The sequence below is a fragment of the Maylandia zebra genome, linkage group LG8, assembly GCF_041146795.1.
Source record: "Maylandia zebra isolate NMK-2024a linkage group LG8, Mzebra_GT3a, whole genome shotgun sequence".
NCBI lineage: Eukaryota > Metazoa > Chordata > Actinopteri > Cichliformes > Cichlidae > Maylandia > Maylandia zebra.
This window is the reverse complement of record NC_135174.1, coordinates 19,765,941-20,050,404: the sequence shown is the minus strand read 5'-3', so window position 1 is coordinate 20,050,404 and position 284,464 is coordinate 19,765,941. Positions and strand designations below refer to the sequence as shown.

The following is a 284,464-nucleotide window of genomic DNA, read 5'->3' as shown; positions in this document are numbered from 1 at the left end:
TATTAGGATACATGAAGTGGTTATTGCATCTTATTATGTCTTGTATTTCACTCAAAAAAGTATTTTTAGAGTGATTGCAAAAAGCAGCTTGTTTCTGAATCGAGTTCAATTTATTTCTAGATATATACAAAGCTTACTGAGAAACATCCCTATTACCCACAAGCCCACCTCACCCCCACCGAAAAAAATGAAGAAAAGGAAAGCCCTGAACAGTGAAAATGAAGGTTCAATTCTGCTAGTCACTCCGAATATGGATGTATGTCGCTACAGTTACAGGCAGAAACAAAGCTAATACAATCAAGTTAGAGTCAGAAATAATCCCAGCCTAAATAAAACCATCAAATAAAACCTTGAAAATTAAAATCATCTTGTCCGCAGATAGAGCTCAGTTGACGAAATTCATACATGATCTAAACTTTTGTTCGACGCAGGCCTGGTCAATGTGATTCATGTGTGAGCATATTGTCAAAGAAGAATATTTAGTATTTTTCTTCCTTTTTTTAAGGACTTACTTTTTGATAAACCACAGTAACACTAAGTCATCGAGCAGTCCAGGCCCCCTCTCAACCTTCAACCTGCTGGCTCAAACCTCCCTTTGCCCTCTTCTTATATTTCAAGTCACCTTGATGTACCTGTTTTCTTGTCTGTGGGTGGTCCGGCTGGTACTAAAACAAATTCCCTTCCCCCCACGCTGGCAGATCTCAGCATAGAGTACCTGTTTATCCGATTTCAGGAAACGGCTAAAGCTGCCTGCTTGTTGTGCAGTTTATGTCTCTGGTATGAGAGGCAGGAACGGATCAAGGGTGGGCACATGGGTGGAGGGGATCATTCAGCAAAAAAAGTCCCCTGGCCAGGCCTCTGGACCACCTAACCTGTGGCTTCTATTCCTGACCCTATAATGTGTGTGTGGGAGGGGGGATATTACCGTTTCGCAGACAGTGCTTCCCCATATTCCCTGACCCCACAGAGACATTACAGTGGGCAAATATAAAGCAGGGCTTCATGAAGCCTGAGCTTATCTGGGCTCTAAAAGTATGTGAGACATGCCTGGGAACAAAAGGCCGTCTCTCAGCCTGGGAGCAGGCCAAGGGGATCTCTTTCAGCAGCCACAGATTGCCCTGTGTTTTCTTAATTGACAGACCCAGGCCACATTTGATAGAAATGACATGCAGCTGGCAGGCAGTCCTGGCCGTCCAGGTAGACCACCTTTCAGCAGGAAAATTGTCCTCAATCTACTTCATAAAGATGTTCGATGGAGGTCTCTCAGGCTGCGTCCTAAACATATTGTGCTGTGGTAGGTTCACCTCACTGTGGCTTACACCTGCGTGGGAAAACTTGGTTGCTTCAGAAAGTGGGGTCAAATTCCTGTCTGCATGTACTCCACTAATGGGCTCGGGGGCAAAATATTAAAAAGCATGTAAAAGTCAATTTTTTAATTATAAAGTGACCAACAGTGGCAGCGATTGTCTATTCTTATTCTAAACATCCACATTTTTAAAAATCCTTTTTACTCTATTACATGCATGTTTACTACATAACCAGATTCATTCTGGTATATGTCATGTTATAGCTACTTTTGCCACATAAATTCAAACTGTCTAATCTATACTTTGCTTTGTTTTAGTTTGTATCGTCCCATCCTACTTTAGCATCCCAAGACGTTTTATTCAGCATTATTTGTTTTTGTTATTACTTGCACTTTGTGGATCCTAAACAACATTTTGTTGGACGGTTGTGTAGTAAAGCTACTTCTTACTGCAACTAAATGCTGGATTACAGTGGATGTATGAGAATACTTGAAGCTAAATGTTCCCCTTTTTCCAGTCTAAGGAAAGCATGTCCTCAGCTGGCCAGAAACAGTAGTGCACCCTTTCCCTTTTTTAGACCTGTCAGTCAAGCCTTAAGGATGGAGCTGTTCTTTAGCTTTGTTTTCATATTTAACTTTCAACTTATACTAAAAGGTCAAGCAATTTTTGAGCTATTTTGTTGGGAATTTTGGGGGAGGAAACTTATTATTCTTCAAAATGAACATAAAAAACATCCGGCAAAGACATAAGTCTTGCACTTCTAAATAAATTAATTTCATAGTACGAAAATTGACTTTTAAGGGATGAAACATTCTTCTTAAAAGGTACAGTACTTACTTGATTAACTTAATTATTATTATTACTTAATTATTTACTTGCTTCTTGGTATTATCTTACAGTCTTATTATTTATTACTTGTAAAATATTAGTTGTGTCTCTTTGATTCACTGTTTTTGCCACCTATTTGGTCAGGATCAGTCAAAAAAAATACATTTTTAAATCTCAGTGATGCTTTCCTGGTGAAATATAGGTTATAAAAAAAGATTCATCATTAAACTACAATCTCATAAGTACAGTACATAATACAGTATTTACCTAAACCTAAACAATCCATATTTATGTAGTGAAATATTATGAGATAAAGTCGACACGGGTATCGTCCTTTTAATTGTATAAGGATCCCAGAAGTCTAAACCTAGATTTTTCATCCAGTTGTGGAAGGTTTTCTCCATGAGGTTTCATAGTAATTGGCTGTGTTAATTGCTGGTTGTCGGACTTGGAATTTAATGAGTATGGTTATTTTTTATTGTACACAGGTGAGTGAGTGGTTTCATTTAATGTCTGACTGATGTCTTCCTTTGTTCTCTGGGCTTTCTTGAAAATTAAATTTACCTTAGCAAGACTGGCAGTTTAAAAGTTCAAAACACGCACTGATATTTTTAGTCTGTGTATGCGTATTATACATTCACATCAACAGATGGAGTTAAATAGACCTCAACAGTTCTGAAAACTGCAACCACAGTGATATGCCAGTAATGGCTAAACGACAAACAGAAAATGTCACAATGTCTTTGTCGCCGCACATATTGTCAAAGTCTCCTGTGTACATTTAGAAGCTGGGAACCCCAAACTCCTGTACTCCACTGAGAATAAAACTGAGCCATATGGCCTCCATGTCTCAAGCCCCCATGATCCACCCAGGCTGATTTCCCATCCGGTGTAGAAAAAAGGATTTCAGGGTGCCAAACAGTGTTGGTCCCCCGTGGATATTATTGGGCCATGGAAGATAAGGAACTACCCATCCCAGACAGCCAGTTTCCATCAGCAGATAAGAGCTGAACCTCCACTGATGCACTACAGGCCTGGTGTGCTGTGACTTTAATCTTACAGCATTCATCCAGTATTTTCTTAGCAGCTCATTATGAATATTGTTTGCAAATCAATCTATTAATAGTGCTTATATAAAAAAAATTTCCTATCCTCTTTTACTACTTGAAGCCATATTCTTTCATTTATTAATGACACGCTGTCTTCACTTAAATATTAGACTAGAAAAGTTTAAGTATTTTATGTTCAAATTCAGTTGCTAAAGAGATTTTTACAGCTAAACTTTAATACTTTAAAACTATTAAAATATATATATTGGCATTTATAATCATATCAACTAGATAATTTTGTGTTAAAGTAATTTATTGCCTTGTCCAAGAGTAATTGTTTTCGTCAATCCTAGATGACAACAATATCTCCTCATCTTAAATTTGATACTTTAAGGACAGAGATATGAAAACCTAATCTCCTTTCTAGCATACGTTTCCTTCAGTCCTACTCTTGGATTATTATTATTTTTTTAATCTAAGAGGCCCGACAAAGGGATTTTTTAGGAGAGATGGGTCACAACTTCCCTCCCCTACTCCTACAGATGCTGGTTGGTTAATGAAGTAACAACAAATTGGGCCGCACACTAATTTGGAGTGGCGTTTCTTGGCCCCTCTTGGCCCATAGAGATGTGTTTCATTTTCTTTTATCAGTGATTCAGTCATGTGGATTTACGCATGGACGCCTCTGTCTCCCCTGATCGCTGTGCTAATGGAAACTTCGTTAATGTCATTAATCTACGGGCCGAGGCATGTACTAAACACATATTTTGCTGTTTGTGCTCCATTTATCAAATAATGCTAAGAGCCTCCTTTATAGAGAATGAAGCAAGGCAAGAGAAATGAGACAGAGGATGCAAGCACTGTGAGATGCCATGGTGATATTTTGCTCTCTTTTTTTAAAAAATAGTCCATGTAGCATTAATCTAATTATTCCTTCCAACGTGTTGACAATATCAAGCTACAAATTATCATATTCACTCAATTCTGTACAAATTACACACACGCTGGTGGTCTGCACAATTCAAATCTCTAACCTTTGTGAAGTGTATTTAAGTTACCTTTTTAAAGTCAGATCTTTGTCTCCCTCCACAAGAAAAGATGAGCGAGCCTCCAGCATCTTTCAGCGTCCACTAGGCATAACAAGATGTGACCTGTGATTACGCCAGAATGCTGAACTCTGATCTCTGTTGCCTGAAGGACACAAGTTCAACACAGTTACTTACAATTTAGCAGCTCAGATTAGTCAGAGGGCAAAATGCTCCTGCCAAGATGAATCCTCATCATGCATACTGTATTCTCTATTAGGTAAATCAGTGTGTTTATAGTGCAGCCAAATTGAGCGAAGCTTTAAAAAAAGGCCTCAGTCCAAAGAGAGGGATAGGTGGGATAAATATCACATGTAAAGCCCAAGAAGTGGCTTTCTTATCGGTTAGATTTAGCTGATAGTGTGCAGGAAAGTAGTGAACTTCATATATATAAATAAAGAAGAAGAAGAAGAAAGAACAAACATACTGACAATGTCAGGTTCACTGTTTCTGAGCACATGTGGGCTTTGATGAGTGGTTATAAAGCTGAATTTGAGCTCAGATGGAAGAGTTGCTGGGTTAAGTCAGATGAACTTGACTGGTAGGTTGCACGAATTACCAATCAGAAAGACAAAGCCTGCAACAAAGATCCCTTACAACATTTACAGTATTTAGTTACAGCAGAGGTCACTGATACAACGAATATTTATTCTCATTATCTGTTATATTTAGATTTTATACTCATTTACTATTTATTTACTGTTTCAGTCTTAATAGTAGTTCCCATGTTTGATCAGTTTCTCCAACCACACAACAAAAAATTTTACATTTGCATTGTATGAAGCAAAACAATTTGCACATTTTTTAGCTGGACTATAACAAATATAATTAATCTAGTGCAAAACTGTTGTCCTTAAAATCTAAATCTAAACTATATATAGTTTGCCACAATCCCTCATTTTACAACACAGCACCACAAATGCTGACTGTATAAATCTAATCCCAAACACTAACAGCCCACATTCTCCAGGCAAGTAGTAAATCGCTGTGAGTCACGCTCGCCGGGATGCTCTATTCATTGAAGAAAATGGCAAAAATGTCTTAATGAAGAGATAAACTATGTGAGTTCTAACTAGATGACCATGTGCTTCCTGTCCAGTCTGCAGCAAGGAGTGCAGCAATTAAGCAGATGCTAATGGGTCTGACAGGTCTGAGTCCAAGGAAAGCTTCAAATGTCGCTTCAATTGGATGGTGCACTGAAGACGTCTTGTGTGGCACCGTCATTCACTCCGCTCAAAGGCTGAAAATTCAACAGTGCCTAGCTTGATTCTCCACACTACAGTCTTTTTTTTCCATTAGTCTCACATCCATGCCACACATATGAACTCTGAAGACCTGGTGATTTCATCGGGATGTTTCACAAGTACATCAACACCTTCAAACTCTTCCTAAAATGAGCCGCGCAGATTCTAACATACATGTTTATTCATGCTGAATTTTTAAATCCAACATTATTTCCTGCTTGGTTGATCGACATTTTGATGGCTACGCTCACAAAGGCACTTTAATGTTGTCATTAGTTATGCTTCTCTGGTGGCCAAAAGATGGATCCTTAAGTCCCAGGATCCAATAAGGTTGTATATGAATGGTTGGAGGAGATAAACTACATCAAATAAATGAAAGAAGACGAAGGGAAAAGGCTTGTTAATTAAAAATATGAAAATGAACAAAATCTCTGACACAGTATTGGTCCCATCTGAACAGCTACAGTAATTCTCTCTTCACCTCATATGAACTTCATTTAATTAACAGAGGGCTGAAAAGTATCCTAAACCAATTTCTGATTTCTTGAGCAGGATCTGGTTTTCATTCACGCTGCAGATGAAAATAATATTCTGCATTCAAGTAAATAACTACAAATATTCCTGGATACATTTAAATGAACTTTTATTACTCAGTTGACTGATGCTGTGAGTGGATTTTTTCACTTGTTCTTCCCAATTCATACGTGATTTAGCTTAAGTATTTAACACAATGCTTTGGGGATAGAGCACAAATGGGAAACATTAGTATAATGTCAACAGACGCATGCATAAAAGTACAGTGTAAAACATTGTGAATTCATAGAGTAAATGTCTGTTACAGGCTAATGAGGCTCAAATTGCAATAACAGTGATATTGTTTCTTTTACAAACATTAATTTAAAGAACAATTAATTAAGTAACTCAACTTTTTACAGACATCATCTGTTGTTTTAAAACTTGTTTTACTTTCTAGGATTGCTGATTTGTATACATATTTACTTGTTTTTAATCACTCCTTACAGTGAGCATTTAGAATTTGGGTAATGTTCATGCCACTAGATGTATGTGTAGAAGGATGGATGTGTGTTGCTACAGTAGTGAATTCTTTTTTTTATTTTTTCTGAGTGATACTTCCTTACCAGGAAATCGTTTGCGCCAAGGATATGATTGTCTCCAGATCCTTCAGCAAAAGGAAAACAAAGACTGGATCTTTGTCATTTTAATGTACTGTAAAAACAAGACAATCAATAAAAATTGTATACTGTGGCTAATTTGTCTGTTTGCAGAAGGAAGCAAATAATAAGAATCTGGATTATTGTAAATGAATGGTTCCTGTCATTTCTGTCAGTGTCAGAGAAAACATAAGGATGAAAGTAATTCCTGATTATACTAGTATGAAAGCGGGATTAGTTTGTGTTTCCAGATTTCCCTTACACAGAAAAATCAGAGACAAATATAAGAGAAGATGACAGCTTTAATTGGTCTGTTCCAGTGAAAACATCTTGACATGGCACAGTTGGAACGGCACAGGTGTAAATAATACAATTAATGGTGACTGGATTGCGTTTAGCTGCTTCACTCTCAGGTTAAAGGGATTTTGTATGGCGGCTTCCGACAAAGTCAAGATCAAATAATGGAAACAGAGAAGTCCTGAAAGTGCATTTCAAATATGCAAAAGCAGGTGTGACTTCAAAATTTGGCTTAATTAGTTAGTCCCTGGCAATATTAGAGATCAATTTGAATATTTAGAATCAGATTCAGGGTGAAAAGATTGCAGTGCTCAGTCTGACAGACTCGAATCTATCTCCTGGGCCCAAGATTTTTTTATTATGTGGCTATTAAAACTTTTAATAACTATCTAAACTGGCACTGGCCATCTAGACATGATTTTGTTTTGCAAAACGAAATAAACCATAACTAGAGATTCTGAGAACTGAGCCATCAATAATACCCGTACATCTATGTTTTCTGCAATAGCATTTAATAATGTCTGCTGTGAGGAAGGCCTCTGTTTAATCCTTGTTAGTTAATCAGCTGCCACAGCAAATATAAATGAAACTCAGGTATTCTAGTAACAGGTAAGTTACTATGTCAGCAAGGACTTTAAAAGCAGCCAGAGATTAAAGATGGATTTATTCTTTGTATTAATAAGTACAATATATTAGCCAATGCCAAAGGCTAAAACTGCAGCAGAATGAACCAACTTCACTCCTGTGCCTTGGTATAAAATGATCAGTTGCTATTGATCAATAATTTAGACAAGTGCCAGATTATTGACAGGAAGACAAAATATGTTTGGCTGCCTATGTTTGAAAAATCCCCCCACACACTCAATCATTAGAACTGAAATTGCTCCGCGGTATATGATATCGCAGCAATGTTTCTTTCCCCCCCTGCAGATCAATGCTAATTGAGGTCCTACATGATGAATGTAGTCTGAAATGTTTTTAACCCACTGACTGCTGAGCAGCAACAAACATAAGCAACTGCTGGGCTAAGTTAAGGCTGAAGGTGGGTATTTTGTCCTATTTGCATATATCAGGATACTTCATCTGTTCTGCAGGAGAAGTAGTCTTAACTCAAAATCTTGCTGAAAGAAATTCTCTCTCTGTTTGCCTAAATCTGGATGTTTACACCACCATATGCAACATGAATTGAAATTTCAAGATTTACCTTATAACTAATGACACAGTGAAGCCTCCGCTGAGGGACAGCGATACAATATGATGATCAGCACAGCCAACAGAAGGATGCCGGTCGATCCCTGAAGCCCTTCAAAAGCAACTCTCTTGGTGCAAATTCAGCTTGTGGACAGCACACAGCAGATGGGGTAAACCATGCCATCAAGTGGAAAATAGACCTGTTGTGTTGTCACGGAGACAAGATACAAGATACAACAGTCTGCCAATTGGACCACCAGAGGAAACTGTAAGGGGGATTTTTAACAAGTAGCAGTAGCAACAATATGAAGCCTTTATTCTTAACTTTATATTCACTGAGTCAAAGAGCCTGTTTCGGTTTAAGACAGACTTACCTGTCAAACACAGTTTCTGCTAAATTTGAAAAAGATAGAACTGGTGTTTTTCCTGTACTATTGATGCTGTAGTGGGAAATTTAACACCATGCGCTTTTTCTCTCATTTCATGTTCTGTAGTGTAAAAGTCAAGCAAAGAGGATTAAACTGACAAATATCCTGACTCACTGCTGCCACCTTGTGCCGGTGAAGGGAAGAGGCCAAGCCACTTTGCAGTCATAAAATTTTGTAGCGATGCCATTCACAGTACGGAATAACATATATATGAGCTCATCTACACTGATTTGAAAAAAATACATAAATAAAATGTGGGCCTGGGCATTTTCCCTTTATCTTAAACAAGATATATTTTCGTTATTTTAGCGTCTGATCCCACAAAATGTAATTCAGATAGTTTCAGCTCACTTTATTTAATATAATTATAAATTATTCACATCAGTGGCAGGAAAGCAGCACTTTTTCCCTACATGTAAAGAAGGAAAAAACGAAACTATCCTAGTACTATCCTGATTTCTTTTCTTTTTTCATAAAAAGAAGCACTTGCACCAAACAGGTATTTTCAAATTTATAGGAGGCGGTAAGGGCGTAAACAGACAACTCCATCACAGCAAAGTCAAGTGTCATTTTTGGCAGTATTTCACAATTTAATAGTACTTCCATAATTCATAGGCCAACAACATGTCAACAGGTCATTTTTACAAAAGCCATTTAAGGGATTTAATGGGAAATAGTCATAATAAATTCTTATACTTATTCAAAAGCTATGTATTTATTAATATTATGAATTAAAGGGGAACTTCACCCACATCACAGAAAAAAAAAAAAATTCTACTCATTACACTGTACATGTAACCATGCAATTCATCTCAGCTTTCACTGGGAAATTGTTGACAACAGTGAGATTTTACAGATGATCCTGAGGAGCCAGGATCATTTCTGGAAGACATTAAGTAAGCACCGGAAACAAAACTGCATCCACTTTCCTTGTTTGTTGGTGGCAGCAGAAGACGCAGAAGTGGAGATAATAAAATCGGAATAAACAAAACAAATATTTACACAATTAAGTGGTAAGTGCGAGTATGCTTTTTGTGCGATTTGGTTGAAATGAACCTTTAAGCTGGCACACACATGCAAAATGAGATGTTTAATTGAACTCAAACATTTTTTTTTAATGTTTCCAAATGAAACATAAGGTGACAGGTTGGTAAAAAAAAGAAAAATTCCACTGTACCTTGTTTATACATTATACCCATCACACCAAATGATTAAGTAATAGTGCAGTGGTTTCTTTTGTACACGAGGCAGCAGTTCTTAAAAGTACATGGCTTACTTTACTGATGATATTTTCAAGTCCTTCTTAAACATGTATCATTAATCACATTCCACAAAAGCTTGAGTGCAACACATTCGTGTGTTCTTTAACTTTCTCAGAGCAACACATGCCCATGTGATGCAGATGAAAGTGAGATATGAAGACACCTGTAACACAATAACAGGTTGAAATCAGTCAGTCTTATCTGTTGTTATTATATTTATATAAGTTATATAAAGATGATTGGAAGGTATATATATATATATATATATATATATATATATATAATTGTGTATATAAGGCCGATTGTATCTACCTTCTATCAACTTGTTATATCTGGAGATTGATGAATGGTGCAAATCCTAGCACATCCTGCAGAAGTACAAGTGCCCTCTGTAAGGGCGGCTCAACATCAATCACTACATTGCGCTTCCGTAAAGGATCGAGGCTAGACTCTGTCACATTGTGGCAGTGATTCACCTTCAGCGACTGCAGCTTTGGGCAATACTCTGCAAGAGTCCTGTGAGCACAGCATGCAGAAGATTTTATGGAAGGGTGAACAAGTGAGCTAGTTGATAACAAAGCGTGGGAAGGAACAGCTCAAAGTCAGTTAGACTACTCTTTAAAATAAGATATCGCATACCTGATGGACTGGTTCCTGACCCGCAGGCAACCTGTCAGGTCCAGCTGCTCCAGACCCCTGCAGTTCTTGGCCACCTCCTCCACTGACTCATCAGTGATGTTGGCATTGACTGCCAGCGATAGAGACCTCAAATTTGAACACTTCTTGGCCAGGTAGCAGATGGCATCGTCCTTCAGCTGGCGACAGGCGGTGAGGTCGATCGACTGCAGCCCCCCGCAGTGGTCAGCCAGGCTGCGCAGGGACAGGCTGTCCACCCATTCGCAGTGTGCCAGGCCAAGGTGTTGCAGGTGCATGCAGCTCAAGGACACAGCCACCAGGGAGTGGCGGGTGAGACATGCACACCCGCTCATGTCCACCCTTTGCAGATGTTGGTTCTGGCCAATAACTGGCAGCAGTTCCTTATCGGACACCCAGTCTGAACAATTCTGCAGTGACAAGTTCTGCAGAACTTTATTGTCTTTTAACATGGAGCAAAATGCTTCCCTGGGAATGCATGGTGAGGTCTGTAAATATGACATAAGAAGAAAGAGGGCAGCCTCCTTTATGAGCATGTAATGCAGCTGGAAATCACGTCATTTCTTATCAGCACTTACCGGGGACAGATGAAAGGTCCTGCAGTTGGATAGGTACACCTTAATGAGGTTGTGGAACTGCTTGCTCACCCTCTGGAGGCTGACAAGGTGTTGCAGCGGTAAATAGCACAAAATATGTGGAACAAGTACATCCTCCCAGGGCAAGTCCAAAAGATGGCATCTGCTGAGGAGCAAACCTTGTTACAGATGAACTTTGATACTTCGGCGTGCTGATGCAAAGCAGTTTAACGGAATTATAAACACCGTTACATTTCAGCAAGCGCTTTGACAGGGAGACAGAACAGCAATTAACATTAGCAATAGATAACGATATGGCAGCTTTGTCAAGGAGATGGGTAGTTTATAGAAAGTTAGCAGCAATCAATAAATGGGAGCAGCCATCTACATTTCAGCGACTTGGAAGCTATCGCTGTTAGCCGCGAAGCTAGCATGCCGGGGCCACGAATCCAGACCGTTTTATACGCAAAAGAAATCCCCTCTGAAAAGCACTTACGTTCGCATCTTAGCTTCTTCATCCATTATGAACCCGTTATGTTACAGTACGTTTCCACGAACATATCATTCTTCCCATGGATGACAAAATAAAATAGTTTCCTTTAGCATCTTCTAAAGCAATCAAGGTGTAACCTAAGCCTGATGGTGCATTAACGGACAGTCAGAAGGATATAGATCAAAATAACAAGAGGCTCACCAAGTGTCGCCGAGTGATGTAAATTTACACGTCAAAGAAGGAAGTAGTAACTTACGGGGGAAACATTCAAACTCTTATAGCAACTTAGAGCTATTGCTTTTCTATGAATTTGTATTTGATTTTTAATTCATTCGTTTAATGAATCGAAAGAGACCCAGTTCTGCACGGTTGCGCTGTGTTGTTAACTAAAGTAACAACTAAAACACCATCCTATCAGAGACTGTATTTTTTAAACGTATTTACAGTGTGCTGCACTAGAATGCCCGAGAATTAACATCTTAGCTTTGATATAGTCGTGGCTTTGTGGTTTACAGGGAGAACTTGAACTCAGCAGTTGTAATTTTCCGGGTTGACGTCAATGGTAATATTCAAAACAATTTATAGATTGATTTGCCATAACTGTAATAAATGAAAACTTGTTATTGATTTTTCAAGATCTCTGGATCTTCTTACAATCAAATATTTAGCTCATTTCATGCGCATTTCTTAAAAATATTATATTGATTTTTTCCCCAGTTTAATACAGTACCTCGAAGTAAGTTACAAAGTAACATTTATGAGAGATTATCAACAAAAGAAAAATAATGTACTCACTTCAAACACAAAAGAAATAACTTTCATCTTGTAATTGTACAACTCTATACAAATTTGAATTTGAAACAAATCCATGCACAAAAAACTATATCTAAAACCTGTCCTGGCACAGAATGTAGAACTAGTTGTTGAAAAAGTTGTTGAAAAAGTACAAATAAAAGTAATAGATCAATTCAGCCATGAGAACTTGCGCACCCCTGTTAATTTTAACCCTGTTACCATATCATACAATAATCAAAAATTGTTTTGTTAGCCCACAGGGGCTTACTTTATTAGCTTTGTTGTAGTTTGAAATATCATATGCATACTGTTTTTAAGCAAAGATTTTCAGATAATTACTGCTAAAAGCAAAGATCCATATTTATGTTTAATATGTACTTTCCTGGTTGCAGTTGGCTGCCTATTACTTGTTACAACCACATGTTTGGTATACAAGTGTTGAACAATTAACCATGTTGCCTGCTCACCTCTGGCCAGAAGAACAATGAAGTCAGTCATGCTGAACAATTGCTGACCCATGAGTTGTGTTTCAGTGGATGAGACGAGCCAACAGGCTAGTTGAGTGAATACTCACTCTTGACCGACTGCAGTCACATAGACAAGCTAAAGAACAAGCATGGCAAATAAATCAGTCTATGATTTCTCTTCTGAGACCCTGGATGGACAGCCGGTTCCACTCAGTAGCTACAGAGGTAAAGTGCTTCTCATCGTCAACGTTGCAACATTCTGAGGGTCAACAATAGAGGAGGTAATATTCTGCAAGAGTTGACTGATTACTGTCAGACCACATTAACTCGTTATATTGAAGGCGAATGATTTTATGCCTTGTTCTCCCAGTACCACCGACTGAATGCACTCATGGAAATGTTTGGCCACCTCAATTTCACTGTCTTAGGATTCCCCTGCAACCAGTTTGGTCTCCAATCACCTGGTAAGGTGGATAATAGGGACCTGTATTGTTTTGTTATGGGAGCTTTGCATGCCACACTTCAAAACAAACCAGATTTTTTTTTATCTTTAATTTCTGATTGATTGCCCCTCGCAAACAGAAGGTTTGAACAGCATGAGACTCTGCAGAGCTTGTTCTTGAAATGACCATATTAAGGACATTCCCTGTCTTTCATATGATACAGAGCACACAATAGAATAAAAAAACTTTGTAAAAGTTTTATTTAAAACAACGGCCATATTAACTTGAAGCAATGAGCAACTATACTACTACTATTATCCATCATTGTAACGATATAGAAGTTAAAAGTCTGCTTATAATACATTAATCTATTTGTACTTAAGGAATCTAAAAACTCTTTCCACCATATACAAGCTCTATTAGATGCACTGTGGATACTTTAATTAACAAGTTATTTTAAAGACAAGGTTTTGAATACACACGTGCAAAAAACAGAAGTATTAACTTTTTTTTACGCTTGTCTGTGCAGAGGTGAATCATGAAATGCTCAATATTTTGAAGTATGTCAGACCTGGTGGGGGCTTTGTGCCAAAGTTTCCCGTCTTCAGCAAGGTTGAAGTGAATGGTTTAAACGAAGATCCTCTTTTCACCTTTCTGAAGGTACATTGAGTTTTATTGGAGGCTGGAAGTTATAAGTTCACTGAATGGATTTATTACCCATATAGTTTATTTTTTTCCTATCAGCGCTGCAGGTGCTTAACCCTGAAAAACTCAGATACCATGTCATTCCCTGTTTCACCACAGGAATCTTTGCCATTTGTCAACCCTGTTATTGGAGACATAAAGAAATTCTACTGGTCTCCGATCAAAGTCAATGACATTCGCTGGAATTTTGAGAAGTTTCTCATAACTGCAAATGGCATGCCCTTCAAAAGGTAAAGCCATAGACCATGAGTTAAACCCTTCATGTGATTTCAATTTTACTAAGTTCAGCATTTTCCCTTTGCTACAGGTATGAACTTCACTGTCCCATTGTGCAAGTGGAAAAAGACATAGCAGAACTTCTCTGATGGATTTTTTCAATATGTCGCTGGTGGCAGAGTGACGATCCCCCAGTAAATGCACAAGTGCACCTGAGCTGGATCTGATGGGAAGAGGAACGTGTCTTGGAGCTTCAGTGCATTCACTTTGAGAACAAGTTCCCTTCTGCCACTTAATGCGTTTTCATGTCACTGCCACGTTATTCTTTAATGTGATGGTGTCTGCTATTAAAAAAACAGATGTAAATAAAACACTATATGAAAAATATGCACATGGTTATTGTTACTTTAGTTTGCCAATAGAATTTCAGTATTATTTCTACATTTAACATATATTACATTACTAGACTGTCAATACAGATGAATCACTGTATAGAATTTATTAAAACTGCGATAGATAAGCAACTTGTCCAGGTGGTACCCGCTTTTCACCCTATGACTGCTGGAAAATGGAAATGGATGAATGGATGGAGTTTTGTTCTTTGTTGTTATGACTCCCCCACTTTTTTATTTGATGGAACTTCTAATACTCAAAAACACCGGTTTTGTGAGGTCTAAAAACAAATAGTTTGAATCTAGCTTAGTACGTTTTAAATTGTATTAAATTTTCATATATGTTTTTATGTATAAAACAGTTTTAATCTGGTAATGACCAGAGAAAACAATATTCTTTATCATTGGTGTAGAATAATGAACTAACATAAAATCAAAATACTTAAAACTGTGTATAAATATAATGTTTTAATATATGTGCTGAAGCACTTTGCATCAGTGGTATTAGTGTGTTACTTTTCAAGTGCACTGGGAGTGCACGGTTATTTACCTTTATTTACAAATTGTGAGTACGGAATTTTTCCTTCTGCCGAACCGTACTTGAAATCTTGCGCATGCGCACTTCAGAGTATGTCGAACAGCAGCAGCCAGTAAACATGGCTGGTGTTGGTTTCCGACGGTGGGCCCAGGCTCTGTCTAAGGGAAAGGGGTCTGGTATTTCAGCCCTTTTGTCGGGATGTAGAGCAGGTTAGTTGTGTCTTAGTCTGGTAGTACTGTACAATGAATTTCTCTGGAGGTGTATATCAGGGTTTAACGTTTTTAGCCTCCTATGGACGTAACCTTGACATGCTAAGGTTGGCTTAGGCTAGCTTGGCGGCTGCTCTTCTATGAGGGTGCAGGCAGACAAAATAAAATTCTCATATTTCCTTTTTTGAGCCTGCGAGCTTTGACTGCCGCGATTTCACGTATGCATTTATTGCTCTTTCAGCCTCCGGCTTGTCAAAGGATAGCCTGCCTGGGCCATATCCGAAGACCCCGGAGGAAAGAGCTGCAGCTGCAAAGAAGTACAACATGAGGGTTGAGGACTATGAACCATATCCCGACAATGGAGAGGGGTGAGCTTTAATTTTAACAAGTCTCATGATTGTTGTTGTAACTGCTTTTGCCGGTACTGCTAATGTAGACGGCGAAAATGACTGTCCAGTCCATTCATTCTTATAACATTAAGTCACAAACAAACTGTAAGATTTCAAAGAAAATAATGAGCAATTACTGTGTTTTTGTAGCTTTGGTGATTATCCAAAACTGCCAGAAAGATCTCAGCAAGAGAGAGACCCCTGGTACCAATGGGACCACCCTGACCTGAGGAGAAACTGGGGAGAGCCGGTAAGATACCGACTGACATTAAAAGCTATTGTTGTCCTTTTTCTGAATAAATCATGAGTATAATGATGATGGTTCATACAGCAGTTGATTATTTGAAATGCATTGCAGTAGTAATTATGCAGTTTTACCTGAATAATTGTGTCTAGGTTGTCTGAGTGGAACACAAGTATGTTGCTTTAGGTATTTATGCACCAATAGTGCTTGCATGTGTAGTCAAGCCCCCAAAACACATTTCAAAACAGAAAAAACCCTGTCTTTTATTTATGATGTTGTCATTACTGAATTGTATTGTTTTTAAAATTAAAACTATATATCCATTAAATGTAAGATTTAACAAACTTGTCCATATAGAATATTTCTTTCAGATATTTAGGCTGCAATCACACTAATATTTTCTAGCATGAGTTCAGATTTTTTTTTTTGTTAATACTAACATGAAATATAATTGAGTGAGGTAATAGATGTGGGTGTCTCTCTCATTATGTCTAAAAGTCTTAGTTTATGTCCACCATAGGCCTTATTCCAGGAAGCAGGTTAAACAAACTCTAGTCTAGTCTAGTCTCTGGTGATTAACTCTGAGATTGACAGGTCTGGGTTGTCAGTTCCAGAACAGCTGATCAGACTTAGTTCAGTCAACTAATTCTGAGTTTAGCACGTGTATGAGTAGACAAAGAAAGAAAGACATCATCGGTGTAGCTCTGGGGCCTGTTCTTCGTACCTCGCTAAGTAAGTTAGCTGGATTAGATTGTTGACGATTTCGCGTGATCCTGGATCGTTCGGTTCCCCGAAGCTCATCCGGGACTTGCTGTCATAGCAACAGAGCCGTAAGCGTAAACCTGCTCGGGAGCAGGTTTACTTTATGTAAACAGGATTAGATCGCGGCCACGCAGGTATGTCCGCTTCATTTATACGAAAGCAACAGCGATATTCCACCACTGTTTCACCATAAATAAATATTATCAATGTAACTAAAGATAATGCAGCACCTGATCCTTTTATTGATGTCACACAGATACATACAGGTCATTTCCTAAAAAAGGGAAATGTACTATTAACATTCTATTACATGTATGTGATTATTACAGATGTAATTCATATTTTAGAGTAGTAATAGTAAATTACTTCGTGTAATCAAGATGAGAGACCACGGCTATAAAAGCGAAGGTGGATTTGGGAAGCCTGTCGCAGCCATGTCCTGTCCGTATACGCGACCAACCCATTGCGGAAGGTGCAAGATTGATAAGGAGAGTTTTCAGAATTCAGCGTATATTGCGGGATAGACAGGATCCTTTAGCTCAGCGCGACAGTGTGCTCATTGAGAGATATCGATATTCCCGTGAGGGTATTATTTACTTAACCAACTTGTTGACGAGGGGGTGCAGGACCACCACCTGTCTTTTTTTCCTCTGCCCTTTTCTTGGTTGCTGTTATGAACAAACTAACAGAGTATTACAGGCCAGTATTACCTTGCCAAGAGACGAAAAGCAATCTAAGAGATAAATATTACCATTCTGTAGAATACTCCTGTATTCCACTTTTACTTGTTCCCATGTTCTTGTGGGTCCTGTTGTGGCTCTAATGTGAAAGGGGATATAATATAACATATTATAATATAATATAATGCCATATGATATTGGACAATATAGTGTCATATGATAGATCTACCCTACCGCCTACTGGTGTTGGCCAGAGGGGCCGATGGCGCGATATGGCAGCCTGGCTACAACCGTAGCTGCCTCCACCAGTGTGTGAATGTGGGAGTGAATGAATAGTGGTATCGTACAGCGCTTTGGGTGCCTTGGAAAGCGCTATATAAACCGAATCCATTATTATTATTATTATTATTATTATTAAATTACCTACGAGTTTGATTTGTCAGCAACTTTCTGCCAGCCCTCTCTCCTTGCTTTTGCAGCCTTTGCAGTGTTCTCTTGCGTTTTAATTAAACTCTGAAACTCCTGAAATCCCGCACTCATGAGTTCTTGCTCTGCTGCCGGAAAATACCGTGCACGCCCCTTCGACATTTTCGCCAACCAATCAGCGGGTTGCCGATCAATGTTTCTACTATCGATGCGTAGCCCCTTTTACGACACCCAGTGATCTCACATTACTGCGTCCAGCTGTACTAATCGTCAACAGCAGGTGTGTTCGGGGAACCGGATTAGCGAGCTCACGGTTAGCGCGATGGTTTGGTCTTGGATGTGTCATGTGATCTTGGATGTAGTGAGCGACGTACGAAGAACAGGCCCCAGATATCAGGATTCACCTGGGCAACAAGTAAATAAAGAGCATATCTGCTTTAATGTTCCCCAGTTCCACCATTTATGGTCTAATCTAATAGCAGCCTTCACTGATAAATGATAACTCTCTTATGCCCATAGCAGACATTTACTGATTTATAGTTTATAAGTAATGCTAGCTGTTTTACATTCAACTCAAAATATGGAGGGCAACTTTACGAGTCCATAAAGAATGTTACGTTTTATCAGTAAACGCAAACATTTTATGAGAAATATCTAAGATTTTATAGAGCTATACAGGCCTAGTCCTGTATGGGTGGAATTGTGACATTAAAAAACAATAATTCCTAAAAGAAATTTAATTTGTAGTTCTAAATAAATTCTAAATGCATTTAGGACATTTTTTACTCACTTTATGTCTCGTCCACAATGTTATTTCTCTCTCCACCAACGTAGGTTACAATTACATTAGTATGACCTATTATGCAAATTAGGCAATGATGTCATTTAGTGACTTTTAGGACAGCCAATAGCAATTTTCCTTACTGAGGAGTTGGCAACACTGCGTGTGGCTCCTGACTACGGCAACCGTAATGCTCCGGCAATCCATCAAGCAGTGCGCCTTCATAGCTTACCAAAGTCGTACTAAAACATTTTTTGACAGATTTCTGTGCGCCGTGTACTACATAAAATTGGTTCGAGGTCAGTAAGCACAGCCAGAATTCATACATAAGGCACACTGTTGATTTTTGAGAAAATGAAAGGATTTTAAGTGTGCCTTATAGTGTGTAAAATACGTTATACAGAAGAAAAGAATATATCGCGATATATATCGTTACCGTACATGCTTCAAATTATACCGTGATATGGATTTTAGGCCATATCGCCCAGCCCTACTGTCCAGCCATACAAATGCACTTGGATTCAGAGTCACTTCTACCTGGATAAACCCACTTAGAGTGATTGAGAGGATTTTAAGTAGAAAATGTGTTAAGGTTCAGACTCTGAATTTCAGACAGACATTTAAAAAATATTGTTTGATATCATTTAATAACTGAACCTGTCAACACATTTCACAATGTTCACGGTTGACTGTAGCTCAGGAGGTAGAGCAGGTCATCTACTAATTAGAAGGTGGTTAGATCTCTGGCTGCTCCAGTCTGCTTGCCAGATATCCTTGGGCAAAATACTAACCTAGAAAGCAATTGAGCATAGAAAAAGCTGCTCATGTAAATGGGTGAATGAGGCATGCTGTATAAGCACTTTGAGTGCTCAGCTAAAGAAGAAAAGCACTATATAAGAACCAGTTTGTTTACCATTTAACACAGAATGTCTGAAGCCTGCATTTTAAAAAGTCAGTCAAATGCATGTAGTCTTAAACACATTTCAATGATGAAATGAAACCAAGTGTCATTCAGCTGATTCAGGTACAGCAGGAGGGAATGAGTCAGAGAAGAAAATCTGCGAGTGAGCAGGATAGGTTTAAAGAGTATGTTACCATGGTAATTGAATCAGAGTTTAAGTTAACTCTCTTTCAGGAACAGAAAACCTAGATTTGCACAGATTTCTGTGTTTGTTTTTTGTTTGTTTTTTTAAAAACCCTCTGTTTTAGTGAAACCCGTTTCTTGTGATAGGGCCCAGGCTAAAATGCAACTAAAATGAGGTCAGCACCATTAACAAGGAACTGTGTTCAGTTTAGCCTGGCTGAGACCCAGCTCTCTTTGCAGAATGCAGTTTTCTGAGCTGTCACAAATTGACTAAAATTATAAAATAAGCAATTTAAGATTGCGTTTGAGAGTTAATCTGTGATTGTTCTACCTCTTAGATGCACTGGGATTTTGATATGTACATCAGGAACCGTGTGGATACATCTCCCAGCCCTGTGCCATGGTCCACAATGTGCAAGCAACTGTTTGGTTTCATTGGGTTCATGCTGTTTATGTTTTATGTTGGAGAGAAATTTCCAGCATACCAACCTGTTGTAAGTACACACCTTAATGCAAGAATTCGGTTTTCTTTGTTTTTTTGTTGGTGTTTTTTTTCCCTCACTGTTACAATTTTCAGCAGCTTAAAAATGGCTGGATCATCATTCTTTCAATTTTATAGTTTAGTTTAGTCACTATTACTTACTCTTTATGGTTTCCTTCTTTTTTATTCTTCTTCTTCTTTTTTTAAAAAAAATCTAAATGTCTCTGACATTGACATGGTGTCAGAGCCAGATACAGAGTTAGAAGGATGGACCCCTCTAAACCCCCAGAAAGCTATTTCTGTTCATCTAGACCATAGGTGTCAAACTCTGGCCCGCGGGCCAAATTTGGCCCACAGCCTAATTACATTTGGCCCGCGAAGCCATACCAAATTACTATTAGAGCTGGCCTACTGGTATTATACAGCTAATATATATATTGTTTAGTATTAAGCTTTGCTTGTTCCATATTCAGTTTTTCAGCAAAACGTGTTTGAGCACATAAGAAAAGATTCATTCTTATATCTGGAGGAATAAATATATTTCAAAAAATACTAACGTTAGCCCGCGACTTTGTTCCAGTTTTGAATTGTTGCCCACTGTGTATTTGAGTTTGACACCCCTGATCTAGACGTTCTGTTATCAGTAAGAAAAACATTGCATCACTTATCCAAGCGACTTCTTCAGTTTGATCTCAGTCTTATCTGGATGGTTGAGCATGGATCAAGGCAATACCCCTAAACTAACCCTAGTTAATAAAGATTTCTTATTAACACTAGATTCTTTTGCAGTCTAGTGGCCAATTTGATGATTGTTGATACAGAGGAAGATACTAAACGTGGCAAAACACATGATCTCCATAATTATATTTACTAAATATTTTATTTTCAGTAATTATATAACAGTGTATGTTAAAGTTAAAATCACCTTTTCTGTACAGTAACACTGTTGGTGTACAAGGTTTCATTAAAGTAATTGTCTTTTGTTTTTTTCCAGGCACCGAAGCAATATCCCTTCAATGACCTGTACTTGGAGAAAGGAGGAGATCCTGAAAAACAGCCTGAAGAAGTCAAACATTATGAATTATAATCACTAAAATGTGATTCTACTTGTGTGTATATATATTTCTGTCAAGAATAAAGACTTATGTTCAAAGTTAAAAGTTTGTATTTGCGTGATTTGTTGTTATTTATGTCTGTAAAGAATGTTAACTTGCCTTCTTGCTGTTTTGTTAAATGTTAATTTTCGACTTTTGATAAAACAGAATAATTTTCAAATGAAATGTACTCTTAGTAATGAACATGATCTATAGGTGTAAGTCTATACACGTTCTCTGGTTCAGTATTACTGGGTTAACTTCAGGTTACTGTGAGGAATGTCCTTGTCAGCTACCGTACCGTAGTGACAACACGGCAAAGCACTTTGGTCCGACTCCGGCTGTGGTTGAGCTGGCTAGCTTGGCTGTAAAGTAGCTCTCGAGTTTGTAGTAGATGCGGGCAGTCAAGTTCTGACAAATAAATTGACGTAAGTTTCTCTCAAGGCCATATTTATCTTTTTTGGGCTGAGTTTTAAGGCGCCCAGTGGTCCTTTTTGTTAAAACATGCTAACTGGGGTGGTGGCTGTTGGCTAGCTTGCGTGCAATAAAGATCTGGTCCGTTTGTGCACCGGAATTAAATAGCCCGGCGTTAGCTCGGGATTTAAAAATGAGTAGCAACGTGTATGAGAGGTTAATTTAGCATTAAAACAAATATAATGAGATCATTACCAGTAGAAGAGTCTGCTCTTACAAAGTTATTAACCGACAAAAGCTAACGCTACGGTTTCTGACACATGATTGCTAAATGCTAATAAAAGCTAACTACATGTTATGTTAGCTTGCCTAAAAGGGGGCTTAACGATAGTTTAATTTAGAGGATAACTACATTCATTTCATTGTGATAATTAACATATAACTTTGCACAACCGTATTCGAAAGCTAGATTTATGTATAGACGATTAAGTTACTGCTGTTACAGGTAATAGCCTGAGGTACTCTGGAAAGTAAGAATATTCGAGATATAAATGCGAATTTTGTGTTATTAATAAGCCAACATTATATATTTTAGGGACTGGGATATAATGTAATTGGTTTAGCGGAGTCTGTTCTGCTGTCCAGGATTTGGAATTTGAACACTTGTAGAGGAAGATGAGGCTGAAAGAGATCCAGAGGACTGCCCACCAGGCGTGGAGTCCTGCCGGGCACCATCCTATATACTTGGCCTTGGGAACAGCAGCACAACAGCTTGATGCTTCTTTCAACACCACAGCTGCTATAGAGATATTTGAGATGGATTTTTCTGACCCCTCACTGGACATGCAGCTCAAAGGGTCGTTGGCAACTACAAACAGGTAACGTAAAGAAGAGATAAATGATGACCACACAAGACCACACATTCATGGCAAGAGTATAAGCCACTGATTGTTTCCACACAGCCTATATCAGCAACCATGGAAAAGGTTTACCACGTTATGCCGCTTTGATATGATTATTGGCTCCCTGATTGATTCGGTTAGTTTTATCACAAGCTGCAGACAGTGACTGTCACAGAAGGGACACTTCATGTTGTGACTTGCCCGTAAATTCCTTACACTGATAAAACTGAATGTTTTCAAATGGTTGTATCAACAAGTAAATTCAGGCCTGCCAGTTAATTTGATACCACATAGATAAAACTAGTGCAATCTTAAAATAAACGTTTACTTATTAATAATTAAATTAATGTTGCTCATTTGCTATCTTTTTAATTGTTCTCACATCTTGCTTTAGAATCATTCTTCCATTTTTTTTATTTTTTGAGATATTTAGTGTAGTTATTTGTTCAGAAGACAGCATGTTAAAGAAATAAAGCATATAACCTTTGTAGTATGCAGTCTATGACTGGGTGCTAATAACTTGCTATGTCATTTATAGGTTGCATAGTATAGTGTGGGTAAATTTTGGAAGTGGAGCAGATGGTACTGGAGGAAGGCTGGTTGGTGGTAGTGAAAATGGAACACTGACTGTCTATGATCCAGAGGCAATAATGAACTCCAGTGGGGAGGCTGTAGTGGGACAATCTGACAAACATACAGGACCTGTCCGAGCATTAGATTTCAACCATTTTCAGGTAAATAGAAACCTGCTAGTGATTTCCTTTGTCATTCAAAGACAGTCGGTACAGACGTCCCTCTGTGTTTCAGATTGATGTTTTAATTTATTAATTTTTAGAGTAACCTCCTTGCGTCAGGAGCAAATGATTCAGAGATATACATCTGGGATCTAAACAACTTCAGCAGTCCTATGACTCCAGGAGCAAAGACACAGGTGAGTACATGATGGGATCACGTGGTTTGTCATGGTGTTGAAATCTTATTCTCTTCTAAACCAATGTGTTTATAATGAGTCAAACCACAATTCCCCAGTAAGTAGGTTTTGACTTTTCTTTTTCTTTTTTTTTGCCTTTATAGTTTTAATATCGGTGAGAAACAATGAAATCACAAGAATATTTTATTTGTGGTTGTATAGTTATATAATACTTGCTTGCTAAGGAGTAAATTTAAGCCTTGGTGTCTATACTTCTTACCAACATTTGGGTATAACCTTGTTCTCCTCAGTATCAAGATAGCTGAATAAAACATGTCTGCACAGGCTGTCTATATTTCATGGGAGTCCTTGCTGTTAGAATAAGCCATGGTTACATGATATTTCCATAACAGAAACAAACAGTGTTTGCATGGCATTTGCATTCCTGGGTGTAATGATTGTGAAGTTCTGGCTAATACTGATGTTTTTCACATAGCACTTTTACCACTGGAAGCATTCCAAGTCTATGGCAATCAACATGAATAGTGTCACCCAGTACTTATTTTTTGCTCATATGTCAAACCGTCCCTATATGCATATAATCATGAGGGATCTGTTGTAGTAAGACTCACAGGTAGACTTGTTTTTATTTTAGACTAACAACTTTTGTTTTTTCTTTTCTTTTTCAGCCTGCTGAAGATATCAGTGTAGTCTCATGGAACCGGCAGGTTCAGCACATCCTGGCCTCTGCTAACCCCAGCGGGAAAGCAGTCGTCTGGGACCTGAGAAAGAACGAGCCCATCATCAAGATCAGTGATCATAGCAACAGGGTTGGTGGCTTAAATAAAGTCCAGAGTTCCTTCTGTAAAAGTAATGAAATCATGTGAACAAGTCAAAAAGGCTTATCTATCATTTTAAAGCAACATGTGTTGAGACAAGACTATTTGTAGAATGCAAAATCCCACTTTTATCCTGTTTTGCTCTGGATGCTCAGTAATTTGACTCATTTGTTAATCAAAAATGCAGATTTTAATGTTGCATCCTGTAGAAATGAACTCTCATATTTTTAACTCTTTACTTTTATGTGATTTCAGATGCACTGTTCAGGAATGCTCTGGCACCCTGATGTGGCCACTCAGTTGGTCTTGGCCTCTGAAGATGACCGACTGCCAGTGATCCAGATGTGGGACCTTCGCTTTGCCACATCACCTCTTAAAGTACTGGAGAACCATACAAGGGGAATTTTGTCTATATCCTGGAGCCAGGCTGACTCTGAGCTCCTGCTTAGTAGTGCTAAAGACAATCGGATCCTTTGCTGGAATCCAAACACAGGAGAGGTACACAATCTTAATTACTGCTCATGTATCAGGGATTCTGCAATTGTTTGGCAAGCCTCTAAGCTACTGAGCTATTCCACCTTATTAGGTTAATGTTTCTCTTACAGGTTTTACACATATAAACCAGCTGTTAAAGACTATAGTTTTCAAAGTTAAAAAAAAAAACCCAGGCAAATATTATGACGTAATATCATTTTGCCTTTTAAGCTGTCATCCATCCACTTATGGGATAAACTACACTTGATCCTTAGTTGGTAGGCTAAATGACTGCTGTGTGTGAAAAGGTTAACCTTCATTTCATGCTTTACCCTGATATAGCCTTGAAGCAGGAATGAAGCTAGAGTCTGTCTTTCCTTTCTCACTGACTGCAGAGCTGCAGCAATACAGCACCACTGTTGTATCTGTGACACATAATTAGCTAAGTACCTAATATACAACTCCCCAACCTACCTCACCCTCAAGCTAGTTGGAGCTGCTCTGGTAACTTTGTGGCAAGAATCCTGTGTATTATGAGTGAATAAGCCCTCATTGTTGTTACCTATATTTGTTACTCCAATCATAAAAGCTGTGTCTTCTATTCAGGTAATCTATGAGCTTCCAACAACTAACCAGTGGTGCTTTGATGTGGAGTGGTGCCCCAGGAATCCAGCGCTGCTTTCAACGGCATCATTTGATGGGAGAATCACTGTTTACTCTGTGATGGGAGGGAGCTTGAAGGCTCAGCAGCAGAGCACAGCTGAAAGAGTAATGTTTGCTCTGTCTTTAAAAGATTTTGAATTTAACTGTGTTTGTATTTACGGTTTTATTTGTTTAAACCGTGTCTGACCTCCATTGTTTGTCCACAAGATGGTGCCCATGTAAAGCACTTAATATTGACTTATAAACACGTTGTACATTAAGTCTGAACGATGGCTATATCATAGTTGAAAGCTATCACATGAAGCAGGGTCACAGCTAATTATATTTATTCATTAAAATGGTTGATTGATCATCAGCTGTTAAAAATTGCTACAAATATTAATCAGTTTCACAACAGAAATATTGACATGTTTAAATGTCTTGTTTGTCTGCTTGGTCTATGAACTATTTATCAAAATAGCTGCAGTCAGTTAATTGTTTCAGCATATTTGTTTCAACATTTTTTTATGTTTTATTTAACAGATATCATCCTCATTTGACACAATGGATCCCTTTGGTACGGGGCAGGTGCTGCCTCCTTTGCAAGTTCCTCAGCCTCAAGTGCAGGACACCATAGTTCCTCCTCTCAAGAAGCCACCCAAGTGGGTGCGCAGGCCAGTGGGAGCTTCCTTTGCTGTAAGTGCAGCATTTAATGTTTTTGTAGCAATTTTCTTCCATTAAAAACAACAGAACAATTATCTTTATATATGATCTGTTTTTGTTTCTTAGTTTGGTGGAAAGCTGATCACATTTGAGAATCCCAAGTTGCCTCCAGTCCAGAGCCCCCAACCCGTCCCTAGACAAGTGTTTGTGAGCCAAGTTACCACAGAGACAGAGTTCCTACAGCGCTCTAGGGAGCTGCAGACAGCGCTGCAGTCAGGTTCCTTCAACAGTTACTGCCAGGCTAAGATTCAGAGCTCCAAGTCAGATGCTGAGCAGGACATATGGAAGTTCCTTCTGGTTCGCCATCCAGCTACTAAAACCTAATGTTAAATCTGTCAGTCAGTTTTGGGTGTTATTATCCTGTATGCTGATTCACTCTTTTAATTTACAGGTTAATTTTGAGGATGAAGCCCGTATTAAATTCCTTAAACTTTTGGGGTTTAGCAAGGATGAATTGGAAAGAAAGGTATCATGGCTCTTACTTGACTGTAGCTAGTCACTGATATTTAACATTAACTTTAAAATTTCTGTGAATGCACTGGTTCTCTAAATCATATCACATACTTCCTGTTGTGCTTATTCAGATTTCAAAATGTCTGGGGAAGAATTTCCAACCCAATGGACATGGAGTGGATGCCAAAGATCTGGCAGAAAAGATGCAGCGACTCTCCACTGAGGTCAGCACTTCTGCAAATGTACGGTATCTATTTTCAAGCTGTGTGTCTCCTGTTCCATTTAAAACACTCTTTGTTATTTTCAGAGGTCTGATGAAGCAGCTGAAGCTAGAACTTCAGGTTCTGTGTCACCAGCAGATTTTTTCAGCCAGACCCCAAAGGAAAACTCTAACTTTCAGATCCCAGTGTCATGTGGTAAAATTTCTCCTCTGAAAATCTACTGTTATCTGATATTTACTTGTGATTTTATGATTGCATTGATTATCTCCTTCTGTTTTTAAGACACCGATGGTTTGATAAGTCAGGCGCTGTTGGTTGGTAACTTTGAGGGAGCTGTGGATCTGTGTCTGAATGATGGTCGCTACGCTGAAGCAATCCTGCTTTCTATAAGCGGAGGAGAAGAACTGCTGAAGAAAACTCAACAGAAATACCTAAGCAAACAAAAGAATAGCATCTCAATGGTAAGATTATGATTAATAGTGGTCCAGCTCATACAACCACAATGAAATGAATGTTTTTCCTGAATGTATACCTAACGTGTTTGTTCCAACTGCAGCTTATATCATCAGTGGTGACCCAAAACTGGAAAGACATAGTCCAAAGCTGTGAGCTGGACAACTGGAAGGAAGCTCTCGCTGCTCTCCTGACCTATGCTCACCCTGAAGACTTTGCTCGCCTGTGCGGTTAGTATCCACCTTATTCATACCAAATCTACCTGTGCTCATGGTATCTGTTCTAATTTCAGTCCCTCTATTCAAAAAAATTGTAATTTTCTTTTATTCATCATGGTAGATACACTGGGAAGCCGGTTGGAGTGTGAGGGTACAGAGAAGCGTTGCCTGCAGGCATGTCTGTGTTACATCTGCTCTGGAAACATTGAGAAGCTAGTGGAATGCTGGGCCTTGTATAGAGACTGCTCTTCTCCTCTTGGTCTAGAGGTATAATCTTAATATTTGTTCTAATCTGCCTCTAGCAATGATGAACAAACTCTTCTGCTTATTTGAGCAAAGTTTTAATGAGTCGCTGTGCACTTACTGAGATGATTCGGGGGTGAAAAATAGTTACAGTTACCTGCCAGCGAAGAATCTATTAGTCTAAAGGCATTTATTTGTGTTTCAGGATTTGGTTGAGAAAGTCATGATGCTGCGAAAGTCCATTGAACGTCTCCGTAACTGTGAGGTGGCGGTCCAAAGCCCAGTCCTGGCTGAGAAGCTAACCTGTTATGCTGGCATACTGGCTGCAGAGGGTAGCTTGACCACTGCCCTGAGCTACCTGCCTGAGAACTCAGACCAAGTAAAATAGCTATAAATGATTTAATTATTAATGGCACAATTCATTTTTCTTTGCTTTGTTTGATTTGTAATAACTGCATCTGCATGTTTGTCCAATTTTGTCTTGTCAGGCTGGGATCGTGATGCTAAGAAACAGGCTGTTTCACGCTCAGGGAGAGGCTCCTGTCCAACAGCAACCTCCAAACACCTTCAACAGAGTCAGTGTGTCCACTGCAAAGCCCACTCCTGCTGCTCCAACTCCTGCATCAAAAGCACAGTTTACGGTATCAGTTTGTTAGCAATACAATGAATATTAAATATATTTTCCAAAATGAATTTGTATTTAATTTGTATTCATTTGTATTTTAGAGTCATTACCAGCCCTCTCCTGCTGCTCAGATGACTGCACAACAGCAGCCTCCTTTGCCATCGGTTTTTACCCCTCAAGCTGCTCCAACCAACCCTGGGCCTGGTTGGTTGGAGCCTTCTTCTCATGTACTGCCACCCAGTACAACCCGCCCTGCCCTGAGACCCTCCTACCCCCAACATCCTGCTGTGGCTCCAGGTTTGACCATTTGTAGAATATTTGAATTTATTTGTATTTTTTGCCCTTTTTTGTTTCTTGATATTATGGCAATCATTTGTGGCTTTTCCCAGGTTTCCTTCCTCACCAGCCATTCCAGCCTCAGTCACCGTCCACTGCTGGACCTCCAGCGTTTCCACCTCCAGGTCCTTCTATGCCAGCTGCTACTTTATCAGGGCCTCAACTGCCACCTTCATCGTCAGCTGCTGGAGGCCTACCCCCCATGCCCAGCCCCGGGGTGCCACCAATAAGCTTCATGCCACCTACCTCCTCAGGCTTTGCACCACCTCGCTCCCAGCCTGGAGCCCCGGTTCCAGTGTACCCAGGAAGCCTTCACAACCAGGGTACTGCACCTCCGTCTGTTCCCTATGTTCCTCCTGGATCTGGATATCCACAGGGTGGACCTGGAGCTCCTGCTGCAAAGCCCTTCCCAGCTCCAGTGGTGGCTCCTCCTCCTACTGGTATGAGATCACAGCTACATTGTTTCCTGACACCGTTCCACATTTTTTTAGTCATGAATTTAAAGAAAGAAATTACAGAGGTCAGCAGGAATATATTGCTCGTGGTGATTTACATCTGTTCCGCTGTCACTCCTTTTTGACTTGCAGGATACTTTCCCTGGCTGAATTCCCAGTGTGACAACCAAGGTGACAGGGTTAGGGCTGGATATGGAATAAGGGAGGATCAAACAATCCATTCAAGAACCAGAAAAAAAATATCTGTGCAAAACAATATAGTATCCCTAAATTAACCTCAAAGTTAATATGCGTTGGTTTGCAATCCATGCAGATCTTCTCCATTTGTCTGGTTTCTTGATGATTGTTTGTGTTACCCTATATTGAAGGGAAATGTAAAGACTTACCTGGTGTATTTTTTATATGTGAGCTCTAAATGAATTTTCCAGACTCAGACAAGACTGTAGATGATTCTGTGTCAGGCAATTAAAGATGACGCGCATATATATATACATTGCTATTTGAAATTAAAGCATAAGTAGGACATTTTTAAACACTTGCAGCTGCTACATAATTAACCTGAAATAGACTCAGTATGATATTCATAGAATTTTTCTTTCTGTTTTTTTGCCTTTGAGTGAATAATGCTGCCTGAAAATTTGCTTGTTTGTTTCTGCATAAACTGCCAAATCTGTATGGCTTGACTTGCAGTGTTTTTACCACCTGGGCCCAAAAAGATTGTCTCTTGTAGACAATCCTTGGTTGCTTGAGTGTATCTAAACAACGGATGTTAGTAGTTCCTTAATAATTGTCATTATTCTTCTGATTCAGGATCTCAAGAAGGCTGGAATGACCCACCTACAGTGCGAGGTGGACCCAGGAAGAAGAAGGTAAGCCTGCATTTCTTACTGTCAAAATACTGTTCTGCTGTATGCTTGCAAATGTAGTAAAAGCAGCTATATTGTTGTGCAGCACCACGTTCCTTTGAGGAGAGCATTGTTATTCTCTCGAGAGCTCACTAAACTAAACTAGCAGACTCTCTTAGTTTAGTTCACCCTTATTGAAAACTCAAGCACATTCACATTAAGCACTTCTTCTTTCTTGCAGGCAAGAAAGGCAGATGAATTTATGTTACACCAACAGTTTAGCAAAAATGTAACAAATGTGTCATTTATTGATATACCAAAACTAAACTGCTTGGTTCATTGTTTTTTTCCTCACTCATTATAATATACTTTGTTGTATATTCAGGTTCCTGATAACTATACTCCACCAGCCCCCATCACAGCACCTGTGATGAGATTCCCAGTGGAGGCTGCTCAGCCCCATGACAACACCCAGGTACCCCCTGGAGCCCCTCAAGAGCCCAGCGTACAGGTTGGTGTCAAACGAGGGGGCTGTTTTGTGAATTCTCAACAGTAACACCTTGTCACCTTATGTTTCTGTGCTTGTGTTATTCAGCTCCTCCAGCAGCTGCCATCAGAGAAGGTGCAACAGAAAGAAATCCCTCCTGAGCACATGGTTCTCAAGTCCACCTTTGACAGCCTGGTGCAGCGCTGCCAGCTAGCTGCAGGAGACCCAGTAAGTTCCACAGTCTGTAGCTGCATCTAGGTTTCACAGTTTTTCTGGTGCAAATGTTTTTGTTGATTGAAACAAAATTATTTTGTTATTGGATACAAAGTGACAAGAAGTGTTTCTCTTTCAGCAAACTAAAAGAAAACTTGATGATGCTGCCAAGCGCTTGGGGCACCTGTATGATAAGCTGAGAGAGCAGTCGGTAAGGATCAGAAGTGATCAGATTCAAAAAATTATTTTTAAAAAATTGACAGAAAAACTTGACTTTAAAAAGCTGCTTTTAAATGATACAGTGCAGTTAGAAATGCATTGTGTACTTAAACAGAATCTGAGGTAAAAGTTGATAAATCTCAATATCACTTTGTCTTTCTTGATATTCCCTTTTTGTCTGCTTAAAATTTTGTTGTGAGGGTAAAACCACTGAGTTTCTTCTCACTATGTAGCAATGACTTAAAAAGATCAAATGCTGTTTACATTAACCTGCCAAAACCACAAAAACAAAAAGCAGGTGTGTTTCTATGGGTGACATGTTTGCACCATTTCCGTTTTGACCACCACAAATAAAATTCAGCTGACTCTTGTTGCATTAATAGATATCACACTCTCAACCTCAGAAAAAAGGACATAAAACCTGCATGATGAGCTAAGCCTTGTCAAGGGCCACCACTGTCATAGCAATGCTTTGTTTATAATTCTAAGTCAGTGCTGTACAGTGGAGGTGCACTGCATTACCTGAAATAAAAAAGTGCTTTTGTCAATTTAAGAATAAATGTTTATGGATATATACAATAAAATATTAGGTCTTTAAAAGGTTTGAGTTAAATGAACATGCCACACACTTAAGGTCACCTATTTAAAGACTAAAGAAAATGTTTAAACCATTGTGTACTCACTACACTGACAATATGAAACGTACCTGGATCTGTTTAATCCATCTCAGCAGGTAATTGTGTACGCTAACCTGCCAAGTGCTTAACGTTACCTTGAATTTTTAAAGTACAATTTTTTTTACAAGAGATCTAAAAGCTAGAGTGCATGTCAGACATCGGGATGAAGTTGTAAACCTGATATTTTTACTTGTTATGACTTTAAAAAAAAAGGACCCAGGACATGCTCTACTTGAATCCAATGGCAACTAAGGGCTCAGCCAGTAAAAAAGCATAGTCTTTGTGAAGATAGCTGAGAAAATGATCAGTCTTAGTCCATTATATGTATTTGTAACTAAGCAAGCGTCAATTTGAGTTTACTGATGTAATTGTTGCTATCAGTGGGCACTCGAGATGCTCTAGGTAGAATGCAATACAAAGAAATAAAGTAGTAAAACAAGACAAACTATGCATTTACAGTGTCCAGTAAATGGGGATAAAACCAGAATTAAGTATGCAGTACAAGCTAAACATTTTCCATGAGCACACCAGTAAACAGATTCGGGGGATCTACAGGGATAACTGTTTACAACACAATTGCTATTAATAGTTATTAACATGAAAAAGGATCATAGATGAATGTTAATGTTCCTTCACTTAAATCATATTTATTCAACATCATCGCACTCTGCATTTTTCTTCAGTCATCCACCTGCAGACACCTAATGCTCCCACCAGGGGGGGTCACTTCACAGTTTAAGAACTACTGTGTTGAACTACATGCTGAAGAAGTGGGAGAAAAAAGAAAATATAGAACTTGGGATTTGCCGTTTTTTGTGACTTAAACTGCAACAGTAAATTAGATTTTTCACAATTTTCTCACATAGTACAGTAAAAACTTTAAACATAATATAATTTCCCTACTGCCTCTCAGCTCTCTCACAACATCCTGAGCGGACTCCATGAGATCAGTCGCTGTGTGGCCAGCCAGAACTACCAGCGGGGTTTGGAGGTCCACACTCAGGTGGTCAGCAGCAGCAACTTCAGCGAGATCTCCGCCTTCATGCCGATCCTCAAAGTAGTCATGACTATCGCCAACAAGCTGGGCGTGTAACCTCCAGGTTCACCACCAACCAGACTTCAGTGTTACCATATTGTTGTATATGTATTTATTTCTTTTTGGCCTGATGACTTGCGTCAATAATGAGAATAATGGCTGGTAATATTACAGATCGTGTTCTTCATCACTCCGTACAGTTTCCTTGCCAGAAGACTTGCCTGATTTGGGCAGTGAGGTTGGTTTTTGTAGAGAGTTGTCGATGTTGCTGTGATAATTTTACAAAACAAGAAAGAGGAAAAAAAAGTTGAATGTATTCCAAAATTTGTGATTCTGTGTACATTCAAGAGTTGATGTAATATACGAAGCAAGTGGTGCAAAGTCTGAATTGAGGTAGTTTACAAAGTGGTGCATTTTCATATTCCATATTACACTGCACACCAGTGCATATAGAAGTCCAGTTCAGCATTAGAAACAAACATCTTTGACTAGGAACTCTCATCTCCAAAGGTCAGACTAAAAATCATGAAAATAAACTCTGGGCTGCACTTACTATCCACCCTGTCGGTGTTCTTTGTGTGAGGGAGGAACAGGCTGACACGCTTTACTCGGTGTGTATAATTTTACAACAACAACAACAACAAGCATCAACACGTTTAAACACTGTAACATAGATCTTACTGTTCTCTACACTTGCTGTAATAGATTGTTTCCAGTTCATTGTGCCATGTGTGTTTTTGGGCCAAAGTACTGCAGAAGAATGTCATAGAGTGATTGTAAAGTTTTGCTGTTTTATTTCCTCTTCCACACTTTATTAGCACTGGTACAATATTTCCTGATAGCTTGTGTGAACGACTGAAGTTTTTTTGTTTTGTTTTTTTTCTCAGTCTTGCTTCAGTATGCATGTTAACTACTTCCCCTATTGCTCACGGGGCAGCTTGTAAAACAAAAGTACACAATTTTATGTTAAACTGAACATGAACTCTGTGTTAGCCACTCCTTCTGTTAAAGATACACTATTCCTCTTTATCCAGGCCACATCTTATCCTTTCATAACCTAAAGTTCCCATTTTTAAATCATACAAGTTTTAGATTAGATCATAATAATGATATGACTTAAAGGATTTGACAAAACAAAGATCTTAAGAGTTTTGTAGCTGAACATAAAACTTTATAGTTTGGTGTGTTGTGGCAGCAGAAGGCAGTGAAGTGCCTCAGTGTGCCCATTGTGGTTGCACAGATATTTATACAATCCATCTTGCTTACTTTATTCATTTCGGTATCCTTTTTTCAAATAAAATTTCACTTAAAAGGTTGCACGTTTCTAAACATTATCTGTCTCCTTGTTCATATTCAATACAATTTTTTTGTCCTTTTTCTAGTGATCCCTGTAAGGGAGGTCATTTGCCTGTTGCACCAACCCTCTGCATGACTTCCTTCACTACATCCAAGAACTTGTGTGGTCTTCTTTTTCCCTTATTGTCTGCCAGCTCCCGCTTCAACATCCTTTATCCAGTATATCCACTATCCCTCTTTGCCTCCAAACTCTTAAACCGGAGCTGTCTCTCCTCATCACCCCCAGTGAACATCTTTAACATCTTCAGCTCTGCCTCCTTTCTCCAAACCATTCTCCATAGCTCATCATTCTACTATCTTGTAAAGCTTTCCTTTCACTCTTGCTGCTGTCCTTCTGCTGCAAATTACCTTTAATACTCATCTCCACCCAGTCCACCTTGTCTGCATTCTCTTGCACACACTTCATTGCTTTGGAGGGTTGATGCTAAGTATATAAACCTCTCTTCCATACTGTCACTAGAGATCACAATGTCACTGGTACCTACGTCTAATAAGGCAATGACATTGTGGTTTAGCAAAACAGTTGAACTCTGATCTCTTTAATCGGTGATCTCCTCACTCCATCTATCTTATTCAAAGTATCCACAGTCACAGGCCGGCTGAAACCTATCCCAGCTGTCATTGGACAAAAAGCAGGGTTCACCTCGGACAGGTCACCAATCCATTGCAGGGCTAACACTTACAGGGACAGACAGCTACTCACGCTCACATTCACAACTACAGCCAATTTAAAATCAATTAACCTCACCTCATGAATGTCTTTGCACAATAGTAGGATGCCAGAGTACCCAGACTGAGCGCACAGAGAAAGAGAATATGCAAACCCCACACGGAAACCAGAGACGGGATTCAAACCAAAAGACTTCTTAGTGTGAGGGAGTAGTGCTGCCAATATAGTGTCTGAGTCCTTTACTCGTGCAATAAAAAAAACAATTTTTTTTTTATTAAAAAATAAATAAAAAGGTGCTCCACAGCTTCTTGTATTGCTTCATGTATTAAGTCATGTTGTGTATTGTGTATACATGACTTTTAAAGTTGAAAACTGGTTCTTCCTCTGATGCTCACTGTTAAATTGAAAACAACCATCAAAATGTGTTGTCATACCAACATTTACACAAAAACTAAACAGTTCAAAGTGTTATTCACTATTTCAATATATATTATCCCACTTTGGAAGAGAACAATGAGAGCAAATATTTAAAAGTTTGCTGCTTTTACATCTTAGAAGCAGTTGTTTTCACAGTGTGCTATTGTTATCTTGGTTATCTAAGCAATTTTCACTATGAACAGCAGAGGGCTCTGTGTAGCGTAGTCAAGCTGCTCTACTGAAGGTAAATATGGGTGTTTATCATGGTGCTTCCCGCATCAGTGCCCTCAGGTAAACTATTTTAGATGTTGATCCGTTTTCCTGTTTGCAACAAAGCACGTGAATGCATCAAAGTCTGCACTTAACGATTTGGGGTTTTTTCCCCCTGTTTGTTTGTTATCTGACCCAATTTGCACACTTAGAGGAGCGTTACACAACTCATTAAAATTCACTGCAATCCGCGAGTGTTCAGTGTCAGTAAGTTTGCAAGTTGGCACAGGTGTTTCACCCGCCCTTCCTCTATGGGGCCACAGGGATCAGAAGTCAAGATCACGCCCTCTGATTGGTCGCTCTCAGTCAGATGCTGCGGGACGTGCGTGGTGTGAATGTTTTGGGAATTTGTACTGGAGTAACCTCGGTCATGTCAGGATAGTGTGACAGTAATATCGTGCAATTTAAACCACCCCACATCACACCACAGAAGCGTGCTGAGTCATGACGTGCTGAGCCTTCACTGGTAACTTAGGTTCAGATTTTAGTAGAGCTGCAATGGGCTGACTCGAGTGGATGCAGTCATGCAGGACGATGACATGGATTCATAGTTAATAAAATTATGATGCCTCCAGACGCCACTCAACTGGGATTTCGAAGTTACACTACTTTAGTCCTCTCCCAGTCCCATTTAAAAATATATTCTTTGCATACTGTTAAGAAGAAAAAACACATAATCCCTATCTGCAAACACAAACTAGTTCAAACCCTGTCTACCAACAATTATAATTCTGTCATTGTGCTTTTCAGAGGAAAAATATGCTTTTATTTTACTCTGTTTTTCTTAACTATTGTTATGTTACAGAGACACATTAATAGAAAATATAATCAGACAGTATTAAGTATATGGCACAACAATGTTCAGTATTTCCAGTGTCTGTGACAATGCATTGTCTCTCTTTTTATATGTAAGAGGTGAATGCACTTGCATTTTCATTATATCATCTGAATTAAATAGCTATTTGTTATTTTAAACACACACACACACACATATAAATATATATATATAGTGTTTGTTAGTTTGTCGCTGTGACCATTCTTTTGATTTAGCTTTTAGTTTTTGTTCCTAGTCTGTTAGTTTTCAGTCAGTCCTGTCTAATTCCTTGTGTTTTGTTTTGCTTCCCTTTAGTTTGAAGCTACTGTCTGTATTTGTATTTATTCCTGTCTTATTTTGGTAGTTACTCGTCTCTAGTGACTTGTGTTTAGTTTGGCTTCTACTGCCTCATTTGTCTTCAATTACTATCACCCGCATCCACTTCTGCTAATTACCCTCATGTGTATGAAAATATAAGCGTTGTCTTCCCATCAGTGTTTGCCTTTGTGTCTGCTAACCTCCCTTGTGTGTTTCTGGTTGTGTGCACTTGTGTGTCATTGGATTTCACCACTTTATTTATGAACTTTGCTTTAGACTTTTTGTACAATAGCCAGAATAAACAGATTGCTTTTTATTCACCCAGTCTGCCTCCTGTCTGTCCACGCTGTGATGATAAGAAAAAATTACGGGCAAAATTGGAAATGCAGGTCTTTTACTCGTGTCCCTTTGGCCGGTCCATCTGAGGATCGAAATGAGCAGGGGCTGGTTTGCAATTCATGCTTCTAAATCAGGAATGGAAGATGGTGGAAAAAACAAAATAATCAAATAAAGACTGTAAAACTTCAACATTTTATTAGACTTTTTCCATAATGTCATGTGGCATTAATACACAAACAACATAATGACACTTAAGAGGTTCCAACCCTTCACTTACAGAGCAAATAAAGAACAAAGACAAAAAAAAAATGCATAAAATTGCATGATTAGATTTTGGAATCACTCTTTTGAGACACATACTCCTTAACCTAGTACAGTCTGACATGTTAAACTGGTCTCTTGTGACCGCACTGGTCCTACATTCCTCTCTGGACTGTGGAAATCAGGCAGAGGTTATATTTGACTTGATCACTTATGCCAGCAGCACACTGGATGAGTTCTTTGCCACAGAAGCCCAAAGGCAACCAGGAACATGCCATTCCCCAAACCATTCCAGCTGGCTTCTTCACAGACACTCGCACTTGGTTAGGGTTATGGAGTATGATATCACTGGAGACAATTTAACACTGCGATGTCAAAAACCTTCATTTCGACATATTTTAAACTCAAAATGAAGTTGATGTACAGATGTGGTCAGAAGGGTCAATACACTCATAATGGGCATGAATGTCCTTGTATTTGAGCTTTTAAATGTTTATTTGAACAGTTAATTTTCTAAGGTGTAGTGGTTGTATAGCATATGTCTTTATTGACTTAAAAAACAATAATTGGGTGAACAAGTTTGAATTTCCTTTGGATTTTCTCTAATCCACAGGGTCAAAAGTATACATACACCCCACTAGGATCTGGCTAAATGTCTGCAAACTGCACCGTGACCAGACACTTTTGGTAGCCCTCTACCAGTTTCTTATATAATCCTAGCTGCATATTTGACTAAATGTCTTGGCAGAATTGGTAGTGGTCTTTTAAATTCGTTGGTTTTCTTCAACAGATCTGGCTTTTAAGTGTAGACCACAAGGTCGGAGCTTTGGGAAGGCCATTCCAGAAGATTAAAGTTAGCATGCTTGCCAAAATCAGTTTTGATTTGTGTTTGGTCTCAAGTTTCAACTATCTAGCTGTTAATTTGAGGTGACGTTGATAAATTTTAAGTTAATCCTGCTTGTCATTATTCTCTCCACTTTGTGCGATGTACCTTTATAGCAAAACAGCCCAGAGCGTGATGCTACCACCACCATGCTTGATAGCTGGTACACTGGTCTTAGGTGTGAAAGCCTCACGTTTACTCATCCAAACATATCTCGTCGCTATGGCTAAATAGCTTAATTTTTGTCTTGTCTGACCATAAAACCTTTCTCCATAAGGCATTTTGCTCGTTCATGTGGGCATCTGAAAATTTCAGTTGAGTTTGAACCTCTCAATTTTGAAAGAGAGACTTCCTTTTTGGTCAGCACCCTTGCAGTTCATGGCCATATAAAACTGGCTTTACTGTGGACAGTCGCACTGATGTTAAAGCAGTTTCCATCTCACAGCAGGCTTGAGCCTTGGTGGTTCCTAGATTGTCCCTGAACATCCTACCCAATTTTCTTTCATCTGAGCGCAAGAGTTTAGACCAGGGGTACACTCCAGGCCCTCAAGGCCTGGAGTGTACTGCAGGTTTTAGATCTCACCCTGGGTCAGCACACATGAATCACATGATTAGTTCATTACCAGCCTCTGGAGAACTTCAGGACACATTGAGGAGGTCATTTAAATCAGCTGTGTTGGATCAAGGACACATCTAAAACATGCAGGACACTGACCCTTGAGGCCCCCACCCCTGGTATACACCTTGGCAGTGGTGACACATGTGAATAACTTGTATTTACATATAGTTGTTTGAAGACACCTTTCCAACTTGTGTAAATGTTCAGTTCTATTTCTTAGATCCTGACAGTCTTGGGCTTTCATTGTTCTGATTGTTAGTCGATCCAATGAGTGCTGTCAAACAAATAATTTTTAAGAGAAACTACTAATGAGAAAGCAATAAACCCTGGCCTTGTCAAGTTGAGCAACACTGAAGCACCTTTAGCAGCACTTATTAAGATTTAAATGAGTGTATGTACATATTTGTATGTATATTTTTTAACACTATGTGGATTAAAGAAAATCCAAAATAAATTCAAATTTGTCCACCCAATTCTTAATTTATAAAGTCACTAAAATATATGCTGTACAATAATTCCACCCTGGAAAATGAAATCATTCGAAAGAGATTATTAAAAGCCCCAAATTATAATGACATTCATATCTGTGATCAGTGGATGTAAAACTCTGACCACAACTGTAGACACAGACAAGGCATTTAAATGTGTAATCCTTCATTTCCAAGAGTTAATGGACAGATTTAAGATTTGAACATAAATTATAAGATAGATTTATACATTTGGGGCGTAGCTAATACATTTCCCCCTCTCATAAATCAATTTTATTTTATTGACTATTAAATGAAGATCAGAAAGCCCAGTGGCTTCTGGTAATCTTACAAATCCCAAAATATAAATTTTACCATGACGTGAAAGAGAGGAGATCACCAATTACTCACTTTCGAGGTTAAATCTATATCGCTGAGACTAAATCTCTTCAATGAGTGCTTAAGGTGTTACTTATTATTTCTCTGTTACTTTAGTGAAGGATTTCAAGATAGAAGACAGCAGTAACAACAACGAGAAGCATTTTAACTCCATAAGACGTCCTTATGGAGTTAAAATCTTGAAAACCAATTCAAAATATCCAGGAAATGTTTAGAAATCACAGGCGTATTTAGCTTCGTTCCTGACACCAACTACAAAACCATTCTGAAAGCGAGAACTAAGTATGTGTAAACCAAAATGTCTCATGGAACTACTCTAAATGTTTGGCATGCACAGCGCAAATTTATTTAGAATCATAAAACCCAAAGACACAGAGAGTGAAAACAGAAATAAATGAGCAACAACTGTTAATGGAATTACAAGTGTATTGAAAATATTGTGAATTTATTTCAGATTTTTAATACAGTAGACATTATCAGACTGAAAACAGCTCGACCCCTCTCTCTCCTCATTAGGAAAACGCTGCTTTTGGTGCTCTGGCCAGCCGGCGTTGTTGTAATAGTATATAATGCCATCTGTTTTGGTAAGTGCTCTAATGATGTCCTCACGACAGCACCTTTGTTTTAAGTTTTTATGCCGAGATGCTGTGATGAGTTGAGAGAAGCTGGCACCATCCATCTATCAGGGCCCAAGTTAAAGCTAAAGTGCGAGACCTTTGGATAGTAATTAATTTACATTCACGGAGCTGGGTAAGCCTAATGGATAAATCTGTTTAGTCAAATTAAAGGATTAAATATCAAATATAGCATTAGCTCAGGAAGCCCAAACAAGATGATCCACTGATATACATCTAACTTACAAATACATGGATCTTAAAGCCAGTTTTCAGTTGCCGTCTCTACAACAAGCAACCTACTTCCACCCAGCTCCTTTTTCATACTTTTGCAATTGATGGGTGCTCCATTTTATACTGGGAGTCTTACTGCTGGTCTGCCTGCTTTCGGCTTTCACCACCCATGGCATAGCTACAATGACAAAGCAATGGTGGAAAACCCTATGAAAGCCAATGCGTTCATGGGCAGGATCACAATCTCAAAAAAAGGAAGAAGTGATCAACGGCTAGGGCAACACAGATCGCCACAACTGCTCTCACGGCCATAAAAGGGAAGCAAAAGTTTCGCACTGCAGCTTTAAACCTCACGATGTAACATTCTCGCCAGCTTTTCATTTTGTACCGGACTCTTTTACGCTTAAATCCTATCCTCCGTTTGCATGTACATTTCCTCAGTGTTGCCATGCTACGTTTGCCTAAAATTAAACATGATTTTAGGAGAAAAACAATGTTCCACTCAGTGTAAACACGGAACTCAGAAGTCAAATTTGTTTTGCGGTACTCGAGCATTTTTGACTCAACTGACAGGAAGCGAAGGAATGGATGCAAGTCATAAGGCATTAGGTTGATCCTGACTCTTAAGAACAAATGAACAATTGCTCCAGTTTTCAGATTTTTTTTAAAGATATATTTTTACAAGGCTGTCAGCCAAATATTGGAATGCAGAAATATTTTTATCAGGTTCGAACAATATTTTCTTTTGCTTTTTTTTTTGAAAGTCGATAAGAAAGAAAAAACAATTAAACACATAAATAATCTACGCATTCCACACATCAGAATCAAAGATTAACATGAACACTGATGCACCTAAAATTCTGAAATAACGACCTTTGTAGCACATCAAAGGGAAACCAGACCCTGTTCGGAAATCAACGCGGCGCCAACGGTTCTGATGATCCAAAGCGATGCAGCTCCACAGCACGTTACAAAAATAGACGCAGTTCTGCCTTCACAGTCACCGACACAACACCTCACTACAACACCTACTACAGTATATCGCCATGCATGGGTGACATGTTGTTTTGTAACGCCAGAACTGCCACATGACTGGCTGCTACACCTATCAGGGAGCTCTATGCTGCAGATGTTTAAGGACAAAATAGTCACACAAGTTGGATAAAATCAGTTAAGCAAAAAGCCGCTCATGCCACAATGTTAAAAAAAAACAACTCCAACAATCATGTTATGCAAAGAGGCGACTTAGTGTGCTCTAGTGGACCACAGAGATGGTTGTAAAAATGTTGTCATTTGACACGCTCTTGGCACTAATGATATATTCATCCAGCACCCAAAAACTCAGTGAAATTTTTTATCTTTCTAAGGTAAAGTTACAATTCTCATTAACTGCTTACGCTAAGCGGCAGTTTCATTCTAATGTTAAACAAATTCCCTATATTATCGCGAGAAAACTCCGTCCAATTATCGCACAGCTAATCTTTTTCAAAGTGCTTGAACTTTTCTCAATAGATATCCAGTGTAGATTTCTGCTAAAAGCAACCACAGTGTTGCACCCTGCAGGTTGTGTAAAGCTTTGGCCTACTGGTTGTCAGAATGCTCAGGCTAATAAGAAGGTCTGGGTTCCCTCAGTATTCTCTCATATTTCATTAAAGCAAGCATTTTATTTATTTTTTTTTTTTGCAAAAAGCAAAACAAACATGACCTCTCACCTCTTCATTTCAAATCTAAACTGCTCAGAAATTAAATCTATTTATGAGAACAGTTGAAAACTTGTTGTAAACTACAATAAAGGCAACACTCTTGAAGCAGTAATGTACCTTAACAGTTAAAATGTTACTCCATATTTAAGTGCTCCACTCCTTGTCAGTTTTGAAGAATAATTAATTCATACTTACATAAAAATGATCGGCTACATAACTGATCTTGCATGAAGAATGCACACCAAAAGTGGCAAAACAGCGGAAAATGGAGGTGACTTTTAAAATGCATCTAATTCAAATCTGAAACATCTTTTTTCTTTTCATCTTGAATAATTTGTTTAGTTACAGCTACAAAAACCACAAAAACAAGCAAAAATGTGGTCAAGGCCCTTATAAAGCTGACTTTAATCCTCAGAGAATGAGAAATGTATAGCTGTCAAAGGACTGTGGAATTTCTTCTTATCGGTCGTTTTGCCTTGAAGCTGACCACAGTTTAGCGATCTTAGCCACTGCGGTCTCCGGTGCGCTGTATCCGGGCCAGGACTAGCTCACGGGACACCTTCTTGCAGTCTTTGGCCAGGCCCAAGAAACACATGAAGTCGATGAAACAAGTGGTAAGGTTCAACTTGCAGCCAAACTCGCTGGTTGCATAGTCATATGGGAACGTGTGGTGATAGTTGTGAAATCCCTCACCTGCAAAGCACAGGAAACAGGAATGAACGATTAAAAAAACATGTAAAACTGGATTTCAGTCAAAAGCCGTCTTTGCAACGCGTTCCATGTTTTCAGTTTTCAGTCTTTAAAAGAAAAAGAAGATTCTTCAACTGTTTCACTGCTGGGATCTGTGTTTACAGGTAGCCTGTGGTGTTGTCACAGGTTTTGGGTGGTTCGATACCACTGGCTGTGATGTCATTACTGCTGCTCCCACCTGTCTGCTTTTCCCACCTGTAAAGTCACCTGAGCCGCGCTTCCCTCCTTTCCATTCTCTAATCATTCCCTGCAGTATTTATAATCCCACCTCACCCACTTTTCAGATCGTCTCTGAGCTTTGTCGGTGTTTGCCTGCTTATGAGGTGTACTACAAACCAAAATAAAAGGGAAAAAAAAAGGCTGTCAAACCAGAATTCTAATGTTTATAAGTTCGGTTTCATTCTTCTCCTGATGATATTCCCTAGATGCAAACCTGCTTCAGCCAAACCATGGTAATACCACACAACTAGAGAGTAAAGACGCAGTAGCACATAGGTCCTTTTTTAACTAATACTGCAGCCAGCAATTCTGAGCTTTGAAAACGTATTGATCTATTGAACAACCCGACCAATATATCAACCGCCGATCTATCAGCCAATATTTGCTATTTGGCTGATAAGGAAAAAGAAGGGACAAGGGGAAACACCCTTCAATCATGAGTGGTGATCTTACATAGTTTGTCCACCTGAAACTCAATTTCCCTGTTGGCTACAAACATAACCAGCTGATTAGAGCAGAGCTCAGTGTATAAACAAGAAATTTACAATTACATTTATTTCCGTTGTCATATTATCTTAGTAAATAACTAGACTAGGCCTATACTATACTAAAACTATACCTAAAAGCACATCTTCATCATCATGTTATCTCAAGCTGAAAGTTGGAAAGCTCTCATGTGCTGCTGCCAACGGTACACACTGAGAGACAGCGAAATAAATGTTTCAGCCAGCAGTGCTCTATTTTTATTCCTCCATGACCTTTTTGGCTCGAGTTTAGTAGGTAGTCCTTGATTAGCTAACGTTCCTTTTATAGCTGTATGCACAAAGCCTGATGAAGAAAGACTGGGTTACCCAAAAATGTTGATAACAGCGTTTTTTTATACCCTTTATCTTTATCTTATCCTATTTTAGTGTGTGTCCAGCCAGCTAATGCAACTAAAGCTTGGCCATGTGGACCTTGCCTAAAGGTTGTAGAACGTCTACAACCTTGTGAAACATTTTTCCCCCTGAAGAAAAACTTTTTTTGCAACCACGTAGCTTTGTAGTGATTTTGTGTCTTCCAGGCTTTGACTGTTAGGAGTTTATATGGTTTTATGCACATAAATTCTACATTTAAATTCTGATAAATTCTTTATGAAAAACTGATCAAGAGATTGGCATTGGCCTTGTTCACCAATATAAAATGATAGTCAGTGTCGGACAGCTAACTGCTGCATTAATTCAGTTTTGCACTGACTAATTGTTTGAACCTGGTGTGACGAGCTGACAGCTTTTAAAACTGTTCAGTTATTTAAAGGAAAAGGAATACTACAAAAAAATATTGGAATCGACTAAAATGCTTTAAATGTTAATATCATCCGAGAATTGCACAGCAGTTGCATCCCTAAAATAAACAATTCAGAAGCAACTGCAGGAACAATGACAGACTGTGGTGGTATATTGGTGACATCGTGTGATGTTCCCTAACAAAAGATGACTTTCTTCCCTGCATAATCATTACCAAAGATACAGCTGCTAAATTGTGCCTCTTCTAAAACTAGACTTAACTTGCTATGGGGTGAATAGCTGGGTGCCATCTTAGAATATCCAGCTCTTTTGATATATCTATCGGGTGCTCTTTGTCACTGCACTGCTGACTCCTACTGGTTGAACAAGGTGCATGCATAGTGAGGGGAGGAGGTGGACAAAGTGGTAATCAGGTAAAAATCGTTAATAAAATAGGTTCAAATCAAGTATGTACTTTTTGTTTTTAAACATTTTATCCACCATTTAGCACATCTGGTAAATAAAATGTTTACATGGGCCTGTAAAAGTCGTTCCTTTTGTTTTAGTTCAATTCAGTCCAATTCAAGTTCGTTTATATAGCGCGAAATCACAGCAACAGCCGCCTCACGGCACTTTATACTGCAAGGTAACGACCCTGCAGTATTAAGGAGGCATTCCCAACAATCGGAAGATCCCCTATGAGCAAGCTGTCGGCGACGGTGGGAAGGAAAAACTCGCTTTTAACAGGAAACCTCCAGAAGAACCAGGGAGAAACAGGGAGCCACGTGCCACGACCGTTTGCGAGGTGAGGGGACAGAGAAAAGAAAAAAGAGAAAGCATAGGAAGACAGGGCAAAACAGAAACTATAGGGGAGAGAGATGATAATCACTGGTTAGCAAATTTGTTTAAGCATAATTGGATGATTTGACTTTTACTGCACTGAACGCTTGACGCAACTGTGCAGTCAAATAAAAGCAAAATGAGGGCATGTATCATGTACAATGTAATTACATTTGCTCTGAAGGTGACGCTATACCGAAGTAACAAACTTACATTAAAAATCTGGCTTTTCTTCTTCAATTTTACTTAAAAAATACTTAAAAATATCCCTATACAAGCATTCGCTGTCCTGTGCTGTACATTCTGGTGTGTAATTTCTGCCATGAGCATGTGTTGGGGTGTTGTTCATACCTATAGCACTGAAAGTGACAAACTTGTTCTCTCTGGGGTTGATGTTCTTGTCATAGGGCCTGTTTCCCCACATGTGGGCAGCGCTGTTGACCAGCCAGGTAGCGTTCAGCACCAAGGTGTACCTAAGCAGAGTTGGGACGAAGTAGGCCACCCACAGAGACTCCCCCCACAGGTACCAAGGCACGATTGTTGGGATAATAAAGCACATGACCAGCACGGAGAGCTTGTAATACCTGTTGAGGAGATAGCGAGAGTAGGTATCAGCAAAAAACAAATTATTTAAATACAAAAACTCTGTTTGCCAGATAAGAAAATGCTCACTTTTTTCCCCTTTATTTCCACTTGACCTATTTTCCATTTAGGCCTGCTCTCCGTGAATCTTACGTTAGTAATTGTCATCTTGTTAAACCAGAATGACTAACACAGCTTGCCATTATGAAAACATCTCCACAGCAGTACTCTAACATTTACTTATATTTATAGAAACTGCAACACTACTGTCTTGCTATTTGCACCCATTGCACGTTGTTTTTTTTAGCAACTAGATGCAGTGTGAAGTCTGAACCTTAATCATGCCACTTACTTCCTCTGAAACATGACAACTTTGTCTGTTAGCAGGTCGGTGAGCTCCAGCTTGCGTCCTTTCTCGATCACATCAGGGTGTTTGCGTACCAACAGCCAGCCGATATGAGAAAAGAAAAAGCCACGGACGGCATTGTGAGGGTCGGCGTCTGTTTCCGAGTATTTGTGGTGAACCCTGTGGTCTCGAGCCCATTCAAAGATATCATTCTGTGGTTTGGAATTAAGATCAAGATTATGCACACTGTTGACACAGCACGGTACTTATAGTGAAACAAAAGCTGCTATTATCTTGGCTCCAGGTCATAAGTGTGTGTTTGTATACTAAAAAGATGTGTCAGCAGAACAGTCATTTTTGCTTGCCTGAAATGCCATGGAGTTAGCTACACTGAGGAAAATCCTTAAAGGTAATGTAGCCTTGTAGGATCTGTGACTCCACAGGCGATGCGCTCCTGCAGTGACTCCTAACGCACTTATCAAAAAACAAAGTACAGCTGTGGAAAGAAACACATGGGCAAATTAGTTTGACCTACTTTTGTGCTCATGTCAACAGCACTTTGTTGCAGATGCTGCACACTGCAGTGTTTGTGCATTATTTTCTGCACAATTGCACTGTTATTGTTAGGGCTGGGAAGAACATCCAGCAACAAGTGACAGATCACGAGACAGATGCGTTTCTGTTTTTTCCCCCCAAATAGCATAAATTGTTAAAGCACTAGAGTATTTGTTTACCACAATCTTTATCAATTTGATCCAAAAGGCTCTTTGGGATTTGATTAGATTTTGTGCACAATTTCCCTCAGGTCACCTGGTTAGCACTGGCCTGTCTGTTTCCCAAGGAGATTACAGTGTAAAGCTGTGTCCTTTACAGTGTAAAAGAAGCCAAATCTAATAATAAAAACATTTCATGGTTGAGTTCATGAAAGACTAAAAGCTAAAAGAGTTGTGACACAGCAGTGAAGAAACTGTATAAATAAAGTGCAGTTTATGCTAATTATCCAGCTATTCTTCATTTGTCTACTTGACCTTTATTTTTAAAAAACTGACATTAAGGAGGCCAGTTTATTTTCCTGACAGCCCATCTTAAAGGTACGTGCTGTGACATGTAATCTCTGATGACTTTATTCCTGATCTATAATCCTCCATCTCCATGAAGGATGCTGGGAGGATCACAGATATATGCAGCCGCCTATTTGCATTCACCACCGGCGAGAAAAGCAGGGCGTGCTGCTGACATAACAGCTGTTGATTTGATAAAATATGATTTCCACTAAATAAGTAAACAAAACCAACATGCAAAAAAGGAGAAAAGGGGGTGTAACAGGCAATTTTCTTTTCGCACTTACACCAAAGCAAGGTCAAACGAGATGCTGAAGGTACGACGAACACGCCGTACAAGGCTCCTATGTGCAACAGAGTCATCAGTATGACATTTTTCCATACGATGATCCGGGGAGGTTTTGGGCCCTCTTTCTCTTTGTACGTGTGATCAAACGCGTCTTCTCTGGCGCTCTCTGGAAGAACATCCCCGTTGCTGGACTTGCGCTGCTGCTGCTTGTTCTCTAACGCCTCCGCCTCCGTCATTGTGGCAGCGGTGCTGTGATGCTGTGAGCGGCAAACAGAGGAGAGAAGTCAGTCGCCTCGGCGCTTTTTGTGTGTAATGGAGGCTGTTTTGTCAATATGTTAATTAATTTTGTGCTGACTAGCCCCGGCAGGCTAGCTGCTTGCTGGCTGGCGCTGTCGGAGGATGAAGAGGAAGACGGTAGCGACGATGCTGACTTATAAAGCGGTAACGCGACGCTCCAACGCGCCAAAAAAAAAAAAACCCCTGATGAAACACCTGTGGGAGGGAAAATTTTTACTCAATAACTCACCGAAGATAGGCAGAAGGGCAGAAACGAGATAAACGGAGGACAGTCTGCTTGACCCAAAATTACAGTAACCCAGAAAAGGGAGAGTGATAGCTCCGCAATGAGAACTAGAACTCGTGGTGTGGCCGACCAATGAGCGCTCGCCTGTCGCCTCTTGCTCGGGCTCTGATTGGCTGTTTGTTTATCTGCTGTTCACCTTTTATTCATTCTCCGGTTTGCCAGATGTATATTTGCCACCTCTGGAGACTAGCCGATCTTGTTGCTGTCTAGACATGCACAAACATTGAACCGTGTAACCGTTTTCCTTTTGAAATCAGGCGTGGAGTGAAACACAAGCACTGTGTTAATGATGCAAGTGGAACAAAACAAGTTACTGTACCCAAACCCCGGCAGTAGAGCCCCCTCCCCCCTGTCCTCCACCCACGTAGGAAAATAGGATGCTTCATCTGTTACGTCATCCCCATTCTCCGTCTATAGAAGTTTAATTGTGAGATACAAACTTTCAATGTGCCCAAAAATAGCATAAGCTGCTGAACACCAGAAAAAGTATTTTAGGCATGACGGGAAAAAAAACAACTGAGTCTCCATAAACACTGCAGAACAGGTCGAAAAGGCTGTTTACGTCACCCTGTGAAGAAGAGCTTTGACTCTGCTGCAAAATCAGAATCAGAATCAGAAAGGGTTTTATTGCCAAATGTTGAGCAGGTTTACAACATTAGGAAATTGCAGATACACACTGCATGGCCAAATTAAGGATCACACGGCCCATATTTACCCGGGCGAGGAGCAGAAAATGGATGGATGGTTGGACGGATGGATAAACACACCAATGGGTGTTCACCCTCTTGACCTACATTTGAAAAAAAAAATGGCAATCTGTCGCCATCTAATGGTGAAAATGGGGCAGCGCACGCAGCCGATACTGTTGATTTTCTGCAAACAGGGCTCACCTATTACTAAAATCTCCAATCCCCATGCACCAGCAGCAGACAAAAAAATAGCACCACATTGATGAATGCATATCACCGACTGACTGATACATATTTTTTTTTCCTGCAGCATCTATCTGGCGTCATCATCAGGCGCCCGTATTTACTTCTGGTCCAGTTAGTTGCTGCTGATGCCTGCTGCGATGGAGGTAAACAGGGACGAAGCGGAGCGCTGCATTGACATTGCAGCGGCCGCCTTAACCAACCAACAGCCGGACAAGGCGCAGAGGTTCCTGGAGAAGGCGCAGAGGCTCTTCCCGACAGAGAAAGCCAAAGGTAAGTCAATATGGGGGGAAAGGGGGAGGGGGGCGCACATTCAGCTGCGAAGATGCGCAGCATCACCTGCACTCCTCATGAGCAGCGCATGTAGCCAGGGCCTTTGATAGCACTTAAGCTAGCTGGTTCATTTATGCAGCTTCTGCGTTTTTTCTCATTCTTTTTTTTGTACGAATTTCACTTTAAAATGAAGTGTCTGCAGTGCTTTAATTTGCTTTTCTAACAGAAAGCTAAGCCTTTAATTTAGGTGAACAGGAGTGGACTGGGAGAAAGGCTAAATAAGTCCTAGATGTCCAAGATTACTACATGCTACTTTCCCATGATCATTTCAAAAAATATTTTTGACAACACAGGTATTATCCTTCTGAGCTCGCCAATCTACAAACCGGATTGCAAAAAAGTTGGGACACAAAACAAATTGTGAATAAAAACTGAATGCAATGATGTGGAGATGGCAAATGTCAATATTCTATTCAGAATAGAACGTAGATGACAGATCAAAAGTTTAATCCGAGAAAATGTATCATTTCAAAGGAAAAATATGTTGATTCAAAATTACACGGTGTCAACAAATCCCAAAAAAGTTGGGACAAGTAGCAATAAGAGGCTGGAAAAAGTCAACTTGAGCATAACGAAGAGCTGGAAGACCAATTAACACTAATTAGGTTAATTGGCAACATGATTGGGTATAAAAAGAGCTTCTCAGAGTGGCAGTGTCTCTCAGAAGCCAAGATGGGTAGAGGATCACCAATTCCCACAATGTTGTGCAGAAAGATAGTGGAGCAATATCAGAAAGGTGTTACCTGGCGAAAAATTGCAAAGACTTTGCAGTTATCATCATCAACTGTGCATAACATCATCCGAAGATTCAGAGAATCTGGAACAATCTCTGTGCGTAAGGGTCAAGGGCGTAAACCCATACTGGATGCCCGTGATCTCCGGGCCCTTAAACGACACTGCACCACAAACAGGAATGCTACTGTAAAGGAAATCACAGAATGGGCTCAGGAATACTTCCAGAAACCATTGTCAGTGAACACAATCCACCGTGCCATCCGCCATTGCCAGCTGAAACTCTACAGTGCAAAGAAGAAGCCATTTCTAAGCAAGATCCACAAGCTCAGGCGTTTTCACTGGGCCAGGGATCATTTAAAATGGACTGTGGCAAAATGAAGACTGTTCTGTGGTCAGACGAGTCACGATTCGAAGCTCTTTTTGGAAATGTGGGACGCCATGTCATCCGGACCAAAGAGGACAACCCAAGTTGTTATCAACACTCAGTTCAGAAGCCTGCATCTCTGATGGTATGGGGTTGCATGAGTGCGTGTGGCATGGGCAGCTTGCATGTCTGGAAAGGCACCATCAACGCAGAAAAATATATTCAGGTTCTAGAACAACATATGCTCCCATCCAGACGTCATCTCTTTCAGGGAAGACCCTGCATTTTTCAACAAGATAATGCCAGACGACATTCTGCATCAATCACAACATCATGGCTGCGTAGGAGAAGGATCCGGGTACTGAAATGGCCAGTCTGCAGTCCAGATTTTTCACCTATAGAGAACATTTGGCGCATCATAAAGAGGAAGATGCGACAAAGAAGGCCCAAGACGATTGAACAGTTAGAGGCCTGTATTAGACAAGAATGGGAGAGCATTCCTATTTCTAAACTTGAGAAACTGGTCTCCTCGGTCCCCAGACGTCTGTTGAGTGTTGTAAGAAGAAGGGGAGATGCCACACAGTGGTGAAAATGGCCTTGTCCCAACTTTTTAGGGATTTGTTGACACCATGACATTTCACCATATTTTTCCCTTAAAATGATACATTTTCTCAGTTTCAACTTTTGTTCCGTGATTTATGTTCTATTCTGAATAAAATATTGACATTTGCCATCTCCACATCGTTGCATTCAGTTTTTATTCACAATTTGTTTTGTGTCACAACTTTTTTGGAATCTGGTTTGTAGCTCAATACTAAATAAATACAGAAATACAACATTCAGCTGAATAAAAACAGAAAAGTGATCAATATAGCCACACATGCAAACAAATGTACTATATTTATTGGTGTGAAAAAGGTTGTCTTTTTCTTGTTTTTGTGTTTTTGTATTTTTTTTGTACATTTGTGCCACTTACATGCTTCAGATCATCAAACAAAATTCTCTGATAATTGAGTACTTCTTGGAGTACCAATAGTACTCCAAGAGCACATCAATGGCTCATCCAGAAGGTCACAAAATTCTGTGGACTGATGAGACAAAAGCTGAACTTTATAGAAAGGTTGAGTGCCTTTGCATCTGGCATAAAACACACAGCATTTCATAAAAAGAACATCAGACCAGCGATCGGTTCCTGCGTTGAAGCTCAATCGCACAAAGTAACTGAAAAGCAACCAGCAAGTCCACCTTTAAATAAAAACCAAATGAAGGTTTTGGGTTGGCCTAGTCAAAGTCTGGAGTTAAATTCTATTCAGATACTTTAGGATGACCTTAAACAGACCATTCATACTGAAACAATTCTGCCAAGAACAGTGGGCCAAAATTCCTCCAGAGTGATGTGAAAGATTCATTGTGAGTTATCCCAAATGCTTGATGCCAGTTCTTGCTGCCGTGGATGGCACAACCAGTTATTAGGTTTAAGGGGCAATAACTTTTTCCCACGGGGCAGGTAGGTTGGTTAGTTTTTTCACTTAATAAATGAAATCCTGATATAAAAACTGCACTTTGTATTATATTTGAGTTATCCATGTCTAACATTAAGTTTTCTTTGATTCTCAAACATAGAAGTGGGACAAATGTGCAAAACAAATATGACATTAGGAAGGATGCAAATACTTTTTTGCACCACTATACATGGTGGCATGTGCTTGTGCCCAACTTTACCTCTTCTTAGATTCCTGTGGACACCCACATACACCCCAGATACGCCTTAGACCATGACCCACCTCACATATAAATATAAAACCTGTTAAAACTGCAGCCACAGCATATCTGAAAATAAAATAAAATAAATAAAGCTGCAACAAGCAGACAGATCCTCCAACAAAAACTATATTTAGTTTAATGATTTTCAAACATAGCTATAGTTGTATACTCTGCCCCCAAGAAGCTCTTATAATACCATTGAACTTGATTGCTTGGTAGCTTTACATCTGCTTGATGACATGGATAGTCCCACTATCGAACATTTTGTGTTTTTAACTGCTGTTGAGTACTTGATAGAATATCTTTGAACATATCTTCTAGTATTGCTGGATGTAATAGCAAAGAATGGATTTACACCCAGACAAGATATCCATTCAGACTTCAGCGGGGTGTCGGAGCCTCGACAACGGCAGAACATAAAGGAGAACGCCAGACCTGAAGAAAAGCCTGCAGAGTCTTCAAAATCCTACATGGCTGATCAGCTAGAAGCTGTGAGGAGGTACGTAAGACTGCTGATTACATAAACATACTGTTGGTTAAAATAAACTCCATGATGGGTATATTGACTGCAATTGTGATTGAAATTTGTAATCATGTGCTCTCTGCACAGGATAAAACAATGTAAAGACTTTTACGAAATTCTCGGGGTGTCGAAAGATGCCTCAGAGGATGAACTGAAGAGATCATATAGAAAACTTGCTTTGAAATTCCATCCAGATAAGAACAGCGCTCCTGGGGCAACAGAGGCGTTTAAAGGTAAGACGGTGATTAAACTCATCCAAGGTTCATATAGCACTTACAGAAAGCAACTTATAGCAGCTTCATGTTCTAACTTTCCAACAGCTATTGGCAGCGCGTACGCTGTTCTGAGCAATGTTAACAAAAGGAGACAGTACGATCAGTGTGAGGAAGGGAGAAGACATCCTTCCAGACACGGCCCAGACAATGGAAACTTTGAGCCGGATATTTCACCTGAAGAGCTCTTTAATATGTTCTTTGGAGGAGGTTATCCATCAAGTTAGTCTCATAGTTTGGTGTTTCCATATAATGCATGTGAGACGGAGTATTTTAATTGCAAATATATATTTCTGTGGTGCGTTTTTTATGTGCTAAATGTGTTAAATCAATCTAGGCCATGCTCACATATACAATAATGGGCGGATGCGTTACCAAAGGCGGGAGAGAAGAGAGCGACAGCAAGATGTAAGTTTGATACTTAAAAAGCTAAACTGTAACTGTATAGAGTTGTTTATGTTTTGCCTGCAGGGGGAGACATTTAGTCATCTGCCATTTTACAAGCTGAGGCTTCTCTCAGAGACTGTGTGTGTTTGTTTGTAATGTGTTTTTTCCACAGGGAGGTCTCGCCCTCTTTGTGCAAGTCATGCCCATCCTCATCCTGGTTATTGTGTCAGCTCTCAGTCAAATAATGGTCAACAGCCCCTCCTACAGCCTCAGCTTCAGGCCGTGAGTGTGATCCTTGTAACACAAGAATCTAAAGTAACACAACTAACTGTTGTTCTGCAAAACTGCGAGGGACTTAGACAAAAGATTATCTCTATGTTAGCAGCATCCAACCCAGGTTTTTTTCACGGTACTTGTGCTTTCACTCGATCTTTGCATAAGCTGGGTGGTTGTGTTAGATTTGCCTTCACAGTATTTGCCGTTGTTTCTGCTCGTATTAATTTGCTGCTACCTCTGTTAGTTCCAATTAATCACAGAGCTCCTCTTGTTTGTGCTGCTGTCATGTGTCTTGTCCCGTTCCCAGTACACTGCCTTTGTGTGTTCAGATATACGCCTGCAGTTTCGGGCCCTGCTTTAAACCATTGTCAGCAGTGACTCATGTTAAGACAGACAGATGGTGCAAGATCTGTGCTGCATTCTGTCATATGATAACACTCCCACACTCTGGCCTGTTGTCACGTAGGTCAGCAGGTTACTCACAGAAGAGGCTGACTGAGAACCTGAAGGTGCCATATTATGTGGGGGAGCAGTTCTCCAAAGAGTTCACTGGTGTGAATCTGAAAAATCTGGAGCGAACGGTGGAGGATGATTATATTTCCAACCTTCGCAACAACTGCTGGAAAGAGAAACAGCAAAGTATGACAATAAATGATTCTTATATCTGAATTTAAGCATGAGTATTGGTGTGATTGTCAGTGTCATTATCAGTGCTGAGATCATTTTTTAATTGTGTGTGTGTGTTTGTTTTTTACAGAGGAAGGAATGCTATACAGAGCTCGCTATTTTGGGGACAGCGATCTATACCAAAGAGCACAGAGGGCTCGCACACCAAGCTGCGCCAAGTTGTCCGAGATCACAGCTTCTTTACATGGATGAAAATGCTTTCATGATTCAAAGCAAGTTCTTCAAACTCTGAATATTTTCTCATTTTGGCACCAGGGATGGGGCAAAAATATTGACATTCCAATATATAGCATTGATTCCCCTTGATTAACTTAGGGTTGCAGGAGGGCTGAAGCCTATCCCAGCTGGCATGGGGCTAAAGACTGAATACACAACCAGACAGACAGCCCATCAGAAGGCTTTCCGCTTGGTTATCCTCTGTTTTCTCAATACCATATTTGGCTTCAGTATGTCAATACTTGTATCATGCAAGCACATCAGACCAATTTTACTTACCAGAATCACAGCTTCATGACACTTGAACCTCTAAAAAGAATGGTGGTAAAGTCAACAAAAGTCAACCAGCTTGCTGTGAAGACGTTTTGAAAAAGGCTTTTTTTTTTTTCTTGTCTCCAGGTTTCCAGAATCACTACAAAAGATTACCAGTAATTTATTAAGATGCATTTCTACAATCTGGAGGCTGAAGATGACTCAACAAGGAGCAGACCAGCACCACTCGTCACCAAACAGATCACACAAACTAACTCAAACAATTTCTGTGGAAGTCTAGTATGTGGTAAAAAGATATAGCGTTAATATAGTGTTTTAGAATGGAAATGGTACTTAAAATAGCTTGCTATCCTCAAAAAATGTGGGTTTGAAAAACTTTAGGTTACTTGCGCAACTCTGGTTTTCAGAAAAGCATTCGTTTCGATGGCTCACTATGCGATGCTCCTCCTTGGGTATTCCTCAGAAATATTTATTTCATTATGCCAATCCTGATTGGCTGATGATCGTAACAAACATGTCATTCAGAACCAACCACCCTTAAGTAGCTTGCACAAATAAGCTATCTTTATTCAAGATAAGCTAGGCAGCTAGCACCCAGTTAGCTAACACTCCTGTCTGTGGACAGTAAAGCTGGCTAGCCTGTATTGCAGGTTGAGAGACTGCATAGTAGAGGTGAATGATACAAATATCGAATGTATCGATATCAACACTGTGGTATTGGATCGATACTAGTATGATGGTATTCATACTTTGTTTCTATCCTCTAAGTTTGGTATGTATCCCACTGAATTGTGTTAAATGAATTCTTTTGTTTGTGTATTTTTCCATTACAAAAAATACCATAGTATAAAAATGAAACTATTTTTTTGTGGGGACTGTTACATCTATTTTATTTATAGCCTATAGCACATTTAAACAACAGAAGTTGACCCAAAGTATTTAAGAGATAGGCACATATACCAAAAACACTGTTACATGAAATACATGAAAAACTGGAAGTTGTGTTGACAAATTATTGTGGAAAATAAAAATCATAGTGATTTGTGGTCATGAAAACATGTTTAGAATTTGCTAATTTGATGAGGATGTGATCACCAATCAATTAGGATTGGCATAATGTTTCTGAGTACACAGGGAGGCGCATTCCATGTCTAAACGTCAAAACGAATACTAAGAATGAGAACCTCCAAGCACTAAAGAAAGAACATAAAGAACACTTTATATTTGTTTTCGGGGGGAATGGTATGAAAACAGACCATACTTAAGTTATATGTAGTCATATGGATGTTATTTATGTAGCAATATAACAGATGCCACATTGAATGCCACCTTGATTTTATGCTGTAATTCAATGGAGAAAAGTTTGAGGGGTTTTGATTTTAGATGCACATTCTCAGACTATGCAGTAGTAATCTAATACGTCAAATGTCTAGGCTTTTTAGACACTTGAACACCTGAAATTTGTCTTCTTCTGCTGTGTGTGAGATAGCCACTAGGACATGTCCCTGTCACTTTACCTCCTTTAAATGTATTAAGGGCAAACATGTAGTACAACTTCACAATAAATGCCATGAGAATGAGACGTGGCGATCCACAAAATCAGACTTTAACCAGTTCAAGTTGGGAACTGTCACGTCTCTACTCAATCTGTCGGAAAAAGCCATTTTTTGTCTCACTTTTTAAGTTTATAGTATGCTACTTATTCTTTGTATTATTTCTTGGAGAAATAGATTATAAAGAGAGGATAAGAAAACCATACAGATCTTGTTCACTTCGTTTTTCCACCATGTTTTTAATTCTAGATGAAAATAAACATGGTTGCTCAAATGTGCTAAGTGTGACTCTCTGCTTTGAACAGAACAGGCACAGAATGGGAGATAAAAGCTCAGTCAGCGCATTTGGCACGTACAGTGTGCCGGCCGGCTGGCTTACAGAGACAGGGAACTAGAGACAAGGCGGCGTGCACGTTCAGCTCTTCAGTGACGTGCAAAATGTGCCTGGCAGGATGTGCAGCGTCACATTCTTTCAGCACAAACACACTCAGCTGTTTTTTTTGCAGACTGCAGATGCTGCACATCTGATTCATGACTTTGACTTCTTCAAATTTCACACTAGCTTTTTTTTAATGTGGCTTTAATGGCTGCCACATATTCCTGTCAGCTGTTCTGCATCGGAATACCGTTAACCACTGTACCTCACCGCACCAGCTGGTGTGCTCTAGTGTAGTTTGCGTTTGTAGATTTTGCAGACTGGGTTCACATATGCACGCACATTTGAAGACTTGATGTTCATTCGCTTTCTCTCATTCTTAGATCTCTCCTAACTCTGTCAGCGAAGTCAACTATGGATCATTTGGATATGAAAGATTGAATAAATAATAATAAGAAAGAACAAAATGTTAGAAAACAATAATTTATTTGCATTCGATAAAGGTACAAAAAAAAGTTCACTGAGTATTTGAATATCAACCGAAGCAGGACAGGGCTGCACAACACAAGATCAAGTTACATTTGTAATCTTAGCCGCGGCTTGCAAAAACAATGCACAAGGCAAGCAAGGGTAGGCCTTTCACACTTCACAAAGGTTACCAAATGTTCTCTTGGTGTACCACTTCATCAGGCTTTGTCCAATTCAATTAACTGTCATGTATAAAAAGAAAAAGAACACAATGAACTTCAATAATAACTATAACAATATAGCTAGCTGCCGTTGTTTAGTTTCAATAGAAACTGAGGTATGCACTTCCAATACTTGTAAATGCCATGTCACCAGATATAATATGATGGTTACATGTTGTCATTTTAAAATCTGAATGTCAGTGAGTGAGTATTAGGAGCACTGCCTGCTCCAGGTACCATAAAGTTCAGCCCCTTTACAGTGGGAACAGTAGACTACATCATGACAAAGTCCATCTGATACACTTCAGAATGCTTCATATACATGTAATTACAGTAATAGGCCCCTTTGTGAGCTTTTATTGTCCTCTTGTCAGCATCAAAGCACATCAGTGTTTGTATTACTTAACATTCCTCAATTAGAAGATCTTCAGAACTATACAGCTTCTTCTTGATCACACGGAAACCAGTGCTAAGTTTAATAGCTTGTCTCACTACTGGAGTAGAAGGCGACTTTGTGCTAAAGAGTCCTTGAATTTTAGGCCAAAGGCCGCCCGACTCTAGCCTCAACACCAGAGCGAGCTGAAATGTAGGGACAAGGTATGGGTCCACAGATAGCTGTCCCATGCTCTCACAAACATCCCCTTGCTCAACGCAGAGGTCAATGAGAGCCCCTCTTAAACCGCAGGGCTCACTAGCTGCCAGATGAAGGAGCTCTTGTCCAATGTGCTCCAGAAGTTTGTCTGGAATGAGCAGTTTTGTACATCTTAAGGCACAATCTGTGTCTTTGGCTTCTCTCAGACTTCGTGCAATCAGGTCCACTACTTCTTTTAAGAGTGTCTCCTCCATTGGATCATAAAACAGGTCCTCATTGAAGGCACACAAGTCACTTGAGACATCTGAGCCTGTGTAAAAGCAAGAATGAGTTAGAACCTGAAACTTGCATACAGAAGAAAAGAATCATGAGATGTGAGATGCCTATGCAGCATTGCTTACCTGAGTCTGAGAGATCACTCCTGCTGCTATTGTTGGACCCTGACTCCATACTCCTGCTGCTGGCAGGTGTGCTGAAATCAGTCAGTCTTTGAACCAGTTTGCCCCAGGACAGCCTTCTGTCGCTGCTGTCCACTGGAGAAGGAGGTGAGCTGCCGATGTCAGTATATGCAAAGAGTTCAGGCATGGTTGTCCTCCCTGCAGTATCAGCTGCTTATGTGGTCAACTGTCACAGGAGAAACAAAGGCAACAGATGAGCACCCAACTACTGCCGTTAATTCCACGTTTAACGACTTAATTAAACATACATATCAGGCTTTTGAGGTATAGCTTTCTGCTAAAGATATGAACAATAAACATTTTCAAAAAGAACACCTTTTTAATTTGACTGCAGCTAGAAGCTGTTTCACTGTCAAAATTAGCTGTAAACTAGCAAAACCGGCAAATAAATTAATTGTACTTACTCGTTATTTAAATTCTGCGTGGTTCAAGGTCGCGGTGGATGTTTAAGATGCGTAGTTTTAACGGTTATTGTCTGCAATTTGTATATGGAAACTTCTTTCCTCTGCTCTTCTTCTCTTTCTCTCACCAGCTGCCAAGCTCTGCAGTCTGTCCTGCAACAATGTTTATATATGTGGGCTGCGAGGCCACGCCTGTCTCTCCCTAACCAGCCAATCAAAAAGAGAGGCACGACACCAGCGCTGCTTCTTGCCTGGTAACATGCCAGCAGAGAAGAAAGACAAACAGGAGGGGGAGGAGGAGGAGGGGGGGTGGTGGGGGATGAATAGCAGACCCTAGTGTTATGGATATGTTTCAGGGGACTTGAGTGGGCTTGAAAATGATCTTGTTGTTTCTTTGTTTGATATCTTATGTGGGTATTTGGTAAACCGTTTTTCTGTATGTGCACCTACATTTTAACAGAATGTAGGCCTGGATGAGCAGGTTCAGTGTTGCAGTGCACATTACGTCACCTGTTTTGCTAAACCATTACATCAGAATTTTTTATCTGGCACACAGAGATGCAGAGAACACTCAGTGCGCTGTGCTCAAGGCAAAACAGATAATAAAAACGGCTATGGGACACCTCTTTCTACATTTACCCTTGAGTTACAAACAAAAAGACTGCACAGAAATTACATATGTTATCATCATCATCATTATTAGAGTTATTTAGCAACGTTCTATGCAGAAATGCGCCGGGGGGTTGTTATTGTAGCATCTTTGCACCATTTATTACTTCATCACAAAAGATAGCAAAGTGTTTTAAGGCATAACACAAACTGTGTATGAGAGTAAAAACATATAGCGGATTTGTTAGAATGCAAAAGCAAGTTATTTGTGTCGGGGCCATAGGCTACATACTACACATTTTGCTCACAGCTGTATGTTGGAAAGCAGCCAGAGGCTATGCTGCATTTCTGCACATGTGTAGGCGTGGAATACACTGTACTTTGTTAGACAGGAACTGAAATACATAAACACGTGTAGGAACACTATGTTCTGAGGTGGGTGCTATAAAAAAGTTATCAGAAATCTTTAGCAGGGGACGTGGAGTAAGAAGATTTAGTAGCTTGAGTAAAAACAACAAAAACTATGAGAAATCACTTTTTAATTGGATTCTCAGAAAGTGTGGCCAGAAACAAACTAGAAAAAGAAATTTAGGCTCCAGCCAGAGGTGTGTCCTGTTGTGTTCAGGGCTGTCCTGAAACACTCAGTACAGTACAGTACACTCTGTACACTCCCACCCTTCACTTGCTTGAAGACAATCATTCACTGAGGAAAACACCAAGTTTGCACGTTTACTCACTGTCACCACAAGACAAAAGTGGCACGGAAAACTGCACTGATGGGTTTCAGACTTTAGCAATATCAGCAATATCAAAATACATACCACAAAAAAAGCAGCACAAATACTTTTCTATCCTTGGATTTAACAAAACTTAACACAGTGAGGTGGAGTTGGACAAAATACACACCAGGCAAAACAAACAGCAACCAATGTGAAGAATGTCCCAAGTCTGATTTTATTTACAAGCTCTCTTTGTTTTGTTCCAATTGCTGGTGGAGTAAGGACATACACAGAAAGGAGAAGAGACCAACAGTGCAGCAGGCTTTATGTTTATAAGTTACATTGGAGCCATTTGGAAACACAATGCTTCTCTTCCAGGGATTTAATACCAAATGTAGTATTTACATTAACATGAAGGCTAATTCCAATGAGAGAATCATCTTGAACAGCCTAAAGCAGATGGAAAATCTGTTAACTTGTGAATTGTGTAGTTACTAATTTATAAGAATGTTGTTGACAAGATTTTATTTAGTATGCTGGGTTTAATGTAATAAGTGGTTTAAAAATAAAACAATCATATAGAAGTGATAAAATAACACATCTCACATTTGGGATCTCCAGATAACACTTTTAAACTTATGATACAGAATACAGAAGGAATATCATGTGTAACTTGAAAAAAAAAGGTTACATTTTCCTTCTATTTGGCTGATTAAATAAGCAAAAGACATCTGAATCTCTTTATTTAAGATGGTGTGAATCCCAATAGCTGTTCAATAGGTTTATACCGCCACTCGTCTGCTTCTAGCTCCTCCACCAAGCTCGCGAGTTTCTCCATTCGAGACACTTGCTGATCTGTAAGAATGGACATTACTCATTAGTATACCTGTTTCTATTAGATCAGGGGTGTCAAATATAAAGCCTGGGAGCCAGAACTAAAGATTTTAATTCGGCCCACATGGCTTTAGAACAACTGAAGGTGGGCATAAATTTTAGCCTTTTATACAGTTAAAATGCAGTTAAATAATGCTAACCATTTATATGATGCCAACGTGATTAAGTAACGGATCAAAACAAAAAATGTGTTTTTTCACCGTCTATATATCTCGCAGGGATTAAATTTGTAGTTACACTGTGAGAAACGGGAGTTTCACTCATCCAGCCCATTTAAGATGAAGGTAGGCTATATGTGGCCTGTAATGTAAAATGGGTTTGGCACCCGTATTAGATCAACCAAGACTAATGTGAAGCTATGCAAATATAGTTAGACTTACCATGTTTAACCTGTTTCAGTGTTGAGGCCACTTGGTAGCTGAATACAGACTCGCATAAAAATCTGTCAGAGCCATCTAAAAAGAAACGTAAAATGAAAAAAAAGGTCAGTCAAATAAAGAATTCTTATTCAAGCTTTCGTCTCCAGGGTAATAAAAGCCAAAACATAGATTTCAAGCTACATCAGAAAGAGATCTTAAAATATTTCATATATTTATGACATAAGAAGTACAACAACAGTAAAATACAGCTAAAATAGTTTTGGGTTTTTTAAAAAACCTTACAATGTCAAAGCCTAAGAGACAACATCCATTAGTATACACTCAACCACCATTTTATTAGGCACACCTGTTTAGCGGCTTGATAACGCAAACATGCAATCAGTGAATCACGAAATCAAGAAATGCTGCATGGTCAGATGAGTCTCGATTTCTGCTGCCACATTTTTAGGGTCAGAATTTGGCGGGACCAATATGAAAGTATGGATCCTTCCTGCCTTGTATCACTGGATCTCGCTATTGATGGTCTAATTGTGTGGGAGATATTTTCTTTCTTGAGTATGATTTAAATGCCACATATTACCTGAGTATTGATGTTGATAATGTCCACCCCATTATGAGAACGGTGTACCCATTTTCTGATGGCTGCTTCCAGCAGGATAACACACCATATCACACGACTCAAATGATCTCAAACAGGCTTTTTGAACATGACAATGAGTTCACTGTATTCAAACTTCCTCCACAGTCACCAGGTGGAACAAGAGATTTGCATCATGGATGTGCAGCAACTGTTTAATAACATCATGTCAATATGGACCAGAAACTCGGAAGAATGTTTCCAGCACCTTTGTTGAATCTATGCCATGCCCCACACAGCTTAAAAGGCTTAAGGGTTTTGCTTTATCTTAATTTGTCTACCATGTGCAAGAGAAAGCTCTTGATTGTGAAGAAGAGAGGCAGACTCTGCTTTGTAGTAACATATCTTTCTTAAATACTTTAGAAACACAGGCACATATATTCTCAGTGTTATACTAAAGTTGGCAGATATTATGATATTAAGGTATTATGTTGCAAACCTCCTACCATTATATATGATTTTCATATGATTTCTATTTCCTGGCTATTTGGGAGCATTTGGGCAGCTTTTATACAAGTACTTTTATCCGGTTTTCCTTCATCGTACCTTCCATCATTTCCCCTGCGCCTTTTGGATACGTATAGAGGACTTTCCTTGGTGGGATGAGCTCGGAAGCACTGAACCCAGAGCCAGTCACGGAGCTGCCGCTCACTCCTCCCGCAGAAGAGGACGAAGAAGACGCGGCCATTGCCTCGATAAACTTTAAACAACACACACAACAACGACTGTTGTTACTACCAGTTTAATGTGTCAAACACAGATAAAGCAAGGTGGTTCGTGCTCTAGTAATCACAAAGGCTTTTAAACATCCAAACCAACCGGTAGGGGTTAGCTTGGAAGGACTGTTTCACTATTTTTAATGATACAACATTGCTAGCAATAAAGCTAACTATTCTGCTTATACTGTTGATGATAACCACCCAGCAGAAATATTAACAAATATAATATGGCATTAAGTCTCCATTTTTATTCAAAAGTACAACTTACCGTCGATGTCACAGCAAATATAACAACTTAAAATCCAGCCAGTTTTTGTTGTTTTTCAGACGTATACCAGTAGTTTACGACAGAGACCGCATTTTACGTTTGTCGCGACAGGGGGTTGCAGCTATTGCAGATTTTACAATCATAGGGATGGCTCGTCTCAGTCGTCTGTCGCTAAAAGGTTGTTCAATCACTTTTGTAGATCTGTTAACACATTTTCCGACACATTTAAAACGTCAATAACCAGGACAGTTCCAACTAGCTAGCTAAATAAGTTTTGAAAGACAGACTTTGTTATTTTATACAATTTTCACTTAGCTGACAAGCTAGTATATTATCTATTAAGTGTTTTTGACGTCACCAAAAGTCACCTCAGTATCGCCTGAACCGTCGTTTCTGTTGTCAGATTTGCACAGGTTTGCTAACACTAGCTAGTTTACCAGTATGGATGTCTTACGTCCTCCTCTTATAAATATAAATGGAAGAATATACCGCAGGAATATAATTAAGGAAGAGCATTATGAGGAAGAGGAAGAGTTTTCTTACATGGGACCACCAGGTAAGTCGAGAACTATCCGCTAACAGGTAAAATACATGTTTGTAAGAAGCTCCAGATAATGCTTTCAGATTTTAGCACAGTTTCTTTTTAAAAATGTGAGTATATTTCTGTGTTTCTAGATGATGAAGAGCTTGGAGAAGATGAAACCTGTGATACCCACTTAATTGAACAGAGTGATAAAGGATATCGCTGTGCCATCGATGTCCCAAGTGTTCTTTACAAGTGTGTCATCAACAGTAGACCTTGCTTTGGTTGTCCTTAACCTTTCACTTTCTGAAAATAATACAAGATTCTGTAAGCAGCATAACGTCTGTCTGTGTTTCTCTGTTTTCTTTGTGTTCTGTAGATACATCATTGGGAAAAAAGGAGAAACGCGTAAACGTCTGGAGTTTGACACAAAGACGTCTATTAACATCCCAAAACAAGGAGTGGAAGGGCAGATTGGTGGGGACTAAGGGCAAATGTCACTTAAAAACTGAACAGAGAGCAAAAGATATTTCCCTTCACTCATTTCCCTCCACTCTCTCATTGTGTAACAGTCATTACAGGTTCCACCAAAACTGCAGTTTCATCTGCTGTCACTCGGGTGGAGGTCCTTGTTGAGAATTTCCGGAGGAAGCAGCCCTTCACACACTTTTTGTCATTCCCTTTAAACGACTCAAAAATTCAAGAGGGATTCCTGAGATTTAAAGATGAGGTTTTGAAGCAATGTTCACAGGTATCTTCTGTAAAAAGGAACCAAAATATAACTGGTGATAGTGAGGGGCAGTTATGGCAATGTATTGCTTAAGGAGAGCATTTTACACCATTAACAAATTCCATGTTCTGTAGGATCATGGAGTAGAGGAAAGCATATTTCAGAACCCTGCAAAGCTCCACTTGACCATCGGCACCTTGGCTCTGTTAAATGAAATGGAAGTGAGAAAAGCATGTGAACATCTCCAAGAGTGTCAAAACTTCATCAGGTAAGGCTCGAACAAGGTTATTGCATTATACAAAGCACTTAATGATTTTGGTGTATGACTACAAAAGAAATTGCACTGTGAAACAGAATGAAATGTTAAACATAAGCGATCTAAAAATAAGTAAATAAAATAAGAGCAGTAAAAAAAAAATGTATATGTCAAACAATCACTGACTGAAAAATACTAACATTATAAAATGAAACACAAAATTATAAATTATACAACAATCAGTAAAATAATCCTAATAAAATAATGTCACACTAGTTTATAGATTTAAAGAGCCAAAACAATAAAATTGCAAAACAAAGTAATGTTTAACCTTCCTAATGAAAATCCAGGGTAAAGTTTAAAGATTTCAACATTTCCAGCTGCTGTTCCATTGCAAAAAAACTAAAAGCTGCCTCCCTTAAAGCTTTTGCTGTGCACTTAGGATCGACTAGCAGAATCCTGCTCGAGAACCTATTTGTTCATATTGGTTCATATTTTCAAAACTTATGTGGTTCTTTAAAAAAGGAGAAAAATCATTTAAAAATCATCTGTAACTGTCAGTCTTATGGGTTGGTAAAAATGTTTTGTTCATTGGTGTATGCTTATACATCAGTTATTAGTTACACCTTTCAAGCATCCTTTTTTGTTTTCAGAGTGGCCTCTGAAAGCAAAAAAGTGGCCTTCTTCATGACGTTGATTCAACAAGGTGTTGACAACATTCCTCTGACATTGTGGTCCAGTTGCTGCAGATTTGTCAGCTGCACATTTATGAGAATCCATCATTCTACCCAAAATGGTGAAATGGTAAATGGCCTGTATTTGTATAGTGCTTTACTAGTCCCTAAGTACCCCAAAGCGCTTTACACATTCAGTCAGCCACCCATTCACACACACATTCACACACTGCTGATGGCAAGGTACATTGTAGCCACAGCCGGCCTGGGGAGCACTGACAGAGGCGAAGCAAAAGAGGCAAAAGAGTTTTATTGAATTGGGTTCTATTGACTTTGGAGGACAGTGGAATACAGTGAACTCAACTTTGTGAAACCAGTTTGAGATGATCAAGCTTTGTGACATGATTCATTATCCTGCTGGAAACAGTCAGCAGAAGATGGGTACACTGTCTAATAAAGGAATGGACATGGTCAGTAGCAATTCTCAGATTGGTACTAATGGACCCAAAACGTGCCAAGAAAACAGTAGCCAAACCACTACACCATCACCAGCCACTGTATACAAAGCAAAATTGATCCATGCTTTCATTTTATTTACTCTGATTTGAATGTCGCTGGACTCCTCAGACCAGGCAACATTTGTAACATTTTGTTGAGCACATGCGAATTGTGGCCTCAATTTCTCGCTTTTAGCTGACAGGAGTGGCACCCAGTGTGCTCTTCTGCGGTTGTGCATTCAGACATGCTCTCGGCATTGCTTGGTTGTAACTAGTGGTTATTTAAGTTACTGTTTCCTTGCTGTCAGCTTGTAGCAATCTGGCCATTCTCCTCTGACCTCAGGTATTGACAGGAAATCTTTATGTAAATTCAGTGAGTTATGAATGCAGTGTGTGGACTGAATTGTTGCATCGTTGTTAACTTTCTGACCAAGTATCTCCAGCCTTATTTCTGAATAGGAGAACCCGTGTCACTGTACTTTACTACCTTGATTAGCTGTTTACATACCCAGACAGTTTCACTTATTTAAAAAAATACAGTTTGTGTTACACTACAATGGTTTTCTTTGTCTGATTTTTCATTAGAGACATCACTGAAGGAAAACCTCTCCCACTGGAGGTGACAGGCATAGAGTACATGAATGATGACCCAGCAGTGGTGGATGTTTTGTATGCGAAGGTCAATGTTCGAGATGGATCTGACAGGTTAGTACATCAGTGAATAGTTAAATAACAACATTACAAATATCCAACATTTTACTGTTTTAACTTTATTTCTTTAATCTCTGTTCTATTTTAATGGAATCACATTATAGGTTGCAGGTGATTGCAGACAGACTGGTAGAGCATTTTGTCTCTGCAGGGCTGATGGTCCGAGAGTGGGACAGAGTAAAGCTACATGGTACTGTGATGAACACTCTGTTCAGAAAAGACTCCACAGGTAAAGACATAAACACACACATGCCAGCCTAACTCGCACGAAGGCATAGTAGAGAAGTTATTGAACTGCTGGGATCGTATTGATTGCTGCCACCCAGTGGATGTTTGCCAATTTTCCCTCATTATCTTTTGGCTTGGAGTGTAGCTGCAGTGACGACAAAGCAGAGTCTTGACCAATTCTGACAACAAAATTGTGCAGAGAGGAATTGGGGAGGCAGTTCTCTGTTTGGCCACAGTTCTGTTTACGTGCACTGAGCTGCATGTTTTCCAAGTACTCTGACAAAAGCTTCATTCATTTTGGACATGGATCAAGTCCAGGAGCAGTTCTCAAATTTGTACTGGGCTTACCAGGAACACAACACAGAGACTGTGCCACTGCTGACCATGTTTACCGCCTTGTGGATAAGCCCTATTAAAATTTAGTTTTTTTTTCATCTTCTTAGTCCCTATTTCACAAACTAATTTTACTAACTAAATGTCCTTGATTTTGCTCGTACTGTTGTAAAGCCACTGACAGGTTCAAGTAAACATGTTAGTTTATCACTGAGATAACATATCTGTATCTGTGTGTTCTGTGCTTTATTGATCAGCTTGTTCTTTACACTCTCGTGTTTTTACAGTGGAAGATACGGGCGCAGCAGGACGTCAAACCGTCAATGAAAGAGAGGCTTTTGATGCCAAAAACATACTAAAGGTTAGTTGAAATTTACTACTGGATTGAGACACATACTCACTTCTTGACTGCAGTTAATAACAATATGGTAGGCAACAGCACTGGGTGGGATGGAGGTGCAGTGGTTAGTAGTGCCAACGCCACAGTAAGACAGGTGCTAGCTTGAGTCTCCTTGACTCCTGAGGCTTCCTTGTGGCATATGCATGTTCTCCTTGTGCTTTTCTCTGGGGTCTTTGGCTTCCTCCCACAGTAAAAATTGTTTTGGGTGGTCAAAAAGCCTAGATAAGTGCTATATAAAAGCCAGTCCATTCAAAAAAACATTTTACTGTATTGGCACAATATGCATAGTTTCAATTGGGGAAAAAATAAAATACAGTGTTAGAATTTTGTGTATATACTAATTGGGAAAATGTATAAAAACTCTAAAATGCATAAATAAATAAATACAAATGCATCTTAATTGCTATGTTCAGGAGCTTGCAGCAATATTACACTATCCAATTGATGCAACATTGTTTTTGTTTAAAGTATATTGTGTATAGATTTTCCAGCTGTGGTTGACTTGTCCATAGCTCGTCCCATGTGATCTTGTCAGTTAATTGCTTCTTTGCTCTTTTAGTGAAAAAAACATGAAAATTGAGAGTATTGTATTGATTTTTGGTTCTGATTTACATTTATCTTCTTTAGGGAAAAGGTGTTTTCATTTCACCTGGGACAAATCAATTATGTTCTCACATTAGTTGTGATACGAGCTATGTAATTTAACGTTAAACCACCTGACCTGCTTCACAGCAGTCCAGGCTCAAATCGTGTTTAGTTATGACTTCATGTCCAGTTGGGAAACACTGATGCACTCTTGTTTTGCCACCTTGAAACTGAACCAGTAATAACAATTACCTCATGTGCTTCTCCTAGTGTGATATGTCAAAATTGGTTCCCCCACCTATTTTTTTTGTGTCACAGCTGTAGACCTTTTATATTAAAAGAGGAGTGAGCCTCAGGTCTGAAAAGTGAAGCCAACCTCGACTAGCTTGTAATTTTTAAAGGGGATTTGAGCAGTAGTTATTCAGGGTTTCTGATTGTCCTTCAAAGTTTTTTTTGGACATTGGCTATATAGGAATTTTGTTAAGCTACTTAACACTGACCTATGATTCAATCATAAAAGAGGTTCAAGGAATGAACAAGTGCTGCCTACACATAACAACCAATATTCAATTGTGTCTTTAGGAACTTTGTTAGAAATTGCTTCTCGTAAAAACACATTATTTGTTCCAATTTCTTTAATTCAGTCTATGAAAAATTCTAAAAATAACAGTTTGACAGGCATAAAATAATATTTTGTACCAGCAAGGTGGTTCCCAGTTAGGTACTAGCCAAAAACCTAGCATATCTCTGCCTGGTAAGCAGTGTGTCCTTAAAGAATCTTAAGAAAACTGGACAAAGTGAACAAAATAAGACGTGACAGGCCTAAAAAAGTGTCTGCAGCAGACACTGAACACTACATGAAAGTGACACTTTTCAAAAAAACAACTTGCCAAAATTCTAAAGTTGAGGCTTCAAAGTGAGCCCACAAATTAATGTGTGTTTCTATGTCCATCATTTATATACAGTCTGTGCTGACTGACTACTGAAAACCTGCTATTTTGGCAGAAATATTAGGGAACACTACTTAAGAATATACTTTATTAGCAGTTGTTATTTTTGGTTAAAAAAAAAAAAAAATAAATAAAATAACGCACCAGTACAGCTCAAAGACTCTTGGTTGTTTGTGTTGTTTAAAAAAAAAACACTTGTCAGAGTCAGGTTGCAAAAATCTTCCTGGTGGAGTTTTGACAACTGAAATGCGACACTGGAGATGAAAAGCTCTGACATTCACCTTCCCCTCCTCTACAGAGAAGGTCTTTGTTTGAATAACAACATTGTTGCTGCTGTTTTTTTTTCCCTCTGGAAGTGACACAAAGGTAGCAGGCAAACACTCAGCCACCTATAAATATGATAATACCATGTTTGCGACAGCTTACCTTGTTTTCACAATAGAATTTGACAAGCAGTTTTTAACTTTCTAACACAGTGCTGACTGTTTGATGTCAACACAAGTTGTCCTGGTTTGTTGTTTCACACGGTTGTCTGAAATAGTCTTGACTGTATGTATGTAAGTATGGATGGATGGATGGATGGATGGATGGATTGTTACAAGTTTATGAATTTAATGTGTTTTCATTACAGAAATTTGATGCTTATTGTTTTGGAGAGTTTGAGCTGAATACTGTCCAGCTGTCCCAGAGATATTCAACAGACTGCACTGGATACTACAGCTCTGCAGGGAGCATCAGCTTGTCTTGAGCTCATGCAAGAGTGAGCATATACTGAGGTGGGAAAATTAATAAAGTTTATAGCTTTGAGAGCACTGCAGCATTCGTGATAGTTCTGTCCAGTAGGTGGCAGCATAGATTGAGTCATTTGGCTGTTAACAGAGAGGTGGAGATTGGGTCATGGTTATCCCTTTAATAGAGAAGAATAAAAAATATTAGATGTACTTTGTAAACCACAGTGCCCAAATGAAACATAGAAATCTAGTTAAATGGAATTTTCAGATACTTGTTTTTATTTAGTTTTTAGTTTTATTCCACATTTTTTTGGCCTGGTATATTTATCTGACAAGTATTTGAAGATAAGATTATACATTAAAACATTTGCTCTTTCATGTATTCCTAAGGACTAAAAAGCTCATAAAATGTATACAATTTTAATAACTTTTATATTTATATCAAATGAAACAGAAAGTTACAGGAAGAAGACACTCTTATAATCCTGATCATTGTAAAAATGAATAGTTTATGAAAATTAATAGGCAATTTGCAGTTACTTCAGCTATTTCTGTAATGGCCAAAGTAGCTACAACAGTAGCTGGCTGCTGTCAGCAGGATAGTGCATAGTTTATACTGCTGTAGTGAATCTACATAGAGCCAGTGACGTATCCTATGGAAGTGGCCAGTGCTGTTGCCAACATTTCTATCTGTATTGGCTTTGTCGACGGGGATGTGTAGTTATATCCCTAGGGAGGTGCATATCAGGTTACAGTGTAGGGTTAGAGAAGGGTTTGTTGTTACAAAATACCTATGGTGTTGATTTTACACAGAAATATAAATACCAAATTGTGCCATGCCACAAAGCTCAAAACATCTTAGTGGTTTCTTAAACATGACAGTGAGTTCACTGTTTTCACACAGTGACCACAGTCACCAGATCTCAGTCCAATAGAGGACCTCTGGGATGTGATGGAAAGGAAGATTGGCATCAAGTATATGCAGTCTGTATCACCTGCCTGATGCTGTCAAGTCAATGTGGACCATAATCTTTGAGGAATGTTTCCAGCAGCACAGTAACAATTTCATCTAAATATTTGGCTTAAACAATTTACAATCTTTGCATCTTGTTCATGTTTACACTTTACACAGCATCCCAATAGATTCAAATGCAGATCTTCTGCCAAACTGGCTTCTATAGCTGTCCAAACACTGGTTGAATTTCATGCTGCTCTAATCTCTTGCTTGCAGTACTCTAGGTCATAGCCATGATTTACACCTTTCCTTTCATCCTTTCAACGCACTGCCTCATGAAAGTATGAATGCATCACCGATATGATCTTTCAGACCTTTTTTTCTCCTCCAGCTTTTTTTTTTCCATCATTTTTCTTTAAATCTTTGCCTTTCCCACATGAACCTTGTCTTCACTCCCGACTGTCAACAGTGTCAGTGAATACAGACACTTGCTTTTGCCGTCACAGCCTTTTTTTTATTTTCACTTTCCCCTCAGCTGGCAATGCTCTCTGCTTGGAATGCAGGAGGGTGATTGCCAGGCAGCCAAAAGTTACACTGATAAAAACAAAGGGGTCTTTTTGTTTGTCAGCTTTGCAACCCTGTCCTATCCACCCTCCCATCCCAGCAGTGGCATGATTTTCTTTTCTTCTCTTTTTTCTTGAAGCTGCTTGCACAGATTCCATGCAGATTTTGTTATTGGATATAGACTAGCCAGCTGAGCTGCCCATACCCTCACTATTTCATTGTCTTGGAGTGGGATCTTTTCCGACCTAGGACCTGGGACCTAATTAATCATGCCCAGAGCTCTTGACAGCATGCTTTTTAGTGGGTCAGGATTGCATCCAACGTAAAAGCACTCCAGCTAATAACAGAATTCTGACACTTGCCAATACTATTTCTCCTAAGCACAAAAAGAAAGCATCACAAGGCAATTGAAATTTGATTGAATTCATTGAGACTATGCCTCTGTTTTTCTTTTGGCAGGGACATGATTGAGGATGTTTTGCACAGATGTCCGCATTAATGATTGTACTGAAAACACATGAGGAAACATACGTCATCCGTAGACATGGACTCTGAAGACAGATACGATTTGTCCTGAGACTTAATATAACGCATTCAGACTGACTGTTTATTTAAATGGCCATATGTCTTCTTAGCTGTATAGATCGGGAGCATATTGGATTATGGCTGCAATGAAGGAATAATTTCTCACTATCAGACATTCATATTGTCTTGATAAATTGGTTAATTATCTATGAAATGTCAGGAAATTTGGAAACATGGGTAACATTTAGGATGCCAGATTTAACATTGATAAGTTGGAAGCAAACATTTAGTAAATGGTTTTTGAAACTGTAATTTAGTTTTAATTAAGTTAAAGGCTTCGTGTTTAATATTTAATAAATTTTCAGTCTGTTTTCAGCTATAAATGTGTCCAAGTAAGAATTTGCTCACAAAAAGATTGATAGATTGCTACATTGTATAGATTATTTAGCAAATGTTTTTTATGTCTGTTATTTATATAGATAGGACATAATATAAAAAGTTGCTGAAAAAATTATTACTACAGTCTGTCTTTAAATCACTTGATTTCTGTAAGGCTAAAGTCCCAAAAAGGCCTAGAAGACCGGTCAGTAAATCCCCTGCAACCGTCACTCTCTAGGGAAAAATGTATATCGACCAAGTCAAGGTTGGAGACAGTTGCTCGTTAAAACTGGTTGCAAGCAGTGAAAACTGTGACCAATTTCACCTTGTGTCTGCCAACAACCTCCAGGAAGCACTTGCCACCAGCCAAAGAATATACATTTTGCCCTAACCACCAGTGCTTGCCAGATGTTTGCCAATAGGTCTCTAGGACTGTGTGACAAGGGCCTAATGCTCCAATCAAACTAGGAAAAACAGTAGTTGAAGATCGTGGCATGATCATGACTACTCAGCCTGCGATGGTGACCAAATCTCCAACCACTCGCAGTCAGTTGTTCTCTTCAAAGAACCTTTGGTACATTAGGTTGGCGATAAAACGGCAATAACACAAAATCAGTCTGCTAAGAGTTTCTAATCTGTTGCAATTTTTTGCAAAGCTGTTGTCTACACACAGAGACAAACATGTTAAACAGAAATATCTGAAACAATTGTTTCTTGACTGGACACAGTTACACATTTTTCAAAAACAGCCTTTATTGTACTGCTAACATTCCTAGTAATGCCCCATAAGGTCCTAGTCAGAAAAATAACTTTATTTTGGCTATGAAACCACATGTCATATTTCCTACACCATGACACCCTGTTGTCACAACGTAAGCAATTTTACGTTTCATCTGAGTGGTCAGAATGTCACGGCTTATCTGTAAACATAGTTAAATGTGGCTTTGCATGTCCGTGTGGGTGAGCTTGCTTACGCACTGCCCGACATACATAGTTTTTTCTGTCTCTGCCACATCCCTCTACCTAATTAGTCATCTCCGCAGTCTCTGCAGTGAGAACATCCAACTAGACCCTTAAGATTTCAAAACTAGCATGAGCCAATTTAAATAAGACTGATAAATGAGACCCCTGCGTGTGTTGGTGTTACCAGCGACCTCTTTCCCTTTGTGGATCTGCGTCTCTATTTCTAACGATCTAAAGGGACAGAGGAGATGGGATTTTAATTAAAACGTTACACATTTTAGCTGTTTATGCAGGCATGTGTGCATGTGCTTGTTTACATGCACTGATAAGCATTTAGAAGGGCGGTAAACGACACCCACTGAAAATGCGCCTTTGCAGTATAAAACAAGCTGATAAAACCTTATTTTCCAGCCAATTTGTTTTTGTGATTTTTAAAAGGATTGAAAGCAAAAGCAATCATTTCGTTGCGCCTGCAACACTTTTAGAACTTGCACTGAACTGTTCAGTAATAAGAAATTCATATCACATTTGGTAACTGAAGTCTTGTTATCTTGACCAAGTATTGTACCCCCCGCTCCCCCAACCCGATTTGCATAGTTAATTTCATGGCAATGTTCAAAGTAGCCTTTTTAAATGCAAAAGCCAGTTTTTAAATGGGTTTTACTTGATCACTGTCAGTTTTTTTTTTTTTTTTTTTGTTCTTTTCTTTTTAGTACATTTCGGATTTTGATATTCAGAGCCACACTTTGGAATTTTTCATAGGGTAATTAGAAATTAAGCTTTCTTTCCATATGGAAAGCGTTAACGTCTGCTGGGGGAAAAAATAGATTTTGGCTGACAGACATGACCTTTAATACAGTAGATATGTTTGATTTGCATGCTTGGAGTAACTAATGACATGCATCAAATCAATTAAGTGCCTAATTACTTTTTAAGGTCACAGTAAGGTTTGCTCAGTGTACACTCAGACTGATACAAATAATATTTTAAATCAAATATGACATATCGAAAGGTGGTTTGGGCCTTTTTGTGCCGTGTATTCCTCTAACACACTTGAATCCAGTTGTATGAACTTATTCACTTGTGTTCACGGGAAGTAGAAAGGTGCTCTATAAACAATCCTGCTAGACAAAACTGAAATTTCGAAACTGGATATCATTATGGGTGAAATATGACGGCGTGCCTTTTTTAAACTCTCTTATGTTTGACTCTCCAGTCGTGTGTCACCACCGACTGAATTTCACACTGATCACTCTGTCACTAATAGACGTAAACGGGGCCTTGATGGAGAGCCAAGGCTAGAGTATTTGAAATGTCTAATATGTGTCTCTAGCAAAAAGGCAGGTGATCCCTGCACCAGCTCTTTATCATTCAGAGTGCTGAGTCTGGAGGCTGCCTGCAGCTGTCCACGTCTGTTTACTGCTGGAGGCATTCACAGAGGGAGGGAAGGCAAAAAGCCTAAAGTGTTTGAACAGTAAGAAGTCATTCAGAGCTACTGTTTACTTTATGTACACTTAGCACTACAAGATTTTAAAATGGGGATTATCATCACCAGTTACATTCTGTTACTTAAAAAAAAAATTATACTTTAAGCTATGAAATGTCAGGAATTGTTGAACATGTTGCATATAAGGACCCAAATTGCCTCTCAAAATCTAGATATGTTCCATTTACAGTAATATGAAAGAGAACAGTCATTAAATCCTCACATTTAAGAAGCAGTAGCTAGTGAACGTTTTGACATTTTTGTGTAGTAAATGATAAATGATGAAACGTTTGGCAAAGGACTAAATCTACCAGATGTTTGACAGATGTGTATACACAATCAGCAGACACGGTGGAGATGACCTGCTGAAGTTCAAACTGAGCATCAGAATGGGGAAGAAAGGTGATTTTAAGTTACTTTTCAGAAACTGCTGATCTGCTAGGATTTTTCTACACAAGCATCAGTAGTGTTTACAAAGGATAGTTTGAAAAAAAGATAAAGTATCTAGCAAGCAGCAGCTCTCAAAAATATCTTGTTGATGCCAGAGGTCAGAGGAGAATGAACTTACTGCTTCAAGCGATAGGAAGGCAACAGTAACTCAAATAACACTTGTTACAACCAAGCTATAAAGATGAATATCTCAGAATACACAACACCCCAAGCCTTGAAGCAGGTGGGCTACACCAACAGAAGACCATACCGGGTGTCACTCCTGTCACTTAAAAACAGGAAACGGAGGCTACAATTTACACAGGCTCACCAGAAGACTGGAAAAAATGTTGACTGGTGTGATGAGTCTCGATTTCTGCTACAACGCTTGGATGGTAGAGTTAAAATTAGGGGTAAACAACATAAAAGCATGAATCCATCCTACCTTGTATCAAAGGTTTGGGGAGGAGGTGGTGGTGTAATTGTGTGCCAGATATTTTCTTGGTACACTTTGTGCCTTTTGTCTACTTACCGTGTCCATCTTGTCTTCCGAATGTTACTTCCAGCAGGATAACACACCACTCCACAAAGCTCAAAATGATCTCAATGTTTCTTGAACATAACAGTGACTTATCTGTGTACAAATGGCCTCTACAGTTACCAGATCTCTATCTAATAGAGCAGTTTTGAATATGTGATGCTATTATGTCAACATTGACCAAAATCTCTGAGGAATGTTTTTAGCAACTTTTCGAAGTCTAGCCACAAAGAATTAAGGCAATTGTTAAGGCAGAAGGGGGTCCAGTAAAGTATTAATACTGGGTTGACTGGTGACTGGAGTACTTGTGACCTTCTTCTTCTTTTAAGATGTGCAGCCCAGTGCTTCATGGTCTATTTTTATGAATGATTTTTGAATGAATATATCTGCATATTAGGCCAGGAAGGAACAATGAAAGCACTAAGAGTCAAAGGAAACTGTAAGGTGGTGTTTCATAAAATCAAAAATGCTCAAGGTTGCTAAACTGTTCCGGAGAGCACTGCAGAGGTGGGTGAGTGCTGTTACTGTATCACTAGAGCTGCTTTACAGAACTAAATAATGTAATAACACAAGCACAGATGATGGTCAACACTCTTATTTCAGCACTAAATGCGAAGGATGCTTATACAAAAGTTATAAATGTTGTGTCATCTGTTTATCACGCAATGTGAAATTCCTTAGTGCATCACTTAATACTCAATTGTTTTTTTTACTGTTAGTATATAAAAGTGCAGCTGATGGGGATTTGTTATTTATAATAGCCGGTATAAGCTTAATAATACTGAGTAAAAATGAAACCCTGTACTGAGACCGAACGTGTCACAGTTCAGAGTATTTGCCATCTTCTGTTTATTGTGCACGTTTAATTGAAAAAGGTGCTACACTCTCTTCCACCTCTGCAGCAGCTGCCTGCAATGGAAAACAGCAGCTTTCAGTACTTGCCAGGAAAAGGCAAACTGCTGTCAGACTGCTCTCAACTAACTTTGCACTTTTAATAGCTGAGTGACCCAGTTTGAATCCTATTGAATTAAATCTATACACATTTATAGCAGCTCTACTTACAGCTGTAAGTCACTAAGGATTACTTATTAAATGTCTCCCCGTGTGGTTTATTTTCTCAAAATATCTTCTTTTGATGGGATTTCCTGTCCATGATCCTGTTTACAGGCTATTTGCTTTTTTTTTCTTCTTCACCGTGTCGTTGGGTACCTCCAACTGGACATACACAATTCACACACACACACAAAAACAACCACAGAGGGGACCTTTGTAAGAAAACAAGTAGTTTGTTACTTTATCAATATTTCATGCCTTAATGCCCTTTACTGTGGTGTTAGGGTCCCTTTTTTATTTTTATTTTCTGTACATTTGTATTGCATAATTGCATATGGGCATGAAGTAACTGACTTAGAAAGTCACCTGTACAGTAGTGTGCAAAAGTCTTGAACCACCCATCATTTCTTTATATTTTGCTTCCAAGGAGAACTATCTTGTATTTTTTTTTTAAAGTGGTCGTGAGCAAGGGTTCTCCAGGATCTCGGAAGGTCTTTCAAAGTTTTTCTTTGGACATCGGCTGCTTTTTAAGCAACTTAATGCTCACCTATGAATCATTCAAGGGTAAAAGAGCAATTCATTCAAGGGATGAGCCTGTATTGTCCACACATAACAGACAACTTGGCAATAAAAATACAGAATTTCTTTAATTGAATCAACAAATGCCAAAGGTAACACAGTTTGACAGGCAGACAGTTTTTGCACCAACAAGGTCACTCCCAAAGTGCTATTAACTGAAAACCTGCCGTATCTCAGCATGATGTGCAGTGAGTCCTTAAGCAATTTAAGGAAACTGGACAAGTGGAGGGTGGAAAAGAAGTGGCAGGTCTATATAACAATCTAGAGCAGATGAACAGTATCCAAAACTCATGTCCTTAAGAAACTGGAAAAGATCCAGCAAAGACCTGACACAGGACCTGAGAGGTGCATCTGACCCTGTTTGCCAAAATCTCATTGGAGAAGATGTCAGTGAAAGTGGCTGTCAAGAAGCCATTGTGTTGCCAGTGGCAACAGGTCTTGCTAAGTGACACATCCATATTTAAAATTTTTGCTTCAAATCGTCATCGCCATACATGGAAGTACAACACTGAGCGTGTAGAGCCATCCTTAAAACACAGTGGAGGCTCTATCATTGTCAGGCTGTACGGATGAATGGATTTATAAATGCAGAAAATAGTTTAATCAAACAATCATACCAAATACTGACTTTCAAGCTTGTTCAAATTGTATGTACGCTTGGACACATTTTAAAAAGTTGCTTCTCCCATTTTCTTAGGAAAATAAAAAGACTTTAAAAGGTGGCTCAAGACATCTGAGAATTTATAAGCAAGTAATGAAAGAAAATCAGCAGACTAATTTTTAGATGAACATAACGGTCAGTTGCAGCCCTGGTGGTGCTTTAAAGTACAAAATTCATCTCTGATTATGTGTTGCAGGTCTTTGATGAACACGACAGCAGGATTGGAAATGTTAAGAAATGCTCGCTGATGAAGAAGTTCTTTCCTGACAGCTGGACACGGACACGACGTTACAGCATCTTTCCTGAATCTTATGTTGAACTCATTTGGAAAATTAGGATTTTGGTTGTTTTCTCGTGCTGTATATTCTGTTTTGATTTGTCAGGAATAAACAAATGTCTTTTCCATCCAACCATTGCCTTCTGAAATGAATTGTTGTGTACCAGAAATTCCTGAAGTGATCTTTACGGAGCGGTTACATCACTTATAACCAATGTACATCTGTGATAAGGTCCAAAGCTCCTGTTGAGCTTCACAAGCTGTTTGTGAGACAGAAAAGAGACGCGTTGTTTACATTTGTGGATGGGAAATATTAACAGATAAGGAAGCCTTCAAGTTTTTTGCTGCATGGAGTCTTGCCTGATATTCAAATGAAGCTTCCCGTCCCTCTGCTCCTTTTGTGTAGACTGATTACACTCGGTGGAGGATTGATATGGTTTATCTGCCTAGAGAGGAGCAGGAGGAACCAATGCCATCAGCTAATCCCTTTACAATTAAAGGCACTCTTCCACAGCGTGACTCTTGATGTGTAGAAGAAGATGTTAAACAAGTTGCATGGAGCTGCTTTTATGTTTAAGATGCAAGAGGCTTCACATTGTGCTTTTTGATATGTGTGATTATACAAGTTTTGGTTAAATGAGCATGAATATTGTCATGTTAAGCACATTAAAGAGCATTGTAGTCTACTTTACCGTGAGCTCTGTTCTGTGAAAGGCTGTAATAGATGTGATTCGGCCATGTGTTGATGGCTCTGAATAACATAAAAGGGTTTATATACATACAGCATTGTCTTCTTGGTTGGTATATTTATTTTAAAGTACCTCTTGTCATCAAAAATGACTATAAAACATCCAACAGCAATAAATATTTCTTGGCCACAGAAGGGTGTGAGAGCATGACACTTTGAGTTAACTAACATGATAATCTGAGGTGTTTCTTCACATCTGAGTAAGACATGTTTCTAAGTATTTGATTTTCAGAGAAGTAAAAACACTCGGACCCTGTGTTGCTACTCGTATATAGAAGAGCAGCACTCTTAAAAACTGTCTGCAATTAAAATAAATAAAAAAAGCCTTTTTGGAGTCTTTTCCCTAAAGCCTGTTATCTGAACCAATGAACAGCTCTCATCAGCATGTTTTCTATTTGTTTTTTTCCCTTTCATTCACATTGAAGATTCCCATAGGAGACTTCCTTTGCAAGGATCCAAAGAGATGCTTCCAAATAACCTCTTAAATTAAAAACAAATCTTTAAAAGCTAATGGTGCAAAGCAGAATATAGTCTTTAAATAATTCTAGGTGACCCAGATCAGCTGTGTAACCATTAATCTGCAGCACATTCATCCAGAAGTGAGTAATGACGACCTCTTGATTAATACATCATGTCCACCACCTTGTATTCCTGATGTGCGCAGCAGGCTGGCACTGTGGGACATTTCTCCTGTTGCCCTTGCATCGCAGTTCGCGAGCTCTGCACAGTCAGGAAAGCCTGCGACTGCCACATCAACTATTTTGATGGCAATGTCAGAGTTGGTTTGGCCTGCTAAGCAGCATCCCAGAAATGTGATCCTGCCCCCTGGCTACTCAGCCACGGACAATATTGGTAATCTTAAACATAAATGAATCTGAGCAGAGGGCTGGATTAGGTTTATCTTCATGGGGATGGGATGCACAGCAGAGGGAGCGAAGGAGGAGAGGGCATGCAGAGTTTAGGCAGCAGCAGGAATAACGTGGATAGACTTAAGATGATGTGCAGCTACAGCAGAACTAGAGGTCATAAAGAATGGGGGATAAAAGCCGCAACGCAACACATTTAAACTTGTTTCGTTCCACAGTCCATCTTTACAACATCATTTGGTGCAGGCAGTCAAACCAATGAAAGTCTCAGCATTTCAACATCAGAAAGGTTGATTTATAATTATAGATTAAGCTACTAGGAAATCTATATGCACAACACAATAATGAGGCAGCTAGTGTTTCCCATGTGTTGCTGAAGGTATATAAAGTATATAAGTACGCTAACTCATAACTTCATAAAATCACTTTGGCAGCACAAATTGTTACATTACTCAATAACAGTTGAGCGTTTACTCAACACAGTTCAAAGAAATGTTAAATTTCCAGTGTACTGTATTACCAACCTGCCATAGCTAGCAAAGGCCCAGGCTTGTCTGCAAACTGGTTTGTGCTCATTGTCCATGTATCTGAGTCATCTTAGTCTGAGATTGTGGTTGTATCTTATATGGTCATCTCTGCACAGAAGCACCACCCATTTGCTGTTTTAACCTTCTGTCTGCAATGGGCAGCCAGTTAGAGGCAAGTTTTAAACAAAGCGTAGCCAAGACAAACTGTTTCACTCAAAGGCCTGTTCACTACACTTCTTGTCACTTTCATTTGCATCAAAGCAGATGAAATTGATTCACAGAGGTTTAAGCTTTCCAGGTGGACAGGCTGAGATGCCTGATGTTTAACTGACTGTGTGTTACGCTGTGATGATTGCTTCCTTCATTTGTTCTTGTCAGAGAGTTAGATAAAAACAATGGCACCAGTCTTCATTCTGTCAGTTAACTGAAAAGAGGGATACCCGGCACTGCTTACTAGCACCTTCACAAGTCAACATTTAATAAACTTGAAAATATCACATTCAGGTTTTGGGAGAAGGGAACAAGTTGCGAATCATGAAATTTTCTGTAATGACACATCCAATATAATACAATAAGCATTGTTTTGAGTCCATTTATATCTGATGTCACATTTTAGAGTGAGATAATATATGATTCTGACATTGGCATCCTCTCCCGGTGCTAATTTTAACATAAATGAAACCTCGGTTGATATGAGGCCGTTTGGGACTCTTCAGTGACCACTGGTAGTCCGAGGAACCATGTTGTGGGCACTAATTCCTTATAATATCAACTAAATTGCAGCAATTTTTCTCTCATTTCCTTTTCACTGTCTGAACCCAGCTGTAGGCGTAGGCTAAATGGCATTCTTCCAGAAAACATTTATTCTACTTGTATGATTCATTTACAGTGTGACTGTTAGGATTTCTGAGTGTGTGAGTGTGTGTTTGTGTGTGGGCTGAAAAAGTAAATCAAACAACAACAAGAAGACGCTGAAATAATGATTCAAAGTGAGCACAAATAAATGATTAGCGCAGGATCTAATCTCCCCTTTAACTCTCCTTCTCCCTCCCTCTCTCCCTCCCTCTCTCTCTCTTTCTCTCTCTCATTTCCATTCAGTCTGTTGAGGCAGCAGCAGCAGTCTCGTATGTGGCTCATTGGCTGGAGGACAGCGGCAGGAGCAGCAGCAGTAGCAAGAGGATACATCCCAGACCACACTGCCCGAGCACCATGGTGGCTGTGAGAATCATTGCTTGCCTGTGTCTGCTGGTGGGCGTCTCGCTCCAGGTGGACGTGAAAAGTGGGAAAGAGGCAGGAAAAGCCGGGAATTTCATGGAAGATGAGCAATGGCTGTCAACCATCTCCCAGTACAGCCGTAAGATCAAACACTGGAATCGCTTCAGAGACGTGAGTGTTGCATTTGGTGTAATTAACACAAGCATGCGTTGTCGTGTCTTTAGCTCTTCCTATACTGGGCTTTCAGAGGTGTTCCCTGTGGAGAAAGCGCAGGCTGGTTTCTCAGGTGATTTTTGCGCACAGTTAACTGTCAACCCGAAGTGCACGTATACCCAGTTTTATCAGTTTGTGCATGAGAAATACTTTGAAAAATGAAAGTATTTACACATGATGCTAGAATTTAAGCTTAGACTGAGGTCCGAATGAATGCGCGTGTGTCCGTGTGCGTGCATCGATCATGAAACCATTCAGATTCATTTCACCCTTCTTCTTTTTTATTTTTTTAATCCTATTCGATGTTATACATTTATTGCTTTTTTAATAAAGGGGGAATGCCAACTATGTTATTGCGTATACCTGCAGTTAAAACTGACACTTTTCGTCTATGGACCGTCTTGCAAGTGAATGCAAGTGAATACGGTAAAACCCAAAGGAAATCTACGACATATGGTCTCAAAAGCTATTTCCAAGCTCCTTCTGGGTAACTGTGATACTCTGAACCGTATCTCTATTCATGAATTCCCATTGATCTGCCATATTGTAAATGTAGGGCTCACAGGTAGGAGTCTTCCTGGGCTTTCAGACTGAAAAGAAGCACAGCAAGCCATCTCCTGTGTTGTCAATAAATCATAAATAGAAAATATCAAATATTAAAAAAACAAGCATGGCCAAAGCTCAAGAGTAATACTCCCTAAAGCTGGAAAATAAGTGATGAAATTTAAAATATCTAAATTTTGAAGGCCAAAATTTAGTCACATTGTTAATAAAGCTGGAACTCCATGATTGGTAAAAAAAAACAAAAAAACCTTTTTAACGCAAAAACACCATTTGCAGATTGCAGCTAAACAAATATGCTTTATAAGGACCAAAATAAATACTATTTGAAGATAGTGCCTTAGATTTCCACAAATTTCAGAGAACTGTTTTGGAATTTTGTAGATTAAAATATTAATCACGAACATAGGCCTAAATGCAGGGTAACTGGGTAAGGTTACAGCAACCATATACATTTTGTGTATATGGTCCAAGCAACCACACCAGTAATGGTACATCTTGACACGTATATTTTTTGTGACGGGATAGGTCTACATTTTCACGAAATCCTGCTGTGAAACCTTTTAACATCAACAAATGATGCACCTGATAAATGCAGGCTCTTCATCACAGTAGTGCAGCTTCCTGTAAATCAGATTCGTGCTTATTTATTTCCACCACTGCCAACAATACACTGATACAAAGAGATATGATAAGAACAGCTATCTTGTTGTAAACCACAAAGGAGACAGGTGTGAACCAATCCAGATCCTTATAGTGGGCAAATTCTTCTGTCTTTTGTGCCATTAAATATTTGAAAGCTCAGGATGAGAAAGTCGTTTTAATGTTGGTGGGTAATGATGAAGGTCTCATTTTAACTGAGGAGGACTGGGTGGAATGATGACAGTGATGATGGTGCTTTCACAAATGTATATTTTTTATTTTTGTGTGTTGCTTTTTGAAGCTGAATATAAAGTTGGATTCTATCTAACTTTATCCCATCCCAGTATCCACAACTGGTACATACCAGCATTGATTACCCATTGACTGATTACCCATTTGACAATATTAGTTCTTTCTTTCATCACCAAATTACAAATCCCACCCACCGTGACTGGTGGTGATTAAGGACAAATGCTGACACTCAAGCCAATATTGATTCTGCTTATAGGTCAGATGCTTTATTGATTCTCCTATTGATTCCTGATCAGTTGTCTGTTGCCTGGGAAAAAAGCAGGCCATTACAGGCCTCTTTTAGGTTTATTAGCTGTGATGATAGGAAAAAAGGCACAAATGCATGCATAGGCTCAACTTCTTTGAGTTCAGTGCAATTGTTTTGCAATACGGTTGTGTTAGAAAAATATGGCAGCATTTCTATTGGAACTGATTGATCTTGGAGGCGTACAGTTCCAAAGGTTTGGACTATGTGGAACAATTTGGCAACTGGAACCTGGTTTCAATTTCAGTCCCTGGCAATAATAACTGGTCAGAGCATATATAATCAGGGCAGACATGTTGAACGAAGGGAGGATGTGCACAGCACTCAGATCACTAGCTAAAAATAAGTAAATCCTGTCTCTATAAAGGTTAAGACAGTTTTACAGCTGTTGATTGATTGATTGATTCAGTGCTGTGGATGGTCTGAATCGCTGCACTTTGTGTTGTTGCTGTGAATTGTCTTGTGTTACACTCTGATGTGTTTCTAATATTAAATCCTCCCTCAGTGATATAAATAGGAAGGTTGATATTAAAACATCTGCAGCCAAGAGAGGGATACGTGGGCACTGGGGGAGACAGTTCGCTTATAAAGGGTCAGGAGCCTATGACGCTGGGTGTGCCACATGGTTGCAATAGTCACTGCCAAAAGACTGAACACATGGCATAAATCAGGATGCACGAGATCTCTGAGGATGAGTTGGTTAGCAACGCTTAGATCCAGGCCTCTACCTTGACAACCGGACAGCTGTTTGATCTCACTGCTGAGAAATATCACCTCAGACACATAGTCTTATCAGAGTCTGCCAGAGAGAGAAGCTTCAGCACCTCTGACCATGTCTGGTGACGTGCAGGAATGTGTCCGACTGGAGAGAATTTGTAATTGAATCGCAAATTTGTGCTTTCATGCAGATTTAAATATTATCTCCACGGGTGTTTGGAGGAGTTCGGCTCTCCTGTTAGATTGGATCAGCGTTTGAGTGACAGATAGGGTGAACAGAGCGATATGGGGCCTCTCTGTGGGCAGTTAGCAGCACGTCCAGCCATAGTGTGCAGAAAAGATTTGACATGAGAGTCTTCTTCAATCTATTTGAGTTTAGCTTGAGTTTAGTTCAGTAAAAGATTGTGTAGCAAAAGATTGGTGAATGCCTTACAGCTAAGGCTCACTCCAGTGGTTCTCAAACCGTAGAGCAGGCCCTACTAGCGGGGAATGGACCACGAGGAGAAAAATATCGATTGAAACTGGGTTGAATGGAGAGTATTTACAAAGGAAAAAAAAACCAGTTTGGAGTTTGCAGATGCTACTGTGCTGACCTTTATTTCACTGCAGTTTAACTTGGATCCTTTTTATGGTTAATGAGTCGTGCAAATTGTGGGATATGGGGCATGAACCTTTTTTGGCTGTGGATAGGGTATTCCAGAAACAGGTTTGAAAACCAGCAGTATAGAGTATACTCTACAAGGAGTATATAGTGTCTATTATTGTCTCTAGCATAAGCCCATTGGGAAAAAGGTTCATGACATTTAGGGAAGGACAATGATAAGATTTCATTGATATCAGTGTGATTGTTGATTCTGCTTAAAGGTCAGATTCTTTATGTATTCCTGATGAATTTTTCAGTGTAGAAACATTTTTTCAGCACAGCAGTGACAGCTGTTTTATTATTTCTCACTCTGAAGTGCAAGTCCACTGTAGAAAGAAAGTTTGCATTTACTTTTCACAAGCCCCTTTCCTTGAGTTCAAAATATAAGCATGCAGAACATTTAATTTAATCTCAAAAGTAAAAGATGTTAATGTTGCAGTGATGTGAGAAACTTTATTTTCATTTGAGAAGCTTTAATTTGACTATTTGGGTGTAATTAAATTAAAGACTCGATGATAAAAATTCTCAATCCTATTTTTGTTTTGTTTTTTTCTTTACTTCATTGTCATTATTATTTAAATATACAAACATCCCTTTTGCCAAATCCTCAGTGGAACAATCCAAGTAGAATGTTGAGCAAACTGAAAAGTAGAAAACAGAATAAAATTAGTGGAATGCTTCCTTAATGATTCCTGAATAATTCAGTCATTTAGTTGTTTAAGCAGCTAGTCTTCATCAACATTCACTTACACATTCACCGGTCACTTTATTAGGTATATATGTTCAACTGCTCGTTAATAAAGTTATCTAGTAATCCAAACACATGGCAACAACTCAACAGTCAAATCATTTAGGAAAATAACCATGGCCAACATGTTCAAACAGGGTAAGAAAGGTGATTTAAGCAGCTTTAAATGTAGCATGGCTGTTGGTGGCTGACAGGCTGGTCTGAGTATTTCCACTCCTGGGATTTTCCCACACAACAATCTCTGGGGATTACAGAGAATGATCTGGGAAAAAAAAGATCCAATGAGCAGCAGTTTTCTTGTTGCGGCGACAGCTTAGAAGAAAATAGCCAGACTGCCTATAACTGAGAGGAAGGGTACAGTTCACATGGGCTCACCAGAATTGGTCAATAGGAGAAAATTGGAAAAAGGTTGCTTGGTCTGATGAGTTAATTTGGATGGCACAGTTCAGGTTGCTGGTGGTAGTGTAATGATGTGGGGATATTTTCTTGGTACACTTAGGGCCCTCCTATTGTTGCTGACCATGGCTATTTCTTAGCTAAGCTCTTAGCAGATGGGGGTGTGCATAATCGCATAGGGATGGCTTGAGCCCTTGCTCATTCAACCCTCTTCATACATTTGTATAGAGGCACCTCATCCAAAAAAAAAAAAAAAGAAGAAGGTAAATTCAACCACAGCACAGGAGGAGATACTGTAAGCAGCCAAGTTGGCTTGGTTCTACTCAGAGGAGACTATTCTCTGCTCTGTCGGGCACTAAGACGTACCATCTGAAATGCGAAGGGGCTGTATTTGTTTACTAGCTGTCTTGGCAAACAGGAGGTGTGAAAACAGCAAACAGGAATATTCATTCCTGCATCGAAATAAAATGAAACAGAGTGGGGAGGACGGGGGTCACCATGTGGGCTTTATAAACCAAGTGGTGGGTGGTGTTTCAATTGGACCAGCATGGGGATATAATGAGGAAACGTTGAAAGGAAGAACAATAAGAGCAGCAGATGTAGAAGGTATACACAGGATGTTATACAAGCTCCTTTATGACAGGCGTCAATGTCGAAGCTGTAATCATGACATCCTGCTGGTGTCAAGATATCAAATCTCCCCTGCCCTCAGATTCGCACAAATTCAGCCACACAAAGCAGGAGAACAGGTTGCAAATGACGGCGCACAGCTTAATTAGCCCACAGCTTCGATTAAAAAAAAAGAAGTCTTTGAGCACTTGTCGTATTTCTTCATCGCAACACAAGTTTCACTTTGCATTCTGGTGCATTCGGATGAATCTGCTCAGTGGGAGCTCAGGCCATCACTCGCGTGAACAATACTGCGCTGTTCATTCCCAGCCAGATTCCTTACATCTCTCTGAGCAGTGCAGAGAGGGACCTCATTAAGTAGCCATGCAGCCTTTCAGCCAACCACAGAGGGCTGTTTAAAGTTTGCACCTGCTCTACTGCTTTGTTTTTAATGAGGCTAAATTGCCACATATTTTTTTAGGTAAACGGCTCTTCGGTTCTTTTGGTTATTGAGGTGGTCACAGTGAAGAAAAATATGAGGGATCATTAGCCTTATTGTTGGCTAGGAATTCATTTGATTTACTACAGTGATAAGAGCAATAATTAGATAACTGCAAGTGCTACTCCAATTTTACCCAAGCCTCTCAGCGTGCTTAAATCTACATTTTCAATATTCATTAAGGAATGCCTGTAGAAAGGGAGAACAACAGTGTTTTATAAACCGAACCAGCTCGAGCTTCAGGGCAGCAAAAATAATTTCTTTTATTATTAAAAATCTGTTTATTATTTATAAATGCAGTGTGTTTAGATGTAGACATGCAATGAGCTCAAGTGATGGTTCGTCTGACATACCTGGCAGTGTGTTTGTTAGTTACAAGTTTCAAGCTCAAGTTTTAATCCACACAATTAGTTTGATTCAAGCTGTTCATTTGACATTTGATTAGACTTCAAAAGTGCCTTTATGAGACTTAATAAACCAAACAATTAATCAATCAACTAATCAAACTGAAAAAAATAATCAGCACATTATACATGCCGTCTTCCCTTTTGGAGCAATGGTGGCAAATGTTTTGCAGTCGGAGGGTTGCAAAGCGGTTTGCAGGTGGGCAGCAAATGTAGACCAGGCAAAGCAACTTGAATAGCTTGCCACATATGAGATTTACAAACAGGATGCCTAAAAGGGTATGATATGAGCCATCAGCTGGTTAGCAATAAGATCAGTAAATCTCCTGGGGTTGTGGCTGAGCGTTACTTTTTGCACTGCATAAACTAATACTTGTTTTATTCCATATTCAGGCAGTCTCCTGCAATAAATTAAATAGCTGTTGCATAGCTTCTTGGGTTAACTACTTTACTCCATGTGATTAAGATTCAAAGGGCTGATCAGGAACAATTAGCTTATGACCCACTCTTATGGTGTTTCCCCCCCAACTTTGTTTAATCTAGTCTGAATCAGTTGATGATTTTGTACATTTGTAGCCTTTTAAAATAAGATAACTATATTGTCGTCCATAGGTGAAAATCATTCTGTATCAGGCAGCTGCTGTCATACTCTGAGAGCAGGCAGGACTCAATCAAAGACCCAGAATGCAGATTGGTCAATTTATTGACAGTGATGTGAAAAAAAACTATTTACATTGTATTTTAAAAAAGGGAAAACATCCAGGGTCTCTATGTACAGTATCCTAGCCGACTGTCCGATAGATTCCACTTCATCTTTAGACTCGATAGCAAAATAGACTTCTCTCTTTCCAACTCAAATGCACAAATCCTCCTCAAGGAAAACAGTGCAGGCTCCTGGACAGAAGAGAGAATGGTGAGAGGTGCGTACACACGGACTGTGATTCGTTTAATGCTCAAGCACCGACTGATGGGATGTCCTCAGTATTTGAAGGGAGCCGACTGATCACCAGATAAGGAGCAGGTGAGTTGATGTCATGTTGCCATGTCGGAGAGTGGGGACCAAGAGGATCCTGCTTCTAAAAGGTAATGTGTTACAACACACACCGTTCCTTCCTGTTTTCTCTACCCTTTATAGAAAAGGGCTGAAATCATCACTAATCAACTAACTCCAAATAGCTGGCAGCTGGACTAGAATGAAATCTCCACTCCCACATAGGTGTGGCCTCTATCTCACACAAAAACACAAAAGCATCCAATAATTGAAATAGAAAATATGCCAACCTGATGTTTAGTGGGAGATTCTCTCAATTATCCTACCATACCATTCACAACACATACACACACACAAGCAGAGAGAGAGAGGTGGAGAGTGAGAAAAATTGGCAGGAGTACCAGGAGGACTGAAGGACTACGACATCTGCAGCATCTAGAAACTCAAACATCGACACAAATGAAGACAAAAACCCTAAATGGACACACAGACCTTGGAATAAGTAACAATTAATGAATAATTTAAAAAACAATTAACCTCAAACACCTCTCCCCTTCTCTGTCATTCAGTCACAAGCTGATCATTTATCAGTTTAACTGACAGAGAAGCAAAACAATATTTATGGCGGTTATACATAAATAAGGGCACCCTGTACCTCCTCCCAGAGTTTATCAATGCAAACTCAGAGTATAACACATGTGAGGGGTCAGAATAAATCTCGACAGCCAGCCAAACTGTAGTTTGTTCACGTTCGAAGTGCGATTACACGTCCACAGAGTTTGATTTAAACCGACTAAACAGCACAGGTGCGAAAACGCTCATAATGTTCTGCGACACAATGCTTGCTTCTCGTCAACGCTCACACATTACTGTCCACTGAGCCAGATTTGCCCATTTAGCAGCTGGATCTGGCCATGGGCCAAGTCTTCATATTTATCTTTATCTATTTTGTGACAGGCCGCAACAAAGCTAAGGTGGTGCTGCCTAGCATAATCCCTCTGGAGTCACTAATGGCTTGTGAAAACCAGTGTTTGACTACTAATTGTGCTGCAGCAAACAAACTAATGCTTCATTCACAGATTAAAGTCATTCTGCGAAGCCGATGAGCCGGCCGCTGATCCTACATCAGCACAGCTCCAAAGTGAGGGTTCTGATAAATGCAAGTCCAGGGCTCACCCTGTTTTTTCTGCGTATGAACGGCAAACATGATGCTGTTTCATCATGACACTGAGCTCCTTTACTTAGCTCAAAGACACACTGCCAGCTGTGGGTTTTTTCTGCTCCTGTCATCAACCTCAGCCATTTATTAGCCTCCCACAGGATTTATGCTCCTGCGCTAACAGCCAATGTAATTACGGATATGAAAAATTAGAGGAAGAAAACAGTATGCAATTGCTGGAAATATGATAATGAGGCCTATTTCCAGTTAAAAGTGAACGACAGAGCGAGGGTTGAAAATTAAGATGAGACAAACCATAAACGTTAAACGAGCTAATAGTTATCCGTATTTCCTCTGCTGTGAATCTGATCAGCCTATCACATCAGCTATCTGTGTTTTTTTTCTCGTTGCACACTAATGAGATCAAAATGGCAGAAGTGGTGGAATGAGATGCCTTTTTGTCCTCTTGTGATTACCATGCATGTCTTTTACCGGTGCCGAGGTTTGCTGCGAGTGTTTGGGGCTACTCAGATTCGACTCATAGTAGGAGGAGCACCACCGTTGGTGATTCTTAATTGAGTGGAAAGAGTGCTTTTTTTGTAGTTGCTCTTATGGAGGAGCACTTATCACTGGGTAGCAAGAGAAAGACATTTGCGTTTTCATAAAGATCTTCTGAACAGTCCAAACATGCATTTTAGTTTTGTTTTAGTATGAGCAAGAGAAAGCAACTTGTTGTGTTAGGTGTAGATTAATGCGTCTCATAATGGAGCTTGGCTGTTCCTACAACGTCAGTGTTAACTCACATCAGCAGCGATCATGGCCTGAATTCCATCTTTTTTAGCTATTAACTTCGCTGTGAGTTGCTGAAATGTCGGGCTGAATAATTAGTTGTTCCAAGGTTCTTCTGCTGGCTCTATTGTTCATGCATTATTTATAGTGGCATCTGCCTGAGAGTTGTCTCTGTACTGGTGAAGCTCCTCTATGCCTGCTGCTCACAGAGCGACGAATGCTGCCACTCTGCTTGTGTGTCTGTCTTCTCTCATGGCAGGCAGGGCGGCACACCCAAAATTCAACCAATGATCAATTTTTAGCCAAAAGAAGAAGAAGAAGAAAAAGTCTGATACCACTGCTTTTCTCGAGTCTATAGCAAAATGTGAAAGTCTGGGAAAAATCATAGAGTTAATAATAATAATAATAATATTAATAATAATAATGATTATGAAAAGTCACTATTGCTTTTCACAAGGGGAGAATGAAGTTTTTCCTAAATTTGATGGCAATCTATCCAATAATTATTACTCCAAACTGTTTAATCTGTTTAATAATCATCAGGAATCTGTAATTGCTCACAAAAATTGACTCCATATATCTGAGCTGTGGACCAACTATGAGTCCTTGAGCATAACATTGCCATCCCTGCAGCTATGCTGGTAGCCAGGATCACAAGCAAAAAGGAAAACTTAAAATTAAGCAACAAAGGGAAACAAATTTAAAAAGAAAAGAAAATCAAAACTAGACCCTGCATGATTTTAACAGGTAATTTGTTTCTGATGGAAATGGCTGTGTTTTTGTTCAATGTGTATCTAATGTGAGATCCTCCCCAGAGATCATTTTTATTCAGTTATATCTTTAGTTTGGAAAAAGATAATTGACACTTCAGTGCTTTTTGCAAGATCTCAATTCACTAAAACCCATTGACTCATGTTTTCAGGGACATGAGTATTATTAATTTTACACTTTCAACAAACAGGAGTCTCAGTAACTGAAAAAATACAGCCAGAGTTCAAGTAGAAAAAATGCAGTTCCTCACATATTCACTGGAAACTAGCTTCCGAATCACACGTTAAAATTCACAGCTTGAAGCAGAAATTAAAAAGGTTTACAGCTTAGCAACACATTTGTCTTCTCTTTTGCTGACTATTTTGTTTTGTATGAATCTCATTTAAATTGTATTAAGGCTGGATTAATGGTGTTGATGCTTTAAATGACAGACGAATACTGATACAGGCGGCTATAGTATCTAGCTGTCTGCCAAATGGCACGTCAGGTAGTTTGAGTCACACTTCTTGAATGCATTTGGGTTGTTTACGCCTTTTTGGAGTGTTTTTGTCTGAATTATCTGGCAAGTAATTAGTTTTTGTTACAGTTAGTTGTACTAACAGGTGGTTGTCATGTCTTTGTTTTCAGTAAGTACAATCTGGTGTTACTTAATATTTCATTTTATAGCTGTTCCCCTATAGCCAGAGAATGGAAGTAATATACTTTTGCATGCTTTTCTATATTTCTCACTTCCACCTATCTTGACAACCACAACTAGAGTCAAGTGTCAGATGGGAAAATGTAAAACTACAATAATTATAGCCGGGCTACTAGTTATTACTAGTTAATAATACATACAAGGATTAAAATACCACAGATCCAATATCCCAAAGACTGTCTGTACTTTAGATCACATGATAACCAGTTTACTGTCTATTTAAAAACACACTCACTGTGGCCGCTCACTTTGAATTGTATAATAGCTTTAAACACTAGCCGTATAAAAGCTGGACAAATAAAATATAATGCATGTCCTCGCAGACAAAATAAATGATGAGGTTGGCATTTGTCTCCGGGAAGTTCATCCGCCAGTAAACTACAATAAGATCCCTCTCTGTTTATCTGAACAAATCTTATTGTACACAATGTAAACACTTTGGATCGCTTCACCTGCTGAAAACACTCTCCAGTAAGAATGCAGTAGTGGGACCTGTTATTTCTGTGTATTGTACTAAACCTGGGGGAAAAAAAGCCTACACAAATAACAGTGCATACATTAGATAGGAAAAAAATACATTAGGGCTACTGAAAAGTGTTGTCCTGAATATATTTAGGTCTGCCTACGGTGTTTTTTTTTGTTAATATATTTTTATAGATGTGTGTTTGGGGCCACCCCATTATTGTTATGAATTGCCTAGGTCCATGCTGCACTAAACACATGCTCCAAGCAAACACAGCTGTATTGCTTATGTTCAGTAACAATGGGTGTAATAATGCAAGGTTCTCAGGTTCAACCTGGCATTGATAGATTCTTTGCTTTAGGCCACAAATCATTCACTGTTGAAACAGCAGGGCAAGTATTTTACAATTAGGCCAGGCAGCTACAAAAACGTAGAGGACATGCTCTTGCCTGGAGAGAATCTGCTTCTTTTGCTGTCTTGAGTATGTTTTATTTTCATGTTGGACGAGATGGGGTTGACTGCCCCGGAGCCATACTGGGGAGCAAAGAGAGCCGAGCCACAGAGAGGTGTCAAGGACATGCTTGCAAGGCCTACGATCCCTTCTATATTCAAGCTGTATTTAGTATGTGTGGCTTTTGGAAGATGTATTTGTTGGTGTGTGTGAGAAAGACAGAGACTGTTAATTCATTGAGTTGGCGGGGTAATAGATATACACTACAAAGTCATAATGAAATGACCTTAATCAAGCAAATCATATAGCAGGGATAGAGAAATGAGCTAAAGCACTAATAGCTTTTTTCTCAGTTGAAAGAACCCAGCAGAATCTCATTTATAGCGTGATGTAGTCCTTCCTACAGCCATAACGCGACATCTCAATGTGCCTTCCTGTTTTACTGTAATATCCCATTGCCATTGCAGAGATTAGTACTATCAGCAGCCCCAACAACCCAATTTGTTCTCATTGCCATGGTAGACGGGGGGAATTAAATGTAATCAGCCAGCTAGCATATTTAACTTAGCTACCCCTGCAGATCCCCGTGGCATTTCAACAGGAATGCTTATCATAATTATCTTCTCTTAACCATGCTGCTGATTTGTAAACTTAGAGTTATAAAAGAGTTCTGCAGCTTCAGCATACTTGTCAGCGGACCCAAATTATTTCAAACGGAAGGCACAGTTGTTAAAAATTCGGAGACGGCAAATAAAGTAATAATCACAGGCAAAGATAGATGGTAATAAAAAGTATATTGTAATCACAGTTTTCTTAGAGGTTTGCAGAACACACATGCTGACAGTGCATTACAGTCCACTCAAATGATTGCACAGCTGCTCAGTACAGCATAAAAAAAAAAGCTTTACACAGATTTTTGGCTACTGCATATCCGTCCAAGTAAAAGAAAATTATGTCGGTATTTTTTTTTCTGTGTGCAAAAATGTTTGTTTGCCTCTTCTTACATTCTGACTTTCCTAGTCAGTCTGTTTCACTCAGCTCCAATCCCACTGGTTTGTTTTAAAGACATAAATCTTCTAAAACAAGATAGCATTCCATCATTTCACTCCTAAAACACCTGAGCGCTGTAGCTTGTAACAGCTGTTTATTGAAGTCTATTTTCATCTGCACGTCAATACACTTTTGGCATGCTCGTGAGCGTGTTAACCTGGCTCAAAACCTCTGAGTCAGCACTAATGTTACCAGCTTAAATTCAGATTATTCTGCTTTGTGGTCACTGATGGTTGTTCAGGTCCTGCAGGTTGGATTAAGGTAGTCAGCAAGCCAACAAACCACAGCCAGTACTAATAGTGATGAAAAATGATCACATGCATGCACAGAATAGACACAGCTGTGGAGATTGTTGTAGATGGGCTACTTTTCCTATGGAATTTTCATTTTTTCACATATTTTTTAAAGGCTAAACAGCATTGCTCACTTACCTCCCTGGATTGTACTTTAACCTAACCTCTAAAGCAAGAGTGAATATGTTTAGACAGCCAGGAAAAAGCAGTTTGATATATTAACTTAAGACTAAAAAAGTATTTCAAGTAAACTACTGTAAAAACACTGTAAATGATAGAGAAAGTCATGGAGTCTTTGGAATAGTAATTCTTCTACTGATAATACACTTTAAAAAAAATCTTCTGGGACATAAAGAGAGATACTGTATCTGGAAATGCATATCATACAATTTCCGAGGATTAAACTAAAAGACGCAGTGTTGAATTTTCTCCTCAAAACTGTTGCTTAATCCTTGAAAATGTCCAAATCAATGAAAAGCTTGTATTTTAAGTAGTGAAAGCTGCAAGGCATGTTTTATTCCTCCAGACAAAAAAGTCGGGTTTTCAGAGTTTATTGGCATGGAATTTATTTTCTTAGCCTCCCCCACATCCAATATTGATTTAAGCTCCCGTGGTAAAGTTAGGGTGCCAGGACCAAACAAGATTTAAGCTCATTCATCTGTTTATGTATGCTGATAACTTTTTGTGTTTGCCAATCAATACCGATGAGTCTACCTACTACAAAGTGAAAATAGCTCACTGGCTTTAGATATTTTGGTCTCTGTGGAGCCGCATGCTTCAGCTCGTCTTATTATGGGTTTTTTCTGCTAATATTGTATGCAGAAGCAGCATAGCTCAGCACAGGAAAGACGGCCCTGCATAAGCTGCAAGCTCCCTGGGGCATATGTGTGTGGAGCTCAACCTGAAGGCTCGCCTCTTCTCTTTCTGCTTCTTTGTTTTGCAAATGGGGTGGAAGGAGCGATAAGATGATGCAGAGACTGTTCTGGGGTTCTGCTTGGCTCAGCAGTGGGGCCCAACAGAATCCATTTTCCTGCATCTGTGCTCTCCTCCTCCTCTCCAATTACTGCATCTCTCAGAGCATGCAGTGCCTTGATTCAACCATGGAGCCTCTACTGCAGAAAACCGAGCCTGACCAGTGTTTGATGTGTCCCTTCATCAGTGATTTGAGACCACAGCTAGAGGGCTCCTGAGAAGAAAAGGTTTATTTCTGTGATGCAACTTCCTGAAATTTTCATCTTATTAGCCGACGGGAGAAGCTCTTAATGTTTTTCAGACTTTTGTTTCAGGGTTGAAATAAGTCTCCTTTATTTTTGCTATAAATAAACTAGAAAATGTTTTTGCCGGTTGGTTAAATTATCTGCATTCATCTGCACGAGCTGATCTCCTCTCCTCACTCATCCTTATTACTTCTGCATTTCAGCAGCACCGTGCGAGCGTTTCAGATGGATGCACGCTTGGCACTTGCCTTTTTTTTTTTTGTGGCTCGGGAAAAGAGACGTGCCCTTCAGTGTGTAGAGATGGCTGCAGATTGTGCTCTGTACTGTACTGCATTGCAGGCAGGCGTCTTACCTTGTGAAACAATACGCGTCCTTCGCCTGCAGGCCCCCCGAGCACTCCGGCTCAGATGATCAATTTGATCCAGCTCTGTGTTGCTGGGCTGCGACTTAATCCCATAATGCCCTGGTATTTTGCCGCAATCAAGACACCCCCCCCCCCCCCCCCCCCAATTTTTCTCTGTGGATTTCTTATTTTTGTCTTTGGAGTGTGATGAAAAATCTCATGCTTCTTTCATAGAGTAGACGGTATGTAATCACCCTAAACAAACTGTAATGCAACCAAAGATCATGTAAGGGTCTGCCAAAGTGAAAGTGATTTGAGGAGTTGTTGCATTTAAAACCACATAAGTTGCCATGTGGGATCAGAGGGGATGTGAAAATATGTACTTAGCTGTTGCCTTGTGATTTCTGCTGCATGTTTAAGTGAAAACGGAATGTTTTGCCACTCTAAAGTCGATGGGTTCGGGCCGTAAGGCTAACAGCGTCATTTTTGAACGCTCTAATGCATTTCTAAGTGTTTCAGTCTGTGGTGGGTCTTCACCATTAGTGTCTCGCTCATTTCTCTGTCATTCTAAAAGACGGCAGGGTACAAACAGAACGAGACATTACCTCCACCACTTAGGCCCCAGCGTGCTGATTCAAGGCGCCATAATGACATGGCAAAGGCAAGATACACTCCCGCTGCTCCCCGGTAACTACAGAGACACGGAGGGTGGAATGTAAAATTACGAAAGCCTCCGCCTGAGTGCCCTTTTGCTGCAATTTAAAGTAGGTAAGGAGACATAGCTAATTCGGCTACATTAATCAGGCAAAGCACATTACCGTGCAAAAGATAGCTGGAGGAATGACGAGCCGACAATGTCCTGCCAGTCAGCTAGGCGGCGAAGACTGAGTGATCTGATGGGATGACACAGCTCCAGCACAGTGTGGAGCAATCAGCTGAGGAGAGCCTCTTGTAGTTCTTCGTTCATTACAGACATGAGCCAGATCACTAGTCCATCCATCAGCCTGTGTTTATCCAGTCGGCGGCAGAGTAAATGACTTCATGAAGCTGGATAAATGACAAGTGGGGGAAATGCAAAATGTCCAAGTCATCATTTAACCTCTAACTCATATCCTGCTGCTTAAGTGATGTCTTCACTGCAAATATCATCTTCAGAATACCAATAAGGAATACTGTGGAGGATGTAGCATGCAGTTATTGCCCTGAGAGTGAGGGATTTCACCTGGAAAGCAGAACTTCCTAACTAAAAATTCCTGATCAGTGTGTCTGTTTCTGAGTGAACGGCGGCAGACTTCGGCAGAAGGCGGCGCTGAGACTTGTTTACTGTTGATGTGTAAAGTGTTGCATCTGGATCTAAATAAATCAAAAGTAAATATAGTTAGCGATAAACATGCTGATTGATGGGATTTTTAGATTTTTGCAGGACCACTTGATTTCCAGTCTGGCCAGACTGTACCATCAATGTCAATTACATGCAGATGAGCTGCAGCGATGGAGCAAGCAATATGCATGCACCATGATGGATCTTTGCAGTGGTGTAGAATAGATGCTAAGATCTCTCACTTAGAGCCCACAAACCTGCCTTCCTTTTTAATAAATCTTCTATTTGAACATAAATACTCTCGTCATTTTTGGATTACTGCGCAGTATGTAGTCTGTGTTAAAAGTGTCAAGGCTGTAGGGTTTGCCACTGAATTGCACTTGACCGCAGACACTCGACTTGCGTGAACTTTACAGATGGCTCTAAATCTCTTTTTACGATATCAATTACACAACACTGAGTGTCTGATGGTAATCCAGTGGCCTTTTTTTCTTCCTCAGCTATGAGCCATGAAATCTACTTTGCCAAACATACCCATCTTAAATCACGAAGTATACATTTTAAGACATGTTAATCCCATAAGCAAAGACTCAAAACGATTCACACCACTCAGAGCTTGCTAGCTGTGACTGCCTATTCCTGTAAGCCCAAAAAGCTGAGATATCACAGACATGTTTGAGCTTTAAAGGTCAGCAATAAAACTCTGGATCAATTCAGAGTAAAAGTGTTGGATTAGCAATGTGCAAGAGGTTATTTTTATGAAGGTGGAGTACAGTTAACCATTTATCTAAATAAATCCTATGACATTCGCAGTCTGTTAGCTTTGCTTTGTAGCTTTCTTGGGGAGAGATTCTCTCGTTTTCACACTCTCTGACAGTTCTGTTCTGGCAAGCTCTTTCTCCTCGAAATTTGGTGCCATTTTTATTTTAGGATTAATATGTTTGGTGAAGCAGCCCTGTGATGGACAGGCGACCTGTCTGGGGTGTACATCTGGGACTGGCTCCAGCCCTACTACAACCTATAACTGGTTAAAAAGCTGGATAGATGTTTGTTGAAGCTGTTTTTCTTCATTAGCTTAACGAACGCCGATGCAGCCATTGTCCTACAGCCTCCAGATGCCATTCTTGTGGCTGGTAATGTCATCACATGACCCGATGCCACTTTCTTGGTGCCGTATGACTATTTTAATCACATGAAATCACATATTTGTTTATCATTTCACATTTGTTGAAAGTAGGGTGACTACGGACACTCCTAACACTAGCCATTCTGCAAATGTTGCATGCACGTCACATTTTCAAACATCCAAACTTATGTTTTTTTATGCTTTTTATATCCCAATATCCTGCCAAAGTAAGTTCAGCTTCCCTCTATGGTTTGGCATCACAGCTCAGGACAAGGATGTGCATGCATGCTACCCATTGCAGCAGCCACACTGATTTTGGTGTCATTCCTCAGGACATGAGTGTGCACTTGTCTTGCACTGGTGATGTTGGGGCTGGCTGGTTCAGGGTTAGCAGTGGTATTTATGTCCCCAGCAGACGGGCTCAGGCGACATGAGGTAGACGTTAATTCAGGAGAACGCAGTCAGGCTTGCGGCCAAATGCTGTCAGCCTAATACCGGCGAGCAGTCCAGGGGGAGCAGTCGCAGCATCTGGATAGTCAAGCTCCATTAGCCTCCTGGCTCTGTTTTACACCGGCTGCATTACAGCCTTGTTGACAAATGGCAGAAGAGGTGGTTTGTGTGATATGAATCACATAACTCAAGGGATCGCCACCATGAATATCACACCCTCTTGCTCCCTGATCTTTCCCCTCCTCCTTCCCTCTCGTCTGAGCTCGCTCTGAACTGCAGCAGCCTGGCTCGGATTCAGTGGGACAGCATTAGCTCTCAACCTTGGTGAAGGACTAAAGACAGCCTCAGCTTGGTGTCCTTGCTGTCACACTGCTGCTGAGAGACGATAAGCACTCCAGCCTTTAGGACATTATGTCGGGCTCCCGTTGGTCCTGGCAGCACTGTGAGCTGGGTAATTGCAGCAGACTTGAAAATAATTAATTAATTGTTACATGTGATGCTTTTACAGTCTTGGAATCTTAGTTCACTTGTTTTCAGATTTTTTTTTAAATCATATTCTACCCGGACACTTCCCACATGTTTGCAAAACCTGATTTCGTGCCTAATTTAAACACTTAGCAGTTATTTCTGCTCGGTTTATGTCGCAGTGTCAACTTGAAACTTAAACGATTCAGTTATAACCTTCGAAATGTCATGCGAAGATGCAGATCTGAAAAAGGAATAAAAAAGTCATTTGATACAGCAGCGGGGGTGTTTACGATTCACACGACACATTATAAGTTTCTTTTTCTTCTCCTCTTATGATTCCCTGCAGAAATTCAGCCCATTTGGAGGATAGCAAAGAGCGATATTGCTTCTCGTATATGTAGCACCAGGACATTTTCCTGCCACTGGGAAAGTATTTACTGTAAAGAAACTGTCTCCGAGGTGAAATCTAAAGTCCTGCTGTGGACCGGTGATGAATTCTTACCTCAGTCTTTTAAAGCCTTTTCGCTGGCTTTTTGGCTTGTCCTTGTGAGGCCTGTAAAATGTCCGTGGTGATATATTAAGATGCTGTCACAGCTCTGTTAAGTAGACAGGTATGGCTGTGGGTGTGTGAATTAGGTATATTTTACAGGGTTGAGCTGCTGAAATAAACCATGCAGTGCTATATTTCTTTCAAACGCAGCAGAGCGCTGAATGATGAAACACACGGGGAAAGGCTGTGGTGGGTATTGATGTGTAATGCCCTTGGACCGAAGCCAAGACGGTAAAATGGAATGAAAGGAAAGCAGTCACTCCCCTTTTAAGTCAAGGTTGTACTTTACAGAAGCTATATCTGTCTGTGTTGTCACTGCTACGCTTAGTAAATGTTCTGTGTGTGTGTGTTTGTGCGTGTGTGTGCTGCAACTATAAAAAAAAAAACTCCCATCTAAATCACATCCGTCTGTTGACTTTGAAGATTCCTCCACCAATTTGCCTGTATTTTTCCAAGGTTGACACTATATGTCATGGCTTATCCATAACTTCTGAGCTACAGGAAGCTGGCTTTTGGCACTTGCTTGTAAACATCCAGAGAATGGGCCCTTAGTGTTCAGGACGCCTGCCAGCTCATAGAAGTGGCAGCTGATCATCCTCAGTTAATAGGCGCTCATAATCCTTTGTGAATGTCTTATGTTGTCCCCGGAGAGGAGTGAGACTAAGGCATGTATTTGCAATCGGAATGCATTAAGGGCTGACAGTTTAACTGCTGCCATAACTGTTATAAACTCTTTCTATGTTAAATGGAAGCCTGTAATGAAAACTGAAAAGTGTCTTTTTTTTGTCTCTAACAATGTCTCTCTTTTGTCTCCCTCGCTGCTGCTTTTAATCGCCACAGGAAGTTGAGGTTAGTGTCTCTTTTGTACTTTTGTGCAACGCATTGTTTGTCTTTGCTCTGACACTTTTTACACCCTTGGTTTCACCTGCATGATAGCTTAGCACTTATACGACATCACTGTTAATAGTAGTGATTTTTTTCCCCCTTTCAATCCAGCTCCATTAGTGTGACACAAATACGATTAGAAAAAATGGCTAAAAAATATAAAATCCAATTCGAGTACAGACAAAGTCAAACACACTCTGAATAAATAATATTAAAATAATTTGAATTGTGGTTCATAAATAGAACATTTTACATCAAAGTTATGTCAAGTGGTTCTATACAACCATGTTAAATAAATCCTAAGAAACAGTTTACATTTATTTGATTTATTCATGTTATCACCAAAATGCTATGTTTTGGCAGGTTTACCTAATGGCTTTTTAAGTTTCTTAGCATGTTTTTATGTTCACCGCAAACCGCTGTGGCCTGGCGTTAGGCAATGAACAACTGGTCGTGCACCTCTTGATTTTCCTAACCTGGCAGGTTGTGCCGCGGCCGCTGCAGCTGCATTGAAGACACGAATCATCGTGTTGGTTTTTGCTGCCATTTTAATGATATTCTACTACAAAGCTCAGAGATATGCAGATATAAAGTGGGAAGTGTTGCAACAGTTTGAAAACTTTTTGGAAAAACTTTTGCAAGTCTGTGCTTCTGGTTTTGACTTCTTTTCTTCCTATATCAGTCTGAAGGCTGACACCTATAGTTCAGGAGAAAACTGCAGCGGCTTCCTGCACCTTAAGGGTGGGCATACTTAGAAGTGACTCTGTAGTGTGCAACCGCTTTTCATAACTCTGTTCAGTAAATCCAACTAAAGGGGCTTCTTTAAAACCAAGAGTTTTAATGAAATTTCATTTTCTTGAGTGAAATGCATTCTTTAAGAAAAACAGTAGAAAAACAGGTATAAACACTAACACTATCTCTTTACCTCCTCCCTCTGTACACTGTATTTAAGCCTTCAGCTATACTTGTTCAGCTTGACTTGAGAGCTCAGTCTTCGTGTCCCCTGAGCAGAGTAAGACTGAGCTAAACTGAACAGACCTGATCCTCGGGGTCCTCTCTGGGCCTTGTGCCGAGTTGTAACTGCTTAATAGTTGATCCTCTCTGTCCTGACACACAGAGAAATGGGTCAGCATGGATACAGCCTGGGGACGCAGAGTTTTTATTATCGTTCCAGCGCAGTGCCGCCGGGGACACACTCTAAAAAAACAGAGTTGGTTTGCAAATATTCCCTTTGCACCAGTGCAGCAGCTAAGATAGTTCAAGTCCTTTTATGAGATACAGCTTGCTGAGGCTTATCTTGCACCGTTTACTTTATGTTAGAAGCTACTTCTGCAACAGTGAAGATGAGTTTGGCAGTTCTTCCCTGACCTTGCTTAAAGCTAAGGAAAAACAAATTTGGCTTGAGGTTCACATATTAACTTCTTATAGATATAATGTCACAAAGTTGACATTTTTCATGACAGTAATATGAAAGCTTTAGAAAAAGAAAAAGGACCTCCTTAATCCCACTGACACATCTTCCGAGGAGGAAGCAGAGTCTGGGGATGAGGGGAATGACCCGCCAATTTCCGGGGGCGAGGTCACTGAGGCAGTTAAACAACTCCTTGGTGGCAGAGCCCCTGGTGTTGATGAGGTCCGCCCCGAGTTCCTGAAGGCTCTGGACGTTGTAGGGCTGTCCTGGTTGACACGCCTCTGCAATGTTGCGTGGAGATCAGGGGCAGTACCTGTGGACTGGCAGACCGGGGTGGTGGTCCCCATCTTTAAGAAAGGGGACCGGAGGGTGTGTTCCAACTACAGGGGGATCACACTCCTCAGCCTCCCTGGGAAAGTCTATGCCAGGGTGCTGGAAAGGAGAGTTCGTCCGTTAGTCGAACCTCGGATACAGGAGGAACAATGCGGTTTTCGTCCTGGTCGCGGAACACTGGACCAGCTCTTTATCCTCTCCAGGATACTTGAGGGTGCATGGGAGTTTGCCCAACCAGTCTACATGTGTTTTGTGGACTTGGAGAAGGCATTCAACCGTGTCCCTCGGGGTGTCCTGTGGGAGGTGTTGCGGGAATATGGGGTGTCTGGCCCATTGCTACGGGCCATTCGATCCCTATATAACCGTTGTAAGAGCTTGGTTCGCATTGCCGGCAATAAGTCGGACTCGTTCCCGGTGGGTGATGGGCTCCGCCAGGGCTGCCCTTTGTCTCCGGTTCTGTTCATAATTTTTATGGACAGGATTTCTAGGCGCAGCCAAGTGGCGGAGGGCTTTCGCTTTGGTGGCCTCAGAATCTCATCTCTGATTTTTGCAGATGATGCGGTTCTGTTGGCTTCATCGGGTGAGGGCCTCCAGCTCGCACTGGAACGGTTCACAGCCGAGTGTGAAGCAGCGGGAATGAGGATCAGCACCTCCAAATCTGAGGCCATGGTTCTCAGCCGGAAAAGGGTGGAGTGCCCACTCCGGGTCGGGGATGAGTTCCTGCCCCAAGTGGAGGAGTTCAAGTATCTCGGGGTCTTGTTCGCGAGTGATGGGAGAAGGGAGCCGGAGATCGACAGACGGATTGGGGCTGCAGCTGCAGTAATGCGGACGCTGCACCGGTCCGTCATGGTGAAGAGGGAGCTGAGTGTAAAAGCGAAGCTCTCAATTTACCGGTCGATCTACGTTCCTACCCTCACCTATGGCCACGAGCTGTGGGTAGTGACCGAAAGAACGAGATCGCGGATACAAGCGGCAGAAATGAGCTTCCTCCGAAGGGTGGCTGGCCTCTCCCTTAGAGATAGGGTGAGAAGTTCGGCCATCCGGGAGGGGCTCAGAGTAGAGCAGCTGCTGCTCCACATCGAAAGGAGCCAGCTGAGGTGGTTCGGGCATCTGACAAGGATGCCCCCTGGGCGCCTCCTGGGTGAGGTGTTCCAGGCATGTCCTACCGGGAGGAGGCCCCGGGGCAGACCCAGGACACGCTGGAGAGATTATATCTCTCGGCTGGCCTGGGAACGCCTTGGTATTCCTCCGGATAAGCTGGAGGAGGTGGCTGGGGAGAGGGAGGTCTGGGCCTCTTTGCTTAGGCTGCTGCCCCCGCGACCTGGCCCCGGACAAAGCGGATGAGGATGGATGGATGGATGGATAGAAAAAGAAACAGTTTTTTTTTTTATCCTGTTAAAATCTTACGTGCGACTTGTGATGATACATATTTTGCTAATAATGGAGCGCATTTTTAATACTTTGTAATTTCCTAGCTCACAGAGAGGACATTTATTGCTTTAGTTTTATAAGCTGTGTTGTAATGCTTTTCATCCTGTGGGTCCATGTTATGGCTTTAAGTTTTAGTTTTAGTTCAGCGTGACGGGCAGGTCTAAAGTCTAAGTTTTTATCAAAGAACCAGATATTTTCTGTCATAGTTGTGCTGTACTGATTATTCAGCAGAGAGAGCTGCATGCTAATCCAAGCCTTAGCAGCACTCCAACTATGAGTCACGCACAATCCTCTGTGAGAAAAATTAATCAAGTTTTATTTCCAAAACCACGGTATTGCTTCTCCAGTTGTGCATTTTCTTTATAAACACTGAAACATTTTGTGGTTTAAAAAGAAAATAAGAAGAAGGGAATACTTAAATTTCTGTACAAACCCACATTTTGGCTTTTTCAAAAGAATATATTTTTTTTTAACGATTAGATCTGGAGATTTGTAAGGAGACAGTCAGCCTGATCTCTCCAGGGGAATTCACACTAAATCTGAGACCTTCAGAGCCAAAGTCACCTCCAGAACAAATCCCTGACAGGGAACAGCCTGGAAAGTCTGGCTTGATGATCTCAGGCTGGCTCATATAAGACTAAAATTTTATTTTATTATGAAATAAGAGAAGCGTAAACTCTCAAGAGAAATAAACAAATATATTATTATCTCAGAGTCTTGAAAAAAGGCTGATTTAATTTTTTTAATTAAGAGCAAGCTTGTTACTGAATTTGTTAGGGTTTAGTTTTTTACCAAACCTGTACCTAGGAACAACAAAATGGATATAAAATAGACACCACAGCAGTGCAACATGTGGAGCCAGATAATAAAAATATGCAGAATTTGACTGGATGTTGTGCTTTTGACTTGCAATAATATATAGAGTATAAAAGAACGTCATCAGCTAAAAAGTACAATTTAAATAGCAGTGGTAATAAATAATAACCTCAAGGTGAAACCACTGTGTTTTTGGGCCTTAGGCAAACTCTTTCTAGTTATTATTATTTATATTACTTTTAAACCTAGGGCTAAAGAGCTCCCAAGGTTTTGTTGGCACCATTATTTACTTTTAGCATCTTTACTCTCTCTTTTCAATTACAATTAACATGAATGAGATGAATGTACTTGATTTAAAGTGCCGTTCGAGTTTCCATATAATTATGCATTTCTCTTATCTTCCCTGATTATTTCTATTATTCTGAATTTTAATTAAGCCTCTAAAAATCCAAGAGCAAATCTCCTTTATGATGTTGCCTGGAATAAATTATTAAAGCCATTAATGCAAATATGTTTTTTCCTTGCAGGATGACTACATCAAAAACATGGAGGAGAATGTTGGTTCTGATGAAAGTAAGTCATAAAAACTGATTTTATCTGATTGGAAAGGATTGTCTTTGAAGAGCTGAGGATTGATGAGTGGTTTCATTTAAAGCCTATTGTCTATTTCAGCTTATGTGTATGGTAAAGTACAGCATTCAGAGACAATTTTCACAGCTCAATACTTCATATTGAAATAATGAAAAGCTAAGTGCTCTTTGCCTTTAGCCATCTCCTTTAGACAATGAAATGGTGCAGCACACGCTATCAAAGCACCAACTTCTTCTTTTAACTGCGACAGTTGTCTGAGGTCATCCAGCTCGTGGTGAGCGCTGGTGTGAGGTGTCAGAGATTGTGAAGGGTGAGAACACAGTTGCGATTCAGGAAAGGAGAGACCGAGCCTTCAGTCAGATCCATTAGTTTGAAAAGCCTGCTGTAATTGCTTTTGTTGCTGAGGGCTCAACTCAGAACTCCCACCAGGCTCCATTTTTCTCCGTGGGGTCTGTTCCTAGCTGAGAAAAGAACTTCAGCTGTGGAGGTGGAATAGACAATTTGAACATGAAGTTCAGTTGTGTAATGTTTCAGTTAAACGCTGTTTTGTTTTTTTTCTCATAAAAGACTCCTTTCCTCCGGAAAGATGTTATAATCTTTGATATTTCATAAGATCATTGGGGAATTGCACATTAGGGAAAACAGTGGTTGGAGACTACGGCACGTACAAAATTATTGCAACCGTGTGAAATGAACTTGTGATCTCACTGCCTTTTAAATAGTTCCTTTAAAGGGGACCAAGTCTAAAACCTCTTGCTTTTTTCAAATTGACTTTGGTATGTCAAAATAGCAATAAAAAAGCAATAAGATGGAGTCTGTCTGCTATTAGTTCATGATTGGATGGGATCAAGTTAATAATTAATTACAAGCTCTTTGTTATATACGGAGATTAACTATGTAAATCGGGGGGGAAAAGCTGCACTGATTCATCCGAGTGTTTTGAAACTTTACTTACATTAATCTGATTTCTCTAAAAAATTTCAGGCAGAGAGATTATTTTTAAGCAATAAACAACATAAATGTGTAATATAGGCCATATTTCTAAGTCATATTTTTGAAGAATATTAAAGTGTTGCTCAGTAAACAGGTCATTTCTTGAAATTAATATGTCAAGGTTTATGATTCATTGATGTTTTGTCCAAATGTTATTCATTGTCAACCATAAGTGAACCATTGCTATGTCAGGTTGTATCTGCCTGACCTTTAAGTTTAAATCACAGCAGATTAGGTTCCTGTGCTTGTTTTAACAAAGCAGTCACTCTCATCTTAGCATACAGGAATCCCTTTAAGAAGGTCAGGGGAATAAAGTGCGGTATGAATCATTTCACAGGTCAGGGTATATGTGCACTAATCATACACGCGCTTGCTAATTAGCAGCTCCTAACAATGTGTTCTAGCTGCAAGGTGAGAGTGGGAGGTCGGTTGTAATGCCACACCCACGCTTCCTCTAAGGAAGAAGATGTGAGAAGAAGCAGCTGGAGATGTTATCCCAGTCATCTGTTCTTAGCCTACAACAAGGGGAATAACTAATGTAATCTCAAGAAAACGCCTCGCTTGCTGTAGTGCGGGCGACTTCTATTTGAATACCATTGATTTCATCCGCATCACAACTCCCTTTGGGACTAATTCTGCAGACTTAATTGATCAGAGCTCTCTTCATTGCAAATTCAACAAGACAGCAAAGAACTCCAAGAAGGTGTACCTGCAAGCCCTGGGTAGAACAAAGGACCTAACCGGAGACTTTAGACACCTCTGGTGCCTTTTTAAGTGAGCCAATTGAGACATCAACTCAGCTCCACAGACTGCTCTTTATTCAAGGGCAGTTTTGAAACAATAAGCTGCCCACTCGCTGACTCTGATTTAACAGAGGAGCCTCATATTCAACCTTTATTTATGCTGAACAATTAGACTACTTTTGTCCCTTTACTGAAGCATTTTACTAATTAGATTAAGAAAAAAAAGAGAAAAAAAGGTGGCTGTGATTACACGTCAACGTGTACAACCTCAGGAAATTGTTCAAGCATAATGTGTTGTCAAAGAAAACTGAGGTGAACTTGTGGTTTGCATTCTGTGATAATCGTGAGAAAATAAACGTAGCTGCGAATTGCTCTAACTTGGCAATTAAAACTCAGAACATGAAAGAGTCTTCTAAAATGAACTTAAATGGAAATCCACCAAAACGGGACAGTCTCTCTTATGATTTACGGTTTCATGCTTTAAATGTCCGGCAGCCCAGTAACACACTCTCTGCAGATTTTATTTTTTCCCCAGAACCGCTAAGGTACTTTATTAAATGTAAAAGTAATGGATGATGACAGCTTTTGATTGATGAGCCTGTCCAACTGCAAGGCGCCATACTCGGTGAAGAATTCAGATGCGAGCGCAGACAACAGCGGCGACGCTAATCGTGGATAAGAAAGCAGCTGGAATGGTTTTGATTGCGGTGTAATAATAATAATAATAATCTCTGATAGATTGCACGGGGGCTCAGTGCAGTTGCGTCGCTTTTGTTGACATGATTATAGGAGGATTTAAAACCCATAATGGCTCTATCACATCCTGGCCCTGAACTGAATTCTCGATGCAGCATATTCTAAACAAAACGAGTAGAGCTGGAAAAGCTACTTGATCTTCACTGCAAATTAAATCTAGTGTTTAAATTTCATTTTTCACATGTGGGAGTTGTATATGAGCGCCGTATGACAGATGTGTGTGATTTTTTTTAGCTGCTGCTTCGAGGCAGTTACACAGCTAGATATATGCAAATTGTGCACAAGGGGAAATGCATTTTGCTCAGGTCAGTGCCATTTTTAAAGACATGACAATAAATAACAGGAGAACTACAAAAGGTTTTCATAAGGACTTGACATATGAGCGGGTTGCACATCATTATCTGAAACAATACCATTATCTTCCGGGCTGTGCTTCTGTAAGGAAATGCAGCGAAGTAGTGTGTGACACAGTTTTAGGTCATGGAAATCGTTCACCAAGTTCATTTGTTTCCTGGCAACCTTGTTTAAGATGAATCCACCAGCTACTTTAAAACTGCTAGAGTCAGCAGTTATATAGTAACAATGATTTTGTGAAATGTGACACTGTCATTGTAAATTTCCGCCTATTCCATCAGTATGTGGGGCATTTTAGCATCTATCAGATCTTTATGTTGTTTTGTAGCCTGCAACTCTGTTTTGCTTTGCTGTTACTGATGTTGTTTACCAGATGCCACAGCAGCCAGCTGTTCTCAAGAAAAAGGCTCTTTGTAAACCCTTGTTACATTATTTTCCACCAAATGGGAGGCGGACAAATTTGGCAATTAGCTGGTAAACATAGTGGAGCTCTAGGTGGCCAGACCTAAAAATTCAGCTGTTTCTCTCACAAATTGGTTGAGACCAAAAGGGACCTAAAAGACAAGTAAATATTGCACGACTCTGGGTGTGCTAATGTTGTGCTGTTTATGCTGGATGTGCAATTAACCTTCATCCTACCAACATATTTAACATACATGAGCTAACAACTGGGTGCCTGAGCACCCCAAGAATAATTTATTGCAAGAAGCAATATAATAGCAAAATTATAATAAAAGCAAAACTTATTTTATGTTCAAATCCCTCATCTGTCTTTCTGTGTGAAGTTTGCATGTTCTCCCCTTCTATGCATGGATTCTCTCAGAATACTCTGGCTTTCTCTCACAGTCCAGAGGGGTTAGGTTAAGTAATGATTCTAAATTGTCTGTTGGTATGAATGTGACCATGAATGGTTGTCTTGCTCTCTATGTTGGCCCTGTGATTTGTCCAGGGTGTACCTCACCTCTCGCCTTATGACACCTAGGTTAGGCTCCAGTGACCCCAATATAAAACAATTGAAATAAGAGATGCACTCTCCCCAGTGTGTCATGGATCTGCTTTGGTACCGCCATTACATGGCTGAACCCAAACTAATTCAAACTCTCCTTTTGATGTGTAGAAGTAGTCGGCTGTAGAGATGGACCGATCCGATATTATGTATCGGTATCGGTCCGATACTGACCTAAATTACTGGATCGGATATCGGAGAAAAATAAAAAATGTAATCCGATCCATTAAATATCACGAAAGCACCTCACAAAACTTGCAACACGCCGTAACTCACCTCAGAACGTTAGCACGTCGGAGCAGTATGCATCACGTGATAGAGCGGCTGTGGCATGCGACCTGTCGGTGGTCTGGATAGCATTTGGAGCTTCGCTAGCAACCTGGCATTTCATCTCCGACAAAGTTATCCCCGAGAGAAGTAAAGCAAGTGTGTAAGTCCATCTCTGAATGTTTGTAAAGCATTCCCACGTTAAGCTTAACGAGCGACTGCCTCTCGCTCTCCTGCTGCTACTTCAATCATGAAACTGCTTAACGATCAGCTGATCGGCTTTTCTGTCGCGAGTCTGTCTCTCTTGTTTGTTTTTGGCCCACTTTGCACCAGAAAGAGGAAACCAGCGGCTGAACAACAGCAGCACGTTTAAGCTTGATAAGCTGTTGTTAGAATTTATTTAATATTACTTTCTACACCAGGATCGTTTTCTACTTAGCTGACCCTGGTAACTGTGCAGGGGCGGATCTAGCAAAGTTTAGCCAGGGGGGCCGATAGGGCATTAACTGGGAAAAGGGGGCACAAAGACATACTTTTCTTTCTTATTCTCATTTAAAATGTCGAGCTTTTAATAAATAATTATCTGACACCCAAAGTTTTAATTTGATGTAAAACGAATAGAAGTCAATTACTGTATATAGTGACTATTAAGTCTAATATATATACCCTAGTAAGCTATAGTACTTTTTCCTTTGGGAAGGTACCATCTGTGCTGTCTGCAATTTTGTTGAAGAAAGATGTTGAATCTATTTAATATTTCTGTGCATTTTTTTTCACACTGCATCAAATTAAGGTTGATTACGTCGATTAAGCATCATGAGGTGGCGCGTGAGGGGTGGTTCCCTATTTTTTATTTATTTATTTTTGTTGTTGCTGGGAGTTGGAACCCTATTAGTTAGGTTGCTTAATATTTACGCTAAGTACTCTTTAAAATACCAGAATAGGGAGAATGGTGTAGGTCTAAGTTTATTAGATTGATCAGTATTGCTGAACTATGAAATATTTTTTTTGTATACAGGTATAACAGAATAGCTTTAGTGTAGTTGTTGTTTTAAACTTGAGTATGAACTTGCAGACTTGCAAAATGCAGCAAGATATTTTAAAAAACAGTTTTGTTGATTAAAAAACACTATATCGGATTCATATCGGTATCGGCAGATATCCAAATTTATGATATCGGTATCGGTATCGGACATAAAAAAGTGGTATCGTGCCATCTCTAGTCGGCTGTACTCTGAATCTCTTCCAAATGACCTCATCCTATCTTCTAAGGCTTAGCACAGACTCCCTACAGAGGAAACTTTCTTTCAGTCACTGCCCACAGCTCATGACCATATCTGAGGGTAGACACGTAGATTAGCCATTAAATAAACATATTTGCATTTATGCACAGCACTCTTTTCACTGTAACAGGTTGGTACAGCATCTGAATCTCTCAGACAGCGGTTCTAGCCGGGGAGGTGATGCGATGCTTGAGCTGCGAAACATGGAAGACAGGGTGGACGACCTCTGTCTCTTGGTGGGGGGGATGAAAGCCACGACAAACTTAAAAGGGGGAGAGACTGGTAGAGGAAGAGGTAGCGTGAAGACATGGTGAGGATGGTGTTTAGACCGTTAACAGATAGAATACCAGTAACAAAATCAAGCTGGATGTGGGACCAGGGACGTCTCGGAATAGGGAGGGGCTGAAGATGCCCTGCAGAAAGTTGGGTGGAGGCCTCGGTCCGGGCACAGACCTCATGAGCAGAAACAATCTCACGGACATCCGACCCACTGACTGCCACCAGAGGACACGTCGGAGGAGTTGGAGGGTCATATTTGGGTCAGGATGCCCCGAGAGCAGGGAGAAGTGTGCAAAGCCTCCTGACGACTTTGGGAGGGAACGACCAGCAGGAGTTTTAGAAGGTGCTGGTTCAGCAGACAGGGCAGCACAAATGGTGGAGTGGGAAAACTGTCTGGAGAGCGCTTCCACCTTAGCGTTTTTGGAACCAGGACAATAGGCAGGATGAAAGTTGTAGGATTTAAAAAAAAAAAAAGAGCCTAAAGAGCCTGTGTGGGATTGAGTTGCTTGGCTGTTTGAATGTGTATCAAATTCTGATGGTTGGTCCAAATTAGGAGTTGTTCTTTTGCCCCAAGAAGCCAGTGCTGCCACTCCTCCAAGGCCCACTTGATGGCCAGCAGCTCCTGGTCCCTGACGCCATCTTGGTAGACCAGAGGAATCTTATAGAGAATGGACTCCGGAGCGGGCGTTCTGTGGGAAATTTTCTGGTCTTGGGAATGAGACAACAATACAGACAGCTGGGACTCCAGCCCAGGATTTGACAAGACAACAAGGAGATGTGGGGGCCATGTCGAAGAACTGCTGGAATTAACAACTGCTCCTCCAGAGAAGGGAGGAGACGGAGGAGTTGTAGATCTTTGGAGCTGGAAGGGTTTAAAATCTGAGTATATTGCACCCTTAACCCACAATCTATGGGGTATGCTTAGTAATTCTGTCCATAAATATTATGAACACAATCGAAAAAGAATCAAAACCCACTATGAACCAAACTTTTTACTGTTAATCTCAATCAAGCTCTTACTACGATTATACATGGATCAGAAATGACTAAAACCACATTACAGTCAGTTATATCACACAATTTGCAGGGCATGCTGCCATGTGACAGGAGGAGCAAACAGTTGCTATCCTCCTGTCTGTTTTTGGAGTAAAGGTAACACTTTTTAAAGAAGATTTTCCAGCTGAGCAGTGAACAATCACAACAGCAGGTGGAGTTTTCCTCACTCCAAGGAGGGTCATTGCTGCTTGGTTTGGGGCTTGCAGTGTAGCAGAAACAGCTCTCCTTCCCATGTGTGGCATGACCAGGGTATGTCCCAGCTGGGGACAATTTATAAAAAACAACACACATTTTGAGATATGACAAAAGATAAACCTCTGTGGTCTACATGGAACCCAGTCGGTTAAGAAATCACACTAAATGGTAACATATTTATTTTTTTATAAGCTTGCTTCTGTTACCCCAAAGATTCCAAAAATACATTATTATATCTTTCATAAGCTTTTTTATAATTTTACAACTATCTAACTTGAAAATTCCTTCCTCTCTTTGCTAACATAAATCCTGTCACTTTTTCACAAACATGAGACTCTTATTAAGTCTCCTTCTGTTATATGGTTTGCAGGTGTAGTTTAGTAAAAAGAAAGTAGATCCTACACAAAACTGGTCATAACATGGCTGGTGACTTTTTTATTGTTCTTTTTTCTGGTTGTTGATGTGTTTTAGTTTTTTTTTGTTTTTTTTTTATTATCCTGATCATGATTTCTCAAAATAAAAAAAAATAAAAAAAACAGGCATAGGTGCCAAATGTATGTGCCACTTATTTAGATTGTAAAAGAAAGGGAACATATCTCCAGAACTGAATAACTTAAAACAAAACAATCTAAATGGCAAAAATTGCACTGCAGGTCGAATGAAAGATATTTAGATATTCTGTGTGCACCTGTTCAACTGCTGGTTAGCGTAAATATCGAATCATCCAGTAACATGGCAGCAAATCAATGCATTCAGAGGAGAACTGCAAGACTGCTTTGAGCTGACATGTTTGAGCAGACTCAAATAGCCAATTGTTACAACTGAGGGATGCTGAAGGGGCTACTATTTGCGCCACATAATTTGTGTGTGTTTTCTAGTGGTTTTTGTTGTTTTTTTGGTATCTCCTACCAAACATTTAGCTGGTGCAATGCATAGTTCACTGCAAAGCCCATAGCTGTGGTTTCAGGTGCTTTCAGGTCATAGTGAATACTCAGATGCTGAGTGGGAACAGTTTATGGTATATTACACCAGTAAAACAAACCAAATTCTGCTTCCTGCCTCCATGAAAGTTTCCTGATAGTAACCACTCAGCAAATACACAGTGACAGATGATGTAAGACAAACCAGACAAAGCCTGGGGAAAACTTGAATGATGACTTGTGCTAAGGAGAGCTGATGTGACACATTGAGTCATACTGAAGATATTAGATAGCTTCGCTTTTTTTTCTTTATTGTCAAGAAATAGTCAAAATGATATATGGGGTGACAGATTGGGGTGAATTTTGTTGAGCTTTTATGTCCTAAATCAAAAGAGAGGCTGGAGACAAATGTACTATCAGCAGTAGAGTCTGTCTATTATTCAGCTGCTGGGGTTAAATAAAATGACAGAGCAGACTACCTGTTGGACCAGATGAAGCGAATAAAAGTCAAGTGGTCACAAAAAGTGTTATATGGAATGACGGAAAGTTTATGAGCTTTCGCTGCTGACAGAGTCTTGCTATCTGTCTTCGGGCTTCTCTGCTGAATATAAATGCTATGTCATGAATTTCCACTCAGCAGAAGAACAGTTTGGACAAATTGGTTTGTAATTCAGTTAAGACAAACAGCAAAAATAATACCAGCCCTATCCCACTTGTATTCATTTTTTTTTCTCTTTGGCTATTTACAAGTTGTTGCCCTTTGAAATGATAATGCATCTGGAATCCTGCTCTACTTTGAGGTTAGTTTTTGTTTTATCGACTTCTGTTGCTCGAGGGAGTTTTACAGAACGGCAGAGTGTGTAATCTGGAGTCATGTGAAGATGAACCAGGGGGATTTTTCTCCTCGTGTTTTAGATTCTACTGCACCTGCAAGTAAATTTGTTTTTATGCAAAGTAATATATAACAAAACATTCATTCAGTTAGGAAAATCTCAAAATTAAACTTGTAAAAATATGCCCCAAACTCCTAAGCATATTAATGACTACAAATGTTTATTCTGCAAGTGTCTCCATATCATTTCAGTCGCACATGTATGTAACAGCCAGTGCTTTTTTTCTGTTGTTTTTTTTTCTAAACTGTGTGTGGTACAATATGACACCAACACAACATGATCATGCCCAGCTGGGATGGAGTGACTAATGCCTTTCAGCTCATTTGGGCCACTGAAAAAACATCTCAGAAAAAAACATCAAATTACTGTTTTAGAAATTCTTAGAGCCACACCAAAAAGTAATCAAATGTCTTCATCTAATTTGTTGTCAACTAGAATTAAACACAGAAAAAATATGTTTTTTATTTAAAAAAGGGGAGCATGACCCAGGTCTTTAATCTAGACATTGTGTTTTATATATATCTGGCTTATATCTTGCATTGTTTAAACAAATTCATCCCACCAAACACAAGCCAATATAAATGCCTCACATGTAGCAATACTGCAATCTTCCCAGGAGCAAGGAAAAAATCCCTCCCAGGGCTGGACTGTGCAGATTCCTCAGTCAGACCTAAGTTAGTCTGTTAAATACTAAAGTTCATGACTGTAGAGAAAGACAGTCATGAAAATGTATGGTTTGTTTCAAAGGTTGCCAGGAGAGCTTACGTGTGAAAAGTTGTATCTGAACAAATCATATGTCCATAAAACGTCTGGAACAATGTTCTTTGGACACATGAGACCAACACGTTTGGCCATAATGCACAGTTGTTACGCAAAAACAAGCAAATCAACACCTCATACCAAATATCAAGCATGGTGGTGGAGGCGTGATGATTTGGGCTTCTTTTGCAGCCACAGAACCTGGACACCTTGGACATTATGCTCTTTACATACTACTGAAATGGGTTATATCTTGCAGGTTTTACACATCCCATTCATCCCACTAAATATAAAAGCTTCAGATATAGCTTTTACTCTCACATCTTGTGACTGGATTGGCATTTTAATGGCGTTTGGAGTCACTGAGTTGATCATGAACTCCTCTGTGAGGCTGTCTGTCCAACAGCTAAAGTTCGGTGCAAATTAGGCAGCAGGAAACGATCCTACGCACAGCAGCAAATTTAACAGAATGACTCAAAAAGAAAACAGTAAAGGAGTTGCAATCCAGATCTCAACCTGATTGAAACACAGCGGCAGAACGTTAAGAGAGCTGAGCCTAAATGATCCCTGCAAACCTCATTGAATTGACACAATATAGTAAAGAAGAGTGGGCCTAAAACTCCCCAACAATGATATGAGAGACTGATAAATACAGAACATCACTACTTCAAATTATTGCTGCTAAAGGTGGTTGTACGTAGAATCATGAGATGTACCTGGTTTTCAAAGGACCCTATGCAGTGTGAAAAACTCTTTTATATGACTGTATCTCCTGAAAAATAACAACAACAAAATAATAATAATAATAATAAGCCAATAGGACCAAACACATTTTCTCTGTAACAGAGCGTACATTGTGGAACAAAGGCCTGTGGAGGACAAGCTAGCACAAAAGTGCTGCCAGACTCTATTTTTTATTAACTACTGTCAGCAGCTTGGTCTCCTGCATGGTCTTATAGTACAAAAACACCACAGGCAGACAGTATTTCTAGATTCTCTGTGAGTTGTCTTGTCATCCACTGATTCTATAAAAGTACAATGTTCCCTCATACTTCCCTAGCATCTAAGTATTACCTAGTCGTGGGATTTGCAGGAATCTGGCTGGCAGCCACCTTGTATGTTGACCGTGTTGACTACAAAGCAGCTGCTCGAAGCTGACTCAGGATTTCACAACTTAAATTTCTCCTAGCGACTGCCGACTGCCGCTTGCCACTCACTCTTAAATTTATCTGTGCCTTTGAGTTTTCCCAGCTCGCTCCGGCAAGGCGTTAAATGGACTGGGACGGTGTGACATCCACTTTCGGATGGCATTGACCATTGGCTGAGAAAGGTGGAGGACACAGTTCTATTTCCATCTCAGTCTATTAGAGGGAAGGAGACTGGCATCGAACAATTCAACTCCCTGAAGATAGAAGGAGACATTAAGGGGGACAGCGTGCGGAGGGGAAAGAGGATAGAAAGAATGGGAACGTGGAAGACAAAGATGGAGTGTGTATTTCTGTGTGAGAGAGAAAAGGCAAGCGGGGGAGAGACAGTGATAGGTTGACATGGGGGAAGTGAGATGTGACAAGCTGAGAGAAAGAGATGCTCAATCAGTGCTGTCAGGTTTTCTCGCAATCACAGACAGCCTGCAGTTGGAGACTGCAGGCTGTACTATTGATGATAGGCTGCCTAATGACAGCTAGGCGCCCAGTAGTGCTGACTAAATAATCAATGGACTAATTTGTTCACACTGGTGGAATATTTTTAAATACACATTTCATGATTTTTATTGTATACGCCTGTGTCAGAGAGAGGTTTGTGAGAATGGATCATTTGAAATGGCGCAAGAACACAGAACTTGATTAAAGCAGCTTTCTCTTTTTGTGGGGTTGCAGTGTTTGGTATAAATCTACTGAAGGCATGCTCCTTGTCAACAGTAACAAAAACAGCCGGTAGCTCTCCATTTGTCTGCTGTAGGTGACCGAAATAGAGAATGAAACTGCAACACCTTAGGTGTGAACGACACCATTGGATTTTCACTCTTCGTGTTTTTGTGTTTGCAGCCCTGGACACCACCAAGGATCCATGCCAGAATGTGAAGTGCAGTCGCCATAAGGTGTGCATTGCTCAGGGCTACCAGAGGGCCATGTGTGTCAATCGCAAAAAACTGGAGCACAGGTAGGAGGAGCTGCAGAGCTTCGATGCTTGTTTTTTTTTTTTTTCAAACGTGTCGTAGATTTCCAAGTGGACAGGATGATGTCAGCAGTTAAAAGCACTAGAATTATCAGGTGAAGAGTTAATGAACAAAAAGTAGCTTTTATATAATGTTTGAAAAATTCATGGTTAAATAGGCCATCTACCAATCTTTTACTGTCTTACTCTGCATTGTTGCTGCTGATTTTGGACTTTCTTCCAATGTTCTCAGATTAAATTCTGTAGGTTTCGGTGTACATAGGTCATTTGTAAATCACTATCACCTTAATTTTATTGTCTTGAAAAAGGGCTATGTAAATAAAGCTTTAATTATTGGCTAATTGATTGGCTAACAAATTTAAGAGGCTCTGTGAAGTGCCATGAGTGGAGCTTAAACTCTCCTGCTGAGCAAGCTCTAGTTAGAAATGGCTCAGGACTTCGGGAGGAAGATTCACACAAGAGAAAGTGACAGAATGTCCAGGAAGTGTATAAAGTTGAGTGAGAATATGTATTAATACTTGTAACGTCAACACTTTCTTGGTGGAAATGACTAAAACCTGGGCAGCTGGTGAGTGGGAGAAGAGATGAATAAGAGCAGGTTAAGAAAACAAGTTTTCAGCTGAGACTCACGTGTTGCTGGTATTTGAAAGAATTCTCAAGCCCACTGAAGGTACTTTTAAAAGTTGTTTTCATTGCCCACTGCAACACTGACATGTAGAAAACAATCTATGAGTTACAACTTTTAAATGGAAATAAACATCCTCTGTGTTGTTTAGCAAAAGTGTTTTTATTTTTATGTCTCAAACAGCTTTAATGACATTTATATTTTGCACTGCTTTAGAACAGGAAAGTCAAAACTGGCCTGGTAAGACTCCGGCCAATTGGATGACTTTGGAAAAGGAAGGCGGGCATACGTTTTGGAATTTTAACTGTGTTTTTATAGGTTTTTACAGCTTTTCTTACTGATAAAGACCTTCCCCGTGGCCAATTTCACTACAGTATAGAATGAATAGATAAACAAATGACGGAAAAGTTCGTTTTTCACTATCGATTATAGAAATTTATGGGATTGCTTTTTCTTGTACACTGCCTACAATGGAATATTTGGCTTATTTAGGCAATAAGCTATGAGAACTTTTAAAGTAATTTCACACATTTATTTCTTACAATTGAAGTTGTGCTGATAGATTATTTCAGTTACTACAGCAGCATTTCTTTATCATGAAGAAAAACTGAGACATTATGTTGAAATTGCATATTGAGATATCTCAAGGATTAAATGTGTCGTTTAAATATCTTTTACAAAAACAGAAAGGGGAGTTTCACTGGCCCAGATAAACGTGAGCACTATGTGGTCCTCAATGTGCTTTATGAAAGTCGCCATGGAGATAATACCAGAATATGAAGCAAAAGGAGAAAGATGGTTTGCGCTGAAGCTCTGAAATTAGAGATATTAGTAGATATGTTAAAGAAAAAATGGCAAGAGCTGATCTTTTAAATGGACCCGTGTTGTCCTTTTCTAAATCAGTACGAGATACTTTTGTCACATATTTCAGAGCACTATATGCTGCATATAATAATAGTCGTGACTTATCTTACATGCACATCTGACTGACAGAGCACGTAGCTGCAGTTGGTTAAACATTAGCCACTTGTATTTGTAATATTGCGTTATGGAGCTGAAAGACGAGATCTTTTAATCATTTTTTGTACCAGATACTTTGATCAAAAGCAGTCCTAGGGACAATTTTGTAATTTTGCCAATATAGTGATGTGTCAGTAGGGTTTATATTCTGATTTCAAATGTTGCCCTCTGCACAAAGACCCTTTAGTTGTCTGTGAGAAACAGCGAGAAGCATTTATCTGTTCTCTCACCCATTCATTCCACTTTCTCTGAAAAACAAATGAGCAGAGTTGGAGGCTGAAAAGAATTAATGGAGTGAATTATTACTATCTGCAAAGTCTATCTGCAGCGACAGGCATTTATCTTTTTCAATAAAGTGCTTCATTTACAGAGTCACTCCAGAGACGAGAGAGACTGTGTCGAATAATGGGTAATAAGCAGGAACGCAACCGCACTAAACCGTCCTAGCATCATTAAGTAGCAGCCGCAGAAGTCGTACAGCAGGCCCTGTGCTTGTGCCCGCCAAACATGAAGTCAATCAATGTGTGAGGGCAAAGCAACCGAGGGGGATTTCATGAACGGTGCATCCAAATATTAACAGGCACATTATGACTTTCTAGCAGTTATAATCAAAAGCGCCTTGTGGTGTTTTGTAGCTTGCAGGATGTATTAAATGAGACAGAGTTGTAATGAAAACAGCTTGTTACAGAAGATTTGTAGCTATGTGTTTGACCTGTACAAGCCGGCAAATATTATAGGGCCAATTCATCCAAATTAGAAAACATATTCACTCACTCTTTCAGATTTATAACATGTAGCTATACAGAAAATTTTCTGTTTCTTTTAACAAGGATCTCAGAAGTTTGCCCCTGAGCTTTCTGGAATGGAATTTGTTTTGTGTTGCTCACAACTTTGAGAAATCCCACCTAATGCATTCAGCAGCAGTTGCTGCTACATTACATTTCACACACTGTGAAGACTCTGTTGTCCAAGGAAGTTTAAATGCATTCAAACTTAATAGAAATAAGACCTGAGGAAGAGGAATCTGCGGTTGCTGGCAATCCTTTTCCAATTTTCATCAAGCACCTAAATCAGATAAAAATGTAGTTGCTTGAAATGTTTTGTTCAAAAAGTAAATACCTCCAGTGAAATACTATGAAGAAGCCATACTTTGAGTTTAAAGCTACTTAACTTTTAGTTTAGCTGTAATTATATGATAGATAAAGTATCATACAGTAGAGGCTGACTAACTTATTGGCCACTACTGCCTCTTTGCTGATCTTTTTTATATGCATTTGTAGCAGCCGATAAATCAGAAGAAGAAACACCCTTCAACCTTGTTATGAGTTTGCCCACCAGGGGGCACTCTTGTTATAAAGCCACAAATACAACAACCAGCTGGTCCCAGCAGTCCAGTAGAGGATAAATGAGTAAATAAATAACCAGACTTAAAACATTTAAAAAAAAAATCTGTTTATATTTTGTGTGTCTGAAAGAAAAGTATTGGCTACTATATAGAAATATTGGATTTTAAACAGACATCTGGAATTCACCTCAAAACTGCTAGTCTTCGGTGATAGTTTATGATTGACTAAAAAGTGAATAGCTGTGAAAGTAATGGCATCAGCTTCAGCTGTAAGATTTTCTAAGAGCAACATGGCAGTCAAACAATCCAGAATTGGAACCGAGAGAATTGCCCCAGATCACTACTTCCAGAGTGAGGGAAAAGACTTTTTAATGCCTTACTTTTGGACAAACATGAAGATGTTTCTTTTATCTGATGTGCTTGCTGATTCTGTGTATGTGCATTTTTATGTCCTGACCAATGAAATTAAAGTAGATTTAGATAATGCTTTATAATATCTGCCCCAAAAAGTGCTCAGATTTGTTTCAAGATGGTGAGATTTCTAGAAAGACTTTAATTTGATCCTCAGAATGTTAGCGTGCCATGCTAACATTTAGCTCCAACTACTCGGTTAGTGAGCTGTGGCTACTCCCAACTTGTGTTCTTAGAGTCAGAAATGGACGGATACCTCTGATATATTATTTTTTTGCGTTGGATTTCAGAGGCAAACAGTCAGGGCAGATGGAGGTGCACGAAGGCAGCTGCAAGCCTTGTCCTGTGGCAGCCTCCTCACCTGTGTGTGGCTCTGATGGACATAACTACGCTTCAGAGGTAAAAGCACCCACTCAACATAATTGCTTTATTTGTTTTTGCTTTATTACCAAAAACACGTGACATCATTTTAAATAATGAGATGAGGCCAGTCAAGCGCTGTTTCCTGCTACACTGACATATACGTGGGTGAAGCAGGGCAGCACAATTCATCACTGTTAGCAGGAGGATGAGTGCAAAGGCACAATGTGGCCAAGTGATTAATGACTGACGTCGCTTTGAGCGCATCACTGTATACTGGCCAGTGCCAGGAAACTTTATTGATTTATGTATAGTTTTTAATTTTGACCTTGCATGAGAAGACAGCAAAAAAATGACAACTCAATTTTGCTGTGTTTCTCTAAGTGCAGTGTCTCATCTGAATGACCAATCTCTTTTCCTGCGGTCACCCCCATAAATATTTTAACTGCATCCTCCTCTCTCGCTCTGTCTGTCTGTTTCTCTCCTTACAGTGCAAGCTGGAGCAGCAGGCTTGCCTCACAGGCAAAGACCTGAGCGTCATGTGCTCCGGATTTTGCCCTTGCTCCACAGCCTCCGTTTCCATAACGAATGCTGACACAAAGCACGGCAAGTGTCTTTTCTTCACCTCCTTCGTGTTTGTGCATTTCAATTTTGGGAGCCAGCATCATCGCTGTCAATCTTCGTGAGTCAATAATTCAAAAAAGGAAAGTTATGATGCACTGTTGGCCACACACGCATTCTTCTTTATGGATAGGCCTCGCAGAACAGCTCAGCCCGATGCTTGCTCAATATTTGGCATCAATACTCACCAATTTCAGAGATTACTGTTAGCTGAAATCCCCCCCCCCCCCCCCCAACCCTGTGGTTAAACTGGTCTTTCAATCATGTACTAATTAATTATTTAGAGTGTACACTATCTATGATTGCAGCCAAACAGTATTGATTGTCTAGATTCTTGAGCATGTGAAAATGCCGATTGATCCAACGAATGAAATGTTACTCCTGCTTTTCGTCTGTAGTCTTGAGTGAGTGCTTAGCTACTGAGAGTGGATTTCTGTTGGATAGCAGCAATTTGCGGCCACAGAGTTAATTGCGAAATAATGTTTTCTTTGATTAGCACATCACGCACTTAAATAAATCACAGTGTGAAAACCCAGCTGTACAGCTCAACAACCACTCTACTGTGAGGAAAATCTGTCCCTTTAGTTCTGTTCACTGTAGGGGCATTATAAAGCAGTACTGAGTCTGTGCTTGCCTTTAGGGAAAGTGACTCAGGTTGCTGTTAAGTGTCTGCCAGGATTTTGAATGTAGGAATTTCCTTTTTCCTCCTTCAGAGAGCTGCACTGGGCAGGACCTGGCAGACCTGGGTGACCGTCTGAGAGACTGGTTCCAACTCCTTCATGGAAATGCGAAGCAGAACAACTCTGGCAAGCCTGGAGCTGGCACCGCTTCAGGTTAGAAACGCACGAAACAGCTTTATTCTCTGCATCCTCCAAACTTACGACTCAATTGTGCAGACAGAAAGAAATCAAAGTAAAATGCTTTAATAACCAACAGCACTGGACAAGAGCCTGGTGGCCAGCTGCAAGGACTCCATCGGCTGGATGTTCTCGAAGCTGGACACCAACAACGATCTGTATCTTGACCACGCTGAGCTGGCGGCTATTAACCTGGACAAGTATGAGGTCTGCATCCGACCCTTCTTCAACTCCTGTGACAGCTACAAGGATGGGAAGGTCTCTACAGCAGAGTGGTGCCTCTGCTTCTGGAGAGAAAGTGAGCGGATTGATTTTCTCTGAAGAAGCACAGAGAGCGGAGTCTATTTTGAGTCAAAGCTCTAAACGGGTGAAATAAAAGCTAGGTTAATCAAAGGAAACACTGGGTATGCACTGAAGTGATGAAACGGGCTGCTCATGAATGCTATGAAGTGTGATACACAAAATCTGTTAAAAAACAGCATGATATTCTAAGTCAAGGATTAAGGATTAACACATTGAAATGTGGCCACATATTGGAAGGTGGTAAAATAAATGTATCATCAATCTGTGACATTGGGCGAGAGGTGGCATACACCGTGAACAGGTTTCTAGTTTATCACTGTGCCAACAGAGGAAAAGAGTCATTCACACTCACATCCACACTCATGGCCAACATTATTCTGGGAAATACTCTACAGAGTGTTCTGCTAAAAACAGACACACTTAGCATGTTGTAGTGGGGGAAAGCAAAGAGCTTTTCTTAATCCAGAGTTTGAATATTTTTGCACTTAAAAAACAATAACATTTAACATGGTGTTCTTTAACTTCATCTACATACTTTAAAGCACAAGGTCCTCTTCACTTTAGACTTTGTCAGTTTATAAGATGTGTTTGAATCTGTTTATTCATCACTAAACTGTAGACGGATCTAAGAAAACAAAACTCCCCATCATGATTGGCATATCTCCTGCTGTCCAATTTGGGACTGTTTTTGTCATGTGGTGTTTCTGTCTTTGACCAATTGAAGGTAATTCTTCATGCCTCCCTAAAGCTTGCCCACAAATGAGTTTTGTCTCTCTACCTTGTTAAAGAAAATGTATTCCTCACTTGGTTTAACCTCAAAAGCCTTCTTTAGCTGTCAGTATCTCTCACTGCTGGTCACTACCATAAAATACAGACTGTATCTAAAAGATAGACATCTGTATTTTCTTTAATTGGCCAGCAGGGGGTGAGTCGTGTTGTTGTAAAAAGATCTGATTTTATTCTCTACAGGGTTCATGGGAATGAACCCTCAATTAATCATTTCAAGCCTTACTGAATACATCATTATGTTTATTTCCCATATGGAAAAGAAATAGTAAAAACTTATATGATTTACTCATGAAAGTGGCCACTTTCTCATTACTTTCATATATTGTTTTAGTAAGTATCCAAAACATACAAGTTTCATTTATGTAATTTTTCAAGGGATCTTATATCTGTTTTCACTCTTATATGCTTTTCATACAAGTTTCACACAAGACAGATACAAACTTTATAAGATTTATATATATCTTTTCCATATGGGTTTGTAAAGTACAATCTTCTTTATACTACAGTAGTAATTAATAACACATAGATATTATTTATAGAGCTGGACAAGGTTTTTTTTTAACTATTTCTGTTTAGTCACAAACAGTCTGTACTGGTTTTGAGCCATTGCGCTCTGATCAGTAAGGTTTAATGAACATGTAATCACAGTAGACTCAATTAACGTGGAAAAACGGAGACATTTTTGTTAAAATTCCACTTATTAATATAAGTAAATATGCATTAATTTTCTTGCCTGGCCAGCTTGAGGTCAAACTGGGTTAAAAGAGTTTGACATTAATGAGGTGGTGTGCTCAGAAAATTTTTCGGAGCTTGAGGATCTTCATAGATGCTATCTCACACATAACCTTACCTTCAGCTACCCACACGTGCCCCATCTGACCTTTACTAAGCAACAGGATTTTTCTGGGACTACACTCATTTGCAGGCTGATTGACCCATCGATCAAGTGTTTAACCTGCAATATATTACTCTTTAAGCTGTTTTTTAAAAGCACAGCACATTTATATATTTTCTCCTTGCGGTGTGACTTGATAATAGAGTAAAGAAGATCTAATAATGCACCTAGTTTTGTGCAAACACAAGAGCAACTCTGTGAAGAAGTACAGAGAAAGGTTTATCGGATTGGGGGTCAATACAAAGTGTCTTCTTCTTTGTTTCCATTTCTGTCTGTTCTTGAGGTTCAGCTTGCTTTCTTGTCACTCTTGGGCTACATCCATATGTTCTTTCAGGCAAGTTCTTGACAATCGATCATCCTCAAGGGAATGAAATATAAGACTTCTTACGCAAATCGATATGGACAAAAAGTGTAATTATGAAGAGCATTGATTCAGATAAAGTTTAGGCAGAATACTTTTAGGTATTGTCTGTCATCACTTTTCTCATTTGATTCTCACAGAGCCGCCATGCCTTGCTGAGCTGGAGCGGATCCAAGTGCAGGAGGCAGCCAAAAAGAAGCCGGGTAAATACATTTTTCATTACAATACTGTGCTGTTAAATATATATTTGAAGGTTTTTAACCACTACGCTTGCATAGGAACATATGTTGAGCAGGATCTTGTTGCTCTTTTAACTCAGATCCTTTCAAAGACATACAGCTCAGCCATCAAGCTGGTGTGTGCCCTCAGATTGGCTTTGAGTCTCTTGGTGAACTTATGTAACAAAGCACTGGAAGCAGCAGGCAAGAAGCTGTAGAAGGCTCATTAAAGAGATCACAAGCACACGGCTAGGATTAGGCCCTAATCAGGCTGGGGGGGGGGGGGATTAGGGGGCAGCACTTGGCTTTGGGAGAGAGCAAGGCTGACACAGAGCAAGGCCGTCTGGCCCAGCAAGAAACACCACGACACAGGCTCTACATACTGCGTGCTCAACATACTGTACAACACAGCGGCTTTTCTTTCTTCAGCTCCAGACCTAGAGATTGGTTCTCCAATCCCTGAAGCCCACTCGTCTTACTTATTGTGATTGGTTTTTTTTTTCACAGAATTGGGGTGGGGAGGGTTGGAGCTTGTTAGAGAGCTTTGCTTTGGGTTTGACAAGTGTCCTGAGGGATGCTGAAACAGTGGAGCTCTGTCACAGAGGCTGTCACTATATTTTTATATGCCACTCTGGCAATAGAAGGAAACACACCACATCACCAAATCGTATCCACCAAACATATGTGTGTTTGTGTAAAACAAACAGGGAAAGTTTTCACTGTCTCCATGGCATTCTCTGCCAAAAAGCTGCCTCTCTATCCTAACTGATGGTCTTATCACAGGTTCACTAAAGCGTGCTGGCATTCTCGTTTGCTGCACTCATTTCCAGCATCAGTATCAGGCAGCTGTGTGTGTGCTCAGGGTATCAATATTCAAGAAATGGCTGCGTGTTTGTATGTGTGGGTCTTTGCAGGGATGTACATTCCCAGCTGCGATGAGGACGGCTACTACAGGAAAGTGCAGTGCGACCAGAGCCGAGGGGAGTGCTGGTGCGCGGACCAGCACGGTGAAGAGATGATGGGCACCAGAATCCATGGCAACCCCAACTGTGGTAAGAGGATGGCAAACAAATACTTTCAATCTCCATCTCTTGAAGTCGTGTTTTGTTTAAATCCTTAAAGTTAGGTACTTATCGCAAGTAAGATGATTTTAGGCAGTTTCTAATGAAAATCAGCTTTATTCAAATAGATTTCTCAAGCCATTTTTATTTTATCTCTTTTTATTATTGGTAAACTTGAAATTTCACTTTTCATATTTAAGATTAGACAGGTTGTAATTTTCTCCTTACATTTCTATAGTTTTCCATTTGTTTCTACACGCTCTGAGCTCTCACTTGCAAACTTGAGAAGTTTTTACATTTTCTGCAGTGCAGGAATTAATTGCTTCGCTCATTCAATCCCTTTGTGGATTTTAGAGTCAGAAGAGCTGTACCAAATTATTAGATTTGTGTCAGAGGAAGAAAAATAGTATCCAAGATACAGTCAGTACTGCTTGTTTTGTTTGATCAAAAGTCAAAATCCAAACAAAATCAGCTACCGACAAGAAAACAGGCAATTCAGCACTAATGGAAAACAGCTCTTCCTGCAGAAAAATACAGGTCAATTGGCTGGACCAGAACACTGTCCAGAGTATTAGAACAAATCTCTTGGATAGGTTTGATAAGAAAAATAAAGAAAATGCAGATTTATGTGTACTGAACCAAAGATACAACAGTTTCTGCTTGACGCATGAAAAAGTTTGGACAGGCGAATTGTTTATCACTACACTATCTTATAAGGGTCATGTATCACTGGTATTCAATCTATTAACAACAAATATGGTAGGAGCATATTTGAATCCTGGCAGGCGGGGGTGTTCATCAGTTCTTTTTATTGAGTGAAAATATGATATATATGCATTGTATGGAGAGTCTTATTTACCATCTTAATCATGCCGTAGTAAAAGAGTGGAGTGATTTCTGCTGCAACTGAGGACTAGAAGCAACATTTTCTCTCATTCTATTTGGCAGACCAAGCAGTGACTAAAATATGGCATTTGGGCCAGATCATCAGGACTGAGCTCTATGATGGTGATTCTGTGTAGCTCCAGTGTTGTACGCAGAAGCAAATGTGCTTTCAAACTTGTTTTGCATGTCTACAGATGATTTTTTTTATCTTTCCCCTACTCCAGATTATACTGATTATTTGTTATGCTTTTAAAGTAAAACACAATAAGCCAATAAGATAGACAGGTGCACTCCAAACATTTATGACTGGTTATTTATGTGGCAATTAATAGATTCTAAAACTATAGCTAAAATGGTTTTAACTAAGCCTACAGTAAGGCCTTGAATATAATTTCCATATACATGAGTCCACTAGGTTCTGCTTTGGTCTGAGTGATGTTTCATCATCAGATGGAGAGCTTTAGTGTCCTTGATGTGTCTGCATGCTTGCCAATTTTCTGTGATCATGCAGACTTACCCAGAGAGACTTTACATTACAATGCACCAATTGTGAATATGCCCCAGGCGGCAGACTTCAGAGACATATAACAGGAATGACTACTCGGCCATCAAGTCTCCAGCTGTCTGTGTTCGTGTATGCAAGAGAGTAAAAATCAAAGCTTTAGTGACATAAAATATTGTTCTTATTTCAGGAAATAAGTCCTGTTTGTGTTGTCGTGTCTGTGTGGTTCTTGTTTTTTTAATTTCTTTCTGAAATTAAGTTGATCTGATCCACTTTTTACAGATGAAGTGATGGGATATTCTGGAGATTTTGGAAGTGGAGTGGGATGGGAAGATGAGGAGGAGAAGGAGGCGGAGGACAACGGGGAGGAGGCAGAAGAGGAGGAAGAGGAGGAAGGTGAGGCAGATGATGGAGGATACATCTGGTAGAACTGTGTGACCCCTATATGGAGAGCATGGCTGCTGGCCTGAAAATCTACAGAGACGGCTCTCTCCTAAAAGCTAAAATTTATGGGGTTCGTGCTCGGGAGGTACGGGATTGTCCTGGTGGGATGTGTAGTGCTTGGCAGGTCCAGTGATGAAACGATGACCAGTTTTTTTTTTTGTCTTAGATATGTGTAATTGCTTCATTCTATTCTCTGTTTTTTGAGCAACAGAGCTTTTTTGGTTTGTTTTGCTGTCCTGAAAACCAGGACCCACTGACTACTGCACCATTGGTAGCTGAAGTCCATCAGAATTCCTATCTTGTTCAAGCGCCATCTATGCATATAGAGATTACCAGTAATTTTGTATTGTGTAAACTGTTGCTTGAGTATTAGAGTTGTTGTCCCACTGGAATGACTAGAGATCATTAAACAAACAGTTTGACATTTTGGGAAATAAGCTTATTTATGGTTTTTTTTGCAGAGGTTAGATGAGAAGCTCATTATCACAGGAATAAAGACCAGGGGAAGACAGTTGCTTTGATCTTTCTGTATAGAAAAAGAAACAGCCAAACATTTAACATTCATCCTAATAGCCTAGCAGGGAGCTGGACTCAATCCCAGCCATCTAAAGGGGTCTCCAGTACATCACAAGACCAAAAAAGTTAACATTTATATCAAGTTTGTTTGAACCTTATTTTAAAAAGCGCTAGGGGAAGAAACAGTCTGACACATCATTTTCTTTTTCCCACTTTGTCTACAAATGAAAATGTGATAATTACTTACCTTAAAAAATGCTAATGCCTGGGTCAGGATACCTTTAAAAGTAGCTACACTAGCTGATCCTGTCTGACATGAAACAATCTGACAAATGGACCAGTAGTGATCACATTAAGAGAATTATAGATCTGCTTCTCCCAGTAGCTCTACATCTGTTTTGGTTCCTTCTCACCACTCTCATGACACCATTTCCTGTCTCCGAGACACCTGAAAAGCAGGCACTACCTCCTGATCAGCACCAAACAGCAGATATACACATTTACTGTAGCAGCTGGTGATAACAGTGGAGCATTTAGCAGCTAAAGGACCAGATATTTCCCTTAGGAGTTGGTAGATCAAAATCACACAGTTACTAAAGCAGAGTAAATACTGGATTTACATTTGCCAGAAGATAGTCATGAATGTGATAAACGCTAATATTCTATCATTGGTTATGTAAATAAGTTCACTATGTCAGCTGTGCCCACAGCTTGTTTCCTCTGCCTCGGATGGCTAAACAATTTCACAGTAATTCTGATCTCCAACTTGCCTATTTAATGCTTTTTAAGTTTGCTTTCCAAAATGTCAAACTTTTCCTTCGAAGCAGCTCAGCACAATGTAGTTATGTATTTCCAAACTGATTATGTATATAAATCAAGTGAATCAACTGTGACAGAAGCTTAGAGGATTTCAGGTCACTATGGTTTCAAACTATTTTTGTGAAGGTCAAAGCAGTTTTTAAATTGTACATGTTTTACTATTTAAGTGGATGCACAGAACTATATACAGTACCTTTATTCCCAGATGGATTATTGAAAACCTTAAGAATGTACTTTAATGACCCAAACGTCACCCACAGTAGAAACCACTAGTCGCTGTCCTCTGCTGACTCTGAAATCATGTCAAAGAATGTGACACAGATATTTGTTTTCTTTGCAACTTGAAATACTGTATTTTGTGTTTCTAAAAGGAAGTGTGCATTACTTGAAGTTCTGTGTGTATACTTGAATTTACACTGTATTTTTTTTTTTCTATGAAAATATTGTTGCCATGTCTTCATTCTTGCTATCGATAGGCCACACATTTGTTTGTTTTTAGTATTGCATGTTAGTAAATAAGAATTTAATTCTTGGCTGAGCACTTTACTAATAAAGGCAATGGAGCCAAGTCGTATGTTGACTTTTATTCTTACACAGTATATCACAGATTAAAATGACCACTTAGAGACGGATGTGTTAGGAATCGTAGTGACGGTGGCACCGAGTCACACGCTGTCTTTCACTATATTTGATTGTGAGTATTTTTAGATGATCCTGCAAGACATGCAAAGAAAACTGTGCTCAGGTGCCTGTGGGGAAATTACTGTATAAGATAAAGCTAAATTAACTGTCCTCATTATACTGGGAGAAAATAACCTGAAACTTAGCCTGCCACACACAGCCATTTCTGCTTATACTAAATCATGAGCTGGTTGTGTAAACATGAATAGAACTATGTTCTTATCAACTTTCCCCAAAATAGTGCATGAAACACAGAAGGCTGTCACAGCTAAGGCATGCTAAAGCTGTCAGTACATTTAATCATGTTTAACAAGGCATTGACAAAAATCAATGTCATCATGCAGCCTGGGAATATTTACAGACATATTTGGGTCCCACCTCATGCTAGAAGAACAAATTACAGCAGCTGGCTGCTAAATGAATGATAAATGTTTAAGACGGCACTGTTTGAGGTCAAACGGATTACGCAATTGGGAATGAATGGATCTGAACTTCGTTACTTAGCAATCCTGCTCAGTTAAAATCCTTGGATCAAACCACTTTGTTGTGAATAGGGTCTGACGAATCTAAATGCAAGCGTCAAACGTGCAGCGATTTCAAAGCCAGGACTAAAAAATTCAAAGTAATTTCTCAGAAAAGTGACAACCAGTGAATGGCCAAAAGAATTGAGTTAATGTGATCACTTCTCTTGGAGAGTATTAGAAGTCTGGCAGCGCTCTGAAATAGCTGCAGTCTGCTGATATTACGGGGTGCATCACCATAATTAAGCCTGGAGATAAAAGCATTAAAGCCTTGCTACACGTCGATGAGTGAAAGGAAAATTTCCGTGATGTGCTTCGGCTGAAAAAAAAAAACCATGACTGCATCTGCTTGAGTTGCTTGGGGTATTTAATGACAGGTCTGAATCAAAAATTACTCCAAGATTACCAGCTTGGGGCTTCATTTTGGCTGATAACTTAGACACACACACAAAATGAATATTTAGGAACCATCTGTAGCAGCAGTCCGGAGTCTTGCGATTCTATCCCCATTCTTATTTTATTAGTAAAATAATGTTTTTTTAATCATTACAGTTTGGAAAGGAGGTTTATTACTTCTTGTAATAACTATATTAATAATTCTGTTTTGTAATTGTATTCCATCTGGAAAGATCAGGTTTCCCAGTGGCATTAAATTAAAAGTTAAATCCTGGCTCCAAAAATCCATATTTATAGCAATTCCACCTGAAAAAGGAATACTAGCATGTGAAAACCAGTGGAAAAAGAATCAATCAAAGAGACAGGGCCAGTTTGGTCTATAAAAAGCAGGTTTTATTACATGTCAACTGCTTATTAAGTAGATCAAACTTTCACATCGTTCTGTGTGGGTGATGTTATTTAACATGAACCTATATTCACTGATAACTGCTGAAAATATCAAATCCAGTACTATACAGTTACAAATAAGTCCTTCATAGTGTTTTTTTCAAGGGCAGTAACTGTACAAGCATTTACATCAGTATTATACATAATTTACATGTGTTCGGTAAGTGGTACACAACGCTGTTGAAAGGAAAAGCAGTTTGTTAACACGCATGCTACATTTTAGTAAACAAACGAGACTCCCTGTATGAAGTCTGTTTTTATACACATCTTTTAATCTGGGTTGTAAATATTCCTTCACATATTAATAAACCACATATCTAAACTGTAAACAAGGGCTGCTGAAAATATGGTGCAAAGATCACATGCCTCTCTTCCTGTTTTTGTACTTCATGTTTCTCGTAATGAGGATATAAATGTATACAGTGCGTTGTAAAAAATTAATTAATAAAAATCAATAAAATATTTTCATGCATCGACTAAGAAAAAAAAACAAAAAAATGAATCAAAAGCAAACTTAAATTTCAAGTATGCTGAATAAGATCAGATTAATTTGTGTAGTTAAGCATGTAAACGTTTGCATGTGCACTCTTGTATCTTTTCAGACAGTCATAAAGTACCTGCAACACTTGAACCTGGGTAGTTATTGAATTTAATTTACAGTGGGGCAAAAAAGTATTTAGTCAGCCACCGATTGTGCAAGTTCCCCCACTTAAAATGATGACAGAGGTCAGTAATTTGCACCAGAGGTACACTTCAACTGTGAGAGACAGAATGTGAAAAAAAAATCCATGAATCCACATGGTAGGATTTGTAAAGAATTTATTCGTAAATTAGGGTGGAAAATAAGTATTTGGTCACCTCAAACAAGGAAAATCTCTGGCTCTCACAGACCTATAACGTCTTCTGTAAGAAGCTTTTCTGTCCCCCACTCGTTACCTGTATGAATGGCACCTGTTTGAACTCATCATCTGTATAAAAGACACCTGTCCACAGCCTCAAACAGTCAGACTCCAAACTCCGCCATGGCCAAGACCAAACAGCTTTCGAAGGACACCAGGAAAAGTATTGTAGACCTGCACCAGACTGGGAAGAGTGAATCTACAATAGGCAAGCAGCTTGGTGTGAAAAAATCAACTGTGGGAGCAATCATCAGAAAATGGAAGACATACAAGACCACTGATAATCTCCCTCGATCTGGGGCTCCACACAAGATCTCATCCCGTGGGGTCAAAATGATGATGAGAACGGTGAGCAAAGATCCCAGAACCACACGGGGGGACCTGGTGAATGACCTGCAGAGAGCTGGGACCAAAGTAACAAAGGTCACCATCAGTAACACACTACAACGGCAGGGAATCAAATCCCGCAGTGCCAGACGTGTTCCGCTGCTGAAGCCAGTGCATGTCCAGGCCCGTCTGAAGTTTGCCAGAGAGCACATGGATGATACAGCACAGGATTGGGAGAATGTCATCTGGTCAGATGAAACCAAAGTAGAACTTTTTGGTATAAACTCAACTCGTCGTGTTTGGAGGAAGAAGAATACTGAGTTGCATCCCAAGAACACCATACCTACTGTGAAGCATGGGGGTGGAAACATCATGCTATGGGGCTGTTTTTCTGCCAAGGGGACAGGACGACTGATCCGTGTTAAGGACAGAATGAATGGGGCCATGTATCGTGAGATTTTGAGCCAAAACCTCCTTCCATCAGTGAGAACTTTGAAGATGAAACGAGGCTGGGTCTTCCAACATGACAATGATCCAAAACACACCGCCCGGGCAACAAAGGAGTGGCTCCGTAAGAAGCATTTGAAAGTCCTGGAGTGGCCTAGCCAGTCTCCAGACCTCAACCCCATAGAAAATCTGTGGCGGGAGTTGAAAGTCTGTGTTGCTCGGCGACAGCCCCAAAACATCACTGCTCTCGAGAAGATCTGCATGGAGGAATGGGCCAAAATACCAGCTACTGTGTGTGCAAACCTGGTAAAGACCTATAGTAAACGTTTGACCCCTGTTATTGCCAACAAAGGTTATGTTACAAAGTATTGAGTTGTATTTTTGTTATTGACCAAATACTTATTTTCCACCCTGATTTACGAATAAATTCTTTACAAATCCTACCATGTGGATTCATGGATTTTTTTTTTCACATTCTGTCTCTCACAGTTGAAGTGTACCTCTGGTGCAAATTACTGACCTCTGTCATCATTTTAGGTGGGGGAACTTGCACAATCGGTGGCTGACTAAATACTTTTTTGCCCCACTGTATATCTCAGGCTCTAGATACAATGAATGAATAAATAAATTAATAAAACCCTTTTTTCAGTCTCTTATTCAAATATTGCTGCTTTAACTTGGACTTTTTTCTATGCTTGATTCAAGTAAGACCATGAGGAAATACTGAGCAGAGAGATGAGACACTCTTTTAGTGGGTGCTAGTTAAGACGAAGATGAAAAGACTCAAAAATACATATATTCTTTCCTAGTCTGACCTATATTCTATGAGGGATGGTTTTTTTCTTACAGTCTTTGTAATATAATAAAGCAAAGGACAGCTTTTTTATCTTTCAATTCTATACTGGACGGCCCATAAATAAGTCGGTCCTCCTGTCAAATTAGCTGCCTTCAACCCAGATCTCTACGCGTACAGGTTGATTTCACAAAAACCAACAAGCCAGCTTCATTAAGATGCCGAAAGCAAGCAGCACATTAATCACAGCACACTTATCAACATGATGTCTAATTTCACTCAGTGTACGCCATCATCTTTTCATTTAACAATTTTCACCTTTCTTGATGACCAAAAATGAGATTTTTATGTTATTTTGGCTCAGCACTCAGCATTGAAGATGTTTTTTTGTTGAAGTCCCAACATCTGGGCCTGTTAATCCCAAGTCATTAGCATACATCTTTGGCTTTATGTTTTAAATGCTAAGGCTGTGCACTAACAGACAAAACGAACTAAAAAATATCTTCTGTAGTTTCTTATTTATCTACAAGAATCTGAAAATCTAAACTAGACCGTCTTAACGCAATTAGCTAGCCCCTCACGATCCCCTTGAGCCCTTCTGTTTCATCACTCGCTCACTACTAAATTCCAAGATAAACACAGAAGTAATGCAACACTGAACCGTGCATTACTGCATAATGCATGGCTGTAATCTGGTATAACGCAACCTAATTTATATTTCATGCAACTCAATTGTCTCTCAAATTAATAACACATTTAGGACAGTTCATGTGGATTTAGGAATTAAAATATTCTTAGTAGTAAGACCTGAAATTTGGATGGGCTGACACTCACTAAGGATCAAACTTCTACATCCTTTTTGGTTAAGCTCATCTCTTTGTCAGTCGATATACTGTGATAACCATCTGAAACCTTCCCCATAGCCTTGTTTTTTCAACACGCTGCACATGAAAATCTCCAGGGGTCGAGCATTCAGCTCCTTCAGCAACACATTTCCCTGTCAGTTACAACAAGGATCAATTAGAATGACGATCATATGTGCTCCTGCATATTTCTGTGAATTAAGAAAGAATCCTCAAGACATGCCTACCTTCCCGGTAACTTGGCCATCAAGAGCAAAAGCTCCTCTAAGTCCTCCTTCGCTGATAGCTTCGGGGCGGTCAATTTTATTACCTAACACCAACACTGGTACATTGACTATGGTCTCATCTGCAAGGAGAGCCTAGAAAAAATAAAAGAGAGACAAACTAACCAGCAATCCATTGCTAACACACAAAAACAGTCCTGTGTGGTGGAAACTGTTTGTAACAGCAATGTTTAACCTTACATCAAGTTCAGTCTTGGATTCTGTGAGTCTGTCATGATCTGCACAGTCTACAAGAAAGACGACTCCATTCACAGCTGGCAGGTAGTTCTTCCAAACTCTTCGTGCTATAAAGAAGGGAAAACGGCTGTGAATTAGCTGCGATTGCAACAACTCAACATGAGTCTCTGAAATGCAGCAGTCTAACTATAAACCTTTGAAAATATAATTATGTCCTTTCTCCTGTAGAGAAGCGGTAGTTTACACATCCTCACATCTAAATACACACAAATACAGATTAACTATTTTCAGCTAATATGGCTAATTACGCCTCAAGTCAAGTTTAAGCTGCTCGCCACTAATAGCACTGATAAACAGTGTTACTTATCTAATTTTAAAGTCTAATTAGACAGCAATGGACAGATGTGGAAATAGCATTTTAATTTGACTGTACAAATCAAATATGGGTTTTGTCTTACCAACGGATTTAGATCATTTGGATAATGATTTTCAAATGAAACTATAGAGGGTTAGTTTTCTCTATCTTTATTTTTAATAGCACTGGTACAAATTCTAATTACAATACATCCTGCCTTTAGATTTTCTGTTGACATGGGTACAATGAATCAGATCACTCAGCATTCAAGCGTGAATGCATGCGCTAAAAATATCAAATTGAAGAAAAACAACAGATCAGTGTGACGGGGGTCTACAGAGACATCATGTGGCAGCCATGTGCACTGATTTGTCAACCTGTCAGTTTGGTTATACATGTTTCTGATGACAGGAGGTGCTACCGTTGAAGATAACATAGGCAGCAGTCACTAATCTTCAACTTTTCAACTTACAATAGTAGAAGTGTATTTTGTGATCTAGTAAACCCGTTTCCTCTCCTTTCTGTATTTAATAAACATTAAAACCAAATGAATGGGGCGATGTGAACACATATGCTAAAGGTTTGAGAATCAATCAGATGCTCTAAGCCCACAGAAATGTAGTGTTGTTGCTATCCTGTGCTAAATAACTTAAATAAATAACACAAACAAAATAGATACAAAAAATTCAATAGCGTCTCACTGCCAGCAAAAATGGAAATAGATCTCACCTTGTACATGTCCTCCGAGATCAAACGTAGTAAATGTCATGCCACCGATTGTTAGCTCTTCAGAAGCTTTGTGTGAAAGAAAATACACCTGAGATGTTTTCGCACATGAGAAAATTTGAGATGCACAGACAGAGGAATGTCAATGACATGCAGAGACCTGCACTGCTAAAAGATGATGTTAGACTAATCGCAACTTTGAGGCCACAAATTAAAGGAGCCCCAATGATGGTGACATACAGCAGGGTGGGAAGACTGCCAGCTATAAAGTAATAGGCGGGGTCACTTTATGCAAAGATAAGGCTTAAAGGTGTCAATCGCTTAACTAATAAAGACAATTTTTTACTATTACACAACACATAAGACAGTCTATATGACAGGTGACACCTTTATAAGAGAATGTATAAAAGTAATAAAGTATATGTTGAGGAACACTACAGTACACTATCAACACTTTAATGAAATACTTGCATCTTAAAAATAAATCAGCCATTATCTATTTACCATATAATAACTGTATAAGCAGCACAATAACAAGGCCAATATCACATGGTTTTAGGAGCATGGTATTTTTAGAAGACAGCGCGATCACAACCTGTGGCCTAATATAAAGAAAAATCCAAACCAACACCTGGAAAAACAGCACATGGGTAATATGCACTCTGAGTATCCCCTTACTTGGATGCAGTGTTGGAACGTGCTGCCCAAGCCTGTCATCTTTCAGCATGTGTAGGAGCGTTGTTTTACCGGCATTGTCCAGGCCCAGGAAAACTAGCTTCCCACTCTTTTTGTAAAGACCTGAAAGGATTCAGAAGAATTCTTATTTTATTCCACTTCACGCTGCGCTGCAGCTCTATCACCTCTGAGTTTGCTGGTCTGCTGACCTCAGAGAATGAGACGGGACATGTGGGTGAAACAGCTCAGACAAGAGCACGACCATTAAGGGACTTAAAAACAAATAAAAGGATCTTAAAAAAATCGAGCGGCTACATTTTGCACCAGCTGGAGGCGAACAATTGGAGGCCTGGCTAATTTAAATAAAAAGTATATTATAGTTATTAAAATGTGATGTTTAAAAAAGCATGTATTACTGTTTCAAGGTTGCACAAAGTTGACAGAAGAGGCTTGATTTTTGACAGCAGCCTCAAATGTAAAAAGCAGGATTTTACCACTGTGTTTACGTGAGAATGGAGCTGTACAGTAGGATCCATTTTCCGACCTGAATTTGTGATTATAGTGCTGTGGTGAGTTTTTAACCCAGACTGGAACACTTAAAGAATTGCATGCCCATGTTTGTAAAGATTTGATTTCCAAAGCTATCTATATGTTGGAAATCTTGCTACTATAGGCAGTTTATATAAGCTTCAACCAGATTGATTAACTGGTGTAGGAGAAGTTAGGGAACAGACATATATGCATATGCTGTGATCATTGTAGTAACATGTCAGTGCCTGAACAAAATGCACCAAGCTTAGGATGGGAGTACTTAGAATGGGGTACATCATTTCAGAGCAGCACACAGTACTCACCTAAGAACTGTAAAATACTACTAAACCCCCTGTAGATCCAGTCAAATAAAAATGACATCCTGACAGCGTGCACCTAAAACAAGAAACAAAGCAGTTTACTAGACAAATTAAAATATGAAAAGCATAGAGATGCCAGCATTATGATGCAATGTTTACATATTTTCTTAAGAGCATAGTGGGTTTGATTTGTTTATCTACAGTGGACTGGAGACTCCAAGCTTATCGATTTCTTTTAGCAACGTTTCCACATAGCAGAGAAATGATGTACAACTAATGCTAGTGGAGCGGTTATAAGGGAGTCTATAAGGATTCTGACCTACACAGAATCAATAATGGCATCAAATAAATTTTATAAACATACATCAACATTTATGTAAGTAACTCCCAATACAATGTTTAAGCAAAGTAGTATTTATTGCAGGATTTCTGATTTGCAAAGAAACATATCTTTCTAACAGATGCCATTTTGGCTGGTCAAACTGAGTCATCATACCTAAAATTGGGCAAGTAATAATGTCTGTAAGAGCCATGCCAAAAAGTGATTGTCTGCCAAGTCTAATATCTTTGCTTATATTGGTAGTGAACAGGATTTACAAAGGAAATATATATCAAATAAAGAAATTTTGCAAGTGTCTTTATGACTTTGAGTTATTATACCTATTCTGTGTTCTACACTGTGCCCAATCCAGACCTTTTTGGCCACTTAAAAGATCCGTATACAACTGTTTTTGTTAGCATTTTAGCAATTTATGCTGTCCTCTTGTTCAAATTGTCCTTGAAAAATACTTTTTTATGTCAATTAGAATTTTTACCTGGATAAATAAAAAAAATCATATAAAGTGACTTTGCCAAAAGCTGATTGCAGCTTCTACCATGTGACAGGAATTTTTCTGGTTCAAAATTACTTGATATCATTCATTAGAGATATGTTTAACCATTATTATAGGTTAACAAGTCACTTTCAACAGCTAATCCCTTTTCGGCACTGGTCGAAATGAGTCTACAGCTCATAACATGAGGCATCGATAGGGTTTTTTCATATCTGTGACATAACAAACTGTTATCTCCTTCACCCACAGGTGTAGCAAGGCAACTAGCAGCGATGCTACCCATCTGTACCTAATGAAATATTTACAAAGACTAATTGTTAGATCTGACTTAATGTTTCCCCATGAAACGAAAGCAGAAACAGTGGTGCAGTTTTAAAGGACACCGCAGTATTTAGCTTCCTGCTTCGGCAAGTCTTGTGAAAGATTACCCTGGTCAGCTAGTTAGCATTGACATTGTTAGCCCCGGCTCTTTCTAGAATCTGACCACAAGTGGGTCAAGACACTGTTTAAGAAACGAAAAACCGCGAGTGAAACCCAACATAAGAGACAGCAACACCAGAACAGGCTGTTTCCCATTGACTTGTTAAATAAAAACGACAGTACTCTCTGAGTTTAGCTCGCTTACCTGCAGCACTGACAAGCTGACAGTTCTCGGTAGTATCGCTGGTCTCCTTGGAAACAGTCAATCAGGGGCCTCCTCTTCTTCCTCGTGCTTTAGAGTTTATCGCATGACTTGCATTGGTGCCCCCTCCCGTCGACCAGACGCAACCGATGCTGCAAAATGTGCTATTAATGTGTCCTGCGCTGTGAAAAGGTTACTATTCTTAAAATTTCAGAAGTTTTTGTCAGTACTTTCACTTTGTTCTGTTCTATACTTATACTGAATTGAGAAGAAATTATTGTATTTATACTCTTATACCTTTATTTGGCAGCTGTTGCAGCTTGTTCCTTTACTCATAAAGTAAGACTTTACAAGTAAGACTCTACCCATAAATACTGTGCTTGTAAAGTCTGCTTTGCTCCAGTCTCAATGAATAATTTATAGCTCAATAAAACTCTAGCCTTTCGTCCTGGAGTATGTTCAAAGAACCCAAAGCAGGGCTTAAAAACGAAAAACGTTTTGCAGACTTTCACAATAAGGTGATATCTGTTGCATTGCTCATTTTTAAGGGGTATGCTTCTCATTTGGGGTGCAAGAGCTCCCGGGTTTAGATATGCACTTGTTCTAGCAAAAGCAGGACACAGCTAGAGGTAGTCTTTGAATATCTTGACCATATTATAATATTATATAAACTATATTTAGTGTTTCACCATATCTGATTTAAGTTACACATACATTATGCGCTAGGGCCTCTATTACTTGACCGTTTAGAGCACCCTTTATTTGCAAGTATAGTTTCTAACCACACTGTAAATGCCTTCAGTTCTTATTGAAGTGACTGTTTAATTGCAGGCTGCAGAAAAAAACAGCATGAGACCTTTTCACTCACAGCTAAAGGCTTTAATAGGAAGTCATTTATAATCTTAAACAGCTATTACATCTTAGGAACAGTACATACATCATGTAGTAGAATTGTCAATATTGTCATATAACCCAATGAATTATTGAATGTAAGACTGTAGAGAAATGGGTTTATATGCCTTTTATCAAATATTAAAGAAGTTTCTTTCTGTCTGTCTTAACAAATGCTGTTATCCACTTTAGAGTCACATTCTTTTGATAAACACAGGTAAATGGTTTAATATAGCATTAAAGTTAAATGACAAAAAATAATGAGAGCTTTCATGTGATCTGGATTAAAAAATAACCACATCAGCCAATGAAGGTTGAACAACCAGGCAAGTAAATGTTATATGAAATAAGCAAGACACATCAAATCCACAGGAATCAAGGAAGGAGGGATATGGGAAGGCTTCACATATTTCCTGTTTCCACCCAGGCTTTACCTTCTCACTTGTCATAGTAGAACCATTTGTCAACTGAAAAAAAGTAAAACATAAGATTTAAGTTCCATGAGGCAACAAAACAGAGTTGCTGCAAATATCTATAAACACCCACCTGAACTTGGAATAGGTTCTTCAGCTCCAAAAGCACATGCCTGTAAGCGTGATTAAATGGTGATATATTTATTTGCTTAACTAATCACCTTTAAAGTTCACGAGGAATACATGTGCATGTCATTAATAGACTAATTAAATGCTGCCAAGTTCTCAGGGCCTATTTTCTGTTTTACAGGAAGCCATTAGATGCTGGTTTCTTTTTGATCTCAAAAACATTACTCTTATAGAGAGCAGCTGGAGTGAAATGAAAGAAACTGCCTTTAGCATTTCTCTGTTTCTAGTTTCTTCACTAATCAAATAGGAAGGTATGAATGCTAACATGAATTTAAAAATAAAATGGACTTACAGATTTAACTACTGCCTCGGCATCCCCAGCAGAGCAGCAGAACGGACTATCTGAAACGCTGGTGTTCATGCTAATCAAAGAAAGGAAGACTTTTTTAAATAGAGCAATTTTCTGCCTATACGCATGTCTTTCTCACCCCCCAAAAAGTGCACATATTTACAGTGTTTACTTAGTGTTTTATTTGCTCCAAGAAACACATTACCAAAGCAGCTACAGTGCGGTGAAAAAGTATTTGCCCACTCCCTTGTTTCTTATATAGATTGGGTAGCATATTCCTGTTAATAAATGAAATTGTTTAATGCATTTTGCATTCCCTCGGTTTGACTCAAATTAAAGTTTGTTTGACGAATAAATCAGGAAGGGGGCCAAATGCTGTTTCACAACACTGTACATTATATTCTGTTGTCTTCCTGCTCTATCATCTATGCAATGCACAATCATTGGCTGGAGAAAATTAGGGCAGGAAGTGCCTCTAATAGTATCTGTCACATAATGTTGCTGAGCTTTATATTTGCACAAAGCATTTTTTTTTTTTCAAATTAATCAACTTGTTTACCAGTTTAACTCGCCGGCATTGGTCATCTTAGAAATCAGTGCCTTCCAAAACTCATGTGTGCTCTTCACTGTTTCAATGGCAAAGTCCTGGAGAATACAAAAGAAATACAAAATCAAAGATCCCCAGCTATATGTCTCTAAACTGAAAATGTAATCATGTATGTATTGGGACGGATTCAGTATAGCTAAAAATATAATATCAGAAGTGTAGTCTGATTGTCAAACCAAGACCTAGACTAAAATGCTGAACGCTGTACCCGGTCCTTGAACTCTCCGTTAAAAGCAAACTGATTTTCAGGTTTCCCATCTGGTACTTTGTATCTTTTAAACCAATCAACAGTTGCCTCCAGGTAGCCGGGCTTAAGTCGCCTCACATCATCAATATCTGCATGAAATGGAGAAAATGAAAAAAAAAAATTAATTCCAAAAAGCTTGCACAGTCTTCGCGTATTTTCCAGCAACATAAACAACTTTAATTTTTAAGTTATCCCTACTGTTAAAACTGCCAGCTTCTGGGTCCTCAGTATTGATCACTATGACCTTCCAGTCTGTTTCACCCTCATCGATCAAAGCCAGAGTTCCCAAAACCTTCACTTTGATTACTTCTCCTCGAGAGCACACCTGAGGATTAAAGATACTGTTTTGAAAAAGCTGCAAAAAGCACCATTTCAGTAAGTCTCTTCAGCCAGACTTGTTCCAGTACCTCATTTCCTATGTCACATATATCGATGGGATCATTGTCTCCGCAGCATCCTGTGTCGCTGTCCTTGTGGTTGGGGTCTTCCCATGTCTGTTAAGGAGAAGTGTATGGGGTTAACTGAACAGAGACATGGCCTAGTTTCCTGCTGTACATATATCATCTGAGTGGGACTCGCCTGCGGTATAGCTCCATAATTCCAGATATAACCTTTATGGGGAAACACATTTGCTACATAACGAAGATTGCCCTTCTTCACGTCTTGCTTCAGTGGATTGAGAGGATCTTTAGTGGCAATCTGTGAAACAAATAGAAAGAAGCAATGACTTAGATTGTAGTCACTACATTACCACAAATATGGGAGGGATCTTAGAAAGCAACAAATACATATTTTTGCAAGATATGTTATGTACCTCCATCTTTGCATTTGTCCACCTTGGAACTTCAACAATGGCATGAAAAATATTCTAAAAATGGTAAGAGACATAGCCTTGTTACTGTCGTACCTGATGATGAATTCTCCTAGTGGCTTATTGTGCTACTTATAGACTGGCATAATCGTTATCTAAGGTAGGATACAGATCATTGCACATATGCCTAAGGAGTTTCAAGAGAAACCCAGCAGCTACCACAGTTTTTGTTATCTATTCAGTGATTTGTCTAAATAGTCAAAATAAGGACATATGTATTTAAGAAATGTGAATAAATTAACCTACAAGGCAAAATACGGCACAATCAGCAGGTTTTCAATGATATAAGTTCTTCTCTAATATCCCAAAAGACTAACAGCCACACATGATGCTCACCTCTGCTTCATTTGCATAGATGGGTACATCGTGAAAGGGAGAGATGTATTTGCCCTCAGAGTTTTCTATGAAAAGAATTACACAGTTTCATCTCCCTATTCAAATAAATAATATGGGATCTTTACATCTACTTAACAGTAGTGCTCCTGTAATATACTGCTACATGTTATGCAAGCAGCTATTACACTATACAGAATCCATGAAGGAATTATTTCCCACAAACAGTCAAACTAGTTCATTCAAAGAGCTGTGCTTACTGAAATACACCCTGTACTCCTGGGTGTTCGGCCTGCCCTTCTCCTCGATGGTAAAGCTCATGTCTGCTGTTGGTTTAAACGCCTCCAAGTGTGGTCTGTTCACTAATTCAGCAGGACTAAGAAGCTCCCGGCAGACAGGCAGTCATGTAAGACAGGGGAGCAGACATGCGCACTTCTTAAGCCTATGGGGTTAGAACCCAGACAACTACCTGTATTTGACAATGGGGCTGCTGTGGGAAAGGCGTAAACACCTGGTGACAGATCCATGCTGGCTTCTGCCTGTTCCTGTATGGCTGCTGTGTTCAAATCACACCTAGCACTGGCATCTGTAGCTTACAAAAGTAACCCGTGTGAAGCAGAGTTGCTCAGAATAGTAATCAGCAACTAATCCTTTCTGTTGCCACTTCTCCGTGCCTGCCACATGCATTCTGCAGCACAGACGTGAAGTTTCTGCCTTGTCTGTGTGCGAAGTGATTTGTTTTCGAGTTCCCCGTTACAAGCTGTGGCTCCCGAGAGTTCTTTTCACAGAAAAACAGATGGAGCTGACAGGTGTTAGCTGTAAGCCAATTAACACAGCAGGATTAGGTGGTGTGCAGTGTTGTGACTTCTTACATCTCAAGTTTCACTTTAACTGTTCGATAACATACTTATGAGCTTGTTTTCGGAAACACTGAGAAAAAATATTTAAATTAGTTTTGATTTTTGCATGCTTATGTAATACATTTGAGCACCGAGTCCTATTCTACATGAATGCCTTTAAGTTTTTATATTAATCTTTTGTACCAAAGTTTAATTTTTTTTTTCATTTGCTTGTTTTGTTTTGGCTGAACTTTTTTATGTCACTTAAATCATGCATTTCATTTATATATTGTTATCCAAATAAAAAGTAGTGTCAGAGTAAAAGTGCATTAAAGCACCTTATGGGAAAAAAGGAAGAAAAACACAATATACATGTGTGGGAGTAGTCTTATATCTTTGTCGTGCAATTTCTATATTAAAATCATGTAACTGTACAGTTCTTTATTATATATAAAGTATTAACTTTCAGCTATTTAGATGAAAAATCCTGCTGTAAACCTAACTAAAATGTGCAGTGCCAAAAACTGCTTAATATAACCTGTCAAACTGCACAATAGCACTAAAGAAAGTATGCTCCTCTGCCTATAGGTAAGGTAATTAAAACACAGTGAATTAAAGAGGAGCGTGAAGCTGAGTGCGAGGTCACACTCTGGGAAGCAGACAAGTCACGTGGCACTGAAAGCTTGCCACCAGGCTAAATGTCCCAAGAACATTCTCCTTTGGCAGACTTGTAGATGCTGTATCTGATGACTTCTCCCAACAGAAATTATGTGTATTCAAACCAATTTTCACCCTAGAAAAGGTTTATTTGGATTATTCGTTCACCAGATCTTCTTGGTTTTCTAATGATACACGCAGACTTGAAACTCTGCGCTCAAACATCAGGTGAAATAATCCAGACTCAGCAGGGATGCTATTTAAAGTGTTCTTGAGGAGTAAAATACTTTGAGCTGCTCTTCTGAGCACCTGTCTCCGTCTTCTGGAGCTTCTATTACAGTTACAGTGAACTGGAATTATCCAACTTTGAATGTGGCTACAATACCTTCAGGCATCTTGAAAGGATGTTATTCTGTGAGCTCCTCATACTGTATCTACCTGTGTGAGAAGTACCTGCACTCAGAGGGTGAACTACAGACGACATTCTGTGTGTACAGACTATTATCTTAGCAATTGCTTTTCTCTTGCTTGTTTAAATTATTGCTCCAGCTGTAATCTATGTTCTAGTCCAATTCTTTAGATTTTATGTATAATATTTAGCCAAATGTTTCTTCTTGCAAAACATTTTTCAGGTGCAATCTTAGCTTCCAGTCAGTTGTATTTGCATAGCCAAGTGCTTCACTAATACAATACAATCTGTACTTAGATCCTTGATTTGGATAAGAAAACACTCACCCAAAATGGTAAAAAAAAAAAAGAGAGAGAGAGAGAGAGACTTGTGAAACATTAAAACATTTAAAAACAATCCTGAACACTTTTGTACTTCTGTGTCATTTAATACAAACTCAGTATTGTATATAACATAACCATCTCAGCAAAGTCACCATGTAAAAAAAGGACAAATACACAGAGACTGCTTAGTTTTCAATGTATATTTGTTTTTTCCCCCTATCAAAAAGAATAAATAAGCCATAATAAATATATAATTTGAAACAATGTCAAATGGTGTATCAAGAATGAGTGATTTAATTTCCAGAAGTCTTAATACCAAACGCAGAGCCTACAGGGTTCCCAGCAGCATTGAAAAGTCAAAGAAAGAGGTCTCCGCACAACTCTGTTTTTGTTGCTTGTACAGTATAATGATATCCTGAAGTATTTTTGTCCTACCTGTAACACAAAACTAATTCAATTTAAGCAAGTAAAGGCACACAGCTCCATGCTACAGGAGGTGAAATACATTTATCGTGCATTTTAGGACTCTGCTGTTGACAAAATGTCAAATTTATGAGGAGACTGCAGAGCTGACTTTGTGTTTGAGTCCAGAGGGTTTGACTTCACATTCAGCCACTTCAGCGATGGCATGTCAGACAACTTCTCCAGTGGTACTTCTGTAGAGGAAAATTTAAAAGACAAAAAGACTGAGATGTGTAAATATGTACCTTTCTCACAAAGAGGATACATTAACAATTCTTTTTTACCAGTAAGGCTATTTCCCTGAAGATCAATACGCTCCAGTGTGGCTATTTCAGTAAGCTTATCAGGGAAGATGGAGAACTTGTTATTAGCCAGGTTGATGCTGGTCAGATGCTTCATTTCCGACACAGAATCGGGCAGTTTGGTGAGCACATTTCCTTGCAGGTCCAGTTCTGCAAGGTATTTCAAGACACGAGTAAATCGAAGGGTCACTTGGCTGTTTTTCCCATCAGAGCACGAAGACATTCTGTCAACGTTTGTGAGGTGAATAGCATGTGAGATTTAAAAAAATACATCATTTACCTCTGAGCTGAGTGAAAGTTGTAAAGAACTTGCTAGAAACGACCTTCATCTCATTGTCAGCCAATGTGATAACTCGGATGTTTTCTGTGACAGTCCTCAGGACTTTGAACACACCGTCTGGGAAAGAAGCTAGCATGCATTTTGACAGGTCTGCGGAGAAGAAGAAGAACATAGTTATAAAATAATCAAACATTAACACAGTGTAAATCTATAATTACTCTGATAATTACACATGATTACTTACTATTCTTATTATTACATTCTGGCATTTCAAGTTATGTAGCAGTCAACTTTAAGCCTATGTCGCCACCTGCTGGTACTATCTCTGACAACAAATTCATTTATATGCTCTGAACAAAGATTAAGTGAGAGACAAAGGAAAGAATATGTTAAAGTGTATCTTACCCACACTATCTTTTCCCTCCTCTACAGTAGCATTAATCCTCCGGGCCACTTTTGCAACAGCCTCAGCCATTTTTCTGCTTTAACTTTTCCTAAGAGACATAATACAACATTACACATACCTCCACATATAAATGATAAGATGATAAAATAGTAACTACACTATCAGTCAAAGCTGCTGCCCATGCTGACATCCCACTGAAGTCAGCACAACACAGTCGACGCCTGTTTTAAATTTAGCCACAGGCTAAAAATGAACCTTCTAAGGCTAAATCTCATTAAAGATTGCTAGCACTGATAAATGTCACACTTTAGTTGTTTAACGTGGACACACTCCAAATTTTTGTGCACTTTTGGTTTTAAGTACATTAAGGCAATTTCTAACAGAATTTAATGTAAAGACCTGACCTGCAAGTGTATTAACAGCACAAAGTCAGATGGATTCATATTCTTCTTCATATTCTTTTCTAGCTTAATAAACTTAGTACTGGCACAATATTAAGGTCTTAGTTCTTTGCTTATCTACATCTACATTCTGAACTGGTTGAGTTTTTATAACTAGTTATGTTTGTTTAGCACTAATTCCTACTCAAAAAAATGATCAGAAAATAACTAGCTCTTCTCATATATTGTACTTTCAAGTACTCCACTGATGAATATATTTGACATGTCAAGAGTTTTTTGTTTTGCTCCAGTATTCACAATTTTGAATAAACAGATTAGAAATTAATATAAACGAAAGACAGCTCAGGTTAAACAGTTGACTTGTCTTCTTCTTTTGACTGTTTTATGGGTTGACACAGTGGATCATCTGCCTCTATCTCACCCTACTTCTTGCATCCTTCTCTGTCACACAAACTCTCTGCATGCCATTTTTCCACTACATTCATAAATCTTCTCTGTGGTCTTTCTCTTTTACTCCTGCCTGGCAGCTCCACATTCAGGTATCCCTACCATCTTATAAACCTTTCCTTTCACTCTTGCGGCTATCCTTCTGTCACACATCCCCCCTAACACTGGTCTCCACCCACACCATCAAGCTGCCCTTGCTTTTCAGCTCTCTTGTCCACTGCCTGTTCTGTTGCTTTGTTTGGTTTACCACAGGTATTTAAAGTCATCTATGTTTACTACCTTTACAGGTTCGCTGCTACACCCGTCTCTCTCTCACATGTGAAATCTGTCTTTCTTCTATTGACTTTCATTTCTCTTCTCTCTAGTGCATATCTCCACCTCTAAATAATCCCTTCCAACTGCTCCCTGCTCTCACTACAGACCAAAATGTCATCTGCGAACATCAAAGTCCAAGGAGACTCCTGCCTGACATCACCTGTCAGCCTGTCCATTACCACTGTAAACAAGAATGAGGCTCAGAACCGATCCCTGATGAATCACACCTCTGCCTTTAACCCATCTCTCACTTCTGTCACACCTCACCACTGTCTTGTTGTCCTCATACATGTCCTACACCAACCTAACATACTTCTCCATCACTCCTGACTTCCTCTTAAGACTACCACAGTTCCTTTCTTGGCACTCTATCATATGCTTTCTCCAGATCTAGAAAAAGACACAGTGCCGTTCTTTAAATAAAAAATAATAATAATAATTTGAAACTATCTGGTAATTTGTGGTAAATTAAAGACAACTCATAAAACATTTGTTACATTGAATTACAGAGTGTTTGAGAGAAATTCAACTTTTGCCTTTGCCCATTATTAAAACCCATTAAGTCCTCAAAGTGGAAATAGTAACATAAAACCCCAGAAACGCTGCTTCGGTTGAGCCTTCACGAAGATCGCTTTTCACTTCTGGTTAACCATAAAGCTAGTAAATAAAGCATGTATGCTAACATAAAAATCTTTAGACTTACTTCAGACCTACACTACCAGACTAATATAAATTCACCGGTTGACAGACATATAGATATGCTCTGTGTCATTGAAGCTATACAAAAGTCACTTACCTCAACTAAAAGCCTGCTAGTGTTACCAAAACGTGCAGCTGCCGGTGTTAGCTAACTTAGCTTCAGCTTCTCAACCCACCAGGCAAGTTTAATGAGTGTGTATTTTTAACCAGAGGAGAGGCTGGCTGGCTCACCTCTTTGCTGCTGCGCTATTTTTTTCGGTCAGTACGATACGTTAGCATCACCTCATATAAGCAAAGAAGTTATCAAACAATGCAAAAGCAAGTTAATGCTTAGCTTCGGTTAGGAAAACATGAGCTTCGGTTAGCTTGCTAGCTAACATAAGTGATATTCACGAGCGTCAGTCCTGCGCTTTGAAATTGCAGAACACGAAAATTTAAAATATAAAACAAAAGAAATAGCGTCATACACGAATTCCATGAGTAATAAGGCGCAGATACCACAACTAAATAACTTAAACCATCTTTAAAATTTATTGAACACGTATAAAATATTTTTTTAAATAGTTGCTGGTTAATTCAACTATAATTAAATAGTTAACCACATCTGCCTGAGTGGAAACTGACATTACGAAGTTAAATGTTGTCTTACCTCTGAGTCCTGGTCAGCTATTGCCAGTCTGACCTCTGCCATAGTCATGAATCTGGCAAGTTCCTGGTTAGTCAGTATTTTTTCAAAGGATTTGAATACAATGAGCTCTATTGCTTTAGAAGAATAGAACCTAGTTTAGCATTGTTACAACAAACTGCAACTTTAGAGTGTTGGCTGGATATTCCTTTTACAATGCTATATTTTCAATGTAAGAGGAATTTGGCAGTCACTTACTGTAGATGACTGAAACAGCTAGAAAAGTCTACCTATTTTGAGTGTGAGTGCTTTTGTGAAACACAGTTCACACACAATCCTGTTGCTAAACATAAGCTTCACCATGCTATTTGTCATGAAACTGTAGCATCTTAAAAACCAAATACACCACATAATTTTAAACCAACATAGCAAAATACATATTAAGGGTGCAACATGTACATATATGTAATTTTATTTTAATATTTACAATAATATAACAATATAAATAGCCATTATAACAATATACATAAATGGTAGTCAACAATAAAACTGTGCTGAAATATTAATCAACATTACCATTAAATATTTACAATTATAACAATTGATAATTTAAAGTGAATGAACTTCCGTTTGTGACAATAGGTGAACCCAATTTTTGAGTTCACATTTTGGTACATCTCAAAATGCAACTATTCTTACAAACCAAAGCCTACATCACACATCAAAATGTTGTCTTCGTGCAACGCTCCGACACAGCCTTGCAGTGCTTTCTTCCTTCTGTATAAATGTTTTATTTTATTTTATTTTATTTTATTTTATTTTATTTTCAGAAATTACTTGGTTCTGTCAAAATTTCTGTACAGTGTTAAGCCTGCTCTGCAGCTGGTTTTAGCTTTCACTGGCACCCGCACTGATCCACAATCATATCCTCGTGGTGTCGAAGGAGCATCTCTCCATTTTCATAGTACAACATGCTCAGTGGGCTCATTTTGGTTGGTGCACAGCAGGGTGAGGCCACTCTGTCAGGGTGGAAATGCTTCAGGAGACTCTGGAAAAAGAAAGAGAGAGGCTTTAGGCCAATTGTAGATAACTGCAGTTCTATAAAGAAATATAGTAATAGCGTTATCCTATCTTAGCTTACTGACATACTGACCCACTTACTGTCATCTGATATTTGCTATTCTGCTTTTCACTTCATTTAGTAAGTTGAACATTTCTGTTCATTTAAGCTATTTGTTATATGTTTTGTTGTTTTTAACGTAACATTTTGAACCACTTTAAACCACAGACGTTCTGATAAAAAATGATATCTTGTTTTACCCTTTTTCATAGTGTGGAAAAGGAGTACTAACAGATTTGTTATGATGAAACGCTTCAAATCCTCACGTTTTACTAAATTAGCAAAACAAAAAATAATAAAACAATTATTATAGCCCTGCAACAGACTGGCAACCTGTCCAGGGTGTACCCTGCCTCTCGCCCTAAGACAGCTGGAATAAGCTCCAATGAATGAATGAACAAATGTAAAAAAACAAAACAAAAAAAAAACACACAAAAAAAAAACCTAGTAACTACGATTCATATTTGCATAGTGTTTCAAGTATTTGAGATACTTGTTTTGTCATTTTGAAAGTAATTGACAACACTTTTGGGTAGAAAAACACAGGAATAATTTCCTTTTTTTAATATATAGTTTACCATTACTGTTCTCTACTGTTTGTGAAACCCCTTAGAGAGGCCCTCCACCCTTTTTCTTCAGTCCTAACTGGTGTCAAGTTAACATTGTTAAGACATCCATCAGACAGCCACCACCACACACTTGACCAGTATGTAGTGCATTTTCACAATGATATGTCTCTGATCTAACACATTACTGTAGCTAAATGTCTCAATTTTTTCTTTTTAGTGAACAAAAAACATTATTACATTATTACTTACATAATACATTACATTACATAATTAGATAAACATTATTTGACTCAAGAGCCACTGAGGACTTCCGGTAAATTGAGTTAAGTGGTATTTTTGCTTGCCTGCAGATTTTTCATAGTTGTTATCATTTTTGATCACGTAAAGTTTATTTTATTACATATTAGTCTGAAGTACTGTTTCCATAAGTTGTACTTTAGTGGTTTAGCTACAGTTCAGCCGCTTCCATTGTGAAGTAATTGGTATTTTTATTAGATAGATAGATAGATAGATAGATAGATAGATAGATAGATAGATAGATAGATAGATAGATAGATAGATAGATAGATAGATAGATAGATAGATAGATAGATAGATAGATAGATAGATAGATAGATAGATAGATAGATTGTCCCTATCCCAAATTGTCCCTGATGCATATATCTGCCAGTGATTGTGTGCATATGAATTTTTAAACGGTCTGCATACAATGTTCCTATGATGATAATATGAATATGTGTAAGAACAGAAACTCTAGATAGGCACTCACCTGCATGTAGGCATGATTGGTTGGGTTTAAGTCTTCTCTCAGAGGACTAGGGCAGGAGCCTTCACAGCGGTAGGCATTGTATTTTTTAGGAAAGACAATCCAGGACCCCCAGCCAATCTGATTAAAGTCGACATGCAGGTCCACTTTGCGACAGAGCGATTTTTCACTCACTCTTTTGAACAGCTGTGGGGTTCTTGCTGTTTGCTCTCTCTGGCCCCGTTTGCTCCTTCGCCTCTTTTTGATTTCAGCAGGGGAGAAGAACTTGGATTGTTCAGCTGTATGGAGTAAGCTCGCTTTAGCCTTTGAGTTTTCATCAGACCCTGTGTGTGAGAAGACAACCAGCAAGGCCCGGTCACTCACATCCTGGTCTTTTGTCAAACTTGTTTCATAAACAGGCTCATCGGGAAGAGGCAGGCCTCGCTTTTTCTTTATCACTTTCCTTCTTCTTGACACTCGCTTGTGTCGAATTCTTGTTGTTGATTTCTCTTTAAGCCAGCTCAAGAGGGGATTTGTCATGTTGAATACTTTCCAGCTCTGCGATGATGTGACTAGTGACGATTCTGTGAGCAGTGCCAGCAGATGCTGATCCTGGTCATGGTGGTGATACACCTCCACACTAATGTTGGAAACATTCATTGTCCAAGGTAGCTTGATTCTCAACTCTGCTGCCTGGATTTGTTTGTCAGCTCCCAGCGCATGGAGGTCAAATGTCGCCACCCAGGATCTATGTCTGTACTTCAAATCTGATATAGCAAAAATGGAAGAATTAGCATAATTGAAGAGCACTTTGTATGACACAGATTATAATGACTGATTGTGTGTTACTGATGCATGTAAACCAACAAACAACCACCTGTGCGGGAAATGAACCCCCCAAAACATCACCATTATTATATTACCAAACATTAGATTGCTTTCTTTCCCTCCTCACCACACAGGTGGTAGATAGCTGCAACTTTGTGAGCCTGGTTTTGCTGGAAATCTATTCCTCTAAGCGTTTCTCCTCCCTTAAAATCTCCAAGTTCTTTTGAAAGGTGATCACCGAATTGTTAAAGGTTACTTTTCTGATAATGTAGGGTCTCGCCAAATTAAATAAACTTATGGAAGGTATAAGTGCAACATATATCTTAACTATGACATGACATTTTCAGTGTGCAGCCTGTAACAGCTTTATTAAAGAAGATGCAAATCAATAAGAAGGCCTACAGCTTCAACCTTATATGTTTTGCTGGTTTAGTGGATTTAATCAGCCAACAGGAATTATTTTAACCTAAAATGTTTTTTTGAAAGTTTATTTACCTCATAACAGAAGTCAGATAAAATCAAAAAATGAAACCTTTAATGAACATGCAGGCTCATCTGGTGAGAAAATAATAATATATGTCATCTAGAACTTCGTGATTAGGGGATTTCAGTAATCAAAGCTGCTTATGCTTTTCCCCAACATAACCCATTCATTATGCTACCCATGGACACCCTGCTCTGCGCCCACATCTGTAAAGAGACCCATTGTGATTCTAAACAGGTGTGGTTCCGATTAATCTAAGGGATGAACGGCTTTAAAACATTTAACTTTTGCATTGTCCGCTGCCTATTGAGTTCGACTCTTGATCAAAAGTGCAAACCACCCGCGCTATTAATCCACTCAAACCAAACACGTAGCCGAAACCAATCACTTAACACATCCCTGCTTCTCACGGCTTCTGCATATCCTCTGTCAAACAAACAGGTAGTAACTCTAACACTTTACCGAGATGTGAAATTAGATTCTGCAGCAGGGATTGGGGGGTGTCCTGTGCTGGCTGCTTGTGCCACCGTTAAATCCAGCGCTCTAATTTAATCAAACCAAGTGCGAAAAAGAACTGAAGGAGGTTGTTGATTTGACTAAGCAAGAGATTTGTATAGGGGGATGTCTGGCGAGGTATCTAATCAACATCACCTATTTAGCGAAGAAGAGGTTTGCTTTGAGAATTAGAGAGAATACCGGCCTTTTCACACGCTGATCTCTGCATGGTTATTCACCCCCTAAGCGGAATGTGGATTGAAAACCTCTGAGGTCGTCTGGCACGCAGTGTTGACAGAAAAACTAAACTCCTTAACATCTGAGAGGATTTATTAATGGTAGAGAAGACATCTGACCCGAACCAAAGCTATAAAACACGAATGTCAAACGATTCCCTGCACGTTTCTGACAAACAAACCAAATATTTTTTATGAAGCAATGAGCCAGATCTTACTTTTAGCCATCATACTCTTCACGGTGTCCGCTTGTCTTGCGGCATCTTGCTCCATCGTATCCATAAGACCGGAAAAATTCGACTTGAAATTCCTGTAAAGTTGCATCATGTAGCTCGGCAGGTGATATCCAGCTCCTCGATCCATCACGGCAAAACGGTGCAGCGGCCTCATAAACACCCCATCGCTGGATTTATGAATCCCTTGAGCCAGCAGCGCCAGCAAAGATGCATGGAGCGCAACACCCAAAGCTCCCCATGAGCGCATGTTTTAGGTCGGTTAATGACAAATTCCTCCTCTGGAAGAGCAGGGGAGCCTTATATACTCTCACCCACCCCCTTTCACGTTTAACAAGTAGCTGAGAACATTAAAGGAAATTGACATGAGTCCTCAAGACTTGCTACCTGACAGCTCATCATCTATTCAATTGGTAATGAGGCGCCTGGGTTGGTGTTTACAAGACGCACAGGTTTTGTTTGCACCATGTTCTTTGGGCTTCTGCAGCCTGACTCCCCATTCTCAGACTAATTGTTTCATCTGTTTGGTTTGCACTAATTGTTAGGCTTTCCCATAGTCTAATTTAGTCTACTACGGGCCCCTTGAAATGCACATCAGGGACAATGAATGGGCTCTATTACCCATCAGGCATGTCTTCGTACAACAACAACAATGGCAACAGAACTATTAATGTTAAAACATCACTGCAACCAGTAATATAGGGAACGCACATGACATTTATACTACATTTATTATGCATTTGTTAATAACTTGGCCTAATTTAACTTCTAATTATACCTCAAATGGCCTTTTGTGACAAGAATATTACGATAAAAGATGGAGACGGATAAAACAGGCCTACCACAAACTGAGATAAAGTCGCTGGAAACTTAATATAGACCTCTGGGACACTATCAAGCAGCACAGATAGAATGAAGCAGGAAACACGTCTTATCTCGCTCATATTTAACTTTAAGATGTTTACTTTTAAAGCTATACTATTATATAAAGCTCACTGGTGTTTTTCTGGTTAGAATTCCTTAAACAGCGTATTAATTTTATTTGTAATGTTTATATATAAGCTTTCATTTTATTAATAGTAGCTGTATACACCTATTATAAGAATGCTTAATTTCAAAGTGGCATAACAGCAATGAACCTTTTAAATCTTCGCAAAGTTTGCACGTCAAAAATCTTGGTTCCTGCATAGAGCATCTGTGGATGGTTGTCGCAAACTGCGCATGCGCTATGCGTCTCCATTCACATAATGAAATCCTTTTCCTCGAGAATCTCCCGAGAAAGGATAAAAATTAATGGATATTTTTTATCCACCTGTATAGTTAAAAAGCGGTGCACTTTGTCGACAACGTCTACACCGGAATTACCGAGGTCCGAGGTCTGTTTTCCTAACTGGCCCGTCGCTTTTTCACCTACCGTGTGCTGAAATGGTGAGTAGCTTTAAAGTTTACGGGTCTTTTCTTGCACGAGTCATGGCAGCTAAAAAGAAAGTTGGCACTCGTGCCGTTTTTGGACCCCAGTGTCCCTCTAGATTACAATCTTCAACAAATATGGATTTTGGACTTTTGCTTGGACTAGACTTCCGCAGTGAAGGATATTTTCATGATGTGCTTGTGTGGCTGATGGGGCATACATGTGCTTGGCACCCCCACCCCCCATCTCTCCATGCCTGCACTGCATTGTGCATTCAATCTGGTGTTTTGGGCGCTGACAGTGATAATTAATAATAATAATAATAATAAAAACAAGTTGTGCAAAGCACGATAGGCAGTTGGGGCTCATTACTATGGAAATGCATAAATGGATAACCGTTAACTTATGTTTTTATTTGCTTATAAAAAACAAACATTTTCTAGGATGTCCTGATGTGTTACAGTGCAACGATTACACGCGCATGAAAATTACATTACAGTACATGCATGCAAATGATAAAAGGTTTGAGAAAAACAATGTGTTATGCTCTGCGTAATGCGTTTGCATCACTTATGCAAAAACTGGATATGTACTAATAATAGGTGTGTTTTATATGTTAGCGCTCATAAGACAGGAAAATGAACCAAAACAAATACTTCTACATACAAATACCACTAACAGAAACCTAATCTAAAACCACGTCATGTATTTACATGTGCATTTATAGCATATACAGTATATAATAGGCAAATAGTGACGTCATGCTGCATCTGCGTAAGATTTTACTAGGCCTGATATAAAGCACATGATGTTCTTTGATTTATTTTGTTTTGTGTCAAGGTCTTTGTTTACTTTGGTCCTTCCAGCTGGTTATCCTTTCAGGCTCTTCTGTTTATATCGCTTTACCTGATGTCATGGGGGGTGGGGTTGGGCGGTGGGAGTGGCGATGGGGTGCACTGAAACTGCCTCTGATTGACTCGATCAAACCACGAGTATCAGTTAATCAAGAGTGATAGAACGAAACTCCTGGATGATTGAGCAGCCAAATACTAAATGGTGAGCCTTTTAATCTCAGTTTATCTTGATAAGAGGGCTGGATGAGAAACTTAACTCCTACGTGCAATTTTAAAAGTTGTTTGTTTGGACATGCCCCACGAAAAGCCCCCACTTTGTTTCCAAAATGATTTATAGTAGATCTGTTCATAGGGATTGAGAAATGTAAAACAGGTGTTCAGTTAGGTTCAAGTTTCCTTAAGTCCCAGCGCTGCTTGTTTTGAAATTGATTTGGATGCATATTTGCAATCATTTATAAGAGTATTGTGCCAAGGTCAACTGAGTCAATACTGAGAGGGGCCAAATTCGGGATGGGGTGTTGCGGGTCCCAACTCTCTTTTCTTATTTTCTGAAGTTGCACAATAAAATAGCTGTGACTGTTCACCTTCCCCATGTTCATAATGAAACTATAAATAACAGCTGACTACAATAAAACTGCTAGGACTTAATCAAATACTTATAATCTACCATATGCATGTTTAGTTATACAGCCCGTTACTATCTACATAAATTAAAAATGCAGTGCAGGTGAAATAGTCATAATATGCTTTTATGTGAAAAAGAAAGTACACTTTTTTCAGTTCTAAGGTCTTAGTGATCCCTAAGACCTTAGAACTGAAAAAAGTGTACTTTTCAGTGAGGACATAATTAAACATGATCTGGTCCTTTCTAAGTCTTCAAACGAGGTAAATACATGCTCATATGAACAATAAAAATTATGTATTACACTGTGTCAAACTAAGCCAAAATGCAGAAGCAGTGTGTGGAAAACTACCACACTAGCAAACTAGCACACCCCATGATTCTGTAGCTCTTGGGTTATTTTGTGATTTCTCTGAGCATTCCAGGGTCTGACCTTGGGGTGAATTTGTTGCAATGACCACTCCTGGGATAATTGGCACACCAGCTTGTTTTCTACATTTTCATAATCTTTATAAATTACATAACCCTCCTTCCTCTTTTGCATTGTGTTAACAAACAGCTGAACACCAGCAGACTGCCAAAAGTGCTTTTAGAGAGAAGGTTGCTAATTATCACTTAATTTTTTATTACAAGCACCTAATCATCTTAATTCCATTGGAAGCAGTAAGGCTGTACTGCTTCCAATGTTTTGTTGTTCCTTTAATTGTATTTACATAATTTTAAGACCTGCTAAGAAACATTCAAAAATGTTTTTGATCTTCTTACATTCTAAGAAAAATTTGATGTAAAAAAAATTTGATAATATCAAAATATTTGAAGGCATGCCTTTCAGTAAATATAATTTTGGTCATATCCAAAGTTACCCAGAGGACATTTGATGTAAATTAATTAATTTCCCAGTGGGCACTGTTTTCTGATTGTGATTAAATAGTTGTCTGAATGAAAAGAAGTGTTTTGGAAATTAGATAATTATCTAAATGCAGTTGTTAATTCTTACCACAAGGTGTCATATTTGATCAATGGACTCAAGAGAATATTGCACTGGACGTCCACCCAGAACATGCCAAGGTGTATTTGTAATTAGTTATCATTTCATCTTCCCAAGAGCTTTGAGCTGCTGATTTATTTTTAACTTGACAGTGATTGATTAGGGAAACATTTTGATTTGGGAACAGTGTCCCTGTGCTGTGAGAAAGATGAAAAGACTATCTGAAAGCATTAATTTAATTTCTAATGTGTTTGGAAGCTTAGAACTTGTCTCAGGTGAAATACTTCTTCCTTCCTTACAATTGCTCTTACAAGTCTCTTAGCAAACTGTGTGAAAATGTGCCTAGGCTCATTAGCTTTATGACAGTTTATTACAAAATCTCCCCCCCCGAAAAACAAACGAATATTTGTTACTTCTCACTTCCTGGGTGGATTCATTCATGTTTTGAGGTTTGCGGGCCACGGGAGGGTTTGGTTTCACATTCACTGTGTTGCAAGAACGTCAGAATCTTTGGCCTGCGCGGCTGCAGGAAGGAAGGAACAGGTGTGGCAGCAGTAGATTTTACATCCATATCTCGAAAAAACCACTTACCACTTTTGCAAATCAGCTTGATGTGGACATTATCTTGTGACAGATTTGTGATCGCACATACTTTTGTAAGAAAACATTCTCATATGCAGTTCACTCAGACGATAAGCCCGATGTTGTTGGCCGTTTTGTTTAATAATTTGGAGTCCTAAGTGTAAATCTTACCCAAATGGGTAAGTTTGGCAGAATTTCGATACAGGTATTTTGCAAGCAGATGCTGTTGGCTGTGTTCGTGCCTTATTCAAATCTTAGGATGCTTGCTGTTTGAACTGACATACCCTCAGTGTTATGACTACAAAGGGTACAGCACGCAGGCATTTACAGCTAAAACTCAAGCTTAAATCTAAGTATTTGCCCAGCTGTAAGCTTGTTTACTTTCGGCATGACATGTGTTAACTGCTAATGAATGGAGTAATTAGCGCATTGCAGTGAATTAGGCTTATGTTGTCGGTGTTGCAAGTGTACCTTACATTCTACAGTGAGGGTTTACTGCTGCATCTGCTCGTAATTTGTGTAAGAAGTGATGGTTTAGTTTGATACAGTTGCTGAAAGGTCTGTGTGTTCAGAAGGTATTGTGCTGGCAGGAGGCTCCGGTTTATGATTGGATGGCGAAATGGATGGTGAGTAAGCCTCTGGGTCCGCCTCCACATCCTCTTCACCCCCCCCCACCCAAACACACACACACACACACGCACGCACACACAGACACATGCGCAATCAGTTTCATACACACACAAATCCCAGCAACCTTGCACCTCATGTGCAGGGGATGCATACAAAAAAGTAACAAACAAACCAACAGTGGAGCCCCCACCCCCCACCCCACCTCCCTGCACACTCCCGTCTTTTCCTACTCAGTGGCTGTCTGGGATCTGTCCTTACTGAAGGACATGTTCATTGACTTGCTTTATAAGGACATGTTAATGATGCAAGACTGCCGCCTGCTGTAGTTTGATCAGGAGGCAGAGACACATTGCCTCACAGAACAGACAGAGATGCCAGTGGGGATGTCTGAGTGAGACTGCTTGCCTGCCGGAGAGCTGTCATTTTGGTTCTTTTTAACCCATTATTTTCTGTTTTGTGATTGTGTTTCTCTGAGACTCGTGCACCTCTCGGACGGTGGAATGAGCAGCTGAATGTCAGGTACAGTTGTCATACTTTGCATTTTCTTTGTTGTGACACTTGACTCCTTTTGCTGGTTTGTGGTCGCAAAACGTGTCATCAGTATGTTTTCAAGAGGTACAAAAGAAATGGCATGCGCTGTTCTTTAGATGCACGCTGTGATTTTACATGAGACTTAAGAGATGTAAAATATCTTTTTAATCTGTTTACAACATTCTTTGATAATACCAGTCATGGCTGACATTCACATAGCTACATGGACTGCATTCTTAATGGCATGTGACGCCTAAGCTCTCCTCTTAAGTGTTTATCCACTCTCATTCTTCTGCCGGAGTGGCCAGCACCTGTTTGAAATGATTCAGACACCCTTGACCATCTTACAAAATGCTGAGTCAAGCTCTGTTTGCACTTACACAAGTTTAGCACTTCAGCTCGAGTTGCAAGCAAAATGTAACATGTTAACAACTCGGTGTAAAATCTATCTGCTGTCACTTGAACCGGCAGATCTGCCAGAATATTGTGGCCAGACACTGAGGTTTACAAAAAGTGAAAACCACACCACTGCAGGCTTGAAATAAGAAGATATTATTGGCACCTTGAGATGAAATAAATTACAGACAGGGTTTTTAAAAATAGATTTGGAAACCCTTTTTAGCTGGAGCTCACTGTCAAGCTGTGATGAAAGCAAGAATGCACAAGGCTAAAGGTTACTCGTGATTTATGTTGTCTCACTGCAGTAACAGAAGCAGAGTTTGTTTGTGTCTCAGTGGATTTTCAGCTCTTACTAGTGCTACATGCTATTTCCTTTAGATGTCGTCCAGTCAGTGTGTGCACCTCGGCTGTCACTCTGGATGCTAACTCTTGCAGTGGAAATGCTATTTCACACATTTGATCAGATTTGAAAATAGCATCCTCTCACCATGCATCAGCACGCAACTTCTTTTTACCACAGTGTGCTCTTTCTGAGCACATCGCCGGGCCATTTCTTTTGTACAATAATTAGCAAAAGTCACAAGTTGACACAAATTCACAATGAGGTTTTTGGAACAGTTGAAGGAAAACACAAAAAAGATTTTTTGCAGAGGAAGCACTGAGCTCATTTCCGTGCAGAACTGACATTTTAGGGCAGGAACTAGCAATGTCCTGTGGAATCACGCCTGCAACCCTTAACCTCGTTGGTGAAATATGCGTACAGCTGCAGGGAGGAAGTTTCAGAGAGTACATGTAAGCGTTTCCTGTCAAGGTGTGCTTATGCTTCCTTAGCTTGTGTGGGGGTGTGACTGAGTTTGGTCGAAGGGTTTTCTCGGTCTAGCCTGTGATGAGAGAGAGTGGGACAATGTGTCATTGTTATTATTAAATAAAATTAGCATTCAGATGTCATACTTTAAGTTAGTGCACAGAAGATCAGATGGTTGATGGGGATATTGTGTGGCTATTTCCAGACACGACATGACTGCATTGCACTAAATCAGCTTATTTTTGTGTACCCAGCATGCTTTTAGCCTAAACATTTTCAGACTGAACGAGTGGCCTCCATGGAGACCAGAAAATACACAGGATCCCTGATTATGAATTAGGTGATGCCAATTTGTATTGAATTTAGAATTTTAATGTGGCTTTTGTTGACACGCTGGCGGCTCTCCTCTCAACCTCAATGTGGGAAGTTGTGTTGAAAGATCTCCTGCGCACTACAAAGTGATACCCATCTCTCTTAAACCCCTGCATCTCGTATGAATAAAGGGTGCTCTGCATCCTTCCTCGGGGCCACCAACAGATGCATCCTGCAGCTGCAAGCTCCTTCCTGTCTGCGCTCAGACCCTTTTGTCTGAAGACATTGCTACAGCAAAGTTGGGACACCGGCTGAATTTAAATGGGGCTGTCCTGAATGGAGCAGTACTGATAGGCTGGCAGTAGCTTCTGGTTTCCATGGTCGTAAGCCCACTATGCTGTCTTTGAATTTAAATATTAGTGCCGCTGGTTAACTTTCACCAGCTGATCACAGCTTTGTTGGCAGATTCCTACACAAACACAGAAAGCTGAATTCAAGATTATTGTTTTTGTTTGTGTGTGCATTTACTTATTTCATTGAATTCCACTTATCTTTCATCGGACCCGCACACAGTGCAGCATCAGTGCAGTGCTTCAGTGTGTGTGCAGTACTACTCTGGTTGATGTGTGGGATAAACAGCCTCTCTAATGAGTTGCCTTGATTGGCTTGCCAGTAGGATGTTTATGACTGAGGGCTATTTCTACACAGGCCTCCACCCCGGCTGCCCGCCTGGGGGCGGAGACCAGGTCTGCCCATGCTGAAATTAGTGCAGTTGAAGAGCTGCCCTTGCGTCTAGCAAGAACGTCTGTATCAAAGTGTGTGCACCGTGGTCTTGCAGCAGTGGTGACAGGCTGCAAAGTAAGAGAGCAGAGCCTACAGTGTGACCATTAACTTGCTGAAAAGTCAAAGCAACGTATCACGTATCCTCAATTATCAGATGTTTCGCAAACAACCACATCACATATGCGATAAGATTTAGGAAGTTCTAGTGCGTGGCTGAATATAATGTGAGAATCAGTTTTCAGTGTTTTATGGCCTTCCACTAAACCACAGAGCCATGCATAACTGTGGTGGTGGGTAAAAGAAACCTACTGATTAAATGCCCTTAAAGGGACAGAGATTGAAATTAGTCTGTTTTTTACCCGTTACTTTAAGAGAAGAACAAAGCAAAACTCGTTAAGGTGAACGGTTTGCCTTAAAAGTGTTAAAAAGACCTCTCTTAATGACACCTTTGCTTGTTCACACTAATCTGCAGCAGGCCTGCAAAATGTGCTTCATTTTTCATCGTGTGTCGTTATTTTGGAATCAGATCCATGTGATGTCCAAACCATCAGCATTCGGAGTGCTGGCTATGTCTTTCTACTACTGTCAATTTGGCTCTTTTACTATCTCTCCCAAGGGCTTAAATGCGCAGCAACAAAGCCACCCCCCTTTCCGTCTTCGTAGCTTGTATACAGAATAGTGGGGTGGCATGATGCCACAGTATTCCTAGCTTGAATGCTCTGTAAAAAAATGGGCATATCTTACATGGATAATCCAAAACTGGCAACACTTTTACATCTGCTACATCTTGTGGTATACTTGGGCGTACAATGTTTACCACAGCTTGTTTCTGTATCATTTATGTAGCCTACACGTCGAATTTGCAAGTATAGATTGGTTCATGCCACCCTTATTCATTAAAAATAAAAGTTTCAAAGGAAAGAGAAGAAATATTGCAATTTCCTGCTAACATAAGCAAAAATTATGAGATAAAAGCAGAAGTTAAAAAGCTTTGAAAAAAAAATGAAAATATTTCTGTGGATCCGCTTCTGTCAAGTGAATAATAAAGTTATCATTTCATGTGTTGTCCGTTGGAAAGAGTCAGCTGTGTGTTATCTTTGTGCATAGCCTGCCCATGTGAAAGAAAGCTAAGCGTTAGCCATCTGGCTGCCAGATGTATTGCTACTTCCCCTGGTCTCCTCCGTTGAGACTCCAGTCTCCTGCATGAATCTATTCCCCAACATCAGTCAGGAGACGGAGCAAAGACGAGGAGTACGTTGTCTGAAAAGTATAACTTCTGAAGTTTTGCCTGAATGCCAAGCAGCCTGGCACTTTGAACTCCCACAAGGGGTGTTTCCCTCCGACTGGGGGTGGGTGAGTGGATTCAAAGAAGGAAGATTTCTTTTTTTGGATGTGATGCCAAGTTCTCACACTCCTTTGGACCATGGCAGAAAGAAAGCAGCAAAGAAAGGGCTCTGGAAGCACAGATTGCACTTCATCTCATGCGTAAGATATTATATTTTACTGAATTGTTACGCCAAGGAGTGTTTTTTGTTACGTTTCCTGCGGTGGCCACAAAATTATGCTAACAGAGAACCTTTTGGTATGTGACGGGGACTTAAATAGATTTGTGAAGCTGCTGGAGCACAGCATTGAAAACTTGGCTTCCTCCTATTGAACTCGGGCAGGGCTTCTGACTCTTTTGCCTTCAGTCTTTTCCCGCAGCTGTTATTTGATAGAAGCATAATTACTGAAATCCTATGATTATTTGAACTCTTTGAACTACAAACCATTTATACTGTACATTAAAAAAAATCCAAACCAGGAAACACGTTGTGCTTGTGAGAAGAATCTTTCTGCTGAATCAAAAAGTCTCCGAGTACAAGGCTTGACCTACCTTCTTACCTTCAGAAGCAACAAAGAAGACAGTAGCTGTGACTCATGCGGCACTTCTCTCACCCACAGCCTCTCTGCACCTTGAGAGCCCACTCTATTCAAAACTGATGATCACACAGAGGTGCTTTGAGCTCAGCTAGAAGGCTAAGCTTCCATACGGCTGAACTGTGTGACATTCGGTAGATTTTGTGTTTGTTGGATTCATTCTCTCTGATTGTGTTTGGGGACTCAATGTATTATTCTGTTCATTTAAGTTAGGGGTAATAGGTTCCCAGCCAGCTGTGTCTTACAAGCGATGTTAATGAGCACTGATGGTGTGGCCTGCTAGGCTGTCAGAAGTTTTGTTTGTTTATCTGTAGAGCTCCCTGGAAAGCTTGGTTTTTATTCAGAGGAGAAAAGGTTTTGTTGAAACCTGGCTGGCTCTCATTGGAGACTCTGAACCCCTACCACTATGACCACGATGAAACTGTAGAGAAATGAAATTAATGGTTAAGCCTAAAAAGGCGGATTTTATGAGTTATTGGCTGAGCCTTGCTCTATGCATCGGAAAACTACCACTGATAATATTTTTCATAATACATGATAGCTCAGCTTATTTGATCACATATCCTGAATACAATTATACTGCGGTTTTTATGTGATAAAACAATTTTTTGGCTAAAATAAAAGCAGATTTTTTCTATATCCAGCTTTGAATGCTTGCCATGTAAGAATTGCAAAACTGCAATGATAATCAGAAAAAATATAGTTCAACATGTAGATTCTTTCAATCTGATTATATGTTAAGAGCAGTGCCATCCAAACATACTGATTACCATGGCTCTGGTTAACCATGTTAAAAACCTTCCAAACAGACCCTTTGAGATCATAATAGCCTTTAACCGTGTTTCCACTTCTTCTATATTCTACAGATATGAGAATGGTACCGGTCTTCTTATTTAGCACTCACAAAGATAGCGAATCCTCTGGCGACCATGAATGTCAGTACCTAATTTCCTGAAACCCTAAATAACCTCATGGCAGCACTGTATCAAAACACAAGAGAGATACAGAGAAGGCCTTTGGGGGCCAATATAACAGACCACCGTCAGTTTTAAGAATTTTTAGCCTTGTTGTTTATTGTTTATTGTTTATTAATTCAGATACATTTGAAAAATCTAATAAAGTGCATGGTTTTGAGCAAATCCAGTCCTCTTTTGCCCTGTACACATATGGCCTACCTGCAAGCAAGCAAGCAAAGCCTGCTCAAGTGTAACTCGTCACACCTTTTAAATGTATGTATTTCTTTATTATTACAGGAACTTCGCTGTCTGTCTGTGTGTCACATTTAATGAGCTCACTGGTGGGCAATCCTCAGCCGTGATGCTAGCGTAGAAAAAAATGTTTCATGATGTGAAAAATAAAAAAAATCTGCATAGTAATTCAAAATTCTATTTATGTAGCATACACTGGTGAGTAACACTTTTTTCTAACCCATTCCTAGTCTTAGTGTGAGACTAGTACTGAATAACTTTTCACACCTTAAGTATGTTTGTAAATGATGTCACTCTCCAAATACACACTATTGTATGTTCCGCCGCTGTGTGCGTGCGTTCGTGTGTGATTGCTTCCTGTTTCTAAGTCCACTGCGATGCCATTTACAGCAGCTTGTGGAGCATGGGTACAACTGCCAGTGCCGCACCACAGCCCGTTTCTGTTGCGTCGCCGCTTGAGAGTGTCCATGGCAACGCGATGGCTGACAGCAAGCAGTCTCTTTGCATGAGCCCCTTCCAGACAGTCAACATCCACAACAACAAGGCCAAGTCCATCATCACCAACAAAGTTGCACCTGTCGTCATCACGTAAGTCCCTCCCCGAATCTACGTCCTCACAGTCGGGTGTGAAACCTTTTTGATCGCTGAGGTGACACCGCCCTCACCCTCCAGCCACGGTGTTTGCCCCCGTTATCATCTCTTTTGTCAACCCAGGCCAAGCAAATAGCAGCTGATAATTAAATTGGCCTCTCTGCACCATCCACACCTTGTTTTGTGTTTTGCATTGCAGATATAATTGCAGACAGGAATTTCAGATTCACGACGACATCCTCAAGACCAACTACAAAGTCGGTCGGATATCAGACACTCTGCCCGAGCACTACCTCGTGCAGGTAAGGGTGCCGTGCTCTTCTTGTAGCTGCGACAAAGAACAACACTGTCACAGCAAGCTGTGGAGTCATCTCACCATTCTTTCTTTTTCACATTTACATGTCCAAATTGCAGAGTGGTGTAGGAACATTGTCATGCGCTTTTTTATGATCAGAGGCAGCCATTAAAACGGGAATGTTGTCACCCTCCTCTCAAGGCTTTGATCTGCTCTGTCAACTGTGCTGTGGTAGTTCAAGCATGCAGTGTTTTGTCAGTGTTAACTCACAGCTCCTTTTATATGTGTAGAGAGGTCAGGAGTTTAGTCTTGAGAACATCTCCTTAAAAAGTGACTTCCTTTCTTTCTACCAGTAATGTTTGTCTGAAATGTTATGAACGCCTAATACCTGATTAAAACTTGATTTCTGGGGCTGATGCTGACATTGAAAGTAGTAAAACTACTAATCAATCTTCTTTATATATTTATATACTTGTATATTGTGCACATAGGAAGTTAGAGCTCTTTTTAAAACAGTAGATTTGATATTATTCCTCTGTTAACTCATATTGATATAACAAATTGAAATACCAACTAGAAATGGGAAAGACACGTAAATATGTATATAATGTAAATATAAGAAGAATCTGGAAAGTCCAATGGTCATGAGGGTGTCTGTATTTGTTGTTTCAGTGCGTTAAGCTCTCTGGATCAGTGCAGGGAACAGGTCTACTAAAGATCTGGGCGGGAGGGCATAGATTGAACTTTCTGAGACGACACAGTAACCGCACGTTATCTTTTTGGTGTTGTTTGCAAACACAGAGGACAAAAATCTAGCTTAATCTTGCAGCGATGACACAAAGCACTTCCACATGTAAACACCGTGTCAACCACTGTAATGTTTACTTTGCTACTCTCCCAATGAAGGCTGTGCTGGAAGTTGGAACAGTTTGGCTCAGTTCAGATTTATATGTGCTCTCCTTTCCAGGGGGAGTACTTCATGGTCCAGGATGTCTACAGCAAGGCTGATGTCCTAAACACCACGGGCAGTTATGGGGCGCCCAACTTCCGCCAAGTGAAAGGATCCTACCCCCTGTATGGCATGGGTCAGCCCAGCTTGACTGGGTTCAAGCAGGTTCTCCAGAGACTCCAGGCGCAAGGACAAGAGGTCACTGCTATAACTTGTGCACAATTTCACTGTGCTCCTCTTAAGCCTTCGATAGGTTTCTCTGTAGATCCTATTTTCCTGTGCTGGTGCCAGTTTAGCTCTGCCTGGCCTCTTTCGCTCCGTGTTGTCAGTAAATATTTGAGGAGTCAAGTGCTCGGTGGAGGCTGTGGCTGGATTGCAGAACTGAGCAAACAGAAAGTTGTGGTCATGTGCGCCAGTGGAAAATGAATCTTTCTACTTAGAGCAGCTAGAAACCGGCCGCAATTAAAATGAAATTGACAAAATTATACATCGGGTTTTTAAAACTCTGTATTCATGTGCTCAGTGTCATATGACGAGAAATTGTTTCCAGCTATTTTTAAAAGTAGTGTCGTTTTAAGGAGGAGGCCTGTTTTCCCATATTTCTTCCTACAGGAGGTTATATTCGTCTGTGTAAGAGAGGAGCCCGTTGTTTTCCTGCACAAGGACAATGACTTTGTGCCATATACCCCGAGGAGGAAGGAAAATCTACATGAGAACCTTCATGACCTGGAAAAAGAGGAGAGGGTGGAAAGCCTGGAGCTCACCATCAGAAAGGAGGTGAGAGACAAACTCATGCGTAATCCCTGATTTTTTTGTGTCATTTGCAACAGTACTAAAACTCTCCTTTCATCCACGCTCCACAGCTCCATGACTTCGCCAAGCTCAACGAAAACGTCTTCTACGTCTACAATGACATCGAGTTCTTTAAAGACGAGCCGCAGAAGATATCTATCACGTGCGAGGAGGACATCCATGTGACCGAAGAGGTCTACAAGAGGCCGATGTTCACTATGCCGGCCTACAGGTTGTTTACATTGTTCCTTTATTATGCCTGAGCTCCTCAAGTCACACGCACAAGTTTACACGAAGCAGCGTGCGGCTGCCTGCTGCTGAACATGCAGGGAAGGTTATAAATAGTGGTGCTTGTTTGTGCAAAGACTGGTTGCCCTGCGTTTTTTTGGAAACGAGAAGAAACGGGGGCGTAAAAACTACAGATTGAAACATCCTGTTTGCAATCAGATCTGCGGTGTCGGCTTTGCTGAGATGTTGTGAACCGCTCGCTGCGTATCCAGGCCAAGAGAATGTATTACTTCCATAGGAGAGCCCTAAAGCATTTACTCTTAATCTTTATGTTTCGTAAACGATAGGATGTTTTATTATAAATAGATTCAAAGTGCAGGTGTTTGGGCTCATCCTGTGATTCAATCTCTCCCATCATCCTTTGCAGTTTGCCGGAAAAGGCATAGTTTCTATCTGATGAGATTAGGAAACACAACATTAGGGAGCTCGGCTGTAAAGTCTTAAGGTTATATGTTTATGTGCTCTGACCTACATAAGGGCAGTATTGACACAACATACACAGGGACGGGTTCAACTCTGGGTGACAGTGTGTTGTTTTGCAGGTACTACAGACTGCCGCTGCCCACAGAGGGAGCACCATTGGAAGAAGACTTTGACGCATTTGTTAACATACTCAGGGTAAGCAGATGTAAAAATGCCAATCACACTACAAACCCAGCTGTTACATAGTCCTTTTTTGGGCTTGTTTTTTATATTTGGATCTTGTTCTGATGCGCCATTAAAGTTATTCATGGCCAGAGCTTTGGAGAGCGCCTGGAGTTTTTCACTGAGGTAGTGAGAAAGTAACGCTAGCTTTTTTAATCCACATGTATGCCATTATCTGTCCTGTATGTGTAATCAATTATTGATAAGTCCCCCAAAAGAAGGCAGTAAGGACTCACTTCATGTCCATTCTTTGGTCATCCACTTTGTCTGGTTTCCGTCCTTCCCTTCACTCATACAGGATGTTCTTTTATTCTTGTTGTGACCTTTTTTGGAGTGGCTTGCAGCAGCCGTTCCCATTCCCTGTGGTTTGAAAGCGGATTAATTTTTTCTGTTTGGATCAGAGCTTTGTTTTAGTAAATCTTAGTCACTCACTGATATTTCCAAAGTGATCAATTCAATGCGGTGAGCCGGATATCATTGGTTTGATGGCTCCAGATGTAGAATTTTAATGGATAGCTTCTTGGAAACGAATTTGATTTCTCTGTAAACTGACATTTTCCAGTGCAAAGTATGTATTATCTATCACGTGACAAGTGGGCATCTCGTGTCCTACGTTAAAAAATGCACCCTATACAGGAAGTACCCTACTATTTTTGGTAGTAAGAGCAGATCTGTTGCACAACTTGGCATTTGGGACTTCTGACATTGTCTTCAATTCATGTGTGAAAATAGCTTAACTCTCATCTATGTGCATCGTTTTCCAGGAGAGCCCAAGCTTGTCTCTGGGCCCTGGTACATCCCAGAAGCTGCCTGCTCTGCTGTTCAGTTGCCAGGTGGGCGTTGGACGCACCAACCTAGCCATGATCCTGGGCACGCTTGTCATGAATCGCCTCAGGGGTGATTCACAGCCTCCACCCCAGTAAGAAGTCTAGATCAAATAGAAAATCAATGACAAGTATTTATTAATTAATTTTTTTTTTTTTTATAAAGGCAAAATATTTGTTTTGTTTTGTCAGAGTTGAGGAGCCAGCTGCTTCAGAACCCAGACCACTGTTCCAGGTGATCCAGTCTCTGATCAACAAGCTGCCTAATGGACAGCAGGTCATGGAAGAGGTAAAGCTGATAATGTCTGTCTACATAACAATGATTTGAAAGAAAAAAAATTATAATAAATTACACGTAGGTCCCAAATAAAGATTTTATGCAAAAACAAGAGGTACAGAGTATTTTATTACCCAAACAGGTATTTAAAAACAAATTGTTCATATATGTGATTCATTGTCTTTTTCTTCTTCACAGGTTGACCAGGCGATTGCCCTGTGTTCAGAAATGCACAACATAAAAGAAGCAATATATGAGAACAAGAGTAAGCTGGAGGGAATTGGTGAAGATTATCAAATTCAGGTTAGTAATGATATAGATTTTTGAAGTTTGTAACTTGGAACTTCTCTTTAAAAGCAGCAGCTTGTACTATAAATGGCTCATAAACTGCTCAGTTTATGTCCTGCTTAATAGAAGACATGTGAGAGCACAATCAGCCTTGATAAACGTCTTTTACCAGTGAGAGCTCTCGAGCTGATAGAGGACTTGAGAAGTTGATATCATTAATTGATCTCTTTCCTGTCTTTCAAGAAATAAGCTTAATTATTAAAGCAGGTTTGGTTAAAGTGTTTGACTAGAAAAATTATAAAAACCTTGCAGAAGCTGCTACTGTGACCAGATAATCAAGCTTTTATTCCTCTCTTAGGGAAGCAGTACCAAAGACTACTTTCTCAACAGAACAATGCAGAGCTTGGAGCGATACTTCTACTTGATTGCATTCAATGCATACCTTCATGAGCAGGTAAAAAGTTTTTTCAGCATACATGTCTTCTCTGGGACCATGAAAAAGAAATTGTAAGTCGTAACTATGTGTTGTTTTTTGCAGTATCCTCTTGCCTTTGTGTCGAACTTCAGCCAGTGGATGTGCTGCCATGCTTGGCTGTACAGGTTACTGGCCTGCATGGATCTATCAGAGCTGTCCGCTCCGGCAGAGCTGGTCACTAAAGGAGCCCGAGTGCTGGTGGGAAAATCAGATTATTATATTTAACAATATCATTGTTGTTAACATTGCTGATGATGGGGAAGGATGTGCTCTTTGCTCGCATTTCATTCAGAGCCTGATTTATAGGCTATTTTTCATTGCAGATCTTTTTGTTCGTGTTCTGTAAACTTTTAACTTGAAAATGTCAAGCTGTGTCCGTTCTTTCAGTTATTGTGATTTTATAACAATGCAAATAGGTAAATGGTCATTTGTAGCACATTGGTAAATGATTAAACCTCATAAAAACACCACTAGGTTTCACAGAACACATTTACAAGAATCAGTCACAATCCATACAACATTTAGCCACAGGCTAAAGACAGAAAAGTCACCAGTGCCACTAAGGCGACACACTAACTGACCAGGTCGCTAGGTTTGTGTGGCTGCGCTGAGCAGATGAGGATTTGGGGCAATAGTGCGTCATTTAATTCCTGTTTTTGCATCAGAAGCTGTTAAATAAAACGCATATTTCAGATATAGTTTTGAGACATGTTGGCAGACTGAGCTTAAAAGAAACTGATAAAATAAGAAATAATAGAAATATTGAAAAGTCTGCTTGTTTTGAGTTGCATCATTGCTTGGATATTTTTGTATGAAGCTGAAATTCTCAGTCTATGTCCTTGGCTAGCTTTTTCTTTGTAAACATATTCCTGAACAAGTTCCCTAAATCTGTTATGATCTAATCATCATCTCCCTACATTTACCCCTTTAAACTAAATACATTTCCACATAGAAGCCACCATGCTAGCTGCTGGTATGAAAACACATTTCATGCATTCATCCAAGATCCCTCATCTGTATTTGTGATTATCTGTCTTTAAAAGCACCGTATATTACATGCTGTGAATGACTGTGTGTGTGCAGGTTGCTGATGAGTACTTGGCTCCTGACGTGCTCAGCACAGTAAAAGAGATGAAGGCGGTTAACTTCAGACGAGTGCCCAAGATGCCTGTTTATGGAGTGGCTCAGCCAACATCTGAGGTGCAGCAGATTATGTCCTACTTTAATCAAAATAAATGCAAGAAAAATGGGAGATTTTTTAATTTGATCCAGAAAGAAAGAAATGTTTTTGTAATCTTTGCTATAATTACTAAAAGACACACTTTGATATTTTAGTTGTCTTAAAATAAAATCATTTAAACATTCAGCCGACAGTTTTGTAATAGTTATCATCAGTATGCATTTATGCAGTCGGATTTATTCATGAGTACAAACAGACTCAGCAGAATGAGTCATGATTACTTCCCACTCGCCCACCTCAAGACGCTCACACTGGACTTCCAGCTTCTTGCCCTAATCGTCTTAACTTGCTGCGTGCAGGCTACTGGAGCTGTTTTGGCCCATCTGACGGATGAAAAGAGGAAGCACACCCACGTGCTGTGGGTCAACCTACAGGAAGAGCTGGTGTTAGAAGGAAATGGCCAGATTTTTGCTGTGAGGGAGCCCACGTGTCTGGACCAACACATCTCCATCCCCTCATCTGACCCAGAGCTGCTAGAGGTACAGAGAAAATTATTATTTTTTCTGTCTTTTTAAATGTTTTTCATGGTTTTTATATTAGGTTGAATAAATAAAGAATGTCCCAAGGATTTTAGTCTGTTCTTCAAAACAAGTGAAAACATTTCTGTATCCTCCTCCTTTAGAAACTGGAAACATCCCTAAAGGAGGAGATTCTGCAAGCGCAGAAGTGGCTGGAGGTGATCCTTGAGCAGGAGAAACAGATGAAGATGTTTAAAACCTGCCTGACTGTTCAGGAGATCTTCAACCAGCACAAAAGCTCTCACCAGGGCCTTGTCTGCAAACGCATCCCTCTGCCAGACTGCAGCGCACCCAGAGAGGAGGTAATGATGTGTCAGCCTGTGCGTGTAAACACGTGTGTGTACAAACACACGCGTCCTTTCAAACATGCAGTCTCAAGAGGCAGAAACAGCTTCTGGTTCATTTGATAGGTGTTTGGATTAAAGACAGCTGAGAATGATTAAGACTTTTGCTCCCTCTAGTGGTTAATAATCGTAGAACCAGATTTCAATTTGTCAAAACTGTTTATGTGTTATATTTAATATTTTTTTTCATTTTTTTCATGTGATATCAATACAAATCTGCATAAATAAAGACATATTGTGGTAATATTTGTATGTTTAACCATCTGCAGGACTTTGATAAGCTACTGAAGGGCATGAAGAGCTCCTTGGCCGAGGATTCCCACTCAGCGTTTGTTTTTAACTGCTCCAATGGCAAAGGCAGGACCACAACCGCTATGGTCGTCGCCGTTCTGACTCTCTGGCACTTTAATGTGAGCTGAATATTTGAGTTGTCTGCATGTTTACTGAGAGCCACTCTGTATAAAACCACTTCAACTAATAAAAACTTGGCTTCCATTTGCAGGGTTTTCCTGAGTTTGCTGAAGATGAGATTGTGAGTGTTCCTGATGCTAAGTACACAAAAGGAGAATTTGAGGTATGTGCACTTTAAAAAACTGTATCTTCACCAGCTTGTAAGCGCATAAAAACATCTTGAAGTTTCAATTTCTTTGCATAATGAACACAAGTTTACATAAACTAAAACAGAGAATTTGAGATTAGTCAGCAGCCCTTTGAATTACCTGTATTACAACAATATATCTGTTTGGAAATTAACTAATTTATTCACACAAAACTGAGTTGTGATGAGGTGTTTGAGCTGGTATGCTGAGGCCAGTTAAAAAATACTCTACGAGTCCTGTGGTTTATTTAAATGTGACTTTGCAAACTTCAGAAGAAGATATTTTCTCCTGGAAACTCTTCCAAACTAGTCATACTCATTTCGAGTCATTTTCCAATTGTGTTGTCATGAACTATTTTTTTTAACATTTAATATGTTAACTGTTATGAGCAGTCTCCGAGTGGTCTGACCTTGGGGTGAATTTGCTAAGATCTACTCTTACCTGATACGTGTTCTGCTGTTGTGCTGAATTTACAAGATAATCAAATCTTGACAGTCAAATGCAACACTTGAATACTTGTTTAAACACAGGTTAATGAAGCTAGAACACCTGTAGGTGAGATGTTTTTGGTTGTGCATGCTACTAATGGAATCAAAATACACTGGGAAATAACAGCTATCTATCCGGGTTTTAAGTGATGACGTATGAACCCTGCGTCCGGGTCCAAACTACTCTGTGTTTATTACAGCTCTGGTTTTTAACATGTTTTAATGCTTTGTATCTGGTTCTGTTCAATCTGAACAAGTCCCTAAAAAAAGTCATGACTGTCGGCCTCTCTCAGTTTTAAAACCCTACGATGTACCATAACTACAGCTCACCCATGCATTGGTATATTAATGACTAACCATGTATTGTGGATGGATTATCTCAGTTGTTCTCCTGACTGAAGTTTGGTCCGTTTACAGCATCCTGCCATGCGATTGCATTTGTCCTTAACCATCAGGAAGCTTTTATCCTCCAGCTTCACTGTGTTTATATATCACACTAACATAGCTGTGTTGCTAGCGATCATGTAGCACATCATTATATACCAGCTACCCCAACTTCAGTAACCCTACAAAAAAGGTCACTGCTGTTTAGTTTTCTGTCTCTTTCAGAAATCCCTCAGTTAGATCATGGTATATCATGTTTAGGTGGAAACTAGTGAGCTAACTTCCTGCTAACTTCTAACTCCATGAACTTTAACAGTGGATGCCTGGATGTTAAACTTAACTCTTACACCTGGTAGAGCAGCTACACTGATCCAGCTGAAAGACGAAAGAATGAAATCAGTTTGTAACTCTCAGTGATGCGGCAGTGTTCATTTGACTTTGGGACCTGTAGCGGAGTTTGGACTGGTGTTCTGACAAACCATCCTATTTGGCAAACCGTCCTACCCGTAGAATAATTTTACGACGACGTCTGAAAAATCATCCTACTTTGGCAAACCGTCCTACCGATAGAATAATCATCCTACACGTAAAATTACCCGCTCCGAAGCAAAAAACCTTTGCTTATTTTAAACACTATTTAACTACAATACAAACAGTTAATACATACTCATTTTTTAATTTCAACTGTCATACTAAACCAGTAAAATCTGGAACACACTGCATTTAGCGTTTCGTGTATGCCAGCGTGTCCTCCAATTGGACATGAATAAAACTCATGAAAGATCCTCGTGGCATCGTCCTTGGTTTTTACTAGAGATACCACTTTTTTATGTCCAATACCGATACCGATTTCATAAGTTTGCCGATACCGATATGAATTCGATATAGTGTATTTTATAATCAATAAAACTGTTTTTTAAAAAAATATATCTTGCTGCATTTTGTATAAGTTCATACTCAAGTTTTAAAAAACCAAACACTAAAGCTATTCTGTTATACCTTCATGCAAAAAATACTCTGCACCCAAAATATTTCATAGTTCAGGAATGCTGACCAATCTAATAAACTTAATGCTCTGATGATTCAGATGATCTTCATGTTTCACTCGCACCACATATCCAAACCAATATCATGGCCCAGCAGCTTGTACGGCTGTGGCTCCAGCAAACATCAGCTGATACTAGAAAGTAATATTAAATAAATTCTAGCAACAGCTTATCAAGCTTAAACGTGCTGCTGTTGTTCATTCACTGTTTTCCTCTTTCTGGTGGGAAGTGGGCGATAAAGAAACAAGAGAGACGGGACTTGCGACAGAAAAGCCGATAAGCTGATCATTGAACAGTTTCATGATTGAAGTAGCAACAGGAGAGGGAGTGGGGAGAGAAGAAGAGAAGAAGAGGCAGCTGTGCAGCATAAAGGCAGAATAACTTCATCTTTGTGTCTAAGGTCATGAGCTGGGTTACGCCATGTTGCAAGTTTTGTGAAAGTGCTTGATTGATTGATTGATTGATTGATTGATTGATTGATTGATTGATCATACTTTATTCATCTCGAGGGAAATTGGGTTAAGGCTGCCAGCTGTGCAAGCGCCATCTTACCCTTCCGACCATACATACATTACACAAACATCACATGGGGAAGACAGGTCAGAGGGGTATAACATGGAAAATGCACAACATGAGGAAAGATAAGGAGAAAAAAATAACTCCCTCCAGACTGAGCTCCAACAGGGAGATCAGTTTGAGAACAGAAAAAAACACCTCTGCACATAGCACATGAAAAAACTCCTAATACACCAAAGAAACACATGACAAGCAACAGGGATGGGTAAAGGGTGAGAGACAGCCAGTGTAGACAGTGCATCCGGGCCTGCAGCATTTTGTCATAGTTACATCACATTTTTTTTATTTCTCCCCGATATCCGATCCAGTAATTTAGGTCAGGATCGGGCTGATACTGATACTGTATATTGGATCGGTCCATCCCTAGTTTTTACTAATCTTCTGGTTCCAGAAAAGAGTTGTCCATCTTCATCAAAAATATTTACAAATGAATTTAACCAAATATATGAGTTGTTAGTATTAACAATAAATTTCTGACCATTTAGTCTGAATTTTGAGACATATTGTCCGAGGTTTTGCCTCTGAGCCTTGTCATAGCCGGAAGGTTAGGAGTCAGCAGAAATGAACGAGTAAATCTCTTCCCATTTCTTCTCAATATGTAAATAGACATTTTCTTTTGAGCTTCAATATGTGCAGCAAACAATGCACATAACCTATTAAATAACCACATTACCTAAATAGACTTAACATACCATACAGATATTAATGAATTAGAATTTAATAGTCTTATCACTCAGCAAGAATGCACTGCAAACTTGCTAACTTTGTCGGTAACATCAAATTTGTCCAAAAACTTGACAGCAGACTTAACCAAAGCTGCAAATTCGACAGTTTTGTGCAAAAAGCAGATAAGGATTTCACTTTAAAATGAACAAACACTCAAAATGGCTTAGAAAATCAACTATCCACGTCAATAAAGTGCTAATACTTACCTATTTTCCAAATATGAAAACGGAGTAGCGTTAAATCACAGCTGGTGTTCTGACAAATCATCCTACTTTGGCAAACCGTCCTACCAGTAGGATAATTTTACGCTGGCTTTTGACAAACTGAAACAGTGACTCTTTGTTTATCTATCTGCAGGATTATGCAAAAACTACTAGGCCAGATTTCATGAAAATTAATGGAGAAGTGGAGAAAAAGAGGCAAAATAAGATCCTAAAATATTGCATTTAAAGTTGCAGAATAAGCTCTTTAAGTGTTCCTTCTGTTTATTTTTTTTGTATTGCTTTTTATCCCCACTTTTGTTGTTTGCCTTGTGTAAAGCATTTTGTAACAATGTCTTGAAAAACTGCTATACATAAGGTATTATTCATAGGTCTTTATAGCAAGTGTGTAGGGCAAATGTTCCAAAACTGAATCCTATAAATTCCATTCCATCATTCAATAAAAAAGCACTCTACACATTCAGTTCAGCACCAAAGGACATGAAGAAAAGGTTAGCATTGGGTAATTACTTATAAATAAAATCTGGAAGGAATTGCATTCAGAAGATGAACCTGGTATCAAAATGATGATACAGAGGAGACATTTCATATGCCCTAACTTGCTTGGGCACCTTACTGATAAAACCCCATGAAAGTTTATCTAAAAAGCAGCGTAACTGGTTGAGCCACCACTGGCAACAAGAACTGCTACAAGGTGTTTTTGATAATTGTCAATGAGCCTCTCACATTGCTGTGGAGGAATTTTAGCCCTCACTTCTTTGTAGAATTAATTTAATTCCACTTTGAAGGGTTTGCAAGCTTAAAAAGCCTGTTTAAGGTCATCAAATCATGTTCAGCTACATAACCCAGGTGCGCTTGAGCTTTAGGCCACAAAGTGATAGCCAGACTTTGTCCTTCAGGATTTTCTGGTAGGGAGCACATTTAATGGTTCCATCAATTACAGCGAGTTGTCCAGGTCCTGAAGCAGCAATGGAGCACCAGATGATCACACCACCACCATGTTTGACTGTTGGTGTGATGTTCTTTTTTATGAAAAGCTGTGTTCGTTTTATTCCCGATGTAATGATGTGACTCAAACGTTCCAAAAAGTTGAACATTTGTTGCAGTGGTTTTCTCATTGGAACTCTCTCATGGATGCTGTTTTTGGCCATTGTTGTTGAGCAAGTCTTAAGATGTTATTCTGGGTTCTTTTATGACCTCCTTGATGAGTCGTCGATGCGCTCTTGGAGTAGCTTTGGTAGGGCAGCTGTTCGTGGGAAGGTTCGCCACAATTCCAAATGCTGTCCAAGTGTGGATAATGACCTATCGTGGCTTTGTAACAGTTTCCAGGCTGATGTCATTGACTTCTCAGCTGTTCCCGCATGTCTTTAGATTGTGGCATGATGTGTTGCTTTGTGGGTTCGTTTAACCTACTCCACTTTATCAGACATCATCTGTCTAAGTGATTTTTGGTTTCAACAGTTCTAGCTATAATCAGTTTTCCAAAAAAATATGATTGATCACAATTAATTAATGATTTAACAAGAGATGCAGTTCGTGTTTCACACGTTGCCAGGCAGGTTTAGTTAGCTTTCATCTTTAAAAAACATGAAATCGTCATTTAAATATTTCCATTTTTTATTTGCTCAGGTTATCTTTGTCTTATATTAAAATAAGTTCCATGATGAAACACGAAACATGTAATTGTGACAAAAACTGAGAAATCAGGAAGGGGTACAGCTGTTTTTTGCAGGACCGTGTGTGATAAGCCATTGTATTTATGAAATATTAAGATAACTCAAAAGACTTTCTTAATAGGAAGGTAGAATTAATTAAATTTTTTAAACAAAAAAAAAAATCAACTAATTTTGAGGGATTTGATTGGAGCCACTATGGAGGCAGCCTTTAGTGATCCATCTAGACGCTAAAAAGCTATAATATTTTGTATCTTCACTATTTGAAGAGCCATTAGTTGAACCCAAACATAACTCCAAATGAATGAAACCTCTAACTCGGCAGCATCATTTCATCAGGTAAAAAGTGAGACTGTGTCAGTATTAGCTAAAAGGCTCGTCTGAATCAACATGAGCTCAATAATCATTTTAAGGTTTTTCATCTTTGCATATTTTATGTAACAGGAATTAACTTAGCGTGTTGACCTAAAAGGACAGACAAGCCTACTTTGCATTAAGCAAACAAACCATCGACCTGTAGTTAATTAAAAGGCATGTTAGTTAATATGGGACTGATAACAGGTCACCTCTTTTTGTGGTGTAAACTGGCATTCTTTGTGTATTTCGCCAATGACTCTGAATAGGACAAAAAGTTTTCTCCCTATTTTTAACTTTGTATTCATCTTGATGTCATTGTTAGTATAAAAGTCACAGAGGGGCTACAAACAAAGTTTAGTAAGATGGCTTTTAGCTGACCTGCTACACAGCGCTGTAGTTTTACATCATCCAAACATGGTGATGGAAGCATTCCATATTTCCACTAGGTCAACACACAAATCAGCATGCTGACATACATTCACAGCAACGTTTAATTTAGGTCAGGACTGACAGGCCGGGCTCTAAAAACTAAGCTGTGTGTTGCAAAAAGAGCTGTTAATTTTCTTGCTGCTTAAAATAACAAGAAGACTAAAAGCTAGTCATAGTATTCGTTTTAATGCTTTTTCATTGCAGTGATGCAAAGTGTTGAATTTCAAACACAAATGCAGAGTAAAAATAACGTATTAAAGCACCAATCCCAGTTTTATTTGAATGAGTTAAACAGCTTTCTACAATGTTGTTTAAAAAGAATCTAGTTGCAGTATCATGCTGATTCAATAAAAAAATTATTCTTATCTGTCTTAGGCGGGTGTGGATTTAGCCAGTCTGGTTAAATATTTCAGTCTTATCATAACTTCAATATCTGTGTTGGAAACGTACTCTAAAACAAGGCTTTTTTATTTTTTCTTCTCTCCAGATTGTAATGCAGCTGGTGCGTCTGCTCCCTGATGGCCACAGGATGAAGCGGGAGGTGGACACGGCCCTGGACACTGTCAGCGAGACCATGACTCCCATGCACTACCATCTGAGAGAGATCATCATCTGCACTTACAGACAGGTACGCCACATTACTCTGTCCTAAAGACACGGGGCATCCATTTTTAGTGAAATAGATCTGAAACATTTTTCTTTCTCTTAGGAGACTGAAACAAATCGGCAAAAATGTCGATTTGTGTGCTGTATTGATTGTCGGTGTAGTTTTGCACGTGGTCCATAGATGGCAGCACAAACTAGTTTTTATAGCTTCACCTTAAACCCGCAGAGATGAATGAGAAGGATCCACTGTGCAACTCGGTGAACTTCCTTTCAGGTCTTAATGGAATAGAGTGGGACCAGAAAAGGCAGGAAATGACAATATTATGAGCTCTTTATCTCTTGATGAAGAGTAATGGTCCACTTGGTGTAAGTTTGCATATCCTGTGGCTCTAATCTGCTTTCATTGCTACTTGCATTGAATGCCTTTCAAGAAAAAAAGACCCTTTAAAAACAAGAAATAAGGAGAAAAAAAAACAATATGAAAGGTGTTCCATGCAAAATATAAAGAAGACAGAAGCAGTTTGTAAAAGGGGTTTCAGGGTCTGTCCTCATGCTGTGCTTTAGCTATTTGTAATGCAGTCAAATCATGGTGCCTTTGTGCACTGTCAGCTGTTCCCTTCATGCTGGTTGCACTCAGTGCTGTCTCCACATTTTCAATGGGCCTCGTTGTCCGATTAAATCTGTCTTTCACGTGTATTCTCTGCCTGCTTGTCACTCTGTGGTGTCAGGCTCCACGGAAAAAAAAAAAAGATTCCCTTCAGCTCACTTTATAATCGTTTGGATCAATGTAACTGTATATTTGGATTGAACTTAGTAAAAGTGCTCAATGTAATTTAATTTGCAGTTTAAATTTGTGAGGTAATAAAACTTGAGAATAAAAAAAAAACAGGAATAAAAACAATGCGTTCGGCATGTTTGTTAGCTTTCACGTATAAACACAGTTGGTTTGAAAACTCTACATCATAACTGTAGCTGCTGATCATGTGGGCACACTGCTAAAAAGATCTCCCTCGGGGCAAGAAACTGCAGTCATATTTCAAACAAGGTCCTGTGTTAGCCAAACGTATTCAGAAGAAAAAACAACTGAACAAATGGCTGCAGGATTTATAGCCCTGCATTGAATACTAATACATCCTGCAGAGTAGTGGGCAACGGGGTTTTTTGGAGCAGGTAAGGGTTTATTGAAATGAACCAAAGAGAAAAGACTTCAAAACTAACTAAGTGATAGTCAGAGCTACATAAAAGAGTAAAGAGTAAATGGTATTTGCATTTCATGCACACCACATACAATAATAGCCTTTTATGTTTTGTTATGCTTTGATTAGTGTACTGGTTTTAACTTTTCTGCAGGTAGTATCATACGGTATCATTGTCACAGGAGTAAATGATGGCCAGTCTGAAAAAAGAACCAGAATGTTGTTAATCAGATTTATCCTGTAGAGCTGCCACAGTGGACCTCAGATTGGCACTGTGTTCCTGTTCCAGCGTTTTTCCTTCTGCCTGAACCAGCAGGCCAGGTGATAAACAGTGCCAGATGTGGCTAAAACTGGCAGGCAGCAGCAGACTAAAGAGGGGGGAGAGAAGGGGGGGAGCCCCCATTCCCAAAACACACGCACACATACACTCTCTCTATCCTCACCTCCCCCTCTCTTAAAGCACCCTCCTCTCCTTTTGACAGTGGTTGGAAAATATGTCTTTGATAGAGAAAAACTATATTTACACTGGGACACAAACCATTCACCAGCTCACAGAGGGGCCTGGGAAGAGGGGTAAGGAAGGTGGGTGGAGGCTTTGGGGGGAGCAAAGGCTAAGGGGATGTCTCTTCTCAAAGGGCCTGCAAAACTGCTTCTGCTGACCAGACTTGACCCCAGGTTGCAGATGCATTCTGCAACATCAGGGTCAGCGCACTCCAGAAGTTTCCCCCTCACTTCCTCTGTCTTCTTCTTCTCTTCTTACTTATCTCGTCTCGTCTCCTGCAGCCGCTGTGGCCTTGATTTTTGTTGTCCAGCTTAGTTTTTATTAGAAAATCACCTCTGGCAATTTGTGTACACTGGAGTACACTTCAGTCTTATTTGGATTTAGTGGGGCTTTTTTTTAACAATTTGTTTATCACTAAAGAATTATTAATTTATATAGTCAAGATATAATTTCTGTCCACCCTCTGGCTCTGTTTGTTTGTTTGCCTATTGTGGGCTGCATCGTGGTTATGCGCCTTATCTCCGAACCCCATTTCTGCCAACGGTTATATGTCTCAAGTTCATCAGTTAGCTCTTCAATTCCATGCTTTACCTTTCAGACCCAAGACTGCAGGTTGCATAACTTTGTCTGATTTATAGGTCCAAGCAGCTTAAAAGAGTGACTTCACAGAAAATGTTATCACCGAGGATCACTAAACTCCATCCACTCCATCGAGATGGTATTAAAGGGAAAGAGGAGTGAGTGGCAGAATTGGAGATTGTCCAAAAACCCAACCCCTAATCCATATTGATTTTTTTTTCCCACACAGGTGGTGAGAAAACAGAGATGCACAGAACTAGACTGAATGAGTGGCAAATCAGGCTCCTTTTGTGTGTTCAAAGAAAGGCCCTCACGGTTTGGACGGGGCAATGGAAAAATATTTCTAGGGAGAGGAGATTGCTGTGAGGATTTTTTTTTGAGGTAAGGTAGTGAATGTCTTTAGGAAAGAAGAAGGGGGAGTAACTGGCTAAATACTCCAAATTCACAGAGGTTGAAGGGACCACCGCAGGCACTGACAGGAGGATTAATTTTTACTAAGAGCACAGGATTAGTAAGAAAGAAAGTGAAATAACTAGTGAGCTGAGGAATCCTGCTGTAAGGTTAAAGCAAAGATTCTTTGCTTTGGAGTTAATATTGTGCAAGTTTGAACTTCAACGTCACCTATCTCTTATACTCTTTTGGCTCAAGGGTACCACTTGACAAAAGTGGGGAGCCCACCAGAGTGAGATGCTTAAAGAACTGAGAAGAAGCTTCTATTTAGATCCAGCGCGAGGTGGGAGGTCCGGAGGTTGTTTTTATTAATAACTTCCAGCCTGATTAATGACATATATTATTCAGCAGCGACTGTCCACAAAATTACAGATGTGGTGACCTTATTGTGCAGACACTTATTACACAGAGTTGAGATATAGCTGTGTAAATGTGTGGAGATACACACTGAGGGAAATAACGCATGTTTGGGGAGTTTCTGAAGTTGTTTGATGAGTTATGTGCGATTGCTGTCCTTCACTTGCTATTTAGAAGCTGATTTATTTTTAAAGGATTTCCCATGGTTGTAAATAACTGCGCATTACAATCCCTTATATGTTTAAAGTGTTTATTAAAGTCTAGCTAGCAGCTAGGCCTGCATTCATCACTGATTTTAATATAACCTCATATGTTACAGCCACTAGGGATTTATGATTGTCGTTTATAAACTGAAGAGAGTAGACTGATTTTCACGTATCCTTGCGAGTGGCAGCAAAGAGTTGGCTCAGTGATGACTTTAATGATCTTCTTGTACGTGTCTCACTCCCTTTCAGCAGACTACACTCCCTTTGAATGATGATTCTGAGGTATTTATAGCCATACATACTATGGTGGGTAGAGTATATGCAGGTTTTTGTTCGCACCATGTGCCGTGCCAGGTGACTTCACTGATTAGTATAGAGGAAAAAGTAATGAGTACAATCACCTGCTGCAGTGCGTCATCGAGGGGAAAAAAAGCAAACAGATAAGTATTTCCAGTGAAGGATTCAGCCACCTGAATTATATTCTCAGACTTTTTATAGCTCTTATATTATTCTTATATAACTTTTGCGGCTTACTTGGATTTGTTCAAAGTTTAATTACATCTTTACTTTGTACTATACTGCCCTGCTGTGTTTTGCAGACCTCTTATTTGAATCCAAAGCCAGCAGGTTTTCCGGCATACTTGATTGTAAATGTTATTTGCAACTGGATAAGACTCTGTAATCACAGTTTCTGAACTGTGCACTTTCAGTTTTTTGCCATTTTGATAAGTTAGTCATAAAGCCTTCATATTCTTTCAACTGCCAGCATCTGACTATAGAGTCTGTCTAATGTCCTTTTAAAGCCACGAGAGCACATGGGAGCTAATTATAAAGAGGATGTACAGTGAGTTAGGATTATTTGTTCTACCTCTACTCATGCACCACCTTTATCTGAACCAAAACTTGTGCTGCTGATAGTGACGGTGTTTCTGAGGCAGACTTACTCTTTCTTACTCATGAGAAGCATGAACTTGGAATAGTTTCCCAGATTCTCCCAACAGTGTCCAGAGTTCATGTGGGAAAACAGCTCATATGACCTCCCATTAGATCAGCCCACCTACCTGAAATGCAGTTCGCAAGGATTATTGAATTGCATTAGGCTGATATCAATTGTCTTGATAAATATCAAGTATTCAGCGCAATGAAAGCGCACTGTAATATGACCATAACGTTGAAACAAAGAGCTTCTTAAAAGAAAAACATTTGTGAAAGGGTTTGTTGCCAGTCTTTGCATACACTTAAAGACACACAACCATTTACACTCACACCTGTAGCCAATTCAGAGTTACCAATTAACCTAACCCCACTAACTGCATGTGTTTGGACTGTGGGAGGAAGCCAGAGTACCTAGAGTTTTCTGGCCTGATGGTGGAATTAAACTCAGGACCTTCTTGCTATGAGATAAAATTGCTAACCGCCACACCACTATGCTGCCTTATATTAGATAACATTCCCTAAATTAACTACCACATTGGATATTACATCTATTAGGAGTAAACTGGCAGTATGTAAGATGATGCACAACATTATAGTGACTTTTTTTGTTTTTCCCACCTGTTGTTTGCATTTTGAAATTCAATATTGTATCATTATTTTGTTGTCCGATCCCTGAGCAAAATATATATCTCTTTGTATCGCCAGATGTTTTATATTTTTTCTCGTCAGCCACCTGTTTGCTTCAACTGCCATTTCACGCTGGGCAGGTAGTGTTAAGCTGTGTCGTGGGAACTGTGTGAGATGTGAAAGCAGGCAGCTCACCGTGGTATTTACATGAACCAGCACAGCTTCTGTTTTTTTGCCGGCTAACAAAAACATACGGCCGAGGGAAAGCTGCAAACAGCTGCTGGGATCGCCATAAGGGAGTTATTTCATTTTGTTACTAACTTACTGTAGCATTAAAAACTGATAAGCTAATTAGTTTCGTTGGCATACCTTATAAACACATCTTGCTATCACAGCCCAGCTTTTAACATAGTCTTTCTCTTACAAATAAAAAACTGCTCAAGCAATAAATTGCCTTGTTGCTCAGTTAAATGCCTTCTACAGTTTTACTGCAACAGGGTTGTTTAATCGCATAAGATCAATATTCCATGGGGGCTAGCCTGTTGTTGTAAATGTAAGATAGATACGGCTCTGTACTCAACATTCATACTTTAGTTTGCTAACTTTACTGTATAATAAAGGTGGTGTTAGCGTTATTTATTTTTCCTTTCTTATCTTGCAACCTCGACCAAACACTGCATCTTATCTTGTGTCTGCTCATTTCACTTGCTCTAATAGAGATTATGCTCTGCCTGAATTTACATGCTGATCAGTAACGATTATTACTGTTCAGCATGCTTTCACCCTGAATAACTGAACTACCCTCGTCTGCCCTTTGCCCCGACTGTCCCTCCAGTCTCCCTCTTAATCGGGGACAGTGCATCAGACCTGGGCACCGCACAGATGGGTTACATCCCCTCACACACTAAACCTGTCGATGCCTCAGGCCAAAAGACCAGGAATAACTGCCTCCGAAGCCATGCAAGCGTGCTTAAGCATGCTCCCAGTAGCTGTGGTCATGGTCTGTGTGAGTTCCAGCTCAGTCCCAAATCATTTCATCAGGAAAAAGTCCACCTTTCTGGCATTTGCGCCATCTAGCTACTGGCACTGAACAAACTGGGAACGCAATTTCACTGCTGAAGTGACTTAAATGCCAACCATGTGGATTATGCAAGAAGTCGTTACTGGGTCGAGTTGCTCTGGGAATCAAACTTTGAGAATGCCCCACTGGGGAAGCCATGTTTCATACGTGAAGACAGTTGTGCAGCAAATGAATGCAATGTCAACAATTGCATACCTTCTCCCACAGAGCCGTCACAATCTTCATAGTAAAAAGCATTTTATACATGCTGGCAATTGAACTCAGATGCATTTCCTAAGGTATGGACATAAAATACGTTTAAGGCATATAATTTAAAAAGGTTTGTTTAGTATGCTGGCCAGCTACACGCGGCTGCTCTGATCTCATAATGGCTCTTTGTTCCTGTAGCAGTCGTACATAAAAGTAAGTTTAAGTAGTGCTGCTGCAGACATCCTGTGGTTGCAGTGTAATAGTCAGATTTGCTTAAAAAGGTTCCAAAGTGAGTGAATTACCTGTGTGCCAGCCATAATAATAGCCAATAAAAGTTACTCCTGTGCTTCCTTTTTTGACTTCTTTACAATAGCATACAATGGTTCATAGTTAATTGTATTCTAGCATTGTAGTGTCCAATGAAAGTGAACAATCAGCATGAGTTGTAAACGATGCGTATCATTCAAATGTTAATTCCTGCTCCTGATTTTTTCAGCATTCAGCGATAGGATATTAACCCCACTGGTGAACTATAAACATTACACCGCAGTAGTAAAATTTGCTTCTAATAAGGTTGTAACCTTGCACGAAGAACAAAAAAAGAAGCCCGACAAATACAGATTATGAGTCTTTGCAACAGTTATGTACTCATATTGGGCTTTGCAGTATTGCCAGCTTTTAGGGTTGTCAGAGAAAGTCTTAATAAAAGCAGGAGTTATACTGGATCATCATTTCAAGAGGAAGAGAAAAATATAAATAGACAGAACAAGCAACTAATAGCTACGCGGCATACATTTCATTTCCTTTAAAAAAGGTTGTGATGGCAATATCATAATATTTACTTGGTTGTCCTATTAAGGAGCTTAGTGTAAGTGCAGTCCTCATGAATTCTTTTCCATCAACGTTGAGGAATAGTGAGAAGAAAAAGACATGGGAGGTCACTATTTGGACTGCAACCTGTCAGTCGCGTCTCTCAGACGTGTTGAGGGGAAAATATGTGGTTGTTCCTTGTTTAACTGAAATAAATATGACCTTCCTGAAAAACAGGACACTGTCACAGATTATGGCTTCTGATCTGTGTCCTTCTGTGCATCTTAAGGGTGCTCAGGCCCAAAGAAAGTGGCTGTTTTCACATTTTAAATAGTAATATGAGGTTTTAATCCCTCTGCAGTGTGGTTAGCAAACAACGTGGTCTTTAAAGCAGCTTTGTGGCTCCCTAACAAGGAGAAAAAAAACCCCCCTCAAACATCAATTACATCAAAATGCTTTCTGTTGCTGACTAACATCAATGTAGAAGGTCATTAGTAACTAAAAGTACAAATTTGATTAAAAGAACTCCAATTAGTTTGAAAATATTGAATGTCTGTTTAGCTAGCTCAACAACATAGCATCTTAATGCCTCACTATTGGGTTTGCGTGCATAAGATATTGGGTAGCTCAGTAAATGATCAGTGTGGGAGTCACCACTTGTGTTGCCAGGCATGTGCACGTACAGAATGTACCATAATGGGTGTGGTTATTGTGGGCAGATATTCCAGTCTCTGAGTAGGCCCTGCTGATGAGCCCTGTCTCCTCCTGTGGCTTCTATAATCTCTGCTCCCCAGACGAATCATGTATTTCTGCTTGCTCTATTGTCAAAAAGATTGACCTTGCTTAATCAAAAGCCTGTTTATTTTGCATTCTTTTCTTTAGTTCTCCATCATATTAATTCTGTTTTAAGGTGTAATTTGGGGTTAAATTCCTTTTGATTGTTAACTATAACTGTTATAGGTTCAGTGTAAATGTCAAGTAAAATAAAATCTGTATTGTGATACAATTAAAAATCCTCATGGATTGTTAAAGGCTAAATGGAAAGACTGAATACCGATATATATGTACTGTACAATATGTGGCTTGAAACTGCTTTTAACTTCTGAGTGACTGGGAAAAAAGGAGGATTAGAATCTGTAGAAACCATTAACATAAAGGCACCTTCGTCTCCTCCTCTCTCTGGCTGCGGCATGGGTTCTTTTCTGTTTTAAAAAGGAGTTTTTCATATTATGTTGATCCAGTCCTGAGACTGGAGGCCGAATGATGTATAGCTTTGATTGTTTTGCCATGGCCAAACTGGCAGAGGCTTTCTGGATGGATGCTCAGGTGTTCATAAAAAAGTGCAAGTTAAAAAAAGGTTCTGAGGCTCAAGCAGCCTAAAGGAATATAAAAGAAATGCATTCATATACTTCTCTCATTTTTACATCTACTGGAGGATGAATAAGCGTGGTTTTGAAAAAAATATACCCACTGACCACTTTGTTAAGTACACCTTTTCAGCTGATTGCTAATGCTGAATTTTTAATCAGCCAATCACAAGGCAGTAAATCAAAGCATTTAGGTATGTACACATAGTTATGACAACCTTTTGAAGTTCAAATGCTACATTAGAATTAAGGTCATTTAGTTGATTTTGAACGTGAGATGTTTTTTTATGCTAGATAGACTTGCCTGATCTGCTGGGATTTTCCCTCAGAAACCATCTCTAAGGTTTACAGACAATAATCCGAAAATATGAGAAAACATCCAGTGACCAGCCAATAATGTCGTGCTGATACTTGAGGTCAGAGGAGAGTGGCCACACTGCTTTGAGTTAATAATAAGGTAACAATAGCTCAAATAAGCAATGTATAACAACCCAGGTCTGCAGAAAAGCATCCCTAAATGCACAAGGTTATATGAAAGATATCATAAAAACTAAACCAACCAATAGGCTTAGAGCAGATCAAAGAGTTAAGTAGTTACAATGTTACAACTCAGATATCTTATAGGACATATTAATTGTTATTCTAATTAGATCAAGGTCTAACATACCAACCTGCCTTACTCATTGTAGCCTTGTGAGCATTATAACTAACATATTAGATGTAAAAACATGCTTTGTGCTCATGTTTGACTATGAACCAACCTCTAGTGAATTCTAGATGGTGGCATCTGAGAAAAGGCAAGAGCAATAGATCTTACTGGGGATGACTTTCTAATGCAGTCTCTTTTGTGTGTATGTGTGCTTATCTACACAGACACACACGCCACATTTGTTTGTGTGTATAAACAAAGAGCCTAGTTTAGTGCAGCCCTGATTGTTAGAGGACATGGTTTGGATACCCACAACATTGTGTAAATCCTGGAAAGCTGGAGCTTTGTTGCGTGTCCTCATATTGTTTCCTATGTATTTCCTGGCTCTACTTCTACTATAAAAAAAGAACATAAGACTTCTTTGTCTTAATTTCTGTTAGCATACATTTTCAGTAAGCTGTGCCAACAACTTTCAAGTTATCTTTTAAAACATTCACCTGGATGGAAAGCAGTTTTGTTAAATTGCTGTCCGCCTCTGGTTTAAAATCAGCATGTGCAGCCTGCTTGACTTTGAGATGTCTGTGCATTGAGTTGAGAAGCCGTGTGTAGGCTGCCTGTCCACTTGGACAAGTTGGAGTTTGGCTTAGGATTTGAGTGGGAGGTTTTTCTTGTAGAATCTGATGAATGGCTGTTTGTGCAAACTTGTGTGGTGAGGGCCAATATGGATTGGCCTTTTTACCCCTGCAACCCCATCAGCTGGTAATTGGCACCATATGTCAGACAGGCAGACCATAATATGCACTTCTCAGCTTGGTCCTTACCCATATGAGTCAAGAGACAGGTCAACCTTCAGCACTGGACTCCCAAACTAGATAAGTCATGCTTTATTAAAAGTTAAAAAATACCAGTGTACATATTTTGTTTTGCTTGTTTTCTGCTGAAAATGGTCAAAACCCACAAATTTAAATGTTTCACTCGTCACAAACCAGCCTTACCATCACGACTTGTAAGCAGCTGTAACCTAGAAACAAAACCCCTAAAATATATTAGGTGTTTTTATTACTGTTTGTATGATATTGAACAACTTCAATGTGTGAAGTCATTTGCCTTTAACATGCTCCGCTGGTAGAATGGCCGCTAGTAAGACTAGATTAGTTGGTCACGCTTCAAGAACTATGGATGATGAAGCATCCTAGCTACAGTCCCACAGAGGCCGATGGCTCAGTCGTCTTGGTGTGTTCAGGCCAGTAAATGGACGTTTGAAGACAACTATCAGGACGACATATCCAATAATTGCTTTTCTAATCCTCTAGTAAAAGGGAAAAATCATTTTCAAACTGCTTGATGTTTTTGTCAGGGTTAAGAGACTGTATGGCACGCTGGCCTGTGATGTGTCAGTACTGTCAGTGAGTTTTTGCCTGAGAGATTCATGGCAAGAGATGGACAGAAATTCTATCACCCTGAAAAACCCTGGCGGGCAAAATGTTAGTGGTTTGATAAATGAATAACACTAGCTACACAGTAATTGACTTGCCTGTCAGCCTGTGTTTGTGTGTAGGTGTGACTGGAGGTGCACATTATCACTGTGATTTTAGTCTTTAAGCAAGCACAGATCCAATCATTGCTGCCTCGTGTTGTGTTTAGATTTTCAGATTGACAATTTGACCCTTCGTCGGGAACGTGGGATTGCTCAACATCTGGAACACTTTTATACCAAACCTTATGAGGCACAGTATTTCTATTTACACAACACATAGGCACAGGTCTGGCAGCATATTTCACATGTTGGTGGTGTAACTACAGCTGCAGGCTATGACGCTTATACAGGGATTATCGTGAACCTTTGTCTGAGCCTCGTCTGATGTGTTAGAATTGAAAACAGAGACAGAAAAAACGTGTCTGCTGTTGTATTAAATCACTCACAATCACATATCAGTGCACGTTTCACTTCAGACAATGCAAAAAGAAATTGCTGCATAGAGCTGAAGCTGCCTACAGCACGCACCATCTTTCTAAAGCATAAAGCTAATAAGAGAGACAAAGAATAAAACGCTGAAATCACAAATGCTGTAAAACACAGGGATTCCTTTTATGAACTGCTTAATGCTCCTTTAAAATTCAACACATTGTTAAATTGATTGATGTGCCACTTAAAGAAGAAATGTAAGACATCTGACTCAAAAATGTTAAGCAGGTGTGGTTACAGTGCATTTGCATCCACTTCAAATGTTTAATTAAGAAGCAGAGTGTGCGTCAGATTACCTGAGAAGTTTGGAGTTGTTTTGCTGAGACTTTGTGCGTGCACAGTGGTGGAGTGGCCTCATAGTGAGAAGGTTCTTTTATGGCGTATGCTCGCTTCTTGAGCCCAGGTTTCTTCCCACAGTTCAAAGACACACTGGTTAGGTAAATTGGTGATTCTGAATTGCTTGTAGGAGTGGATGTGAGAGTGTGAGGTTGTCTGTCTCGCTGTAGTAGCCCTTGTTAACCCTGTGATAGACTGCTGACCCATCCAGGGTGAATGACTTACTGAATAGTGGTTTGCAGTAGATGTTTTGATAAATATTGTGGCTATGTTTGAGTCATTTTTTTAATATACTGTGCCCACATCTTGCCACGTACAGCATCTCCATCCTGAATAGTGTATTCCCATCTGCTTCTCTTTTGGATTTTAATTACAGGTCTTATTATTTTTTCTTGTGGTGTTGGTAATTATTATTTGACATTTTTTGTCCTCTGGTATAGATTTTAAGTTTTGGGTGCTATTACAATTATTAAAAGTGTTGAGGAAATTTCCTATTATATTACACTTTTCTTTGATATACTTAAACTTTCTGCAGAGTAACACAAAACTGCAGCCCTCATTTCTTTATATTTTGCTAGAGTAATAGGAGCCGGGTGCAGTGATTTACTGAAATATGTGCAAACACACATGGAAATAAAGCATATAAGACAAAAACAGAATTTGTATAATTTGAATAACCTTGAAAGTCAAAATTACAACTAAAGAAATGGAAAGAAAAGTGTTTTTCTGACAGGCTCTACTAACAGCCTGACGATAACATTTAAAATTGGTTGTTTGGCGTGTTGTCTGTTATCACAACACTGGTTCATCCGTTGAGTTCGGTGCCCTTTTTATGCTTGAATGACTCATAGATCAGTGTTATGTGGTTCATAGTGTTATGCGTTTTTTGTTGTTGTTTTTTTTCAGGTATGTTTTGGTGACAGTGGATTTGGGTATGCATATAGTATGTTTCACATGCTGTACATGCATCTAACATGACATAACCCAATAAATTCTTATTATCTGGGATACTAGTGCTGAGAAGACCTAGATAAGGCACTTCCAGTCAGGCAGTTAACTGTGTGTCTCCCTTGTGAGTGTTTGTGCAGTAATAACATTTTTTAAACGCTTTCCCACTTTCACATTGTCCTCGCTCAGAAGTCAGCCAACCAGCATTCCTGGACTCTCTCAACAATGGTATGTGTTTGGCCAGTCTCCCTTCTCATTCAGGGCTGAGGATCACTCAGGACATTCATTATTGCACCTCAGCAGCTGGTTGAATTATAGCTTTAACCTCTGATAGTCCAAATGGGCTGACCAGTCACCCCCTTTGTTCTTAAAAACCAGAGATTTTGATGTAATTCTCAGTTACACCCCTTTTTTCTAATGCCATCAACTCAGGAGAAATCTTTCTACTTAACGTGCAATAGCTGGAGAATTTTAAGAAACCTGACTACCTTCTTCTCAACAAAGGGAGCAAGAAGTAGTTCTTAGATTAAAAAAAGAAAAATGCTGAGCAAAGAGTAAAGAATTGTCCCAGTAGCTAAAAATGTTATATACGCAAATCTAAAACCTTCAAGACTGACTTGTTTCCACAAAAAAGCTCTCTTTCTTTACCACAACCTTTCCAACATTGTCTTCTGATGGAATTTCTGATTGTGCTCAAGAGGCCGTTGAACCACACACATGGCACTGCTGATGCAGACAGACAGATGGCAGCCAGCAAATTAGAGCTCAGGAGATTGTTGAGGTGTGAATTATGTAATCCTTGCAAACTGAGCTTGTGTGTGTAAGTGTGTGTGTTTGCATGTGTGAGTGAGGGAGAGAGACACAGAGAGAGAGAGTCAGTTGCAGTGGTAGGTGCCAGGCTTTGGCATTGTAGTTTTTCAGGCTAAGAAAGGAAATGCTGAAAGCCCCATGGGGGTGCAGGGTGCACAGGGTAATCAGGTTCACATGCGTTCACCTGCCCTCTGGCTGTAGTCAGTGTTAACTTAGGAATATTGAAAAAAACTAGGTGTGCATATTCTTCGTCTTTCTTCCCCTTCCTTTGGGGGAATTGATAAACAGACAGCACATCCATTGTTTGCCTAGGTCTGGTTTCTCCACCACTCTGCTGCAGATGCTTGGAAAACCGGGATCCAACCACAGCTGTTTGGGAATGGACAGGAAACCCCTTTCACCCCCCTTTCTGTCTGCTGCGTCATTTAGCTCTGGAATGATTGCATTATGGTGTGCACATTTCAAATTACCCAAAGTTTTAGCCCACCTACTCATATTCTCTGTACAGCTCCCTAAATGCCTTTGTTGCACACCGGGAACAGATAACCTTTTAATTCAGCTTCATTCATCAAAAACAAAGACCACTGCGAAAAAGCATCATTAAACCATACTGCACTTCTCCAAGCACTTACTTTCTCTTAACCCCCACTGACATGGTATTCAATCCAGTATGTGCCTGGATGGCAGACCTTGTCACTTTGTTTTCTGGCAGTGCTAAAGGCTTCTAAGTAATCAGAAGGAAGAAGCCAAAAAGGGAAAGCACCTTAACACTGTCTCGGCACTCTGATGAAAGCCTTTCAGCATTCACCCAGCCTATAATTGAAAAAACAACTCAAATAATAAACTTTGAAAGAGATTGCATGTAATAGCTCAAAATCTGCTACAGAGGTCTGCCTTTGTTTGGTGTCTTTGTTTTATGTCTATCTTTAACTCCAATATTTTGTATTTTAATTTGTTCAATAATTACTGCAGGGTTTTTAGAGGATTAGTCAGAAACATAATAAACCAATTTTTTTTTTTCAAAAGAAGAATTTAATTAATACATTCATTTTTATACATTTTATGTCCAACGTTTGCCTGGCTTTCCCTCCTCGAGACAGTGAATTGGATTTGTGAAAATACTGTTTTCTTGTCTCTTGAATAACAACAGGGGAGCATCATATACTTTAGATGATTGCTAAGTACTCTAGTGTACTCTATGAAAGTAATTATCACAAGAATAGCCATGTAACTATTGTAGTTATTTAAAAAGAGTGGAGGTGAAGAGTTGGATAAAACACAGGGGTAAACAGCTATTGTGAAAATTAGGTTGTACCTGTTGATAATTGCATGTATTGAGCAGTTTCGCCTGATGACTTACCAACTGCCAACTGGTAATGGGTTTCTTCAGCAGATAAAAGGGAAGAAAAAATGGAAAAACATCATTGGGTATTGTATCTGTTGAGAAAGTATATCACACACAGCATGAAGCTGTCTAGGCACAAGTAATTTATGTGTCACCCAAATTGTTTAATTGCAAGGTATTTGAAGGCTATTTAAGATTGAATTTTTGGGTGTTTGGTCTGTTTCATTGTATATGATGTCACGAATGAGCAGGATAGATGCATTTCATCACAATTTAACTTCAAGAAGTTTATATTTTTTCTATATGCATATACGGTTTATATGAATTACAATACTGCATGTTAACACAAAATCAAATGAGTCAACTCACCTCAGTGTTTTTGGTGCTGCTTTTAGCCTTCTTAGCTTGAATCTGCTGCCATTAAAATCTTACTGACAAACAGACAAAGTGAATGACCCAAACCAGAAGTAAACAGAGAGTAGGTATTTTAATTTAACACAGTCCTGTGAAAAACTCAAAACACTATTACTGCTTCCATAGGAATTAAGACAGTAAGTAAGTAGCAGCCAGGTGCTTGCTAATCAAATGCACTTGAGGAAGCAGAACCCAGCACAGTACTTCTTCGGTTTGTATTGGAACAAACCACAAGATTTCTGCAAAAATGTCCTTTGAACGGATGAGACCAAAGTGGAGGTGTTTAGCTCAGCACCATGTTTGGTGAAAACCAAACACAGCATATCAGCACAATTAGCTCATACCAAACGTCAAGCGTAGTGATGGAGGGTTGATTTTGTGCTTGTTTTGTAGCCACAAGATTCGGGCAGCTTGTAGTCATTGAGTACTCTTCTGTATACCAAAATATTCTTGAGTCAACTGTGAGGCCATTTGTCCGATGGGAACTTGGATGTAACTGAGTCATACAACAGTACAGTGATCCCAAGCACAGCAGCAATTCTCTAGAAGAATGGCTGAAGAAAACAACCCCCTCCACAACTAATAGTGCAAACCCTAGTTAGTTAATCTGTACTGTGTCCTGACATTTGTATCCCACTGAAGTTTTTTATACTGCAGGAGAGGGTTAAATGTGCATTGTTCAACACGACTATTATAATTTTTGACAGCTGGTTCTTTGTTTACCAAGCAGATAGCTGAAATCCGCGAATGCTTGAGACCCCCTCTGAAAACGCTTATAAATGCCTATTCTAACAGTTCAAAACCAAATATATCTTAAACTATCATTCTAAACACTTAAATATAATTTCAAAGTCATCTTACAACATTACCCTTAAAAATATACATCTTACAGCTATGCACGAACACTCCTATAATGGTGGAAGCTAACCTGAAAACCTTTAGGAGTTGACTGTGGTCCTGCTTCTTCTTCTTTGGCAGAAAGCCTTAGAAATCTGCTTCCTGTACATCGCTGTTGAAAACTGCTGGTATAATTTTCATGGCTTCTTGAAGACGATGTAAAAATTGGCGAAGAGACAAATTTTCCGTGAATAATTTGGAGTTACGTTCCACAGAAAAAATTGAATAGGCAAATCCGCAAATACCTAACCATGAACAGGCGGGCCTTGGCCATATATGACGTATTATTTGTCAACACTTCACCAAAGCTGGACTTCTAGGACTAGAGTTACTTTAACTAAAGGCTTAAAATTTACTTATTTAATTTTAGAAGTTAAAAATTACCCTTTGGAATACTGATATGAACCCCTTATCCATTATGATAATCTGCTTTTGCTTTGCCTTCATATTAATGTCAGCCTTAATCTGCACTCACTAACCTCTATTACATTTTGTGCACGTATTTTTCTCACAAATCCTTCATTTGAGATTTGATAATTGTGGGAGTGAGGAAACACCACTCTTCCCTGTGATCCGCAGGCTGCAACCTGACATTTAATTCCATTTGTGATTAAATTAGGGAAGCTGAACACTGTGATATGACAGCTTGCCACTTTTCAGAACAAATTATATGAAACCCACAAAGAATTGAAGATATTAAATGTCTGGCATTTAAAACCTTTGGACAGTTTTCTAGCAACATGTATCTGCTATTTTAGGCATGACACTAATTGAGACCTATTTTATTTTTAAAATGTAAAACTGCAAAAGTTCAAATTGGACTAAATTATTGTGTAGGGATGTTGTGCCCGTTGCAACAAGATTAGAAAACTGTTGATAACTAATCTTCACAAATGTTATGCTGCTGTCGATGCAGTTTAGAGGATATACACTCTATCGGTGAAAGTGATAACTTGATGGAGTTTGTGACTAAACAACGGTGTGTCATGCAGAACTGAAGTTTGTGAGCAGGGATGATAATGAATCAGAAAAAGTTACGCAAGAAATCACTCTGCTGTTCTTATCATGTTTTCTGTCATTGTCTTCTGTAGTTCGGTAAAATTTTGTAAATATTTCCATTAAAGATGTTCCTTCAGTGATTTGAACACTGTGCCTCCATCAAGGCAGATTTGATGGCAAGAATGCTCAATATTATACAATACAATCTAAAAATGGATGCTGTTTACAACAGTTTCTTCCACATTGGTAAAATGTCATGTCCTTTGCTCACTTACCCTAATATGCTTTTGTTTACTCTTTTTTTTTCTTTAGATCAAAAGTGGTAAGACAGAGAAGGAGTGTCAGCAGCTTCTCCTGAAAAGCCTGCAGTATCTGGAGCGCTACATTTACCTCATCCTCTTCAACACATACCTGCATCTAGAGAAGAAGGACTCGTGGCAGCGCTCTTTCACACTTTGGATGGAACAGGTACAAGATTTCTGCCCTGCTTTTACTGTCTCCTCGTCTATACATAAGCATTTTATATACATGAGATTGGATTCGTTTTAGGTCCATCAATGGATTAAAAGGTTTGGTGAGTGAGATGCAAGGAAAAAAAGATTTGTTTGTTTCATGGTTTCCTTCATTCAACAATCAACTGCATTTAAAAACAGTCAGAATATCAGAAGCATTAGTTTGTGAATCTGCTAATGCTAATATCCCACTAAGGAAAACAGTGGTTAGAGCACGATTAATATTGTTCTAACAGAGAACCAGTGACCTTGCGATCTTGTCATTTTTGACATCATTGCTTTGAAGACAGGGACCACTTACAGTCAGTCAGTTGTTGTCTTCCCAGAAAATTTTGTGCGTCAAGATGGGGATAAAACCATAGCAGACTGATAGCAATCAGTCTGCTATCAGTCTGCGATCAGTTTGAGATTGAATGGGGTCAAGTTAGAAATTGCATGCAATCTATTTGTGATAATATAGGTGCAAACTGACTCAGATTGACTGCATTTTGTTGGCAATATGTCTGCGTTTATAAATAAATGGCAGTCATTTGGAAGACTTCTCCAATCTTTGTGAGCGTAATTGCAGTCGGACTGCAGTTTTTTGGAGAGAGGTTGGCTCCTACCAAGTGACTTGTGAAATCGCCTAATGATTGAAAGTGGTCACTCAGAGGCTATGGATGCTGCATGCGTACCCCTCTTGGCAACCAGCTTTCCCAGAAACTACCTGAAATCAATTACTGAATGCAAAAAAAAAAAGTCAATTTGATGACGAGGCAACCACTAATTTTTCCTAGTCACAAGGAGATTACCATTCTGTTCTTAGTCTAGTATAATTGAGCCATTACTGTATTAGTCTGGCAGTGCCTTCAAACATGCAGGTTTTCAAGTCTAATATGCACCTTAGCATTGTTGGTATATAACGCAGTAACATGCAAATGACATTTATCATTAGCCTAATATAGAAAAAGCAGGAAACAGGAAATCAGTAACAGATGTTTTTTTCTGCATGCTCCATTTTTGCACATTGTAAGCTTGTAACCACAGATTCATAATAGTTTTCCTCCAGGAATTTACAAGCTGGTTCTGATTCCTTTGAGGCCTGATTCTTGACACACTCAACCTCATATTGTCTCAGCTCTGTGCTTTTGTTGTCACATTAATCGTTTAGCCAGCTGTGCCTCTACAGTAAAAGTCGAGAATTTATGTGCATTCCAAGCAAACGAGTAGTCTGTAAGTGTTACACAAAACACACACACAGCAATTAAAATTTATTTTGCAATATGTTAAAATCACATAACAGGAAAAGCAAAAACGGACTAAGCAATTTTACTGTGATCAGCCCACGGGTGGAGGATTTTAAATATAAAGGAACATTGTGTTTAATTTATAATTTTCCTGCATTCGGTTTTAATTAAAGATGTTAGATGTCTTGTTTTTTGCCCGCCTTTTCACTAAGCTCTTCAAAAACCTGCAGCCTCCTTCCACGGAGCAGGCATCATTGTCAACGTCACAATATATTGTGTCCTCAGGCTAAATCATGAAAGTTTAATGTCTAGAATCACCGTGTCAGAATGAAGTCGCTAAAACTTATGATCAAAAGCAATCAAACAAGCCTTGGTCATGTTTGGACATGATATGTTCGACATTGAGCTCAAAGGCTATTTCCCATTCTTCTTCATGAGGAGACAGTCTGGAGGTGGGCCCTGGAATGTTTAAAAATTGCTGAATGAAAATCTCTTCCTTCTTTGTCCTTCTTGGGGTGGATTAGACTCAAAGGAAAAACTGAGAATTCCAAAATAGACTGGAACAATCGTTGTGAAAACAATTGTCACAGAAATATGCGCGGTCAATCGGGGCATATTCTTCCTGTTATGAATAGCAAATATATGTGGTGCATCAGGGTGACTCTAATGGCCCAGTTATGCCATGAGAAAATAGAGGCATACACACTAGGGATATGGAGATACTTCTGCAAAGCTGGCAACGGACACATTAATGCCATTAAAATATCATATAAAAATGATGTTTCTGTATTTTGATGTATAGCTAACCCTGTTGGTAATCGTTGATATTCCAAAAATACCTTCCAAAGTACCTGTTGAGTTGGAAAAATAATAAAAAAAACAATCATTTTGTGCTATTACTTTAAATGTCTACCATACTGAGGAAAATGCACCCTTCAGTTTATTGTATGTCCCAAAGAGCATTTTTCAGATTACAAAAAAGGGAAAAAAATATGAAGGCTTTCAGTTATTTTTTTAATTAAACTTTACCTTGCAGTGAGATTTGAGGCATTTTGTTTACTATTTAACAGAGAGTCCTCTGGAAGGTTTTCTTTAAATTCATTCTGAAGGGGCATTCACACATGTAGCAGTGTAGTGTGTAGCTACTGCGGGTCCCAATCCTGGATTAATGGGGAGGGTTGCATCAGGAAAGACATCCCATCTAAATTCTCCAGGTGAAGGAGGACACACTGAAGGTTGGTGTCACAAAAGTGAGTGCTAGGGATAACATAACTTGATCTGCTGTGGCGACCCCAAATGGGACCAGCTGACAGAAGAAGATCTTTTTTTAAGGATTTTTCTGTGCAGAGTTTGGATGTTTCACCGTGGCTTGTGGTTCTCTTTGGGTACTAGGGCTTCCTCCGCAGTCTGAAGACTGTCAGATGTATGAATGCGATGTTATTTTTTATTTTATTTTTTTTTGCCTGTCCCGTTTGGCTCTTTTGCCATCAGAATTGTTGTCTAAAGGCAAAGAAAGATGCCCAACGGATTTACTTTACCAAATTGACCATCCCAGCCTTGCCGTAATGGTCCATTTGATTCACCTTTTATTGTTTATTTTATTTTCACTTACTGAATACGGGACAGACTTGACTGGGGGAAAGAAGGGGAGAAAGAAAGAGGGAAAGAGAAACAGCTGAGAAGAGGGACGGGGGAGAAGGGCAAAAGACAAAAACCAACAGAATGAGCAGAAAGAAAAAAAAAAGAAGAAAAAAAAATGCATATATCAATCACCTGGGTCACCTGCTGAGAAAGAAAAAAGAAAACTAGCAGAAGAGAACAAGAGTAATAGAATAAACAACATCACAATGATATATGGGAATATGACAGTAAATACTAAATATTAAACATTATTGTGCAGCACATAAGATCAACAGAACACAGTGTGCTTTGAGGTAGGAGCCAAAAAGGGTGTAGTTTGTGGGTGTGATCACCCGTGTGTACACCTGTGAGCATGGACGCGCTTGTTTTTTTTAAAAGGTTCCTTCATGTAATAATCTGCTAGAGGGTGTGGGGGGGCCACAGCCCCGTCCTCCAGGGCATGAAGCAGGTATGGAGGAGATCAAAACTCCAGACATCCAGAGGCCCCCAGAACACAAGAGATCAAGGAAGACCAACAGAGGGGCAGCCGCGCCACTGTCCCAGAAAGAGCTGAGGAGAGTCCCAGATGAGGGCTCACTCAGCAGCCGCGGAGCAGAAGCCAGGGGGAGTTGCAGTGACGCGCCCGTGAGCTCCGCCGGCAGCCAGCCGTGCCTGAGTGACCGAGCCCCAGGCCGAGAGGCCGGGGGCACCCCACCTCCGAAGTGGCCCGAGCGAGCCCCAGGCTCCAGGCCCCGATAAGCGGCCGCCAAGGAGTGAGCCGGTGTGTACCCGGACGCCCATCCCCGGACACAAAGAACCACCAACGCACCGATGTCTGAGGGAGTCCGCCACTGGCAGGGGAAGTGGTGGTAGGGGGAGATAGGCCTCCATACCTTGGAGGGCCTAAGATGTCCCCAGAGAGGTGGCGCCTGACACCCAACCTGACATATAGACACAGACATACAGGCACACACATATACAAACATCCATTCCCACCCTCATGCTCTCATATGCACTTACTCCACACTCAACCAACGTGGAGACAGACATAAAGAGACGCTGTACACACGATCACACTCCCCAAGCATACTCTAAGCCCCGGGTCTAGGTACCCTTGCCCCTGGAGGGGGGGAACTGCACCCAGACCCAGGTGGTGTTACCCTTTTCCCTGCGGTGGGGGGAGGCAGACCGCCCCGACTCCGCAGCAGCAGGGAGGCCCCACACTCCAGACCGCAGTCGGACGGCCAACTCCTCCTCCTAGCCCCCCCGCTCCAGCAGGTCGCAGAGAATGGGGGTGAGAGAAGACTCCAAACCTCCCTCCACCCGCTCATTGTAGTGTTGATGCATGTGTGTTCTAAGGTGCATTTAAAACCCAGGAGGGCATGGAGCTACCTGCCAGAGAGCAGCAGGTAAGCGCATAGTCCCTCCTGCTGGCCCTCAATGACTAAGTGTATTTAACATTGAGAGGTGGGCAATGACGCCAGGGGTGGGGTGTACACCCTGATGGTACTTTGGATTCCGTGTATCGTGCCCACCCCCAAGATCCTATATGTATGTGTAATGAGAGTGTGAGTAATGTGAATGTCTAAGTTGTGGGATAAAATTGAGGCATGCGATGTTGAATGGTCATCTGTATCTCTGTGTTGGCTCTATGATAGACTGGTGACCTGTCCAGGGTTTACCCCACATTGCTATACATGACAGCGGTTATAGGCTCCTGCCCTCCTGCAACCCTCAACTGGATAAGCGATGAATGGGTTGTATTTTTATTGTCTTTTAACACCCCACTGACTTACAGTGGCAGCTTGTCCACAGAGGCTGTGAAGTCAAAAATAGTTGGGATGAGTTCCATGCAGATAATAAATGTTCTTATAAATTAATTTCAGATTAATAAAAGGATAACCCAGCGTCATCAGGATTTCTATTAAATTGACTTTTTGTCATAATTTATAACGTGGTTCAGTTTGTTAAAACACAACCTTAAAACCTTAAAACCTTAAAACCTACACTCAGTAATGGGCTTACTGAGTGTATCACAGACTACATAACTTTCTGCACCGACTCCATTGTTCCAGCTCAGACTGTTCATTGTTACCCAAATAACAAGCCGTGGGTGACTAAGGACATCAAAGCCCTCCTCAACAACAAGAAGAGGGCTTTCAGAGGGGGCAACAAAGAGGAGGTGAGGAAGGTCCAGGTGTTACTAAAGGACAAGATCAGAGAGGCTAAGGACAATTACAGGAGGAAGCTGGAGTGGAAACTCCAGCAGAACAGCATGAGAGAGGTGTGGAGGGGCATGAAGACCATCACTGGATTCAGGCCAACCAACAGCAGGGGAGCTGAGGGAGGTGAGAATAGAGCCGACGAGTTGAATCTGTTTTTCAATAGATTCGACACCACAGTGTCTGCTCCCACCCCCACAACCTCACCTGCAGTCAGCCTGGAATCCAGAGCCACACCACTGTGCCAGCCTCTCTCTTCACATGTTGCCTCCTGTGAGATTCCTGACACCCCTCCCCCACCCATCACCTTCACTCAATGCCAGGTTGAGATGCAAATGAGGAGACTTCACTCAGGCAAGTCTGCTGGACCAGACGGAGTGAGTCCCCTTGTCCTCAAGGCCTGTGCCCCCCAGCTGTGTGGAGTCTTTCATAAACTGTTTATGCTGAGTCTGAGTCTGCAGAGGGTCCCGGTGATGTGGAAGACATCATGCCTCGTCCCTGTACCAAAGACGCCTCGTCCCAGTGGCCCCCAGGATTACAGGCCCGTGGCACTGACCTCCCACATCATGAAGACCCTGGAAAGGCTCATCCTGGACCAGCTGCGATCCATAGTAAGACCACATCTGGATCCCCTTCAGTTCGCTTATCAGCCTCGTCTCGGAACAGAGGACGCCATCATCTACCTGCTCAATCGTGTCTACACCCATCTGGACCAGCCGGCGAGCACTGTGAGGGTCATGTTTTTTGACTTTTCCAGTGCTTTCAACACCATCAGGCCGACCCTCCTGGGTGATAAGTTAGCAGCGATGCAGGTGGATGCTTCTCTGGTGTCCTGGATTGTTGATTACCTGACAGGAAGACCACAATATGTACGTCTCCCACAGTGTGTGTCTGACAAGGTGATTAGCAACACAGGGGCACCACAGGGGACTGTCCTCTCCCCCTTCCTCTTCACCCTCTACACCACAGACTTCAGCCACTGCACAGAGACCTGCCATCTTCAGAAGTTTTCTGATGACTCTGCGGTGGTTGGATGCATCAGCAGGGATGATGAGACAGAGTACCGGGCTGTGGTCGACTCCTTTGTCACGTGGTGTGAGCAGAATCATCTGCAGCTCAACGTGGCAAAGACCAAGGAACTGATCGTGGACTTCAGGAAGACCAGGAAACACTTGACCCCTGTTTCAATCCAGGGGGTCAGTGTTGACATTGTGGAGGACTATAAATACCTTGGAGTACACATTGACAATAAACTGGACTGGGCTAAAAACACCACAGCACTTTACAGGAAGGGCCAGAGTCGTCTCTATTTTTTGAGGCGACTGAGGTCCTTCAACATCTGCCGGAAAATGCTGAGGATTTTCTATGAGTCTGTGGTGGCCAGTGCGATCCTCTATGCTGTTGCATGCTGGGGGAGCAGGCTGAGGGTCGCAGATGCCAACAGACTTAATAAACTGATCCGTAAGGCCAGCAATGTTGTGGGGATGGAGCTGGACTCCCTCAAGGTGGTGTCGGAGAGGCGGATGCTGTCCAAGATAAAGACAATGTTGGATAACACCTCCCACCCACTCCATGACATGTTGGTCAGTCACAGGAGCTCGTTCAGTGAGAGACTGAGATTACCGAAAAGCACCACTGAACGACACAGGAAATCATTCCTGCCTGTGGCCATCTCCCTGTACAACGCATCCACTTAACACACTGTTTGCTGCTACAGCTACACATGTTTCTTTTCCAACTATTTATTTATAAGTGACTTATGTATGTATGTATGTATATATATGTATATATTGTACTATTCTTAGTTAGCGTATTGTCTGTCTTGTCTTAATGTTGGTTTAAAATGGAGCACTGTAACAAAAAATAATTTCCCCCAGGGATCAATAAAGTATTCTGATTCTGATTCTGATTCTGATAAGATGGCTGTGGGCCTGCCTGAGCAGAAAACCAAAAATGACTGAGCACATCTATTTAGATGAGCCAGTACAGTAAACTGTCACCTCTATGGGCAGTGGCCAGGTCTAGAAGGAAACAAGATAGGTATATCACAGCCATTTTTCAACTACACCTCTGCCATCAAATGAGCCACAGACTTTTGTTGAGGTCTGTCTGCTTTCACTAGAACATTCAAACCCCCTTTTTGACATTCTAAAATGTAAAGCATTGTCAAGATATAAAGATCAGATAAAATGAAAATTTGCGGGGCTGCATCAACAATGTAAATTTAGTACAATATATGTACTTGTTTTTCTTGTACATTTAAAAAGCCTACACATAGCTCCAGTATCTCCAAGATAATGTGAAAATCCTGGAGTACATGAAATCTCATGCTATAATGATTGATTTGTGTTGCGGAAAATAGTCATTTTTCAAAAAGACAGGCACTTTACGTACTGGGAACAGAGGAAAATATAAATAAAAGCCTGATAGTTCCACAGGGTTCTGTGCTACGACCAGTTCTATTTATATTATACACGCTTCATTAGGCACTTTTATTAGAAGGCATAGCATACATTTTCATTGCATAGCATACATCATTCATGCCGATGATACCCAGCTTTATCCAGCTGTGGAGTCATGTAACACACCAATTAGTTTAACTACAGGATGGTCTTAAAGACATAAAGACCTAGATGATCTCTAATTTCTTGCCTCTAAATTAGGATAAAACCGAGGTTACTCCCTGAGCCTGGTTCTACCAGAGGTTTCTTCCTGTTAAAAGGGAGTTTTACCTTCACACTGTGACCAAGTGGTTACTCGGCAGGGGTCGTCTGATTGTTGGTGTTTTCCTCTGTATTATTGTAAAGTCTTTACCTTACCAAATAAACCTTGACGTGACTGTTGTTGTGATCAAATTGAATTGAATTGTCACTGATATGAACAAATGGCACTTTTTCAGTTTTTATTATTTAATCCGTTTTAGATGTATTTTACTTTGTGTTGTTAACAGAAAGTGAGATTCTGTAATCACAAGTGAAAAACTACAGACTTGTGGCACGTTATTGATAATTAGCTGATAATTTGTTTGTTGCTAACTCATATCAGTGCTACATACAGTGCAGTGTTAATATGCGGATCACTCCACTGACACTCATCTTAAAGAAAGTTCTCTTTGCTGCTGCGCTTTTGGGAGCTGCTACTTCACATAAATCGAGTTTCCCTGATGACCAGAACTGACAGCATAATCAATGTGACAGTTCCTTTGCTTCATGTTAACAAATTACGCCAAACGGTGGATGATTTCTCTGCATTTTCAGCACTGACATACTCAGAAACTTTTTTGCATGTTTTTTCTTAGCCTTTCTCATTCTCCTACTTACATTTTATATGTATATTTACAGAAGCTGTGAGAAAGTATTATAATATGCAGATGTGGGATAACATTTGACAATGACTGTCGCAGCACCAGACATAGTTTGAGTGACAGATGATATCTGGGAAGTGCAAGTATATCATTAAAATGAATGATGTCACTCCTTTATCACCCCATACATACAAAAGGCAGATATTGATTTAAACCTGTCAGACTCGGGCCTGAGCAGCATTTGGTATTAAGGTGGGAATTAGATGTCATCTTAAAGAGATCTTGAAGGACTTGAAGGCTTGAAGATATTGCAGTGATGTCAGCTACAGCTGTGACGGTAGTGACAAAGACATTCAAACATCCAAATATCTCAGTTTTTTCCTTTATCCTCTTTTTAAAGAATTATCTCAAAATATCAGTATTTCTGTCACCACCATCAGTATTGTGATGTGTTTACTAGCCTACTTGGAGCACAATCTGGCAGTAGCCCAGCCAATCGGCCCCAACCAACCTCGGGGCATAATCGTTAGCCTATCACCAGTGACCGTGGCAGGACCGTTAATGACAAACTGCAGTGCCACAGGCAGCAGTCGGGGGGTCATCACTATCGCTGGTCACGCTTTTGAAGCCATGGTTACACAACCTGTCAGCTCAGAGTGGTACATTCTGTCCTGCATCCTACATTGGCTGTATGTACGTGGGTATGTGTGTGGACTAATTTGATCTCTACAGCCACTAAAAGCAAGAGCACAGTGTTCCCAGTCATTCAGGGTAGCATCCTTTGCTTTTTATATATTTAATATATTTTGCCCTTTTGCTTTTGTCATAACTATATGTTCTGAAGATGAGGATGCTTTCACAATATAATATTACAACTACCCACTATTTCCACAGTTACACTTGTAGGCAGATTTTTCAAGGTACTTGGCAGAGAATTTATTCTGAGCTAGACTATTTCAGAGTTTTCTGTGACTTCATGTTAATCCAGACCGGCTCGATGATATTGAGATATAGGCATAACATTTGGTGCAGGACTCCATGTTCTTCTTCTAGCTAAAGATAGTTCTTTGTGACTCTCTGTGTCAGGATTTTCGGGTTTATTGTGATGCTGCTAAAGAAATTTGGGAGCGATCTGATGCCTCCGTGACATTTATGCATTGTGTGATGGATAAAAAACATAAACGTGCATATTTGTCAAAGTTTTTAAATAGATGTTGCTCACTGGAGAAGAGCCAGAGGTTAAATTGGCACATTGGGACAAATACTGTACTTCATTGGGCAATGGCCATGGCAGCGTATTGAGATGAGAGTGAAAACTTCAGATTAGATTTTGAAATTGAAATCTATGTTTGCTAATCAAAAGTGCGGGCCTTTACACAATAGCTCGACTTGTGTACAGTGCATACCGCAGATGCCTGCAGAAGTAGTACCCTATCAGTCACTCCAGCTGTTTTGATGTGTGGCACAGAGGCCTCCCTGTCCCCCCCTGCACCGGGCTGGTATGTGCAGCCTTTGAGATAGCCGGCTGTGGGAAAGACCTCCTCGCTGCCCTGCCCCCCCACCGCTCCACAGCACCATTTGTGAGCTCTTCAATGAAACATGAAAGATATCTCACCAGCAGCTCTGCTTGCTGTCACCCAGGAAGCTTGTCGCCACACGCCAACAACTTCAAGGCCACTTTACAAACAGAGAGCACCAGAGGGAGGCATGATGCTACAGTTTAGCCTCAAATAACAAATCTGATTTAAATTGTTTGACTTTGAGTTTTTTTGTTTTGTTTTTGTACAGTGTGGAGGGGAACTTAATTTAGTTTTGTTACAGTAATGTCCCAGGAATCCATGAGAACGTTAAAGTTGTTCATTTTATTTATAGTTATAAAAGTCACTAAAAGTAAGAAGAGTTACTGTAATCCTCAAAATGATTTTTGTGTGGTAGCAAGTAGGGCTGCCACGATTTGTCGACTAGTCACGATTACGTCGACTATCAAAATCGTCGACGACTAATTTAATAGTCGACGTGTCGTTTGAAGCTTTGTAAGATCGCAAAAGACGCAGGAATAATAGCAGGATTTAAGAGTGTAATAACGGACTGAAACAGAAGATGGCAGCACTGCATGTACAAGGATGCCAGCTGCCGTTAAACCCCGAAGAAGAAGAAGCAGCTGTGTCCCGGAATTCATAGCGCGGCCCAGCTTAGTTTCCAACAATGGCGGTAGCTAGTTAGTTTTAATATTACTCTTATTATTCTTTCTGGGTCACAAAATAAACGTTTAACATATTTTCAGGCGAGAATGTAGCTGTGTAAACCTCAAATATCGGCTCAGTTTATCAGGACACCACATATTTTCAAAAGCGCTCCGACGTTTTCGGAGACGTCTGTTACCCACTAGCTCGATAGCTAGCCGGGGGCTAGGTCACTAGCGCCAACCCACCGCCGTCTTTCGCGACTCAGGTTAAATATATATGAGTCACTTAGATAAATTAAAAATGTTGTTGTTTGGCTTTTTTTTTTTTTTTTGTATTTTATTTGTTCCTGAGTAAATCGGTTTGGCTGAGATTAAAGTTATAGTTTTTACACAGCTGAATAAACGTCAAGCAGACAGCTGATTATCAGAAGTGTGAGATGCTGGAGAATATACTCCGGTGTCCTGTTATATTTTAGATAGCAAGGAGTTTATTAAACTTTACCGAAACAATCTGCAAATTTCATTAAAATTGAATAAACTATCATCTTGTCTTTATTTTTAGTTAGCACCTTAAAAGCTTAAAGCTGTAAGCTAATGATAGTTATATAAGAGCAGATGCTGCTGGTGCAATAAGCTGTAGTTTTACGTCCAGTGGATGATGATCTGATTAGTCGACTAATCGCATAAATAATCGGTGACTAGTCGACTATCAAAATAATCGTTTGTGGCAGCCCTAGTAGCAAGTTGTCAGGGTATCACAACTTGTTTTCAAGCACTTTTGTGTCCAGGTGTACAGAGACTGAAAAGGATGTGATGAAAAGAAAACCGTCACAATGTCAGTGTGCAATGTTTTCTGAGATTGAAGAAGATAAATATTACATCTGGAATATCTGGAATTACTTATTGCAGAAGGGGATCGCTATTGTTTCACACTTGCATCTATTTCTTTAATTGCTATGACATAGACACTGTTATATGACCTCAGCTTTCAGTGACCTCCAGCCCTCCGCATTGCTTAATGTTGGTGGTGTGGGCAGGGAATGGTGTGAGCAGTACAAAAGGAAGAAAAAGTGCAGCAACACAGCCTTGATTTCCCCCTTTCCCTTGTTCTCCAGTGATCGTACATCAAGCGCTTCATTCATTCAATCTGCCGTCCTTCAGCATAATTAACAAGATGCCAAATTTGATTTCAGGGCAGTACTACTTCATTTTTCTTTTATCTTGCCACACTAGATTCTACGTTGACTTGTCGTCCTGTCTTTGAGTACAAAGTTACTTTACATTACAAATTATTTGTAATATTTGTATATAGTAATATTAATGAGCCTGACTGTTTTTTGGAGATGGTAAACTAAGCATCCCTACACTTGCTTAACTCCTTAGCCAAAAAACATAACTTCTTCAAAGTACTGGGTCTACCCTGATTTACTTTTTCAGTGACTACCCACATCTTGTGGCTATAGATGATGATAGGAACGTGGTCATGTATTAACCTCTTCAGATTAGAGAGTCAGTTTTAAAAGTACCGAGTGTGTCAGAATCGGACTTTATTAAAGCGGTGCTTAGCACTGTTTCCTCACAGCAAGAGGGCCCTGGGCTCAAGTATAGTCTGGGGTCTTTTTCGGTTTAGGTTCCATGTCTGTGTTCCACATGTCTGGGGGTTCTTTCCTGGTACTCTGGCTTTCTCCCACATTCTTAGCAACACACATGGCGTTTGGTTAATTGGTGATTCTATATCTACTGTAGGTGTGAATAGTTGTCTGTCTTTATGTGTGAGTACTGTGAAAGTTTAAAGCCTGTCCAGGGTGTACCCCTCCTCTTACCCCATGACAGCTGGGATAAGCCTCGCCCTCCCCCACAACCCTGCACTGGATAAGCAGAAGAAAACAGACAGATGGATTTTGCTGTAAGAGTTTTGTAAGTGGATTCTTTTTTGTTTGCCACATTGAAATTCCTTCTGCTGCAACAGCTGAATTAGTCTGACTGCAGCTGGCATCCACTGTGAAGTCACACGCTTTACTGGATTTATCTTTTTTTTGTAAAACAAGAGAATAATGAAGAAAACTGGATCAACACCAACAGCTTTGACTCCACAAAGACCGTATGCAGTCACTGTCATCCCCCTGATATGCTCTTTTGGGCCTCCCTAAGTTGACGTTTTGTATTTTCTGATGTTTCATACATTACTTATTTAGACAGGCAGGCTCTGGGGTGGATGAGTCAGGCTATGCATGTTAACAGCACAAATCCAGAGATTCATGTGGGCGTCAAATCGACTGACTAATGGTTCCGCTGCACTAAGTCAGTTTCTCCTATCAAAATACTCGTGCAGCTTTTGAACTGTTAGCTGTCCACGAACTCATAGCACACAAACATTAGAGGTACATGACTGCATGAGCTAGTTATTAAAAAGCTGTATTAAGACGGGACAATAGAGGCTACGTGATCACTCATTTCCAACTTAAAGAACCAAGCCAGTGCCGACTGCACAAAAGCAGAAGTTATGTGATATGTATTTAAGGTTTGAATTTTGCATTGTAAGCAAGTAGATAATCCAGACCACACTTTGTGGTGCACGTGTTTATTTCTGCACAAAGCTGGCCGGCTAAGCTGTAATCACTGTTAGTGAAAGGGATATCTTGATACTATTATTCCTCTTCATTGTTCCCATATGTCTTCTTCAGCATTTACCTGACAGCCTACTTTTAAAAGGGTTTCCAGCAGCACGTACGTACAGGATTCCCTCGTAGCCCTGAGAATATGACCACAATTATATTGCTCATTTTTGTTTAGTATGCAAATTTGCTCCCTCAAACACTGTCCTTATTTACCCTGATGTTCAAAAAGTTTCTCTCTCTCTCTACTCCAAAATTTGCAGCTTCCTTGACTGCCTCAGGAGAAAAAGGGAGAGGTTAAATTGGCAATGCGTTTTAGGCCACGTTACTTCCACTGAGTCATTCCCTGGATGTCCTTTAGGGCTATATAGACCAGATTTAGGTTCAGCTGAGTCCTGTATCGATTTCAGTCTCAGCCTGCATAATGGAAGAGATGACTCTGAATGCTTTTGTGCCTTTCAAGGAATCCAGCACAATTTTTCTTTATTACTATTTTTTTTTTTACATGTGGGAATTGAACTTCACAGTCCAGTGCATTGCACTGAGGCTTCTCCTTCAAAGTAAAATGGGCAAACTGGGGCACTCGTCATAGGGCAGTTAAAGGCTTTTGCAGGGAAGTCGGCTTTGACTGGGTTTTGTTTTTATTTGTTTATGTTGCTTACCTTTATGGCCAGATGTTTCTGGTTGTCTTTGGTGTTTCCCATCAGTCGTAGCAGACCGTGAGTCAGTATGACCTACTGCTTAACACCGAACTCTCAGGAGGCAGATATGTTCTCATTCATTCAGGAAAGATTCAGACAAAGTCCACTGAGCATATACTCTTCCCGTGGTGCTGTTCCATTACAGCAGGGATTTGGGTACTTATAAGTGAGGTAATTGGTGTAAATTAAGTAAAGCATTGCACTCAATTAGGCTCACATAAATATTGGACTGCTTTTGCTGTTGACTTCATTCACACAAACACTGTTGGTGGTGACCTGACATGCGAGTTATTGGCTTTAAAAATTTCAAGAAAATCTCCTGCTAACGGACTCTGAAAAAACACCTAGTGCAAACTTCCATTATTTCTGTGAGTTTTAAGCATGGCTGCTATTTATAGAGCCCTACCTGGAAGCCTTGTTCTGACCACTTGCATGTGAACTGTGCAATTTCATGAGTTCAGGAAGAAAATATTGACTTTGTGTCAAACTTACCAGAGCTTCATTTCGTGACTCATTTTGTAATGAGTTACAAACGAAACACGTAATACATAGCACTTCAAGCGTGGAGGAAGAACATCATTTTCTTTCTTTCTTTCTTTTTTTTGGATAGGGCTGAGATTCTGTGAATTCGTCACTCAAAGTCAGATTTTTACCGTGATGTTAACTGTAATGCCCTGAGGGAGCGTGTCCTTTAGAAACCATGTGAAATGTGGTGTGTGCCTTTGTGCCATTGTGCTTCAGCAGACCGAGGAGGCAGGAGTGGGTTTTTTTTTTTGTGACATCTAGACAATCTTTTTATGCCACCACCTTTACTGCCCAGATTGGGCTCTCTGTGACTTTGTCCTCTTACCCCAAAATGAAAGTTGGCAGTGGGGTCACGCTTTTGCAAAGGAAATGAGACCACAAGTGTTCATATTATCTAAAAATGGCCTTGAAAGAGGTAAAGTTTTTGATTTTTATGATTGTGGAAACTTTGAGATGACTGATGTGGACAGAAAGCATAAGGGGTGACTCACTGTTGTTATGATGATTTGAAAAATCGCCCTATTCTTTGAGCCACCATCACTGCTTCAGCCTGACTAGAACATGCGTGGGCATACTCAGGTCTACAGGTACAAATGCTACTTGCACTTATTAAAAAAATAAATACAAGCTATTTATATTGACTTCAATAGCAATTCTTTTTTTTATTTTTTATTTTTTACAAACTATTTGAAGTTTAATGCAATAAATGTGGGGCTAATTAACTATATCCGAGGAAGACTCTTAAATGAATAACTAGTTGTACTCAGTGCCACATGCAATTTTGTATATATTTACATTTTTATATTAAGCTTAAAGTAATTAAAATGATTTACATTTTAAACATCTGGAAGCTCGTTTTGGCTGCTCACTTATTTGCATGGGGTTGCCAAATGAGATGATCTGAGTATTTGAGACTGAAGAGGATGGATGATATGTTATAATATAACTCTTAAAAAGTCAATTCTGCTTCTCTAAAAGGGTACTTTCGTTACTTTCAGTAGTATTGTAACTGTAAAAAATGCTGGAATTAAAGGAGCAGAGCCTGCTATGTTCTGGGAAAAATGCTTGTTCCTACATTTCCCACAATCCAAAGTCAGTAATTCTCAATAATTTCATTAAACGCTTTATTTCCTAGTAAAAGTCCTTGATGACCTTGATGTCATCGTAATGTCATCAGGATTTTTTAAAGCTCCCTCCAGAACCAATGAGGACACTATTCAGCTGATTTTACAGGCTGATTTGGTTTCCGCTTAATTTTTTTTTTTATTGCTCTGATTATGCCTGAAAATAAGTACGGTCTTAATATTTTTACCCAAGTGACACAACCGAATTCTTTTTCAGCCACTTCTCCAAACCCGGAGTTGAGCCCTGGTCTTTCATTATAACAGCTGCGCATCTAGCAGCCATCAGAAACCATGCTGAAAAAGTGGAAGTCCATGTGTTTGTGTGGTCACAAAGGACAAGAAGAGAAAAAAAAATCTTGGCACGCCATATCGCCTGTTCATTAATATTTTGTGCGTTTCTGTGGTAGGTGGCTGCCAGAGCCGGAGTTTATGACATCCTCAACCAGCTGGGCTTCTCTGAGTTTGAAAACCCGAGGGACACGCCACTGGCCAGGCTGCGCTGCCGCTGGCAACAGCAAAACATTCTGTCACTTCCTTTCCGCGGGGAGTTCATCTGAGAGGGGATCACTGTGAATACGCCAAAACAGTACTGTGCTTTTCAGAATAAAAGACATTTCCAATAACATAGTTATGCCTTCTGTATTTACCCTTATTTTCTGTATATCTTCACAACACCTGTTGTTTAATGTTACTGCTTTTTTCCTTTTTTTCTCACTTGTGATGTTAACAGTTTTTAGCTTTAAATCTCAGCAAGATTCTGCTTCTGTATTGGAAGTTGTGCCTTTACATCAGTGAATTTATTAATGTACTAATTTGTACATGTTTAGGTTATTTTTTTTCTTAAAATCCCAGTAAAATTATGCTCACTTGCGACAGCTCTTTGAAACTTCAGCTGGAACTAGAGTTAAATGTTGTTATGGAGGAGGAGATCAGAAAATTCTAACAATTTATGTCACTGTGCATCTGTTCCACTTTTTCAGAAGAGTCCCTATGTACATATGGAAGCTGTCAGTATTTAAATAACTGTGCTGTTGAGTTTTCCAAACGTTATTTGATAAGAGGATTTTGAGCGTTGCAAAGATGCTAAAATATGACAGCACTTATATGTTCCTCTGTTGTACCTGATTTTAGTTTTTTTGTTTTTTTTTTACGTTTGATTATATCTGTCATGATACAGGTACTAACATTTTTATGTGTTACATTTGACTTTGAAGCGCTCTGTGTTTTTTTTTGTTTTTAAACTTTGTTTAAAGCTGTAAAATTACTTCTGTCATGTGATGTGATTCTGCATTCTTCCTTCTTGTCAAAACATGGTCCACATACATATTACCAATAATGCAAATCCGCCTTCCTACACAGCCTCAAGCTGCTCACCTGCAGCTTGATGCAATAGAAGTCCGCAAAGCTTTAAAGCACCTTTGATGTGTACATTTGGAGGCGTTACTTTTATACCACCTTGGCTTGGGGAGCTTAAATTTATGGATGGAAACAGCATCTGCAGATATTTGGTGTGACTTGGATTTTTTTTTTTTTAAATACACTTAGTGTTTATTGATGTGGATAAATACACCATTCCATAACTGCAGCTGATGTTCATTTCTTCAGTGGAGGGAAACAGCTGCATGATTCACTGTTTAGAACAAGAGTTTAAAGTTGCATTGTCTTTCAAACATTTACATCATTGTTTTCTCTGAATGCATGACAACACCAGATCTGTAGAGTAACTTTAACCCTGCAGGATTTCTTTAAAGTCTTGACATGTTCTTTGTTTGAGCATGTTACCGCTATATTATGAATCCTGCCTTAAAACCAGAAAGATAAGCAAAAATCAAAGGATCAAAAATTATCAATCGTTCCTCCAGATACCTGTCATTCTTGTTTGTTTCAGTGTGGCATTGCATAATGAAAGTGCACCCTTCAAGTTATCAAAAACATTGCAGTGATTGAAAATGGGAAGAAATTTAAAATACACAGTTTGTGTTGGAACATCTAATTCCCATCTTTATGATTCTTGATTAAACGCACAAATGTGGAGGTTGTATACTAAGAGATCCTGATATCTTAGCTAGGCTTTTAATTTAATTGTTTTTTTTTTCTTTTTTAACAGGCGCTCTTCACAGAGTAAATGTCTTTTATTTGCTGTATGTACCAATTATTTTCTTGTTTGGAAGCTAAAATAAATATTTCAGATAGATCTAACAGAGTTTCTGCTTTTGATATCTTTTTTTTTTACGTGGAGAAAACTAAAACTTATCCATCTGCACCAAGGATTCGGATTTTTGTGTGTAGGAGGGTTTTATGATTTTATTTTGCACACTACTGTCCTCTGTGCCTTGTTTTATTGAAGCTTCTGAAGTCTCCTGCGATGGAGCCAAATGATTGTCTTCCCTCCTCGGTTTCCTTTCTTTTTTCCGCCTTATCTCAGCATCATCTTTTGCTGCAGATACGCACCGCTGAGAACCCTCTCGTATATCCGCGAGGCCTCTTTGTTTTGTGTCGGTGCCAACCTCGGAGAGCAGGACAGGTTATGAGCATCGAGCAGCGTACATTTACCCAAAACAGATGATTCATTGTTGGGCTGAAATCTTAACATATTCCATACACAGTAATAAAGAGCTTAGGCAGATCAAAAGACTAATCTGAGTTGCGTTTTGATGTGGACAGGTAAGGTCTTAATTAAAAAAATATGGTCAGTCTTTCAACAATGGAGGCCTGTGTGAGGATTAAAAGCCACCAGCCGGCACATCAGTGAAGCACACTTGGCTTCGCTGGCCTGCTTTGAAAGTCTGATATCCCAGATCACTTCCCGTCTTGTAAGTGCATAGCAGGCTTATCTTCGGGACTACGGAAGTTGTTAGGACTTTATCACACCACAGCCTATCCTGAATTATTGTAAATGGAAACAAAGTGAGCCAGATTGAAAGGCTTCCTGTAGAGTTTGAGACTTTATGAGCTAATTCATCCCTCTTAGTGAGAGGGTTGGCAGGCCCTGAGGCACAGATAAATTCACCATAACACTTATTGTACACTGTTACTCTTTACCAATGGAGAAAAATTGGCAGATATGGAGAAGGTCTATTCAGTTGCAGCATGTGGCCAACTGGACTCCAGGTCAAGATAAGCCCAGGACATGAGGACCATGCCTGGATGATATAGCGGCCCCTCGCCTTTGAAATTCTTTCCAAACTCATTGAGATACTCCCCAATGTGAAACTCAAGCTAGTGGTTCTGAAGGATCCAGAAATTGCAGCAGACAAAGAGTGGCATTCAGAGGTGAGCAGCAAGAGGGGATGTAATGAACTTCATGTGAAAAGCTTCCCCCTGCAGATGAGAGAGCTGCTGAGGACAGGAGGCATCATGCCGGTGTAAGGGGTTCATGGGTGCATTGCCATCCTCTTTGATTGTTCTTGTGTGTATAAAGGCCGCCTTAAAAAACACCTCGGGAACTCAAGTCTCAAACCTCTCAGGGATTTGATCAATATTAATAAGATTGTTAAGACCTTGCTCTTAAATCTTCTCTGGCAAATACGTGTCTGGGCCTTCATTTACCGTGAGCAATAATACACAATCCCTGTTAGGTTATTACACACACTACTGATCCAGGTAAAGTATCAACTGGCATGATAAAAAGTACTGATTGGATTGATAGTGAGCTTTTAAATGCTTATTCCTATTCCCATTTGATCTTTTGGGATACATCCCCATGACTAAGGTTTTCTTATTTAGAGGCAAGGTTCAAAGCATGGGTGATTTGTTGAATTGTTGAATGAGTTTAAGCAGACTACATGGAAATAAAAGTAATATAGTGGAGCCACTGGTAACACTCGTTATAGTAAGTCTCCATTAGGTTGCAGGGCATTCAGACGTAACCAAGATGACCTGCTGAAGTTCAAACTGAGCATCAGAAAAGGGAAGAAAGGTTATTAAAGTGACTTTGAGCATGGTATGGTTATTGGTGTTAGACAGGCTTGTGTGAATCTACTGGGATTTCCCACACAGCGAGCGTTTATAGAGAATTGTCTGGAAAGGAGAAAATAGCAAACGAGCATCGTTTTTTTGGGGTGAAAATGCTTTATTGATGCTAGAGATCAGAGGGGAATGGTCAGACTGCTTCTAGCTAATAGTAAGACAACAAGTACCCCTGAATGAGGCATGTAGAAGATCGTCTCTGAATGCATGTTGAACCCTGTAGTAGATGGGCTACAAGAGCAGAAGACCATACTCGGCACTACTTCTGTCAGCTAGGAACAGGAAACTACGTTAAGGCTACAATTTGCACCAGCTCTCCAAAAGTGGACAATAGACGTTTCGAAAGTTTTGCCAGGTTAGATGAGCCTCCGTTTCTGCTGTAAAATCCAGATGGTAGACTCAGAATATAGCGTTAATAACATGAACATTTGGATCCATCCTGCCTTGAATCAATAGTTGAGGCTACTGCTAGCAGTGCGATGCTGTGTGGGGATATTTTACAGTGCAAAAGTATTCGGCCCCCTTGAACTTTTCCACATTTTGTCACATTACAGCCGCAAACATAAATCAATTTTGGAATTCCACATGAAAGACCAATACAAAGTGGTGTACACGTGAGAAGTGGAACAAAAATCATACATGATTCCAAATGGTTTTTACAAATAAATAACTGAAAAGTGGGGTGTGCTTAATTATTCAGCCCCCTTTGGTCTGAGTGCAGTCAGTTGCCCATAGACATTGCCTGATGAGTGCTAATGACTGAATAGAGTGCACCTGTGTGTAATCTAATATCAGTACAAATACAGCTGCTCTGTGACAGCCTCAGAGGTTGTCTAAGAGAATATTGGGAGCAACAACACCATGAAGTCCAAAGAACACACCACACAGGTCAGGGATAAAGTTATTGAGAAATTTATAGCAGGCTTAGGCTACGAAAAGATTTCCCAAGCCTTGAATATCCCACGGAGCACTGTTCAAGTGATCATTCAGAAATGGAAGGAGTATGGCACAACTGTAAACCTACCAAGACAAGGCCGTCCACCTAAACTCACAGGCCGAACATGGAGAGTGCTGATCAGAAATGCAGCCAAGAGGCCCATGGTGACTCTGGACGAGCTGCAGAGATCTACAGCTCAGGTGGGGGAATCTGTCCATAGGACAACTATTAGTCGGGCACTGCACAAAGTTGGCCTTTATGGAAGAGTGGCAAGAAGAAAGCCATTGTTAACAGAAAACCATAAGAAGTCCCGTTTGCAGTTTGCCACAAGCCATGTGAGGGACACAGCAAACATGTGGAAGAAGGTGCTCTGGTCAGATGAGACCAAAATGGAACTTTTTGGCCAAAATGCAAAACGCTATGTGTGGCGAAAAACTAACACTGCACATCACTCTGAACACACCATCCCCACTGTCAAATATGGTGGTGGCAGCATCATGCTCTGGGGGTGCTTCTCTTCACCAGGGACAGGGAAGCTGGTCAGAGTTGATGGGAAGATGGATGGAGCCAAATACAGGGCAATCCTGGAAGAAAACCTCTTGGAGTCTGCAAAAGACTTGAGACTGGGGCGGAGCTTCACCTTCCAGCACGACAACGACCCTGAACATAAAGCCAGGGCAACAATGGCAACAATGGTAGAGACATACCCTAAAAGACTGGCAGCTGTAATTGCAGCAAAAGGTGGTTCTACAAAGTATTGACTCAGGAGGCTGAATAATTACGCACACCCCACTTTGCAGTTATTTATTTGTAAAAAATGTTTGGAATCATGTATGATTTTCATTCCACTTCTCACGTGTGCACCACTTTGTATTGGTCTGTCATGTGGAATTCCAATAAAATTGATTCATGTTTGTGGCTGTAATGTGACAAAATGTGGAAAAGTTCAAGGGGGCCGAATACTTTTGCAAGCCAGTGTATATGGGACACTGTGGTGTGAATAAGGCACGGCGGGACCACAGATCTGCATTTTGAGCCATCTTTATTCATTCTACATGCATCCCACCACAACAACACTCTCAACCCTGCTTCCCCGTGATTTACCACCGTGGGCGGGATCTGCAGATGCCATGCAGGTGCGTCCGCACGGCACCACAGACCACGCCCCACCACAGACACTTTAAAACTGAAGATCAATCCCATTACCCACCTTAGCATTGTTGCTGACCATGTCTGTCCCTTTATATCAACAGTGTTCTGATGGCTGCTTTCAGCAGGATAACACATGTAAAGCTCAAAACATTTAATAATAAAACAAATAGCCAATTAGTTTCAAGATCTGAATCTAATAGAGCACCTTTGGTATGTGGTACTATGGCAGATTTGCATCATCAATGTACACCTGGCAAATTTGCAGGAACTGTGTAAACAACACTAAACTGTTGAATCTACGAAGACTTAAATGAGGTCTGAAAGCAAAAGGGAATCCAATCGATACTAGCAAAATGTACCTAACAAAGTGGGTGGCAAGTGTATTTATACTGCATAGTAATCAGTCAAACTACATTGCAAAGTTAGACCTTTATTTCAAACAATACCTGAATGTTAACTTAACAATGTGTATTTAATTTATACAAAGCTTGATTAGCTGATTCAAAGCTGAAACAGAATGCTCTATTTGTTGTGATGCCAAGGAACACAAACAGCGCTGCAGTCATAACTCATCCCATGTGTCATTGTATTTTTGTCCTCTGTTTTAGGCTCAGCTGTGCAACATCAGTCAAATAAGCTTAAGCTGTTAAGCCAGTGAGTTAAAACTATGTTGGCACTTCGGGTGAACAAATAGAAGTTCACATAGCACCAGATTTAGCAGCTATTCTTCCAAGCTGTCTTCAGTTTAGTGATATGTTCTGTATGTTGGAGCATAATTCAAATGTTTGGCAACCTTTAAATATTGTATAAGCTAGTGATTCAATACAGTGAACTTTACATTCAATCACAGAATTTCATTCAATCCTTCTATAGTCACAAATACTTTTTATGAAACCAACCCTTGGTGTCAGATCAGCAACATTCTTTTGTTGCTTTTTGCTTTATTGGATAACAGTCTTATCTATAGACTTGTGACTTAACTTAAACTTTCCCTCATGAACTTGAGATTTAAGACTTGCTCTGACAAACTTGGACTTTGTTGAAAAGATAACTCTGTTTCAGACATGAACAGGTCACAGCAATGCCACATCACTGCCACTGTCAGTGTCAGTGAGTCTCATTACACATGCAAGACTATCAGAAATGCACAGAAGGCTTCTCGGCACCTGGCAGCTGAGACTGACTCCAGCACCCCTGTGACACTAAGATTCATAAGGAGTTAAAGAGATGGATGGATGGCGTTCTAAACATGTTCTTCGGAGACCCAAGATGTAGATGTAAATGAACAGTAATTGAAAGGTAGAGGTAGTATTCCGTGATATGTTTTTGATAATCTAAGGGCAGAAGGAGTAGTTTATCATTGTAGCAGATTCTTAAGTGTGTTATTTAGACTTATAAATTATGTATTAAAAAAAGGATGAAGATCCCTCGGCGTCACTCATTTTTAGTTTTTTAAAACAGTAAGAGTGGAGAGCTGATGGGGGAGTGAGAAGCCAAGAACGTTACACACTCATACAATAGGGAATGGTCAGTCGCCACAAGCATACCCTGCTTTATCATCTATTTTAGCATAAATGGGATTGTAATAAATGAGCAAAATAAATAAGACTTAAAACAAACACCTCAGACCCTAGAAAATCAGAAAAGTGTTTAGAATTCAAATCAGCAGAAGGGTAGTTTTCTCACACACTTCTATAGAATTGGAATTTGCAACCGCCTACTTGCCATTTAAAAGAAGCCCTAATACCTAACCTGGACCCACAGCTAGAAAGAGGAAGTGTAGTGTAATTTTTGCATTCATTTCCCACAAAACTGAATGAAAAACAATAGATTTTGAAATACAAAGAAACAGACAGGGTTGATTTAGTTCTGTTAGAGCTGCACAGGGCTCCCAGATTAATCACATCTTTTTAAAAAAAGGTGAAGTGAAACTTGTGTGCTCATTTTTAACCATCCGAACACTTCAGACGCTGCTCTTCCCGCAAGCTGCCGGGCAGACTAGCAGCTGCTTTGCATCTCTCTGCATCTCAGAGATGAAAAGTCACATATTTTCTCAGCACGCTGGCATGGCTAGACCACATTACAGCACACATTGAGGCATCCACAATTCCACACTCTATACTGCAACTTTCCCCCTCTGCTGAAAACACAGTGTGGGAGAAGACGTTTGATTCTTTGCAGCTCCACCTGACAAAGTTAAACCAGGCACTGTAAAGAAATTATATGCGCCAGATTTTAGGCATGGTTTAGGCTTTGAAGCCCATCTATGTGAAATATGAGAGGGAAATCTGTCAGCTAATATCTTTTTTCTCTCCTTTTTTTCAGAAAAACTGACTCTTACATGTCTAATTGTACTTGAAAACCGGATTTGGAGACAAACCTATACCGAAGTTTTGATCTTACACTCCTGTTGTAAAGGACAGAGTGTTCTGTAGTAGAAAATTGTTCTGGTGTGTGGACTTAACCACAGACTGTAAGTGGAGCTATTCATTTTAGAGGGGAAAAACAAGACTTCTAATTGAATACTATGTTATATTGTGGAATGTCATTCTGGCTTTTGGAAACACATGAAAAAAATCCTCCAAACAGTATGGATGGAAAAACTGCATAAAATCTTCTCACAAGGCAGTTAATGGTTTCCATCTCTTAATGCTGCGGTTAGTTTCCATTGCTTATTAATGCACAAGTCTGGATCACCATCCAAAATCCTCTCATTGCTGCCCTGGGGGAATGACTGCTCTAAACCCACACCTGCTCTGCATTGACCATCCTGGTAGCTTAATTAGCCCAAAATTAAGGGCAGAGTACTCTTATCTGAGGCCCAGACGCAGTCGAGGAACTGGGGAGGAAAAAGAAGGTCCTGTCTAGACACTTTCCCCCCCTTTCTCAAAAAGTACCTGAAAGTCAGACTCATGTTAGCCCAGCCCCCTTCTCTTCCTTTGAGAAGGATTGCAGAGTTGTTGGTTCAGTCTCAGGCTGGTTGTCATGTCTGACTAAGTCTGGACTCCAGCAGACTGAGCCGTGGCCAACAAAATCCTGGTTGCCCGAGCAGATCCAGCATTTTAATAGGCTGTCATTCCACCGATGGAATCTGCTGCACAGTTTTCACACATCCTAAGCCTCAAATGATGGCTTTGGATTTGTTCCTTTTCTCCAAAATGGAACAATATGCTCGCAGTGACATCTGCAGGATTCGCCATGATTATTTAACTTTAAACGCAAACCACTTGAGGTCATTAAATCGGATCATGCAGTGTGTATTTTGTTGATACCAGAACATGGAAAACGTGCAGTTATATCAAATCGCTTATTATCCCTCTAGCCAATGATAGGCCTGAGTTTTCAAAAGGCACACCTGCACGTTACCCCAACATGTACTTTGACTCTACATTTAAAGGATCTTTGAAGGCAGATAAAAAACGAAGGTAGAATGTTACATATGGTAAAACCAGTTTTAATGTGCAATGTTTTCTTTATGTTAGTAAAAAGGATACATAAGGTAATTAACGTTATTTGCCTTGGCAAAAACTGAAGCTTCAGAACTTTGGTTGCATTTTATAGCTTTTGCTTGAAATAAACAAGAAACGACTGTAGCCGCGTTGAATTTCTTTTATCTCCGTTTTTTAGATTTAAATTCATTTTTCATGCCACGTTTCGACAGTTAAAGCGCCCCTTTCCATTCATGGACGTTATCCTATGCGTTTTTTTTTTTTTTTTGCGGACTCGTGTGTAAACACTTAGCAGTTATGACAAAGCTTCTGGTTGAGTTTGTCTTCAGAATGAGAACTTTTAGAAGTTTAAAAGTCGCGAGGCTAAATATGCGGTCGTCTAGGGCAGAGATGGCGCTCCCACTATTAGCTGGTTGTGGCTTCAAGTCGAGCAGTTGAGACTTACGCAGCCGAGCCATTGGTGCGTAATGGTGCACGACTGGACGGCAGATGTTTCACCACCGGGACAGTCTGTCTCTGCACACATTATCTGAACCCTTCTGAGTTTTTTTCTTCTTAGCGTAGGCGTGTGTTAACTTGGTCTCCTTGCGATTTAAAAGTTACCTAAGAAGAAAGAGAGAAAGAGGAAGGGGGAAAAAAGTGGACAACCTCTTCAAACCGTCCCGGTTTTTACCGGGGAGTTGTCGTCATCAATACCACAGATGTCCCCCCCTTTGCTCCCTGAATGGATAGGGCAGTCTTGGTCTATGCAGCTCATTGCAGGCCAAAAGATTGGAAACAACTTGTGAGTATCCGTCAGTTTGGCGTCTAGAGGGAAACGCTCAGAAATGCCCGGCTGCTTCGCTGGAGCTCAACTCTGAGGACTTTTCTCCTGCATTTGTGCTTTTCCAGGAGGGAGAACTCTGCTCTCAGTTTGCAGCAAGAAGGAAAACTTAGCGCTGAAGTGGCAGCTCTCACATTATAGTCCTCGCTATGGATTGTATGTATTTATTGATGTGCTTTTCACTCAGTCAAGTATTTTTGGAGTGTATTTTCGCAGCAAAAGCGCATGGTGAGTTATCCATTCCGTTTCCTTTTATTTTTTACACATGTTTTTACGGTGCAGAGAGATGCACTGTAAAGTTTATAAAGTGGGGGGGAATAATGATAAGAATGAAGCCCTGCATCTATTGATGGGTCATACATTAAACCTGACAGCCTTGCTGTTCAATCAATGTAGGGTGTTGCTGTATTTCCACTGTGACTATCCACTGTCAGCTATATATAGTTGTTTCATAAAGACAGTATTAATGCTAAGATAATTCATTATGTCATAATAAATATTATTTGTCTATATTTTCTCTTTTTTACTCAATCGTGCATGTGTAGTTTCTGTTTAAACTGCTTAGTTGTCATTTCCTTTGGAACTTGCTTTGCATAGGTCACTACTGTCATTCTCACTTGACACTGTCTGTCTCATCAGAAAAAATCTCTGGAAAGTTAAGTGAATATGGTCTTATCGTGCCATTCAGCACAGACTCCCATGGCCGGTACATTTCTCATGTGGTCTCAGCTGGAATTGGAAGTAAAGGTGCTGCTGCTCCTGTTGTTGATGCTGTCTCAGGCTTTGGCAGCAGAAGAAGGGTGGCCCGCAGTGCCTCTGAGATGCCCTCAGTCACCTCAGCGTCGGCTCAGCACTTATTTTTCAATGTTACTGTGTTTGGGAAAGAACTGCACCTCCGCTTGAGGGCCAACAGGAGGCTGGTAGCCCCAGGGGCTTTTGTGGAATGGCAAGAGGACTTTAAGGAAAAGGCCAAGGAACGAATCCAAGGAGACTGTGTTTTCAGTGGAGATGTGACTGACATGCCAGATGCTTCTGTGGCTATCAGCAATTGTGATGGACTGGTAAGTACCACTACTGCAGGCGTGAAACAGTAGTATGATGCTTTCACTTCTTTGACACTGTGTCAGCCAGAATATGCTTTGACATGTATTTTTTCATATCCAGAAAGTCTCCCGGGGCACTTGTTCCACATAACATCATCACATTAGATAAAAATGGTTACATCATCTGAAATCCTTTGATGATGTTAAAAGGCTGCTGTCATCTTGTCAGCATGGATACTTAATAACATGTTTGCATTGTATTAAAGAAATGTCAGCGTTATTTACAAAATGTCTCTCACAACATCTTTACAATGCTGCCCATCTGTATATATTTTCCAAAACATCCCACCCACTAGGCTCTGTGTGGGCTAGTTTGAATGCTGTTTTTTGTTGTTGTTATTAGACTCATTTTCCCGGCTAGATCAGACCAATTTGGAAAATTACAGAACAAACATCTCAAAAATTGATAAAGGATGAGCCTGATTGCATTTCTTTCTGCTGATGACCATCTGAGTGTTGATAACATAGACGTAACTTCATGTAGCAGGCTTTAGCCTAGCCTTTGAAAATGTCAAAATCAGTGAGCTTCAGGGATGTCTTCTTATTTTTGAATGTTGTTTTTATGCAGGGTTGACATGACAACATAACCTCTCATAAGCATAACATCAAAGGTCTGATAACTGAACAGCTGAACCAACCACAGGACATTATAATGATGCCTTGGTCAAACTTTTCCATAGTGTAGTGGAAAAAGTGTGAGTGTTTTAAACCTTTGGTAAGTTGGTAAAGTTGTTAGGAAGTTCTTAAGACTCGTATTGTATTTTTTATTTAGTGGTAGTGTAGTTTTAACATAATGTAATTACATTTTCTGTAAAATGGTTGAAAAAAAGTTATAGTGAGTGTAAGTGTACAGGAAGCTAGTTCAGAGGAAGCTGTAAAGACAAATTTGAATCAAGAGAGAACTAAAGAACAAGGGGTCTGTTTACTTCCTATTAAAGCCACTAATCCATCTAGCTATCCATTTTGTTAATATCCAGTACAGGTTCATGGGGTACTAGAGCTTCTCCCAGCTGTCACTGGTACACCCTATTAACAGTCACTGTAGCACAAATGACTGTAATTAACTTGAAGAGTTGAGGTGATGCTCCATAGGTAGCAGTGAATGGATCTGTACAGCATACAACATTATTTACTCCTATTTACTCCTATTCTTGTTTTTGCACATGTAGCGGTGCCGTTGTTTTTATAGGTTAGGGTTCTTGTTCATAAAATGTTAGCATTCTACTAATGGTTTACCGCTTATTTACTGTGTAAAACAATGTAAAAATTGATTGATCTCCTTCCAGGATTGAACTGGGGATCTTTTCCCCATTGGTCTTATTGTGCCATTTGATCTGTAAATGACTACACTGTAGAATCCAGATTAAAAATCGCCAGATTTTATTTTTCAACCAAGTAAAAGTGCATTTTCCCTTCAATATTCCAACATATACTGTATATTTTGTTAAATATACTTTAATCTAACTTTAATATTTGTGACTTAACATGCTTTTACTCATGCAGTATACTTTTATAGGGCATAGGACATGTGGGAAATCTCTTGTTTTATTTAATGCTTTGACTTAATTATAAACCAGCCACATGTGACAGTTTGAGATAATAAAGCTAATTTTTAACTTAGCAATTAAGTCTCCTGTGTTCCAATGACTCCTTTTAATATGTAGGCGTAGGAGCCAGGTGAGATGGTATAGGCCATCCAATTAGAACGAAAAAATTCAGCTTATATACTTGAAAGAATTACACTTACTAAAAACAGTCATAAATATTCAGAATGTCTCCTTCATCTCAGTCTTGTGCACACCTATTTCAGTGAAGTGTTGCCCAATATTACATATCTCCAAAGTGTATTAATGCCTCTTAGAGCTCGCGAGAACTACATTTAGGCGGTAATTCTCAGTGGGCATCCATGCTTTACATTGCTGTAGTTGTTTAGTTTATTAACAGTATGAAATTGTGGCTTAGCGTAGCTTTTGTGAGTGAGAGTTAATTAGCTGCAACTTATACAGGTGACAATTAATGGTGGCTTAATATTTGAAACATGCAGTTTGAATATTTTTGTACTTTGCTAATAAAAAAATTAGGGAGTATAAATTAAAAGTGTTTAAGTAAGGCTTGGTTGAGCTTTTTTGACCCCTTTGCCAGATCCTAAAAGTCAGGTCCTAAAAGGAAACAGCTACTGGACCCCATCACCAAAAAAGTTGAACAATGAAACTGGTATAAAACATTCTTAGGTTTGGCTTAGTTCATAATGAAAGAGCACATTCTCAAGAGGCCTGTCTGTCTCCGCAGCATTGTACTCCACCATTACCAATACTATGTGACTCATTTTGCACTAACACAGTCTCTTGGTATCACCAATATAAAGCTGTGTTATACTGACAGAGCAGAGCGATGGGAGGTGAGACGCTAATGGATGTTTGCAGTTGGGAAAATTAGAGTGAATTTCCAAACAAGCATGTGACATTTGAAATGGCAGGCTGACCACATTGAGGCTACCTCTGACAAAAACAGCATGCGTGGAAGTAGAGTGAAGATAAAGTCACCTGGAAGCTTTTGAAATCCTTCACAGGAGACAGATGCATGTAATGTTTAATTTAGGATTCCTTTTGTAAATGACTACATATTGTGAAACACTGATTAAATAGTTCATCCAACCTTGAGTTGAAAGATCATTGAGGGGCAGTTCTCCTTTCAGTGATCATCTGTTAATTACAATAGCAAAGACGAAAAAAAGAGATGCATCAATTGAAAACAAACAAACAAACCCTTTATATACTGATTCAAGGCTGCAGGTGACAGCAATTAACCCTGTTTTGACTCTAAGCCATATTTCAACTCTGCTTCCAGACTTGTTTGTCAAAACAGCGGAGCTTTTTGTCTCGCACAATTCGAAGAAACAATAGAGGGGTCCTAATGTATTTAACTGGTTGCCATCACTACGCCATCACGTATTTATTATTATTAACACAGGAAAATGTGCTGAAACTAAGAAAAAAGTAGATAGAAACACTTCTCTCTTCTTTTTGAATGTAATGATAGTGAGCGGTATACAGACAATGAAATGCAGTGTTCACATAGAAATCACAAGTTATTTCTGAAAGCCAACTGTGTACCCTTCAGTGGCAACAAGTGACACACTGGCCCTATGCAGAACACTGTCCTATTCACCTAGAAACATGGTAGAAATGTCTGATTTGTTATAAAGCACAGTTTAAGAGAGACCAATCCTGGTGGTTCTTTCTAGTTTAAACCATGTTTTCTTAGCTATTTTCTGATTTTGTGTTCTGAAAGCTTCTGTTGTGCTTTTTCAGTTACATTTTGTTCTACTAGCTTTCTTAAACTAACTCCATTCTGGTAGAAACTTTTTTGTTGTTTTCTGTTTTCCAAGCTCCTCTTTGTACCCTGGGTTTAAAACTAGTAGACACAAGCATATGGTTTATGTGGTTCATTTTGAAGCCTCCAGTTTGGCATTTGGGCTGTGTTCATCTTTGCTTTTGTAAGCCAGAAGTGATTAAATTCACTAACTTGTCACCTAAGGCTAGTCAACTGACTTGGTCCACAAGGTTAATGTGATACTATTGCTGTGTCTTAAATCTTACATTTAAAACTGCACTGGACGCTCCTTGGATGGTCTATTTATAATGACAAAACAAGTTAAGTGTGGAATGCACTGCATTTGTGAGCTTTAAAAGTCCCCATCTTGGTTACAGTATGTAGTAGAAAGAGAGGAACTACCAACCAGTTTTTAGCTAAAGTTGTTCTGCAGGCATTAGACCTGCTATATTTTGTTATACGGATATTAGGCCTCAGTCACAAAGGCCTAGAGACCTGGCAACCGAGTGAAATCAAGGTGAAAATGTGTATTTCGAGAGATAGAACTTTATTAATCCCTTGGGTGGGTTCCTCTGGGAAATTCGATTTCCAAAAAAGCACAGCACCGACAGAAGTTACAGAGTTACAGAATATTATATATATATATATATATATATATATATATATATGTATATAATACACACACACACACACACACACACACACACACACACACACACACACACACATATATATATATATATATATATATATATATATATATATATATATATATATATATATATATATATATATATATATATATATATATATATATATAAATACAGAGACAATATAAATAAAATATACGAAGGGGATAAATAGAATAAATAGGAATAAAAATAAAAATAAAAATACAAGTGAATTGCACATTTCAAGTATTGAGTCAAGTATTTCCTGAGTGCTTCCTGGTGGTTGCTGGCAGTTGCTGTGAAATCAATCACTAAAACTGCATTCACATAGGCCTATGGATGCAAGAGCCCCCTGGTAACCACTGGTTACTAGATAAATCTGTGTATTTTGCAACTGGTTGGGGAATAGTTGATGGAGGTTGCTGGCAGTCACTAGGGTGAAACTAGTCGCAAAGAGATATGCTGTGCACCACCCAAAAATCTTATTTTCATTACTTTGCTCATTACTTTGTTGTTGTTTTATTAGAGGTAGTTTTATTAGAAGATGCCAACTTGTCTGCAGACTCATGCAAGCTCCTTGCCAGGCAAGAGTGAAACTCTTAAAAATAAAATTTGAAAAGACCCTTTGCATTCAGAGTAAAAGTTGAATCTTTTGAAATGTGTTGAAAATGTGTTGATATTCTCCATTTCTGGTTTGTGTCACACTTTTTGCATTTTACTTGAATTGTCAAAGGCGATCTATTATTTCTCTACAGGTCAGAGAGTAAATGGAGAGTCTTTTCAAATAAGTTGACAACCTCCATGCAAACTACAGGTAGCTATTTATGATTTATAACCATTTTGTTTTGGTTTTGTTTTTTTTTTACAAATTTTTCCAAAGGTAGAAACTATATTAGAAACACCCTTCAAACATTTTACAAGTGTTGATGATGGACAGTTTGTCCACCAGAGGGCACTATACAACTTGGCTAAAAGTGTTTAGAACACCACAATAAGCTCATCTGAGCCAAGTAAGGTAGGAGGTAAATAAGTAACTTATGACAATATCTCGTAATATCTCATTTAGGTTTAGTGAAAAAAAACTACACATAACAAATGTTGGGGAAATCTATTTAAGTTTTTTTTTATGTCTGACAGAAAAAAATTGACTAATAGATTGGATATTTAAATCACCAAATATCAGTGTAAGTCTTAAAAATCTGCTAGCAATTGAAGCAATCACGAGGAGTCAGCAACCTCCTGTAACCGCTCACCAACTGGTCAGGAAATACACATTATTCCCTAGCAACTGGAGGTTGCCACAAAATAATAAAAGCAGATAAGAAAATTTTGTTAAAGGAGTGTCCTTCACAACATAAACCATTGGGAAAGCAGTATGATATATGAGGCTCAGAATAAAAGATAACATCAAATTAACATCATTTTGTATATATTTTTAGGTAAGATTTGAGTATGCTCTTGCTCTGAAGCAAATGTCTGATTCATTGTTTCAAAGGCAAATTGTTATGAGGCAGAAATTTACATTTTGACAGACTGATGTGATCAAATCACGCAGTAAATAAAAATCCTAACACTGAAATCTGCATGTGATTTAAAGGTTTTTTTTTTTTGTCACTTTGTGTCAGGAAAAAAAACAAAAACAAAACAAAAACATGCTGCTGCTAATCTCCGAGATTAGATCTCCACGAACAATATTGCACTTTATCGTCGGTCACGGTGGCAGAAGTCTTAAACTCAGCCAGGAAACCAAAACTATCTGCATCACTAAAGACCACTAAGTACATGTGGGAAACTATGCTTTGTTTGTCGTTTAGGTGAACTTATCCTTTAAAAAGGCTGCTGTCAGACTGTTACCAATATAGTACATGTGTTTCCTTGCATCAGAGCCAACATAAACATGGACTTGTTCGTGCATGCAGGGATTTTCAAGATGCATTTTTGAAGTTGCACAAACAGCTTGGAGGCAAATTATTTAGTCTGATGTGTCTGCTTTACGTAGAATGAAGATCAAGTATGATGAAAGGACCCAGTCTGAAAAGGATAAGAATGCGAGTCATATGCTTAGATTGTTAAATGCGGGCCAAATCTTTAAGATGCACTCTAAGTCTTAATGTACCACCAGCACTCAATCTTCAAAAGCTTTTTGATGGACTTCAATAGAGACCAAAAATTTTGTAATTTCACTTTGTATTTTACCCGTAGTTGACTACAGCCCAATTGCAGTGACTCACACACACTGTGCTAAATAATTATCTGGATAGAGATTGCAGTAATGCGGGTGTAGCCTGAATTATGGGAAGTGGATAGCACAGTTTTAGAGTGTGTGTTTTTTAATTTTCATGACAACAAAGTGCTAAAAGGTGAGGAACTCATCAGTAGTCATCATAGTTCTTGTCTTACAATTTTTCAGCAGTTTCATTCTCTTTACTGCAGCTGCATTTCAGTGATAAACCTCTTTAGTTTTTCCTCTGCAGTGAGGCTGCTCCAAGAAAGATGACTCCTACAAACATATTCAACTATCTGGTCTCCTACCCTGTGTTAAAATGTGCAAGATTTATGGCATTTGAATCTCATTACAATATGCAGAGTAAAGCTGCTTGTTAATCTTGAATATATTTGGTCCGCAGATTTTTAGCTGAACTTGCAAAGATAGAAAGTTCAACATAACTTCATAAGTATTTGACAAAAACAGATCCACACTTTCAGTTTCATTTGAAGGTGTTTTGCATCTAGTGACTGCCAGAATCTGTGATGTCATCCTCTGAATCTGGCTCCTGCTAGACGGCAACAGCTGTGCGCTCCAGAAGAGCATGAGCTATTGTTGCGAAGCGATGAGTGATGGCTATGATGATACTGTGTCCTGCTCATGTGTTGGGAATTAGCGAAGATGATGGGCTGATTGTATTACATGTGTGATAGTGACACGAGTGCCAGATAACCGCGGGAGGAAAAGCGCTATTTCTGTGTCCATCAGTTAAAAAGAGGGTGAGCCACCCGGCAACAGTCAGTGAGTTGGGAGTTGGCTTACTTGTGTGTGTGTGTGTATGTTTGTGTGGTGGGTTGGGGATGGTAGGTGTGGTGGTGGTGGGGTTCGGGTGTTTTCCATCCACTGAGAATGGAAAAATGCTTGCATAAATTGTTCTATTCATGAATCTTTGCAGGGACTCTGTTCTGAGCTTTTCCCACTCCAGTATTCCAGGATTCTCTGGCGTTCCAGTACTTTGCTGGCACTGAGGTAAAGTCACTAAATTAAGAGCTCCATCAGTGGAAGCCCAACATCTCAGCCAATAACGTGATTTATTTCCACTCACTCTAATCCTTATTTGTAGCAGCTGTGTTATGTCTGCATAAACAGGTGCTCATTCAAACACACACTGGGATCCAGGACACACACAGTTACGTTTACCGCTGCTGCTACTTCTTTGTGTACCAATTTTACCTTGATGCTTATTTCTACAACTGTTCCTTCTACAAAGTTTATTCTTCTAATTCTTGAAGAAGCTGTTATTGCTACTTACCTCTCCTTCTACTCCCATTAAGAATATTTAAAATACTAATAAAAGAAGTATATTAATAGATTATGTAAATTTTTAAGGAGATTCAAATGAGTTTGCTTCTAAAATCAGCCTGTTTTTCCTTAAGTGATCTATTCCTACATTATTGTGCATGCATGTAAATATAGAGCATGTAGACTTATGGCGATTATACCCCTAATTTTCTTCATAGTTATCTTCTTGATCACATGGTATGCGTGCCCTTTCTGGCTCAGCACAGTGAAATGTGAAAGTTGATAAAAAGGAATCATGTAGTAATCCCCAGCTCCCACAACCTGTCTTATACGATTATTTCAAACCCTCGACTCTGCTGAATCCAGCATTGCTGAGCCACGATTTAGTTGCTGGCTTACTGATCATCCCGGTTTTGCCACAAAAGCTTTTATCCAGCGTCACTGACATGGCTGTTGCTGCCAGTATATTATGAATATTGAGTCAGAAGTCCCATCTCTTCTATCCATCAACAACGCTGAGGTTATGCATCTCGCTTTGGCCTGTTCATGAAATGAACCGCCTGACCTCACGATAAAAAGAGGACTTAACTTGCCCTCAGAGACTGGGGGCAAGGATTGTAAAACCAAAATTATATAAACATTCTCTAATTACAGGTTAAGCTACAGGAATGATAGCTGGATTTTGATTTCCTTACACGTTGCAGCACAAGCATCGGCAGCCCTTGGCACTTGCTCCATTTTTAGATTGCGTTTTCCTTTCATGGACATGCCTCCATCAGATTATCTAAGTAGATAAGATTGCTGTGAATGATCCCAGAAGCATGTTGTGACACTGCCTTTGTGTGCAGCATGCATGTCTCTATTCATATGTAATGCACTAACTGAAAAACAGCCCGGGCTGTAATTTCTCTAAGTGAGGCCCAATTTTCTCTGAGGATTGTAGGGGACATGTCTCACTCGCTGGACCGGGATCCTGTTTTTGCTTATCTCTCTTTCAGTGGTTGGAACCAAAGTTCAATAAGGCGGAAGATAATTAGCATTAAATATATTAGATTATTTATTAATACACAGCCGTAACTCATTAAGACAGAAACATATATGAGTTGTGTGACCAAAGTATCTTTTCCAGTGCTATGCATTTAGTTATTAGTGTAGTCAACTAGATTTTCAATGAGAGTTTCTCTGCAACTCTGCAGCAAAAAGTCATTTTTCACTTTGACTGCTTGTTGTTGAAGACAGACTGAAATTATTGCAGTATCTGCTGATACTGTTGATAGCTGTAGAAATGTCCCACGGATGACTTTTTGATAAGAAAAAAAGTTTATTTTTATTTTGAAAGGACGATTGTTATGCTTATTTTTAGCTTCAAAAATTGGTTCCTGGACTCTACTGATATAGATTGACCATCACTCAGTAAAACACTTTATATCAGAGATGCATGTGAAAACCACGAATACCAAACAGGCACACAGGCAATGCAGGCAAAGTTGTCATGTTAAAATCAAGTTTTTGGGAGTTTGCTTGTGGTTGTTAATAATATTGAACTTTTTTACTTCACTGTGTGCACTCACAGTTTTTAAACCAATCAAATTAGCCGTAGAATCACACATTTGCTGTTAAACAAGACCATCTTCCAGGAGTGGAGTTTTTTCACCTGTACTAACTGAGCAGGTGACTCACCAAAAACAGTTACTAAGAAATTACATACAGTAAATATCCATCTTCAAATTTGCTCTAACCAATGTGTGGAATTTAGAGCACTGGTGAGCTTAAGGGTCAGCAATATTTACCTGTTTCGTGTGGTCTCTGTGACACAGCTGAATGTCTCAAGTTCAGAGTGTTTTTCATTACTTAGGCAGGCATAGCAAGCCAAACCGCACACTGAGGTCAATGCACACTTATTCATGTGGAACAGGCTTTTAAACCACTGTATCACTTGACATAGAAAAGCTGTGTTTGTGTTTTGTTTATTAGTGTCGCTGCTAAGTATACTTCTTCATTCAAGTCACGAGAAAATAACTTTTTAGAAAAGTTCAGAAATAAATGAAAAAGGAAGTATTATATTAGCGGCACAGTTGATAAACTGCTCTTTAAATGACAACTGTAGCTCATAGATGTTGTAACAAAACTTATGTCATTGCCTAGATCCGCCTTGACCATAGATTTTACAAATGTTTATGTCTGGTGTGTCTCTGTAGGCAGGTCCAGATGCTGCTTCTCTCTCTCCGAACAGACCTGACTTCACTTTTTACCCGCTGCTGAAATAAGAGACCACAGAGGAAGTACTGGAGCATGTCTTACTTGGCATTTCCTGGTCAGGGGCTGCAGAGATTCTTTCACTCCTCTTTGGCTTAACTGTCACATGTCCACCCTTAGAGTCATGGCTTTTGTATCATCTGTCTTAAGTGACTTTGTTTCTTCCTGTTTTTTTGTAGGCACACTGCTCTATTTACAGCTCTGTATTTAGATTTCTTTTTACAGCTGTAAATACACACATTCTTGCCAAAGTCTTGTTGGTGTGCCTTCTTCAGAAGGATAATGATAGGCTGGGTAGCTTTATTCTCTTCGTTAAGGGCAGAATTATGAAAAATACAGCGTGCTCACACACACACACACACACACACACACACACACACACACACACACACACACACACACACACACACACACACACACACACACACACACACACAGAGGGAGTACAGGCTTAATAAAAACAAGACATCAGACAGAAGCAAAGTGTCAACTTCATATTTGCTTTTCTTTGCTACCAAAAGACACAGCCGTGACCGTGGTTCAGGGGTTTGGGAAGCACATCTGTAACCGGAAGGTCGCCAGTTCGATCCCCGTGCTCTCTGTCCTGGTCGTTGTCTCCTTGGGTAAGACTGCTTACTGGTGTTGGCCAGAGGGGCCGATGTAGCGATATGGCAGCCTCGCTTCTGTCAGTCTGCCCCAGGCCAGATGAATCTGGTTCAGAATGGGGGGGGTATATATACAAATAAATGGGTAGGAGAGAAAATGGAGCTAAACTCACCTTTTAAAGGAAAAGTATTACAGCAATTCTACAAAGGAGGCGTTCCAGTTGCTTTTATTCAGTACCGTGTCCCATTAGTGTGTGACTCAGTCAAATAAACTGTCTCAGTTAAAAGCAAAGCCTGTGAAGTGTGCTGTAAAACAAGCAAATATCTCTTAGGTCCTGAGCACCAAAATGATTGCACACTCAGTATAGACCCTGAATTAATTTTGCATAGGATCTTGGGTGACGTGATCCATGCACATCTGTAAGTAACAAGATGTGAATGCATGCAGAATGCGAATGTTTGGTGATTGCTTATACCTATAGTATGGTCTCGATTACCTACTGCACTGATGAACTTCTCCTCTGTTTTGATGTTGAATAACAGCATCTGAGAACTGTCACTTTTCTGCTATTCATTTTACAGCGATGTGAAAAAAGATTTTACAAGACTTTATGCAGCCCTGTGAAAACTTAAGTACAATGTTAGGCAGGTAAGTAGCAACCAAGAGCTGTTAATCAAATGCAATTCATTAACTGATGATCAGTAAGTGTGGCTGTCTCTTTAAAAGCCAAAGTTTTGGTAGTCTGCTAGTCTGGAGCATCAAGGGGTGTGTTTACACAGTGCCACAATCGTTCCAGGACTGGATGCTCTAAAAATTTCACCTCAAGGCCAGATTGTTCAATAGTCTGAGAAGTAACACATGAAATTAGTCTGAATAAGAAATTAGCAAACGAATAGGACATGCAGACATCGTCAGAGTTAGAAATAATAATTTCAATGGAAATGACGAATGTGTTCTTCAAACCTTGCCCAGCCTGGCTAATCTTTCACCCAATGCTTCCTCGATAATCTTCCACAAAATGGATTGGCTGGGTGGAATCTCCCTCTGTAATATATGGTCAAGCTGGTCGCACAATAACTTTACCACCTCCACAGCACACTTAGCTGCCTCCACCATGCTTGACTGATAGTGTTAAGTACTTCTTACATGTTACGTCATTCATTTGTTCTTCTCTTTGATACGAAGACGTTACGAAGAACTCGAACTCAATCGTCCGGAACACCTTCTTCCACTCTTCCACTGTCCAATGTCTGCGCTCTTTTGCTCATCTGAGATTTGGCTTTTTCTTGACATTTCTACCATGAAGTCCAGCATCCTGAAGTTGCAGCTGTCAGTTGACAACCTGTGAGGCATCTTGGTCTTAAATGACACACTCAGATTTTTGTCTTCTTACACAGTTGTGTATTAGGGCCAATTACTCTTTTGTTTTTGTCTTTGTTAGATCCAGTTTGTTCTGCTCTCTGAAGGGGGTAGTTAACAGCATGGTAAGAGAATTAAAGTGTCCTCGCAGTTTCTCACATTGAATAGCCTTCCTTTCTAAGCCCAACAATAGGCTGATAGGTTTATAAAAAAATGTTCTTTCTTTCTGGCCATTTTTAGCCTGTAAACAAGCAAACAACGGCTTATCCTTCCAACACTAATCTAACCGTAAAGAAAGCAATACTTCCTCTTTTTTGCTCCCTTATTACTTTAACAGTTTTCAGCTGTGCAACACAATTGCAAAATTGTTTTCTATTAATCAATGAGCCTTGTTAAATAATTAACTTGGATTAGGACCCATACCCCTCTCGTCCTAAGACAGCTGGGATAGGCTCCACCCCCCCTCTCGGAAAAGAACAGATGGATGGATGGATGGATGGATCCATATCAGGAGATTGATATGGAAGTATCACAGTTGTTGATAATATACAAAAATGCAGATCACTCTTAAAAAAAATCACCTGATTAATTTTAATTATTTGTGAAATGGATCAAATTCTTTGTGAATTGCATTTTGGTTTTTTTTGGGAAAAAAAAAGAAATTTGCTAATGATATCAAAATATTTGACTGCCGGTGTACATCTCAGACTCAACAGGCCAAGCATGTTAAATTTCAAATTTCCTAACAATAGGAAAAGACAGAACAAGTATGGCTTGTTTGGAAGGGTTGCCAGGAGAAAGACTCCTCTGTTAAACAACATGGCAGCAATGATGCGTCTGAACACACCACGAGACTTCTAGAACCAAATAAAGGACAGATGAGTGGAGATATTTGGCCACAGTGCACAGCAAATACCTCATACTAGCTGTCAGGATGACAGTTGTTTTGCACATTGTATGGAATTGTGTGAAAACTCATTCTTTCCCCCACGACTGCATCTATACAAATCTACAAACACTACTTTCCACTGATTTTCAGGTCTTTTACTGTTTCGATTCATTCCAGGCAGGTGTGTTTAAACTGCGCTAAAAGCTCAGAATTTGCATTTGAGCTTTGAATGTTTAAAGTTTAATGTTCATTTAGCAACTAAAGAGACAAATGAAAGCCTAGGACAGTGCCACATATTGGTAGTCACAAATACATTAATTGCCACTATGTAATTTTTCAGAATTTTCCTTTGTACCTGAGTGTTTTTCGTTTCGGTTTGGTTTTAGAGTTTGCGCTGTCTAGTTTCATTCTGTTTATGTGTCGGTTGTTCTTGGCCAAAGCATAGTTTTTGCAGGTTTCATTAAAGGTTTCCATAGAAAAAGCCTCTGTTCTCAACACTTGTCTTTTGGGAAGTGACAGTATACACTATTGAAGGTTTGCTACTGCTCATGAAATCATAAAATGAAATCAATCACAGAAACATTATTAAATAAAGGTTTAAAAACCTATCAGATGGTATTTTGTTATAATGAACCAACCAATATTCCCAAGAAATGCACCTTAACAAGGTAGCCAGTATGGAAACACAAACTATAGTTAAAAGACACCTTTGATTCTGTTTTCTTACTTTTATCATGACCGACAGAAGTGATGCATTCACTCTGCATATGTACTGAGTTGCAATAGGTATACAACAAAGAGAAACCTGAAGTAGAAACAAAAACCTGTCTTGAATTCCTTGTTGTCTACTTGCAAATTAAGCTCCTTTATTCCCTTCTCAGAGTCACATCCAGATACTATTATGCTAATAGAGAGAAATGCTATGTTTTTTGTTTGTTTTAAACATAATATTTCCAGTACAGCAACAGACCTACTCTAGTTATACAAATAAATATCAGGTTTGCTTACCCACTGAATCAAATATTTTTTTTCCCACTTTTCCACACAAAGAAATCCACTTTCGAAGAGACAAACACGACTGTTTTTCCAAACCTATAATTCAGTGCTGCTAAAATAAATGGTGAGTGTTGATTAAAGAGGATGATAAGTCAATATTTCCATGCTGGTGTGGACAAAGTTACTGCTCTACTATTCTTGTTGGTCTATACTTACCTTTGAATGTAAACAGCAAGGTCAGAGTTCCTCTCAGTGGGTAGCTGATGATTGGATATTGGTATTTTCTAATGCAAGCAGAACACACAAAAAAATCCAGGTTGAGACAGTTGAGTATATCACAAAGCAAACTGTAAACTTTACCACAGGCTTCGAATTCTGTGAGCATCCCAGACTGGCATCAACGCTTGTAAGAGTATCCAGCTGAAAGGATTTCTATAAACTCTTTGAAAAACTTAAAGCAGATGGAAATATAACACTGACATCACCACTCATCATTTAACACAGGGTGAAAGAAGACTGACATTCAATGAATCTTAAAGGGCCCCAAATTATGTCTACCTGCGTCATTCCGCTTATTGAGCACTTTACTAAATCTTCCAATTGATCAGGCACTCCATAATTACTGGCTCCAGTGGAAGAATTGTACTTTCAAGGAGGAGTGGTACATTCATTTTGAGCTCTCTTTTTCCAGGCAGGCCTGATCCGGACTGATAATGGGGAGTTTTTCATTGAACCCCTTGAGAAAGGCCAACAGGATGTGGAAGTGAAGGGGCGTGTCCATGTGGTCTACCGCAGATCAGCCATAAAGCAGGAGACAGGCCAGCGAAGGGAAGACCTCCACAATGAAGGTAGGCAAGGAGGGGGAGTGTGACGTAAGTGGAAACAAAAAAACCCCCAAACCTATATGTAGGTTTGAGTGCAACAACTGTGTGCTCCGGCCAAGTAAGGACATATGAGTAAGTGCAGAACTGAATACATCATTATATACCAGGAGCAGCAAAATTGATGTCCTGAAGGTTGGCGCATTAGTCACAGAATGGACAGAATAACAGAGGATAATGAAAGTACCTACGTCATACATAATTATAATTATAAAGAGCAAAAAACCAACATATTTTGACCTATTTATTACATGAACTTTTAATCATTTTAGTTTCTATTCATTATTGTATCTATTGTATCTGTGTAGTAATATATTATGAAACTCACTGACTGTTATTTCCTGTTAGTGAACATTATTAACGTTATTGTCCACTGACTGAAACTAAATTTGATTTTCTTAGTGTGCTACAGTGTAGTAATGGTATGTAACTGCCCAATAAATTAAGTTTTTCTTTCAATTAGATTCACTCTGTGGTAATTTGGTGATAAATGGTGATAAATTGTGAAAATCACTAATTTGTTGCTGTCAACACAGTGAAATTCACATAAACTGCTTCACTTTATCTTGCGCCTCCATACAGACCTATCAGCAGAGGCAGTGCTCAATACACCAGCTGGTAAAACGAGGAAAGCTGGGGTTTGGTGGTATTATTGGGGACTGGGGAATTTAAGAAAGCTAGAGTGGGAAGTGACCTTTCCTTTGCAGCCAAATGATTCAATTTCATCATGAATTCCTTCTCTATTCCTTTCTTCCTGAAAAATAGCTTCAGCATCTGGTGGGAGACTCTTACTAACCTCACAAATTTTCTGTAGCTATAAGCCTCTATGGTTTACTTTTAATCTGTTGCTCTCTAGTGCATATGTTCTTTGTAACAACTGTCAAGTCACAAATTTACAGTCCCAATCCTCTCTTTTTTAAATGCCATTGTGAATTTCACTGTAGATGCATTCTCATATAAAGTAGCATATCTGTCATTGATGTTGATTTCCATACTATCACATACATAAAATAATCATATGATCAGAGTCAAAATTAACTTAAACCAAAATTAAAATATATGCTTTTTTATTTGATGTCTGTATTCATTCTGTAATCTGTATTTTAACACACACTGGAAAAAAAATTGTAATATAAAAGTATTTTACTGTGTATTTTACAGCTTTGTACTGTTTTTCTAGGATATCACTAAATTTACATAAATAGACTGTGGTTTTACATTTCAAATGTAAAATAACATAAAATCACTGTAAATGTAATAAAACATAATTTTCTTGTTTTTTAAATATATTTGTCTGTACATATGCATATTTAGATTGTTAAAATACATTCACAAATGTATCATAATTTCACAAATATTTGTCCGTTATTTGAAAGATTGAACTGTTAAATTCAAATGTAATACTATTGAAAAATATATAAAAAATGATTCTTATAAACTTTTTTTTTTAACATCAAATAATGTTATTTAGGGCGATCGTGGCTCAAGAGTTGGCAGTTCGTCTTGTAATCGGAAGGTTGCCGGTTCGAGCCCCGGCTCGGACAGTCTCGGTCATTGTGTCCTTGGGCAAGACACTTCACCTACCGCCTATCTACTGGTGATGGCCAGAGGGGCCAATGGCGCGATATGGCAGCCTCGCTTCTGTCAGTCTGTCCCAGGGCAGCTGTGGCTACAACTGTAGCTGCCTCCACCAGTGTGTGAATGTGAGAGTGAATGAATAGTGGAAATGTAAAGCACTTTGAGGGCCCCGAAAAGCGCTATATAAATTCAATCCATTATTATTATTATTATTATTTAAACCAACTGTTAACTGTATAACTGTATATTTCTGTACATTTAAGTATTATTATTCATGTTGCCACATTCATTGACCTTGTTTAAAGGTAATTTCATTGTTTAATCACATTAAAATGTTCCTAATTTAATGTTTAAAAGCAGTTGAAAAAGGCAAAATCCCATGTAAAATTAGGGCAACAAACTGTATTGTCATTACTGAAAATAACCGGATTTTTTTGAGAACTTTATTTTCTGTTATTTTCCAGTATTATTTTGGCGCCCAAGCTGCCGGAATATTACTGTTTTTTTTAGGATCTTTTTTTACAGTGCATATAAAAAAAGGCAACAGAGGTTCTGGTCCAAATCCACTTCTTTTGCTCTATCTATCTATTTATATATATATATGCATTAAACCCACACACAGGCATAACACTGGAAAACAATGGGAGGATAAGTGGACACTGTGACAAAGGAAAGACAGCAGTATTTATACACACACACAGACACATGATCATGACATAAAAAGCTGTCTCTAAGCTCACACTAAAAGTACTTTTTTTTTTTTTTTTTTTTTTTTTTTTTACTTCTGACAGGGGGGCTCATTTTACCTCTCTCAGGTACAATTTTTAGAGAAATTCCCATCATTACTCTGCCTCCTGATGTAGCTTCCTGTTCAAGGCTATCAATAGCTCTCATGGGGAAAAAGGCTCTATGAGATTCCTATTTTAGTTTCAAAATAGAGTCTTATTTCTGATCATTTCCTGCCTAGTAGCAGATTTAATTTCTTAGTGAAAACAATCAAAACACACTAGGTTTTACAACTAGCCAATAGGTGTATAAAGGTGTAACCAACTCCTAGCAGTAGTAAATTGAAGTGCAAAAAAATAAAAGGTCTGTTAAATGCTATCTTATTGCCGTCTACCTTTCAATTTAATTCAATTATTTTAATTCAAGTTAATCAGCTACATCTGGTGGAAATGAATTATCATGCTTGATGCATCTATTGTTAATTTATTTAATTCTTTATCTTAAATTTAGAATAAATTGTGTCTCCAAGAGATTTGCCTGGAGACAGCTGTTAAAATAGGCCTTGCAGAGCAGCATACTGATTGTTTGTCATATGCATTGTTCTTCTATGAATACCTTTCCTGCTATGTTAAATTATATGCAATGTCTGCATTTGCACCTGAAAGGCTTGAGACATCACCAGTTAAGGTGTGAAATTACAAAATGTGGACTCTTGCAAAATAATCAAATTGATATTTTGAAAGACCTTGCTATGATTTTACGTGGTCAAATTTTTCAACATAGTGTTTGTTTGATTTTCGGTGTAGCTATCATGCTTTAAAAGCCTGTATATGTTTGTGAAATCTGACAAAATGATAAGACATGATTAATGTTTACAAAAGATCTGCCGATGAAAATAATTCATGCATATAGAAATATCTGAAATATTTGTGCAGCTTTGGCATTTTTGGCAGCTTCAGCACCGGAACATTTCCTCTGAATATTATCTTTGTGTTCATTGCCTCTGTGGTGGTGAAATCCATGTTCACATTGTTTATGTTTACCAATTAGTATTACAGTTCTAACAATGTCAGCCACAGAAAGATATCATCCTGTACACACACACTCATTTTCGTATCTTAGTGAGGACATCTAATTTACATAATGCTTTCCCGCTTGTGTTATCCATCAAAAATGAATGCCTAATCCTAATCATAACCTAATTGTAACCCTGGCACTAAAACCACATTTTGAGTCTCAAAAATACCATATATACTGGTGGGGATGAGCGTTTTGTCAAGTGACTGTTGGTCTCCACAAGTTTAGTGCCAATCACAAAGATGTCTTAACATGCACACCCACACACACACACATACACACGCACCTATCTATCTATGAGATGCGAATGATCAACAGTTTAAACTACAGATGTGCTAGAAAAATGTAGAGCCCTTACCCCTGTCAATAATCCCAAAGGACTCCATCTGATCATCGCTTAGAGTCAAAGAAAAGCATTTGCTTTATGTCACTTTGACACCATCTGTTCATTGGCTTTCATTAACTGCTCATCCTTGTCATATTTTGCAGTGGCAGACATTGGGATTGCAGACCTCCCCAAAGCTCTGGATCTTGTTGAACATAAACTTTCTGAGTCTGAGCGCAAGAGGAGGCATGCGAAGAAAGATGACTACAACATCGAGGTGCTGCTGGCTGTTGATGACTCGGTGGTCCGTTTCCACGGCAAGGAGCATGTCCAGAATTACGTTCTCACACTCATGAACATAGTAAGTGTTATTATAAAGAATTTTAAGGCTGCAGCATTGACTAATATGCATAACATTTGGACTGAGAATTCCATAAAATTCAATTCAGATACATATTTATGAATCAAAATACATATCAATAATTTGTGAAAAGTATAGTTTAATTTTACACTTTAAACTGAGACAAAAATTGTAATAAAATTTACAGTTACAGTTGTAAAACAAACACTGTACTGTACAGACCACTGTAGTAAGAAATTTGGCAGATTGTTATTTTAAATCTGTAGTCATTAATATTTCATAGCGTAGATGTTTGGGAACCATGTACATGCATGGAAAACGTATGGGAAGAGTAGCAGCAGGATCCCAAATACAGAGGACAAATAAATCAAGAATACTGACTAGTAAAGAGAATGATTAAATAAGACAGCATGAAAAGGTGGAACTGGGTTGGAGGTAGGTTCCAAACCAGCTTGCTGGGGCAGAAACACAGATGTTCTGAGCTGATATACCGAGATTGGGTTTAAGCTTGACTTCTTGGCCTGCGCTGGAACACAGAGTGTCTATGTGTTATGTCATTTGTAACTAATTTGTAAGGATACTGTTGTTGGCTAGGTCTAGTGCAGTCACTCAGACAATATAAACAACAAAATAACATTAAGAACCTTAAAATAAATTATAGTTTTGCCATTTTTGTTCAAAAATGATTCCAAAACAGATTAAAAAAAAAAAAAAGCCAAATAGCCATATAAAGAGGCATAGTTGTTAAAAGCATGACAATAGAAATATCAAATTTCTTGAGATTAAATTATGCTAAGTCTGCAATAATTTCCCCATGTCCTCTTTGATATCAGAACTTGCCACACTGTTCCCCATCACCCCCACTCTCTTGCTGTTCATGGATTACTAATAAGAAAAGAGGAGGGAGGGAGAAACTCTCAGCTCATTCATTATGGGTTCCACCAGCTCCTACCACCATAATCTACTTATTGGGCCCAAATCCCTCAAGTCAGATTTTCACAGGGTGCTGGTTTCACTCTGTAACAGTTACCATTTGGACCCTGCATGGTGGTCTGATTAGCTGTGCTAGACCAATTAGAAAGTTGACTGGGAGCTGTACAGGGCAGTCATGGAAACCAGCGCCAGACGTCCACTCATACTGCCAAACTCTGCTTACATGGAATGATGTGTTTATTTAATTAGGATATTATATTCACATTCTGTTCCCAAATGTCTTCTTCAGAAAGAAATGCTTGACTTTTAATGACCTTAGGTGATTATACTGTGAAGTGGCTGCAAATGCACTCTGTAATTCCCTCTGTAATTATCAGTCCTTGGTGTCTAGTACTCTCTGATTAGCACTTAAGGGTATTTCACATCACAGACAGGAGTAGTGAAATTGAGGAAGTCCTTAAAGCTAAAATTGACTGAACCTCAAACTGAAATCAAGTCAAGGTCTTAAATGTAGTATCCATATACTCCATCTCCCACTGAGTAAAATTTGATGAGAGAAATGTGCAAGAAAACAGCAGTTTAAACAAACGAAGGTCAAAACTCTTTGGTTCCAATGGTAAGCCACAAGCTTGCTGTGTCTGAAAGAGCTCACTAAAATCCCTCTGAATCCCTGGTCCATGGCTGCAGAATGTGTAGTACCACCTGGAGAAACTCTCCCTAAGGGATTGATTACTGGACATCCTGTCTGCACAAAGCCAAGTTTGACTGCTGAGGTGCCTGCTACACAATGGCCGGGTTGTTTAACCATGAACCAGGTTTTGTCCATGTTGATGTGATGCTATACACAAGCCAGGGACACCTAGTGCATTTAACCAACAGCTGCTACTCTCATTTTTGGCCATAAGAGTCCTGTCAGTCCTCTTTGTGCTCCTCATGGCTTTGTAATTATCCCCGTGGCAGAAAAAAACCCTTTTGCATAGATATGAGTAAAACGATATATATAAATGAAAACCATCTTTGGTGTTTACAAATGTCATAACTTCATGCCAGTACTTTAATAAGTCCTCAGTTTGATCTACTATAAACACACATACAGTACAATATATAGGTCAGTACAGACCAGTCTCAGTTCTGTTGTAATGAATCCAAGAGAATTTGGGGTCATTCAGGGGTTCTTTACTGCATTTATTGACCTGCATGCACTTCTGTGAATAGAATATTTGCTTAAATTCTTGGGTGTAACCCTGTGTCCCTGAACAAATTTGGACTTGGAGGATATCCTTTCTGTGTTGACGGAGCTTTTGTTGTGCATGGTCATAATTTTTACCTGCTCAAAGCTTACTGACACATACTTGTTGGGTTTTTTTTTTCTTAGCAAAGGAGTGGCACTCTGTTGTTCTGTTTGCAGTATCTGGAAAGTGGAAAGTTCTACTTGTAGTGTGGACATCAGTGCTCATGGTAATTAAGACACTCTAAAGCTGAATGTAGAAAGGAAACTTCTCCATAAAAAAACACACAAAAAAAAGCTGATGCTTTGGCAGTGAAAGCTTTTATCAGTTCTTTTTCATCTAATTGCTTCCTACGTTTCCTGTTCATCCTGTGTTGGGTAGCTGGTTCTTGTAGCTTTCTATGCTCATATACTGTTCTATTTTAGAGGGTTGCTGCTGTTGCATCAGTTAAATCGTTGGACTTCACCTCAGGGCTCTTGCAAGCTTCAGTGTCCAGTGAAACCAATCATTGATGACCTTTTGTAGATCAGTGCTGTATGACATTAGGAGGTAGGAACAGGGTAAGGCATTGTTAGTAAATATGGCAAATGGACTGCAAATTATATGACACTTTTCTAATTAAGAAAATAAAGAATTAACACAATTCTCATTCATTTGTTAGTTACCTTTAATTTGACAATATCTTTAAAATCTTGGGTTTCAATGTGTTTTAGCTACTACACTGATTGCACAATTTTAGGCATATTTAAAGAAAAGCATCCAGAAACAAACCCACTGAACTGATAAAATGTTACTGTATGGTGATGTGGGCAATGGAAAAAGCTGAAATTCATTTTTAGAGAGTAAAGGCCAAATGGAGAAGTAAAATTTGTCCTTATACTTCTGCCAAAGGCTCACATGTGCTTTTGAAGATAAATTAAACGAGTTGTGGTGGTCAATGTGATGCTACAAATATTTAACTTGGAATAAAAATACTTTCCCAGAAATCCAATTTCTTCCTGGAAATGTTAAGCTACAGCTTGTTGTTATCTTGGGTTAACAAAGAAAATAAATTAAATGCTTAAGGATATCTTACAGTATCTTCAATACATTGTGAATTGGATTACTCTGCATCTTAAAGTATGATGTACCACAGTGCATTACGCCTTTTTTTAGGTCCTTGTCCACCATGGAGCAAGACTCCACTCCACCAATCATTTATTAAAAGTATAAATTTGCAACAAGTTTCTTGAACTTGTTCATGTGAAGTTTGCATGTTTTTTGCATTTATCTGGGTACTTCCTCCAGAATCTCTCATAATGTTTCTAAATTGATTCTACATTGGATGTACACTGGATATAGGTCTGAATGTGAGTATTTGTCTGTATGTGTTAGCCCTATGATAGACTGGCAGCATGTCCCAATCTTTTGTTCCGTGTCAGCTGGAATCTGCTTGTTAAGTAATGACGTATCAACACTGCTTGCCAGTGCGAGCTCCAACTGATACAATGCATTACAACAAGTTAAGGCTGTGGCTTTTTAACGTGTTGTAATGCATTGTGTCTGGTGTTATTTAATACAAATAACCCTCTAAAATAATCAGTGGTCATTGCTGGCCTTGTTGGCTTTTTATTTGCACTATTTTTAAGCTCTTTAAAGCTTTTTAAAACCTTATGTAACTACAAGTCATGGCCTCACGGTTTGCCAGACACCAAATATCTCAGTGCTTCAGAAAAGAATCACTGTGAACTAAGTAAGAGTCAGTGTGGCCATAGGGTCATGAATAGGATTGGTTAGCATAGGATCAGGTGATCTCTTGACTGAATTTTGGTCCTTTTTCAAAGACTGTTCTCTGCCACATGATTGCATTTCTCTGACCCTCAGAACTGTAAGTATTCTTATTTTAGGTATTCCTCAGTCAGCTTTAAATAGAAACTAACAAGCTAACTTCCTGCTAACATCTAACTCTCCTAAACTTCATAAATCCGCTTTTTTCACAGATGCCTGAATGTCAGACTTTATTGTAACCCCTGGAAGAGAGGCCACACTGAACATTTTCTTGGAGATGAAAGAATTTGAGCCGTTTTTAACTCTCAGTGATGCCGCAGTGTTTGTTTGAGTTTGGGAACCAAAGAGGAGTCTGGACCCAGAAATGACTAATGACGTCAGACTTAAGAGGTGGATAGCTCTAGACTCTCCATGACCCTGAACTGGATAAGCTAAAAAAGTACATGGGTTGAACTGTTCCAGACCATGTGAGGTAATACAAAGGAAAGGCATTTCAATGCTTCCTTTATTACCTTCTTTACGGTACACAGGCCCATCCTTTATAAAGGTAAAGCAAATAATGCCACCTCATAATCCACAATGACGCACTATTCATGCCAAAACTTGTAGATAAATTTGGGAACTTCAATGACAGGCTGTTAAATCCACTGCTGAACTATTATTATTATGCTGCGGTGACGAAATCTGCTTCTCATGAAGTTGTGTTATGGGAAGGAGTCAACAAGGCCATATCTAGAAATGTATACATAAATCTCTCTCAATTAATTCAGTTTGCATTAGTTATTTACAGATGGATGTAAAAAAAAAACAAAAAAACTTTTTTCAGGTATCTGTACTTTAACCTTTTATTTTACTTTTCTGACAAATTTTTACTTCCTAAAATTTAACACAAATGTACTTTTACTTGTTTTCTTAATAAATTAATTTTTTAGCTTTAAAAGTACAGGTGCTAATGAGTTGTGGTCACGCTACTTTAGCTTCTATAGTTAATGCAACAGAAGAGCAGCAGGCACAAAAGCAGTGAAGTGGCAGGTAATCTCAAATGCAACATTTCTAATAGCTCGACAAATATCAGCAAATAGACAAAGTTTTTCTGTGCAGTATGTCACACAGTGTGTCTGTTAGCTAACAGTTCAGCTGCTGGATTTCTAAGGGAGAGGAAAGAACTCAGAGACAGAGAAAAATGTATAAAAGTCAGGAAGGACACAAGTAGAAGAAGAGAGATTATTTTTAAAGGTAAGGACTTCTCAGTCATATGATAAACTGGACATTTTAAAGCATACATGCAATCTCATCATTCAGTTGTATATGAAGTTAGGTTTTTTAAATATTGTGAATTATCCTGCACAACCAATTGAAATAGAACATTTTTCAGTTATGCAAAGGTTGCATAAACAACCTGAAAGCAACACTGGTTAGTTTGCAGTACTGTGAAGTTTACAGTGGTGCATTGTTTTGGACCGGTGGAGCAGCTGTGATGTTCATGGTCAATGTTAGAGGAACAGACATCAAATTAAATTTAAGCCAATGATGTGGATTAGATTCCGTCACTTAATTCCACCTTTATACTATTTTTATATTGTCCAGGTATTGGAAATCAGCTAATGTATTATAGCTTATTGTAACATCTGCTTACATCTGGTTGAATTCAGTTGGCTGAATCTAAGAGCAACAATACAGATGAGCTCATCTGTGCTGTTACCCAACTACTACGTTGGCAGATATAGACATATTTTTTAAGTTCTCTTGTGTGTTTCTATGCATTCTACATAACAGGTGTTCAAGATAATCTGATAATTACAATTTGAGTTTTAGTTAAATTGTTTCCATTTCTTTGTATTTATATTATTCCATTATGATATTAATATGACATAAAGTTCAATTTGCTTTTTCAATTTTACTTGAATAAACAAGGTTAATCAGTACTTCAACACACACAAGTACAAATCTGTACTTCTACTTATCCAATGAATGTGTGTACTTTTGCCACCTCTTGCTATGTCCATTGCTGTATTGCCAGGCTTTAGAGTTATCATATATAAAAGCAGAAGATAGACTGGGTTAATATGAGCAGGCAGGATGACAAACTAATGACATTATCACAAGCATTTCATTTTACTGTATAGACTATATTTCTTCCAATTTAAAATTACAGCCTTGGTAATGAATTGGTATTTTTCATGCTTCTGTTTTCACAGGCTCTTTTTCGCATGACTTGCATTAAACAACAAAGTTAAAAACATGCTGGATGAAGTAGCTTGTCCATCTCTGTGACACTGTCTTTTCAACATAGTAGACCCAGATCAATAACGTATCCAATCACATTTTTACGGAACCTGGTGTAAGTGGATTCTCTGCGTGCCACACTTCTTTATAAATTCTGTTTTGCACCTTTCCTTGACCCTGTCGCATTTTCTATTCAGATCGAGGAATAGCGATTAGGAAAAGTTTTTAGGAGATAACTTTTTTGGTTTATTGGACTACAGCAGAGGTAGGTAGATGGGGGACAGGTGAGGTGGGTGTGGCAGACTAGGGACTCAGAAGAGAATGGAAGTCTGAGGACATCTGGTGGGGGGATGGGGAGATACAGTGAAGCATGGACAGTAAACAGGGCTCAGAGTAAATCACTGATCAAGCCAATTAATACTTTCAGCTTTTAACTTTTAGTAAACCTATTAGACTATTTTGTATTGATGTTTTGGTACTCTCTAAAAAAACAAGATGTTCTTTAATTTAAGTGCCTCTGTCAGTGCGCCCCAGGGTGGCTGTGGCTACAATGTAGCTTGCCATCACCAGTGTATGAATGTGTGTGTGAATGGGTGGATGACTGGACGTGTAAAGTAAATACTGCTGTATTAAGTGAAAGAAATTTGAGAGGAAGACTCTTTGGGTTTAAATGATAAGAATTTCATGTGTAAATACAGAAATTTTTTGGGTAGCTCACTGCTCACTGTGTAATTATAAAACAAAAAGTTCTATTAATTTACAGAAAATCTGAAATTTCTATAGCAGTGAAAAAGCTATTTCATTGTTCATCTATTAGTACACTGGTGTGGTAATTCTGGATGTCTTCATTAGGAAAAGCTATAAAACTATGAAAATGAAGACACGTATTGTTAAGTTCTTAAGCCTTATATCTTATGCCTAGCTGTTGGAGATCATGCTAAACCTCGAATTTCCAGTTGACACTTTAAACAAACAGTTGATAAAAACAAAAGAGAAAATAGTCTCATTCAAGCCCACACAGCGCCTTGATTCTCAAGTGCAAATGACACCATCAGGGGCTATAATAATAATACATTTTATTTGAGGGCGCCTTTCAGAAACCCAAGGTCACCTTACAAAAAACACAATTAATAAAAGGAACAATAGTCATAAAATACATAAAATAAGTTAAAATTACAAAACAGAGCGTGACAACAGATAAAATCAGCATTAAAGCGAATAAGCCAGTTTAAACAGATGTGTTTTGAGCTGTGTCTTAAATACAGAGAGGGAGTCAATATACTTACACTCAGTGTTATTACAGTGGTGTGACAACCACATGCTGCACTCATATAATTACTATTAGTGGCCTACAGTAAGGCAGTTAAAGTGTGGCACTGTTGACAGAAAAACAAATGAGAATTTGTCAGATATTGTTCACTATTTTGGAATATTTGCTTTGTAACTACCTCTTGTTGATTAATAAAGCTAGATCGTGTGTAGAGCTGTCATGGGCTAAACAAAGAGGTACCTAACAACAGCAACAGAAACATTGGAAACCATATGAAAACAGTTGCAGGATGGTTAGAGACAGATGAATGAAAAAAAAAGTTCAATTAAGTCGTGCAGGGAGACGGGAAGTTGATGCGGTTTCATCTTTTCAATACAGTTTATCAAATAATCTCACAGACCTTCTCAGAGAAGTTGCATAAAACATTTAGTATCAATACTTGGAAGGAAAAGGTACCTCCCAAAGAAGAGAGCCTACTTCGAGAAGGAAATCAAAATATATCTTAGATACTCTTCTTCGATGGTTTCATAAGGTAGCAATTTAGAATATTATAACTCGTATTAATGGTGATTACTGAATGCACTTGTTATGATGTCCTCTCATTTTGCACTGAGAAAATAGACGTGCATTTTGTGATTTTGGTCAAATCAGTTCAAAGTTTTAGGAGTATAAGAGTGTTCATTCTCAGGAAAATCTTACGTGAGGAAAGTGAAGCTACGTTATGCAAGCTTGTAACATAAAATACAAAATTTAATATGAGCCTGTGTCAACCACATGCTTTAAAAATCCAGTTTTAGACAGCTTTTTCCCTGAAGTCACATGGAGAAATATGAAGCCAAATTGCTTATTTTTTGATTGCAATCCAAAACTTAAATGAATCATGTATGGAAAAATAAATACCCGTTGTTTTGCTCTGAACTTAATTTATCCACCACAAAGCAAAGCAGATGGTTGACTTTATGAGGCCCGGAATGAGTGCTGACATGTAGCGACCATCTGATGAAAATAAAACACACTCGAGTGGAAATTGGACTTGGGTTTGAACGGGATCCTAGCTTGGTCCTGGGTTATGCATCTACATACCACAGCATTCTTACGAAGCCAAATAGCAGTCCACATATTTCTGGGTCAGGCTCCTTTGCCATTGCATAACAGCACTAGTTTCACTAAATAGTTGCCAGTCTTAATAACATATTTCATCATGATTCTAGGATTGTCGTAAGAGATTAAAAAATGGTTTGAGGACTCGCTGCTAGGCCCTGCACCTCAGACATAAAAAGGAGAACTGGTTGGATCAAGAGTTTTAGTGCAATTCAGTGGTTTAAAACAACTGTTTTCTTCTTGGTTTGTAAGATTTTAGATAGAGCAGGATGATTTCAAGGGAGGGGGGAAGTTTTTCACTTAATATTGATTTACTGATTAAACTTTATTATTTCCTAAAGGATTACTACAAACATTAATCTTCTCCTAAATGTTTTCCTAGCAGCCTGGAAAGGAGCAGCAGCAGCAGTTGTGGAGGCTGTTTCTATCAAAGTTATATTGTTTACCTGGCTTTAATTAAACTCAGCGGAAAGCATCAGTTTATGCATTTAAATAGTGTCACTTCACTTCCTTTCTTGACAGTTGTGACTCTGATTTGCATACTTAGAGCAGCCATAATTAAGTAATTAGTAATGCAGAGCAGTGAAGTTTCCCTCGGAAATTCCTGAAGCTAGAGCGCAAACTATCGTTCTGTAATGGTCAGTCGAAGGTCCTTTTCACACAACTTTTAGCTTTTAGCTTAATTTTATTCCTGCAGACTGTTTTTGTATTAAAGTTCTGGATTAAAAACCACCATGTTCATGATTGTATTATTGGCCTTTGGGTGCTCAACTTGATATCACAAGTCACTTTCATCAAAAGCACTCTATGCCCTTTGTCATTCAGATCACTGACACATGCTGTTAATTTCCTTTCAGGTTGATGAAATCTACCATGATGAATCTTTGGGGACGAACATCAACATTGTCCTTGTCCGCATGATAATGGTGGGGTACCGGCAGGTGAGCCATGCCACACAATTTGTGTCTGTGCAAGCAGCATTTCAAATGAGCTTTTAAGGTTTTTATACCACAGGGCTGGTGTAAAAGGCATATTCTCATTGTCTGAGCTGTCTGTGAATACACCTGTGATTTCAGCCTTTGTAATACTGCCTACAGGAAGCAAGATTTTTAACTGTGTTCAATTTTATTTGGAATAAAAACAAGAAGGGCTGAACTCACCACCATGACTCAAGAGAAAATAAGAGAAAGGCAGCAAACCCTTTTAGAATTTTCAGTGAAAAAAACATGTTTTACTGAATGCAGGCTCAAGTATTGTTATGGCCTGAAACCGTATTCAGTAGCACTCGACCTTATACCCAAAACTGGGAGGTAGAAGAGCAGGTGCTAAGAGAAGTTAATCCACTGATGTCTAAAATATCAGTCCTTTGTACAGATATGAGAGTGGTGTTATCTTTCTAAGTCCAAGCAGTGAGGTGAATAAGGATTTTTCCCATAATGTCAAACAAATAATTTAAATCTGAGTTCACAGTAGAGGCACCAAAGTAACAAGCTAACTTTAAGATGATATGGAAAGCTGAGTTTCATGCCTTGTGGCTTGGTTTCTACTTGGAAAAAGAGTTGTTTTGGGCCATTACTGCATATTCGACACAATAAAAAATTGAGATGGGTAAAGTGTAGGTTTGTCAAGAAGATATCATGTATGAGGATAAAAGAAAACACCACTACATGTAGCACAGCTTCCTTATTTTACACCAATTTTTAATTTTTTTTTTGTGCACACAACAAAAAAACAGATTTTTAGTGCAGAGTATTCTAACAATAGACTGGTTAAAACTAGAATGGCTCTAAGCGAGTGGATCCTTCCCCAAAGCCAGTGCCTTTATGCTGCAGTTTAAAAGAAAGGATCTGTTTGGTATCATATGATCTGATTTCTCTGAATAAGCTGATACTTCAACCAAGGAGAGAGCTAGGGCTTGTAAACATTTCTCTTTGTCTGTTTTAGATGATGCATTTGAAACTACCCGGTTGTATTTTGAAAAGCTTAGTGGATAGATGAAGCTTGGGGAAAAGAAGAACCTGTTACATTTCAATGCAGATCCAAATTATTTTAAATTGTTTTCTTTACAACTGTTAAACAGAGCAAGGCCATGGTTGAAATAAGCTCTGACTGCTCTTCTACTTTCTAGTACCTGTTAACTTGCTTATTAACTTATTTATAGCGACCGTGAATCTCTCCCAGCAATAATGATTGGTAATTCTGATTGAGTACATAATTTAAGTGAAGTTAAATTATGAAACTAACATAAAAAATGAGAGTTCATAGCTTTACTGCTCCACTAAACCGACTTGAAGTGTAGAATCGAATAATTGATTATACCCTATGTGGTCACGGGAGGAAAGTTCTTTTCATCAGATTTTTTTTTAATCCTACTTGTTTCTCTTCAACTTTCCTTTGGAGAGAAAAGAAAAAACCAGTTTTAGAAAAACAATCTTCTCAAGTATTTGAGTGACAGGAGAATCAGGAAGAGCAGTGAAGATGAAAAACAGTTGAGATTTATATATATGCAGTAATTTATACACTAAGCAAAGTTTTGTTTTGGAGCTTACAGCTGCTTTTTTGTTTCTTCTAGCTAACAACTTCTTAGGAAAAAAAGACGTACAGTGAGAAAAAGAGAAAAATATCAGTTTAAGATCATAAATTGGGGTCAGGCTGAGATGAAAGAAAGGCTGTTTCTCAGATGCTGAGTTTAACAAAACGTGTGCGAAAATAGTCGGTGTGATATTAGCATTTAATTGAGCTCAGTTGTCTGGTTAAAATAGATGTTTTTTGTATTTCTTTTGGGCAATACAGAACTGATTGCCTGATTATAAGAAAAGGTAACCTTAAAAAGCCCCCATTAAAACACTAAAGTTGATGCAAAAACATATTAAAGCCCAGTACCGGCACATACCATACATAAATAGTGAGGAAATAAATGAGTACATATTATATTAACATGATTGATGAAAGAAAGCGACGAATGAATATTGTACAAAAGCTCAGTCACTTTCACTTTTGCTCAGGCTTTCTTTAGTGTAATGAATGATTTAAATGTACTTGCACCATGTGGTAAATACTCACGTAACATATTAATAACATCGAATAAACAAGCAAAAAAAAAAAAGCAAACTGGTCAATGCTAGCTGGTCAAATGATCTTCCATATCTTCAGTTTATAGAGTTGTACATCAGTATGTGTTTGTGTTTCTGTTCACCTCTCGCCACTTAATGCCAGTCTTGGCATATTTGCTCGTTATCAGCTGAACACATTATAATGAGGTATGAAATATCGTATATTATACATGTGGGGGCAGATGCTAGTGAGTCATTTGCTTTACGCACGTATCCATCTGTCCACAAGTGTCATATTACCTGCATGTCTGACTGATGCTGCTTGGAAACTGGGCATTTTTATTCAGCTTCTGTCTGTTTGTCAGAGCAGAGAGATGCTGTTTACCCAACACCAATTAGATGAGGTCCAACATGCTCTGTGTGTCACTGGCCCTGCTTGCAGCACCCACTCAGAAAATAAAGACAAAGTTTGGCCAGTTCCTCCTGGGTGCCTTCATTTCTCCTGGCCTCACATTGTGTGTGTCGGTGTGTGTAATAGTAGTAGGGTTATCAGTCTCCAGAGCAGTTCATCCAGAGCTGAATCTTATTGAGAAATTTTCTGTATATTTATGACACGAAATACAAACCACAATGCATTTATACTCCTTTACAGAAAAAACCCAAAACAAAACACTGGGGACACTGGCAAAAACAGAAACAGTGTTTTTTTTACTGTGTTGGGCTGTCAGATCAGCCTCATTGGAGGGAAGGAACACCAAAGCCATCATTTCATGTTTTCATGATAATATTGGAGAAAATTGTTCAGTCAAGATTTTCATTTGGGTTATATTTGTTGGCCAACAAATGCAAGAACATATGATTCACAATATATATTTTTTAATGATCTAACCAGCGAGTGACCTCTCGTGCCACATGGATGTGGGCAGTTTGACTCACAATAGAAAGGAGCCAGATGAGCTCATACTAGGTTTATCTAAATATCTTGATAGCATTTTTGACACGATGGTGTCAAGAAAGACAAATAAAATTACAACAATACAAAGAGTAACATCAGTGGCAACACTATTTTTAAATTGTCTAAACAACTGAAAAAATACAGTAACATAATAATTTGTTACATTACTGTCTGTCTGTTTGTGACTGCTGGTAGACGTAGCAGGTTGAATTATAAAATGTACAGAGCTTTACTTTCTGCTCAGATTCAGCCAAATGCTGCAACCTCAACAAGTAGTGCAAATGGATAATGATTCAAAGCATACTGCAAAAGCAACTGAAGAGTTTCTGAAGGTAAAGAAAGTGATAGTCTTCAATTGTCAAGTCAGTCTGTCTGATCTCAACCCAACAGAGCATGCTTTTCCAAATGCAGTGAATGCAGAGAGACCCAGAAACAAAGCTGGCAGCAGTATAGAGACTTCAGGCAGTGATTGGCTACAAAGGTCTTGCTGAAGGTCTTTGGTCACATATTGTTTGTTTGATGTACAATTCATACTGGTGTCGTACAAGGCAAAAATACTAAAATTGTGTTTTGGTTCATTTAAAGGTACAGTGGGGCAAAAAAGTATTTAGTCAGCCACCGATTGTGCAAGTTCCCCCACTTAAAATGATGACAGAGGTCAGTAATTTGCACCAGAGGTACACTTCAACTGTGAGAGACAGAATGTGAAAAAAAAATCCATGAATCCACATGGTAGGATTTGTAAAGAATTTATTCGTAAATTAGGGTGGAAAATAAGTATTTGGTCACCTCAAACAAGGAAAATCTCTGGCTCTCACAGACCTGTAACGTCTTCTGTAAGACGCTTTTCTGTCCCCCACTCGTTACCTGTATGAATGGCACCTGTTTGAACCCATCATCTGTATAAAAGACACCTGTCCACAGCCTCAAACAGTCAGACTCCAAACCCCGCCATGGCCAAGACCAAAGAGCTCTCGAAGGACACCAGGAAAAGTATTGTAGACCTGCACCAGACTGGGAAGAGTGAATCTACAATAGGCAAGCAGCTTGGTGTGAAAAAATCAACTGTGGGAGCAATCATCAGAAAATGGAAGACATACAAGACCACTGATAACCTCCCTCGATCTGGGGCTCCACGCAAGATCTCATCCCGTGGGGTCAAAATGATCATGAGAACGGTGAGCAAAGATCCCAGAACCACACGGGGGGACCTGGTGAATGACCTGCAGAGAGCTGGGACCAAAGTAACAAAGGTCACCATCAGTAACACACTACAACGGCAGGGAATCAAATCCCGCAGTGCCAGACGTGTTCCGCTGCTGAAGCCAGTGCATGTCCAGGCCCGTCTGAAGTTTGCCAGAGAGCACATGGATGATACAGCAGAGGATTGGGAGAATGTCATGTGGTCAGATGAAACCAAAGTAGAACTTTTTGGTATAAACTCAACTCGTCGTGTTTGGAGGAAGAAGAATACTGAGTTGCATCCCAAGAACACCATACCTACTGTGAAGCATGGGGGTGGAAACATCATGCTATGGGGCTGTTTTTCTGCCAAGGGGACAGGACGACTGATCCGTGTTAAGGACAGAATGAATGGGGCCATGTATCGTGAGATTTTGAGCCAAAACTCCTTCCATCAGTGAGAACTTTGAAGATGAAACGAGGCTGGGTCTTCCAACATGACAATGATCCAAAACACACCGCCCGGGCAACAAAGGAGTGGCTCCGTAAGAAGCATTTGAAAGTCCTGGAGTGGCCTAGCCAGTCTCCAGACCTCAACCCCATAGAAAATCTGTGGCGGGAGTTGAAAGTCCGTGTTGCTCGGCGACAGCCCCAAAACATCACTGCTCTCGAGAAGATCTGCATGGAGGAATGGGCCAAAATACCAGCTACTGTGTGTGCAAACCTGGTAAAGACCTATAGTAAACGTTTGACCTCTGTTATTGCCAACAAAGGTTATGTTACAAAGTATTGAGTTGTATTTTTGTTATTGACCAAATACTTATTTTCCACCCTGATTTACGAATAAATTCTTTACAAATCCTACCATGTGGATTCATGGATTTTTTTTTTTCACATTCTGTCTCTCACAGTTGAAGTGTACCTCTGGTGCAAATTACTGACCTCTGTCATCATTTTAGGTGGGGGAACTTGCACAATCGGTGGCTGACTAAATACTTTTTTGCCCCACTGTAGGTCTTTTTAAAAGTATATAGTTAGTGCAACACAGCTTGAATAGTGTTGTGTTTCTAGTGACATATTTCATAGCCTATCAAATAGAGTTGGTGGTATAGCCTGCTACTATTTCTGTCTAGTCGCTGGTAGACTTTTCTCAGCTACTGATCTCTTGAAATTTCTCATAAGTTGTTCAGTGTTGCAGACTCAGCTACTTCAGCTGCTAGTGAGCAGACAGGCTGTGTACCTGCCTGTGGGCTTGTGTTGTCTCAAGTTGTGTATCAACTAGAGGTTTGTTAGCCACTACAGCTCAAGTTACAAGTTACAAACCTATTAATTGTTTCATAATCACTGGCAATTTAGCAAAAAGTAAAACTAATACCTGTAATCCTAAAGGTTCCCCTGTTTTTCTAACCAACATGTCCCTTTTTGTCCTCAAATGCACAAAAAATACAACTTATTTTCAGCTATTTTCTTTGACAGTTTTTCAAATGACAGTACATCTACTGCACTGATGTAAAGGTAAAAGGGTGATGAGTCTTCTTTCATCTTAGAAAGAACCTTAACCGTTGTTAAGGCGAACGGCAGGGTTACCCTCCTATTTATTTTTACAGTCTGCTAACGTTTTTTTCTTGGTCCTGTTCATTCTGCAGTCCATAAGCCTGATCGAACGTGGCAACCCATCTCGCAGCCTGGAGCAGGTGTGCCGATGGGCCAACACGCAGCAGCGCCGCGACCCTGACCATGCCGAGTACCATGATCACGCCATCTTCCTCACAAGGCAAGATTTTGGTCCCGCAGGTATGCAAGGTACTGTATTTTTCTCGATCGAGGCCTGTGCAGACTGAGTGCTGATATCTGCTTCCATTCACAAAGGGGTTGGCTTCAAGTCTTGCCCAGGTAAGGTTGCTGGAAATATAAAAGTGGGGGCTGCAGCTGAGGTCTTGAACCCAATTCCGGAAATGGCAACCTCATGAGAAAATAACTGCTGAGTTGTTTCCAAAACCTTGCTGACTTGACATTGATGCCACCCTGGAAAAATGAAAAATTGAGATACTAAAGAAGGTTTTTGGCATGTAGAGAAAAAACAGAACATGTTTGTTAGTTTGCCAGTTATATAAACTAATTGTTCTTTTTTTTACTCAGTGACTGTTGGAAAGTTCAGTTTGAACTTTTCTGTACTTTCAGTAGATTATTGTCAATCCAAATATTACTGTACATGTATGCAGTCATTTTGCAGCAAATTTGTGCTATACATGTTGTTCTCCTAGTTTTATGCCTCACCATTTGTTTCTTCTTTTCAGTCCTTCAAAACAAAATTTGAAGTGAACAGCCAAACCTGCAGAAAACACTGGGTCCCGAATGAACAAACCTCTGTGCTTGCATGCACTCGATATCTTGCACTGACCTGTGTATATTTTTAACTTTTATAGAGCACGTGTCATGTTTCGAGGACAGCCTGGGGCTACCTGGTTTGCTTGTCACACCTCTAGGTGTTACCATAGCTGCAGTTGTGTTGTGTTCATAACAAACCTAGTTTCTATGATACCTTGAGCTAGGTTGGGCTGAACCCTGTGCTGCATCTCAGGGTCACAAGCAGACCTCACACATTCTTGTGAAAGTTTAGCGGTGAGATGGTAGATTTTGTGTCCAAACAAGTAATGGGCTGTTGGGTAAATAGAGTAAGTTAATGGAGCAACAGGAGATGCAGAAAGTTGTCTTAAATGGTGTCATTAGGTGATATTGAGTTTGCCACGTTTTAAAAATGTTACCGATTAAATCCTCTGAAAGTGTTTTTGATCTGGTCTCCTTGGCACCAAAAGATTTAACATGATGTTCCCAAGATGTTCAGTGTTTGAGTTTATCAACCAGATGGCGGACACCACCTCTCTCCTCAATCTTCACATCAGCCATAGAGAAACACTTTTTTTTTTATTACTGTAGTAATTGCTGCACCTTTTTGCTTCAGTGTGCATAGCTCCAAATGGCCTTTCATGGGAATGTAATCAGCATTCTCCTGAATTCCTTTTATCTGCCTTTCAGATAAAGGGTCATGCTCCTCATCTGCTTTCATGTTTTGCAACTTCACTTTCAGTGTTAATATGTCCATTTTGTTTTCATTCATGAATAGAGCCTTTAGTCATTCTCTTCATAAAGGCATCGTCATCATGCTGTAGCTAAAGCTCACTCTGCTGTGACTGAAATAACCCACTGCAGACATTCAAATAACTTGACATGTACACATGGCTTTATCACCAGCTGTCTGCCTGCTGCATTTTCTGCTTTTTTACCTGCATGCCAAAAAAACAGTCTTCTGATGGTCAGAAAGCATGGAAATTATCTGAAAGCTGTGGCAAAAAAGAAGGCCAGAATGGGCGTGCTTCTGATCCAAGCTGATTCGCACTAAGCTGAATTGCTGCACACCTCTTGATCGAGTTATGTTTGATGTCTGTGCTTTGCTTAAAAGTTTGTCGTCCTCGTGAGCTGTGTGAAATGTTGTGGTACCAACCAGGTGTCTGCTGGGTAATAATGATGGCAGGCTTCTGAAACTGCTTTGGGAGTTTCTTTATGTTTGATATGCAAGCTGTGTAGAGCTACTGCTGCTATTGAGGGATTTGCTAGAAGTATTTTACCTCGGTTCGTTCACCTTAAATGAATGAAAGTGCCACTGTGTGAATGTAGCCTACTCTGATAAATCACAATGTAAACACACAGATATGTGGGGCTTTTTTTTCATTGAAAGAAGCTGAGCAATCACCATCACTCTCTTTATAACTCACACACACTCAAGAGCCAGTGTGACAGCCAGCTGCTCACCAAAAAGAGATTAAAACCTTCACAATGAATGCAATTACTCCATATTTAGAAATCTTTTTCCACTTCGTTGCACTGCATGAGAATGTCACCACTTTCATTCTTGATTATCAGGGCTGTGTGGTCTTTTGTGTCGCTCAGGGTATGCTCCAGTGACGGGGATGTGCCACCCACTGAGGAGCTGCACTCTGAACCATGAGGATGGCTTCTCCTCTGCCTTTGTGGTTGCTCATGAAACCGGCCATGTGTGAGTAATGGCATCATGATGAATGCCCAGCAGGGCCACTCACAACATCTTTCTGTGTGCATTTAAGTTAATAGTTTTTGTGTGATTGTAGTTTGTGAACATAAACAGTGATCTGTTGTTGTGAAAAAGCATTTAATCTGATCTCCAGCTGCGTTTTACACATAAATATGAAAGCAGTATTTTTTTTAACATTGTGCTTTCTGTGCCTTTTGTGTAGACACAAAACATGAGAACGGGAAGAATTCATTTTTTGTGCTTAAGTTAACCTGTGGTTAACCAGTATATACTTTAACCATTATGCGATCAATACATCTACTCCTGCTATCAAGGTCAATGGTTGCTAAGGTAGCAACAGGCTAAAAGTTACTGTAGCAACAGGCTGAATGTATTCAATAAATGTATGGAGCTGCTTATTAACAGTTATAGTGCTATACAAAAGTCTTTAGTAACCCCTCATAATATGTTGGAGGGAAAATGGAAAATAGGTGCACTGACTTATTGAAACACGTGAAAAAACGCAGACTCATGGAAAGTTAGTACAGCTTTAATGAGCTTTAAGATTAGTATTTGGCATTACCACCTTTATTGTTCAAAACAGACTCTTTTAGACAAACTCTTGTAAGAACACAGTGAATACATTTTTTTCTGTGTTCATAATTCCATAAATTTTAGATAGAGACTCCCCAACACCACAGATTAAAATGCCAAACCACGACAGAGCCTCCACTGTCTTTCACAGATGGTTCTTGACACTTGACACTCACCAATGAGCTTGTCACATGACATTTTGGAATGGGGATATTTATATTTTTTAACTTGAGCGTTTATTTGAGTGTTTCTCAGTTCAATAAATCTCTATTTATCTAAAGGGTATAAAAAAAATAGTGAAGAAAACAAGCTTTTTTGCTTGATTTAATGAATAAAAATAACTGCAAGCAAACTAGTGACAAAGATACTTGGGCAGGTTGTCATATTATAGAACTATAGAAAATAGAGATGCACCAGGTGGAAGCTGTGGCTGAATATAGTATTCAAGAAATAGGAATGTAATATCTAAACGGTCTGTGCTCATTTGAGCCTCACATCTAATTGAATTAAATGTACAGTCGAGGCATGCAGTATGCTCACCACTTTTATGTGATAGACAAATCATACTATGACTTGTGAAGGCAAAACAGGATAAATGCTTGTGGTACATTTAAGTTAAGCACCAAAGACAAATGGTCAGGCACGACAGTCTCATAATAAATCAGATAAAATACTGCAACTAATTATTTCTGCATTTGTGCGATTGAAATGAATTCGAAATGTGTGTGCAGTGACACCATTTGAAAGATTTGGCCGAAATAATTTTGAGTGAATATCCATATATGTTCTGGCAATTATTTCATGGTTTAGGATTCTTCCCATCCATCACACCACTGGGACAGGTCCTGTGTCATCTATTTGCTGGATTTCTTCCTATTTCTGAGAAAAACGACTTTCTGTTCCTCTGTTGCCACTTCCTCTTTAGTCTTCCACTTGTCCAGTTTCTTCAAATTTTTTAAGGACTCACTGCACACCATGCTGAAATATGCCAAGTTTTCAGTTAATAGTTCTTTGGGAACCTCTTGGTGCAAAAAATCCAGAAACTTTATGCCTGTCACACTGTGTCACTTTTGGCATTTTTGTAGATTCAGCTAAAAAAAACAAAAAGGGGGAAAAATCATGTATTTTTGTAACTGGCTGCTAGTAACAAAGTGCCCAAGGACACAAGGTTTTTTCATATTTGATTTATTCGTAGGTCAGTGTCATGTGGCTTAACAAAAAAATAGACGAGCAAAAAACGAAAAAGGTCCTTAATGTGAATTAGGGGAGCGAACTGCATTCACAGCATTTATAACTGTGTCAGTGACTGAAAAACTTAATAAAACGGGGGAACACAGATGCTATAATAATAATGTGCAATGCTTTTTAAAATAATTTTAATAGTTTGAGTGCCAGGATCTTTTTTTTTAATTTATTTATAATTTATTTATTTTTTAAATTTAAAATCAGACAGTTTAGATTGTCACATGATATATTTTCAGCAGATGGACTGACTCTGTCAAAAATCTCCTGAAACCCTCTCCACAGCTGACTCATCAACCAACAGGATATACAGGACTCTGCATGCAACAACGCATGACAAGAAAGCTCAGGATGAAAGTCTTCTTTGCTTTTTCATAACCTACCCATTAGAAAACATGTTAAAACCGAGCAATATATACATCATATATTTTACACTGTTAGTGTTTGATATTAAAATGTGATTGTTTTACTCAATTATTCATCATGACTCAGAATGTCAAGTTGTTTTTTAAAAAATTCAAACAATTTAGACGAGAATGGTTTGAATATATTTTGCCTGTTTCTTTTATCGAAAATGATTGATTGAAGTTTTATATTCTGCTTCAGTAAGTGGTTGAGGCGTGAGGCACGAGCCTATGAATGCAGAACTATTCTGCAACAGACATAGTCAGAGGTAGTTGGATTGGTGTCATTGCACCCTGCAGAGTTTTTAATTGCACCAGTTAATTGCAGGTGCAATTATCGTTGCTTTGCAAAACAACACCTGTAGAAAGTGAAACCCACTTGATTTCTTTTTTCTCTTTTGTTTTTCTTTGTATTTTCCTGCCAGAAGCAGTCAGATCTGAGCAGCATTTCGTCTGAAATACATTTATTTTTTGCATATGGGGCATGGATTTATTACACGGCAAAGCCTTTTATCAGATATGTTTAAAAACAACCTCTTGTTTTGAGTCCAAGTTTGCCTCTTTTTTAGTTTGACCTTAGTTAGTTTTACAGCATCGTTGTTTTTCTGCGATTCAAACACCTGCTGACCTCACAGCAGTCATCATGGGATAAGATCACATCTAATCATCTGCGACCTGTTTGTGTCTTCATGGCTGTGTGGGCTTATTTGTGGCCTCCTCAATCCAAACACATGAGAGCTAGCTGAAATGAAAGCTACACATTTCCAGTAGGTGTGAATATGAGTTTGCGCTCTGTAAAAGACTGGCAACCTCTCCACTATATTCTCTTCCTTATGACCAGTGCACACAGGGACCAGCTTAAGCTTTTTGTGACTCTTTAATAAAGGTAATAGAAGTTAAATGAAAGAATATATTATATATCAAAAATATTGTTGTCACTGACAGCAGTAATATTGCCATGATATATTATTAGGTATTATTTTCAAACCCCTTAAAGGCAGTATTTCAGTTATTTGTTGGGAGCAAGACACAACTGATGTATTCTTAACTAACAGCTGAAGACTGTTCCTTTGGTTTTGTCCACTTGTCTTAAACTACATGTGGATATCCTGCTGTGATGCTGCATTTTCAGTGTTTCAATAACTCATGAAAAAGAAGAAAAGAAGGCAATTATTTTGTTGGCATTCAAATACAGTGTCCACAAAGCTTCACCAACTTGATAGTTCAATTTAGAGCTTACCTCCCCTGTTAATCGAGCTTCTGTACTTTCTTACTGGAGGTTGGTGTTCCTGGAGCGCAGCTTTAATGAGGCTTGCAATTACTCTATATCAAATAAACAACAGTAAAAAAATTTAACATTTAAAAAGCACAGCTTCCATAAAAATGTCTAAGGGAATCATAAGTCCGATGCTGATAACCACCTGCACATGCACTCTCCTCTAATCTCACTTGTCCAGCATTTAGCCTGCTTTGACCATGCCTGTTTTTGTAAAGCATTATCTGTCCAGTTTCTATCAGTTAAGCCACTAACTTATCGCTCAAAGAAATATTTCAACATTTTAGAAAATAGTTTTTCTTTGTTGCATAATGTTAAAAGACAACATTTTGATTGTTTTTATGATAAATTTTTATCTACCACTGGCAGCCACCCCCATAACTTTATACAATAATCAAAGCGTATAAACAATATGGCTGTTTTATAGTTTCCAGGCAGCAGAGCTTCTAGGAGATTATTGGTTAGAGATTCTGGTGCAATAAAATAGCAAAGTGACATTTTTACACTTGTATAATTTAACTCTTACATACTGTTCACATTTTAATTCTTCACAGTATTGTCCCAGTCAGCTTTGCTGGGTCAAGAATTCTCTCATAAAAAGTGTTTGTTCCGCATTTTGAACTGCAAATCTATTCAGACGTATAAATATTCCATCTGACGTTAAACAGATGATTAATGAATTCATTTACAGCAGGGAGACCATAATTTTTTGATTTTACAGCATTTGTTTTAGTTGGGAAAACATCTACTATCACAAAATATCATGTCCTGTTTTACCCAAAACATAAAAACATAAAATAAACCTAACTATAACCTCTATGGGGACCTATGCAGTGGTTGTGGGAATACAGACAGTGTCAAGGTTCCCCTTGAGGTATTCCACCAAACAAAATAAAACATCAAAAATCACAGGAAAAAAAAAGAAAAAAACCCCACACGGAGACAGAGACAACACAGTATCGAGATTTCCTAAAACCACAAAAGTTTCTTAAGCAGACACACGGTGATAGATCTAAAATCCATCTGAATGGATACAGTTCAAGTCAAATTTAACCCATAATATTGTCAATTCACAAAAACTTGTATAACTTGTATGTTATGGCATTTTTAATATTTTCATTTTAGGAAAAGTCATAAATTTTTAGGATAAAATAGTAAGATGTTTTTAATGCTATCAAATGTCAACAGTATGTAACAGTTTAATAAGTGCTGTAGCATTAGTGTGATAGTAGTGACTCAGTAATGTGTGTGTAGGCTGATTTTTTTTTCTACCTTTGGGAAAGAGCCTGTTGCTCTTGCCATTCTCCATGCAAATCTATATTTGCTGTCTGCTACCTGTACCTTCATAATTAGCATATAGACAAGTGAATTCAGATTTCATTCCATGTAAAGAATAATTAAAGAGTACTTGAAGTTATTTTTTAAATTGTTTAATTTGTAGACGTTAATGTTTTATAAATTGATGTTTCTGTGTTTGTTCTTCATCTATACTGACAGCTGTTATCCGAACTGCTTCAAATGTCACACGCGTATTGCTGGGGAACCTGCTGTGACTTAGATAAAATCGAACAAGCTTGTAATTTTGAAAAGAACTAAAAGAATTATGATAGCTGACAGTTTCCAAATTTCAATCAGTGTTTAGAAAGTGCAGAGGTGCAGTACACAACTCTGCTTACTCCTACACAATCCTGTTGTATTCGTAGTGCATAACAACAGAAAGAATTCAGAAAATATTGTTTGCTGTGACTTTATCTCTTGCCGTGATCACAATCTATGCTCTTCTGTGCTTTTGCCCTTCAGGTTGGGTATGGAGCATGATGGCCAAGGGAATCGTTGTGCTGATGAGACCAGCATGGGTAGCATCATGGCACCACTTGTCCAAGCAGCTTTTCACCGCTATCACTGGTCACGTTGCAGCAAGCAGGAGCTCAACAGATACATCCAGTATGTTTGCTCTTTGCACAGCTGTTGTGTAAATTAATTTGTTCCTTCTCTTTTCATATGTGGTCTGCTCCTGACCTCGCATTGCATATAACATTTATGTCCTTATTATTCTTATTGCTTCCTCAGCTCCTATGACTGCTTGCTGGATGATCCCTTTGAACATAAGTGGCCCAAGCTTCCTGAGCTCCCTGGAATAAATTATTCAATGGATGAACAGTGCCGCTTTGATTTTGGTGTTGGTTATAAAATGTGCACTGCTGTAAGTAAGCTTTGTGGCCCCAATATATATATATTTATTCATTTGAATTATTTATTTATTCTACCATATAATAACCACATAATTAAAATAATTAGAATAGTCAACAATTTTTAATCAGTATTTTTTAATGCTGCAAAGGAGTAAGTTCTGTTTTTTAACAGGGAAAAACTGTGTTTGCTTATCTATGTTTCCAAAAAGAATTAGTGCTCAGATTTGCTGTTTAATTGCTCATTTAGTTTCGAACCTACGACCCCTGCAAGCAGCTGTGGTGCAGCCACCCTGACAACCAGTACTTTTGTAAAACTAAAAAAGGTCCTCCTGTGGATGGAACAGAGTGTGCACCAGGAAAGGTAGGAAATGTCTCTGAATCATCTGTAATTTTATTTTTTCTTTACAATAATTGCTAAGTGGAACTCTCTAAAAATAGGAAGCGGAAATAAAGTTTCGGAGCAATATTTTCAGAGAAGCCAAATGTCATCAGTTTGGACTTGTTGACCTTTCTTTTCTTCTTCCTTTCCACCTGTCTCTCATTTTTAATGGACACTGATTTTCAGTGGTGCTTCAAGGGTCATTGCATCTGGCGAACCAGCCAGGAGCCTCAGGGCCATGATGGAAGTTGGAGTTCCTGGTCAAAGTTTGGCTCTTGCTCCAGAACATGTGGAGGTGGAATTCGCTCCCGCAGCAGACTGTGCAACAATCCTCCGTGAGTGCTACAGCAACAAGGAAGCTGAATCTATGTCGCAAAACTAAGAAAAAAACAGAAAATAAAACAGCTATACAGATAGTGAAAAAATAGTATTTGATCACACAGTATCATCAGTATCAGTATTCATCTAAAAGATGTTAATGTACTATATAAGTGTAAATGAAGAGCTTCAGGGACGTTTTTTTAATCCAGTCCTGGGTTTGTTAAGCTTGACTTAGATTTGGTTTCATTAATTTATTTATAAAACTATAAAAACCTCATACTGCGTTTATACTATTAATGAAGAGAAAGGTCAAAGTGAGGTGTTATGATGGTGTAATAGAATTAAATGTGATTTCATTGTATTTTAACAGTGTAACTTTAACAACAACAGCTGTTTACAGGAAAGAAGAAATATTATAATGTAAGTAATTTTAAGTAGTACAGAAGTTAAGTGGTGCATTTTACAGGAAAGGAGACACAAAAGATAATGAAAATGATTTTAAGGAGGATGTAAGTCATTTTAACTAGAGTAAAAAACTTACAATAATTATGATTGCATCTCTAATACTACGCGTTGTTTGTTGAAGTTAAATTTTGAAGTGTCAGCTTTCACATTCTGGCCATTACCGTTTTAGGATTTTCTTTGTTTGTTTGTTTTTAATCAGAAACAAAGAAAGGAATTACACATACTCGATGCTAATGCAGTATCAGCTTGTAAAAGACAAGGCAGCCAAACCCTAAAACAGGCTCTCATGCCCTATTTTATTGTATATTTTATTTAAATGGGATCATGACTTACAGAATGAACAAAGCTTGTACGCAACCTGTTATATTAAAAAAATCTAACTTTCGGTAAATCAAACTAGTGTTTGCTGAGACCATAGAGCATATCTAACATACAGTAGCAGTCACTGCCACCTTATTTCTTTTTGCAGCCAGAGCTCTTTGCCCCCAGCTGGTTATTAGAAATAATGTATTTACTCATTACCCAACAGAAACACTGATTTTTCCAGCTGAGGTTAGCTGACATAATCAGTGACTGCATTCCATTTAGGTTTTCATTTTACTGAGATCTCAGAATCAGAATCAAAATCATTATTGTCATTAAAGCAATGAAACTTTTAACAGTGAAATTGAGGTGCAATTTTCTCAGTGGACAGATTTGATCTGCTCTGCAATGTGTTTTAATTTTAGATAAGATTTAAGTGTGCAGATTCTTTTGTTGATGTTCTTTCATTAACTGTAATAAAGACACATTCCTAACCAACTTTAAGGCTAAAATCAGATGACCTGTTCACGCGTAATGCACTCTGTGTTGGCCTTTTGTGTAAATTACATAGGAACTAGTCTGGAATTTTAAATCTGGAGTTTGGGAGTAAATCAAATCATCCATGTAAACTCAAAAAGTTTACATGGATGATCCTTTTTCGAGAGTGCAACATGTGATTCGCATGATACAAAAGCAAAAGGTAAAAACTAAAGGAAATAATAACAAGACAGCTTCAACTTCAAAAAATTTACTTTCTTTTTTTCTTATACTCAACTGGTAGAAAAGTTGTCACTCAGTGCTTTAATCAGAGCTTGTCAGTAAAGCAGATTGATTTCTTGCATGAACTGCACAACAACATACCGTGACAAATAGTATGTAGGCCATAATGTAGTCTGCTGATATATGGGATTGATTAGCACAACAGACAGTTTGATTTTCCATTGCAGGAAAGGTACTGGTGTAAATCGTGACATTATTTACAGCATGATGTTTCAGTTAGAGATTTCTGACATTGTTGTCCCCTTAGATATAGTTCTGGCTCATTGGGGCTCATTGAATGAATTGGAGGTGTTCTTACAGGTGTTCTGACATCAGTAACTCAAACCTCTGGCAAATTAAACTTTTACAATAAAAGACAATAACTGTACAAATAGCACTGAAGTGTTAATGGTTAGTTGTATGCAAACATCTGGATACCCTTGAGAAAATAATATCTTGTTAACTTAAGATGTGAAAATCTGTCTTTCATTAAAAGTCAGTGCACTATTACTTATTATGTTTAGATGAAATGAAAATAAATTAACTTTGTGGACCTGGCTGAGGATTTGTAAGTCAATCCCACTGATGTGCGACAGCCAATTGCACTGGAAACTGGAAAGTTTCCTGCAGTCCTTCCAGAAAGTCAAACAGAAAAGTGATTTTTAGCATGTTGTGTGTTCAGAACAACATGGTACAGCATCATTGGCTTCTTATTGTGTTTTTTTGAGCAGTTCCTGAGCAATTTGTGGTGGGGTGTGCATGCTATAGGAAGCTATATGAATTATTATTATAACATTTTGTAGTTGTGTGCTGTGATATCAGCGACAGAGCATGTTATGCTAAGTATTCACCTTTTGGGTTCCTAAACGTTTGTGCCTGGAACATTTTTAATTTTTTTAAAAATGTTTTAAAGATTTCAACACGTTTCTTTTTAATGTTTCTTGGCTAAAGTGATTTTATTTGTATTGTTTGACTTGAAAAAAACAAACAAAAGCAAAGTGTCTATTCTAGGTCAAAAATTTGCATACAGCTTTGGTGTATTACAATTTCAATTACAGAATTCAAACATATTCTTTAGGCTTTTTTAAATATCCATATTCTTTTTTAAAGCTAGGAGGATGGATCAGGTTTCAAATATTTAATAGTAATACACTTACAAATGATTTTAGCCTAAGGAGCTTGGACAGAAAAGCGTCTGGAATTCTTTAAGTTGCTTGAAGATGTTTCCTCTCATATAAGAAGCTTCTTCAGTTACAGACTAATTTTAGTCTTGTTCAATTACAGCCCAAAAAAAATGACATTTGAATCTTTGGGAACATTATGAAGGAAGTTTGCTCAACAGCATCATGTTTTTGTCCTTGATCAGACCTGCCTACGGTGGTAGAGATTGCCCCGGGTCTGCGTTTGACTACCAGATGTGCAACACAGAGGAGTGTGCAGGCCCTTACGAGGACTTCCGTGCTCAGCAGTGCGTCCAGAGAAGCAACAAATACCATAAAAACATCAAGCACACCTGGCTGCCTTATGAGCACCCAGATGGTAAGAGCTGGCTCTCCGCTTCATTGGTGAGCTTGAAAGTTTTCTGCACAGCAGCAAGAGGACAGATGGTAGTTGCATTAGCAGCTTTTCACAGGAACATTAAGAGTCATGGAGGTGTTATCAGACTGTCAGAGCTTGCGGATGTCTTTATCACATTTGATAATCAGGGTGTGTATGAATGTGTTTTCATGTGCTTTCAGAGGCCCGTAAATGTGAGCTGAGCTGTCAGTCAAAGGAAACGGGAGAGGTGGTATCTATGAACCAGGTGATGCATGATGGGACAAGATGCAGCTACTTAGACCCATTCAGTGTTTGCGCTCGAGGAGAGTGCCTGGTAAGCGTTTGCTCAAAAACATAAACTTTGACATATTTAAGACATAATGAGATAATCAGGCACGTCTTGTGGTTTATACTACAACACACAAAAAAGTCAGTGACCTTAAGTCTTCAGACTTTGCATTTATATCATTTTGCACTGGGAAGGTCGGTCATCCAAGATACAATTAGCAGTAAGCTGTTTACATTTTAAATTAAATGGAATAGATTTTGTCTTAGGGTTTGAAATTCATAATTGGCAAATTTTTGAGAGTATTTTGCCTTTTTTAACAATAGTTTCTAAAGTACACTATCAATTTAAAATTAAAAGCTATATATAAGAGCAATTTTATTCTGTTTTCACACCTCAAAATAAATCCTATGTTTTATTAATGCACTATCTATGCATTGCTTTACACCAGAGGTCACACTGCTGTGACCTTTAGTAGATTCTATTTTAATGATGGCAATGTTGTTTAAAATTATATATAGATATTTAATTACTGAAGTGTAAGTGAATTGAATAGAATACATCACCTTTTGCCCCTTGACATGGTATTTATTTTGGCTCCATTTTCACCTTAGGCCCAGTGTGGCAGCGTTGTAGAGAAGACAGTCAGTGTTTTGGTTACTCTTTTGTTATGTCTAGACATGTTTCCAATATGCAGTATATTTTACAAGGCACCGTCCAAATCAGACATGTGCTTTGTCCTTCCGTGGCATCATTCTCCCAGCAAAACAATCTGCGTCTCTGTAAAAGTCAGTCACAGTGTTCCACTGATGTGATTGACTGGCTGTGCCTTTTCTCCTTACAGCATGTAGGCTGTGACAAGGAAGTTGGGTCTTACAAGCAAGAGGATAAATGTGGAGTTTGTGAAGGAGACAACTCTCACTGCCGCACTGTGAAGCTGACACTCACCAAGACCCCTAAAAAGAACGGTAACTATCAACTGCAGGGGCAGGACAGCCGTGAAATGGATGTTAACCCTTAGCTAAGAATGAATTTAATGACTAGTTCTTCTATATTTTAGCCACAGTCTACCTATGTACCAGCCTTTATCATCAATCAAAACCCTGTCTTATTATCTTGATTTAGAAATAATTGGCTTCTTTAGAGCCCCCCAAAAATACAACTTGTTTAAAGTGCCGGGCTAAACTGTGCTCTTTCTTTTTGCCTTGTTAGGAATGCTGAAAATGTTTGACATCCCAATAGGGGCCCGCCACATAGTCATTGAGGAGAACGAGACCTCCCCTCATATAATTGGTGAGTGCGTCCCACATTTTTGTCATGTGTGGAAACATCTGATGCTTTTGACTGAAAATAATAGGGCTGGTTTGTGAACAGAATTAGAAGTCAAGGGGTTTGTAAACCAGATTGCAACATATTTTCTTAATAAGAAAGAGATTTCAGAGTCAGCTCACAGAAAGTATCTGAGGTTTCTTTGATGGAAGTAAAATTTACAGAATAGTGATTAAGTGAATAAGGGGGGAATTATTAGGAATAATATGACCTAATAGCATCTTATAGAAACTTTATAGGGATTTTATAGGTTTTGCAGACAACTTCACGATCTATAGTGAGAGCGGTGTGCAGGTGGATGAGCCTAGAGAGGTGGAAGTATGTGCTGGACAAGAGTAACAATGAAACTGCAAGGAACAGATGTAGTGAAGGTGGATACGTTTAAATACGTGGGTTTAACCATACAGTGCAATGGACAGTACACAAGAGGTGGAAAAAAGAGCGTAGGGTGGGTGGACTGGGTGGAAATGAGTGTCAGGCGTGATGTGTGAGAATAGGAGAATTTCCACTGGGAGTGACTTGGAGAGATGGGATTAGGGCTGAACGATATATCGCATTTGCGATAATATCGCGACATGATCAAGTGCAATTTTCTAACCGCAAAGGCTGCGATTATACTCTGGACATGTCCAAATTCATGGGCTGCATCCTCCTGAGGCCGCATTTGTAGACCGATTACGTCACAGCGACGTGCCGAAGGCTGTCCAAATTACTACCATATCCCAGAATTCATAGCGCGGCCCAGCCAAACTCCAGTTTCCAGCAATGGCGGCCGCTACTAAGTTTTAAAATTACTCATACTAATCTTTCTGGGTCACAAAATAAACTTTTAACATATTTTCAGGCGAGAAAGTAGTTGTGTAAACATCAAATATCTGCTCGGTTTATCAAGATATCCCATATTTGCAAAAGTGCTTCGACGTTTTCAGAGGCGTCTGCTACCCACCAGCTCGACAGCTAGCCGGGAGCTCGAGGGTTACTGATGCGGCCGAGAACGGCACAACTCCCGGCACATCATTTTCAGATCACCGCGGAGTTTCGCTGCTCGGGTTAAACGTAATATATAAGTCACTTAGACAACCTAAAAATGTTATTGTTGGGCTTTTTTCAGTGTTTTGTTTGTTCGTGAGTAAATCGGTTTGGCTGAGATTAAAGTTATTAGATTAGATAAAATAAAACTTTATTAATCCCCCGGGTGGGTTCCTCCTTGGTTTTCACACAGCTGACTAAACGTCAAACAGAAAACTGATTAAACAGAAGTATGAGACAGTCGAGAATTTACACCAGTGTCTGGTTATATTTTAGATAGCAAGAAGCAGACGGCCGAGTTTATTAAACTCCACCGAGACAGCGGTGACGCTAATCAGAACTAGACCGTCCAATTTCACGCCTTTAAATTTTAAAGGCGTGTTTGTGTGTGTGTTTATACAATTGCTATTATGTTTGCACTTTATGTGTAATGTTACTGACTGCAAAGATCAGTAAGATGTGTGTATTTTTTATTTATTAGTTTTATTTATTTAATATTATTTTTTAATTGAATGACTGTCTAGTAGTTCACAGATGTCGAAAAACTGAGTGTGGTAAAGCCACTGATTTTGTTTATGTATATTTCTGCAATCTGCACATTGTACTGACTTTCATTTTAATGTTTACACCAGGGTTCCTTGTCAGCACTTTATGCTCAGATGTTTGTAAGCTAAAAATAAACTATTGTGTATGTTCAAATATACTGTTGTGATTGAAGAAGTTAAATAAAAATGTCAGTCATCAATTCATGCATCACCTCATGTCATCATAACAGAGGTCTGTCTTCCAGGAAAGAACAGTTTAAAATTAATGTAATATAGTATTGGCCATACTATATGATGTATTGCTTGTCTTTGTTTAATAATACAGAAGACAAAGACCTTAAAAAATAATCGCATATCGCATCGCAATCGCAATATTGGGGCAAAAAATCGCAATTAGATTATTTTCCATAATCGTTCAGCCCTAGATGGGATTAGAAATAAGTGCACCAAAGGAACAGCTCAGGTTGAGTGGTTGGAGGTGAAGTTAAAGAGGCAAGGCTGAGATGGTATGGACATGTGCAGAGGAAGGGTGTGAATATATGGAGCTGTCACACAGGAGTAAAAGAGCAAAGAGCACAAAGAAGATTCATGGATGCAGTAAAAGAAGATATGCAACGTGCTGATGTGTCAGAAGAGAATGCTACGATGAGATGGAGGAAGATGATCTGGCGTAGCGACCCCTAAAAGAAGAAGGACTTTATTTTTGTTTGTGCAAGTTTAATAACACTTATGCATCAGGAACTACAAAATGTTATAATAATAATTCATATAGCTTCCTATAGCATGCACACCCCACCACAAATTGCTCAGGAACTGCTCAGAAAACACAATAAGAAGCCAATGATGCTGTACCAGCCTCAGACTCTTTGGATTCTCTGTCTAGTCAAGCATCTGCTTCCAACTTCCTGGTACCAGACACAACAGGACACCCCATAGTTCATGTGCTGGTGATCTTGTGACTCAGATATGTTTTGGTGGCACAAGTGTAATGAGAGCATAGTTAGGGAGTTGGTTTTACTGTTGTTTCCCCATTTGTAAATATCCTGCTTCTGTTTTGCCCTCTGCTTCTGTAGCCTACCACATGAAATAGCATGTTTATCCATTTTTAGGGACTATGTTTAGTGAACCTCAGGAGGAGTTTGAGATGTTTCTCTTTAAAGTTTTTTTTTTTTTTTTACATTTTTATAAACAATGTTTTGACATCGACTGCCTTAGAGATTAAAGATCTTGACTCCACATTTTTGAAAGAGCAAACTTCAAACTTTGAAGAGCAAATTTTGGAGTTTTAAAAGCCCATTTGATGTTTCGAAATGTACATTTTAAAATTAAATATGACATTAAAGAGAATGGCAGGAGACTCAGCTCTACTGACATTAATATATGTTAAGAGGAGGATCAGACACTACTTATAGATAAACTTTGGCAGGAAAAAGTGTATTTCTTATAGTGAAATATAAAGTGCAATTAGCACAGCTGACAGGTCACATCGTAGGTGCAACTCCAGTGATGTGAAAACAGCAGATGTTTTTTTTATGCCTTACTTCAAAGCGAATGACTTTCAAATTGCTTGCATGCAGTTTACAGTGTGAAGCTCTATGTGAAAAAGGAGGACACTCTGAAATGTCTTCAGTTATGGAGACAAAATAACAGAGTAATCATTTTTTTTATCCTAGTATGAGCTTTGGGGTGACTGATGAGTCAGGTTCAAACAGCTTTCAGCCAAGCCAACCATCTTCCTTTTTGGGCCACTCGTCTCTCCTCTGACAAAACAAAACACAAGTTGGAAGAACTGGTGTCAGAAAGCCACAATGGCATATTGACACATTCTCTGCTTAGAGCAAACTTTCTGTGATGGGAATGGATTAATCCCAACTTTGAATTTGTACATCCCTTCCCTTGGACTTCCCTCTGCCTCCATAAAATATCTGTTTCTTCATTACTGACAGCTGTGAAGAATCAAGTAACTGGAAACTTCATACTGAATGAAAAAAGTGAAGATGCCAAATCAAAGACCTTCATTGAAAATGGTTTACAGTGGGAGTATTCCATTGAGGGTGAGAGGGAGACATTGAAAACAACTGGCCCTCTGCATGAAGGGATCATAGTCCTGGTGAGTGTATCAAGTAAATTTTCCGAGCTTCAGTTTGTCCTTCCAAATTTCTGTTTATTCTAATAACGTTCGTTCACTTTGCTGCAGATCATTCCTCAGGAAGAAGATGCAAAAGTTAGCTTAACATATAAGTACATCATACATGAGGACCTGCTACCACTTATTACCAACAATAATGTTCTTCTCGCCGAATTGGACACATATGAGTGGGCACTAAAAAGCTGGTCTCAGTGCTCCAAACCCTGTGGGGGAGGTCAGTGAATGTACTGAAGCTGCGGGTTTTTTGCGTAGGCTCAAACAAAAGTAAAGATAAATCTGGGCAACTACAGAAATTAATGAGTTAAAGAAATAAAACGACTCACAACAGTTCAAGGTTTTAGTAGCTTACTATATACCATAATTATATAACAATAATAAACCCATTCCACCTGAGTTTTATTTCTTATATTTTTGCATTTAATTTGCTTCTGATGTTCCAACTTAAAACACACAATTGTGAATGAATTAATTATGAATTATGAATATCTGTTTTGGGGGGGAGACATGAAAAAATAACAGAAATATAAGTCCAAGCATTTATTGTCTTTGCAGACGATTAGTTCAGTCTTTGGCCTTTTAATTTAGACCACTTTGATTGAAGTTGACTGAAGTCTTCGTTTCTTCAGCTGCTTTTCTTTCTTAGGGAACAAAGCTGGATGCATTGATTTCCTCGTGCTGTGATCTCTTTTGGTCTGCCTGACCTTTGCTTTAGATAAAGTGATCCAGTTTCTTCAAAGTGGCGTAGACTGTCATGCAGTGCTCTCTTAGAAAACTTTGCATGAAGCCTAGATTTGACTGTGAGAAAGCCCCACCTTACTTAGATTGAGACTTTAGTTTCTGAAGCTTTTACTTAGCTCTGATTTCATGTTTCCTCCCACCAAAATGTCTCTTAATAAGCAGGTTTTTAAGCTTAAAACTTGATATTTCTAAAAAGCAAACTGCTGCTAGAGGGTTTACTTTTGATGCACTGATCAAACACGCCCAAGTGTTATCTAAATGCACTGATGGGATGATATAGTTACCAACAAAGAGTCCAGAATCATTCAACTTCACATTTTTTGATTATTTTAAGCTTTGACAGCTTTTCTGTGTAGTCTCAGACTTTTGGACTCTACTATATATTTGTGTTTTTGCCTCTGTGCATCCATACAGGCAATTTTAAATCAAGCGATCAAGATGTGATTGAAGTGGAGATATTCAGCTTTAATTCAATAATAACTGTTTATTATTACCACTAGTTTTATACACAGTCCCCTATTTTCACAGGCTCTAAGCTAATTGTACAACTGACTGATAAGAAGCGTCATGGCCAGATGAAGCCTGTTTCCGTGTTCTGGATCTGGAGTTGATTCTGAGTGTTGAACTTGTTGAACTTCTTTAGCTGCTGAAACTCTTAATATGAGGTCCAAAGAGACATTGATGCAAGTAAAGGAGGTCATCATTAGATTGGAAAACTAAAATGAACCCCTCAGACAGAGAGCAAAAACTTTGGGATTGTCTCAATCGAGACTCTAGTCTTTACAAGAATGAATGCACTAGCCAACTCAGCATCACCAAAAGGCTTGAAAGACTGCAGAAAACAACAAAAATGCATGATTGCAGAATTATTTCTCTGCAGGAGAAGAACTAAGAGCACCTTAAGGAGGTATCATTGTGAAAGACTACAATCAATAAATCAATGCAGACGGTTTACAACAAGCTGCAACCTACTGGCTACACATTTAAGAACAAGAACGTCAAATTCGATTTTTTACAAGTTGAATTTCTTTGTCCAATTACTTTTGAATCTCTGAAAATTTGGGACTCTATATAAAATTATTTTTTACAAAGTTATGGAGGTCACATGGTATATGATCTATAGTCTTGCTGGTACATTCCTTGTGTAATTTTATATCCATTAGGCATACAGTACACCAAATATGGATGCAGGAGGAAGAGTGACAGCCGTTTGGTGCATCGTAACTTTTGTGAAACCAGCAAAAAGCCCAAACCCATCCGAAAACGCTGCAACACCCAAGACTGCAGCCAGCCCACGTGAGTGACTTTAAACTACAGCACTGCAGCTCTATCAGCATGAGCACTTTTAAAATTGCTTTCATACCGTATGTCCACTCTGACATGACTTTTACCATTTTAGTGAGGATGTAAAAACTAGTGTAGAAAGGTTATTTAATTTTGGAATGAGAGGGATAGTTTTATTCAAACACAATGCTCTCTTGATAGGTGGGTGGTAGAAGAGTGGAGTCCTTGCAGTAAGACCTGTGGAAAACTCGGGTACCAAACCAGGGTGGTGCAGTGCATGCAGGCGCTTCACAATGGTACCAACAAAGTGGTCCACAGCAAACACTGCACTGATGAACGTCCAGAGATAAGGAAAGCCTGCAACCATACTGTATGTCCTGCCCAGTGGAGGACAGGGGCATGGTCTCAGGTGAGACAGGATCTTCTTCTTCTTCTTCTTCTTCTTCTTCTTCTTCTCAGTGTTCTCGATGAAAGCTGATGAAAATAAAACATATTTGTGTGTGTGTTTGTGTGCGTTGGGTGTGTCGCAGTGCTCAGTGACCTGTGGCGAAGGCATTCAGCAGAGGCAGGTGGTATGCAAGACCAGTGACAACACCATTGGAGAATGCGAGGGCGAGAAACCGGAAACAATCCTCATTTGCAAATTGGGACCATGTTCAGGTGAGATGCACATGCATGTACGTGCTAATAGAGGAGAGATTTGGCCACCTTGCTACTAGTCTCACATACACCATTAAAAGGACACTGCTTCTGCTTCTGACTTGTGACAAGTAAATGCATTATGAGTCTTGCACATGTTATCATAATCCTTGCAGTAGATTTTAGAGAAGTGTAGTGTAACACAAGATTTGCCTCGTGAACATGAGCAGAAATCTTCCAAAAACAACTTTGTCTCACTAATGGTTACAAGATTGCTGCATAAGACCCTTGAGACCCACATAGGCAAACACTTTTTTTCAGGACTGAATACATTTTCTGTTAATGCTCTTTGTATTAAATATCCTGTGCACACAAAGACACTTCTTTAAGACCTTAAATATTTCTGCACCAGTGCCCTTCCTCAGCCTTTCTCATTTTGCTTCCTCTTCAAAGAGCTGAGTGCCTCCAGTTCTTTCAGTTCTTTTCTTTTTCCTTGCATTGGTAGTAAGTGGGAAATTATGTGCTTTGAAAATACACAAAGGAACACAAAGAATTCCAGTTTGCACTCCGTGTCCTGTGAACAACAAAGTTCTGTTTTCCTGTAAAAGAAACAGATTCCCAGAAGCTTTTTCTGTCATGGCTTCTTTTTAACCCCAGTTTTGTTTTGTTTTTTGCTGTTACACTCTCCAGGACATCCAGGGTCTTCTCTCGACGAACAAATAATGGAAAACTCTACAATAAAAGACGAAGCTGTCTATCTAAGAGTTCCAGAAAACCCTGTCCAAAAAATCTCTTCAAGTAAGCTACAATGCAATTTTTTTCTGAAATCAATATAAACAGAGTAGAAGTAGAAATATTCATTTCACCGCAGTTTTTAGTGATGTTCTCTGTCCTGTTATTACTAGATGAGCCATGTCTGGGGGATAAATCGATTTTCTGCCAAATGGAAGTCCTTTCCCGGTATTGTTCCATCCCTGGATATTATAAGCTTTGCTGTGAGTCTTGTGACAAGAAAGAAAGCCTCACTACCCATGTTCCTGACTTTCACACCCCAGTAGCCTTAGCTGAACCTGACATCTCAGCTCTTTCTCATCCTGCCTCTTCCAAGCCACCTCATGTCACCACAACACAGACCCCGCCAAAAACCACTAAAGCCATCACTCGACGGCGTCTTTTCACTACCCCGGTGCCAACTACAGCTGCCACTTCTCAAACTTCACCACAGACAAATGCTGCTCCGCCCCAGCATCCCACCAGCGAATCCTTTCTCACTGCTGGAAAGAGAGATTCAGATGCTGGGCCAGTTCTACCTCCGGGGCCGCCACGGCCTACAGCAGACTCAAGTGGAGGTGCCTCTAAAGAGCACAGCCCAAACAGCACTTTAGGCCCAGCTGCTGCAAGATCAAGAAGGGACACTTTAGGATCAGAGAGGGACTCCAGTCACAGAAACTTGTCGGCTCAGAAATGAACAGTGAACAGTGTTGTGAATGTGCTGTTCGGTGAAATGGTCTCAAATATCAGCACACCCTTTGCAGTATGTGATTTACTCAAAGTTTTTCTTTTTTTTTTATTATTATTATTATTTTTCTGTCCATGATAGTGAACTTAGACCAGCCCAGTGGTGGTTACCTCATCAAAACTTCAGAGCGATCTGGTGCACGGCGTCGCTCGGCCGTGTGTGCTTCAAATATGAAATGGAAAAAAAAAGTTTAAACAAAGGTGCTGTAAACTAAAATGACTTCAAAATGTGATGACTGCATTGCTACATTCATGTTTTTATCTGTGTACAGTTGTGCAAGCCTGTTGTTTTTTCAAGTGCATTAGAACTACTATTAAACTCGTGAACATAAGGAGGTCATAGACTATGGTTTTGGAGGTGCACGTGCCAGCTATGGGGTCTGGAGTGTGCCACCAGAATAATTATAAACCTTATACTGTATTTATAATATAGAGCTACATTTTTTTAAAGACAAAAAAAATCCTTATCCCTGTGTAGTGTCATTGTCTCTGCCAGATGCCATTTTATGACAGCTTTACCCACATATGAAATGCAAGAAGTAGCTACAGGACTGGCAGGTTAGCTGTTATGTTGTACATAATAGTTATTGGTCTAAACTCAAAAAGCCCTGGCAAAAAAAAAGTCTTATGTATTAACCTGGCGTATTCTATCAAATACCATGCTAATTCCATTTATTGATACAGTATCCATCCATATTCTTCCACTCTTCTAAGTTCGGGTTGCAGAAGAAGTAGTTTAATCACAAACCTCCCTGGCCCCCTACTCGAGCTCATTTGGAGTCCCAGATGATAACCCATCCTGATAGGGCTCCTTCTTGAAATTGACAGCTCCCTTTATCCCCATTGTTGCCACAACAGGTGTCAAACCGACTTGCAGCCACAGCTCTGTAAAGCCACCTTGGCAAAGGAGATGTGGAACAGTCTGTTCGGACTAAAGTCCCCTGCCTCCTTTGAACGTTGTCAAAGTTTGAGTGGGAAAGGAAGATGTCATATATTAGGGCCTCTAGCAGATATTCTGAGCGCACCCTCACTAAACATCTTGGAATGCCGGGCCTGTGAAGCATCCTCCCTTGCCACAGGATCCAACTCACCACTAGGTGATGATCAGTTGACACCTCAGCTACTGTTGTGACTAAGTTGCTAGCTAAAGGCCTAGTCAAACGTTGCAGGGAAATACAACTAAGCATCTACTGAACATTTTTTTTTACTTTAAAAAACTCAATTTGTGTCGGTACAGAGATTATGAGTGTCAATTTAGCTCCATTAATAACAAAAGAGCAATAGTTTGATAAATGTGCATATATAAGATATGCTAATTAGCCATGTGGTCATGTCGCTTACCCTCGATCTGTTATGAGCTGCTAATCTCGGCTCAACCAGTCTGGTAAAAACTGCATTCAGGTAATTCAGGTAAAGAGTGAATTGGAATTAAAATACATGACATGATCTAAAAGCAAATGAACTTAAATGATTAAAAACAAGTATTTAAAGATAGAAGCTAAATTCAGAGAGTCATTACACCAAATTATTATTTAACCAACTGTCAGATTGTCGGATGTTCTTACATTTCTAGCTGTTTTTCCTCCTAGCTTGATGTTTGTTTGTTTTTTAACAAATTGAATATGCTTATTAAATATACATCCAAGACAATGGTATAATCGTATTACCTTACTAACTGATCACAATCAAGCACTCTTGAATTCTACAGTTATCCTGGAGGTACCCTCCAAACCTCATGCCATCACTCCTGGCAGGGAGCTCAGTGGCTTCTCTATCCCTGGTGCTCTTTTTTGGTGTCCGACATACCGCTGATTATCCTCACTGACAGGAAAAATCATGACCGTTTGCAAGCCATCCCCACTGTAGCATGCCCGCTGTCTGTTTTTGTGGACGTCAGTCAATTAATGCTTTAAAATGCTTTTCAGAATATAACGCATTATGATATATATTTTTTTTGTAACTGATGTTTTTCAGATAATAATGTATATAGTGTAAATTTCAAGTTATGAAAAGTTGTGTTGCAATTGCAAAATACAGGCCATGCTGTCTACACACTGTGGTTGGGCGTACTGTTACACCAGTCCTGCATTGCGGTTCATAACGTCATTATTTTTTTTGTATAATTCTTGTATATACGTACCTAAATGAAAGCTTTAATGTTAATATTTATTGAATTTTTAAGTGGTATGGTGAACAAAGTAAAACACATTTGAAAGATGTTGCTTTTGCTCTTTTCTCTGCTCATATCCATTTACTGCAGTTATATTTTACTTTGATCTTTTTTACTCCTCTGAGTGGTGCGCATTCATCATGACCAAGTGTGTTTCAATCAAAAACATCCAGTTCACACATTCATTCTGCCTGATCTAACTCTTAGAAATAAATCACTGGCACTGAAACACATTCAAGCACTTTATTAACTACGTCCAGTCATATACAGGGTGTATCAAGAGACAAGTGATGCCTCTTAATCAAATCTTAATGAGGTTTGAGTGGCACAATGTGACAATACTTGCCAGTCTTCTTCTGCCAGGCTGGCACTGATCTCTGCCAGCTCTGCTGTGTAAAAATAAGACGCTGCATTTCCTATCTCCTTAAAACTGTAGTATTTCGCCGAGTAACCAGGCATTCACTGTGCCCCCCATCTTCTTCTGTGAGCAATGACAAGGTGGTACTGTGGTGTGGGTGTCACACAGACCGAGTGAATGAGTCAGCCAAGGCTGAGACGTCTGCGAAGGTGTCTGGTGAAATCCAGCTGCACCCGAGGCAAAGCCTGATTGACAATAGACTTTGGCAGCCAGCCCTGAGAATAAAGTGACATTTATTAGACGCCTGAATGGTATTTGTTGACTGTCAGTCAACAACAAAAAGAGAGAGTGAGGTGCAGGTAGGTGGTCTGCTGCTGTACAATAATTATGCATTGTTCATATGTAGATATTGTTCGCTTTTGAATAATATTAACACAGAGTCCACTTATTTTCCCAAGCTTTGAACCACATCTCATGGCCTTTTCTTGCTGTTCTTAGCTCAACCATCTCTATGAGGGAAGAGCACTCTCGATCAGCTCTAAAACACCATGAGATGCAGTTGATAAAGCAAACACTGAGATTTTGACTTGTACACAGTGCATTACACTTACTGACAGGATTTAAAAAGGAAAACCTGAGAAATGCAATAAGAAAAATCTTCTCATTTACTTCACTTTTACAGAAACAGAGGAAATGTGTACATTGTTTTTGTTCATGAGTTGTTTAACATATACAGTGTGAAATGGCCAGTTTGTATACGTGTAATGTATAATAGAACCCTGCATTATTTTGCATGTGCAGATTTACATTTATTAATTAATGAATTTACCTTTACGTCCATATTAAGAAGCCACGTGAAGCGACTTTTCGTTGAATCTTCATCCAGGGCCTGTATGATGATGCAGGTTGGTCCATGCTCAGCTCTGTACTCACGCAAAAAAATGTGTTTTAGTTTTCAAATTTCTTTTAGCCTCGCCTGTCTTTATTTTAATTATCAGTAATCATACAGTGCATGTGGTTCTTTGGCCTTTTCATGCTGTTGGCCAGGGAATTCAAATTTCTTTTATAAGCTATTAAAGGTGCATAAATGCTAAAAAAAAAAAAGAAAAAAAGAAAAAAAGAAAAAAAAAGGCATTTTTAGCCTGCTGCTAGGTGGTTTGATTGGCAATAGTATGATAAAATATGATATGTATAACAACCTTCAGGGGCCTAAGATGTATTTATGTGCATAGTTTGGTTTGGAGGAGTTGGTTGACCTCAGACAGAAATGTATTTTAATGTATTAAACTAAGATTGACCTTGCTCTTCCCACCAACTTTGACCCATCTGTTGATCATTTAAGATTACATAATAAAATATCTCAGCAATTGGAATAAAACTTGCTACAAATAGCCATGATCTCCTCCAAATGAAATTCACCTACTGGTGACTCCTACATTTTATAATTAGCACCATCATTAGGCAAACTTTAAATTTTGTTCACTACTTAATACATAATATATGATGTCAGCTCTAATGACTTTCCCAGTTAACCCAAGCTATTATTTTTGTGGAACATGTTACGATAGCATGTTATACCTACTAAACATCACTCTATCACTGATCACTGTAGACAAATAATCATGCTTGTATTAATATTTAGTTTGGCATCACTGCCACATAGCTTCCCTAAAACGCATCCCAGCGGCATTTAATATATAATTGGCTATGAAAATTAACTTTAGCTCTCCTCATATTTTTTTCTTCCCTGAAATTAGCTGAGGTTGTATGGAAAAATTAAAACGTCAGAGCGCATCAAGACAATTTCCCACCCATTTGTGTTATTTTATCTCCCTTCATGGATGACTAAGATTAACTCAGACTCTTTATATAAGAAAAAGTTCAATTAAGCTGTTGAGTATCACTTTAGATATGACAATGAATGATTAGTGCCTCGTCTGCAGACGTACCTTACAAAGCCTGCCTGAGGGGGTAATGACTCCAGCTGAACTGCTGCTCCTCCAATATAAACGCTGGACCTTTGTTTGCAGGTGTGTCTGACACTCAGGAAATCCCTCTTTCCAATCACATTTCCTGCTGTCCCAGTTGAAACTTCGTGGATGACAATTGTTTGTAGACCAATACGTTTTAGAACCTACAACACACGAAACCAACAGCATTTGCTTTTCGTTTGCAAAACCTGTGTATAGATTTTTTGTAGCAGTCGGAAAATGCATTTGTTGATGTGAATATGCAGCATGACAACTATAGGTTGGTTATAAAGACTAATTTGCAGACAGGACATGTTGGAAAACTTTGAATATAGCTTAAATAGTATTTGTGTATGTTTAAACTCTGGTATTTTTATAGCTTAAAGTTTTGCAGTTGATCCAGTTTCCAAGTTGTTGAAAGGTGAGTTGCTCACTTTGATTTGCTGTATGCTTGGGTTCCACTGGTGTATTTCTTCAACTCTGACAAACAGGATGTTATAGAGCTCATCCACACTGGCGTCCAACACTGCCTCCAGCCTAAAGACTTTCCTGCCCCCTGGAATCACTTTGCTACAGATCATATCGCCATTACTCTAAAGAGGAAAAAAAACACAGGTTTGTGATCCACTGTTTACTTAAAGCAAGATTTTTTCAGAGTGCGGTGACCTTTGATGAACTTTGATGAAAGTGCTTTAATGGCATTTTTATTAATTAGATGTTACCTCAGCAACCTCCAACTTCCATCCTTCTTTCTCCTCCAAAACAGAGAGAGCCTTCCTCATTGCTTCTTGTCCATGTTGTACGTACAGCTGATCTTCTTTTGCTGGCACAGGTTTTATATCTTTTGGCTTGGCCTCTGCAAAAGACAGCTGTTTGTAATATTTTGGGAAACGCAATCTAAAACATTTAATGAAAATAACACAGTTATATTTTACCATTATGATTTAAACCAGTTTGCTGTCTCTCGTGGTTCTCGATTTGTCCCCACTGCTGCAGGTGTGTGATCTCCTGACCTATCACTGCCATGGCAGTGCGTTGAAGTCCTGCATGATTGAATGAAAAATAAAACAGCTTAGGAGACTTACTGAGAATGCATTGTTTGCATGAATAGGAATAAAAAGGAGAAAGTCCTTCTGTGGGTTGTGGAAGGTTTACCTGCTATGTTCTTTATATGTGGGTAGGAAATTCCACAGCAGAGCTTTACAACAGCAGGCAGCATGTCTGTCTTTGGCAGTGACAGCAAAGTAAAGTGTGTCTCTGATCTTTATATAGTCTGCGAAGGACACTCCAGTGAGATAAGGGCCAGAGAAGAAGATAGGACCTGTTCTGAATTCTGTCCTGAAGGCCACATTTGAGACTGTTAACTAAGACAAGGGTTTGGGTGTGATACAGAGAGGAAATTCTCTGAAAGAAAAACCCCACACAGGACAACCCAGTTATTTAATGTATCCAATACTTAATCTTAAATATGTTGAGGCAAGATTTTGGAAATTGGAAAGCAGTCCTA

General features: G+C 39.4%; 17 protein-coding genes and 1 long non-coding RNA gene across 33 annotated transcripts; 8 read left to right on the top strand and 10 right to left on the bottom strand.

Annotated features, from left to right (window-relative positions):
• Positions 1 to 9,160: 9,160 nt before the first annotated feature.
• fbxl15 (F-box and leucine-rich repeat protein 15) lies at positions 9,161 to 11,744 on the bottom strand. The gene is made up of 5 exons (XM_004561224.3): positions 11,589 to 11,744; positions 11,096 to 11,255; positions 10,503 to 11,005; positions 10,176 to 10,379; positions 9,161 to 10,026 (listed from the first exon to the last, which is right to left on the bottom strand). Exons 1-4 carry the CDS (start codon positions 11,612 to 11,614, stop codon positions 10,190 to 10,192), a joined length of 879 nt encoding a protein of 292 aa, XP_004561281.1. The 5' UTR covers positions 11,615 to 11,744; the 3' UTR covers positions 9,161 to 10,026; positions 10,176 to 10,189.
• Positions 11,745 to 12,942: 1,198 nt separating this feature from the next.
• gpx9 (glutathione peroxidase 9) lies at positions 12,943 to 14,600 on the top strand. Its single transcript, XM_004561225.3, has 5 exons — positions 12,943 to 13,128; positions 13,218 to 13,311; positions 13,820 to 13,950; positions 14,095 to 14,225; positions 14,303 to 14,600. The coding sequence occupies exons 2-5, from the start codon at positions 13,239 to 13,241 to the stop codon at positions 14,358 to 14,360; spliced, it is 393 nt and encodes a 130-aa protein (XP_004561282.1). The 5' UTR covers positions 12,943 to 13,128; positions 13,218 to 13,238; the 3' UTR covers positions 14,361 to 14,600.
• A 591-nt stretch (positions 14,601 to 15,191) lies between these two features.
• ndufb8 (NADH:ubiquinone oxidoreductase subunit B8) lies at positions 15,192 to 21,357 on the top strand. Its single transcript, XM_004561226.4, has 5 exons — positions 15,192 to 15,350; positions 15,592 to 15,718; positions 15,890 to 15,989; positions 20,055 to 20,210; positions 21,192 to 21,357. The coding sequence occupies exons 1-5, from the start codon at positions 15,218 to 15,220 to the stop codon at positions 21,282 to 21,284; spliced, it is 609 nt and encodes a 202-aa protein (XP_004561283.3). The 5' UTR covers positions 15,192 to 15,217; the 3' UTR covers positions 21,285 to 21,357.
• A 206-nt stretch (positions 21,358 to 21,563) lies between these two features.
• Positions 21,564 to 33,992, top strand: sec31b (SEC31 homolog B, COPII coat complex component). Its single transcript, XM_004561227.2, has 25 exons — positions 21,564 to 21,719; positions 22,351 to 22,583; positions 23,146 to 23,341; positions 23,443 to 23,538; positions 24,207 to 24,347; positions 24,612 to 24,854; positions 25,437 to 25,598; positions 26,016 to 26,168; positions 26,262 to 26,492; positions 26,587 to 26,661; positions 26,780 to 26,872; positions 26,956 to 27,064; positions 27,152 to 27,330; positions 27,426 to 27,552; positions 27,662 to 27,807; positions 27,989 to 28,162; positions 28,272 to 28,424; positions 28,510 to 28,705; positions 28,798 to 29,184; positions 29,332 to 29,370; positions 30,010 to 30,068; positions 30,430 to 30,555; positions 30,640 to 30,759; positions 30,884 to 30,955; positions 32,554 to 33,992. The coding sequence occupies exons 2-25, from the start codon at positions 22,381 to 22,383 to the stop codon at positions 32,731 to 32,733; spliced, it is 3,660 nt and encodes a 1,219-aa protein (XP_004561284.2). The 5' UTR covers positions 21,564 to 21,719; positions 22,351 to 22,380; the 3' UTR covers positions 32,734 to 33,992.
• Positions 33,993 to 39,897: 5,905 nt separating this feature from the next.
• Positions 39,898 to 48,062, bottom strand: scd (stearoyl-CoA desaturase (delta-9-desaturase)). Its single transcript, XM_004561229.5, has 6 exons — positions 47,919 to 48,062; positions 47,391 to 47,649; positions 46,408 to 46,538; positions 46,049 to 46,254; positions 45,466 to 45,698; positions 39,898 to 42,733 (listed from the first exon to the last, which is right to left on the bottom strand). Exons 2-6 carry the CDS (start codon positions 47,626 to 47,628, stop codon positions 42,543 to 42,545), a joined length of 999 nt encoding a protein of 332 aa, XP_004561286.1. The 5' UTR covers positions 47,629 to 47,649; positions 47,919 to 48,062; the 3' UTR covers positions 39,898 to 42,542.
• A 784-nt stretch (positions 48,063 to 48,846) lies between these two features.
• dnajb12b (DnaJ heat shock protein family (Hsp40) member B12b) lies at positions 48,847 to 56,568 on the top strand. Its single transcript, XM_004561230.4, has 9 exons — positions 48,847 to 49,180; positions 52,425 to 52,602; positions 52,714 to 52,859; positions 52,947 to 53,120; positions 53,236 to 53,306; positions 53,458 to 53,567; positions 54,028 to 54,200; positions 54,319 to 54,460; positions 54,864 to 56,568. The coding sequence occupies exons 1-8, from the start codon at positions 49,036 to 49,038 to the stop codon at positions 54,438 to 54,440; spliced, it is 1,119 nt and encodes a 372-aa protein (XP_004561287.1). The 5' UTR covers positions 48,847 to 49,035; the 3' UTR covers positions 54,441 to 54,460; positions 54,864 to 56,568.
• A 567-nt stretch (positions 56,569 to 57,135) lies between these two features.
• ddit4 (DNA-damage-inducible transcript 4) lies at positions 57,136 to 58,964 on the bottom strand. Its single transcript, XM_004561231.5, has 3 exons — positions 58,810 to 58,964; positions 58,349 to 58,571; positions 57,136 to 58,257 (listed from the first exon to the last, which is right to left on the bottom strand). Exons 2-3 carry the CDS (start codon positions 58,530 to 58,532, stop codon positions 57,758 to 57,760), a joined length of 684 nt encoding a protein of 227 aa, XP_004561288.1. The 5' UTR covers positions 58,533 to 58,571; positions 58,810 to 58,964; the 3' UTR covers positions 57,136 to 57,757.
• A 1,382-nt stretch (positions 58,965 to 60,346) lies between these two features.
• anapc16 (anaphase promoting complex subunit 16) lies at positions 60,347 to 63,181 on the bottom strand. Its single transcript, XM_004561233.4, has 4 exons — positions 63,033 to 63,181; positions 62,592 to 62,745; positions 61,409 to 61,483; positions 60,347 to 60,989 (listed from the first exon to the last, which is right to left on the bottom strand). Exons 2-4 carry the CDS (start codon positions 62,731 to 62,733, stop codon positions 60,880 to 60,882), a joined length of 327 nt encoding a protein of 108 aa, XP_004561290.1. The 5' UTR covers positions 62,734 to 62,745; positions 63,033 to 63,181; the 3' UTR covers positions 60,347 to 60,879.
• A 69-nt stretch (positions 63,182 to 63,250) lies between these two features.
• On the top strand, positions 63,251 to 78,839 carry ascc1 (activating signal cointegrator 1 complex subunit 1). Of its 3 annotated transcripts, none has more exons than XM_012921857.4 (10): positions 63,251 to 63,588; positions 63,708 to 63,810; positions 63,935 to 64,032; positions 64,128 to 64,306; positions 64,420 to 64,553; positions 66,298 to 66,417; positions 66,528 to 66,652; positions 67,272 to 67,345; positions 69,551 to 69,695; positions 71,629 to 72,208. In XM_012921857.4, exons 1-9 carry the CDS (start codon positions 63,474 to 63,476, stop codon positions 69,665 to 69,667), a joined length of 1,065 nt encoding a protein of 354 aa, XP_012777311.1. In that variant the 5' UTR covers positions 63,251 to 63,473; the 3' UTR covers positions 69,668 to 69,695; positions 71,629 to 72,208. The 3 variants fall into 3 exon arrangements, with proteins under 3 accessions (XP_012777311.1, XP_004561289.1, XP_012777310.1); XM_004561232.6 differs by having other exon boundaries at positions 70,555 to 72,208; XM_012921856.4 differs by lacking the exon at positions 71,629 to 72,208 and adding an exon at positions 77,978 to 78,839 and having other exon boundaries at positions 63,252 to 63,588.
• A 17,058-nt stretch (positions 78,840 to 95,897) lies between these two features.
• On the bottom strand, positions 95,898 to 96,981 carry LOC143419862 (uncharacterized). The gene is made up of 3 exons (XR_013099878.1): positions 96,849 to 96,981; positions 96,445 to 96,673; positions 95,898 to 96,317 (listed from the first exon to the last, which is right to left on the bottom strand). It is a non-coding gene; the product is annotated as an uncharacterized LOC143419862 (long non-coding RNA).
• A 7,966-nt stretch (positions 96,982 to 104,947) lies between these two features.
• LOC101480514 (SPARC (osteonectin), cwcv and kazal like domains proteoglycan 2) lies at positions 104,948 to 129,287 on the top strand. The gene is made up of 9 exons (XM_004561234.3): positions 104,948 to 104,990; positions 116,558 to 116,672; positions 120,379 to 120,487; positions 120,940 to 121,054; positions 121,783 to 121,902; positions 122,006 to 122,224; positions 124,415 to 124,477; positions 125,407 to 125,544; positions 127,223 to 129,287. The coding sequence occupies exons 1-9, from the start codon at positions 104,963 to 104,965 to the stop codon at positions 127,366 to 127,368; spliced, it is 1,053 nt and encodes a 350-aa protein (XP_004561291.2). The 5' UTR covers positions 104,948 to 104,962; the 3' UTR covers positions 127,369 to 129,287.
• Positions 129,288 to 129,293: 6 nt separating this feature from the next.
• Positions 129,294 to 138,686, bottom strand: sar1aa (secretion associated, Ras related GTPase 1Aa). 3 transcript variants are annotated; one of them, XM_076887571.1, is made up of 7 exons: positions 138,620 to 138,686; positions 137,165 to 137,237; positions 136,314 to 136,433; positions 135,639 to 135,704; positions 134,558 to 134,661; positions 134,321 to 134,452; positions 129,294 to 129,433 (listed from the first exon to the last, which is right to left on the bottom strand). In XM_076887571.1, the coding sequence occupies exons 2-7, from the start codon at positions 137,220 to 137,222 to the stop codon at positions 129,356 to 129,358; spliced, it is 558 nt and encodes a 185-aa protein (XP_076743686.1). In that variant the 5' UTR covers positions 137,223 to 137,237; positions 138,620 to 138,686; the 3' UTR covers positions 129,294 to 129,355. The 3 variants fall into 3 exon arrangements, with proteins under 3 accessions (XP_076743686.1, XP_004561292.1, XP_076743687.1); XM_004561235.5 differs by lacking the exon at positions 129,294 to 129,433 and adding an exon at positions 133,004 to 134,227; XM_076887572.1 differs by lacking the exons at positions 129,294 to 129,433; positions 138,620 to 138,686 and adding an exon at positions 133,004 to 134,227 and having other exon boundaries at positions 135,639 to 135,726.
• Positions 138,687 to 139,473: 787 nt separating this feature from the next.
• Positions 139,474 to 143,969, bottom strand: ppa1a (inorganic pyrophosphatase 1a). The gene is made up of 11 exons (XM_004561236.5): positions 142,717 to 143,969; positions 142,460 to 142,524; positions 142,067 to 142,120; positions 141,832 to 141,951; positions 141,660 to 141,746; positions 141,451 to 141,577; positions 141,214 to 141,341; positions 140,958 to 141,043; positions 140,402 to 140,471; positions 140,054 to 140,093; positions 139,474 to 139,974 (listed from the first exon to the last, which is right to left on the bottom strand). The coding sequence occupies exons 1-11, from the start codon at positions 142,775 to 142,777 to the stop codon at positions 139,946 to 139,948; spliced, it is 867 nt and encodes a 288-aa protein (XP_004561293.2). The 5' UTR covers positions 142,778 to 143,969; the 3' UTR covers positions 139,474 to 139,945.
• A 900-nt stretch (positions 143,970 to 144,869) lies between these two features.
• lrrc20 (leucine rich repeat containing 20) lies at positions 144,870 to 148,780 on the bottom strand. 3 transcript variants are annotated; one of them, XM_012921828.3, is made up of 5 exons: positions 148,646 to 148,780; positions 146,134 to 146,222; positions 145,729 to 145,878; positions 145,431 to 145,598; positions 144,870 to 145,340 (listed from the first exon to the last, which is right to left on the bottom strand). In XM_012921828.3, the coding sequence occupies exons 2-5, from the start codon at positions 146,201 to 146,203 to the stop codon at positions 145,204 to 145,206; spliced, it is 525 nt and encodes a 174-aa protein (XP_012777282.1). In that variant the 5' UTR covers positions 146,204 to 146,222; positions 148,646 to 148,780; the 3' UTR covers positions 144,870 to 145,203. The 3 variants fall into 3 exon arrangements, with proteins under 3 accessions (XP_012777282.1, XP_012777281.1, XP_004561297.1); XM_012921827.4 differs by lacking the exon at positions 148,646 to 148,780 and adding an exon at positions 148,228 to 148,580; XM_004561240.5 differs by lacking the exon at positions 148,646 to 148,780 and adding an exon at positions 148,094 to 148,578.
• Positions 148,781 to 149,152: 372 nt separating this feature from the next.
• ndr2 (nodal-related 2) lies at positions 149,153 to 153,581 on the bottom strand. Its single transcript, XM_004561241.4, has 3 exons — positions 153,317 to 153,581; positions 151,080 to 151,822; positions 149,153 to 149,669 (listed from the first exon to the last, which is right to left on the bottom strand). Exons 1-3 carry the CDS (start codon positions 153,579 to 153,581, stop codon positions 149,517 to 149,519), a joined length of 1,161 nt encoding a protein of 386 aa, XP_004561298.1. The 3' UTR covers positions 149,153 to 149,516.
• A 985-nt stretch (positions 153,582 to 154,566) lies between these two features.
• Positions 154,567 to 213,904, top strand: pald1a (phosphatase domain containing paladin 1a). Of its 7 annotated transcripts, none has more exons than XM_076887570.1 (20): positions 154,567 to 154,759; positions 164,770 to 164,964; positions 165,167 to 165,269; positions 166,230 to 166,409; positions 166,824 to 166,988; positions 167,075 to 167,235; positions 167,834 to 167,909; positions 168,701 to 168,855; positions 168,953 to 169,049; positions 169,236 to 169,340; positions 169,684 to 169,779; positions 169,864 to 169,998; positions 170,884 to 171,000; positions 171,340 to 171,519; positions 171,663 to 171,860; positions 172,172 to 172,312; positions 172,405 to 172,476; positions 178,889 to 179,029; positions 195,984 to 196,139; positions 212,113 to 213,904. In XM_076887570.1, the coding sequence occupies exons 2-20, from the start codon at positions 164,780 to 164,782 to the stop codon at positions 212,260 to 212,262; spliced, it is 2,613 nt and encodes an 870-aa protein (XP_076743685.1). In that variant the 5' UTR covers positions 154,567 to 154,759; positions 164,770 to 164,779; the 3' UTR covers positions 212,263 to 213,904. The 7 variants fall into 7 exon arrangements, with proteins under 7 accessions (XP_076743685.1, XP_004561303.3, XP_076743684.1 ...); XM_004561246.3 differs by having other exon boundaries at positions 164,767 to 164,964; XM_076887569.1 differs by lacking the exon at positions 154,567 to 154,759 and adding an exon at positions 155,739 to 155,798 and having other exon boundaries at positions 164,767 to 164,964.
• A 7,228-nt stretch (positions 213,905 to 221,132) lies between these two features.
• On the top strand, positions 221,133 to 280,676 carry adamts14 (ADAM metallopeptidase with thrombospondin type 1 motif, 14). Of its 4 annotated transcripts, none has more exons than XM_076887567.1 (23): positions 221,133 to 221,188; positions 221,812 to 222,263; positions 222,675 to 223,096; positions 237,448 to 237,604; positions 241,508 to 241,704; positions 251,088 to 251,171; positions 257,067 to 257,223; positions 259,369 to 259,474; positions 264,785 to 264,928; positions 265,055 to 265,187; positions 265,424 to 265,537; positions 265,742 to 265,890; positions 268,770 to 268,942; positions 269,143 to 269,276; positions 270,073 to 270,196; positions 270,441 to 270,521; positions 274,078 to 274,241; positions 274,329 to 274,494; positions 276,182 to 276,314; positions 276,504 to 276,711; positions 276,833 to 276,962; positions 277,632 to 277,739; positions 277,847 to 280,676. In XM_076887567.1, the coding sequence occupies exons 2-23, from the start codon at positions 222,185 to 222,187 to the stop codon at positions 278,407 to 278,409; spliced, it is 3,726 nt and encodes a 1,241-aa protein (XP_076743682.1). In that variant the 5' UTR covers positions 221,133 to 221,188; positions 221,812 to 222,184; the 3' UTR covers positions 278,410 to 280,676. The 4 variants fall into 4 exon arrangements, with proteins under 4 accessions (XP_076743682.1, XP_004561305.2, XP_004561306.2 ...); XM_004561248.5 differs by lacking the exon at positions 221,133 to 221,188 and having other exon boundaries at positions 221,680 to 221,996; positions 222,104 to 222,263; XM_004561249.5 differs by lacking the exon at positions 221,133 to 221,188 and having other exon boundaries at positions 221,680 to 222,263; positions 257,067 to 257,214.
• Positions 280,677 to 280,864: 188 nt separating this feature from the next.
• star2 (steroidogenic acute regulatory protein 2) lies at positions 280,865 to 284,181 on the bottom strand. Its single transcript, XM_004561250.2, has 7 exons — positions 284,113 to 284,181; positions 283,893 to 284,000; positions 283,680 to 283,813; positions 283,392 to 283,550; positions 282,937 to 283,121; positions 281,817 to 281,910; positions 280,865 to 281,262 (listed from the first exon to the last, which is right to left on the bottom strand). Exons 1-7 carry the CDS (start codon positions 284,174 to 284,176, stop codon positions 281,170 to 281,172), a joined length of 837 nt encoding a protein of 278 aa, XP_004561307.1. The 5' UTR covers positions 284,177 to 284,181; the 3' UTR covers positions 280,865 to 281,169.
• Between the last annotated feature and the right edge of the window lie 283 nt (positions 284,182 to 284,464).

What these genes read in the sequence shown, in the direction of transcription:
- fbxl15 (XM_004561224.3), bottom strand. Translation starts at nt 11,614, where the DNA reads ATGGATGAAGAAGCTAAGATGCGAAC. An exon ending in GAAGAAGCTAAGATGCGAAC is followed by an intron (nt 11,256 to 11,588) that starts GTAAGTGCTTTT and finishes GCTCCTCAGCAG; the next exon opens with ATGCCATCTTTTGGACTTGC. An exon ending in GGACCTTTCATCTGTCCCCG is followed by an intron (nt 11,006 to 11,095) that starts GTAAGTGCTGAT and finishes TCATATTTACAG; the next exon opens with ACCTCACCATGCATTCCCAG.
- gpx9 (XM_004561225.3), top strand. Translation starts at nt 13,239, where the DNA reads ATGGAAATGTTTGGCCACCTCAATTTCACTGTCTTAGGATTCCCCTGC. An exon ending in GTTTGGTCTCCAATCACCTG is followed by an intron (nt 13,312 to 13,819) that starts GTAAGGTGGATA and finishes TTGTCTGTGCAG; the next exon opens with AGGTGAATCATGAAATGCTC. An exon ending in CTCTTTTCACCTTTCTGAAG is followed by an intron (nt 13,951 to 14,094) that starts GTACATTGAGTT and finishes GTTTCACCACAG; the next exon opens with GAATCTTTGCCATTTGTCAA.
- ndufb8 (XM_004561226.4), top strand. Translation starts at nt 15,218, where the DNA reads ATGCGCACTTCAGAGTATGTCGAACAGCAGCAGCCAGTAAACATGGCT. An exon ending in TTTGTCGGGATGTAGAGCAG is followed by an intron (nt 15,351 to 15,591) that starts GTTAGTTGTGTC and finishes TTGCTCTTTCAG; the next exon opens with CCTCCGGCTTGTCAAAGGAT. An exon ending in GGAGAAACTGGGGAGAGCCG is followed by an intron (nt 15,990 to 20,054) that starts GTAAGATACCGA and finishes TCTACCTCTTAG; the next exon opens with ATGCACTGGGATTTTGATAT.
- sec31b (XM_004561227.2), top strand. Translation starts at nt 22,381, where the DNA reads ATGAGGCTGAAAGAGATCCAGAGGACTGCCCACCAGGCGTGGAGTCCT. An exon ending in TCAGTGATCATAGCAACAGG is followed by an intron (nt 24,348 to 24,611) that starts GTTGGTGGCTTA and finishes ATGTGATTTCAG; the next exon opens with ATGCACTGTTCAGGAATGCT. An exon ending in TGCCTGAGAACTCAGACCAA is followed by an intron (nt 28,163 to 28,271) that starts GTAAAATAGCTA and finishes TTGTCTTGTCAG; the next exon opens with GCTGGGATCGTGATGCTAAG.
- scd (XM_004561229.5), bottom strand. Translation starts at nt 47,628, where the DNA reads ATGACGGAGGCGGAGGCGTTAGAGAACAAGCAGCAGCAGCGCAAGTCC. An exon ending in GTTGTCATGTTTCAGAGGAA is followed by an intron (nt 45,699 to 46,048) that starts GTAAGTGGCATG and finishes TCTCCTCAACAG; the next exon opens with GTATTACAAGCTCTCCGTGC. An exon ending in TGTCACTTTCAGTGCTATAG is followed by an intron (nt 42,734 to 45,465) that starts GTATGAACAACA and finishes TGTGCTTTGCAG; the next exon opens with GTGAGGGATTTCACAACTAT.
- dnajb12b (XM_004561230.4), top strand. Translation starts at nt 49,036, where the DNA reads ATGCCTGCTGCGATGGAGGTAAACAGGGACGAAGCGGAGCGCTGCATT. An exon ending in CCCGACAGAGAAAGCCAAAG is followed by an intron (nt 49,181 to 52,424) that starts GTAAGTCAATAT and finishes CATATCTTCTAG; the next exon opens with TATTGCTGGATGTAATAGCA. An exon ending in GAAGAGAGCGACAGCAAGAT is followed by an intron (nt 53,307 to 53,457) that starts GTAAGTTTGATA and finishes TTTTTTCCACAG; the next exon opens with GGAGGTCTCGCCCTCTTTGT.
- ddit4 (XM_004561231.5), bottom strand. Translation starts at nt 58,532, where the DNA reads ATGCCTGAACTCTTTGCATATACTGACATCGGCAGCTCACCTCCTTCT. An exon ending in GAGTGATCTCTCAGACTCAG is followed by an intron (nt 58,258 to 58,348) that starts GTAAGCAATGCT and finishes GCTTTTACACAG; the next exon opens with GCTCAGATGTCTCAAGTGAC.
- anapc16 (XM_004561233.4), bottom strand. Translation starts at nt 62,733, where the DNA reads ATGGCCGCGTCTTCTTCGTCCTCTTCTGCGGGAGGAGTGAGCGGCAGC. An exon ending in CGCAGGGGAAATGATGGAAG is followed by an intron (nt 61,484 to 62,591) that starts GTACGATGAAGG and finishes GTTTCTTTTTAG; the next exon opens with ATGGCTCTGACAGATTTTTA. An exon ending in ACTGAAACAGGTTAAACATG is followed by an intron (nt 60,990 to 61,408) that starts GTAAGTCTAACT and finishes CCATTCTTACAG; the next exon opens with ATCAGCAAGTGTCTCGAATG.
- ascc1 (XM_012921856.4), top strand. Translation starts at nt 63,474, where the DNA reads ATGGATGTCTTACGTCCTCCTCTTATAAATATAAATGGAAGAATATAC. An exon ending in GTCCCAAGTGTTCTTTACAA is followed by an intron (nt 63,811 to 63,934) that starts GTGTGTCATCAA and finishes TGTGTTCTGTAG; the next exon opens with ATACATCATTGGGAAAAAAG. An exon ending in GTTCAGAAAAGACTCCACAG is followed by an intron (nt 66,653 to 67,271) that starts GTAAAGACATAA and finishes GTGTTTTTACAG; the next exon opens with TGGAAGATACGGGCGCAGCA.
- LOC101480514 (XM_004561234.3), top strand. Translation starts at nt 104,963, where the DNA reads ATGGAGGAGAATGTTGGTTCTGATGAAA. An exon ending in CGCAAAAAACTGGAGCACAG is followed by an intron (nt 116,673 to 120,378) that starts GTAGGAGGAGCT and finishes GTTGGATTTCAG; the next exon opens with AGGCAAACAGTCAGGGCAGA. An exon ending in GAATGCTGACACAAAGCACG is followed by an intron (nt 121,055 to 121,782) that starts GCAAGTGTCTTT and finishes TTCCTCCTTCAG; the next exon opens with AGAGCTGCACTGGGCAGGAC.
- sar1aa (XM_004561235.5), bottom strand. Translation starts at nt 137,222, where the DNA reads ATGTCATTTTTATTTGACTGGATCTACAGGGGGTTTAGTAGTATTTTA. An exon ending in TAGTATTTTACAGTTCTTAG is followed by an intron (nt 136,434 to 137,164) that starts GTGAGTACTGTG and finishes GAATCCTTTCAG; the next exon opens with GTCTTTACAAAAAGAGTGGG. An exon ending in ATGGCCAAGTTACCGGGAAG is followed by an intron (nt 134,228 to 134,320) that starts GTAGGCATGTCT and finishes TGTAACTGACAG; the next exon opens with GGAAATGTGTTGCTGAAGGA.
- ppa1a (XM_004561236.5), bottom strand. Translation starts at nt 142,777, where the DNA reads ATGAGCTTTACCATCGAGGAGAAGGGCAGGCCGAACACCCAGGAGTAC. An exon ending in TATGTGACATAGGAAATGAG is followed by an intron (nt 141,578 to 141,659) that starts GTACTGGAACAA and finishes TTTAATCCTCAG; the next exon opens with GTGTGCTCTCGAGGAGAAGT. An exon ending in ACGGAGAGTTCAAGGACCGG is followed by an intron (nt 141,044 to 141,213) that starts GTACAGCGTTCA and finishes TGTATTCTCCAG; the next exon opens with GACTTTGCCATTGAAACAGT.
- lrrc20 (XM_012921828.3), bottom strand. Translation starts at nt 146,203, where the DNA reads ATGGCTGAGGCTGTTGCAAAAGTGGCCCGGAGGATTAATGCTACTGTA. An exon ending in AACTTTCACTCAGCTCAGAG is followed by an intron (nt 145,599 to 145,728) that starts GTAAATGATGTA and finishes AATACCTTGCAG; the next exon opens with AACTGGACCTGCAAGGAAAT. An exon ending in TCAGGGAAATAGCCTTACTG is followed by an intron (nt 145,341 to 145,430) that starts GTAAAAAAGAAT and finishes TTTCCTCTACAG; the next exon opens with AAGTACCACTGGAGAAGTTG.
- ndr2 (XM_004561241.4), bottom strand. Translation starts at nt 153,581, where the DNA reads ATGCGCTCATGGGGAGCTTTGGGTGTTGCGCTCCATGCATCTTTGCTG. An exon ending in GAAGAGTATGATGGCTAAAA is followed by an intron (nt 151,823 to 153,316) that starts GTAAGATCTGGC and finishes TTGCTATATCAG; the next exon opens with ATTTGAAGTACAGACATAGA. An exon ending in CCAATCATGCCTACATGCAG is followed by an intron (nt 149,670 to 151,079) that starts GTGAGTGCCTAT and finishes TTCTTTTTCCAG; the next exon opens with AGTCTCCTGAAGCATTTCCA.
- pald1a (XM_004561242.5), top strand. Translation starts at nt 162,672, where the DNA reads ATGGCAGAAAGAAAGCAGCAAAGAAAGGGCTCTGGAAGCACAGATTGC. An exon ending in CCGAGCACTACCTCGTGCAG is followed by an intron (nt 165,270 to 166,229) that starts GTAAGGGTGCCG and finishes TCTCCTTTCCAG; the next exon opens with GGGGAGTACTTCATGGTCCA. An exon ending in AGCTCACCATCAGAAAGGAG is followed by an intron (nt 166,989 to 167,074) that starts GTGAGAGACAAA and finishes CACGCTCCACAG; the next exon opens with CTCCATGACTTCGCCAAGCT.
- adamts14 (XM_076887567.1), top strand. Translation starts at nt 222,185, where the DNA reads ATGGATTGTATGTATTTATTGATGTGCTTTTCACTCAGTCAAGTATTT. An exon ending in TCAGCAATTGTGATGGACTG is followed by an intron (nt 223,097 to 237,447) that starts GTAAGTACCACT and finishes CTCTTTTTCCAG; the next exon opens with GCAGGCCTGATCCGGACTGA. An exon ending in CAAGACCCCTAAAAAGAACG is followed by an intron (nt 270,197 to 270,440) that starts GTAACTATCAAC and finishes TTGCCTTGTTAG; the next exon opens with GAATGCTGAAAATGTTTGAC.
- star2 (XM_004561250.2), bottom strand. Translation starts at nt 284,176, where the DNA reads ATGCTGCCTGCTGTTGTAAAGCTCTGCTGTGGAATTTCCTACCCACAT. An exon ending in ACATATAAAGAACATAGCAG is followed by an intron (nt 284,001 to 284,112) that starts GTAAACCTTCCA and finishes TCAATCATGCAG; the next exon opens with GACTTCAACGCACTGCCATG. An exon ending in CCTCAGGCAGGCTTTGTAAG is followed by an intron (nt 281,911 to 282,936) that starts GTACGTCTGCAG and finishes GCGTGAGTACAG; the next exon opens with AGCTGAGCATGGACCAACCT.